This window comes from Mustelus asterias, chromosome 20 (assembly GCF_964213995.1).
Source record: "Mustelus asterias chromosome 20, sMusAst1.hap1.1, whole genome shotgun sequence".
NCBI lineage: Eukaryota > Metazoa > Chordata > Chondrichthyes > Carcharhiniformes > Triakidae > Mustelus > Mustelus asterias.
Window position 1 is genome coordinate 61,428,493 of NC_135820.1, and position 288,358 is coordinate 61,716,850.

The following is a 288,358-nucleotide window of genomic DNA, read 5'->3' on the forward strand; positions in this document are numbered from 1 at the left end:
AGGTAAGTTAATTTTTATAGTGTATTATCAATATGTTGCTATTTTTCAGGGTTAACAACACAGTGATTGTGTAGCACACACAATACAAGTGCAAATGACCAATTCTAAATATCACCCATCTTTTAATTCTGCCCTTTACCGCCACCAGACCCTGCTGTCAGGTGGCATTGGACACCAACCACGTTCAATGTTTTGTGAATCCATCTTCATTTCTCAAGAGGTTTTGATATTCAAAACCCTGGATAGAGAGAGGAAAGACACAATGAGGCTGAAAACGAAATGCATGACCAGATTAGTTCATTACACAGGAGTCATAAAAAGACAGCTTCAGATCTAATTGTGGAAAAAGTCCTTCCGGGCTAAAAGAAACCACTTGGAGTTACTCTAAAACCTGTTCAGTTTGATTTTGTCAAACAATAGTGCTCAATAATGTATATGCTTAAGCCTGAGCATAGAAATTGAACTCTGTAAAAAGCAGGTTATGCAATTTAATTTGGCTCCATGAAGAACATTTTGAGGTTAACGGACATACTTATGAATACACACAACTTCAAAAAAAGTGAACATATTTAAGATTCAGCACGTCTTTCAAGAAAAAGGCCAACAATCGCATATTGATCTGATAATGTTAAATGGAGGCTCACATATTTACTAAGCTTCAGTCTCTGATCTGGTCTCATAGGTAGTGAAGCCACTCAGTTTACACTTCACTGTCTCTAAGGGGTCTTTTCAATTGCTGATCTTTTGAACTGACAGTCCACAAGTTACCACTGGATATTAATAGGGTGAAATTTTCCCAACATAGGGTGGGATTTTACGGCCTCACTCATCCTGAAACCGTAAAATCCCACCCGAGGTCAACGGGACCTTTCCATTGTCTGCCCCTTGCCCGCTCTGATTCCTGTGGAGGGCGGGGTGGTAAAATTCCGGCCTTAGTCTCTGGTCAAATGGCAGCACCATTTGCTTGATGGGAGCCTGAATGGTGAACGAGCGGGCTTTGCTGAGATTTGTTAACATTTGTGGTATTGTTTTGTTGCTAATAATTGCTGCGAAACTCCAATTTGTAGATGCCAATCAACAGTTTTGGTATTGTTTTAACTTGACGGTTTGGGTTTGGTATCTCCAATCCCTTCTTGTTATGATCCAGAAAATAACTGAGAAACATACATGTGCCAGCATGTAAAATGTGGACGATTTTATGGAATGTAATTTTCTTCTCTGTTTTAATATGGATTGCCCTCCATTGTGTTATCGTGTGATCAGAACCCCGCTTGTGAAAAACTATGATTATAAGCTTGTCTGTTTATTATAGCAAAAGAGGAGTCTGCAGAAGGTCCCAGACTGAAGAATGAAGCACTATCTTTCTATCCCTGCTATTCTCAAGCTTAGACACTATTTCCATTATGCATTCGCATCCTACCTCTGGGCTCCCAGCCAATCAAGGAGTGCAGGCAGGATGATGCCTGGATCTAATAAAGGAAGGATTTTGAATTAAAGAGATGGATTACAATGGATCACCAGCATTTGGATCTCTGAGGCTGCTGCAACCATAGGAATGGAGAGGAGACTGGGAAAGCCACTCCACACGTTCCTCAGTTATACCTGGATGTCCTGCTACAGGAACCGAGGGGCTTCAGTGAGCTGATATTGCCAAGGAAGGGAAGGAGATGACAACCTCTATAACCAAGCAGGCATGGCTGGAAATGATTGTGTCGCTCCAACCTGGTGACCAGCCACAGGAGGATCCAGGGTCTCAGCAGGGCAGGATTGGGAGATGATTGCACAGTGGTGATGTTACTGGATTTATAACTGAGAGGCATGCTCGGAAGACATGAGTTCAAAGTCCAGCAGGGCAGCTGGGGGAATTTCCATTTGATCAATTAGGAATAAAATGCTAGTCTCAATAATGATGCTAATGAAAATACTGGATTGTTGCAATCTGGCTCACTAATGACCTTTAGGGTGGAAATCCGCCCATAATTATCCTGTCTGGCCAAAATATGACTCCAGATCTACTGTAATTTGGTTGACTCAGTAGCAATCCACTCGTCTGCATCAATATGCTGAAGAAAGCAACGTGGACATCATATGAACTGCAGCAGTACTAGAAAGCATGAGAGGCAAATCAGAGAAGGTTCACTAGTGCTATGAGTGGAATGGGAAGAGTTATCTTGCCCCACTAGTACACAGGTCACACTTAGCTTAAAAGTTTAATTCACTCAGCAAAATGGCCAATAATTTACCTTCATAGCAGTTAAACCTAGAATAAAAGAGACTTTAACGAGGTATCTTTCAATAAACTCAGAATGATTGATTTATTGGAAAACAAAACTTTTTTTTACAAAAACTCTTACACACACAATTGTACTCTGGAAGTATAACTATCTCTTTTTTAAAAATACCCCAACACACAAAAGAAGCAAAGGTTGAACACATGGGGTATCTGCAGAGATGTGCTTTGGAACATAGACTCAATGAAATAAAGAATAAAGATTGCAGGGTTTCGATGCTGTTGATCTGGAGTTCCCGCGTGTGAAGCTGGTCCCAGTAGATGTCTAAAAGTTCTCACCAATGGCGCTTCAGCATGGAGGAGAATTTGGAGCTGGATCAATTATTATTGTATCTTGCAGGGTTCTAAATGCAAATAACGTATACTCAGATAAGGATTCACACAGAATTTCAGATAAGGCAGGGAGCCAGCTAGCTAGGGCAGCCATCCTTTGATGCTGGCAGATTTGACCCATTCAGAGCTCATCCCACCAATGTAACATGGTGGGACCTGTCTTCAGAAATCCTTTTGACTATCTGTCTGTCAAAAACTATTGTGAGAAAAGCTGGCTGTGCAGGCGATGGGCGACATATCGCTTTCCCCACCTGATTTGACACATGGTCAAAAAAGAGAAAATTCTGCCTATTGTTCTGAAAGATGATTCTAATACCAGATTGATTCCTGGGATGAAGAGGGTGTTTTATGAGGAAAGGTTGAGCAGATTGAAAAGAAGCTAGGAATCCTACGACGAGTAACTCACCTCCTGACTTCCCAAAGCCTATCCACCATCGACAAGGCACAAATCAGGAGTGTGATGGAATACTTGCCACTTGTCTGGATGAGTGCAGCTCCAACAACACTCAAGAAGCTCGACACCATCCAGGACAAAGCAGCCCACTTGATTGGCACCCCATCCACCACCTTGAGCATACACTCCTTTCAGTACAGATGCACAGTGGCAGCAGTGTGCACCATCAATGGGATTCCCGACTGGGGCAAACGGACCCAGAAAAATTCTAGCCAAAGTGTAGGGATAAACGGGGCATGTTCAAATTGGCAGGTTGTTCACATCTTGACTCCCGGAGGCCTCTTCACCGCCTACAAGGTGCAAGTCAGGAGTGTGATGTAATACTCTCCGCTTCTCTGGTTGGACATTTGCAATAGCACTCAAGGACCTTGATACCCCCTAGGGCAAAACAATCTGCCTGTGACAGGAGCCTCTGAGTTCTTATCATGGCTACTAGGCCAAATGGTTTGTTTCTGTGGTATGAGCAAACCGCCAACAGAAAAAACATCTCCTTCCAAAATTGTAAAAGCAAAATACTGCGGATGCTGGAATCTGAAACAGAAACAGAAAATGCTGGAAAATCTCAGCCGGTCTGGAACCATCTGCGGAGAGAGAATAGGGGCAACATCGAGTCTGGATGACCCTTTGTCAGAGCTGAAGGCAAAGAAAATAGGATGAGATTTATACTGTAAGGGTGAGGGGGGGGGGGGGGCTGTAATTGATATGGATGGCATAGACAAAAAGACAAAGGGCGATGATAAAGGTCAGGAACGGTGCTAATTGTGTCCAAAATCACACTGACTTTACATGTCTGCTATAATCTTCCCTACAGCAGTAACTTAAGGGGTTAAAATTAATCCACCATTTTTTGAAAGATTACAGGAACCTTGCTGTGCTCCAGATACTGACATTCCTGACAGGCTGAAGTTTGCCTTTCCGAGCAGTCAATATACATATTAAAAATACTTTTTTAAAATTGCAATTTAAATTGTTCGCACATAGATTAGATATTTTATTTGACAAATACAAGAATAAAGAGCATATCTATTTTATAAGTGATAGCTGTCCTCACTTTAATATAACAGGCACAATGAGATAGATGGCTACCATGACTTTATTCATATCACCAGTAAAATGAGGCGCAGATATTTATCAGCAAGCAGAGAAAGCAGCGATCACAGACAGTGATGTTTCATCATGATATTTCATTCATCCCACTTATTTTCAAGATCATTTTAAAACTCAATGGTGAATTGCACAAATATAGTTAGGCAAATAGTAGGTGGGAAAATCGTACTGTCCATCAATTCTGGGGAACAACAAAAATTTTGTTTTCATTATTACATCATTCCCCTTAGGGTAATAATGAAAAGACTTTTAACTATTTTACCAGAGTAGCGCTGCCCCTTTGGGGAGGGGTGGGGCCAGTTCCTGAGGGCCATGTAACCAGCGAGGATCCTATGGATCGCCCCGGCGAGGAGCTGAGCCAATCGGCAAGCGGGAACATACCATGGATTTAGGAGGGACTCACAGTTCGAGCCAGAGGTCAGGATTTTCTGGCCGCACTCACCCCAAGACCAGAAAATCCTGCCCGAGCTCAACAGATCTTTGTATGGTCTTGTCCCATATGCTTTGGTTCCCGTGGTGAGTGGGATGGGAAAACTCCATGCAGGGAATTGAGTAGAGCATTGTAATCTAGTCTGACCTTGTATATATTTTTCCTCTTTTGGTGACAAAACCTTTTGTTGTTCAAAGATACATTGAGTTGCCCTCAATGGGGCGGCACGGTGGCACAGTGGTTAGCCCTGCTGCCTCACAGTGCCAGGGACCCGGGTTCAATTCCAGCTTTGGGTCATTGTCTGTATGGAGTTTGCACATTCTCCCCATGTCTGCGTGGGTTTCCTCCCACAGTCCAAAGATGTGTGGGTTAGGTTGATTGGCCATGCTAAATTGACACTAACATCAGGGGATTAGCAGGGTAAATATGCGGAGTTACAGGAATTGGGCCTGGGTGAGATTGTGGGTGGTGCAGACTCGATGGGCCAAATGGCCTCCTTCTGCACTGTTGGGGTTCTATGATTCTAAGAGGCGAATGAAATATTTAAAATAAAGTTAGATTTCTTCATATTTCAGTTTTTATTTTAAAAAAAGCTTCACCTCAACATAAATGTAATTACAAAACAAATTTATCACATTAATTTTATTTTACTATTTCTATAGCTAAACATCCTTTTGGAAATTAATATTGGAAGCACCTGAAACAAATTGAATCATGATGTAGTTAGTAGCACTCTTACTTTTGTCTGATGGGTTTAAGTTCCACTCCAGGTCTTGAGCACAATAATTAATGTTGCTGCTGTACTGATGGAGTATTATGTTGCACTGTTGGGGGTGATACATTTCAGAAGAGACGTAAAACTAAGGCTTCTTCTGTCCTCTCAAGTGAATGTAAAAGGTCCCATATCACTGTTTCAGAAATACCTCGGAATGTACTACTGGTCAATATTTAATCCCTCAAATAACATCACAAAAATAGATTATCTGGTCATGATCACATGGCTGTTTGGGGAAAGTTGCCGTGTGCAAATTGGTTGCTGTGTTTCTTACAAGAAGCGGATGTGTTTCCCACCAGAGGCGGATTTACAGTTTGTGGGGTCCTCTACTCACCTCCATTAATGGGCCACACTCCCCCCAAAACCTCACCCCTCCCCTCTGGCATCCCCAACACCGTCTCCAACCCCAGTCCTCAGGACGCAAAGTCAGAAGGCATGAAAATACAGCTACCGATCCCTGCTTCTTCACGTATAAATATATGCCAGTATGAATAATTGCTTTGCTGAAATCTAAACTTATCTCTTGTATGAAGCTAAGATTCTGATCATGGTTTTCCTATAACACTCGCTCCTGCCACAGCTATACTCCCCTCACCTGCTTCCCATCCCCACACCCTCTCCCACCCTCCCACTATCACCTCACTCACCTCTGGGGTCCCCCATCCACCTGGCTGCCTCACCTCTGGGTCATCCATCTGTTCCGCCCCCTCACCTCAGGGGTCTTACATCTGCTCTGCAGCCTCACCTCAGTCCGTTGTTACGCCTTCAGTTTGTGGCCTTGCCTGGGGCCTCGCCTTTGCTGGGCTGGGCTCCACTGCTACTCTCACAGCTGGCGCATGCCACAGCAACATTTCCCTCACCCAAGGCCTCGCATTCCTGTTGACTGCCTCACCCATACCCACCAGATGCTCACTACAGTCACTTCACCCTCATCTCATTGCTCCTCCCCTCTCGGTGCCCTTTCCCCTTCTCGGTGCCCTTTCCCCTCTCGCTGCCCTTTCCCCCTCGCGGAGCCCTTTCCCCCATTCAAATCCCAGTTGACAGGAAAATCCTGCCATCATGAAGGACTGGAAAATCCCTCCCGTTGAGTGAGAAAAAATGTCGTTGTAGCCCCTCTTGTGAGGAGGTAGGACAACCCTGACCTGGAGTCTATTCTGGGAAGCCCGGGATCTGGCATTCATATTCAGCAGAGAAATAGATGCATATTAAATGATTTTTTTGATGCACTTAAGACAGAAAATGAACAATTTTTGCAGACCAGTACCAGGCATTATCAACCATGCACACAGTCCTGGGGGCCCTTCCCCTAGCATAAAATAAAAACTGATGAGAAATACTTTCCAATCTAGCTATTATTCCAAGGAAAATATTAATTCAAATTGAAAATGTTTTTCATTAGCCCTAAGTTCAACTGGAAGTAAATTCACAAATAAAACAGATTGCCAGCTCGATTGTCCGCTGTTCTCTGAGGACTACCTCCAGTTCCTTCCTTGCAATCTCTTTCCACATTGATAAATAGTTAAGAGCCAATTACGATGTTAATTTGTTGAGATAATGTGCTGCAGGGAGAAGAAAGTCAAGGCAAAATATATAATGTAATGAAATCAGGAAGTCAGTTGAAGTTAACAGCTTAGACCTTTGAGGAGGCTCTCTGCCAGAAGGGACAAGTTGTTCCTTATCAGTGTTGGCACAGGAAATGATGCAACAAGCCTCCACAATCCCAGTAGGCCATAGGAGTGATAACATCTTACTTCGAGAAACAATACGTCAGGGACAACTCAGGGCCAAAATATATTCATTTTAAAAACTCTAGCAATGAAATCATTAGAAAGCATCTGCAGATGGGATTCTATTTTCAGTAAACAGAGTGTATGCTAATAAAATTCCACTTAAAGTGACCCATCTTCTGGTATTTTTTTCTGGAATCATTACACCCGTCTAATAGGGTGAATTAAAAAAACCTTTCATGTCCATTAAGAAGCCACTTGGACAGCCCTCAAGAGAATGTTTCCCTCTTTTCAAAGGCAGTCAGAGGAATTAATCAATGAACATTCACAAGAAGCAGTGCCACCGAGAACTAAAAGTAACGCCGTGCTTTCCATAAATTATGTTAACACATCTGTCACTGTTACGTGAAAATTGGATTGCTTTAAGGTTACAGGCATATAAAAATCTAGTGAATCTTATACCCATTTTAAATTATTTGTTCAGAATTTCTATAGGATGATGCAAATAAATTCAAATGGCCCGTAATCTCCCCAGCTCCAGGGCAGTGTAACATTTGGGTACCCCAAAGATACGCTGCGGAGTCCTCCCCCCCCCAGAAATTCCCAAGTAAGGATTGCCTTGGAAGTTCAAACATCAGATAGGCAAATACCCTGCGCTGAGAACCAGCTTAAAATGGAATCTAAGGATTCGGGGTAGGCCATTTGGGACGGAGATGAGGAGACATTTCTTCACCCAAAGAGTGGTGAGCCTGTGGAATTCATTACCACAGGAAGTAGTTGATGCCAAAACATTGAATGTATTCAAGAGGCGGCCAGATATGGCACTTGGGGCGAATGGGATCAAAGGTTATGGGGAGAAAGCAGGATTAGGCTATTGAGTTGGATGATCAGTCATGATCGTGATTAATGGCGGAGTAGGCTCAAAGGGCCAAATGGCCTCCTCCTGCTCCTATCTTCTATGTTTCTAAATCACAAAATTTGAATGATTCCAATTGTCTTACAATAATAGTTATCCACAAACAGTTAGAAGAATGAAAACCACTTATAACTTCTGGGTAGCTATCATACTGACCTTCCCCAATCCTCCCACTGCATGGGACCCTCAACAACCCCATACAGCGCCCTCTAACTACACCACCCCCTGACCCTTTTCCAGGTAAGATAACCCCCTGCATCCCAGATTATCAGTCGAGTGAACCTTTGAACGAGCACATTTATTATCTTTTCTTAAATAAGGAGACCAAAACTGTACAAAGCCCCATGCCACCATAATAAAGATATTCTGTTTCCCTTGCATTAATCGGCAATATTCCATTTGCCTTCCTAATCACTTACTGTACCTGCATACTAACTTTTTGTGATTCACATTCCAGGATGCCCAGATCCCTCAGTCCCTCAGAGTTCTGTAATCTCTCTCCATTTAGATAGTGTACACAAGATCCTTCATGGGGCATACTGAAGGGTTCCAACACATTTATTAGGGCATCTGCAACACTTTTTCAGAAACCCTATAGCCTGCTCAATGGTTGTTTGAGTTGTCACATGGCAGCTGTTATATATCTCTGCATCTGTCCTGAGGCTCCACACTGGCGGAAAGAGCCATGTGCTCAGTGGGTAGCCCTTGTATCCATCCTTGAAGGCGGTTGAGTATCCATCTAGCCATCAAGAGAAAGAGCCAAGTCTGGTTTCCCCTCTCTGAAAGGCAGTGAAGCAAATTGCAAAGCTGTTACCCAGCTGAGATCAAATAACTCGATGTAGATCAGGGATTGAACCAGGATATCTTATTGCCTATATGGTTCAGCTACTCACCTGACTCACTGAGCCCTCAGGGAAGTGTAGAAATAGATATCTATTTGGCTCTTGCTTAATGAGCATGCAACATTTTATTTTACATTAGCTCCTCATCCATAAAAGAACAGTTGAAAAAATTTAGAGTCTCCCAGGAGATGCCATTCAATCTTTCCCTCCGAGATTGGTATTAATATTTGTTTACATTTTTAAATGCTTTATTCGTCACTGTCAATTGAACTTTCCCCCTCCAACAATCAGTGAATTTCATTTAATATTAATCAGGTTCATTGCAGCTTAATTTTTATTCAAGATTTAAGATCTCCAATCTCTGAGCATTCTGAAAGCATCAGGACCCTGAACCAGAGAAGTGGGCAGGATTCTCGATGCATTGAGTTTCTACTTTTCTCTTGCAGGTTTCCAAAATTTGCCATAAGTTAGAGTAAGACATTTTTAGATATGATGCTTCTATGCAGAAAGAAGTGACACTGGCACAATGATGCCATCCAGTAGAATTTCCATCAATTCCCCACCGCTTACCACCACTGCCTACAGGAAGGAGGCCAAAGTTGAGACCTCTAAAATTAACAAGGACGATTTCCCTTCAACATCACTGTCGAGAAAGTGGCACATTCATAATGGGAATCTTTAAATGCCTTCCCTCAATCTTTGGCTAGCACAGGGGCTCTGCAACAAGGTGTCCCATGACATTTCTCTCCCCATTGAGGCACATGCTTGAATGTGCTGAAAAGTGGCACAGGAGTCCACCCAAAATGGACTACTGCTTCTGATATCCGGATTAAGGACACATCAGCTGGCTATCAGCAAATGGATCCATCCCAAAATCTTAGCAAAGCTATTTCAGGGCTTCAATTTTTACTTTCTTGTTGGCAAGTTAATGGGTGCTGATAAATATAAAAGATCAAATGATTAGTCGGAAGAATCCAATTCCGAATGATCTAAATTCAGCAGAGTTTGAACATTTCAACAATAAGGATGATGGGATCCAATTTGAACCAATTCTAATTCATAACCAAATTCAGTGATCCCTCCAGTTTCAAAATAATGGTGCAAAAGAAAGGCATTTTCTGGATTTCTCCCAATGTTTCAGACATAGATATGATAAGAGAAACAATATCCCTTTCAGATTATAATCTCACAGTGGAGTGCAATGGTTAATGTGCATAGTCCCCAGAGATTTGTCGTAACCTTTTCGGAGCAGTTTGCCACCATTCTTGAGAGTGTAATCATCGCTTGTATCGACAGTCAGTGCTGTGGGGAGGGAATGGATGGTGCACATTTAAATACTCTTCCCGCACTATTCTCCAGGTGATTAAGTGGATGGTGAACTGTTGCTGGTTGTTTGCTTTTGTGCCTTTCGCACCTGAATTGACATTTATTATTGAAGTTAACCAGTTATAGACGATGTCAGTGCAATATGATGAATATGTTATACACCATTCTTGTGCAGTCAAGTGGCAAGTTCTGAAAATACATAAGGCAATAAATATTTTTTCAATATCATGTCAAAATATCAGAATCTTTGATTCGAGTACAAATGTGTAATGCTGTACAAAGAGGCAGGATTTTTAAATTCAGAGTGATTTTTCATTAGAAGGTCGAATATTTATCATCTTGAGATAGAGGATGGGATTTAACACATAGCAACAAAGTCCATATTTAAATAGGTGAATATTCCCAATTCTCCCTGCTATAGTTTCTGATAAAATTTGAATCGTAATATTCATCTAAAGCTAAACTCTACCTTGGCTGTCATGCTAAAGTAAAAGTAAAGTGAAGTTTATTTATTAGTCACGAGTAGGCTTACATTCACAATGCAAGATATTGTGAAAACCCCCTATTGCTACACTCTGGAGCCTGTTTGGGTACACTGAGGGAGAATTTAGCATGGCCAATGCACCTAACCAGTACGTCTTTCAGACTGTGGGAGGAAACCAGAGCACCCCGAGGAAACCCACGCAGACACGGGGAGAACGTGCAAACTCCACACAGACCGTGACCCAAGCCAGGAATCAAACCTGGATCCCTGGCGCTGTGAGGCAGCAATGCTAACCACTGTGCCACCGTGCCGCCCCGTGCTCTGTAAAGTCTTGCCGTAAGTGATTCATTGTGGCAAATCTCTGCATTACTGAAATTGCATTTGACAATCAATGGAAATGTTGAGCAAAACGCTTGGACAGATTTGAATTCTTATTAGTTTATGCTTCAGTAATGTAGAAAAGGTTATTACTGGGATGCATGTTGATGCAGAAGAGAAACACATTGAAACATTTAACAGTAAAATGAATCGAACTACAGACCATATTTTGCAGCATGCTTATTAAAATCTTCGAAATCTGGAACATAAAGGAGGATTGAGCTTTATTTTTAAGATACTGCTTTAGATTTTATTTCTGAATGAGTTATCATGCCCTTAAGGGTTGTGAAAGCGTGTTGATATTTAAAGGTTTATGGCAATGGGAGTCGAGGATTGGTACAGTCAATAAAAAGATTGAAATGTGGCCAGGTGTTATTATAAAATCTTTCACATCTTCAATGATTCCAATATGTCTTGCCTACCACAAAGCAATATAATAGGCATCATGTTAAAAGAGCAGGGATGGGTAAAGAGGCGATCTACAGAAACTTAAGTTCAACAATTAGACATTAATTAACAATAAAAGCAAAATACTGTGGATGCTGGAAATCTGATTCAAAAATTAAAAAGGCGAGAAAATCTCAGCAGATCTGACAGCATCAGTGGAGAGAGAAAAAGTTAACTGTTCAATGAATCTTTGGTTGTGCCTACTTAGATCAGTTACTCAGAGAGATCCAGGTTTTCATGGGGTCATGGAGACACAGGGGGTAATTCTCCCAAAGAAGTTCTAAGTGCTGAATTCGCAGGAAAACTGGTGTAAATCACGATTGTTTTTTCAGTGCGACTTCAGACAAGAATCTCACACACAATGTGCAATGCAGAGGTCACAATCGTGAATATCATTAAACGCTTGGGGGCGGGGGGAGGGGAACCTATTCACGCTGGAGTCTGACAGTTCCGGGCCTCTGCACATGCAGGGGTGGGTGGATAGGTGGAATGGGTGGAGCCATCTGCCCTCCCGCCCATCCTCTGTAACATTCAGCCCAAATTCTTAAATGATTAAGTTTTGGGAACTGATTGTAAAAAGATTGGCTTGCATTGCTTTAAATTGAGAAGGTAAAGGAGCAATCTAATCATGGGGCGGGATTCTCCGGCCGTTCACTCCAGCGGGATTCTCTGGTCCTGCTGTAGTGAACCAAGATTTGTCTGAGCAGCGGCAGCGGGGCGTGAACGGCCAGAAGCTTGATGTTTAAAATGATAAAGGCATTTAATAAGTAGATTGCAGAAAAACCTGTTCCCCTGGAATGGGGATCCAGAACAAAGGGGCATAATCTTAAAAGTAGACTTGGGTCTTTTAGGAGAAAAATCAGAAAACACATTTTCAAATAAAATGCAGTTGAAATTCGGAACATGCTGCCCCAAAAGGCTGCGGGATGCTGAATCAATTGAAATTTTCAATAGCTTTTTATTCAGTAAGGGCAAGAAAGTATTTGGAACAAAAGGAAGTAAATGGAGATAAAGGCACAATTCCGTATACACATCACCTAACAGAACAGTTATCTTGAATACATCAGAAATGTAGCAATGTTAGTGGATCAAATTACTAAATAACATTGAATTCACAATGACTTCAAATCGCCTCATATTATTTTCAAATTATAAATTATTTTACCTTTAAATTTCCAGAAAATCATGCCTACAGTTTAAACATTTAGTAAAAGCTTAATGGTCTTTCTGATCAGAAAATCAGGTTTCCCACAAGATAGAAAGCTTACTATTTGTCCAGTGACAAAAATAGCACTTTGACAATAATAATAAATCTTCCTGGCGTCAGAGGGAGATTTATTATTAACCCAGCAGAAATGGGAAAAAATGTTGGTCAAGATAGAATCAGATTAATATTTATCTTAGATAGATACTTCACTAATAATAAGACAAAAACAATTAACTGTAGCAGGTTTCATCCTCCCCCATTTCTTTGGGATTACAGGACTGCCTATTCACTGAAATGCACCCTAACATTTCGAAGGTAATGCAAAATGCTTAGGAGGTTCGGAATAGTGTCAGATACTGGAACAGTACAAACTGTGATATCGTCCAAAGGAACTTAATATAGTTTGTGCATAAGCTACTGCTACAGCATGACACTTTTGCACGAGTAGCTACATAATGCAGGATTGGGATAGGTACAAGAGCGTAACTTCCAATACAAAAGATCCAATAGTCTCATCGTCAAAGAGGCCAGTATCATAGAGTGGGGGCTTCCACTGCAGCCTATGAAAAAAGTGTCTTTGATGAAAAAGCCAAATAGATTCATATAGTGGTACTTGCCATTTAGTCCGCAATTTAGTTTTGGTCAAAATCAGGGAAGGCCCAGCCAAGTTCAGTCATGTTTCCGCAGTGTAAACAACAAAGCAGAGTAGACAAAATCAGAATTAATTAAATTGAGCCAGTGACACAAAAGGAAAAACAAAGATTGTGGCCTAGAAATATGATAATGCACACTTCTAGTCACATTGGTAAAGGTATCAAAAGAAGTATTCAATGCTCAAACCTGAAACAGGCATTAACCATTTGAATATGTAAATAAGGAAGCTAGCTCCTGTGTGAGGCCCCCTCAATGCAGCCTTGAAAAAGCTGGGCCAGCTGCATTCATCGCAACCAGGTTTACATGCAGCCTAATCAGCAGTCCTTAACGGAGAGGCGGTGGCCTAGTGGCATTATCATTAAACTATTAATCCAGAAACTCAGCTAATGTTCTGGGGACCTGGGTTCAAATCCCACCACAGCAGATGGTGGAATTTGATTTCAATAAAAAAAATCTGGAATTAAGAATCTACTGCTGACCATGAAACCATTGTTGGAAAAACCCATCTGGTTCACTAATGTCCTTGAGGGAAGGAAATCTGCTGTCCTTACCTGGTCTGGCCTACATGTGACTCCAGAGCCACAGCAATGTGGTTGACTCTCAACTGCCCTCCAAGGGCAACTAGGAATGGACAATAACTGCTGAGCAGTCAGCAATGTCTATTTCACATGAATACATTTTTAAAAAATCACTTAACATTCTCTTGCCAGCATTAATTCCTGGAAATCTTGTCACTACACATTCCCCCTCCCAATTACTATCTTCCTAGTCTTTTCCATTATACACCTCTTCCCCTCTCCTGATCACCACCCTCTTTTCCTGTGCTTAATTCAGACCAGCCTATTGGTTTTTGTAACAGTTGATGGATCCACAAACCCTTTTGCGCTTTCTCCAATTCCGACTTGCCTGAACGGTGGCCTGCCACTTGCAATGAAGTTAGCAACATTATTAACTTTTTCCATAGCTGTCTCGCTGTGTCAAACCCTCCTTAGATCCCAGGGGGTCTTCAGCACCTACTGCTCTCCAGAGGCCACTGCAGACTTAAATCTACAGGCCCCAATTAACCACTGGCATTTCTATCTCAACTGTCTCAAGTTGTGTCTGCCAATTTCTCTCTCCGTGGTCAAACTGCTACCTATTGTTTATAATATGATCCCCTCACACATTAAGATAACTCCAAACTCCTTTCCTGGCCCACAATCTTGGCAGTCAGTCTTGTCTGATAAAGGGAAGCCAGATTCTCTTACCACCACTTTACAAAAGTGGTGAAACTAATTTAGTGAAAAATTCTGCTGCTCTTCAAGGTCCCCAGTCCATTTCGTACCTTGACATGGAGGTGTTTTTTTTGGATAATTCTATTACTCAGTAATGACATATAAGATTTTCCTGCTCATCATTTTATCTTTAAGACTTTCTCCAGTATGGAACCAATATTTCAGCCATGGTGTTGGTCCAGATTTTCCAGTCAGTGGCACTTGCATTGACTTCAAAAAAAGCTTCCCACAATGATCCAGCAATATCTGCGGCCTGGATTTCACCTTTCCCAACATGGATTTTATTCAGGCAGCAGCAAAAGGAGATCTCAAGTGTCCAGGAACAGTGATGTTATCAAGCAGGCTGAGCAACCAATAACATTGAAGAATTCTCATAGGAGACCAGGAAGTAAAAATCATTAATTAACCTTCACTTTTTAATCATTTCGCAGAAAGTGAAATAAAGATTGGGATTAAGGTGGAAGCCAAAATAATAGAAAACAAATGTAAAATTATATATTACTTTAAAAGCCTATGGATTATCTCTAGTATAAAGGGAGGCAGTGGTAGACTGATATTGTCGCTGGACTAGTAATCCACAGACCCAGACCCAGGGTGGGACCTGGGTTCGAATCTCACCATGGTAAATGGTAAAATTTGAATTCAATAAAAATCTGGAATTAAAAGTTTAATGATGACCAATTGTCAATTTGTATTAAAAACCCATCTGATCACTAATGTCCTTGAGCAATGAAAAGCTGTCGTCCTTACTTTGTCTGGACTACATGTGACTCCAGATCCACAGCAGTGTAGCTCATTCTTAAATGCCCTCAGTGATGGGCAATAGAAGTTGGCCCAGCCAGTGATGCCCATAGACCATGAACAAATAAGAAAATAAAATGGCGAAATTTGACATTCCAAAAATAAAAATAGTTTTTCAAGGCCAGAGAGGCTGTTCTGTCATAATTACGATTTAGTGCAAAGATAACACCTTAGGTTAAACATCGTTCAACAAGGCGCAACTTTTTCAAGGGATTTACAATGAAGCCAAGAGTGTAAAAATGGAATATTACATCAGATCAAGTGATTTCTAACTGGGAGGATTTCAGTAGAACAACATGTGGGGGAACTGAAACCACTCATGGCAACTTCTATATTTCCGAGTTGCATGTGTGGTCGCCAGAGGTTCCTGTCAGTTTCACAGATCAATGGTGGCCAATGCTGACAGTTGCACTACTACAGGCACAAAATTCAGGTCAAGGTAAAAGTTAAAATCTCCATTGCCTCACTTCCTTAAGCGATAACATGTATATTGTAAACCAACACAGTTATAGTGTCTGACTGAAGAAGGTTGAAGACTTCAATCAATCTGATTAACACCCACCGAATGATTCAATAGCAGCACAAGTGCACTATTAGCATTCAATATCATCAAAATATTTAAAGAAATTTGCTTCTTTGATGATGATGGTGAATGCCTTTGACAGTTTTAAAAATAGTGCTGTTTCCACCTCAGGCTCAGGGCGAAGCAATAGGAGGTCATTCTATCGCAGAAGTGCATATTTAATCGTGTTGAGACATTCTCAGTGAGGTATGACTGGATGGTCAAGAGTCAAATTAGAAATGTGATTGTGGGCAAATATAGTTGACTGTTGAATATTGAATTTTTATCATGAGTGTCCCTAAGCAACATTAAGCTGAATATAACACAAGACTCTGTTTTACCAATAGCTTTAGGAGAAGATGTCATATGAGGAGAGATTAAGTCAGTTAGGATTATATTCACTGGAGTTTAGAAGAGTGAGAGTTTCTATAAGTCTCATAGAAACTTATAAAATTCTAACAGGATTAGACAGGGTGGATTCAGAAAGAATGTTCCAGATGGTGGGGGAGTCCAGAACTAGGAGTCATCGTTTGAGGATAAGGGGTAAATGTTTTGGAACTGAGGTGAGGAGAAATTTCTTCACCCCAGAGGATGATGATTGCATAGAATTCACTATCACAGAAAGTAGTTGAGGCCAAAACATTGTCTGATTTCAAGAAGAAATTAAATATAGATCTTGGGGCTAAAGGGATCAAGGGATACGGGAGGAATTGGGAATCAAGATATTGAATTTGATGATCAGCCGTGATCAAAATGAATGGTGGAGCAGGCTCAAAGGGCCGAATGGCCTACTGTTGCTTCTAATTTCTATGTTTCTCTGAATGATTTGTGTTAGGCAACATGTGTAAATCTAGTATGAAAACGTGCTATGCAATGTAGACCAATCTATGGAAATATTTTATAAGCGTATAAATGAAACTAAAGTAACATTTTTGATTTAAAGACCAGTTGGCTATTAAAATATGTATCCAAATCCATAGCCTTCCAGGTTTATCTAAGATGCATATAACATTTTTAAAAAGACAAACTTTTCTGAAGAAGGACAGAGTCTTGTTTTTCTCAACTTAAATAATGCATAACAAAATGTGATAAAGTCTAAAGTCAAATCAAACGATTTTCCCAGACTTTGCTGAAATTCCTACAAAATGGTTACTGTGGAAACCACAGTGGCTGCAACCTTCCATTCAACATTATGAATCCAATCGAAATAAAATTACTGCTCCGAGGGCTTGACCTGATAATAGTAGAGTGCAGGTGACAAGCTACAAATGTAGATAGTTGCTGTGGAAACAGAATGATTGCTGAAAACCATAAATGTTAAAAGCCCAATCGCCCATCAATTAGGACACAAGTAGCCAAGATCAGCATGTGTGTAAGGGTAATTGAAATGCAGTACCTCGTGGTGACATATTACAAAAACAGTTTCACAGAGTGTCTTTGTGAGCGCTCCTATGTCTTGGAAAAGCCACACCAATGTGGGAAACCATTAAAATTGGGAATATGCAAGTAGCCGGAATCTGAAGAGCACGGTGATCTCATACTTTTGGAGGGTTCAAGGAGATTACAGAAATCGGCAAGGATGAGAGCTCGGAGGGATTTGACAACAAGAATGAGAATTTTTAAATCGAGGTGAAGTTAGACAGGGAACCAAGGTACGGATGTGAGCACAAGTTTAAAGATTACTTATTAGTGTCACAGGTAGGCTTACATTAACACTGCAGTGAAGTTACTGTGAAAATCCCCTTGTCGCCACACTCTGGAGCCTGTTCGGCTACACCGAGGGAGAATTTAGTATGGCCAATGCACCTAACCAGCATGTCTTTCGGACTGTGGGAGGAAACCGGAGCAGCTGGAGGAAACCCACGCAGACACAGGGGAGAACGTGCAAACTCCGCAAAAACAGTGACCCAAGCCAGGAATTGAACCCGAGTCCCTGGCGCTGTGAGGGAGCAAATGTGGTTGGTGAACAGGACTTGGCGTGAATTGGGCACAGGCAGCAAGTTTATGGACAGTGGTGGAAATGAGACTGTGGGGAGAGCACTGTCATGACAGTGGATATTGCAAACTGAGTGCTTTGCGGTAGCACATTTCAGCTTACAGTTACAGAGAATACAGAAGGACGGAGACTAGGTGACAGGATTGAACAGGCAGAGGTTGCAAGAATCCCCTGGGATGTGCCAGTCTCAAACTGGTATTGACAACTGAATACCAGCGAGGGTGATGACACCTTAGATGAATAGTCAGAAGAAAATTCAGGCCATTATGGGAGACTCAATTGCCCAGGAGAGCACAAGAAAGTGTTGAAATGAAGTTGATTTTGGGGATTTGATAGCCAAAGAGTAACGAAGATCACTGAATGGATGGAGAATATTCAGTGAAAAGAAAGACATCAGGAGGAAGTCATGGTCCATGTTGGAACCAGCAAACTAGCATTATCAGCAATATCTTCTGGGGTAGCCCTTGTCCCCAAGGACTCAGTCCTGTAATCAGCAAGGTGCTTCAAAAACGTATGACATCTGGGAGTGGGTCAGAATGTAGGTGTTGTGGGAACTCCTTGGGAACCGAGCACAAACATGCAGGATTTGCCTTCTATGATCACATAGGGGCTGCACCTTCAGAGAGTGGAATCGTTTCCTATTGATGAATGTGACAGACTGTTGCCAAGGAGCTCTCATGGTCACATGTGTGTGGTTATTGCACCCTACACTTGCAGGAAACCTGAGATTGCTGCAAATCCCAAAGCTTTTGCAGCCTGCATTTTGGGACAGGTGGAATCGGACAAATTGGTGAGCTCTTCTGTACAGGGGCATCTGCAACCTCCTGCGTGTCGCTGACTGGGAGATGCTGCGCAGGTCCCTCGTGGAGTCCACTGGCAAGGAAATCCAAGGTGGTGGTAACCTTCAATGCCATGAATGGGATTCTCTCCAAGTTCTTCCAACTCAGCTCATCCTGGAGAAGCTGGCAGATGTGAACAACCACATCCGAGGACACATGAAGGTGCCTCCAGCATTTCCTTTTACTTATATCTAGCTAAAAGCACTGCTTGCGATACACCCATGGCTGGATTTTGCTACCAAATAAACCTGTTGGACTTTAACCTGGTGTTGTGAGACTTCTTACTGTGTTCACCCCAGTCCAACTCCGGCATCTCCACATCATGACTACCATCGACACCGCAAACTGCCGGCTCCAAATGGAGAGGATCTCCAAGAAGATATGCCCTGTTTGTGAACTGAAATCCCACTCACCTGATAAAGAAGCAGCGCTTTGAAAGCTAGTGGCTTTTGCTACCAAATAAACCTATTGGACTTTAACCTGGTGTTGTGAGACTTCTTACTGGGTCAATAGTCATCATGGCCATAGACCCAGTTCACCAGCATCCTGACCTCTTTGAGGCCCTGCCCCCTCTTGCTACTCAGGCCCTTGCTCCACAGGCCCTGTGCCAGTCTGCGACGGGTCCACCTTATCTTCATCTGGATGAGAGCCAGGACTAAGGGAGGATTGCCCGCAACTTGCATCATCAATTTCTCAGTGAACCCCTGAATGAATTGAAGTAATACATTGCTGAGGGAGGCAATGGCCTAGTGCTTTTATCACTGGACTATTAATCCAGAAACTCAGCTGATGTTCTGGGGACCCGGGTTTGAATCCCACCACGGCAGGTGGTGGAATTTAAATTCAATAAAAAATACCTGGAATTAAGAATCTACTGATGGCCATGAAACCATTGTCGAAAAAAACCATCTGGTTCACTGATGTCCTTTAGGGAAGGAAATCTGCCGTCCTTATCTGGTCTGGCCTACATGTGACTCCAGCGCCACAGCAATGTGGTTGACGCTCAACTGCCCTCCAAGGGCAACTAGGGATGGGCAATAAATGCTGGCCAGCCAGCGACGTCCATGTCCCACGAAAGAATAAAAAAATTTAGTGAGCATATCCATAATAAAATTTCCTCCATCTCAAAGCCAGTATCTTTATTTGGCCTCTGTCTAGACATTGCAATCCCCCCATCCCTCCCATCCCTTCCTCGTGATTGACATCCTCAAGGATCAGAGATGGATAGTCTTCCCTTTCATGTGCATGGAGACATTGTGCATTGAATGGGGTGATTGCATCCATATGCAAGAACCCTCCCTCAGACACTATTCAGCTTGCCTCTATTACCCTCGAAGTCTATAGAGAAACCATTACCTTGGCAGTGTGAAACAAATGGTCAGCTATGACCATCCACTAGGGTGGATGGAAGCTTCGAATCAGGAGTTTGCTGCCATCCACTAGCCGTGTCTTTGGAAGCATTCGCCTCCTTCCTTTCCCTCCCCTCGTCCTTCTCTCTGACAGCAGCAGATGGTTAATCTCTCAGAATCAACACAGGCTCCAGACTTTGGTGGATTCTCACTGGAATGAAACCTATTAGTCATAGAGCAATGCTGGGTGACTGGCACTGGGACCTCGAGAACAGAACTCAGATCAGCCTTGTTTGCCATGCAGTAATTTAATAATTCATACCTCGGCCCAAAAGATGAGTCAACAACTCCTCCCACCTGTTCTGAGACCTCTCCCATTTTGAATGCTTGAGAGGTTTTACTAATTTGGCAACAACATGGAGATGTTTAATGATGGTGCACCTGAGGTTTGTCAATGAGTCAAACACATTCCACCCTCCCGCATTACCCACCAAGCTCCCCACTTCCTCCCCCACAAACACATCATTTTCCTTCTTCTCCCTTCAGTATCCATTCAGTCTCCCACCCAATACCCTGGTCCCAATTGTCATTTATGTTGACATTCCTCCTCTTCCCCCCTGTTGCCTTCACTGTCAACATGCTCATCCTCTTCTGACCCTGATTGCTCCTGTTCTCAAGGCCAGCTGTACCCTGACTTTCTGAGACCACCCCACCCCTCCATGAGACTATCCACTAGTCTCCATGAGCCTTGAACTTCTATCCTACCTGATTCAACTTTCTTCTCTGACTATGACTTTGTCCTTGGAGTCTCAGCACACTCCTTCAAATCCCTACGACCAATTCAATTTTCGGACCATACCCTTCAGACATATACAATGCTCTTTGCCCAGAGAGGCCATCCTCCACATTATAATGTGATGAAGACATTTGTGACATACTTACCCTTCATCGAATCATAGAATCCCTATAGTACAGAAAGTGGCCATTCTGCCCATTGAGCCTGCACCAATAACAACCCCACCCAGGCCCTATCCCCGTAACCCCATGTATGTACTCTGCTAATCCCCCTGACACTAAGGGGCAATTTAGCATGGCCAATCAACCAAACTTGCACATCTTTGGACCAATATGGCCAGGATATTCTGCTTTCCTTCCCTGGACACCCTTCCAAACCTGCCCGGCACAGTCTGCCTTTCTTCCAAGGCCACCATCTCTGCTGGTCTTCCCTGCCACTGTCCTGCCTCTGCTCCACCCTTCCTCACTAGTCCTCCCTCCATTTCACTCTTCCTCCCTTCCCTGGCTCCCGTGTCCAGCCTTGGTGCAGCTTTTGCTACCAGCACCTGACATGAGTGAAGTTATGCAAGATCCACAAGAAGGTAAAAGCGGCATCTACTGATCTCAAAGTCATGGAGGAGGTAAAGCTTTCCAAGTGCACACCACTTATAGACAGTCAGTAAACTGAGTGTTCTAAACTCTTGCTGGTTGGGAACTTAATTTAGATGAGGTAGCCTTTTAATAAGCATGCTCATGATAATTTAAGGATATGCTAATTGATGCATAAAGGCTTCTGGCATTGTTATTTGGTAAGCGTGTTCAGCTTTTAACCTGCCTTGAAATTCCCAAGGACAAAATTCTGACAGTTCATCCTGAAAACAGATTTTTAGCCTCACGCCAAGTTAAGTTCCTCTGCTCACCATGATTCCCGCTGCTGATGAGGCAAAAAGGTTCAACTTGTGCTCTACTCATTATGGAGTTAGGGAATGCTGTCCTTGACCCCAACCATAAACACCTTACACCTCCCTCTCAACCCACGCCCCTCTCAACCCACACCCCTCTCGATAAAACAATTTGACTCCTCCTCAGATCTTATTGTCAAGCAGACCCCTGCATAGGTCACCCTTTCATCTATCCTGCATTGAAAACCACAGTCCTAAAATATAATAACCTAAAAACAAAACATTACAGATGCTGGAAATCTGAAATTATTTTTTTGTTTAAATGCCAGAAATTCTCAACAGCTGTTAAATCTGGCAGCATCTATAAATAGAAGGAGAGTTAATGCTTCAAGTCAAGGAGATCTTTCATCAGAACCACCCAGACCAAACTCAACTTTGCTCATGTGTTCCCAGCTGGTCTCCCATATCCTACTCTTTGTTCAGTCAAGGTAATCTAAAACACTGCTGCCCGTGTCCTAACCCACAGCAAATCCTGATGCCCTATCATCCTTGTGTTCACTGACCTACATTGGCTTCCAGTCAACAAATAGCTTGATTTTAAATTTCTCATTCTCTTTTTGGAAAGTCTCCATGCAAAAGTAATTGGAGAATAACAGCAGGGAACTTTAACTCCCTGGGGTACTTCTGGGGAAAGCTAGTATAAAGAGCAAGGAGAAGAGTTCCTAAAAATGTGTATAAGAGAACTTCCTTAATCAGTAAGTTTCTCATCCATTGAGAAATAAGCAGTGCCAGATCTAGTTGCAGGGAATGGAATGGGGCAATGTGGAATGTGCTTCACTGAGAGAGCATCAGGGTAATAATGATCATAATATACTTCAGTTGGAAGCTGGTACAGAAAGGGACATGGAGAGTCCTCCCCAAAAGGGTCAGAGGATGGAGTGTGAGCAACATGATTGATGGGATGGTGGTGACTTGAAAGTCTCTGTGAGAGAATGAAGTTGGAATTTTACCAAGTCTGAAACCTCAGATTGCTTATTAAGAAGATGGTGCAAGGTATTTAAGCCCACAATGATTAGACCTTGTGATGCCTAAAGCCCCAGAAAGGTATTATAGATATTAAGTTGTAAATAGTGGTGCAGTACTTCGAAGATGAAAGGAAGTTATTATTAAGGATAGCTAATTACCATTTCCACTTAGATACAAAGCTACATGTGCTTCCCGTTGCCATGGAGAATGGGTAGAGGAAGCCATTTTGCCATCTGATTACAGGCTTCCTTTTAAACCCAAAGATATCAGACAAAGAGCAATTACAATTTTGCCTTGCTTAGTCTGTAGCAACCTGAAATAACTCCTCGGAGGCTGGTGTCCCTTCACCAGATTCCCTTTATTTATAAACTCTTAGAGTGCATCTGGTACACAGCCAGAATCTGGAGTGTCAGAAGACCTGACACTCCCACATTTATACTGAGATGAGGTTTTCTGATTGGGCAGGCAATTATGACCTCAATCAGGGACATCTTTTTGTGATGACCTCAATCAGGGATTTCTTTCGATACCAATCAAGTAAACGAACTCAAATTAACTTAGGGACAAAGTAAAAGGGGCAGCTCCCCAAAAGGAAGGGGGGAACAGCCCGAACCAAAAACAAAGTCGAAAGGAAACTTAAAACGTCAAACCAAAAGGTGATTATCGGGGTTTATAATACACCCCAGTCCCTGCGATGCCCAGTGGGCGCGGAAGGCGACAACTGCGTCCGCGGACACCTGGCTGTGAATATAGCCATGGTAGAGCGGCAGACAGTCAGGATGGATGACCCCGTCGATCGCCTGCTGCTTGGACCTGTTGATGACCTCAATCAGGGAATTAATACTCCAAGAGGGCAACCTCATGGGCCTCATTGAAGTTATTACACAACCAAAAAGTAGAGAGCATGAGGTAGAACACACTACACCTGCACCTTAAGCAGAGAAAATGCTGACCCTTTCATTAATCACACAGAATATGGATGGGAGTTCATGCTCAGATTGAAAACTGAGTTTGTGAGGAGTTTAAAGGAGACTGGAAGGCTTGCCTGGCTTAAAGCTAGAGGAAGGGGTCTACAGTGTAACTTGCACAGTGGAGACAGTTCTGAGATTAGAGGTTACCCGGTTGAGAAATTAAAAAGGAAGCAACCCTTTGGAAGCTGGGAGCACCGGTATGCAATAAGAACCATAATTCCATGGAGAGTACAATGTATGATAAGTTAAAAAGAAACAATTATTTCTAAACTTTAAAGTACAAGTTGCCGACAAAAGAAAATCATGTTTAATCAACAGTGTTGTTAATCATTTGATGCAGCAAAAGTTTTGAAACCCGAAACATTGACATCATTCTTTCAACTGTTGACAGCAAGTTCAAATTTAAATTCATCAGTCTCTATGGAAAATATAACACAGAAAGTTATGATTTTGTAGAATAGTGGCTGAGGCAGCGTTTATGTCAATAGTTAAGATTCGATGGGATATATGGTTAAAGTGCGAGAGAACTCAGAAGTCACACTGCATTGTTAGGTTAGGTGCATTGACCCGAACAGGTGCCGGAGTGTGGCGACTAGGGGAATTTCACAGTAATTTCATTGCAGTGTTTATGTTAGCCTTACTTGTGACTAATAAACACACTTGAACTTTATATCTTTTATAAAGTTGTTATTATTTCTAAAATTTAAAAAAACTGGAAAATGACCTTCTAAAATGTCTGAAGCTATGTCTGTTTTTGACCGTTGAATAAAGCGGCTAACATGTCAGGTTTGCAGAAATGTGCACCTCGTTATCTCTGAAGAGACACCAATGGTCCCTGTGGGCTGCAGAGACAAAATTCAAAGAGAACTATAAAATCAATCTACGTTTCGTAAGCCAGGCTGTTTGCTAGGACAAAAGGACCTCACAACCATCCTTTCAAATCTTAATGGTTGGAATATTTACAAGTCTCAGGGACCCAGACAAAGGGATACACAACTTTTTCAATGCTGGAGTGGAGAGATAGGAGTCATGTGACATAGGCCTAGCTTTTGGAATCTGTAATATTGCCTCGTGGAATTACAAAGCTTAGTCTGCCATTCTTACCATCTACAAACAGCAGCACAGAAAATTAAATCAATAATAAATTAAAGCCCAGATTGAATACCTGGCGTTATCAATGCTATTTCTACTGGAATTTCTGTATGATCACCTATAAGACTGACTCCTTGCTACATGCTTATCTCCTCATGTGAAGTCAAATCAATTGCAAAAGTAAATTGTACATCATCATTTTTCAGCCTGCTGACCCCCATGAAGGAATACCTCATTGGACTTTGGACCCACGTGAAACAGTGTTTCTTTTCTCTGTTGTCTTTGTCCTAGAAATCTTTCCTTTTTTCTATCCCTCTTTTGACTTTATGAGTGCAAAGGGGGCAACACTTCTATCTTCTTCCCTAATCTGATTGTGTATAAATAAATTAACCCTTTGAGTTCATCCTATCGAGTTTGCTGTGAGGTCTCTACTAGGAATTGGCTCACACCAAAACTGACTGGGTTAGGAAATCTGTCAACACTTATAACCGGGGAAGCAAATCAAAACATTGTTCTGTTTACAGGGGGTGTAAATCACAGCTGTTTAAATGAACCCACCTCCCCCTACATCTTTCCTGCCTGCAACACAAAGAATATGGGAGCAGGCTGGCTAAATGAGATTAAAGCAATTTGGTCATGTGGAATGTAAAAACCAGTATAGAATCCTTACTGTGCAAGGAGGAGGACATTCGGCCCATTGAGCCTGCATTGACAACAATCCCACCCAGGCCCCATCCCCGTAACCCCACGTATTTACCCTAGCTAGTCCCCCCGACACTAAGGGGCAATTTAGCATGGCCAATCCACCTAACCTGCACATCTTTGGAGTGTGGGAGGAAGCCGGAGTACTCAGCGGAAGCCCACGCAGACACGGGGAGAATGTACAAACTCCACATAGACAGTGACCCAACCCAGGAATTGAACCCGGTCCCTGGAGCTGTGAGGCAGCAGTGCTCACCACTGTGCCGCCGTGCTGCCCACTAACATGGATTGGTTGGAGTTAATGGCAGTGTCCGTGTTGTAATTTGTATGCATCTCTGTGGTGTGAGAATATGATGAAAGGGGTCAGGAAGAAAACAAAAAAAATACTTCAAAATACACCCAAATAGTATAAGAAAATGAAGTTCATGACTGCAGATCTTAACTATGTATCTATGATGCCATTACATTAAAAGTGGCTGCTGGAGAACTTCATTGTCTATAGTTTAGGTGCAGAATGCAATCTGATTCTCAAGTAATTATGACCACAGTTTTGTTCACTTCCCATCATTTTTCCATCACTTCAATTTTAAGCTTATTTGTGAAATTCAATTGGCAAACATCTACTTTTCTTTTAAATAAATATCAGGCTTGAAAGTTTATGCATGAGAATCCTATCCAACCCCTTGATGTTGAAGGAATATGCATTCCTTAATGATTGGAAGATTACTCCATTTCCAGTGTAATATCCAATTTGACTAGGCACTTACGCAGAGAGATAGAGTTAGGCGTTTGGGTCGGAACACAAACAATGATTTAATAGCTCATTGTGTGAGTACCCTTCTCATCCAATACAGAAATTATCCACAGGATACATCAGACACACTCTTGCAGTCCAATCTTGTGGACTTTCTCATCACCATTGAAGATGGCTTAACAGTCGAAACATTGCCAAATATATGCTGCTCTACTTTGCACATTCATTTCTAACGATTTATTTTGGAACTAATCACAATTTACAATTAAGTTCATCATTGAGTTGCACGATTCTACAATAAATAATGCAATAATGGTGGATTTTGTTGTTTTAGTGGAACAATTTACTAAAGTTTATTAGGCATGCTTCTCAAATGAAATGAAGTTCAGATCAATTAGATTTGTATAGAAATATAATGGAATTCTGACTAGATAGAGTGTGTTATACCTTGACATTTCGTAGTAAGGAAAATGGATAATTGTGAGGCTGTAGCCTGCTTTACATTGCTCCCAATTTTATACTTAGGGCAATAATGATCAGAGTGGATATAAAATGGGCTCCTAACTTGCTATTCCCCGTCTTTCACATTTGTACGATGTCAGGATGTACGTCGGTCCCTTTCTAGGATGACACAAACAGATACTTGACCAAGTCTTGTTACAAGGTAAAACTAAGTCAGTGAAGGCGATAGTATGATCCAATCTCTAGCAATATAGGAACAAGAGCTACCCATTCATCCCCTCAAGCATTGTTTTTGGCGAACAGCGAACTTTTTGTCTTCCAATAATAAAGTTCTGAAATTATGCAAAAATATTTGCTCCAAGTACGCAAATGAGGTGCTGTAATATAATTCAATGGTTAAAAGTCACAGAATCATAACATAGCATAACGACTGTTCAGCACCATTAATGTGGAGATGCCGGCGTTGGACTGCAGCACCATTAAGACAGAGATAGATAGGTTCTTGATCAATAAGGGTTACAGGGAGAAGGCAGGAGAATGGGGATGAGAATCATATCAGCCTTGATTGAATGGCGGAGCAGACTCAATGGGTCAAATGGCCTAATTTTGCTCCTGTACCTTATGGCCTTATCCAGCATTTGTAACATAAACACTCGCATGTGAATGATTGTTGATCATTACTGGGCTAAATAACATTTCAATGGATCAAATCATTTCTTGTAATGACTTAAGATTAAAAATGTATAAATTATAATTTGTGTCTCTTTTCCAAGTTTACTTTGAGCACAAGAGTCAGTTGAACATTGATACTGGAATTATCTGGCCGTTCAAGCCCTGCCGCCACTGGAAACGAGGTCGGAGGATTTGGCACTCAGCCAAATCTCTGTTCACTTCAGCCGGACCGCCGACATGAAAGGCCGGAAAGTTCCGTCCAGAATCTAAAAACAGAATCCTGTTTTTCTTCTCCAAGCGTGTTGCATAGTGTGCTCGAGTGAAGGATGCCATCTCTAAAATGATTTCATCAACGAGAATGACTAGTTGACCATCGTGAAAAGTCACTGGGCGCAAATGGTTTTAGTCTGTTCAGGGTGAAATGAAAGGGGGTTGGGGAGGAGGTGTGTAATGTTTCCACTTTCGCAATTTACACTGGTTAGGCTCAGATTGAAGTTTTTATTAAAATTCATTTGCATAATCACCAACATGAAACTTTCCAAGAATCATAGAATCCCTACAGTGCAGATGGAGGCCCTTCAGCCCATTGACACTCCACTGACAACAATCTCACCCAGACCCTATCCCTGTAACCCCACACATTTACCCTGCTAATCCCTGTGACACTAAGGGGCAATTTAGCATGGCCAAGCCACCTAACCTTCACATCTTTGGAGTGTGGGTGAAACCCAAAGCACCCGAGGGAAACGTACGCCGACATGGGGAGAACGTGCAGACTCTGCACAGACAGTGACCCGAGGCCGGAATTGAACCCAGGTCCCTGGTGCCGTGAGGCAGCAGTGCTAACCACTGTGCCACCTCATGGTGGCAATTCGGCAGCAATATAAAATGTAATTGTTTCTTTTTATTTTAAATGTTCTTTCCCTTAAAAAGTATTTCTTGATGGTAAACTAATGTAGTTTTATTACAACCAGGAATTAATTTATCAGAAAAGCATGCATTTTTACTAAGAGCTACCCACTTGTGAGTCACCAGTCTTAAAATAATGGGAAATGAAGTTTTAAAAACTATGCCTTTAATTAATAGTTTCATCTGGTGCATGTTAGTCAGTTTCTTAGTAATTTATGCATTGTTTCATGTGAAAAAGTCTATTAAATTGACTCCTGGTGCAAGTTGCCTAAGGAGAACAATTTGAATGAGTAGAATTGTCAGAATCTCATAATTGTAACCTAAGGATATGGCCAGTTTTCTGGGTCAGATCTCATTTGAATTGAATCATGAACCGTAATAAAAGGCAACGAGAAACACAAACCTATTTTCTTTTGCTGCGGAAGCCACATACATATAGACTCCCCTGATCTGTACTGGTTTGGTCCATTCCTCCTGGCTTACGTAGATATAAATAGAGGTTAAAGGTAAACCCAACCCCCAGATCTGGGTGCAATGGTGAGCTACAGTCCCAGCTGATGTTAATATTGGACAAGTCAGATCCCAGAGGGAAACCGAGTTTGATAGATCCTAATCATTTTGTAAGAAACCCAGTGTGCCGATGAACTTTTAACACAAAGAATAAAATATATATATTTTATTCATTCGCGGGATGTAGGCGTTGCTGACTGTCCAGCATTCATTGCCCATCACTTAGATACCCTTGTTCAGAGGGCAGTTGAGAGTCAACCACATTGCTGTGGCTCTGGAGTCACATGTAGGCCAGACCAGGTAAGGACGGCAGATTTCCTTCCCCAAAGGATATTAGTGAACCAGATGGGTTTTTCCGACAATCGACAATGGTTTAATGGTCATCAATAGATTCTGAATTCCAGATTTTTTTTTTAAAAAGAAGAAAAATTAACCAAATTATACCAGACAAAAATGTTGTAAAGATCTCAATGCAAACACAAGAAGATACTTCAATTTCCTAATTTTTCTTTACCCAGCAATATCTTTACAGACACATAAATCAGTGAAGTGTTACCACTAGCTTGACACAAAGGCCCCTTACTTATGCTTAGCATATGTGAAAATGGTTTTCTTCTGTGGATCTTTGAGCACTCACTTGATATTTCTCACCCAACTCATGTCTTTCCCTGACATCCCCATATGTTAAACTCATTGGGTCCTAATTTACTATTTTGATTCTAAGTGCTGGGTGGACTTGAAACTGGGAGTGTTTCAGATCTGACTTTTAGACCCGTTCTCAGGCACCCCCATATGCACTCTGCCTGAAAAAATAGCAGCGATTCTGAATTGCGCTGTGGAAGCCTGTGGATGGGGCTTAATGCGCCCAAAACCCTGCAGCTCCGATCGGCGCCTCCAACTGCACACGTGCAGACAAAAAAAATTAGAATACCACCTCCCTGCCACATTGTTCGCTGACCGGATAATGCCTCCCCCAGGCCCCCACAGACATTGCCTCACCCCCCCCAACATTACTGACCCCCATATCCCCCAACCCCCAACTCCCAGACTGATCATGGGTCCCTCCCCCCCCCCCCCTTACCCCTGTTCCCCTCCACTGATCTCAGGCAGAGTGGCAATGGACCCTCCTTCCCTCCACTGATCTCAGGGCAAGTGGCAGTGGACCCCCCTTCCCCCCTACTGATCTCAGGCAGAGTGGCAGCAGACCTCCCCCTCCCCACTGATCTCAAGCAGAGAGCCGTCGGACGCTAGACACCTACCTCCTCACTAACTGGAGCATGTCTGTTTCGCGCCGATTCTGGATGGGCGAACATGGTGGTAAAGGGGGATGTGCCAGTAAGGTTGGGCATGCACCCCATTAAGTCAGTTTAAATACATTTAAATGGCCGTCGCACCCGTTTCCGGTGCGGTCCCGATTGCAGCCATTTTCGGGCCATGGTAAAGGGGGAACCAGTGTGGAGGCAGGCAAAGATCGCACTACTCGCCTCACGCCCGACTTTACCAAGTTTTCGTGCCTGAAAACAGGCGCAACGTGATGGTAAAAATCAGGCCCATTGTTTTAGTCACAACATCGCTGAAGGTGGCACAGTGCACAGTGCACTGCTGCCTAATGGATTCCAACTCCAGCTTTGGATGACTGTCTGTGTGGAATTTGCATGCTCTCCCTCTGTCTGCGTGGAGTTCCTTGGGGTATTCCGGTTTCCTCCCAGAGTCCAAAGATGTGGAGGTTAGGTGGAATGGCCATGCTAAATTGCCTGTTAGTGTTCAAAGATGTGTACGTTAGATAGATTTGTTTTGATTTAATTGTCACATGTACTAGGATAAAGTGAAAAGTATTGTTTCTTGCATGCTATACAGGCAAATCATAGCACTCATGAAGTACATCGGGGAAAAGGAAAAGGATGGGGTGCAGAATATAGTGTTGCAGCTACAGGTAGGGTGAAGAGAAAGATCAGCTTAATATGTGATAGGATCATTCAAAAGTCTGATGTCAGCAGGGAAGAAGCTGTTCTTGAGTCTGATGATTTGATTTGATTTGATTTATTATTGTCACACAATATTATTATGGGTGTGTGGGAAAAAGTGAAAAGTATTGTTTCTTGCATGCTATACAAACAAAGCATACCATTCATAGAGTACACAGGGGAGAAGGAAAGGAGAAGGTGCAGAATATAGTGTTGCAGTCATAGCTAGGATGTAGAGAAAGATCAACTTAATAAAAGGTAAGTCTATTCAGAAGTCTGATGGCAGCAGGGAAGAAGCTGTTTTTGAGTCAGTTGATAGGTGTTTTCAGACTTTTACATCTTTTTCCCCGACGGAAGGAGGTGGAAGAGAGTCTGTCCGGGGTGCATGGGGTCCTTGATTATGCTGGCTGCTTTTCTGAGACATGTAATGTGGCAGTAAAAAAAAAGAAAACTAGCCGCTCATGTTAACCTCAATCACCAACTTAGGCAATGAATTCGAGACACCCTCCACCCTCTGGGTGAAAAAGCTTTTCCTCATGTCCCCTCCAATCCTTCTACCAATCACCTTAAATCTATGCCCCCTGGTTAATGACCCTTCAGCTAGGGGAAACAAGTCTTTCCTGTCTATCCTATCCAGGCTCTTCATAATTTCATACACCTCAATTAGGTCACCCATTAGCCTCCTCTATTCCCATCAAAACAACCCTAGCCTATCCAATCTCTCCTCATAGCTGCACTTTTTCAAGCCATGGCAACATTCTTATAAATCTCCTCTGCACTCTCTCCAGAGCTATTATGTGCTTCCTGTAATGTGGTGACCAGAACTGTACACAAAATTCCAGCTGTGACCTAACCAGCTTTTTATACAGTTTCAGCATTACATCCCGACTTTTATATTCAATAGCTCACCCAATAAAGGAAAGCATTCCATTTGCTTTCTTGACCTTTCCTGGTCCATCTGTCTTGCAAACTCCAAGGACCTTTGGACATCCACTCCAAGGTCTCTCATTTCCTTAACCCCTCTAAATATCTTCCTGTTGATTGAGTATTCCCTTGCCTTTTTGCCCGCCTCAAATAATTACCTCACACTTTTCCAGATTGAATTCTATTTTCCATTTCTCCGCCCACTCAACCACACCATTGGTATAATTCTGGATTCGACAACTATCCTCTTCAAGACCAACTACACAGCCAATTTTTGTGTCAAATCTGCAAATTCCCCACTCATAGCTTCCACATTCAAGATTAATCATTGATATCGACAACAAACAGCAAAGACCCTGACACTGAGCCCGTGAATACCAGTGAAAACCATTTGCCATTCACAAAAACACCCTTTGTTGCCTGTCACTGGCCAATTCTGGATCCAACCTGCCCTGTAACCCATGAGATCCCACTTTTCTGGTTAGTCTGCCATGTGAGATTTTATCAAATGCCTTAATGAAATCCTGTATAGACAATATCCACTACACTACCTTCATCAATCCTCCTTGTTATTTCCTCAAAACATTCTATTAAGTTAGACACCGTCTTCCCCTATGCTGACAATCACTGATTAATCTGTGTCTTCCTAAGTGACAGTTTATCCTGTCTCTCAGAATTGTCTCCAATAATTTGATAGTACTGAAGTCAGATTGACTGGCCTATGGTTTTCTGACCTATTTCTCATACCCTTTCTAAATAATGGCACAATATTCGTAGACCTCCTCTGGGACCTTGCCTCTATCTGGTGAGGATTGGATAATGATCTTCAGAGCATCCACTATTTCCTCCTGGCTTCCTCAAACAGCTAAAAGGAATATCAACATCTAAATATCTTTCTGAATGTTGCAGCCAATGCAAAGGTACAGATTTTCAATTGTGTAGCTGTTTCAAAAATACCAATTTTGAAACAAAACCATTTTCTATTCTGAAAACATGCTGTCTTATGCATCATCAGTCAACATGTCACAGGGAATCCCATTGCCAACTTCTCCCAAGATGGAAACTGAGGCCAGGATTTTCTGGGCCCATTTGCCGGTGACTATAGGTGGGGAGCATATCCCAATGTCCGTGGGGGGGTTGAAGAGGGGCTTGTCTCATCAGGTTGCGATCAGGTGGCCTTCAGAAAGGACATCCCGATCTCTGTGGAGCCAGCCTTGTCGGCTGCAATGACTTCAATCAGGCCATTGAGATTGGCCTTTTGGAGTATGAACTACTTGATTAAGGAGTCAATTGATGGGCCAATCAGGGAGTCTTTTCCTTGTGTTTAACCAGGAGTGCCAGTTCCTCTGGCACTCCCAAAGGTAGATTGTGGACTGATAGCACTCTGCGTACTGCTGTTGGAATTGTAAATAAAAGGAATCTGGTGAAGGGACTTTTGCCTCCGAAGACTTATTACATCGGTATTTTTAGATTCCAGCACGCAAATGTGACAGCGCAAAACATGCCCCTCTGCTTTTTTGGGACAAAAGTGTCAGAAGATCTGGAGAGTAAACCTGGCTGTAGAAACACGCCGATCTTCAGTCAGAACCTGACACTTTGCCATTTTGTTTTTGGAAAATTTCATCCTGAGTATGCAACTGGAGAATGAGCAGTTTCCTGTCTATGTGAGCTTAATCACAATATTGAACAGACGAGGTTTCCAACTGATTTTCTCTAAAATCAAAGATAATGTTAATACGCTCGCTAAAAAAAAAATCTAGACTTTCCACTGAGAAAGATCAATTGTAAGGAGCAAGATTTGCACCGCTACCAAATTGAAAAGGATGATTTTTTTTTTTTTGCAGGCCTGCGATGTGGATTAATCTGCGTTGCTAGGTAACGAAGGGACCTGCATGCTGCTGATAACACTTAAGGCATCATTTGCCCACCCGACTGCACTGAATCAGAACAAAGCTGAGTTAATGAAGCTTTCAGGCACTGCAGGCTTTTCCTCCGACAGCTAACCGAGGTTTTCAGCATGTGTCACAGTCAAGGCATTAATGCTGCCGCACTGAGTTTAGCCTGCAACCATTGTACCTCAGGTCTAGTCCCAGAATATTGCAATGAATTTTGACAGTCACACACAATGTGACAGGCTTACAATCACAGCAGATTTTTTTTTTTTAAAAACAGGATTATTTGCACCCTTGTTAAATTCAAACCCAAACATATGATTTCCATTGAAGTACTTTTAAGAAGACTTACAAATTTGTGAGAATCTGTTTCACAAAAATATCTGAACCCTTGAGATGTATAATTGTGTATGAAAATTCCAGAAGAATGCCAATCGTGTATTTTTAGCATTCCGATCTGACATCTTTCATGGAGCTTCCAGAAGAAAATAAACTATCAAATGTTGTCTGGTTGTTCGAGTGTGCAGATGTGTGTATGGCCTGAAGTACAGCTACTTCAATGAATCAATCACTTCTTGTTTTGTCTTGTAGAAGTAATATTTCCATGCAGAATATATACTTTAGATTTTTTTTTAAACAAGTGTTCCCAAATCCACCCCGAGGATATCAAAATGCAAACTACTGCATATCTGGCTTCAGGTATCCTTTTGCGATTCTCTTTATGCAAGTTGTTCATCAGAAATTATGGATGGGATTTTCCGGCCGCGCTCGCTCCAAGACCGGAAAATCCCACCCGAGGCCAACTGACCTTTGCATGACCCTGTCCCGTCCGCTACGATTCCCGTGGCAGGCAGTGGGACAGGGAAATTCCACCCCAAGTCTATAAAATTGGAGAAGGCCTGGAAATAAGTGCGGGATCGCAAAGCGTGGGTTTGTGCTGCTTTTTCATTTCAATGTGTAATGTAGGAAAAAAAACCCACACTCGAATCGCACAAAGATCCAAGTTCAGTGACTGTTCACTCGCCTGGTGCCAAACCTATTAAGTACATAATAAAAAGGTTTCCTTAAGGAGACAAATTGTTAGTGTCACATGACAACTCAAAAAAAACATAGAAACATAGAAAATAAGTGCAGGAGTAGGCCACTCGCCCTTCGAGCCTGCACCACCATTCAATATGATCATGGCTGATCATGCACTTTCAGTATCCCAGGCCCGCTCTCTCTCCATACCCCTTGATCCCTTTAGCCGCAAAGGCCACGTCCAGCTCCCTCTTGAACATATCTAGCGAACTGGCCCCAACAACTTTCTGTGATAGAGAATTCCACAGGTTCATAACTCTGAGTGAAAAAGTGCTTCCTCATCTCAGTCCTGAATGGCTTACCCCTTATTCTTAGACTGTGACCCCTAGTTCTGGACTTCCCAAATATCAGGAACATTCTTCCCGCATTTAGCCTGTCCAGTCCCACCAGGATTTTATATGTTTCAATGAGATCCCCTTCGTTCTTCTAAATTCCAGTAAATACAGCCAAAAAATGAAAACGGGTGAGAGATCAGCTTCAACTGAACCGTTGAGAGTTGGCTAAAAGTCCTTCCCAGGCCCGGGGAACGTGGCTCCATCCCTTTCCAGAGCCACCGAAAGCTGACCAAAAATCTCAAAGCAACCCCGGTACGGTAAAGTCCGCACTCTCTACCACTACTGCCCCCTTTTGGCAAGACTGCACTGGACCCAGCTGACTGCCATCATGGCAATTGCAGGGCTCAGAGCCAAGTGCAACCTCAACAACCCCACCCGCCCTAAATTGCGCGCAGAAATTGGGCTTAAGTCAGGAAGACTCCACCCCTGCTTCAAGCAATTTCTGATTGTCACCAGAGCTAAATATGTGGATAGGTGCATGAGCATGGCACACAAAATCATTAAAGGTTAGCACAAGGTCAAGCTAGTCTGTTCTACTTAATGTCAACCTGCACCTTTCAAGTGGGAAGTACAGATTGACTGGAACTGATGCTGGAGGTCATTCTAAAAGTGAGTCTCTCCTGAGACAAAGACAAGAAGGGCACAACTAGGCAGAGAGTGGGCTCCAATGATCTCCACTTGAGTCCTCAGAGGAGGTGGACAGGAGGAGGGAGGTTCTCTCTCCATACAGAACCAGGAGACCCTCTAGGCAGACACTGTGAAGTGACAATAGGACCAGAAGGTTGTTACAGTCAATGCTAGCAGCGTGTTCTGTTTTAGAGGACTCAGGTGAGGAGATCAATGCAGTGACCTCTCGAGCAAGATCAATAGAAATGCAGACTAAAGGCCTGGTGCATTGACAGGCCTGCTGGAAAGCCTGTTGTTACCGTTAAAGAATACACAGCTGTCCAGCATCAATCTTGCCCCAAGGCTTTGTACAGAGTTTGGAGCTTTCCTTTTGAGCTTGGTATTGATGGGCAACTCGATTACTACACTTGTGGATGTAAACATGATGACTGATATCTCAGTTTCCTTTGCAACACAAGCAGAAGCCACCAGTGTCCGAGTGCTGCATGGAAGCTCAGAATCAAGTGATGCCAAAGCCAGCTTGCTGTCACAAACACTCAGACTTCTGTCACCATGGAAGCAAATGTAAGTGTTAACTGGGCCTTGCAGGATCTCAAAGTGACCTAGCAAGCTGTCCTCCAACACATTGGCCAGACGTATACACAACCTCTAACTCAGGGAGTTGACTGGGTAGTGGGGAAGGGGCAGGAGGGGGGGGTCGTAGAATTGGGTTGAACATTGGCACAATCATCCAACCAGTCACTTGCCCACTGCCACAGGTATTTTACCAACAACAGAGTGGGTGAGTCTCACCTGCCCTTAGGCCAATGGAAACCAATAATTAATGGCCACTTCAAGGCCTTTTCCTTCCCCCACTGGCATTTTTCCAGCAGCGGATGGGCATTTTGCCACCTAGGAGGCCAAGTAAAAGCTGGGGGCTTGGGGCCAGTGGAGGCCCTCATGATTGGGTACCGTGTCCCACAGAGAGCCACCCTCTGGAAGAACCCTCCCACACTCACAATTGACTCCACTGCCCCTTGCTGGGACCAGTCTGAGTGGGCATCCTCGACCTCACTTACCAGCACTCCAGGCCTCCTCCATCATGACTGGTCTGGGGAGCACCTGCAATCCCAGCATTGGCCACTGTTCCTGATGGCGCTGCTGGGACCGAAGAGCTGCCAAGCGTCTGATTAGCTGAGGCAGGTCGGAAGTGGGCCATCCGGCCTTGAGAGGGGCGAAAGCCACTACTTCTGGCAATTAAAAATAGAATCCTAGCTTCCAGGGCAGGGGAAGGCTGGCTTGCCCCTGACTTTTGGCTGGTATCTCCATGTCTGTGTAGAATCCTGGCCACTCCTGCGAGGATTGTCAAGGTCAACGGGTCCATTTCGGGAGCAGTCGAGCATGAGGAATTCGATGACCATGATCATCTACAGAACCACTGGCAGTACCATTTTCACTCTGCCATGAGGAAATAGCTCTGTGAACACCTCCTTAGTGAAATAAAGACTTTGCAAACACCGCTGCTCACTGAAGTTAAGATGGGAGAATTTTGCCCTGAAGGCTCTTGCTGAATATCAATTCCTGCTGAGAATCATTCTCCCCCTCCTCGAGCATGTCCTCTTTCTCGTTGTACCTGTTCATTCTCCTGGACATGCAGTAAGTGTTCTGAGCAGAGCCACTGAAGTGAGAACCAAGTCCTTCACCAAAATCATATCACAAACGCAAAGGCACCCCTCAGCACCAAAAATAAGGGCACAACCTGACTAAATTTTATTCAACGAATTAATGACCTGAATGAGGAAGTGGAGGGATGGGTTGGTAAGTTTGCTGATGACACAAAGGTTGGAGGTGTTGTGGATAGTGTGGCGGGATGTCAGAAGTTGCAGCGAGACATTGATAGGATGCAAGACTGGGCGGAGAAGTGGCAGATGGAGTTTAACCCAGATAAGTGTGAGGTGGTTCATTTTGGCAGGTCAAATAGGATGGTGGAATATAATATTAATGGTAGGACTCTTGGTAGTGTGGAAGATCAGAAGGATCTTGGGGTCCAAGTTCATAGGACGCTCAAAGCAGCTGTGCAGGTTGAGGCTGTGGTTAAGAAGGCATATGGTGTACTGGCCTTCATCAATCAAGGAACTGAGCTTAGGAGTCGTGAGATAATGTTGCAGCTATATAAGACCCCACTTGGAGTACTGTGCTCAGTTCTGGTTGCCTCATTACAGGAAGAATGTGGAAGCCATAGAAAGGTTGCAGAGAAGATTTACAAGGATGTTGCCTGGGTTGGGGAGTATGCCTAATGAGGATAGGTTGAGTGAGCTCGGCCTTTTCTCCTTGGAGAGACGAAGGATGAGGGGTGACCTGATAGAGGTGTATAAGATGTTGAGAGGTATTGATCGAGTGGACAGTCAGAGGCTTTTTCCTAGGGCTGAAATGGTTGCCACAAGAGGACACAGGTTTAAGGTGCTGGGGAGTAGGTACAGAGGAGATGTCAGGGGTACGTTTTTCACTCAGAGGGTGGTGGGTGCGTGGAATGGGCTGCCAGCAACGGTGGTGGAGGCGGATTCAATAGGGTCTTTTAAGAGACTTTTAGATAAGTACATGGAACTTCGTAAGATAGAGGGTTATAGGTAAGCCTAGTAATCTCTAAGGTAGGGACATGTTCGGCACAACTTTGTGGGCTGAAGGGCCTGTATTGTGCTGTCGTTTTTCTATGTTTCTATGTTTTCTGAGCCATCTGGATATACTGGCACTGGAGGGGGTGCAGGGGAGATTCACGAGGTCGATTTTGGAGTTGAGGGGGTTGGCTTATGAAGAGAGACTGAGACTATACTCATTGGAATTTAGAAGAATGAGTGGGGGAGGGCATCTTATGGAAATATATAAAATTATGAAGGGAATAGATAAGATAGAAACAGGAAGGTCGTTTCCTTTGGCGGGTAAAACCAGAACTAGGGGGCATAGCCTCAAAATAAGGGGGAGCAGGTTCGGGACTGAGTTGAGGAGGAACTTCTTCATCTAAAGGGTTGTGAATCTGTGAAATTCCCTGCCCAGTGAAGCAGTTGAGGTTACCTTGCTGAATGTTTTTTTAAGGATAGATTTTTGCACAGTAAAGGAATTAAGGGGTATGGTGAGTGGGCGGGTAAGTGGAGCTGAGTCCAAGAAAAGATCAGCCATGGTCTTATTGAATGGCGGAGCAGGCTCGAGGGGTAGGCCAGATGGCCTACTCCTGCTCCTGATGTTTTTATGTTCTTATTACTGAGTTGAGCAAAAACACATCAAGCCACAGAGATCTTGTTAGTTCAATAAAGGGTTAATATCACACAACAGGAAATCTGTCCTGAAATCTGAATGTCTTGTCCAATGTTTATCAAGCCCTATCTTAAATATTTAAAGAGATAGATTTTAAAAGTTCTAGGAAAGCACTGATGAACTCAGAAATCATTTTGTTTGGTGCCTCTGACAATTCTATTGATGTTCAGTTGATGACTTGCTGAACAACTGCACATCGAGTATATTTAAGTGGGTGAGCATAGTGCAGAGTCTCTCCCTCGCCTAAGGCAGCTAATACTACACTGGTGCAACGCCTGGCGCCAGCACAGCATCTGAAAGAATACTGTTTGAATTTGGGGTTGTCCTTCTACTAGATGAGCCACTGAAGAGGCTGAAAAGCCTCCTCTACCCCTTGACAAGAACAAAGGACAATGAATAGTACAGCACAGGAACACACCCTTCGGCCCTCCAAGCCTGCGCCGATTATGATGCCTGCCTAAACTAAAATCGTATGCACTTATGGAGTCCGCATCCTTCCATTCCCATCCTATTCATGTTTTCGTCCAGATGCCCCTTAAATGCTGGTATCGTACCTATTGACCTCACCATCCTATCCGTTGGCACTATTTGTGATCTTCCGCACTGTCAGCTGATGGATCCCATGCTAGCTAATACATGGAAGCTTTGAGTTACCTCCTCCTAGGTACAGCGCCAGTTAAGACTGGTGAGCTCTACCAATCTAGAGCTACCTGGTATAGAGGCACCAAACAACATCTGCATTCACAACTCTGCCCGCCGTTCCAAACAGGGATTGGCACTTGAAGCTAGGTTGTTAGAGTTTGATCAGGAGAGGCTATTTGAGACTCTGACCATATGGGACTTTTTGTAGAAGAAGAACATCTCAACTCTCTTCACCATCCTGGTCCTTCCTAACCCTTTGATCCCTATTAAATTCTATTCTATTATTACAATTCCATTAATCTCTAATACAAGGGCTGATATAGATAAATACAGAACTCTGAAGATTATGGTATGTATATATGGTATCGAACAAAGAGACTAGTTAGGCCAAATGACCTGTTTCTGTGCTGTATATAGTATTCCATGTAATTATTCCATGACTACAATTAAATTTTCATATCAGGAGCACACATACAAAAACTAATGTCCAGAGCCCTAAATCAGAAGGATCGAGTGTCATTTAAATACTTAAAACAATACTCATTTGAAGCTAAACTGTGTAAGAATCCATCTGGAAGACAGTCTTGAATCACTTGAACTAGCAAATCTATCCATTATTGTGAAATTGGCTTTTCCTAACTTGACATTATCTAAATTAGCAACAAGCCGCTTATTACAAGCAACGAGACTTTTCTACCTGGATAATAACAACATTTTTAACATGCCCGCCAGCAAAAAGATGGCTGCACATTTCACTTGCAGACCACACAGGCGGGATTTTCCAGTCGTGCTTGCTCCAAAACCGGAAAATCCCACCCGAAGTCAGCGGACCTTTGCATGGTCTGCTCCCCCCCCACTCCACCGCCCGCTATAATTCCCATGGCTGGCGGTACGGGAAAATTCCAGTCTAATTCCCAACTCACAGGGCGAGATTGTTTGGCCGTGCTCACCCCAAATCCGGAAAATCCCACCCAAAGTCAATGGACCTTTGCTTGGGTATGCCCCAGCCCGCTATGATTCCCATGGCAGGCAGGACGGGAAAATTCCCTCCACAAACGCTGCAAGACGATCCACTGTCAACAACCTCACAGTAGTAAAGTATTTTTTTTTAAACTGCATCCTCAGACAGCAGTAAGAGACATAAAATGGTGTAGAGTAACTGAAGTAGGAAAAAGCTTATGTACCAGGGCAATTGTCGAAACAAGACTTGTGTATTTTCTAGGTTTTTTTTTCTCACTCAGGTCACCTTCAATCCTGATGCACTTAGTCCAAACAGTATATTACACACCTTTGGTGTTCATCTCACAGAGTCTATTTCAAGGGTGCCTGACTTGGCTGCAGATCTGTCAGAATTTCTCACAAGCACAGCTCACCATAAGGTATTTTATCTGCTTCCTGTGACAACAAGATCAAAAATAAATATGATACTTTTATTTTCAGTTTCAGACATATTCTTTACATTTTACAAAACACAAACACATCTAACTTAATGTGATCATTGGCTTTTTTTGTTATCATCTCAAAAATCACACTCAGAATATTTTCAGAAAAATATTAATGGAATTTGCTTTACCCTGCTGATTTTGCCATTTTTCCTTTCTTAGCAAAGATTGCACACTGAATTTGAACATTGTTAGGGATAAATCATGCTTCTTTGTGTCATTTGGGAGAAAAGGTTCCAATGTACTTCCCAGCTTTGCAGTCTACCTAATCATTAGAGACAAATAGAGTAATTTTGTCTTTGACATCAATGGAGGGGAAAATGGGAAGAGATGTAAAACGGCTTAGCACCTGTTTTACACAATGTCAACATTACTCCTTCAAAATAAGTGTACTTTTTGGAGAAAATACTACAGTAAGCAAGATGTCAACATCACCACTATCTACTCATAAATAACAGCAAACAATAAACCTCCCTGCCAGTTACACAATTCTTCTTAATTTTATTCCACAAGTTAACATGTATTGAATGTTCACATAAAATTGTAGTCCTACTTTTTAAAATGTTAATTTCAACTTTGAGTAATTGATTAACATTCAAATATACGTATTTACTATAGATATATACACACACACACACACATATATATATATATATATACACACACACCTATATGTCAATATACGTATATACTATCTATATACCTATACGTCCACGTATGTATATACTGTATATATACTTAAATGTCCACATATGTATATGTCCATATCTCTGATTTTATAAGCAGTGTTGCCATGCCATTAAGCCCGGCTTTATTAAGCAGCTAGATGATTATTCTCAATTACTCTTCATGTTTAACACCATGGTTACTGGTGTGATGCAATAAGCTTAAGCAGGAGTTTGAAAAGTGCCTAGTTAAACAGAAACCTGGTCCGAGTCTCAAATTCCAAGTTATAGATCCCTTGCCGTCCATTCCTATTATGCAGACTTTCTGACCAAACATGACATTTAAACACAGAACTCTTAATCCAAGCGTAAAATGTTAGCCAATTATCGAGTCCTGAACGTTCAACACTCTAAATATAGTTAATCCGCTGCTAAATTTTACCAAGAGATAGCAAACAGTACGTTTTAGGAATCTAATTGTTTTTTGTGTTTAGATTGTATTGAAGAACAATTAAAGAGCATGCTTTATGAAAATTGGGAGATTGGTCACCCTATCCACACCACCACCCCCCCCGCCCCCGCCATTTTGTAGAAATAATCCCAGCCTGCATAATATTTCTTGACAAAGTACTCATGCATAATAGTTTATAAGTTGTTTGAAATATGTCATCGAGGGTAGAAATTAAGGCAGTTGTCTACTCCTTCGGTTGCTCATGACTCACATGTCAGCTTCGAGCTTTAACTTTTAAATCGAAGGGCTGGAATAAACAAATTACTGCTGGAATCTGGGAGAACACTGATAGCAGCCATGACAATAGATCACTATTACATCAATATGTATGGGACCAGTGACACACTGGCTGTAACTAACAATAGCACACTAGTTATCAGCGCTCGCATGGAAGATAAACTCAAAAGAAATGCTGCACGATCTGCAGCCATTGTTGCAAATTGCAACAAAACAAGTCAGAAATAAGAGTACAATTGTAAAACATGTTTAGTCACTGAATATCTAATACCTATAGAAGAGGATAATTTTTTTGGTAACTGAAAGGTCGGTTTAGATTCTGTGTGCTCTTCTATTTACAGTAACATTTTAAAAAATAGAATTGGGCAAATTTAACTTCGGGCGGCATGGTGGCACAGTGGTTAACACTGCTGCCTCACAGCGCCAGGGACCCGGGTTCGATTCCCAGCTTGGGTCACTGTCGATGTGGAGTTTGCACGTTCTCACCGTGTCTGCATGCGTTTCCTCAGCGTACTCTGGTTTCCTCCCACAGTCTGAAAGACGTGCTGGTTAGGCGCATTGACCCAAACAGGCACGAGAGTGTGGCAACTAGGGGAATTTCACAGTAACTTCATTGCAGTGTTAATGTGAGCCTACCTGTGACTAATAAATAAACTTTTAACTTTAAAAACTGCTACTTTTATTCTTCAGTGTACATGGTTTTATTCGTGCATCCGCAGTGCTCTCTCCTGGGAAAGTTTCAGCCAGACAGGAACCAAGAAGTAAGTATAGTGGGTTCTGCCTGGTTGGAGCCTAGCTGTAGCCACTAGCAACATAAATGAACCTCTAGCTATTCTGATTTAAGACCAATTTACCAATACAGCACTAAGATAAGCCCAGTCCTATCCCTCAGGCCTACAAACTTTGAACTGGATGGATTAGCAAGTTAAGGAATGTAAGCACGAATAAGTTTTTCCAAGGCTTGAGGATTGGAAACACACCACGGATCGTGATCCGTTTATTGCTGGTCTCCGCAACTCAGTAAACAAAAGCCCAATTTGTTCATACCACGACGGGTCAAATCTTTGCAAAAAACTTGATTTTGATTTGGGGACACATGGTGTTGGAGGTCTAGTCTATTAAAGTAGAAAACCCCTACTTTTTCCATGCATTGAGCAGAGAAGGCTAAGGGGGTACACGATTGAGGATAAAAGATTATGAGCGGTATGGACAGGGTCAGTAGGGAGAAGCTGTTCCCCTTGGTTGAGGGGTCAATCACGAGGGGGCATAGTTTAAGGGTGAGGGGCAGAAGATTCAGGGAGGATTTGAGAAAAAAACTTTTTCACAAAAGTGTGGTAAGAATCTGGAATGCGCTGCCTAGGAAGAGGCCAGAAACCTTACAACCTTTAAAAAATATTTGGATCAGCACTTGAAATATTATGACATTCAACGATATGGGACTAGTGCTGGAAAATGGGATTAGCGCGCCTTTAGTGATAGTTTGTGTCGGTGGAGACTCGATGGGCCGAAGGGCCTTATCTGCGCTGTTCGACTCTATGACAGTCCACTGAAGCAAATTTACTCAGAAATTTGCTGGAAATGTGAAGGAAAATTAGTACAATTTGGATTTACACAGGTCAAATGTTGGTTGATGCTGATGCCAGCCTTGGTAATGAGCTTTGGGACAAAAGATGCAATTAGAAATCATGTTTGAGAAGAAATCATGTAATGATATTGCAGTGAATAATATTTTTTTATTTATTATTGGCACCTGTATTAGTATACAGTGAAAAGTATTTTTTCTTGCGCGCTATACAAAGTATACCGTTCATAGAGAAGGAAACGAGAGACTGCAGAATGTAGTGTTACACTCATAGCTTGGGTGTATTGCCAAGAACAGCTTGAGCTTCTATAGGCTTGTCAGGATTGCAGATAGACCGTACTAAATTTTGACTAAAAACTGTTTCTAAACACATGGAAATAATGGAATCAACTAAAAATGGAAATAGATCAGGCACAATTCCGTTTCTCTCATCCATTTGATGCATAATTGCTAGGGCCACACTCTACGTCAAGGCAGACTCACTGTTTGAAAACAATACGCAAACTACATTAGTCAATTCAGTCCCAAATGTTAAAATTTAAATTGTAAATAAAATGCTTATCCTTTTGATTTTAAATTAAGCTTTCCGGCTTCCAAGAGCCAATAATTTTCAGCGAGAACTGTTTTTTCTTCACGTAACCACTGGGACCCAATAAGAATCTGATAAAAGAATTTCACTTCAAATGTATTCACAGGGATAATAATCAACTGGAACATCAATTTATATTCATCAATTCAAAATATCATTGATAAAATTGGTTAAATAGTGTGCTGTAGTTTCATCACTGCACTGCAAATCTTTACCTGAACAGTGAAGACCTCTGCTTCAACTCACTTGTATTTTGCAATGTAGTTGTTACTTTCTCATGGAAATTGTCTTTATTACTTCTGAAGTTTGAGACCTGCTTCTGTCCAATTTTATTGGCTTTTGTCCAGAAGCTGTGAAGCCCGTACTGGTTTTATTCCTATGCAGGGGCCACTGGATAGCAGGAGCCTGACGGTGGCACAGTGGTTAGCACTGCTGCCTCACAGCGCCAGGGACCCGGGTTCGATTCCCAGCTTGGGTCACTGTCTGTGTGGAGTTTGCATGTTCTCCCTGCGTCTGTGTGAGTTTCCTCCGAGTGCTCTGGTTTCCTTCCACAGTCTGAAAGATGTGCTGGTTAAGTGCATTGACCCGAACAGGTGCCGGAATGTGGTGATTATGGGAATTTCACAGTGACTTCATTGCAGTGTTAATGTAAGCCTTACTTGTCACTACTAAATAAATAATGTTTCCCTTTCCTCAGGCTAGGAGAAGCGAAGGTCAGTCAGTTGCACTATTGTACTCAATGGAGATCAGCTTAGCAAGCCCAGATGAGCGGTGAAGACTGGAACCGTTTGAGTGTATACACTTCAAGACCATGGGCGAGACCGGAAATTCCCACCCGAGATCAATGGAGATTTCCATTGTCGGACGTTAACCTCTCCAATGCCGGGGCGGGAGAGATGGTAGAGTTCTGGCCTATGGGGGGGGGTGGGGGGGATTTTCCAGCCACACTCGCCCCAAAGCCGGAAAAATCCCACCCGAGGTCAACGGACCTTTGCATGGTCCATGTCCCGTCTGCTATGATTCCCGTGGCGGGCAGGATGGGAAAGTTCTACCCCATATTTCCAATTAGGGCACTCTTTATTGTATCATATATCAAAAAATCCTACCTTAAATAAAATTACTTCAATAAATGATTAAAGTATCACAATTTTTTGTTTGTGACATATCAAATTAAAATTGAGCACAATGAATAACATTTTTATGGGTTTATATACAGAAATTCTCACGCCTGCAGTTAAAAGAATTTTAGTTGATTCTGAACTATTATTTTTAGCTTCAGCACATTTAGATTTTGGAAGCTGATGCATGTGATTTTTACAATCTACCACAAGAGGGAGCCAGGAGTGTAGTGAATGTGTGTGATCGTTCTAAAAAGTGCTCTTCTATGGTTGGAAGCTAAGCGAATTATGTATAAATATATATATATAAAAATCAACTGATAGTTCCAGTGTCTTTCAATGCATCAAAATAACATCTTTCTGCAATAGTTGTCGGGAATGATTCATCAAAAAATTAGACTTGCAATCAAAATATGTGCGTGCAATAGCATTGATATGACTGGGAATAGTCATTTAGAACCTTTGACTTTTTGGAGATTAAATTATGTTAAATGCTTGTATTTTGAAACAAGTGAATTCATGCAATTTTAAAAGGTCGCAGGCTAAAGCCATCTACCATGCATATTAAAGTCAAGACAAGCGAGTTGACAAAATACCACAACTTTTATTATTTATCTAAAACTAATGTAATGAAGGTCTATTGTCTCAATCCAGGCCCATTATGTGTGATGACAAGGAATGATATCTAATTCATTAGTCCATCTCTGATAGCCAAGCAATATTCACATCCATTGTCGATGATTCGATCCACGTAAACACCACCTTGTTGCTTCAAGGAGTCAGAGTAAACAAATGATTGGCATTCAGTGTACATGTGTCAGAAATAGCCTTTAACCTCAAGCTGGCATTTAAAATGCAGGATGTCAATTAGAAGTTGCTGTGAATATGCCAAAAACCAAGGCACCTAACCCCCTTCCCCTCCCCCAAACAAAATGTACGATGCCCAATTAACTTGCAGGAGTGGCCAACACAATCTGAAATTTGTAACAATACTCCAAACATTTGAAAAGCTTCAGGATGGAAGTTACTGTAACCAGAAAATGATGGGCATCTGTTAATTAGATCTGTCCCTGTCTATTTAATGTCTAGGACACCTGCACTGGATGTTGCTGTAAATTAAAAATCCAAAATGTGTAGTGGCCTCTTAATGGGCTTATGCCACTTGTGTGAACATGGCTCAGTCTCTCACTAACTAGCACAGTGAAGAATAATTAACGAACAAATGCAGTGTGTGAACCAGGAAAATCAAGCTAGAAAAATGAATTCAATGTCAAATGAGGAACAGGCAACAAAATCGAGGGAAAGAAAGATTGGACTGAGCTATTTTGTTTACAATATACTTGTGAAGTACCTTGGGACACTTTGTTACATTAAACATGCTCCATAAATATAAGTTGTTGTTGAAAGAAACAATACCTGAATTTAAAAAAACATTTTAAATTTGCATCTGAAGAGCTGAGACTCCACACTTGTGAAGGTCAATGTTCATCATCCTAGAGGTTAACACCAATTAACACTTATCACACCATTTAAGTTAATATTCAGTTAAGTTAATATTCAAATTAAATATTCAGTAGATAATTATGAGTCAAGTTGCCATTTCTATCTTATTTGTATGGTCACAAATGTAAAATCTTCCATGAATCAGCATAATCAAGCAGTATAATGGCGTATGATAATTTTTCATTCCCTTTGTACTGAAATGTGATGTATTTGAGAGCGGTGAACTGATGCAGTTTTATTAATATAGCTGCAAATGGGCTTATCACAAAAGAAAAGATTTTTAATAAGGTTATTAGGTGGCATGGTGGCACATTGGTTAACACTGCTGCCTCACTGCATCAGAGACCCTGGTTCGATTCCAGCCTTGGGTCACTGTCTGTGTGGAGTTTGCACATTGTGCCAGTATCTGCATTGGTTTCCTCTGGGTGCTCCGGTTTTGTCACACAGTCCAAAGATGTGCAGGTTAGGTGAATTGGCCATGTTAAATTGTCCCTTGGTGTCCCAAGATGTATAGGTTAGGGAAATTAGCAGGGTAAATGTGTGAAGTTACAGGGGTAGGGATGCTCTGTCAGAGAGTTAGTGCAGATCCGATGGGCCGAATGGCTTCCTGCTACACTGCAGAGATTCTATGATATCTAGTCTCCTAATCTGTGCATAATCTCATTTAAAATCACCGACAATGGGGGGAATTTTTTCGTCCTGCCTGCCACAGGAATTGCAGTGGGAGGTTGGGGTGGACCTTGTGTTTAATTCCCACAATCTTTTGAACTAGGCTGGTGAAGGCGGTGCAAACTGGTCGGAACTCTCGGCAAGGGGACAGGGCTCCCTTATATCCTGATTCACATTTTTCATTGCACTTTACCTGTTGTACAATGAAATTCAGTTTAACCGGATATATTGGGTGCAAATGTGTGATTTTATGTAAAATATTTCTGAGAATGAGGAAATCGCTTGCGTTTTGTAATGACTTTAATCAGGCAATTGAGGTGGGCCTGTTAGAATATGAACTCCCTGGGTTAAGGGCCAAATTGATGGGCCAATCAGGGAGCCTCTTGCTTTGTACTTAACCAAAAGTGTCAATTCCTCTGGCACTCCTAGTGTAGTAAGAAGTCTCACAACACCAGGTTAAAGTCCAACAGGTTTATTTGGTAGCACAAGCTTTCAGAGTGTTGCTCCTTCTTCAGAGTTGGGTTCACAAACAGGGCATACATAGAGACAGACTCAATTTACAAGATAATGATTGGAACGCGAGTCATTACAGGTAATCAAGTCTTTACAGGTACAGACAATGTGAGTGGAGAGAGGGTTAAGCACAGGTTAAAGAGATGTGTATTGTCTCCAACCAGGACAGTTAGTGAGATTTTGCAAGCCCAGGCAAGTTGTGGGGGTTACAGATAGTGACATGAACCCAAGATCCCGGTTAAAGCCGTCCTCATGTGTGCGGAACATGTGTTTAACCGTATATATTGTGTGTCTGCACCTGTAAATACTTGATTACCTGTAAAGACTCGCATTCCAACCATTATCTTGTAAATTAAGTCTGTGTCTATGTATATGCCCTGTTTGTGAACACAACTCTTCACTCACCTGAAGAAGAAGCAACACTCCGAAAGCTTGTGCTACTAAATAAACCTGTTGGATTTTAACCTGGTGTTGTGAGACTTCTTACTGTGCTCACCCCAGTCCAAATCCAGCATCTCCACATCACTCTTAGTGTAGACTGTGAACTGAAAGCACTCTGGATGCTGTTGTCAGACTTGTAAATGAAGGGATTTTGGTGAAGGGACTTCTGCCTCCGAGGACTTCTTACACTTTTGAATATTCAATCTGTAGTTCCACTCATTTCAAACTCTTCAACGATATAGTGTTGGGTGAATTTGAGTAATAGGAATTCAGTTTCATGGCCATTGCTGAAGTCAAAAATGGCCTCATCACAACGCTATTAAACAGTAGTGGTTCCTCAATAGTTGGAAATATTTGATGCAATTAGAAGTATTCCAAATACCGTAAGGGATACATTCTTTAATCCTCTTAAAAACAACTTTACCAATTCACAGAATGAGACAGACAGCAGATTCAAAGATGGTTATTTGAACAAACTGTTCGAATATTAAAAAAAATTCTAACTGTAGCCATATGTAGAAAAAAAGTTCCAAATGTAAATCTATTAACATTATACAACAGTAAAAGCTAATCAGCAACTACAAGGAGGCTAGTGCCTCACGGAAAACAGAATACACACCACACAGGCTTCAAATATTATTGTCCATCATAATTCCTGCCAGCTACTGCATTTTCATACTACTGTATCTTTTACCTTGGATTGTGTCACATTCTCTGTACCCAAGCCCTAAAGTGCTCGACACAATCATAGTTACTTGCCCCAGCAGAAAATCCTGCAACTCCTGAAGAGTTTGATACACGCATCCAAATATGGCTTCACTGGAGGCAGGGGTTCAGGCTCATTCTTCTTACTGCTGCTCTGTCCCTTCAATAAATAATTGATTGCGTGTACGATTTGGCACAAGCCAAGTTTCTTTTTTTTTTCATTTTGCTGCTTTTTTTCTTCACTTTACACATTCCTTTTCTCCCAGCAGTTCCAAGGTGGCATGCAAAACATTGTCCAAAAGTATTCCGAGAAAATATATTATGTACAGTGATAAAGAAGACTCGTTGTGTCTTTTCCATAATATTCTTTGCAAATATTTTGGCAGTGCTTACTGAACATGTCTCAATAAAACAGGCATGGTTAAATATAAATTTTGTATAAAATTCCAAGTTCTCGAATTCACAGGCCAATAGACCAGCAAGTTAAAAGCTGATGTGATTTCTACCTTTTAAATAGTGGTCAATGTCTCTTGTCCAAAGGAAGCGCTGTACTTTGCTGAATAAGTTGCTTCTTGGTTGTGCCTTGAAAAAGTACTTCAGCACTTTTGCTTTTAGCTTTGAGAGGTCACAAACTTTTAATAATGAACCAAAGTACAGGTGTTACGCTGTGGATTTAGGTGATGAATGTTGACAAGGATTTAGCTCTCTTTTGACAAAGCTACTTGCGGTTTTATGATCCACTCAGCCTGAGGGTTAATCCTGTACAGTTCCAACATGTGTGTGTCTGGATCAAGACAGCGTTCACCTATTAAAATTAAGCAACATTTAAATGATTTCAAAATTACTAAAGAAACACAGGATTAATTTTATTTTACATAAAAGTTTGAAGTCCCCAAAATGGCTCAGAGAACTTTTACAGTATTAAACACCAGAGATATGGAAGAATCGATTTATATCTGTGCTCAGTTCTGCTCAGCCAGGCCACAGGTGAGCAGGCAATCATAGACTGAAGTCTTTCAAGATGGGGGAAACAATTGATCACTAACCAGTGATGTCCAATTCCAGATAAGGACAGCACCAAATTAGTTCATAAGTTCATAAGATATAGGAGCAGAATTAGGCCATTCTGCCCATTGAGTCCGCTCTGCCATTCGATCATGGCTGATATGCTCCTCATCCCCATTTTCCTGCCTTCTCCCCATAACCCTTCAACCCATTACCAATTAAAAATCTGTCTAACTCCTCCTTAAATTTACTCACTGTCCCAGCATCCACCGCACTTTGGGGTAGCGAATTCCACAGATTCACAACCCTTTGGGAGAAGTAGTTTCTCCTCAACTCTGTTTTAAATTTGCTACCCATTATCCTAAGACTTTGACCTCTCGTCCTAGAATGCCCCAGAACAGGAAGCATCCGCTCCACGTCTACTTTATCCATGTCTTTTATCATCTTGTATACCTCAAATTGATCTCCCCTCATTCTTCTAAATTCCAGAGAGTAGAGGCCTAAACTGTTCAATCTCTCTTCAGACGACAAACCCCTCATCTCTGGAATCAATCTAGTGAAGATCTTCTGAACTGCCTCCAATGCCACTACATCTTTCCTCAAATAAGGGGACCAAAACTATGCACAATACTCAAGGTGCGGCCTCACCAATGCCTTGTATGGTTGCAACAATACTTCCTTACCTTTATATTCTATTCCTTTAGCTATAAATGCCAACATTCCATTCGCTTTCTTTATTATCTGCTGTACCTGCATGCTAGTTTTCTGCGACTCATGAACAAGGACACCCAGATCCATCTGCACCGGAGCACTCCGAAGTCTCTCCCCATTTAGATAATAAGTCACCTTCCCACTTTTCCGGCCAAAATGCATGACCTTTCACTTAAATCCGCACAGGTCAGATCCCTACTGATTCTCCTCATACAAGCTCAGACATGAAGAATGGGCAAAGAAAAACGCATAACTAAAGAATTACTAATCCTAAAATTATTAAAAACATAATTAGATTAATCCTGTACATTGTTAGTGAAAGTAGACATTGCAGATTTTGTTTCTTTGGTTGTCTAAAGAGGTAGTGAACATAAAAATAATTATTGATAAGAGGACCACACCAGACTGTGCAATTATATTTTGGCAGAATCACTGGAGCAAAAGCATCAGAAATAATTGGCAAATTATTCCTGGCCCTGGGTGGAAGGCTGGGAGAACAGGGTGGAAACAGCACCCTCTCGCCACCAAGAGGCAGCGGATCAGCTGCTCACCAATGGAGGTGGACAGCAAATTCAAATAATTCAAGACCCTATTCCTGGATCACTGGCATTTGGTGGCAGCAGCGTGGCTGTCCCCCTTCTCGGAGCCAGCTCCCTGTAGCCATTCATGGGATGTGCCCCTCCCTATTTGCCCTTGAGCGCAAGTCAGGGCTTTCTTAAAAGAGCAAACCGCATTGCTTTGAATCCGGAGTCAGAGCAGGTAAGGACAGCGGGTTTCCGTCCCTCAAGGACACTAGTGAACCAGATGGGTCTTTACAACAATCGGCAATGGTTTCATGATCAATATTAAACTTTTAACTCCAGATTTTTATTGAATTCGAACTTCACCATCAGCCAGGGTGGGATTCGAACCCAGGTCCCCAGAGCATTACCCTAGATCTCTGGATTATTAGACCAGCAACAATACCACTGTGCCACTACCTCCCCCTTAATTGGATGGTAGGCCACAAGGCAGCCCAATTAGGAGGCCACCCTCTGTGACAATTGCTGAGCCACTGTCTCTGTCGGCAAGTGTAGATTTGTGACTTCCATTTGGTGCCAACATCAGGGTCCAAAAGCCAGGGAGAAAATAACATTTTTAGGATCTGTGTCAGCAACAGAATAATGTATAAAATTAAATAGATTTAAGAGTTTTAACTGAATGACTCGACATTCAGAATGTTTAAAATAAGTAAACCATTGGATGAACCATTATATGGCGATGTTTCACTAACAAGATATATTATTATGTAAAAGCAAATACTTCTTACTATAATGGAGGATTTTGATGCAGAACCATCACTTCTGCACTGCAGCCATATGCCTATGTTTTATTAGTTGTTACAAATGCAAGGTTTTATAAGAGGATTATGTTTTAGATTGTCTCTTTAGTTTAGCCAAAATGGAGAAGTAAAGAAAGTTATGTGATTTGCTAGGAGTTCTGCCTGACAATAAACCTGGGTGGCCTGATTACCATGGGGACAGCGGACCCAGGTAAACACTTACTGAGGGCAAGGTGCAACGTTTTAACACCTGAAAGTAAAGGCAGGAGCAGGTGTTCTTTATGCAGACTTTGTGTCTCATGAAGCTTGGACTGGGACAGAGTAAAGGAACAACAGTTGCTGCAGTGTGCACAGAAGAAAGAAGAAAGCCTGCCTTTCCAGTTAGCTATCAGTCAGAATGCTGGGGAAAGCTTGTACATTAGTCAGGGAGAAGGAAAACACAGTTATTTAAGGACTTGTAATGATTCAGGAAGCCTGACTGGAAAGGAACACTGTTTATTATGGAATGCAAAGTAAAACCACTACCATGATGTGCACAAACTAGTCCCTGCCTGAGACTACAGTTCAGCAGTCCCAGTCCTGCCTTATAAAAGGCTCAGACAATGAGTTCCAATTGGACAGGCCACTGCCCGTTACTAGGGGAACACATGCTCAACAACCCCACGGGGAGGTCAATCAGTGATTCCCCATGGACCTCGTGGGGTTATCACAGGATCCCTCAAGATTTGTCCCAGCAAAGTTTGGAAATCAACAGAGGGAGCCTTATGGCTGAGGGTTGGTGCAGGAATTCTCAGAGGACTGAGGGAGAACCGCTGATGGCTGCTGGACATTACAACTCTGCGAGATGGGGAGACAAGAACCCATTGAAAGTTGGAAGTGACCATGGACTGTTCCCTGAAAAACTGTAATTTATTGGGAAGTGTGTTGTACAGCATAAATACGCCCCGAGGTAGAAGTTACCTGAAAGTTACCTTTGCTGTATTTTAAAGTATTGCTTGCCCATTAAGTAATGCTTAGTTTATATTGCGTGTAGTTTGTTTGTTACAGTAAAAGTCTTAAAACTTCCTTTGAATTGGTCAGTGGGAATCAAGTACCTGTTTAAAAATTATCAGTCTCTGTGGGGATCATAACATTGGTGGGTATTAGTTTGTTAGTTGTGTTTGGCCTCGTATACCAGTACAGTCAAGAATTTCCACAAGCGTTTGATGTTTCTGTTGCTCGAGTTGCCAACACAATATTGTGGCAGAATTAAAATCGTCCATAATCACTTTAATACAGTGGATGAAATCTTTCTGGCCACTCCCGCCTGTGGAATCTTCCAGCCTTGCCAAAGGTGACACCGTAGCCGTGGGCTCCCCCTGATGGCGGAGGATGCCAACAACGGGAAAACCTGTTGACAGCAGCAGGAATGGAAGATCCCACCATCGGCTAATGGCAGGTCGCCCCCTGCCTCCACAAAAGGGGGGAGGGGGAGATCCCGCCCAATGATCATCCATTTTAACGAAGTGTGCCATTAAAATGTTGATATTTGAAATAATATTCATGCATTACTCACCTATATTACCACCCACTTCATACAGGCAGAACTCTGAACCATCTGTGGAATCATTGTTGCTAGAAAGAAAAGGATATGATGCTTGGTAATGTCGGATTATTACGTTTGAACAATAATGATACGTGATGGGGAAATAAAACCTACTTGAGTTCTGATCATACCACGATTCCATGCTGAAGCTACATTTCCTAACAATAAAAGAGTGGAATGAAAGACAAAACATTCACTCTTGGATCAACATTTGAATGCTCCGTGCCACCTCCACTGAGTCATGTCCAAGGCAAATGTTGTTCAGGTTCCTGCAGAACACTGCAAAAGGATACAGTGACCCAAGTCTCAATGTTGGTCGTTACATCACAATGACATGAGACTAGCTTATCCATACTTACTGGCACTAAGCTCAGGGGCTGGTAGGTTCAAATAGATATTTGTGTAGCCACATGATGACCCTGCATATATCTGATGTTCTGGTTTGCTCTGACATTCAGGGCACCTTCAAATGAAACTTGATTGAATAATGGCGCTCCAAAATCAGGTGAAGGTGGCAAACCTATCGCATATTAACAGCGTGACTTTGCTAATGGGACTGAGGTAGTGTTATTTCAAGTGCCTGACTTGTGCTGACTAAGTGGGTATAGCAACAGCATTTAGTTATCCTTTGTCGTTCCTGGTGCAGACATGGGCCAACTGACCTCCCCGTGTGCCATAATAATTCTGTGATTCTGTCTAGATTGGAAAAGTTTAAGTTTATTTATTAGTGTCACAAGTAGGCTTACATTAACACTGAAAATAAGTTATTGCGAGAATCCCCTAGTCGCCACACTCCGGCACCTGTTCGGTTACTCAGAGAGAATTTAGCATGGCCATAGAATCCCTACAGTACAGAAGGAGGCCATTCAGCCCTTCGAGTCTGTACCAATCACAATCCTACCCAGGCCCTATTCCCATAATCCTCTGACACTAGGGTCAATTTAGCATGGCCAATGCACCTAACCAGCACATCTTTCGGATTGTGGGAAGAAACCGGAGCACCCGGAGGAAACCCACACAGACACAGGGAAAACGTGTAAACTCCGCACAGACACAGTGACCCAAGCCGAGAATCAGATCCAGGTCCCTGGCGCTGTGAGGCAGCAGTGCTAACCACTGTGCTGTCCCAGAGGTGTGATAACAGTGATTACGTGATATTTTTGAGACATTAATTAATTTATAACAAACCAGTTAGTTAACAGGTGCTTTCCCTCTAATCTGCACTCTGAGCCACTCTGGGTTGATTTTCATAGCTGATTGTCCACCTTTCAGGTGAGAAACCAGTTTCAAATCACCACCAAAAAGCTTTGAACACTTGGCAGCTGAAAACTGACTCTGGGCAATGTGCCAATCGATTTCAATGCAGGTGGCACACTAACCCCATGCTGTCAACTCATTTCAGTGAGTTCACCAATGATTTCAGCCCACCTTGCTGTACACCGGCTGGATGTATCAGCGGGGGATCACTATGGTAACCAGCTACCACTTGAAAAGTTAGCCTGCAGCTCTTAATGGGGCGGTGGCATTGTGACTTGAGTAAGCTGTGAGGATAGGGAATCTGGGAACTCTGTGGACCCACACAGCATGGGGCAGACCGGATGCGGTAAGCGTCAAGGTCAAGCATCAGGATTAGGGCAACCTGAAGCCTCTGACAGTGGCTAGAGAACTGGGAATTGGTTTTGCAGTGAGCATATAACTGCTGGAGGTCTAGGCGGACCAAATGGGCAGCAGAGTCAGAGAAGCCCCAAGGTGCACCGCTGGAGGATGGCACAGTGGTTAGCACTGCTGCCTCACAGCGCCAGGAACCCGGGTTCAATTCCGGCCTTGATTAACCGTCTGTGTGAAGTTTGCACATTCTCCCCGTTTCTGCGTGGGTTTCCCCAGGGTGCTCCGGTTTCCTCCCACAGTCCAAAGATGTGAGGGTTAGGTGGATTGGTTATGCTAAATTGCCCCTTAGTGTCAGGGGAACTAGTTAGGGTAAATGCATGGGGTTATGAGGATAGGGCCTGGGTAGGATTGCGGTTGGTGCAGACTCGATGGGCCAAATGACCTCCTTCTGCACTGTAGGATTCTATGATTCTATGATGGGAAAATTCTCCTCACATCTGGGAGATATGGGAATCTGGTTCACATGGTATGAGGATGTACGGGTTAGGTTGATTGGCCATGCTAAATTGCCCCGGGGGATTAGGAGAGTAAATAGGTGGGGTTACGGGGATGTGGCCTGGGTGGGATTGTTGTCAGGGCAGGCTCGATGGGCTGAATGGACTCCTTCTGCACTGTAGGGATTCTAGGATTCTACGAATCAGCAATAGGAGCTCCATTAACTCAGCTCCCTGACTGATTAGAGACCAGGGGTCTCTGGTGGATTTAAATCCTTTGGAAATAGTTTGTTTCTCAGAATTAAGTTTCTCCATTAATGTTTATAAATATTTCATGCCACTGGAATAAAGAATCTTGTTTTATAATCTAGGTACAGTCCGTGTGCTTGAATCTCACGCAACAGGGAGCAAAAACCTTCCAGCTCCATCCTTGAAGTCAGATGCACAGAAGTTCATTACTGTGGTTACCTTTACAACCACTAGCAAGTGTGGTCCTGGTCCAGCTCTCAGTTATGGCTCCAACACTGACACATTTCAGTGAGGATTTCATTACTGAAGAACAGCTGTTTCACACACTGACCTTTGCTGATGTTTAGCCAGGTGAATTATTCCCTGAGCATCCTAATCAGAAATGGCTTTCTGCTGAAAACCTTCCTCCTCCTCCTCCCTTTCATTACCTCCATTCCATTGTCCAAGTCATGGCGTATTCCAAGGGGAATGCCTACTGGCACAACCATGCCTGGAAGCAACTGGATTGTGCAGATGCCTTGAAAAAAACCATTCAGGACTACCTTTAGAATTTTTCAACTTAAAACAGCCTCAGAAAGCTCCTAACACTTGTAAATTTGAAGCAACAGCCAGAAGAAATCAAAAGTAAGTGGTTGATGATGCCTTAAAATAGCACTGATGGAGGGTCCTTCCAACTGCTGAACACATGTGCGAAGTTAAGAGAAAGGTTAAGCTGCAACATTGAGCTCCAAACTGGTTTTGCTGGTGTCAGAACAGCATTGCATACCGATGTCAGTATCTGCCTGTTCTGTATATGTCCTTCAGACATACATTCCACGTGTACTATCCCTTCAACAATATGATATGCAGCATAATTTGCTGCAGCAGGATGTACATAAGTTGTTTTGAAACTCTAAGGCCATTCACAGCACTCAAAAATGGGTGCAAAGGACCCCAATTTCTCACCCTTTATATCTACGATGGCAGTGTTCCATCTCGTATAATGATGGCTTGTGCCATGGTGGTCATCATCTGGTGTAATTCAGGACCCACTCTGGCCTTGCGGTCGCTGCTGTATTTTCTGCAGAGCAAGACAGTGGGCTGGGAAGGTGCACGATTCACTGGTCTGTATCCTCTGGGTCCTCCTCTTGGACAGCTGAGCTTTTCCTTCCTGCTGGCCTCTTCCAATGCCTGAACAAACAGTCAGCTTTCAGAAATCACAGCTGCTGGCAATTGCTCCCCAGTTGTTAGTGTCAATGTCTGCCATCTTCATATCTCACTTGCAGGCGTAATTGTAGCAGAGCTACCAGCACCCAGGATATTGTGATCCAGTGATCAATTCACTGCAAGAGGGTCTTTGGGTATACGGCCATCATCCAACTGATGAATGTAGCCAAGTCAGAGCAGACATTGTTGGCTTACCAATGAATGTATGTTCATGCAAACAACACACTCAAGGACCTATCCAAAGATGTGCGGGTTAGGTCAATTGGCCATGCTAAATTGCCCCATAGTGGCAGGGGGACGGAAATACGTGATGTCAGAGGATAGCGCCTGGGTGGGATTGTGGTTGGTGCAGACTCGATGGCAGAATGGCCTCCAGCACTGTAAGGATTGTATGATTCTGAGTTAGTGGCCCAGTGCCAAGAAATGCCCAGGTATCAGACAGTGAAGGTGGAAACTCTTAGAATCCCTACTGTGCAGAATGAGGCCATTCGGCCCATTGAGTCTACACCAACCACAATCTCACCCAGGCCCTATTCCCATAACTCCACAGATTTACCCTGTTAATTCCCTGACACAAGGGTCAATTTAGCATGGCCAATCAACCTAACCCGCACATCTTTGGACTGTGGGAGGAAACCGGAGCACCCGGAGGAAATCCATACGGACAAGGGGAGAATGTGCAAACTCCACACAGACAGTGACCTGAGGCCAGAATTGAACCCGGCTCCCAGACGCTGTGAGGCAGCAGTGCTAACCACGATGCCGCCCTTCTTCAGAAAACTATTCAGTCTTTCTCCCAGCAAGTGTTTGCCGGGTGTCGCCACCATAGAGCACTGTGCTGAGGACACAGATCTAGTCCAGTGTTCTCAATCAGGTTGCGGTTGTTCCACACTCTCTGACAACTGCAACTTTTGTGATGCATGTGTTGATTTTGGTAGCAAGTGACAGATTGCTGGTAATCGGGGAGCCCAGATATGTGATGCTATCAACAACCTCCAGCGTCACATTGTCAATGCAGATGAGTGGCAACATCCTGGTCCAGGACATTTGTCTGGCCGTGACGGATGGCCAAACCAAACTCTTTACAGGGCATGAGAGAGTCTGTCCGTTTGCTGCTGCAGATGTTCCTCAATAAGGAATGTTCGTACGGTATCACGAGTCTACAACTCTCTTATGATGATTTGCTGCACTTTTGTCTTGGTTCTCAGGGGAGCAAGGCTGAACAGCTTTCTATCAGTTCTGCCATGTAAATACACATCTTGGGCAGGATTGCCCCGGGCAAAAATCCTGCCCGAGGTCAACAGACGTTTGCATGTTCCGTGTCTCACCCGCTACAATTCCTGTGGCAGGCGTGACGGGAAAATTCTGCTCCTTGGGCTGGTAACCTGAAGACATACGACAATGACAAAGAGAAGAATGCACCAGAGTGCTGATGCCAGAACACAACCCAGTTTGACCCCGCTGCGGATCTGAAAGGTTTCCAATGTTGCACCGTCATAGCTGACCTTACCCATCATGTTGTCACGGAAAGAGGTCAGATCGAGCAGCTTCAGCGAGCAGTCTATTTTCTCCAGCAGCTTAAACAGACCGGCCTCTGCTCACATGGTCAAATGACTTGGTAATATTGATTGAGGCAATACAGAGTTGTACACAACATTTTTCATGCAGCTACCAGACTGAAAAGATCATGTCAGTTGTACACCTTCCAGTTGTGAAACCACGTTGGGATTCGAGATAGACACATTCAATCACGATCTGTATTCTGTCACTCTCTATATAGCTGTAAGAATTAACATGAATTGCCTCTTTGTTGCCATGGTGACTACTATTTTGTTGCTCTACAATAGTGGAAACAAATTGGATTTCTTTAGGTTCTCAGGTCATGAAATATTACAATGACTATATGATTTTGAATATTACTGATAATAATGTTGGGGCCAACAACACTCACCATTATCATTAGCAAGTCAAACAGCAAATTCCAGCTTCTACAAATGCACAGTTAAACACAACATTCTGGGGGCTGCAGTCCAAGATACACCATACCTCCATAGGCTGCATTGGAACAATCCTCGCCTAATTGCAATTCTCCAGAATTTAATTAGAGTTGATGTTTTTTTCATTAAATCTTTTTTTTAAACTTTGTCCCTTTTTTCATTGTCCCCAAATCCTATCTTTCCTTCCCAATCTTTATTTCGTCGTCTGCACAGGATTGAAATCTATTTTATAATTCCAGCTTTATATTTGCTGGTTCAGATCCTGCATGTCTGGGGTGAAGATTCTTCAGTTTGGTTGGTGAGCCTTGCTGTTTCTTACCCTGCCCACTGACATTGCAGATCCCCTATAGGGCGGCACGGTGGCACAGTGGTCAGCACTGCTGCCCCACAGCACCAGGGAACCAGCTTCGGTTCCCGGCTTGGGTCACTGTCTGTGTGAGGTCTACACGCTCTCCCCTGGGTTTCCTCCGGGTGCTCCAGTTTCCTCCCACAGTCCGAAAGACGTGCTGGTAAGGTGCATTGGCCATGCGAAATTCTCCCTCAGTGTACCTAAACAGGCGCCGGAGTGTGGCCACTCGGGGATTTTCACGGTAACTTCATTGCAGTGTTAATGTAAGCATGCTTGTGACATTAATAAATCAGCTTAAAAACTTAGAGGACATCAAATTGAGTGAGACCACCTCCCCCACCGAGAGCAAGTATCTGCTCAAAAGCATGTCAAACATCTTTGGGGCATCTGCAATTGTGGTGACGGACAAGTGGCATTCCTTCACCACTGATCGCAAAATCCAAGGCAGTGGTGCAAATGGTACAATCCCTTTCAACTCAACAAAAAAACAGGAACAGGAACATTGGTGCAGTGTGAAAAAAGATAAATTACCTTTTTGTGAAATCGTCAGTGGCGGCATCACAATTATTGCAGTTTAATTGCTTCTGAAACTGAGCAACAAGATCCCGAATGGTAATCTTAGAATTCAGCTGCACCTCCATTGTGCCCTTCAACAACTGGGGGGCTTGAATTTTTATCACCTTGTTAAACTGTTGCTAAGATAAAAAGACACTTAATTTAATTCAACTATCTGTTGCTGGTAACTTCTGGTTATATCCATAAACATACAAGTAAATAAATATTTAAGATAAGCACGGTTTACAAATGTAACCAGGAACTTGTTGAGCAATCAAAAAATTACAATACTTGGGGACTGAAATCCAGCATTGAGAAGTACATCAATCCATCATTTTTGCATGAATTGACCTGGTTAGTACAATCAATAGAGTTGATTTCTTCCAACTGGGAAACTCAAGTCAACAGAAGCAAAAATCATTGCTCCAACTACCACACGTCTGCAATAACTAGGAAGAGGGCTGGAAAGCAAGTTAATGCCATCAATTTCCATGGGTTTTAGTTGAGATCACAGACTCCACTCCCCCACAAAGGCCAGCAATCCAAGAACAAGCGTCGGACTCCCAGGTTGAGAATTTCCTTGGTCACACAGCCTGAGTTGTGCCGGGTAGTGCATTGGTGTTTATTTTAACATAGGAACAGAGGAATTAGGAGCAGAAGTAGGCAAATTCAGCCCTTCAAGCTTGCTCCACCGTTCAATCAGATCATGGATGATCTCTCCCTGGTCTCTAATCCTCCTCCCACCCGTTCCCCATATCCCTCTTTTTTATTAGAAATGAAGACAGATGCATCCACCAAGACGGTTGGGCAGTCGAGCGATTGAGAGAACCTGAAGTAAACAATTTCAATGGATTTTTGACCACCTTAGGGGTGATCTTATAGAGGTCTATAAAATAATGTGGGGCATAGATCAGGTAGATAGTCAACATCTTTTCCCAAAGATAGGGGAGTTTAAAATGAGAGGGCGTTGGTTTGTGAGAGGGGAGAGATACAAAAGGGTCCAGAGGGACAATTTCTTTTCACACACAGGATAGTGAGTGGCTGGAACAAGCTGCCAGAGGTAGTAGTAGAGGCGGGTACAATTTTGTCTTTTAAAAAGCATTTTGGAGTTACATGGGTAGGATGGGTATAAAGGGATATGGGCCAAGCGCGGGCAATTGGCACTAGCTTAGTGGTTAAAAAAAAGCGCGGCATGGACAAGTTGGGCCAAAGGGCCTGTTTCCATGATGTAAACCTCTATGACTCTAATTAAAGAGGCTGCTTGGGCAAATTTCTGGAGGGGAGCTCACGCTTACTGCCTCAGGTAAACCACTGCAGCTGGTATCCTTTTCGATCTTTTAGATGCAGGCTCTTGGGGGTACGGGCCCTGCCCACTTTTTAAAATGAAGTGACCTCTCCCTGACCCTGCCAAGCTTGGCAAGGTTGGTGCTGGAGATCATGGGTAGCCACATCCCACTTGTTGGCAGGTCTCAGGTTGCTAGTTCTGGGAAAATCTTAAATTTCTCCAGGTCACCAAAAAATGGCATGTTTGGATAAACTACATGAGGGAGCACACACACAAGGTGAAGCTTAACTGCTTCAACAATTTTTCAACAAGAAAATGTAAACAGGAATGCAAAGTTGAGCTACATATACGCACTTCTGCATGTTGCTTCTCATGTTTATCTGTGTGAATCTTCTTCAGCAAATTTTTTAGACGCTTATCATACTTCTTGTTGCTGTTTTCGTTCAGTTTCCTCACCTGGCTCACGAGGAAACATGGAATCTACAATACAAAAAGAATTGAGGGGGGCAGTTTTTTCCTCAGTCTTTCATTTAATATTTATAGTATGGGCAAAATTTAATTGAGGGCATTGCTAATTATTGATTCATTCTTCTGTTTAAAATCACAGATTTTAAGCTGAACATATTTATTTCTAAGAAAAAAATATTGGGTCACCACTAATTAAATTTTCAGTGCTTTCCATTTGTCTAGAGAATAATGTACATCTGTGACCTGTAAGCTGCACTTGCTGCTCTTCATCTGAGAATGATTTGCAGTCAGCAAATACTTTAATTGTGTTGCCTAGCTTAGGAGAGAGTTGTATGCATGTGCCCCTGTACATAGGTCAGTATCTGGGTGCTAAGTTTTAATTGCACACGCAATTTAAGCTCCAATTTATGAAGTGTTATGGAGGGTTTTACTTGAATTAGGTTTGATGTTCTCCACGAAGTGTCAAAGTGACATGCTGGCTCCAGGGAGTGTGGCAGCACTTTGAAGCGACTTCCCAGTACCACAAAGCATTAATACATGCTTGTGTTGACATCTCAGTTTCACACTTCTGTACTTTTTTTTTAAAAGACAAAGTATTCTTGACCAAAAAACTGAAAAATTGTCAAAATAAGCAAATAAATGGCAATTCTTTCAGAGTGAATATATCCAGAGCATCCTACCCAGGTCCTATCCCCGTAACCCCATGTATTTACCCCACTAATTCTCCTAACCCACACATTCTGGGACACCAAGGGGTAATTTAGCATTGCCAATCAATCTAACCTGCACATCTTTGGAGTCTGAGAAGAAACCAGAGCACCCGAAGGAAACCCACGCAGACACGGGGAGAATGTGCAAACTCCACACAGACGTGACCCAGCCAGGAATCAAACTCAGATCCCTGGCGCTGTGAGGCAGTAGTGCCACCAAGAATAATTTACGGGCGGGTTCTGCCTGTGATGTGGCACAGGGCCTGAGTGGCCTCCAGCCAGGGAAGGGGCCAATGGTAGCACAGGTGTCAGTTCTCCAGAGGACAAATCGCATACAAGTGCTGCAGCAGAGGACTCAGATGATGACTTCAATGAGGCGACCTACAGAAAAAGGGATGCACAATGAAATGCCTGGTATATCTGCAGGCCTGCCTAAGAGCCTGTGGTCACTACGAAAAAGCATGGACAAGTCCAAGGTAAAGTTGGCTCAGGGCTTTGCACAGAACTTGAGAGCTCATTCTGTGCAGAGTGATTGTGGTGTGCAACTCCATAAGAACACTTGCAGAGTCATCTAAGATGCAACATCTGATGACCAATGTTTCAGCTCCCATTGCAGTACAAGCAGGAGCCACTCAATGTCTGACTGCTCGAGTGGATACTCAGAGCTAATCAAACAAGTTCAGCTTGCTGCCACAGAAGCTCAGAATGCTTTACTTGAACCTCAGTCTGCTGCTCACGTAGCTGTGGATACCAGCATAAAAAAAGGATGGGAGCACGACAGAATGGCAGAGGTTCCACCCAGGGGAGTGCCAGAGGTTCCTTCGAGCACATCCTGCTGTTCCATCTCAGGATGTCCGCATGTGTCCTCCCACCACTGCCAGTGCTCTTGCCGTTCCCTGTCAGCCAAACAACCCAGAATAAGCTGCTCACGCTGAAGCCTTTCTGGGCTAGGAGCTAGCTGAGGTCACCCTGCAAGACTGTCATCTCTCCCAGTGAAACTCAGTCAGACCTCAACAAATATTCAGACGCGCTGACTGACATTGTGATCCGCTTACTCTTTATGCTTCTGCTGCGCACACTCAGAGCCTGTGCCACAGGCTTTAGCAAAATGGTGTCCAATGCACACAGCATCAGAAGTGTGTGTGGATGCCATGGAAGCCATTTTGGAGCCAAAAAACCAACTGTAGTGGCAAAAACATGGGTGCTACACAACCGAATAATGTGACCAAATACTTTTTCATTTTAGTGTGCTGTAAGTTAACCTACAGTCCAGAGAAGATCCTGATAGTGGATCAGCATTCGAACAACATTTGCAGCTTTCTCTGCCTGCTGCTTCTCATTGCCATCAGGAAGTTTGTTTGGAATTCCTTTGTGCATGAAGAGGTTGGGGGCGATGATGGTGGAAACGTTCCAGAGGTTCATCTTGTTTTTCTCCTCCTTATCAATCACTTTGCGAAGAAACTCTAATAACAGCTGCAGAAAGCAGAACATCTGGTTAAACACAGGACAAAAACAAACAAAGAACAAAGAACAATACAGCACAGGAACAGGCCCTTCAGTCCTCCAAGCCCGTGCCGCTCCCTGGTCCAAACTAGACCATTCTTTTGTATCCCTCCATTCCCACTCCGTTCATATGGTTATCTAGATAAGTCTTAAATGTTCCCAGTGTGTCCGCCTCCACCACCTTGCCTGGCAGCGCATTCCAGGCCCCCGCCACCCTCTGTGTAAAATATGTCCTTCTGATATCTGTGTTAAACCTCCCCCCCTTCACCTTGAACCTATGACCCCTCGTGAACGTCACCACCGACCTGGGGAAAAGCTTCCCACCGTTCACCCTATCTATGCCTTTCATAATTTTATACACCTCTATTTTAGTTTTGTAACTGCTACAGGTAAAGCCTGTAGGACAACATGACGGAGTAGTTGCTGCAATCAGTATTGTTCAAGTAAATAAAAGCAAAATACTGCAGATGCTGGAAATCCAAAATAAAAACGGGAAATGCTGGAAAACCTCAGCAGATCCGGCAGCATCCGTGAAGACAGAAACAGAGTTCACATTTCATTAATCCTGTTTCTTCCTCCACGGATACTGCCAGACCTGCTGAGTTTTTCCAGCATTTCCTGTTCCTATTTTGTTTATGCAAAGGTTTATTGCTATGTTAGATCACAGAAAGGAAATTGGATCTCATTAAGCATTTGTCGAAGAAAGTGGCTTACAATCCCAAATATTTGCAAGGTAAAATTTAAACACTCAAAAGGGAATTGTTTAGCTGTTTTAATATAATTCTGTTTGTTTAGTGGCCCCTTCGCATATCTGAACTATTGTGCTCAACTTGAGAAGAATTTGAAAGTTCTGTTATTCTGGCTGAGATATTTTGTTCAAGCCACTTGCATCTAAATTCTGCTTAAAGTAAATAGTCTAAGAGTGTTCTCCTGTATCCTCAGATTCCATTCACTTCGCATCTGTCTATTCTGCACTAGCAGTATCTGAGATTGGCACGAGTGCCCTCGGCTTTCCATCATGCTCCCACTCGTTTTTTTTAGTAGATCTTTGGTCGGTGGGGACAGAAAGAAACTCTGGTCTCACTCCAGCCTATCCTTTTCCTTTCCTGTGGATCTGCCCAACCAGAGTATATCCGCCTGTAGAAACTTCATCTATGATGTGGAGATGCCGGCGTTGGACTGGGGTAAGAAGTCTAACAACACCAGGTTAAAGTCCAACAGGTTTATTTGGTAGCAAACGCCACTAGCTTTCGGAGCGTGCTTCATTTAACCAGAGTGAGGCCTGAGCCTACAGCGTTCTGACGCAGAGGTGAGCTTGCGACCGGTCTGTAAGACTCAGCGATCTGCCACAAAGTTTATGCAAATAAAACTGATCGATGAAAGGAATCTATTGTTGGAAACCAGGAAGGAAGATTTTAATCGGGTCATTGCAAATGAATGATAAATTATCATGGAGATTTTCCTTTCCAGCAAATTCGTAAACCTGTTTTTGTGGATCACATAGGATATAGAGCACAGAAACAGCGGGTGGAATTTAATCAGTGGCATGCTGCTCCCAACGGCAAAACCTGAAGAGAACCACTTCTGCTTTCTTATGAAAACTTAAAGGGCTGACCAGGGCGACATGTGAAATGTGCAAATGTGTGGCAGGAACTGGCTTCCATAGAAGAATCCTGCCCATCGGGTGACAGATCAGTTGGTTGGGGCAGGCTATTGAGGAGTCGTCTGGAAAAGCAAGGGGACCTCATCAAAGCTATAGGCTCCATGGCCACCCCTGTTCATTCTGAACTTCGGTCAATTTATTTCTGCAATATTTTGTAACTCTCAGCCTCCTTCAAACTTATCCCCCCCTCACCCCCTCCTCATTAACATCCATTGCCCTGGGACCATTGCAGGGATCGGTACTGGGCCCTCAACTATTTACCATTTATATAGACGATCTGGAGGAGGGGCTGAGTGTAGAAATAGGAATAGAAACCCTACAGTACAGAAAGAGGCCATTCGGCCCATCGAGTCTGCACCGACCACAATCCCACCCAGGCCCTACCCCCATATCGCTACATATTTTACCCACTAATCCCTCTAATCTACACATCCCAGGACACTAAGGGGCAATTTTAGCATGGACAATCAACCTAACCTGTACATCTTTGGACTGTGGGAGGAAACCGGAGCACCCGGAGGAAACCCACGCAGACACGAGGAGAATGTGCAAACTCCACACAGACAGTGAACCAAGCCGGGAATCGAACCCAGGTCCCTGGAGCTGTGAAGCAGCAGTGCTAACCACTGTGCTACCGTGCCGACCTGTAGGGTAACAAAGTTTGCAGACGACACAAAGATAAGTGGAAAAGTGAATCGTGTGGAGGGCGTAGAAGGTCTGCAGAGAGATTTGGACAGGCTGAGTGAGTGGGCGAGGATCTGGTAGATAGAGTATAACGTTGACAAATGCGAGGTTATTCACTTTGGAGGAAATAATAGCAAATTGGATTATTATCTAAATGGAAAAAAATTACAACCTGCTACTGTGCAAAGGGACCTGGGGGTCCTTGTGCATGAGACGCAAAAACCCAGTCTGCAGATACAACAGGTGATCAAGAAGGCAAATGGGATGTTGGCCTATATTGCAAGGGGGATAGAATATAAAAGCAGAGATGTCTTGCTGCATCTGTACAGGGCATTGGTGAGGCCGCAGCTGGAATACTGTGTGCAGTATTGGCCCCCTTATTTGCGGAAGGATATATTGGCCTTGGAGGGAGTGCAGAGAAGGTTCACCAGGTTGATATCAGAGATGAGGGGTGTTGATTATGAGGAGAGACTGAGCAGATTGGGGTTGTACTCGTTGGAATTTAGAAGGCTGAGGGGGGATCTTATAGGGACCTATAAGATAATGAAGGGGCTGGATAGGGTAGAGGTGGAGAGATTCTTTCCACTTAGAAAGGAAGCTAGAACTAGAGGGCACAGCCTCAAAATAAAGGGGGGTCAGTTTAGGACAGAGTTGAGGAGAAACTTCTTCTCTCAGAGGGTGGTGAATCTCTGGAATTCTCTGCCCACTGAAGTGGTGGAGGCTACCTCGTTGAATATGTTTAAATCACGGATAGATGGATTCCTGATCGGTAAGGGAATTAGGGGTTATAGGGATCGGGCGGTTAAGTGGAACTGATCCACTTCAGATCAGCCATGATCTTATTGGATGGCAGGGAAGGCTCGAGGGGCTAGATGGCCTACTCCAGCTCCTATTTCTTATGTTCTTATGACCCACCCCTCCCCTTGTAAAAAAAAATGCCTAAGCCATTTATAAGCTTTGCAAGTATAATTCAAGATGCCAGAGGAAAAATCTAAACCAGTCTCACAGGTCACTGAGACCTCCCTGCAGATCCTCCTCCAGGCCATCAGGGAATGGCAGGAGTTACTCTTTCCAAGTGATGGCAAAAGGAGACCTTTCTGCCCGGCTAAGGCAGCCTGGACAGAGGTCACAGAAGAGATTAGCAATTGTGGGGTCCACCAAAGATCATGAGTGCAGTAGTAGATAAGGGTCAGTACCTCCTGCGATCCACCTCTGTGGAGGCCATTAGAGTGGAGGGGGTGAGATGTAGTTGTACCATTGCTTGTGTGTGTGTGCTGGGTGGGGAGGGGTTGCTCTGGTGCTCATGTCAGGGTGGAGTGGGGAAGAGTTTCTTTGTAACACAGAATGGGGCAGCCTATAAAGAAGGCACCCCAATTTCTGTGGAGCTGGCGAAGTCAGTTCTATAAGGCCTCATCCTACCAGCATGAAACCACACCCTAAGGTTGTAGTGCTTGAAAATTTGGAGAGAAAACTCGGCTGTGCAACTGGGGAGCGACATGCCGGTTCTCACGCTGAAACCAACACTCTGAAAAAACATTGGAAGATTCTGCCCATTATCTCTACATTGACTCTCACCAAAACCTTTCATAATTTTATATGAGAGGATAGCATCTGTAAAATGGAGTCTGACGGTACAGGAGACCACTCCGAGGCAGTTTACTTTGAGTAAAATTTAGATGAAAATGGCTTGACACTATTCTGGCTTTTATTCAGGAAATCTCATCAAAGATTAAAATTCCTGCCATGTAACAAAGTAAGCCCGGAGAAGGGGAAAGGCCATTAATAGTGTTGCATTCCAGGCTGTCCACCCAATTCAAAGCTTATGAAGACAGAAGAGAAACTGAAATGTAACAAGACCATTTGCAATCAGGATATATCACTCATCACTTTCCTCCCTTATGCTTTAAATTTGGTGATTACGCAGTGCAATGAAGAATAAAAGTAAAATTAGGTTTTGGTATGAATATTATTATTTGAATTAATAGTCTTCACAGAATTAATCGAGATGATATATCTGAGGAAAACCACTTGTCAAATCTTCATTATCTGTGTAGAGTGACCCCGCAGTCACTATACAATAACATCCAACTGTTTCCTAAGGATTCTACGGCTTATGCCTCTAAAACCTAGTCAGAGTATCTATTCCACATGTTCATACTAATTTATGCAAATAATGACCTGACCACAAGTCAGGTTCCATCCAACTGACATGGCAGTGTTTAAAGTAGAATTATGAGTTTACCTTCCCGACACCATTCACTATCTATTATTTGCGAACAAAAATGCCTTTTGTCACTTCCATTCAAGGTTGAATAGTATAGCTTTTATGAGCTTCTGTCATAAGGTTTGAATTTATATTGAATACTAAGTCTAAGTTTATTTATTAGTGTCAAAAGTAGGCTTACATTAACACTGCAATGAAGTTGCTGTGAAAATCCCCAAGTTGCTACACTCTGGCACCTGTTCGGGTACTCTGAGGGGGAATTTAGCATGACCAATGCACCCAACCAGCATGACTTTCGGACTGTGGAAGGAAACCGGAGCGCCTGGATGAAACACATGCAGACACGGGGAGAACGTACAGGCTCCACACAGACAGTGACCCAAGCCGGGAATCGAACCTGGGTCTCTGGTGCTGTGAAGCAGCAGTGCTAACCTCTGTGCCACCCTAAATTGTGGAGGTGATTTTTTTAGTAGGAGAATCTTTCATTTCTATCATAAATCTTACCTTCAGTGTAGCCCTGTACATCTCTGGAAGGATCAACACAAGAAGGTTCAGAGAGTGTATCATCTGTGTTTGATCCGAGATATCTGAAATAAATCAAAAGTTGTTGCAATGTAAATAATAAGTCATTTTTATTAAATAAAGGATGGAAAAATGAATATGAACTTCATGTAAACTGATAAAATGAATGCTGAGCTGCTCTATTTAATAAAAACTTGCATGGACGTAGAATCATACAGCACAGGAGGCTATTCAGCCTATCGTGCCTGTGCTGGCTCTTCGATAGAGTTCGCCAAATAATCCCACTTCCATTCATTCCCCCATAGTACAGTAAACTCCTTCCTTTCAATTATTTATCCAATTCACTTTTCAAAGTTGCTGTTGAAACTGCTTCCACCATCTTTTCAGGCAGTGCATTCCAAATTATAATTACTCACTGCACAATTTGTTTTCCTCATGTCACCTCTGATTCTTTTGCCAATAGCCTTAAATCTGTGGTTACCGATCTTTGTTTTCTCTGTCTAAACTGCTCATTTTGAAGACCTTGTTCAAGTTTCCCCTGAATTCCTTCTTCTCTAAGGAGAACAACCCCAGTTTCCAAATGAGTGAAGTCTCTCATCCCTTGTACCTCCCAAGTAAATCTCTTCTGAACCATCTCTGAGGCCTCGAGATCCTTCCTAACATGTGTTGCGTTAGCACGTTAGCCTAGCTAAGGCCTAATCAGCAGTTTTACAAAGGTTTAGCACAGCGCAATTGTTTTTGTACTCAATGCTTCTATTAATAAAGTCAAATATCCCACATGCAATTTTAACAGCCCTTTGAACTTGTCTGCCAAATCCAGATATGTACATAGACTCCCAGGTTTCTCTGTTTGCACCCTTTTAAAGTAAACCCTTTTGTTTACACTGCCTCTACTCTTTTCTCATATTAAAATGTATCACTTCACAATACTGTGATTAAACCTTTTCAGTCATGCGTCCGATCACGTTACCCTTCACTGTCCGATCACGTTACCCTGTGAGTAATGTTCAGGAAGACGTTACTCACATCTTCCTGAAGTCTGTTACTATCTTCCAAATCGTTTGCTACAATTCCGAGTCATCTGCAAACTTTGAAATGACACCTTGTTTACCCAAGTGCAGGGTCATTGAAACGTATAAATAAGAAAAGTGGTCCTAATGTCAAAACACAAGGAACAACACTGTAGTTCCCTCCAATCTGAAAACCAACCTTAAACGACACCATTCTGCTTTCTGTCCTTCAGTAATTTTGTATCCATTTCCCCACTGTCCCCTTAATCCCATGGACTTTATTTTCATTAACAAGTTCATTATGTGGTACCTTTGTGAAGCCCACATTCACAGCATCATCCATATTACCATCAACCCTCTCTGGCACTTCATCAAAGACTCAACTTAATTAGTCAAACGTGATTTGGCTTGAACAAATTCATGAGGGCTTTCACTGGTCCAAATGAATATATTATTGAAGGAAAGTGAGAAGAAGAAACAGAAGACATACTTCTGACTGCTGCAAAGGCAGTCACATATTCTGCTGTTAACAAAGGACTTGGCAATTCACGGATAAACATCTTTAATAAGCCCGCGAGATCATTCTGGTGCACTTTCTTCCAGTCAAAATTCTTTTGGTAAAAATTTGCATCAATCTCCTGTTGCAAATTCTGTAGGTAAGACAGAAAATACAAAAGTGCTGAATGTTACAATTCCAATTTCCGTGGGTAAATTTAAGTTTGCTTTACTGCATTCTCTGTTTGTTAATTAGGGGTACCTTCATCCTTGAAACAGATCCCGAAATGCGGAGAATCCCTTCTGTTTCTAAACCTCCATCTTCCAGACAGCACACCAACTGTGGGAAGACACAAATTAGCTTTGTACTGTAACAGGCTACATGTATGCATCCAAAATTCTTCTCTTGCTATTTTGACCAAGGCATTAACCCATTTATTTTGAACAGGTCAATGCTCAGCTAATTTTGCATAGAGGCACAATTCCTACAAATATGTTATGTTTTGATAGGTTAATATTGCTCAGGGTAATCTCAGGGTTTTAAGAGTTCCTTGTACCCCTGAGTGCGATCTTTAATTTATCAAGTACAGCACATATTCTCATCTGAGGTATTTCTAGACTGCATTTTATGGGGCACTGTGATCTTTGCCCTTGGGCAAAGGGTCAGCGAGGAGCTTTCCCATGATCCCAACAGCTGCCCTGCAGCAATTTAACGTTGGGAGCATTGTTACCTGGGTTAAGGTGAGACTTCAGCCCCAATCTTGATGGGCTGTCCTGCCAGATAGAGAGCTGCTGGAGTCTCAGCAGCATCAGCCTGGAGTGGTGAACACTGTCTCACCACATCGAGAAGCCCAGCTAAGCCTGGGCTCAAGAGTATCAATGAGGATAGGGGAGTGAGGTGGATTTTAAAAAACAACATTTCAGAGGATGTGGGAATCACTGACTAGGCTGGCAACTTTATTTCCCATCCCTAATTGCCCTTGAGAAAGGGGTGGTGAGCTGCCTTTGCAAACTGCTGCAGTCCATGCGGCGTATGTATGGCACTACGCTGTTAGGGAGGGAGTTCTAGGATTTGGACCCAGTGAAAGCAAAGGAACGACAATATAGTTTCAAGTCATGAGGATGCGTGGCTTTGAGGGGGAATTGCAGGCGGTGGTGTTCCTATGCATATGCTGGATCAAGAGGCGGAGGGCATAACTGGGAGGGTGAAGGGGGGTGGGGGAGTAAATACAGTTTCTATAATTTGATAAAGGGGGGATAACCATGGGGGGGGGGGGGGGGGGGGGGAGGGGGTAAATACAGTTTCTATAATTTGATAAAGGCAAAATACTGCGAATGCTGGAATCTGAAACAAAAACAGAAAATGCTGGAAAATCTCAGCAGGTCTGACAGCATCTGTGGAGAGAGAGAGAGTAGAGCCATAATTTTGAGTCCTGATGACCCTTCAGCTGACAGAGGGCCATCCTGACTTAAAACGTTGGCTCTATTCTCTCTCCACAGATGCTGTCAGACCTGCTGAGATTTTCTATCATTTGACACATGTCTATTTTGTTCCTGAAGTCTTCATTGCAATGAAACAAAAGGACTCACCTCTTTAAGAAATAGTGGAACTTTAGTGCAAGGGTCAATCTTCTGATCATTTTCAATCAAGTGTGTGAGCGGGACACCAAAGATTTTGTTTTCTGCACATGACAAAAAATGGCATTAATACAGCAGACTGTGAAGATGATTAGAATTCCTGATGATCCTACCATTCCCCAAAATGTACTTGTTTCACCGAAATGTTGGAAGCCTGTCTCAGGGTGTAGCTGGAATCCTTCATACATTGAGCCCTGTCCTCTACTGAGAAGGTGGTCAGGAGGAAAGAAGAATCTCAAGGAGACTCACTCTGCATGCTCTTTTTTTTAAGATTTACTCTATTCATAAAGTTAAAAGCCAATGCGCAGAGTGGACCGGGCAGGCCTGAATCCATCTCCTTGCTTGCTCCAAAAATCAAATTTAAATTGAATCCAATTCATGGTCCCACGAAGGAGACAAACAAGATCCAAGCTAAGAAGAAAAGTCACTGCATCCAATCTTGGGCTTGATTTTTTTGATTTTAATTTTTACTCCATTCTTAAAGTTACAAAGACAACGCGCAGAGTGGATAAAACTTCATAGCAGCACTGATAAACTATTCGCCCGACTTCAAAGTGCAAAGAGGAGAAGCTAGCGTCTCCTTAAAATAGGTTAATTGGCCATGCTGAATTGCCCCTTAGCATCAGGAGATTAGAAGGGTAAATACGTGGGGTTATGGGGATAGGGCCTGGCTGAGATTGTGGTCGGCGCATTTGGCTCGAATGGGCCAAATAGCCTCCTCCTGCACTGTAGGGATTCTATTCTAAGTCTCACCCTGCCAATTCTTACATTGAGCTTTTGTTCAGGAAGGCTAAAAAATAAATTACCAAACGTTTTCCTAACCAGTCAGGTTTAATCCTGATGAACACTTTATTGCACGTTTAGTTAACATGATAAACTGTTTGCTCACATACATCATAATTACATTATTTTACTTCTAGTACGCTTTTGGTAAGGTTCAAGGAGTTTGCATTTAAAGCCTACCATTTACTTTCATTTTCGTCGATTTGCGTCGTTTCACCTCCAGATTCAAGACGTCAAACAGAGCTGTCAGCTCAATTAATGCCAATGTGTGAATTTTTTTCATGTCCTGTGCTGAGAGATCACCTATTCTGGTTACTCCTAGTTTATTCTTGCGCATTTTGTATTGCTATTAGAATAAACAAAATAGAGTACAGTATTTAGTTTCGGAAGCAGGATGCTGTAGGAGTATTCACAAGTTCTGTTAAGCTATTCAAACATTGCTCAAATATATGAGAACTATGAAGAATGTTTTCTTCATTAACTCACAACGTTCTGCACATTTGTGAAACATAATTGCCAAAAGGAAAAGAAATCACAATAGTAGAAGGACAAATCTAGGGTAAATAGCACTTTGAGTTTTGAAAAAACTCATATTGGACTCAAAATATTGACTGTTTCTCTCTCCTGTAATGCAAATGTTATAATTTTAATATTTTTGAAGATATTGTGTTGGTGTGTGTGTGTGTTTAATTTAATTAAGCTGAGGACTGAGTGTCTATGAAATTGAGACCATCAAAGAGGCTAAGTGTGAAAAGCAATCACTTGAAGTGAATAGGGCCAAGTTGGATGTTCTACAAGTAAACGCAACATAGTTAGAAATTTGCATTAGGGTATAAGGGAGGATTTGGATTTTAAACTGTTGAATTTCAAAGGGAGGTAAGAAGGTGTTTGCAGCTTAAAGGTCAGAATAAATGAGACAAAGTTCTTAAATTTTATTATCTGAAAGCAGTGGCGAAAAAGGAAAATGTAACTTTTTATATTCTGGGAAAGATAAATTCAAAGAAGTATAAAAAAAACAATTGAGAAAAATGGAAGAGGAAGAAGCTTATTTTAAGAAAGGTTGGCAGCTGTGTTGAGGGGAGTGGCCATGCAAGACTCTGGAATGTGCTGGGTCAGAGCTGTGAATGGAAGTGAAGTAGTCTTCGGGCACCCAAAAGAGAGTGTCTGTTGTCTTCAGAAAGCAGAGTTTGTTCTAAAGCTTCTGGAATTCTCCACAGTGGAGTGAGAGAAAGAGAGAAGTCATGTGACATACCTTCCCTATGGCAACAATGAGTGCATTGTGGTAATATTACTGGAATTTTTATAGATTCAATATTGATAGGGACTGTTGCCTAAAGGGATGTTTATTTTTGAGTCTAACCAAGAAGAAATATTTTGGGGGGAAAATATTCTGTAAGGCTAATTTTAACTGTGTAAATGTAATTTTGTGTGTTTAAGTTTTCTCTTCTTTTGTTAATAAATATATTTACTATTTAAAATCTCCAAAAGTGTTTTGGAATGTATGACTCCTGACTTCAGCACATACATCTTCTCGCAGTAAAATACACACTGAAATTTGTTGTGACAGCTTGCCAAGTTTCCATTTGGGATTTGGTTAAGCCAGCAATTACAATCTGTCATATCATAATACTCCACTGATGTTGCCAGGCCTGAGCTTTTTTCCAGCACCTTGTTTTTATTTCATTTCGAGTGTAGTCTGCTTACTCGGCACGGTAGCACAGTGGTTAGCACTGCTGCTTCACAGCTCCAGGGTCCCGGGTTCGATTCCCGGCTCGGGTCACTGTCTGTGTGGAGTTTGCACATTCTCCTCGTGTCTGCGTGGGTTTCCTCCGGGTGCTCCGGTTTCCTCCCACAGTCCAAAGATGTGCAGGTTAGGTTGATTGGCCAGGTTAAAAATTGCCCCTTAGAGTCCTGGGATGCGTAGGTTAGAGGGATTAGCGGGTAAATATGTGGGGATAGGTAGGGCCTGGGTGGGATTGTGGTCGGTGCAAACTCGATGGGCCGAATGGCCTCCTTCTGCACTGTAGGGTTTCTATGATTCTATGATTCTATGATACTCTGAAATAAAGGTTTCTGGTGGCTGGTTGGGTCAATGAGTAACTGTATTTTGAATTAAGCACATATTAAACTGCAGTGCACCACAATCATGACCTATGTACTTTGGGAAAAAAATGTTTCACAAGATATTTTGCTTCACTCCCATCAATAAAGGAGAAACAAACTGATTGTCCACAGGTAATGACAATTCTTAAATTCATAAAAGCTACATATAAACCTTTTGAAGGGAAAGGATTAAGACACATATACTAATAACATTTTACTTCACACCAGGAAAAAGTCATGGGCGGCACGGTGGCACAGTGGTTAGCACTGCTGCATCACAGTGCCAGGGACCCGGGTTCAATTCCAGCTTTGGGTGGCTGTGTGGAGTTTGCACATTCTCACCGTGTCTGCGTGGGTTTCCTCCCACACTCCAAAGATGTGCAGGCTAGGCGGATTGGCCCTTAGTGTCAGGGGGATTAGCAGGGTAAATACATACGAGGGGATAGAGCCTAGGTGGGATTGTTGTTGGTACAGGCTTGATGAGCCAAATGCCCTCCTTCTGCACTGTAGGGATTCTATGATTCTAAGAGCCTCTGATTCTATCCACAATGTCGTGATCCCAGTGTGACTCTATCGCAAAGTGGAACTGCTTACTTTGTCTGATTAATCGCTTTTTCTTACTTCAGGTTTGAAAAGAGTTGTTCAATTTGAAATGGGCTTTACCACTCAAAGTCCATGTTTAGGCTGATTTCAGAAAGAGCGAGAGAAGAGTAACTAAGATTACTTACAGGCAATGTCCCATCATCCATTCTTTTCCTGGTGGACTTTATAAACAGTGCATGGTTTCGGAACATTGATGCTTGTTCAGAATAAGAAATATCTAAAGATATGAATTCTGTCTTTGAAAGCTCACATTGTGTTGGTGATGAAGACTTACATTCATCCGAACAAGCTGCAGAGAAAGGAAATAAAGAAATCTGCATTGAAAATAATAAGTTACTTGCTCCGATGAAATTATGCATACATACATGTATACATACATCTGTAAAAGGTTGGGTGCAATTGAGTACATTTTCCATCCAGAATTTACTTAAGTACACCAATGTTAAACTTATAATATGCAGTAATATCTGACTCTCAATTTCTAATTTTTGTACTGCATTCTCATTTCAGAAAATATCTTGGTTTCTGTTTCTTATTAAGACTGTCAATCCATTCACCATTTAAAATTTTGTTTAAAATTGGGTTTGAGGTTCTGTGGAAAAGGAAAGTCCACCATCAAAACCAGGGATTTGAACAGCATGCACTGTGGCACAGCTGTGGCAAAGGCAGAATTCTGCCATCCCACCTGCGGCCGGTTTGCTGGCAGGCAGGCACAGTGAATCTGGCAGGAGCTAAAAAAAAGTTGGAAACCCGCCGGTTTAGAGTCATGTGGCAATTCTCCCAATGGCAGGTTAATGGCAGGTCAGTCTTCCCACTGACAAGTAACACAAATGGCATCAGCATTCATCTGCATCTCACAAATGCTCATTAAACAAAGCTGGCCATCGGAAGCCTGTCAGGCCTTTCAGTCTAGATTAGACAACCTACCCACTCCTGGTATTAATCAGAAAAGGTTGGAGAGGTTAGGTTTGTATCCACTAGAGTTTAGAAGAGTAAAAGATGACTTAATTGCAATCTTTAAGATCCTGAGGGGTATTGACAGTTTGGATGTGAAGAGGATATTCTCTTCCTCAAAAGGCAGTGGAAGTAGAATCTTTGAATACTTTAAAGGCTGAGCAAGATAGATTCTTGATTAACAAAGGGGTGAAAGGTTATTGGAGGTCGGCGGGAATGTGGGATTGAATTTACAGTCAGATCAGCCATGATGATCATGCCTCTCAAGCCTACTCCACTAAAAACAGCGACCCCTAGTTCTGGATTCTCCCATAAGGAAGTGGGAATTTACATCAAAACTGGTGAGGCTGGCGTACACAAAATGGCCCCGAGTTCGCCAGAGACTTTTGAGGTGAGTGCAACATGCAAAGCCTACTTGCCCTGCATTGGTCCTGTTGTGCTGCTCACCACTCTGCCAGGGCAGACCGGTTACTGACTCCATTTCCATGCTGAACTGGTCTACATGGACAGCACCGTGCTGCTGCACCCATGGACCCTCCTGTATCACCAACCTGGATCAGTATTGCAAGTGAGGTTGAAGAATACAGGGGCCTCCTTCCTCCCTGTGCCACTTATCAGTGTCTATCAGGACAGCACTATGTTGCAGGACTCATGCAGTCACAGTAACAATGGTCCGAAGTTCAACCTGCTGGGTTGCGAGGTGAGGGCAGGGAGTTGTTGGGGATGTCACTGTCTACCACCACAATGAAAGGATCAATATTAGTGGGTTGGTCTACATACAAACTAGGAGCAGGTGTAGGTACTCGGCCTCTCAAGCCTACTCCACTATCATGATCATCATGGTTGATCTGACTGTAAATTCAATCCCACATTCCCGCCTACATCCAATAACCTTTCACCCCTTTGTTAATCAAGAATCTATCTTGCTCAGCCTTTAAAGTATTCAAAGATTCTACTTCCACTGCCTTTTGAGGAAGAGAATTCCAGAGACTAATGACCCTCAAAGTTTCTCCTCATCTTTGTCTTAATGAACAACCTCTTTTTTTAAAAACAGCGACCCCTAGTTCTGGATTCTCCCATAAGGAAGAATATCCTCTTCACATCCACACTGTCAATACCCCTCAGGATCTTAAAGATTGCAATTAAGTCATCTTTTACTCTTCTAAGCTCTAGTGGATACAAAACTAACCTCTCCAACCTTTTCTGATTAATACCAGGAGTGGGCAGGTTGTCTAATCTAGTCAACCTTCTCTGAATTGCTTCCAACGTATTTACATATTTCCTTAAATGAGATCACTACTGCAAACAACACTCCAGATGTAGTCTCACCAATGCCATGTACAGCTGAAGCATTACCTCCCTACTTTTATAACCAATTCCCCTCACAATAAATGATAACATTCAATTAGCTTCCCTTGCTACTTACTGTACCTGTATTCTAGCCATTTGTGATTCATGCACTTGGGTATTCTTCTGAGAGAGCAGAGGTGGCATTGTCATCCGCATACTGAAGTTCCATGAGCTATGTCAGTGTCGCTTTCTTCTTGGATGTAAACCAGTTGTAGTTGAAAGGTTTTCTACCCATCCTGTAGACAGTGTCCACCCTACTGGGAAGCTTGTTTTTGACAAGGTGAAAGGTGTTGGCAGTGAAGATGGAGAAAAGGTGGGGGCAATAATACATCCCTGCTTTAACCCAGTCCTGGCCTCAAAGATTTCTGTCATATTTCCATCAGTGAGGGCTGTTGCCAACATTTTGTCGTGGAGTCGGAGGATGTTGTGGCACAAAGGTTAGCACTGCTGCCTCACAGCGCCAGAGACCTGGATTCGATTACTGGTTTGGGTCATTGTCTATGTGGAGTCTGCATGCCCTCCCTGTGTCTGTATGGGGTTTCTTCTGGGTGCTTCGGTTTCCTCACACTGTCCGAAAGATGTGTGGTTCGGTGCATTGCTAAATTCTCCTTCAGTGTATTTCGTAGTGTGGCGATTAGGGGATTTTCACAATAACTTCTTTGCGGTGTTAATGTAAGTCTACTTATGATACTAATAAATGAACTTTATCTGGCCAGATGGGTCTTCCATTGCACTTCCCGATTGACCGAGTCGAAAGCCTTTGTCAGGTTGAAGGCGGCCATTTAGAGTGGTTGATGTTCAGTATATGGATGACAATGCCATCTCCACTCTCTTGGAAGAGAATCTCCAAATCACGCTTGATGCCTTTGCGGAAGCATACCGAAAAATTGGTCCCAACCTCAACAACACTCAAGTCCTTTACCAGCCCACCCCAGTGAAAGATCCATCTCTCCCTCCATCGAGGTCAATGGAGAAACCCTCCCAAACATGGAATATTTCCCCTACCCGGGAAGCAGCCTCTCATCTCAGGCTGATACTGATATGGAAAACCGACATCAAAGAACAAAGAAAATTACAGCACAGGAACAGGCCCTTCAGCACTCCAAACCTGCAGTGACCATGCTGCCCGACTGAACTAAAATCCCCTACCCTTCTGGGGACTGTATCCCTCTATTCCCATCCTAAAAGAACGTTGTATCCATTTCTTGCGGAAAGCCTTCAGACACCGAAGACTGAGAATCTCTGATGACTGTGGCATCCGTGCTGATACTAAGATCCTCGTGTACAAGGCAATTGTCCTCCCAATTCTTCTGTATGGCTCAGAAACTTGGACTACACACAGATGCCACCTCAAGGCCCTGAAGAGGTACCATCAACACTGCCTGAGATGGATGCTCTGCATCAGCTGGGAAGGCAGGCAGACTAACATCATCATCCTTGAAGGAGCCAAAAGCTCCAGCATCAAGGCCATGATCATCCAAAATTAACTCCGTTGGGCTGGCCATGTACTTAGAATGCCAGAGTCCTGACTGCCAAAGCAAATCTTCTTCACCCAGCTCAAGGAAGGTAGCCAAAAAGAGGAAGACAAAAGTGCTTCAAAGGACACCTTAAAGGCTTACCTCAAGAAATGCAACATAGACATCAATGTCTGGGAGACCCTAGCTCAGAAAAAAGGGACCTCCTGATTGAAGGAATGCAATTCTTTGAGAATACCCGACGGTAAGAGGAGGTCCAGTAAAGGAGCCTGAAAAAAGAATGCCAGCGATCACGAGTCCAAGGACCAATTCCACCTCCTGGAAACATCTGCCAAGTTTGTAGTCGGAGGTGCGGTTCTACGATTGGGCTTATCAACCATGCAAGGACCCAAAGAACCAATGATCAATGGCATGGAGTTTCTTATGTGGACACAGTCAGTCTGTGATCGTCAAAGAAGACTAGGACACTCTGGTTCCTTTACACCGCAGACTTCTGCAATCTCTCACCATTTGGATAATGACTTATTTTTTATTCTTCCTACCAAAATGGACAATTTCACATTTGCCCACATTATACTCCATTTGCCAGAGCTTTGCCCACCCACTTAGCTTACGCCTCTTTATAGCCTCCTTATGTTCTCTTCACAATTTACTTCCCTATCTAATTTGTGTTGTCAGTAAAGTAGGCAACCATACCTTCATTCCCTTTATCCAAGTCATTTATATAAATTGTAAAATGTTGAGGCCCCATTTATCACATCCTGCCTAGAAAAATATCTATTTATGCCAACTCTGTTTCCTGTTAGCTAATCAATTTTCAATCCATGCTGAAATGTTATTCTCTTACGCAATAGCCTTTGGTGTGGCACCTTTTCAAATGTCCCTTCTGTAAATCTAAGTCCAGTACATCCACAGGTTTCCCTTTATCCACAAAGAACTCCAATAAATTGGTTAAATAAGATTTATTTTTCACAAAACCATGTTGACTCTGCCTGATTGCCTTGATTTTTTTCCCCCAACTACCCTGCCAAAACATCTTTAATAATGGCTTCTAACATGACAGAAGTTAAACTAGCTGCAGTTTCCTGCTTTCGGGTTCCCTGTCTTTTTGAATAAAGGAGTTACATTTGCTATCTTCCAATTTAATGAAACCATTGCTGAATCTAGGGAATTTTTGAAAATTAAAATCAATGCATTAACTATCTCATTAGCCACTTCCTTCATGACCTTAGGGTGAAATCTGTCCAGACCAGGGGATTTGTCAGCCTGCAGACCCAACAATTTGCTCAATACCACTTCTCTGGTAATGGTAATTTTCCTGAGTTATGTTGTTAATCATTGAGCCATACATGAGATTAAAGTGTAAGCATTTCTTGAGTAAGTATTGGGTAAGTTGCGTATGTCTAGCCCAAGTCTCCAACAGTGAGATCAGCGCAAGAGATATCTGTGGAAGGTCCCACACAGAACAGATCAGCCAGTTTAAATTTCCTGGGTAATGGCAGCACTTTGGCCTATACCAGGACTTCCAATGGGCCTTAAAAGTATAACAATGGCAGAAACCTCCACATTCACACTATTGGCATTAAAAGACCTGACCCAAATTGGTGGGATTTTACGGCCCAAGACTAGAAAATCCCACCCGAGGTCAATGGACATTTCCATTGTCCACCCCTCGCCTGCTATGGCTCCGTGGTAGGTGGGGCGGTAGAATATTGGCAAATATCTCAAACAATTTTGACAAACGAATAGCTAGCAAAGCTAAATATGGCAGAAATGCACAAGTGGAAATCAATTTTGACAGAAAAAGAATAATGTAGAGTGCGTTGGTTTCCATGTTCGAATTCTCAATATGTATTTCTGTTGCATAGAAGCGAAAAGTTATAAAATCTATCCTTATATTTATATCATATAAAGAAAAATTATAAAATCACCAACAAAAATAAAAACATACAAGACAATGTTAGCCCAGAGCAAAGCACTCAACATTAATTAATAAGTGATGTTAAATAGTAATGAACTGAATCGAGTCTCAATGAAGAAATATTCAATGTACAGCGCATTTGGACTGACAATTCCCCAACCTGTTGAAGTCCTAACTGCACCTAACAGAAAGGCACAAAGTAAAATAATTAGCATCTCCCCCCCCTCCACCAAACCCTGCCACATCCCCAACATTCTTGAAAGAGGGGAATAAATAATCATTGAATCCCTACATTGCAGAAGGAAACCATTCAGCCCATCGGATCTGCACCAATTCGCTGATAGAGCAATCCACCCAGGCCCTATCCCTGTAACCTCACATATTTACCCTGCTAATCTCCCTAAATTACATATCATGGGAGACGAAGGGACAGTTTAGCATGGCCAATCCACCTGACCTGCACATCTTTAGAATGTGGGAGGAAACGTGAGCATCCGGAGGAAAGTCATGCAGACACAGAGCGAATGTGCAAACTCCACACAGACTGTCACCCAAGGCAGGAATCGAACCCAGGTTCCTGATGTTGTGAGGCAACAGTGCTAACCACTGTGCCACCCTGCAGAGAATAAATGAAAGGTGTCTAGCAGGTGGCTGTTACACTTTCATTCTGGGAAAGCAATAATGGTTTTGGCAACGGCCTTCAGAGAAATTATAACATCTGCTCAACTGCAATGAAATCCGAAAAAATTAAATGACATCAGCAATACTTCCCTTCATAACATAAAAGGTCCAAGTCTAACTCAACTTGTCTTTTTCCATCAATAAGAAAAATGCTGTGCAACTTTAAAGTTAATAAATTCTTCCTGCTTACGCCATCCCTCCCTTCCAGACAAACTTTCGGTTAAATGAAGTTGAGACGTACCTTCTCTTTTCTCGTCATTTGGCAGCAAATGCTCAAGTTGCTGATCGGGTTGCAATGCGTCAATTACTGGACTTTGGTTATCCTGCATTTCCTGGAAGGACCACAGTCCAGAAAAGATATTGGAACTTTGATGCAAATGAACAAAACTACTAAAGCATTGTGCTTAATACGTGCTGTGAGTAAAGCACGTACAAAATATTTAAACTGCTGTAAAAGTGCATTGCGTACGCCTGCCAATCATTTCGCAATGTATTTAAGGCAGAGACCTCTGCTGATCTACCTGAAATTATAATGTTCAAGAGTTACAGAACCTTGTCACCTTTCTTGCAGAATCTATTCTTGAAGTATGAGCGTGCAGTAAGTATCAACCGCAACAGCTTGGCTGCTTAACATACCAAATTACACACGGGGAAATACATATCAGATCAAACTTCCTATTTTTGATAACTACAAAAATTTCTGCAGCCAGGAACACAATTTCTGGGTCACCAACCCAGGGCAGCTAATTTCCGTTTTGGTTGAGTTAGTTAAGGCAATCAGAAACTGAGCTATACGGAGTTCGGGTCAAGCCTGGTTTGACCCCGAGTCAGCACAGGCAATGAGAACCGTATTATAATTAATGTATCTTTTATACTTTTTGCGTGTTATGAATTCCTTTTTATGTGAATTTTTGTATGATTTCCTGGCAGGTGAAGGGTTAATTTGCAATGTCTCAGGCGTGAGTTAATTAGTACCACATGCATGGAAGGATTGTTTATGTGTTAAGGATATGCTATTTAGATCATGACTATGACGTGTGACGATCATGGGTCGTCATCACAATTACAGTTAATGTAAGCATTGACGGTTAGCAAGGTCAGAACACCACAGCTCAGGAAGAGGCCCAGGCTGCAATGAACTTGCAGAAGTTCAGTCCAGAAATTTCAAGACGACTTAAGGAGAGGAAAGAAGAACAGGAGTCACAAGCTGTTCATAGCAACTGGAGTCAATGGGAAGCCATTTGAACTAGGATACCAAATTGCCTTGATTTGATAAATATAACTTTTGTTGCTTAATAACCAGTCATGATAGTACTGCTGAAATATGTGTCTATTTGTCCGAAATATATTGGCGGGAATTCTCTGGCCGCTCATGCCAGCGGAATTTTCCGGTACCACCAGCAGCGCAATGCCCTCCCCATGGGTTTCCTGCCCACATGGGGTGACGTCAATGGGCATTCCCACTGACAGCAGTGGGACCAGAGAATCCTGCCGCTAGTAAACAATGAGCCACCTCCCACTGGCGGGAAACATGTCGCTGGAAGGCCAGAGAATCTCGCCTGTTGTGTGGTCGCTGATCCTCTCGTCTCTATGATAAATTAGGTAGCAGTGCAGCCCTGTAGACCATGAGCTTGGTGAAGATCAGGTCCAGAAGTCCAAAGTCACTTACCCAGCCGCAGGAAGATAAAACAAATGCCAAATTACACTTCAATCCCTGGCACGCATCAAAGCCAGGTACTTACATAGAGGCAATAGTTCTTTCTTTCTACTTCCATTATTGGTTTTTGGACATTCCCACAAGCCTCTTTCAGCTAATTTTGTTCCTGCTTTGCTGATGGCAGTGGTTAGGATACCATTCCAGAGAGAGTAGCTCACCCAAATAACCATTCTCCATCTGACAACACAACTATTAAAGTGTTTATTTTGAGATGTTTCATCTTTGGTGCAGAACCTCACGAGGTAGAGCAGAGATTCTGCCCATTGTCAGAGCTTCATTTTTGACCTATGTTCTTGTCTTGTGATGGTCTATGTCAGATGCGGAGCACATACAATCTGCGCACAAGTGTTACCCAGATGTGACTCTGAACAGTATGAGGCCAAACTTGTTCCTGTCCTCAATCACCTCACTTTCTAACAGAGATCAATGATAGAAATCAAGAGCTAGAGCAGGAGCTAACTTTTCCATTCCAACCTGGAAGCAGAGAGTCCAACCGTAAACCTCCAATTCCAGCTCAGGTCAGCTAACTCAGTAACAACTGGGAAGTATTAGTGACTGAGTGGCTGCAGGTCCTTACACTGTGGAAGCTGAGCAGTAATTGTGTCAAATGTGCCTACAAGCCTCTTTCAGCTAATTTTGTTCCTGCTTTGCTGATGGCAGTGGTTAGGATACCATTCCAGAGAGAGTAGCTCATCCAAATAACCATTCTCCATCTGACAACACAACTATTAAAGGGGAAATTTTGAGAGTTTCATCTTTGGTGCAGAACCTCACTAGGTAGAGCAGAGTATTCCACAACCATGAAGAATTTACTTGTAACATTGTCACTGTAACTACTGATCTGGAATCTCCTAAGATTTTCCTGATATCCTTTTGGAGCACCAGAGAAAACCTCCACCAAGAAAAGATAGTGGAAGCCTGTTGCCACCATATTATATGGTGGACCTTAATTAATAGGAAACACCTGGTTGTAACATGGGACAAGGGTTTAGTGGTGGGGTGAGGGGATATCTCAGAGTTGGGGTGACAGGTTCGCTCAGGCTCACCAACATAAGGCCTTAGCCATTTGAAATTATGATAATCTAGTTGCAAATCCTGTTTGAAGCTGGCAATGAGGAGCTTGAGGGATGCAAAAAACGATCAGAAAGAGGCTGCCACTGGGCACCCATAGCATTATTCCCTAATAGACTTGACATTGGGGTGTTGAGGGGAAAAAATGATCATCAAGAATGTGGAAAAAAGCCCAGGCCATGAGACACTCCAAAGTTTTTTTGCTCTGCCTGCCCCATAAAAATACAATAACATTTTAATTTAATGGCCTCTTTGCCTGCTTCTGCATGACACCAAGGACCAAGGGCTGGATTTTAATTCTCCGCTGCCAGGTGGAGGCGGTTTTTGTACAATCAAGTGGACGATCTTTCTGCCCCCGACCTATATGAAATGGAGAAATTGAGTGACCCATCGGGGCTTGGGTCCACTCCGGCCCTGAAATGACTCATTAATGATCACTAAAGGGCCTCATCCCACCCTTGCCACTGTTTTACCCACAAGGAGGGGTCCGGCAGCTTTAGTTGTGCAGGCTAGCATCCAGCAGGGAGAGAGGACCTCCTTTGCGGGTCTTCTGTGCCCATCAAGGACCTCCCCCCGACTCCCCGCCACTATCACACTTATCTATTTACTCTCAAACTCAGCCCCCACCCCTCTCACTAGGGCGTGCCAGGCTGACTCCAGCCAGCCCCAACTTAGATTGCCTGGTTCCAGCGACAATCTCCTTTGGGGATTGGCTGTCATCCCACCACTCCCACCTGGCGTTGCTAGAATTACAGAGCCCCAGGCCTCTGATATATGACTTCCTGTCCCCGAGGGGTGGAAACCCCACCACCATCCTGGTAATGGGCAATTGACTATTAAATTTCAACAGGGCAGCTGTTCTTCCACTGGGCAGGCTCCATATCAGGTAGGGTCAGGGACCAACCCCATGTTTGGTATGTGGGGCCAGCAGTAGTCATCAAACCCTCAATCATGCAATAAACTTGTGTACGACCCAAACAATGTCACTGGACAACAAATGTTGTATTTGAATTAGATCCCTGCCTCCCAGGGTGAAGGTCTTCAATATTAAAAAGACTTAAAATGGTGCAAGATGCAAGCAAGGCAAATACCACTTTGCTGATAAGTTAAACCCCTACTTGACCCACCCTAATCAGACATGGGGAAAGCTAAAATTAGGGTCTTGGGAGCTTTTAAATAGGCTTTCACATCATGTTATTTGGTTATTATAGTCGGTTTACACTTACTGAAAATTTCGGTCCTGCAAAGACATCTCTGACATCTCGTACCGACTGCTTGCTCTTTATCCGCATAGACAGAGTATAGTTGTCCACTCGGCGCTGTACAGCTGCAGACTGTGTGCGAGTTAGAGTAGAGAGCAGGACCACTTCATCGTCATCTCTGCTGCCTTCCTTGATGAGAGTGGAGAGCCCAGCATCCTGAAGCCAATCAGCCTCCACTTCTCCATCTACAGGCATAAAAAGTCACATTCAGCTTTAACATTTGATTACACTTTTCAAGTCAATATTGGCTACGCCCAGTATTCAGTCATGAGAATCTACCCATTTATATACAAAAGTAAAGAGTTAACATATTCGCCAGTCAACTCACCAAATCCATGCTGTAAGAACCTAAAGATGCAGCTCCACTACAATAATCTGACCTTCCTATCTTTGTACATCTTTTTCCAAGCTTGTGTTCACCTCAGACTGGGATCATGAACGGTGCCAGGACCTCTTGAGCTCCGGACCAGCCGCCATTACTGGGGTCCCCAATGGACAGCAGGCGGAGAGACTCATTGCTTTTATTTCTCTTGCATAGTTTACTCTTTTGCAATAAACCATTCTAACATTTAGAGACTATAATTCAGCCTCTTATTTAACATTCTCCGGGATCATTAAAAGAACAAAACAAAACACCATTACAACAGTTTTTTAAATAAAATTCTTCAGTGGGATGCGAGTGCCATTGACAAGGTCAGCATTTGTCGTCCATCTCCAATTGACATCATAGAATCATAGAATCCCTACAGTGCAGAACAGGCCATTCGGCCCATCGGGGCTGTACCGACTCTCTGGCAGTATATCCCACCCAGGCCCTCTCCCCACCCTATCCCTTTAACCTCATTAATTTATCATAAACGGACACATTTCGGACACTAAGAGGCAAGTGACCTCGAGAAGGTGGTGGTGAGCCACCTTTTTGAACAGCTGAAGGCCACTTGGTTTTGTAATGCCGCAGTGCTGTTCAGAAGGGAGTTCCAGGTGCAGTGAAGGAATGGCAATATAGTTCAGATTCAGGGTTACGTGCTTGGACAGACAGCAGATGTTTTTCATGTTTCCATCTATCTGCCGCCCTTGTCCTTCTAGGTGGTTAGAGGTTGAAGGTTTGGAAGATGCTGTTGAAGGAGCCTTGATGGGTTTGCTACAGTGGATCTTGTATATGGTACACTCTGCCGCCACTGAGCATCAGTGATGGAGGGGAGAATGAATGTCGAAGGTACAAATGGATTGCCAATCAAGCGGGCTGGTTTCTTGTGGGTGTTGTTGAGCTTCTTGAGTGTTGTTAGAGCTGCATTCAACCAGACAAGTGGAGGGCATTCCATCGCACTCCAGGACAATCTGTATCGTCATCAAAGTCAACTACTCGATTGATTGTCAATGAATAATAAATTCAAAGCTGATCACAAAGAGCCCATAACCAAAGCAAAATGCATCTTTTGTATTCTTAACAGGAACTGCAGTAAGACCTCCAGTCTGTTCCAACATTCAATTTGATCATGGCTCCACTGTACCTCAACCCCATTTACTTGCCATTCTTCTATAATCCCTGATACACTGACAAAGATTTATTGATCCCACTCTTGAAAATGTTTGCTGACCCAGCATCCGTAGCCATTTCCGTGACCAGTTTTGGAGAGCACAGTAACTAACTCCTGTTGCTGACTGGAAATGCATCAGCAACAGTTGCGCAATGTGCACTGGGCCCACACTGCAGCCACTGGATCATGCGTGACTCTTCGTGCCACCTTTCAGGTTGGACTCAGGAGTTCAGTATATCGACGCTCCAGCCAGTTTGTTCTGCACTCCATCCACTTCTTGTAAGTTACACCATTCGGGCACCTACGAGCTTGTCCTTGTTCAACCATAGAATCCCTATAGTGCAGAACAGACCATTTGGCCCATCGGGTCTGCACTGACTCTCTGGCAGACTATCCCACCCAGGCCCCCTCCCCACCCTTGAAAGTGAACTGTTTCAATTTATGTTATGTCTTTGTGTGGAATTCCTACGTCGCCACTTAGCTCAGTGATAAATTGAAATTCTCAATGCAAAGATAATGGGTTCAAGACTCCCAGTAACGAGCTTTTTCTTTTAAAAAAAACTTTCAAATTACTTTTTTAATTGATTTTAGCAAAAAGTGTCCTTAAATTAAATATTACAAACAATTCTCCTCTAACTTCATGAACTTTGGGCATCGCATTTACTGAAATTTCCTGATGATATATCTTCACCATTTACTGATTTGTCAGGAGAGTGTTTTGCAGAGGAAACTCTAGATAGGCCAGATACAAGAACATGCAGTTGGTTAAGGTCTGCACAGAGCCAAGAATGGGTAACTTGAACTTTATTGTTTGTCTGTGTCAAGGGAAATTGTTCATTTTAATGAAAGTCTAAGAGAGACTGTGACTGGGCAGGAAATGTTGCAGCACAAATTCTGAGAAAAAGTGAATCTTGATTTCACTCCTGTATGGCCTTGCTCTAGATGTAGCATCACACCATCTTGATCTGGATTCCCTCATCGGGGGAAATGTTTCTCTCTCCTATTAAATCCCTTTGTCGTTTGAAACACCTCAAATTGGATCACCTCCATAGCAATAGATTTTTGATCATGGCATCAGGAAGGTAGAAAATATGATTCATAATCTAACCTACACTTGACTGACCTTAAACTTTCTGCTTGTCACACATAAATTTATTTTTTTTAATTGATTCGTGGGACATGGGCATTGCTGGCTGGCCAGCATTTATTGCCCATCTCTCACTGCCCTTGAGGGCAGTTGAGGGTCAACCACATTGCTGTGGCTCAGGAGTCACATGTAGGCCAGACCAGGTAAGGCTGGCAGATTTCCTTCCCTAAAGGACATTAGTGGACTAGATAGGTTTTTCTGACAATCAACAATGGTTTCATAGTCATCAGTAGATTCTTAATTCCAGATATTTTTGATTTGAATTCAAATTCCACCACCTTCCGTGGCGGGATTCGAACCCAGAACATTAGCTGAGTTTCTGGATTAATAATGCAGCGATAATATCACAAGGCCATTGCCTCCACTATAGCTAACTAGGATTTGCAGCATAAAGGATTTATCATTGCTATTTCCATCAATCACTATAACACCTCGATAAATTCAGCCATTCTTCATAGGCAATTTTGATTACATATTAATGCGGCACAGTGACACATTGGTTAGCACTGCTGCTTCACAGCACCAAGGACCCAGGTTTGATTCCTGGCTTGGGTCACTGTCTGTGCGGAGTCTGCACATTCTCTCCGTGTCTGCGTGGATTTCCTCCGGGTGCTCCAGTTTCCTCCCACGTTCTGAAAGACGTGCTGGTTGGGTGCATTGACCCAAACAGACGCCAGACTGTGGCAACTAGGGGAATTTCACAGTAACTTCATTGCAGTGTTAATGAAAGCCTTACTTGTGACTAATAAATAAACTTTAACTTTGGGTATTTTAACTAAGGTTTGACTTGGATATGTTATGTCACAGATCCTAAGGGTGTATTTAAATCAGAAGTTTAGCTTTAGTATAGAACGATTTGCAGCAATCCTACACTCGTTGGGTAGAAATCTAAAATTAGGAGCTGACTGAACAAAATGAGATATGATTCCCTCCATGGTCTGCTTCACATTAGTATCCAGTTGGGTTCTGACTCTGGTGTTAGCTTGCATTTATATTATAGTTGTAGCCTCAGTGGACTACTTCACACTAATGCCATAAGAGCAATGTGTAAGACATTTAGCACATCATTACAGTTGCTTTGAATTAGTTTGCACAGTGCCACACAAAATCTCAGAAATCCAGGCCTATATTATCAAAACTAATAGTTATGTAAATACGTTTGTCTGAACCTGCAAAAAGATGACAGATTTTCTTCAGTGATGACAGCAAGTTAGCCTGAAAATTACGATGAATCCCATTATCAGACAAATCTTTAAACCTTCATGGTAAATTCCTCTTGCCATTTTTAACCCATATATTATGAACCCATTAAAATAGCAGCGAAGGAAATTGGATATGGGTCTATTAATCAATCATTCATGTAATAGCATCATTCATAGTCATTTCCAAGCTATTCATTTTGTTACAATCCCTAGACCAGACCTGTAACAATCTTTTAAAAGAAAGAAGAAATTCAAATTTTGTTTTTGTATTCGTTTACCAGAAGTGGATGTCGCTGGCTAGGAAAGCATTTAGTGTGTCTGTCTCTATTTGGTCTCTAGGTGGTGGTGGTGGTGAGCTGCCTTCTTGTACCACTGAGATCCCTGTGGTGTAGGTACATCCACAGTACTGTTAGGGAGGGACTTCCAGGATTTTGACTCAGCGACACTGAAGGAATGGCAGCATACTTCCAAGTCAGGATGGTGAGTGGCTTGGAGGGAAACTTCTAGGTGATGGTATTCTCAGCTATTTGCTGTCCTTGTCCTTTAAGATGGTAGTAGTCATGAGTTTAGAAGGCGCTGCCTATGGAGCCTTGGTGAGTTCCAATGCACAGGAAGGTACACACAGCTGCCACTGTGCATCAGTGAAGCAAGGAGTGAATGTTTATGGAAGGGGTGACAATCAAGTGGGCTGCTTTGCTCTGGATGGTGTCAAGCTCCTTGAGTTGATGGTGAAGGACCCAGTGATGGTAATGTCAAGACAAAATGGTTAGATTCTCTCTTGTTGGAGATGTATATGGCACAAATGTTACTTGCTACTAGTCTGCCCAAGCCTGATATTATGCAGGTCTTGCTGCATTTATACATGGGCTGCTTCATAATCTGAGGAGTCGTGAATGGTGCTGAACATTGCATCCCCACTTTTGAACTTATGATGGAAGTGAGGTCATTGATGAAGCAGCTGAAGATGGCTGGGTCTAGGACACTACCGTGAGGAAATCCTAAGTTATTTACTGAAACAATTATACCACAAGATATCATGGCTTGAAGCAGAAGAATTCTTACTGTACAAGAGCCAAACAAAGCAAACACTAAAACTATCTTAGCTAAACACCCAAACTCTAAAACCTAGAACTAACGTAAGTTAAACTTGTGATTGATTATAAAATATAAGTTATACATTAAATAGAAGATACAACTGAAACAGATTTTATAAATTGTCTCAGCAGTTTACTCAAAGTATAGGTTATCAAACCCAGTCATAAAATCCTTTAAAACTCTGTCCTCCTCGCAAAGAATTTCAGCTCATCTCCTTCTAGGAGATAGTCAAATCCTCAACCGACTGCAGTGCACAACCAGCCCAAGTTCTATGGGCACAATCTTCAGTAAAAATCACACACATCAACCGAGCAGAGCATTCTCAACTCAGTCTGGGTGGTGTAAATCTACCAATATTGTCTTCAAGTAACAGCTGCAGCAATTGTGCATTTGCTTCTGGGTTTAACCTTTTGTCTGATTCAGTGTGCCTGTGCTGCACCACTGGACTCATCAAATTTCACTATTGAGCGCTGATGTCTCTGTCCCCTTTTTTATCATTTCACCAGGAGTTTTGATTTCCAATTCTCAGTTTATTCTTAGTTTCCTTAGCAGCTGGGTCATTCTCCTTTCTTAGTTTCCCATTTCACTTTTCCATTTTTAATTAAGAGTTGTCTCAAATAATATAAGCTTTCTTCACAGATTCCATCGCGCTTCTATGAGCTGCAAGATAAACTGTTCAAAGGTTAGACAGAGGACATATACAATTAAAACTATTTCCCTGGATTTAATTTTGGAATCAGAAACTGCTGATTAAATATTTGGAATTATGAAATAGTCCTTCAAATTGTCCTGATGAGAGTTACAGACCTGAGACCTTAACTCTCTTTTCTCTCCTCAGATTCTGCCTGACCTGCTGAATATTTAGAACATTTCCTGTTTTAGCTTCAAAATGTTCTACAGCCATTGTCTGACCCTCACCTCGACAAGAAAGTTTCTTCATAGATATCAGGGAATCTATCTATCTATAAATACGAAACAGCTTGAACTGAGAAAATTGCTTCGGGTCAGGGTTGGGACCTTGTGTAAGATGGAACTCATCCCCTACTGAAGATATGCAGGAATTTTGCAGAAATCTATTCAGAATTCAGGTCCATGAGAAAATAATCCTCCGTGAGTCTACTTCCAAACCTCATAATTCTCAATGAAATGCAAAGGATTCTCATTATGCTACAAGTCCCATTTGTGCTTTAAAGTTAAAGCTTTTTTAGTGTCACAAGTAGGTTTACATTAACACTGCAATGAAGTTACTGTAAAGGTCCCCTAGTTGCCACACTCTCGCACATGTTCAGGTACACTGAGGGAGAATTTAGCATGGCCAATACACCTAACCAGGCCATCTTTCGGACTGTGGGAGGAAACCGGAGCACACTCATGCAGAAGAACGTGCAGACTCCGCACAGTGACCCAAGCTGGGAATCGAACCGGGGTCCCTGGTGCTGTGAGGCAGCAGTGCTAACCACTGTGCCACCTTGTTTTACTACTGTACGTTCAATTAATCACATCTTCTGCAAGTATCTCACAGATATCAGATATAAAAGGACTGTTACTAGACTAACCACTGGACAAGTCAACTACCTGGTGCAAACAACATTACTGTTATGCACAGAATTGCACTGCAACAGTTTGTACTTAAATTTGATAAATTATATGCCTTGACTTTCTTGTGGCTTACCATCTGTTGCTTTCACATCGGCATTTTCATCGCACTCAGTCCCACGGCTTTCCTTTATGTTCTCTACTTCAGTCCAGAAGTCATCCAGTGACATGTTGTCTAATGAATCCTGAGAACAAGAGCAATCTGAAGACAGCTGCTGTTGGAAATGCTGTGACTGCATCTGGTTCATGATTGAAGGGCTGGACTCCCTCCTAATGTGCACAGAAAAAGAAATACATATTTTAGCCAGAAGTACTTACACAAATTACTTATACAACTTTATTAATTATCTAGACCTTAGTACACAGGGTACAATTCATAATTTGCAAATAATATGAAACTTGGAAGCATTGCGAATAGTGAAGAGGTTGGTGTAGAAACTTCAAAAGGACATAGGCAAGTTGGTGGATTGGGGGTGCAGGGTGAACAAGTGGCAGATGACGTTCCATGCAGACAAATTCAATTGATTCATTTTGGTAGGAAGATCATGGTGTGACAATAGATAATAAAGGGAACAATTCTAAATGAGCAGGAGCAGAGGGACTTGGCTATACATGTGAAGGCAGCAGGGCAGGTTGAGAGAATGCTTACTAAAGCACACCATAAGATATAGGAGCAGAATTACACCATTCGGCCCATCGAGGCTGCTCTGCCAATCAATTATGGCTGATATGATTCTCATCCCCATTCTCCTGCCTTCTCCCCGTAACCCTTGATCCGCTTATTGATCAAGAACCTTTCAATCTCTGTCTTAAAGACACTCAATGGCCTGGCCTCCACAGCCCTCTGTGGCAACGAGTTCCACAGTTTCACCACCCTCTGGCTGAAGACGTTCCTCCTCATCTCCCTTCACTGAGGTTGTGCCCTCGAGTTCTAGTCTCTCCCACTAGTGGAAATATCCTCTCCATGTCCACTCTATCTAGGCCTCTCAGTATTCTGGAAGTTTCAATTAGATCCCCCCCTCATCCTTCTAAACTCCGTCGAGCATAGGCCCGGACTCCTCAAATGGCAAACCCTTCATTCCTGGGGTCATTCTTGTGAACCTCCTCTGGACCCCCTCCAAAGCCAGCACATCCTTCCTTAGGTATGGGGCCCAAAAATGCTCCCAATATTCCAAATAATATACAATATCTTTGGCTTTATTAATAGAGGAAAAGTGTGCCAGAGTAAGGAGGTCAAGTTATATTGCTCGACAGTAGTTCAACATCTGCTGGAGCACTATGTCAAGTTCTGGGCTCCACACTTTAGCAAAGATGTGAGGGCAGTGGAGAGAGCGTAGAAAAGATTCACAAGAATGGTTTCAGGAAGATAGATTGGAGAAGTTGGGACTGTTTTCCTTGAAGGGACGGCTGAGAGGTGATTTGATAGAGGTATTCAAAATCATGAGGGATATGCGCAGTGTGAGCATGGACCAACAGATCCATTTCATGAAAGGATTGAGGACGAAAGGGCGCAGATTTAGTGTAACTGCAGAAGGAGCAAAAACAACATGAGGAAAAGCTTTTTCACATAACAAGATGTTAAAGTCTGGAATGCACTGGCTGAGCTTCTTAAAGTGAATATTGATTAAATGATATGGTTAAATCAGCTTATTTTGAGTATGATTCTATACAGTTAATTCACCGTCCCTCCAATTTTCATTTTTACTATTGAATCAAATAAAAAAAAATGCAGATAATGTAATTCTCGAGTTCTTTATCAGCTGATGCATTCCTACATTCTAGCTGGAAATGGAAAATGAGAACAGAAAATTCTGGAAATAGTCAGCAGTGGACGGATTAACAGAGTTAATATTTAAAGTCTGCAACATTTCATCAGCCTGATAATGAGGGATCCCCCAGCCACACCTTTACAAGGCAGGTGCCAAACCTGACAGGATGGGGCAGCACAGTGGCATATTATAATAATGACGAAACTTAAAAGTACTTCATTGATTATAAAATAATTTGAGATATTCTCAGGTCATAAAAGGCGTGGCCTGCTGCATTAGTGGTTCCAGAAAGGCACTTCACTCTGATTTCGTCACGAGCAGTTATAAAGAAACTGGGAGCCCTTCGCTCCCACCTTAATTAGGACACATGCCAGCAGCCATTAAGGTGGATGGCTACTAAGCCCCAACAATAGAATTGGGTCCCTCAACATGGAGAAGAAAAGCTAGGACATAGTGATGGAGAAGCACAGATTCTCTCCGTAACCAATATCCCTCCCTCATCGTCTCAAGATGAAAGTTAACGGTGAGCAGAAGGATCAGTAGATAAACGAAAAACTCAATTAAATGAAAATGCACAAACGTTTTCCAAATCCTATTTGCTAACCACTCCCTTTTCTTTGTTTGTTCGTGGTATGTGGAAATTGTTGCCCACCCCTAACTGCCCTCAGGAAGGTGGTGGTAACCGCTGCAATCCATGTGTATTGGTACACCCAGAGTGCTGTTAGGAAGCAAGTCCCAAGATTTTGACCCAAAAACAGTGAGGGAACGGCGACATATTTTCAAGTCAGGATGGTGAGTGGCTTGGAGGGAAACTTGCAGTTGGTGGTGTTCCTATCCATCTGCTGCCCTTGTTCTTCTACTTAGTAGAAGTCACAAGCCTTGGTGAGTTGCTGCTGTGCATCTTTTTTTTTAAAGTTTATTTATTAGTCACAACTAAGGCTTACACTACACTGCAATGAAGTTACTGTGAAACTCCCCTAGTCTCCACAGTCCAGTGCCTTTTCGGGTAAACGCACCTAACCAGCACGTCTTTCAGACTGTGGGAGGAAACCAGAGCAACCGGAAGAAATCCACGCAGACACGGGGAGAATGTGCAAACTCCACAGATAGTGACCCAAGCAGGGAATCGAACCCAGATCCCTGGCACTGTGAGGCAGCAGTGCTAACCACTGTGCCACCGTGCCACGCCCTGTAAATGGTACACACAATGTGTCGATTGAATGGTGAAGGTGGTGAATGGAGTGCCAATCAAATGGGCTGCTTTGTTCTGGACGGTGTCAAGCTTCTTGAGTGTTGTTGGAGTTGCACTCATCCAGGCAATGGAGAGCATTCCATTACTCTCCTGACTTGCACCTTGTAGAGGGTGGACAGACTTTGGAGAGCCAGGAGGTGAACTAATTTCCAAGGGATTCCTAGCCTAAGATCTGCTCTTGTAGCCACAGTATTTATATGGCTAGTTTGGTTTAGCTTCAGGTCAATGGTAATCCCCAGGATGTTGATAATGGGGTTTCAGTGATGGCAGCACCTTTGAATGTTGAGGGGAAGTAATTAGATTCTCTCTTGTTGGAGATGGAGAGTGTCTGGCATTGATGTTGTGCAAATGCTACTTCCCACTTTCCTGCCCAAGGCTAAATATTGTCCATGTCTTGCTGCATATCGACATGGACTGCTTCAGCATCTGAGGAGTTGCCTATGGTGCTGAACATTGTGCAATCATCTGCAAACACTTCTGACCTTATGATGCAAGGAAGGCCATTGAAACAGGTAAAGACAGTTGGACCTAGGACAGTACCCTGAGGAACTCCTGTAGGATAACCGGAGACTGAGATGATTGATCTCCAAACAGCCACAACCATCTTCTTTTGTGCCATGTATGACTTCAAGGAGAATTTTGCCCTTGATTCTCACTGACATCAGTTTTGATGCAACACTGAGTCAAATATTGCCTTGGGCAGTCAAAGGCAGTCATTTCTCTCCAAATAAAGGGGGGTCAGTTTAGGACAGAGTTGAGGAGGAACTTCTTCTCTCAGAGGGTGGTGAATCTCTGGAATTCTCTGCCTACTAAAGTGGTGGAGGCTATCTCGGTGAATATGTTTAAGTCACGGATAGATGGATTTCTGATCGGTAGGGGAATTAAGGGTTATAGGGAGCGGGCGGGTAAGTGGAACTGATTCACTTCAGATCAGCCATGATCTTATTGAATGGCGGGGCAGGCTCGAGGGGCTAGATGGCCTACTCCTGCTCCTATTTCTTATGTTCTTATGTTCTTATTCTTATCTCACCTCCTGAGCTCAGCTCTTTTGGAACTGAGTAGGCCAAATTGGGCACAAGTGAACAGGTTATTGCTAGAACTGTCAACTTCCTATCACCCCACTGATGATCAAGAGTGGGCTGATGTCTGGACTGGATTTGTCTTGCTTTTTTGTGGACAGGACAGACATGGGCAATTTTCAATATTTACAAGTAGATGCCAAAGTTAAAGCTGTACTAGAACAACTTGGCTAGGGATATGGCTGTTCTGGGGCACAAGTTTTGAGCACTATTACTGGAATGGTGTCAGGGCCCATCGGTTTTGCAGTACCCACTGCCTTCAGCTTTTTAAAAAGTTCTTTCATAGGACGTGGGTGTTACTGTCAAGGTCAGCATTTGTTGCCCATCTCGACTTGAGCTTGCTAGGCCATCAGAGGGCAGTGAAGACTCTCCCATATTGCTGTGGGTCTGGAGTCACATGTCGGCCAGCCAGGCAAGGCTGCAGTTGCAGAGTTACTGTCCATTTACTTCTAAGATGCAAGGAAGATAGGAACATAGGATGTTGGGGCAGGATTCGGCCATTTGTCCCTTCGAGCCTGCTCCGCCATTCAATAAGATCACGGCTGATCTAGGTGTGGTCTCAGCTCCATCTTCCTATCTGCGCCCCCCCCCCCGCCCCCCCCCCCCCCCCCCTCCTCGACTCACTTGTTTGTGAAAAATCTATCCATCGCAACCTTGAATGAACTTAAAGACCCAGCCACCAATACATTTTGGGTAAATGAATTCCATAGATTAACGATCCTATGAGAGAGGAAAAACAAAAATCGCCTCATCTCAGTCTTAAAAGGGAGACCTCTTATTTTCAAACTATGTCCACTAGTTATAATTCCCCCCCCCCTCCCCCTCCCCCCACCTCCCTCAAGAGGAAACATCCTCCAAGTACTTTGTTATTCATTCATGGGACATGGGTGTTGCTGGCTGGGCCAGCATCTATTGCCCATCCCTAGTTGCCCTTTGAGGGCAGTTGAGTGTCAACCACCTGGCTGTGGCTTTGGAGTCACATGTAAACCAGATCAGGCAAGGACAGCAGATTTCCTTCCTTAAAGGACATTAGTGAACAAGATGGGGTTTTCTGACAACCGACATGGTCATCAGTAGATTCTTGATTCCCTATATTTTTTATTATTAAACTCAAATTCCACCATCTGCCATGGGATTTGAACCTGGGTCCCCTGAACATTAGCTGAGTTTCTGGATTAATAACCTAGTGATAATACCACTAGGCCATTTCTACCCCTTATCCATTCTGTCAAGTCTCCTCGAGATATTTTCTGTTTCAATAAGATCACCACTCCTAATCTCCAATGGATGTAGGCCCAACCTGTTCAACCTTTCTTCCTAGGCATGAGTCAAGTGAACCTTCTCTTAAGTGCTTCTGAAGCAGTTGTATCTTTTTACAAGCGAGACCCAAACTGTACACAATAAGTTAGATGTGATGTTGCCAAAACCTTGTACAACTGCATTAAAAGAGAGATGAGATCAGGGATAGCTAATTAGCATTTCTATCAGGATGCATGGTTAATGTGTTCCAAGTTGCCATGGGGAAGAGGACAGAGGAAGCCATTTTTGAAATCAGGCAACAGATTTCTATTCGGTTAGCTAACTGAGTAGTCTATTAGGGTTGGAGCAATTCCATGAAGTGGTGTGGGGAGCAGCAGTTGGTGGGAGAGAGGAATGGTAAATATCTTGTCAAGAAGATACTAGATGTTTCGGTGGAAACCTGATTAACAATGATCACACACATCATTTGAGCATGATTAGGATTTGTAACATGGTAGCAATGAATAGTACAGTACTATATATGTTCTTACAGGATAAATTTCAGAACTTTATGGAAATCAATCTAAATAAACACTAAAACATAATGAGCAATTTGCTCAATAAAGATGAAAGGGTAGTCAGGGCACTCAGAGGCTCTCCAAAAACAATTTTCAGTGTCAAATTCACGTAAACACTGGAGTAAATCGCACTGGTTTCTTCAGCATGAATTTCAAAATGAACCTCCCACACTCTGTGCACTGCATAGTGCACTAACATGAATCACGCTGTGGGTGGGGTCTATTCCTGCTGGAGAGGCTGGGAGCATAGCGCTGAGCAGGCCACTGCGCATGCACCAAACTGTCAGGGCCGTGATCAGCGCATGTGCAGTATCCCGCGCTGCCGGCCTCCCGATCACTGACCAGCCCTGCGCCCCCCGCATCGTTGGCCCCCCCGAAACGTCCAGGTCAGCCTCAACCCGCCCCCACCCCACCTCCATCTCCCCCAGAGGCCCCGCCCCCTTTAGGTCCTGTCCCCTATACGGCCCCACCCCCTTGGCACTGCCCGATGCCCAGTGGCTGCTGGGCAATTGCACATTGCCCCTTGGCAGTGCCAAGGGGCCAGGCTGGCACTGCCAAGTTTGGCAATGTCCAGGTTGCACAACCCCTGGCCCCTGACCTTTGGGGGTCTCGATGGCCCCCTTCACTTCAGTAGGGATGGGCCGCTAGCTCCCACAAGTGGGGAGCTGTAATAAACCCCGCTGGAGTGACCACTCCTGTTGGTGGGAGGGTGCTAGCAGGCCCAAAGAATTCAGTCCCGAGCCCGTGAATGAGATTTAAAATAGATTCAAATAAGTATTAACATAAATTTATTTAGCTCAGCGCCGATTTCTGGCACGGAGCTGACGGCGCCAGAAATCCAGCTACCAGAGACTCAGGGAAGCCGTGGCGCCCAGCGGGCAGCCCGCAAAATGGCCTCCACTTGAGTCTCCCAGTCCAGTGCACTACAAAAGCAGCGCAGCGGGCTGGGAGAATCACCCCTCTGATGTTTCACTGCCCTCACCCACCCCACTCCCTTCCCAGTAGCAGCAATAGATTCAGCCCTTTAATTGAGGGAAGGACAAAATACTGAGGGGAAACAAAAATACTGAAATCATTAAAATTCCCTTGTCAATTAACGCTAACAGCATTGTAAAGAACAGCATCATAAATCAATTCAAGACCAAAGCATACAAATCAGCACAGATTTGTACTGCCACCAAAGAGCAATAACTACACAGTAAATTATTATAGAATCATAGAATCCCTACAGTGCAGAAGGAGGCCATTCTGCCCATTGCGCCTGCACCAACAACAACCCCACCCAGGCCCTATCCCCAGAAGCCCACACATTTATCCCGCTAATCCCTCTAACCTACACATCCCCTGACACTAAGGGACAATTTAGCATGGCCGATCAACCTAACCCGTGCACCTTTGGACTGTGGGAGGAAACCGGAGCACCCGGAGGAAACTCACACGGACACGGGGATAATGTGCAGACTCCGCACAGACTGTGACCCAAGCCAGGGATCAAACTCAGGTGCCTGGAGCTGTGAGGCAGCAGTGCTAACCACTGTGCCACCATGTCGCCCTATTATGTATCCAACTAGTTCAATAGCCCTGTTGGATTTGGCATGATCATTTTCATTTACTTTATGTGACCAAGTTCTGAGCAGATTTTCGTCCTGGCACTGAGAGCTCACCAACAGGGGCTGGGAAATCACAGCCCTTAAACTCACTCGCATCTTGCTCTGACTGAGATCAGTTAACTTAATCAAAATTATCGTTCAAACCTGGAGCCTTCCTTAAAGGTCTGTCTACGAGGGGTGAGGAGCAGTCAGTGTGAATGCATTCTTATTTGTTCTCAAGATGTCATAATCCTGGCAAAGTTACATTTATTCCCATCCCTACATACCTTCAGAGGATGATGCATTTTTTCTTAAATTAATGAAGAACATGTGATGCTGGTCACTCCACAATGGTGTTTACAAAGTGACGATGAAGTGATCTGACCAACTAAAAGCAAATGGTTACAAATGGGAACTAAAGTGAGCCTTCTTTAACATACTCAGTAACCGACACAATAAATGCCAAGGTGCAAAGATTTGTCCTCGACCAAGTGTTACAGACAGGCACATTCCAAGGTCCAGGACTACGTGCTGAGGGACAAGTATGGGGCAGCCATCGCAAAGGCACAATGGGGAAAGGCCACTGTTTCAAGCCCTTCAACCAAAGCAGACTGAAGGGCCAGTGACTGTATAAAACCCTCGGACTGCATAACTGTGTGAAACTCTGTAACAGCAGCACACAATGAAATGTGATGAATGCATATAGTTTGATGAAGAACTGAACTATAATGTATTTAATGTCTTGAGCACTGTAAAATTTTGAAGTTAAGGAAATTGTAAATATGACTGGTTTTTCACTGTTTGCGATGATTGGAAATGTCGTTTCCGTAAAGTTTTATTTCAGAGTATTTATGAATAAAGTATATTTTTGAAATAAAAATAATAAATGTCAAGGTACAGTATCAGGGTTGTAGCCAAACAATGAGGCAGCATAACACTCAAAACTGCTGTCTGGTTAGGCAGATTGGCCATGCTAAATTCTCCCTCAGTGTACCTAAACAGGCGCCGGAGTGTGGCGACTAAGGGATTTTCACAATAACTTAATTGCAGTGTTAATGTGGGCCAACTTGTGACACTGATAAATAAACTTTAACTTTAAAGTGGAGGTGGTGCAGAACATCACCCCAGAGTACTCTCCACATAGATTATCATAGCTTAGACTATTATTACAGCATTGCAGTGTTGCTGCAAGTTACCAAAGGAAGATGACTTGTCATGCCAACTTTTAAGGCATATGTTAGCTGCAAATGTCCTGAGCAGATGGCAGGAGCTCTGCATATTGCTGTCTGCTGGTCTGGTGCATATATATTTTACACTATTAATTGAATGTACGTGATTGGAAAATGTACCCCAATTACTTAAGGATCTGGCAAGATATGTGATCCCTGGAAGCATTTGAAATAAGATGCCAGATCCAGTGGCTGTTATGATATTGAAGAATGGTTAGCACTGCTGCCTCACAGCGCCAGGGACTAAGGTTCAATTCCAGCCTTGGGTGACTGTCTGTGTGGAGTTTTCACATTCTCCACATGTCTGCGTGGGTTTCCTCCGGGTGCTCCAGCTTCCTCCCACAGTCCAAAGATGTGTAGGTTAGGTGGATTGGCCATGCTAAGTTGCCCTTTAGAGTCCCAAGATGTTTAAATTAGGGGGATTGGCGGGATAAATAGGTGAGGCTACGGGGATAGGGCATGGGTGGGATGTTCTATTGGAGTGTCGGTGTAGACTTGATGAGCTGAATGGCCTCCTTCCGTACAGTAGGGATTCTATTCTATGAACTCTGATGGGGTGGGAATATCAGAACTCTTGCCACACAGAAAGGATGGAAATTCACGCAACAGTTTAGAAAGTACATACTGGAAGGAAAAAGAGTTAGTGATACCCTGTATCTATGCAGCTTACGTAAGGATTGGACATATTTATTCTTCAACAGCATTTAAAGGTCTGATGCAGTTACAAGGGAAAGCATGAGCAAGAGCATAGATGAGGAAGTGCCAAGTGATGACAACCTGAAGATTTACAGGAAAAGCAGCTTAGGGCAACATGGTGGCACAGTGGTGAGCACTGCTGCCTCAGTGCGAGGGACCTGGGTTCGATTCTCGGTTTGGGTCACTGTCTGTGAGGAGTCTGCATGTTTGCCCCACACCTGTGTGGGTTTCCTCTGGGTGCTCCAGTTTCCTCCCACACAGTCAGAAAGACGTGCTGTTCAGGTGCATTGGCCAGACTTTAACTTCAAAATTCAGCATCACCGAGATGGAAAGCCTGCTTTAAGTCATGAGGAAAAAGGCATGAGTTACTTGCAAAGAACCACATTTGGGCACGGTGGAGGAAAGTGGGTCAACCTTAGTAGCAGTTCCAGCAGTCACTGCCAAAAGAAAAGCCACAACTTAATCAGAATGGACAATGCAAGTTCTTTGAAACATCATCTTATATGCTGGCATCTTGGCACAATCAGTATATTTCAATTTCTAATGTAATGCCAGTATAGACACTGCACAACCTGCCTAATTTTCATCCCGTATGAAAAAAAACAAGATGAGTTTGCATGGACAGATTTAGTGATTGGAAACAATGGCTGTTTGATTACTTTGCATACCAGATTAAAATTAAACCTCAACATACCAGTTATAAAAAGAAAAAATATTTAGCAGCAGGGAGTTTTGCATTCACAAAACAGGAAGCAGGAGATAAATAGTGTTTCTCTTGTATTCAGAGAACAATTTTGCATGTTAGAATCCGAGATCAGTAATCGCTTGCTGTTTCACACACCCTGTTTACCTGGACGCTACTCCTCTACAGAAAATAACTAAAAATAACCTTCTATATGAATTAACATAAGCATTAGCTGAAAAGGATTTTGACAGAATCATATTTCCTTTTCATAATATTGTTCAGAGAGGTACCTGCGATTTGTTTTGGGGACCAAATATTCAACAATCTTTTCACACTTTCGCAAGAAAAGTAAAAGCAAGGGCTTCAAGTTCACCCATCCACCTGCGGAGGGCTTGTTATAATAAAGCACATTCGAAAAATGAGTATTTTAAGTGAAAAGTTACAGCAAGCTAAGAAGAAAATGACCTTTTCTGTTATGACGAATCATAGAATCCCTACAGTGCAGAAGCAGGCCATTTGGCCCATCGAGTCTGCACCGACCACAATCCCACCCAGGCCCCACCCCCATAACCCCATACATTTACCCTAGCTAGTCCCCCTGACACTAAGGGGCAATTTAGCATGGCAATCATTTGGCACGTCAGCTACGACTCTCACCAACTTTTACAGATACAACCAGAAAGAGTGCTTTCTATGGTGTATCACAGTGTGGTATGGCTCCTGTTCTGCCCAAGACTGCAAAGAACTACAAAAGGTCGTGAATGTAGCCCAATCCATCACACAAACCAGCCTCCCATCCATTGACTCTGTCTAAACTTCCCGCTGCCTCAGCAAAGCAGCCAGCATAATTAAGGACCTCACACCCCGGACATTCTCTCTTCCCCTTCTTCGTTGGGAAAAAGATACAAAAGTCTGAGATCACATACCAACTGACTCAAGAACAGCTTCTTCCCTGCTGCTGACAGATTTTTGAATGGACTTACCTTGCATCAAGTTGATCTTTCTCTACACTCGAGCTATGACTGTAACACTAGATTCTGCACTCTCTCCTTTCCTTCTCTATCAATGTTATGCTTTGTCTGTATGGCACGCAAGAAACAATACTTTTCACTGTATGTTAATACGTGTGACATAATTAATCAAATCAAATCAATCTACCTAACCCGCACATCTTTGGACTGTGGGAGGAAACCGGAGCACCCGGAGGAAACCCACGCAGACACAGGGAGAACGTGCAAACTCCATACAGATAGTGACCCAAGCCGAGAATCAAATCCCTGGTGCTGTAAGCAGCAGTGCTAACAACTGTGCCACCGTGCCACCCCATGCTGGCAAAGATTCAGAGTATTATAGTTCTAAAATGAGGCAAAGTGCTGTCTCCAGATTTTCTGATGCCTCATGGAGACCTTAGTAGATACGTCAAGCCATGGAGAGAGGTACTTCACCCTGGTGGACACAATGTTGAGGGCACTGTCAATGAGGCCTGGACAAAGGTGGCCAAGATTCACTGCTGCTGGACCTGGGGCACAGTGCAGAAAAGCCTTCTATAGTAACAATGGTCCAAAACTACAATGGTTTGTGAACATAGCTCAGTCCATCACGCAAACCAGCCTCCCATCCATTGACTCTGTCTACACTTCCCGCTGCCTTGGAAAAGCAGCCAGCATAATCAACGACCAATTGTACCCGGACAAACTCTCTTCCACCTCTTTCCGTCGAGAAAAAGATACAAAGGTCTGAGATCACGTACCAACTGACTCAAGAACAGCCTCTTCTCTGCTGCCATCAGACTTTTGAATGGACCTACCTTATATTAAGTTGATCTTTGTCTACACCCTAGTTATGACTGTAACACTACATCTGCACGCTCTCCTTTCCTTCTCCCTTATATACTCTACGAATGGTATGCTTTCGCTGTATAGCACGCAAGAAACAATACTTTTCACTGTATATCAATATATGTGACAATAATAAATCAAATCAATATTTATATATTTTGAACATGGTCAAACAGTGCAAATGCTTCAAGGGAGTTTAATGCAATGAAATATGACACCAAGCCACGTTAGATCAAATGATCAAAAACTTGGACAAAGAGAGTGGGTTTAAGGAGTGTTTTAAAGGAAGAAAGTGAGATAAAGAGGCAGAAATATGCAGGTGTAGTCCAGAGTTTAGGGCTGAGGCACTGAAGGAGATTACAGGGTTAGGTAATTGCAAACAGAAATGAGAATTTTAATATCAAGACCTCCAGGGACATTGCTGCTGAGCCCTCATAACAGGAATCCACACTGCATGCTTTGCAGTTTTGACCCAAGTTCAAGTGATTCACTTCAGGTTCTGAGTTTCAACAGGAGAGATATATGCACCCCTTGGACAGATCTGTGAACCGAATAGGGGCTTTGAAGTAATCACCAGCAGTCTACCCTCACAGATCAGTAGAAGTGTTAACGCATTGACTCCTGATAATGGGATTAGCAGAAGGGGATGGGTACGATAAAAGCAAAATACTGCAGATGCTGGAGATCAAAAATAAAAACAGGAAGTACTGGAAGAAGCCCCCAGGTCTGGCAGGATCTGTCGAGAGAGGAACAGAGTTAATGTTTCGAGTCCAGTATGACTCTTCTTCATAACTGAAGTGGGGTAGAATTGTGAAATAAAAACAGAAAATGCGAGATGAATTCAGCAGGTTTCGCAGCACCTGTGGAGTTAGAAACAGTGTTAATATTTCAAGTTCGCCCATATAACTCTTCTACAGAAATATGATGGCTTTTGTGCTGTTAAAAATGGAGGAGGGTTAGATGGAACATAAGGGAAGGGCAGGGATGGGCGAGATTAATAAATACCAAAGGTATGATGGGACAAAAGCCAAAGAGAGTGATCACAGTTGCAGTAATGAAACAAGGCATAGGTCCAGAGTAGTGTTAATAGCAGAATATAGATCAACTCAGTCTGAAAGCAAAACCAAGATAAAAACTGGCACTTGGCAAAAAAACAAACCAAAACAGAGGAAGAGCTCATGGTCTGAAGTTGTTAAGTTCGATGTTGAGCCAAGAAGTTGTCCTCTCGCTGAATGTCACCATATATGTAACTTTACAATCCAGAAGAAACCAGCAAGAGGAACAGCTATATAAAGCTTTTAGAAAGGTGACAATGCAAAAACAAAGGAAAGAGGTGATCTGGAAAATAAGACAGCTAAAGATCTTATGGTCAAGTGACCTAGGGTTGAGTGTCTCTTCATATAATTTCAGCAGCTTTGACACACCGATTCTACTATCAGGGTGACCAGTGAGTGGGAAATCCACAATTTTCATTGGAAATTGCACCTGGATCCTAATGACTTAATCAGAATATGATTTTTACATGGCAATGCGTTTTGTGCCTGCTCTGGTGAGCCCTTTCCCACACAAAAATGACAATGTATTGATGGTGGTCCGGAACATGTTAGGAATGCTACAGGAAGCACCGAACCATTATTTTAACCACCCCATTTCCATTGGGCAGATGACGTTAAGATCAGGCCATAGTTTTGCTCTGAGCTTCCAGAAAAGTACAGTCAGTGGAGCAGGAAAAGCTCCCTGCAATTTCTAAGTCTTTACATCCTTGATGAACAAATCCAACAGGTTTGCTTTATTGGGAATTAATAGAATCATAGATAAAAGCACTGGATAAAAGGGTCGTCTGGACTTGAAATGTCAGTTCTTTTTTCTCCTTACAGACGCTGCCAGACCTGCTGAGATTTTCCAGCATTTTCTCTTTTGGTAATAGAATCTCTACAGTGCAGAAGGAGGCCGTTTGGCCCATTGAGCTTTCACCGACAGCAATCCCACCCAGGCCCTTTCCCCGTAACCCCCCGTATTTACCCAGCTAGTCCCTCTACCATGAAGGGACAATTTACCATGGCCAATCAACCTATTTACACAGCTTTGGAGTGTGGAGCAAACTGGAGCACCCGGAGGAAACCCACGCAAACACGGGGAGAACGTGCAAACTCCACACAGGCGGTGACCCGAGGCCGGAATTGAACCCAGGTCCCTGGCGCTGCGAGGCAGCAGTGCTAACCAGTGTGCCACTGTGCGGAATCACACTCCTGGTGTAGAGATTCACTGCTGGCACTCGCAAACTGGGAATTTGGATGTGTACTCCCCATTCGTTGACTGAACATAAAATCATCAGCAGTACATCCTATAATTGTCAATAATCACTCCTATTTTGCAAAATTAGATTTTACTCCAATGACATCAACTAGACAGCACGTACACTCAGCAAGCAACACAAAGAATGTTTGAACAGAAACTACTCTCACACACATTCACTTGACGTTATAATGATTGAGCCGCAAAAAGAAGTTACTACAGAATTGACAACAGCATACAGCCCTCAATCCAATAGTCACAGTTGAATAAAAGTGATTTATAGATTCACTCTTCCTGAGCCTTTTTAAATGGTTAAATAAGTCTGGAGCAATTGAGATGGGTAAATTCTACAATCCCAACATTCAAAAACAGCATGGCTCAAAGAATCAGTGTTAAAGTGTTGTGACCCTAACTTGTGGCTTCTGCTCCCTTTCCCTGTGGTGCCAACTGTGAGGGCAGGGCCACTGAATTCACCCAGATATGAGCGGGAACAGATCATTGATTCTCAGACCCAAACTCCTGGACTTCTGGAAAAGATTTCCATTGGGAGAGTCAGGAATTCAGGGCAGCTAGCAGTTACAGTCATAGAGGTTTACAGCATGGAAACAGGCCCTTCGGCCCAACTTGTCCATACCGCTCTTTTTTTTTAAACCACTAAGCTAGTCCCAATTGCCCACATTTGGCCCATATCCCTCTATACCCATCTTACCATGTAACTGTCCAAATGCTTTTTAAAAGACAAAATTGTACCCACCTCTACTACTACCTCTGGCAGCTTGTTCCAGACACTCGACACCTTCTGTGCGAAAATATTGCCCCTCTGGATCCTGTTGTATCTCGCCCCTCTCACCTTAAACCTATGCCCTCTAGTTTTAGACTCCCCTACTGTTGACTATCTCGCTGATCTATGCCCCTCATTATTTAATAGATCTCTATAAGATTACCCCTAAACCTCCTATGCTCCAGGGAAAAAAGTCCCAGTCTATCCAACCTTTCCTTATAACTCAAACCATCAAGTTCCAGTGGCATCCGAGTAATTCTTTTCTGCACTCTTTCCTAGTTTAATAAGATCCTTTCTGTAATAGGGTGACCAGAATTGTACACAGTTATGTCAGAATTCCACTTTAATGAAACTGGCTCTTTGAATGTAAGTGATCGTCCAGCCACGAGTGGATTATCCACACGTACCCATCCCACTTCCACCATGTCATATGTTCACAGTTGGGTGGATTTGCAGAGCTTCCTAAGGAATTCAAAGCCTTTATAGAGAACTCCACCGAGAACTGGTGAGAGCCCTGTTGGAGATCTTTGCAAATCTTTAGTCATAAAGATGATTTGGGCCAGGTTTGGTTTTGTCAAAGTACACTTCCAGGTTTAACACAACTGCTCCATACTAATAACCATATTTGTTTGGGGTGGATTCTACACCTTGAGGAATGTCCAGGTGGTGTCTCTACTCCATCAAACTTCACTGACGGAGTTTCTGCTTATCGCTCTAACCCCGAGAATTCTCAGGTCACCTCCAAAAACAGATTTAACAGTGTCTAAGGTAACAAATATATTTCAGACATAATTCTCTCATATTCGGGACCTCCCCATTTGCAGTCAGGCGGAATTATCCATTATTCTTATTGTGACTCTCATAACAAACCTGACTCATGTCCAGAAATGTGAAGACCCGAATAATGAAGTCCCCTTCTTCACACCTAAGCGAAGAGACAATTTCAGCAGGCTTCTCTCTTCAGTTAAAATGCATATCACCTACAAAACTGCCAGATTTTTTTTAAATTATAGAATTCCTACAGTACAGGAGGCCATTCGGCCCATCTAGTCTGAACAGACCACAATCCCACCCAGGCCCTATTCCCCTAACACCACATATTTACCCTGCTATGACCTCTGCCACAAAGGGACAATTTACCATGGCCAATCAACCTAATTCACACATCTTTGGAGTGTGGGAGGAAACTGGAGCACCCGGAGGAAATCCACGCAGACACAGGGAGAATGCGCAAATTCCACACAGACAGTGACCCGAGGCCAGAATTGAACCCAGGTCCCTGGCGCTATAAGTCTGCAGTGTTAACCACTGTGCCACCGTGCCACCCATATCTGTAGCCCCATTTCCCCAAAACGGCCAACTGTAGCCCCATTTCCCCGAATGTGTTATCCTGTGTAAGGTCCAGTTGTCAAGTCATAGCCCTGGATCATATTCTCATTTCCCAAAAATTCTCAGGTGAATCTCTCCCATCTGGCTGTCACCCTGCTCACAGCCACGAAATGGCCTTAGCGCGAGTTGGAGGCACAGTGGTTGGCACTGCTGCCTCACAGCGCCAGGGGCTGAGGTTCGATTCCCAGCTTAGGTCACGGTCTGTGTGGCGTCTGCACATTCTTCCTGTGTCTGCGGGGGTTTCCTCCCAGAGTCTGAAAGACGTGCTGGTTAAGTGCATTGACCATACTAAATTTTCCCTCAGTGTACCCGAACAGGTGCAGAGTGTGGCGACTAGGCGATTTTCACAGTAACTTCATTGCAGTGTTAATGTAAGCCTACTTAAGGGCAGGATTTTACGGCCTCGCAAGTCCCGAAACCATTAAATCCTGCCTGAGGTCAACGGACCTTTCCATGGTCCGCCCCTCGCCTGCTCCGAGAAAAACTCAAGAATGCACTACAGGACTAAACGGCGCTGACTGGTTGGCAAGTCAATTCTGATTGGCCAAATTGTTACCTTGGAGAAAGCAATGGGAAAGTGTAGGCTGCCGAAGCTCTTGTATAATTCAAAAAAAGGCACACAGCTTGAGCAAATTCCTTTTGTTTTCAGAGAATGGGTCCTTGAATAATTCATTTCCAGCACACATAAATGAGTCACATTACAAACTCAGCTAATTATCTTAACTTGGGTATTAGCGTGGCTATTAACACACTTAGGATTGTCCAGCAAGTGCTGCCCAATCACAGAACCAAATCTAAACAGATGTTTTGTTATGGGTTTTGAAAGCATAGGCTGGTTGAGTTGGGGTGGTGATAACATTGTGGCATTGTCACTTAGCTAATAATCAAGAGATTATTACAACGCTCTTGGGGCCCAGATTCGGATCCCACCATGGTAGATAGTGAAATCTGAATTCAATAAAAAACTGAAATTAAAATTTTAATGATGATCATGAAACAATTGTCGATTGACTGAAAACGCCATCTGGTTCCCTTTAGGGAAGGAAATCTGCCACTTACCTTGTCTGGCCTCCATGTGACTCCAAATTGTGATGATAGTAATGCAATTGATGCATATTTTTTTATTCTACAGGCAGTTGGTGTGACTGGAAACATTTAGCTCAATGGTTGTGAAAGTAAGTTAATTTTCACTTCAGCTAGGAATTTGTTACTTTGATAGAACTAATGGACTTTTGTTAACACAAAGATTCCTTGGGAAGTTGATTGACAGGGTCACGAGATAATGTGGTTAACATGCAGAGCTAAGTCTGTAGCAGGGAAAGTCTAGGCAGTTGCTGTTGGAGGTCTGCTCAAGTCAAAGGAATGTGCAGGCTGTTCCTGAGAATTCGCTCTCTCTCCACAAAATCTATCTGAAAGCTTCAAGACTGTTCATACAACTTATAGCAAGCATGCCTGGTTTTGCAAATTGTATTCATTTGATTGTGGTTTTGATCTATGCTTGAATGGGGCTTATTTGGAATTGAAACAGTCATAAGCTAGAAAGTAAAATTGTTATCTTTCATTTTTAAATATTGTTCAACTGTTAATGGTTAAGTTGTTTCATTTGTTAGACTTATATTTAAACTGTGTTATGAAAGAAAGTTTGTTTTACTATAAACAATCCCTATTTTTTCAGTGGAATTACTCCAAGAGCGAAAAATCCTATCCTCACATTTATGCCAAAAAGAACAATTGTTGGGGTTTAGTCTGGCTTCATAATGCGACTTGGGATTCCAGTACCTTAACAAGATCCATACCAATGTGATTAACTCTTAAATACCCTCTGAAATGGCCTAGCAAGCAACTCAGTTGAAGGGCTGGCCCAGCCAATGGTGCCCACATCCCATGATTAAATAAGAAAATAAAGAAAGTACACTTAGTGTCCGTTATGAATAACCAAAAGAACATGCTGTTTTATTTGATCAGCGAGCTGCTGGGATATACGGCCTATGCATCCTTTATCACATTGGCACCATTGGCATTCGTACAGGATATTGCTTACTTGTGACTTTTAATATTTCAAACTAGTCAAATATCCTACATTTCACCCAATACTCAGCTTTACACTAAATTCTAATCACTCGGTCTTCATGAAATATAAAGGGCGGAATTTTCCTAAAAATGGCCAAGTGTCAGGTTCTGACTGAAAACCGGCATATTTCTCCCCTGAGAAAGAGCCAGGTTCTCTCTCCAGATCTTCTGACACCTTGTCAAAAAAAAAAGCAGGGGGGCATGTTTTGCACCATCATTATTGAGAGCAGGGCACCAGCAAGGCTGGCTCCACAGAGACCTGGGCGCCTTTTCCAAAGGGGACCCCCATCTCAAATTAAAGACCAGGGTGCCAAGGGGCAGTGCCCTGCCCTGTCCCTGGCCACCCTCAGGCTACACTGGCCCCCGTGCCCCCGGTGAGTGATTCCCGTCAGCTTGATGTGGGGGAACAAGACGACGTCCAAAGAAGGCAGTGGCATTAAGAATATTTTAACCTCTTCAAATCGATGGTAATCAGTTGCATGCCCTGGCTGGGAGTGAACCTGATCATTTGCTGATCTCATTCTGAGATCTCCCCAGTGAAAACCTCGTCATAGCCCTCTCATGAGAGTTTGCAGCCAATTGGCGCCCACGGCGAACAGGCCCTGAAAATCCCCCTCAAAATCTCTGGATGGTTGAAAAGGATAAGCCTAACGAGGTGCCTACCTTTAGGGAACACAAGTTTGGAAGAGAGTTGCAGAGGCAGTAGGACGGGTGTTCTTATTCATACTTGACAAGAAAATTCTTACTGCACTGTGGACATCTTCCAGAGCATTATGTGGCCTAATTAATTCAAAAGTAAACTGGAGCGGCACTGCTCAGTCAACAGTCTCAGGGCCGCAATCAATAAAGGATAAAGAAACATCCAACAACAACTGTAATCAAACCGTATGAATGCTGCATATTAATTATTCAAATACGAGATGTGAAAAAGCTGCCAATACCCAGGGAACCAAGTTCATTCTGCTTTCTTCAGAGGAATGGGAAAAAAATCTATAGTCAATAAATGAATCATGCCTGTCGATAGACTGAAATAAATCTGTATTTGCTGACAACTAATTCAGTTTCCTCTACAGCTTCAAATATTGAGCCACAATGTAAAACCAAAATGGAAAAAATATTTGGGAAAATCAGGTCCATTTATTTCTCGTCTGCACAACACCCCCTCCCTGTCCTCCCAGGGCACGATAGGGTTCCACCTTTCACCCCAGCAGCCACACACATTCACCATCCTTCACCATTACTACATTGTGATGCCAACACCAAATGCATCTCTGCCTCCCTTTCCTTTCGGCATTCCATTCCCTCCATGGCATCCTGGTGCACTCTTCAATCGCCCCCTTCCCGCAGGACCTTCCCACAGCACATTCTCATGTGAACACGCCTTCATTTGCTGTTCGTGATTCAGTCTCCTCTCCAATGGGCAGACCAGATGCAGATTGGGTAAGGGCCAGAACACCCTGGTTCAGCCTGCAAGCGTGGCGCCAGGCTTCTGGGCACCTGTCACTTTAACTCCCAGGCCCACTCACATCCTGATCGACCCGTTCTTGGTCTCCTACCCTGTTCCACTGAAGTTCAACTTAAGCTCCAGGAACAGCACACGTCTTTCAATTAGACACTTTACAGCTTTTTAAAATCACGGATTCAACAACTTCTCACTTTATTGGATGATGGCTGTTGGTGACAATTCTGCTGTTCCATTTGCATTCCATTAAGAACCATGATTTGGTATGAAAATTAAAATCATGAATCAAATATGGATTCAACTGCATCATAACTGCTGGGCTGCTGGGGTTAGGTTGATTGGCCAAGCTAAAATTGCCCTTAGTGTCCTGGGATGCGTAGGTTAGAGGGATTAGTGGGTAAATATATAGGGATATGGGGGTAGGGCCTGGGTGGGATGGTGGTCGGTGCAGACTCGATGGACCGAATGGCCTCTTTCTGTGCTGTAGGGATTCTAAGAAGATAACGTGCTTATACATTTTGAAACAGTGTGACCTAGAATATTGGACATGCCGCGACCATTGCTCAAGTACTAAGCAGCCTTGTCATTCATTTATTCATGAATGCCTGTTTGTCTGCCCCAAGAGAGCTGGCACAAGGCCTAATTATGCATCATTACTAATAAGGTCAGGTTTGAAAATATAACAAATTTGGAGCCGGGAAAGGAGAACCACGAACAGTGATCTTCTCTCCCGTCCCTCGTCACCGCTCGTTCCCCGATCAAGTTTAAGGTTATTTATTAGTGTCACAAGTAGGTTTACAGTAACACTGCAATGAAGTTACTGTGAAAATCCCCTAGTTGCCACACTCCGGCGTCTGTTCAGATACACTGAGGGTGAATTTAGCAAGGCCAATGCACCTAACCAGCATGTCTTTCGGGCTGTGGGAGGAATCCAGAGCACCCATAGGAAACCCGCGCAGACACGGGGAGAACATGCAGGGTGGAATTTTACCGGCATGTCCGCCTGAGGTTCATACGATTCCACCTGAGGCCAACGGAGAATGCTGTTCTCCAAGCCTCGCCCGTCCCCGGAATCGGGGCAAGTGTGCCGGTAAAATTCCAGCTGCAGACTCCACATTCCACACAGACAATGACCCAAGCCAGGAATTGAACCCAGGTCCCTGGTGCGGAGAGGCAGCGGTGCTAACCACTCTGCCACCCACAGATCAATGCAGACTCCATTCTCCAAATCAGCAGCAATCACCACCAACAGGCTACCACTACGCCCCACATAATCACCCCAAATCCTCATTCCTGATAGCACTAGCCAATCTCAGCTCACCAGCTCCAAGGAAATGAGGGCCTAGACCCAATAGTGAGTGTATCTCAGTCCTTGCCATTCAGGGATAAAGTTTAATCCCTGTACTCATCCGTGTGCCCAATTTTATATACTGTAACTCCCGATTGGGGTACAGCTGGCTATTTACACTCAAAGCACACGGTGGCTGCTGGCACCATTGTTCCTTATGCCAATTGCACAAGCTCTGCAATGTACCCAGGTGCATTGTTTCAAATCCTACATAATCCAATAAATTAAGTATTTTATTTAACATTCTTTTATGGTCATTTTTATCAAAATATATGTTACAATCAGTTCTCCACAGTCTCAGAGTTCATTAGAAATCGGGAATCTCATTTACTGAAATTCTCTGATTGTATATCTTCACCATTCACTGAAACATCAAAGGCAGGTTTTACAGAGGGGGCAGTTGATAAATGGTGGGGTGAAGAAGATACAAGAACTTGCAATTGGCTAAGGACATACAGTAAGGACATACATTGTTAGTCTGTGTCACACCAACTTGTCCATTTGAATGCAGCAGCTGACACAGATACTGAAGGTTGATTATCATGGTGGTGGTGGGAGGGGGGGCGGGGGGGAACCCACACCCTCCCTTCACCCTCCTCACCCCACCCCACCAACAAGGCAAAGTCAGCGCAGAGCCAACCCGATACGTGCCAGCCAACAGCCCACCCGGCAGCCATAAAGCATTGCGGGCGGGCTTATCCGGGCCAGTGTGTGAGATATCCTGCCCTCACTGGGGAAAATGTCAAAGAACAAAGAACAATACAGCACAGGAACAGGCCCTTCGGCCCTCCAAGCCCACGCCGCTCCCTGGTCCAAACTAGACCATTCTTTTGTATCCCTCCATTCCCACTCCATTCATGTGGCTACCCTGGAGGAGCTGCCAGCCAATTGCACTGGCCAGTACTTCCGTTAGTCTTGGCAGCACCAAGTGCACATTATGGATGCTGCTGCAACTGCAAGTAGGCCCAAGAAGATGGACCATAGATCCCCGAAGCCAGGTAAGTGCAGCATCTTGGGCAGGTTGGGGGAGGCGAGAATGATTCAATTTTAGGGGGACTGATCCCAATTGGCAAAGGGCAGCCCCTGAAGATAAAAACCCCACTTTCCTTTCTGCCTTTGAAGATTTTTTTAAATTGTGCTGTCCACTCCCACTCGACTGCCCACGCCAAACCTTTTAAAGCACAACAAAGGACAAAGAAAAGTACAGCACAGGAACAGGCCCTTCGGCCCTCCAAGCCTGTGCCGATCATGATGCCCTAAACTAAGAAAAAACTTCTGCCCTTACTCAGACCATATCCCTCTATTCCCTCCCTATTCATGTATCCATTCAGATGCCTCTCAAATGCTGTAATGCGTCTGCTTCCACCACCTCCTCTGACAGTGTGTTTTATGGAGGGAGCTGCGTATTATCAGGATCAATTGGCTTGGTAGCAGGATCAACAAAGATCCTTAATTATCCATTTAAATGTTGGGGAGGCTGCTGATTTTGATTTGATTTGTTATTGTCACATGTATTAACATACAGTGAAAAGTATTATTACTTGTGCGCCATACAGACAAAGCATACTGTTCATAGAGAAGGAAACGAGAGAGTGCAGAATGTAGTGTTACAGTCATAGCTCGAGTGTAGAGAAAGATCAACTTAATGCAAGGTAGGTCCATTCAAAAGTCTGATGGCAGCAGGGAAGAAGCTGTTCTTGAGTCGGTTGGTAAGTGATCTCAGACTTTTGTATCTTTTTCCCAATGGAAGAAGGTGGAAGAGAGAATGCCTGGGGTGCGTGGGGTCCTTAATTATGCTGGCTGCTTTGCCAAGGCAGCGGGAAGTGTAGACAGAGTCAATGGATGGGAGGCTGATTTGCGTGATGGATTGGGCTACATTCACAACCTTTTGTAGTTTCTTGCGGTCTTGGGCAGAGCAGGAGCCATACCAAGCTGTGATAAAACCAGAAAAAATGCTCCCTATAGTGCATCTGTAAAAGTTGGTGCGAGTCATAGCTGACATGCCAAATTTCCTTAGTCTTCTGAGGAAGTAGAGGGTTTTCTTAACTATAGTGTCGGCATGGGGGTGGGTGGGGGGAGAGAGGAACCAGGACAGGTTGTTGATGCTCTGAACAGCGGAAAACCTTAAGCTCTCAACCCTTTCCACTTCGTCCCCGTTGATGTAGACAGGGGCATGTTCTCCTCTACGCTTCCTGAAGTCGATGACAATCTCCTTCGTTTTGTTGATATTAAGGGAGAGATTGTCGCCACACCAGTTTCTCTATCTCTTTCCTGTACTCCGTTTCGTCATTGTTTGAGATCCGACCCCTTACAGTGGTGTCGTCAGCAAACTTGAAAATCGAGTTGGAGGGGAATTTGGCCACACAGTCATAGGTGAATAAGGAGTATAGTAAGGGGCTGAGAACACAGCCTTGTGGGGCACCGGTGTTGAGGATGATCGTGGAGGAGGTGTTGTTGCCTATCCTTACTGATTAAGGTCTGTGGGTTAGGAAGTTCAGGTTCCAGTCGCAGAGGAAGGAGCTGAGGCCCAGGCCACGGAGCACCTGCCTGCCCGCCATATTATGGAGGTGAGCGGGAAGGTTGGTGGGATGAGCATCTTCCCAATTTTACATGCCTCCCTCCATAAACATGTCCGGTGGGACACTTAAAATGCAGCCTTGACGCTGTCACTGTGCATGTTCAGGACATGTTCCCTGACCTGTGGGATGAATAAACACAACCAAATGCATATGTCAACAGATATCTTTAGTTCCATAAGAAAATTACCACACTTTTCACCCGCGTTCCATGCAAATCACCCTCATCAAAACAACTGTGTCATTATTCAAGTAATGCAATGCAGATATCACAATCACATTTCTAGAAAATGATAACAAAGTAATCAAATAACCAATGCAAATATGTGAAAAAAACTGACTCAGTTGGACATACATCTGCACACAGGGTTACAATTGGAGCGTTAACTTAGTTTTCACAATGACTCAGTGGTTTGAAAAGCCAACTGCACAGAGTCAACAGTCAGCCTGCACTGATTGTATCAGTATAATGGAAGTGGCATAACAACTCAGCATCAGGGTGGGGAGGGGGCTCCCAAGCTTTATTGAACATGATCAATTGCATATATCAAGTGAGAACAAGGTCACGTTTCACCTTGATGCTCCTGTGGTAAATAATCATACTAATTCTCAGTGATCGGGCACAAATATTTCTAGGCACTACCCATTCTGTAAGAAATCAAAAGGTTAGATTTTCCTCTGTTAACCCAAGGTATTCTGCACCTGTCACCAAAGAGGATTTTTGGACTATAGCATAGACCAGGTACACCACCAGCTTAGACATGCTCCCTGATCCGGGCCTTGCGCTTGCAATTCATAAAGGCACAACTGTTATTCCACTATGTTATCATCCTACCACCTAAAAAAAGCTGAATTAACTTCAAACTGTGCAAACAGACAACCCCACACAGGAATATAGAGAACACACAATGTTGGCCCTGATTTTACCGGCACAGCCGCTGCAAAATTGGGCTGGTTGAGGCTCGCAGAACGGCATTCCCCGTTAGCCTCGGGCGCGATCGTACGGGCCTCAGGCGGCCCTGCCGGTAAAATGAGGGACGTTGTATTCAGGTTTCTCCTGTATGTTACAGGAGAGTTTGGCCAGTTCCTCACAGCCAGTCTAGTCAGCAGGTAGCATACTTATTTGACAGATATTATGGCGCCAGCTAGATATTCCAATCATATTCAGCAGTGAGTGACAACAAAGACTTCCACACGTCGATGAAGCTCTTTTCCACGCACGCCCAGCGATGTGTTTCTTGGCGGTGGAATCTTCCAGTCCCGCCGCTGTCAGTAGGGTTTCCCATTGATTCCAGCCCCGCCACCAGAAAACCTGCAGTGGGGGTTTGCCATCAGCGGGAGCAGAAGATCCCTTTGGCAGGAAAAGCCAGAACACCACCCTCTTAAGTGTACAGAACAAGTAGCTTCACCACAGTTGTGTACTGCAGCAAGACTTGGAACATGTGGCAGTGATACATAGGAGCACTAGAGAAATTCCATTAACAATGCCTCCATCACATCATTCAGACTCAATGGGACCCTGAACAAATGCTAGGATCCTCCATGAAGCCAGCTCCACAAGCATTCAAGCAAAATCCTGAAAAAACAACTTCATTATTTCCAAATGGCTGGAAACCGGATCCTATTTTCTTAATCAAATTATCAACGTTTTGGGGAGGACAAAGACACTCTAACATGCGGCACAGTGGCACAATGGTTAGCACTGCTGCCGCACAGTGCCTAGGACCCAGGTTCAATTACGGCCTGGGGTAACTGACTGCATGGAGTTTGCATGTTCTCCCATGAGCCCAAAGATATCCAGGTCAAAAATTGACCTGTTCAGTCAAATGAAGACCCATAGCAGAAATTGTGACTCTGAGTAGACACCATCTTTGAAACAAGGGGCAGCTGGAAATGACAGGAGTCTTCCATGCTGTTTTTATATCACCCAGATTAGAGTACACACCCAGAACTGGAGGAAGGTTGCATGGTCAAGCTATAAAATTATTAAAGTAACACTGTCCCTCTGCAGGCCAAGCATGGATATGATATCATCCTGCAGCATGATATGGTTCTGGTAAGAAGTCTTGTAATAAATGCATGATGATGAGTACAGACGGGCAAACAGGTAGGGAGGTCATGGAACCTTTACAGATTAAAGGGGAGGAGGTGCTCGCTGTCTTGAGGCAAATCAGAGTGGATAAATCCCCAGGACCGGACAGGGTATTCCCACGGACCTTGAGGGAAGCTAGTGTTGAACTTGCAGGGGCCCTGGCAGACATATTTAAAATGTCAGTATTCACGGGGGAGGTGCCGGATGATTGTTGTTCCGTTGTTTAAAAAAGGTTCCAAAAGAAATCCGGGAAATTATAGGCCAGTAAGTTTGACGACGGTGGTGGGCAAGTTATTGGAAGGTGTGATAAGGGATAGGATCTACAAATATTTGGATAGACAAGGACTTATTAGGGAGAGTCAACATGGCTTTGTGCGTGGTAGGTCATGTTTGACCAATCTATTAGAGTTTTTCGAGGAGGTTACCAGGAAAGTGGATGAAGGGAAGGCGGTGGATGTTGTCTACCTGGATTTCAGCAAGGCCTTTGACAAGGTCCCTCATGGGAGGTTAGTTAGGAAGGTTCAGTCACTAGGTATACATGGGGAGGTAGTAAATTGGATTAGACACTGGCTCAATGGAAGAAGCCAGAGAGTGGTTGTGGAGGATTGCTTCTCTGAGTGGAGGCCTGTGACTAGTGGTGTGCCGCAGGGATCGGTGTTGGGTCCATTGTTGTTTGTCATCTATATCAATGATCTGGATGATAATATGGTAAATTGGATCAGCAAGTTTGCTGATGATACAAAGATTGGAGGTGTAGTGGACAGTGACGAAGGTTTTCAAAGCTTGCAGAGGGATTTGGACCAACTAGAAAAATGGGCTGAAAAATGGCAAATGGAATTTAAGGCAGACAAGTGTGAGACATTGCACTTTGGAAGGACAAACCAAAGAAGAACGTACAGGGTAAATGGTAGGACTCTGAAGAGTGCAGTTGAACAGAGGGATCTGGGAATACAGGTACATAATTCCCTAAAAGTGACGTCACAGGTAGATAGGGTCATAAAGAGTGCCTTTGGTACATTGGCCTTTATAAATCGGAGTATCGAGTATAAAAGTTGGAGTGTTATGGTAAGGTTATACAAGGCATTGGGGAGGCCGAATTTGGAGTATTGTGTACAGTTTTGGTCACCTAGTTACAGGAAGGATGTAAATAAGGTTGAAAGAGTGCAGAGAAGGTTCACAAGGATGTTGCCGGGACTTGAGAAGCTGAGTTACAGAGAGAGATTGAATAGGTTGGGACTTTATTCCCTGGAGCGTAGAAGATTGAGGGGAGATTTGATAGAGGTGTATAAGATTTTGATGGGTATAGATAGAGTGAATGCAAGCAGGCTTTTTCCGCTGAGGCTAGGGGAGAAAAAAACCAGAAGGCATGGGTTAAGGGTGAAAGGAGAAAAGTTTAAAGGGAATATTAGGGGGGGCTTCTTCACGCAGAGAGTGGTGGGAGTGTGGAATGAGCTGCCGGATAAAGTGGTCACTTTTAACATTTAAGAAAAACTTGGACGAGTTCATGGATGAGAGGGGTGTGGAGGGATATGGTTCAAGTGCAGGTCAGTGGGACTAGGCAAAAAATGGTTCGGCACAGACAAGAAGGGCCAAAAGGCCTGTTTCTGAGCTGTAATTTTCTACAGCTCGGAAACATACATCAAATACATCAATCAAACACTTGATTATCTTGGGACCAGAGACAAATTTTGCAGAGAATTGCTGTCAATTGTAAGCCTCAATCTTGCAGTTTTATCCATTGTAACCAAGTTATTCCTCCTATTCAGCTACCCACACCAGGACATCCATTATTCCCACACACCAGCACCACCCCCCCACCCCAGCCTTAAACGCCCATTCACAGGTGAAAATCTTATTGCGAGCCTAACCAGGCTATGTTTATTAGTCGGCCCCCCAAAAAGCACTCACTGAGGTCAGTTAGAGGTCAGGTGGGCCAATTTCCACCAAAACAGAGAAACCTGAGTATTTGTACAGATGGAGCAAGCAGCAAGTTTAAATTCAATTATCTGTGGACCTTTTGACAATGTAGTCAGTTACAACCTTGCAAATATTCTCACAAGTGTGACATTTTGTTGATGTAATTCTATCTGTGGTTGGAGGGAAGTGCTCTAAAAATCTAACTGAGCGATTCAGCCCAAATACAACAGGTTAAACTCATTATGAGGAACGACACCGGGGGTTCATTGATCTTAAAGTTAAACAGGGATAAGATTGGGCTTGGATTTTAATTTCACATGGAAAATAATAACATCACAGGAAGGTTATTGCATTCCATTAGTAGCAAGCAAAGTGAGACAATGCAATGCTTTCACTGTTTGCATCAAATTTACATCATGTTATTACAGCTATTACTTGGCAATTATCAAGCATAAAGTAACATTTATTAATAAGAGTGCCACCACACCAGTTACCATGCAAACAAGTTGGCTAATGCTTCATCACCCTTTGCAAACACATAGCTTAGGACAACACTTCTACATAAACAAGAGATACATCACACATATAAGCATGCTCCATGAGATAGCTCTGGCCATTATGTATACCCACATCATAGGTGCATTCGTAAGGTTTTTTGTTTTAACTTATTAAAAATTAAATCATTGCCTCCTCTCAAATCAGTGACCCACTGGGCAACACTTGACACTCAATATGATCTCGAATCATAGAATCCCTACAGTGCAGAAGGAGGTCATTCAGCCCACCAAGCCTGCACCGACCACAATCTCACCCAGGCCCCATCCTTGTCCCCAACGTATTTACTCTGTTAATCCCCCTGACACTAGGGTCAATTTAGCATTGCCATTCAACCTAATCCATACATCTTTGGAGTGTGGAAGGAAACCGCAGCACCTGGAGGAAACACATTCAGACATGGGGAAAATGTGCAAACTTCACACAGACAGTGAGTGACCCGAGGCCAGAATTGAACCCGGGTCCCTGGCACTGAGAGGCAGCAGTGTTAACCATTGTGCCGCCCATATCTGTTTTTTCTTTAATGGGAGAATTAACATAATGCATTTTACAGCAAGCAGCTTCATCAGTTTTCAAATTGACTTTACCAACGCAACAGAATTGCTTTCAATTTTGCTTACTTCATTTAATTCAAGCAGAGAGTCAAGATTACCCAAGATTACAAATGAGTTACAGGAATATTTGCCACGCCAGGCAAGTTCAGTATTCTGCTGGATTGTTTAGTCAAACTACAAATGTGTAATAAGTAATATACGTAAGTTAATGAATAAAACTTCTGTGAAGTACAGACTTTCAATATCCATTTTAACTCCAGAAACTTTGTGTCCAGGTATTTTCAAGCACAGCTGGTTGGGTGCATTGGCCATGCTAAATTCTCCCTCAGTTACCCCAACAGGTGTGGCGACTCGGGGATTGCAGTGTTAATGTAAACCTACTTGTGACACTAATATATAAACTTTAAACTTTATTGTTTTTCCGTGACATTGCTTACAGTTATCCAAAGAAGATATAGGAAAAATACATTCTTATAGGTTAAAGGGGTCATGTATTTTGATTCAATATTTTCCCTCAACAGTTTAGGAACTAAATGAATGGTCATTGCAAACAGCATTTTCCTGGAATTTTGAAAAAAAAAATTCATCCAGAATGTCCAATAAGCAAACATTTCTCAAGACAGAACAATGCCACTCAGAAAAAAATCCAAAAATAAATGAGAAACAATGCAATAGAAACAGTTGTGGCCCATTTGAATTAAGGAGGATTTCATATTTCCCAGTCAATTAATTGTCTGTTAATGAATCAAATGGATGAAATGTTCACACAACCATCTATATCTTTATAATGAAGAAATGTTGACCAGAGTTGAACAGATGGTGCTATCTAATATCACATGCAGTAGTAAGGGATAAAAACAGGCGATCTGAATACATGTCCCAAAGAGCGTTTGATTTCTGCAAAATTACCAACTAAGCTCAAATATGGATGAAATTACTTGCAGGTGAAATAACATGTAGACATTGCTGTCAGCGTTACTAGCTTCCCATCTCGGTATCATTAGCCATTTTAAAATCCAAGTTATCAACATGTTTAAATCAACTTGATTCAGAAAAGAAGTAAAAATATTAGCTCAGGTTTTCCTCTCAAAACAACCGGCAAAGTTTAGGGCACATGCCATTATTCATGTGGAAATAGAAAAGAAACTTCAAGCACAAGACAGATGCATGATTAAACTCAAAAATCCAAAGGTTGCTGCCCAAGTTATGTCACATCATCATCAGTTTCACAAAAATATCTCATTGCCTGCCTCACCATTGAAATGCACTGAATGACCTGTGTGGAGATATGAACTTTAACCCGCCACAGAATGTCAATCCTTGCCCTTTTCAAAGCACCTTTGAATGATGTAATGAATTTTAATTTAAGCCAACACAGATTTCTTCAGGGAAAATTGCGTTTAACTTGCTGATTTTTTGAAGGGGTAACAGGGAGGGTTGATGAGGGCAATGCTATTGATGTGGTGTTACATGGACTTCCAAAAGGCATTTGATACAATGCCGTACAACAGACTTGTAAGCAAAGTTATAGTTCATAGAATAAAAGGGATAGTAGCAACGTGAATGTGAAATTGGCTAAGCGACAGGAAATAGAGGGTAGTGGTTAACATATGTCTTTTGAGCTGGAGAAAGATTTGTAGGGGAGATCCCCAGGGGTCAGTGTTGGGACTCTTGCTTTTCCTGATGTATATAATGGCCTAGGCTTTGATTTACAGGCCACAGTTTCAGAATCTGCAGATGGTACAAAACTTGGTAGTAGTGAACTTGAAAATAGTGTAGAACTTGAAAGGGACATAGAAAAGTTGGCGGAATGGGCAGAGAGGTGGCAGATGAAGTTCAATGCGGAGAATTGTAAAGAGATTCATTTTGTTAGGAAGAACATGAAGAGACAATATAAATAAAGGGGGTGCAGGACTAGAGGGACCTGTATGTATACGTGCATAAGAAATTAAAGGCAGCATGATTAACAAAGCATCGAGTATCCAAAGTTATATGGACAGGAACACAGAATGCAAGAGCAAGGAGGTTATGTTGAACTTATATAAGACACAGCTCAGCTGGTGCACTGCATCCATTTGGGCACCTCACTTTAGAAAGGGTGTGAAGGCATTGGAGAAAGGGCAGGAAAGTTTTACAAGAATGATTCCAGGGATGAGGGACTTCAGTTCTGAAGACAGAATGGAGAAATTAGGATTGTTTTTCTTGGAGAAAAGACTGAGAGGAGATTTGGTAGAGGTATTCAAAATCATGAGGGATCTGGACAAGGTAGACAGGGATAAACTGTTACCACTCATGAAAAGATTGAGAAGGAGAGGGCACAGATTTAAAGTAATTGGTAAAAGAAACAAAACCATTATGGAGAAAAAGAAATTCACACAGCAAGTGTTTGGAAGGTTTGGAATGAACTGCGAGTGTGTGGTGGAGGCAAGTTCAATAGAGGCATTCGAAAAGGAATGAGACTGTTATCTAAAAAGGAATAATGTGCAGGGTTACGGGGAGAAGGCAGGAGAATGGCTCATTCAGAAAACCAGTGCAGATATGATGGGCTAAATGGCCTTCTAAACTGTAACAATTCTATGATTCTGTGAATTACTGTTAATCAACATTTCTCCTACTGAAAATAAACTAGTGCGTGCGGAGTCGCATTCCTTCAGGTTCAGATGTTGTAAGAGGTATTAAAAATGTCAAATTTTAAATTAAGAAATTCTAACTTTTTCTTTGTGTTTCTTTTTAACTTTCTTAGCCCAATTTTGCTTTCCCTTTATTTTTCTTTCTGTATCTATTTGACAATGAATTCACCCAAACTAATTAAAATGCCCTTCTCAGTCTTTGTTTGGATTTACATTCTCATCAGGAGGGCAATTTAATAACAAGTTCAGTGTTCTTGGAGGTGACATTAACTGCGGTCAAAGATCACATAACAGGATGGAGCACAAGAAATCATCATCCACCCATCAGCAAAGACATGCCAATCCAGGCTGACTTCAGTCTCAAATCCAGAAGGCTGCTCTGGACCATCAGTAAAGCCCTTTCGTGATTGGTCGTCAAGGCTGATGGACAATGGTGGAATGCTCAAAGGAACTGTAACATAACAAATGGATTCCTCATAGAGGACCTTACAGCCTGAGGGATAAAATCATCCTCAAACAGTAGACAATTGACAACCGCATCAAAAATTGTTATAATAGTTCTGCCACCTTCTCCACTGATGGAAGATTAAAGCATCCACCATGGGTGGCGTAGTGGTATTATCACTGGACTAGTAATCCAGAGGTCTTGGCTAATGCTCTGGGGACATGTGGTCGAATCCCACCATGGCAGCTGGTAGTATTTGAATCCAATGAGTATGCATTTCTCTATAGTAAAGGCGGGTACAATTTTGTCTTTTAAAAAGCATTTAGACAGTTACATGGGGAAGATGGGCATAAGGGGATATGGGCCAAATGCAGTAATTGGGACTAGCTTAGTGGTTTTAAAAAAAGGGCAACATGGACTAATTGAGCCAAAGGGCCTGTTTCTATGCTGTAAACCTCTATGACTATATACAAATGTGGAGCTCCTAATCAGATCCTGGATCACATCACCAACATCGTGCTCAAAAGGGAATTCACGGGCAGCCTACACAATAGCTATTTTGTTACAGTCAAAGCTTTGGTGTGGATAGCTGACTTAGATATTGATATTTGATTTGTTTTTACCACGACCATCAGAAAAGAAGTCCTCGTGCAGTTAGTTTCACAATCTTTCGGCATGATGAGTTAGGGAGACACACAATTGTTTGACCAGTTCACTCGGTTCCCAGATGCCTGATTTCCCTGACTGTGCCCTTATCAGCTCTTGCCACACACAAAAATAAATCAAATATGCCAGGACAGGTGCCACTAAAAGCCAACTCCATCAAGTGTCCACTTGAGCAGTCAAGTGCAATGGAAAAAACTTCACTCCTGAACAGCAGACAACACTAAATAAATACTTATTTGTATTGAAGTGCTTGGAAAGCTGTAGGAATAAAGTTTATAAACTTCTTGTGCCTATGATTTAAACATTCTTCCATAAAAATCTGCATATAAAATAGACCCTGAAATCTTCTTAAACAAGCACCCTTGAAGCTTCATACTTTCAACATGACTAAAGACTTAATCCAGCTCCACACAACAACAAATATAGTTTTTGTTTAAATAATGGTACTACAATCTGTACTAATCAACGAATGACAAAAAAAGACTTCTGGTTTCACCTTACCTAAAATATATTAAGTATAAATTTACGATAGCAAAGTTATATTTTGAAATGCGCAAAGGGGGGAAAAAAGATACCTTTGGTTAAACTTGGAACTTGTGAAACCTCGTATAGCCGCTGGCATCGAATTCGCGTACAATTTGGGTCTCGGGATACGGGAGAAAGTCTTTGAAATGAAGTCTGTTGCCTCGTCGTTGTCCATGGCGAGTTCCCCCCTTCGCAATGTCTGGGAAACGTCGCAGGCAAGCTCGAGAGAAACCTCAGTAAAAGGAGAATAATGGTACGGCAGCTCCTTTCCTACAGGCTAAGTTCACTTTGGAGGAATGTGAAACCCAACCCACTAGATAGTGACAACTGTCAACAACCCCACCCCCTGACTCCTGCACGCACATCACCCAGAATTTAATCAGCCAGTTTAATCTGCTACCTCGCTTTGCACCCTTCTTTACAACATCCCATCATTTTCATCTCATTTTCTTCCACTTTTTACCCACTCAACTTCGCACAGTGATACATTTTGGATTTTGAAAAAGTAAAGAACTGCCCTTGTTTTTTTGTGTGTGAAAGGAGTATTTACAGCAACGTGCTGCGGTGCAGCTAGGTTAAACATGTTTTGCTTCATTCTTTCGCTGGAAGCAATCAAACATGGGGATCGTTGATAATCTAATGGGCTTGGAATTTTTTTTCACTCCGTTCTTAAACTTGCAGAGCCAATGGGCAAAGTGGACTGGCCAGACCAGAATCCATCTCCTTGCTTTGCTCCAGAAAACAAATTCAAATTGAATCCAATTCAATGTCCCCACAAGAGAGACATACAAGGTATCCAAATTAGTAAGAAATGGTATGGACCACCGACTACAGGAATCAGAGCGGGCGAGGGGTGGACCCATGGAAAGGTCCGTTGACCTCGGGCGGGATTCTCCAGTTTCAGTGAGAGCATGAGCGGAAAATCCCACCCATTGTACCTGACCTTGGATGTGATCTCAGCCAAAAGGCCGAGGAGCGACCTTGTATGCCTCTCTCATGGGGATCACAAATTGGATTCAATTTGAATTGGATTTTGGAGCAAGCGAGGAGATGAATTAAGGGCTTTTTTTAATTCATTCGTGGGATGTCGGCGTTGCTGACTGGCCAGCATTTATTGCCCATCCATAGTTGCCTGAGGGCAGTTGAGAGTTGACCATGTTGCTATGGTTCTGGAGTCACATGTAGGCCAGACCAGGTAAGGACAGCAGATTTCCTTCCCTAAAGGACATTAGTGAACCAGGTGGGTTTTTCGACAATTGACAATGATTTAATGGTTCATGATTGCCTGGTCCACTCTGTGCATTGGCTTTGTAACTTCAAGAAAGGAGCATTTTTTAAAAAATCTGATCTGAAATGCTTGTTATCAGTCCAATACTTTCATATATCCCAGAGAGCTGAAAATGATCCAATGAAGGAAAAGAAGAAGGAAGCTAGCCTTTAATTTCACACTATCTCAACTTCATAGACACTGTGGGGCATCATTGGACCTTGACCAGGTGGCTGTGGAGAGGATGGTTCCTCTTGTGGCAGAATCTAGGGCCAGGGGTCACTGTTTTAAAATCCTTTATAGACCAAGGAGAATATTTTACTCTGAGGGCTGAGTGTCTTTGGAACCTCTTCCCCAAAGAGCAGGGGAAGAAGAATCTCTGGATATTTTAAGGCAGTGCTGGACAGATTCTTGATAAGCAAAGGGGTGTAAGGTTATCAGTGGAATGTGGGATTGAGATTAGAATCAGGTCAACTGTTATTTTATTGAATGGCGGAGCAGGTTCAAGGGGCCAAGTGGCCTTACTCCTGCTCCTGATTCTTATGTTTGTAAGTAAGTACCATCACTTCCCACCAGAGGATGCATAATTAGAAATCCAATTAATATTCTTTATATTGTGCGAATGAGGGGAAGGCTGATTCAGCTCAGCTTCAAGGTAATTAGTCCAGAAAATAAAATGAGTTGCAGCACTTAACCCATCATAACACGAGCAAGAAATGGTGGTGAGAAAATTCAGTGATTCCTCTGTTGTGCCAAGTCCGGATCCTTAATATATATATCAAGAAAAGCAGAGGTCCTTATCTCCAATTTCAAAATAACAATGAAATTGATATATCCAGGGTCAGCAGTGTTGTGCTTGAAGGTATTGTATTGCTAACAAAATGTCAACCAAGGCCATATTTGCTCTTAGTGCACACAAAAGGCATTGAAGTATCAGTTTAGAATATATGCTCCAGCTTCTGGAATGGAACTTGAACCCACCACCTTATAAGATTTTAACAGTAACATTTCACAAATACTGCAAATACTGGTGATTTAAGATTATATAGCAATGCTAGTTAAATTTGATGTGGAGATGCCGGCGTTGGACTGGGGTGAACACAGTAAGAAGTCTCACAACACCAGGTTAAAGTCCAACAGGTTTATTTTGGTAGCAAATACCATAAGCTTTCGGAGCACTGCTCCTTCGTCAGATGGAGTGGAAATGTGCCCTCAAACAGTGCAAACAGACACAATATCAAGTTACAGAATACTGATTAGAATGCGAATCCTACAGCCAGCCAGGTCTTAAAGGTACAGACAATGTGGGTGGAGGGAACATTAAACACAGGTTAAAGAGATGTGTATTGTCTCCAGACAGAACAGCTAGTGACATTCTGCAAGCCCAGGAGGCTTGCAGAACCTGTTGGACTTTAACCTGGTGTTGTGAGACTTCTTACTGAGTTAAATTTGAAACAGGGCACATCACGTTGGCTGCTAAACATACCGTGCCGAGGAATCGTATAATAAAATGAAAATTAAGCAGTAAATTTGGAGTAATGTTTGCAGAATCCACAGGCGGCGAAAGGCCGGATGAAAAACTGGAAGACAGATCAGCATCTAGCTGTTGTCGTACATCTCCAAGCCTGTGATTATACAGCAGGTTAGAAGCAATTTGGAGCAGGCCGTTTTCCTGTGCCTTCAATTGGGGAATACAAGACTTGTGGAAAGGTGGCCAAGGGAAGAGAAAGAAAAAAATGTCAAGAAGAAGATAAGGAGAGTATAGCCTGGCCACCTAAAAGACAAGGCTGAACCGACCTACTTCAAACCAGAAGTGTTGAGGTGATGATCCATCTCGGCCTCCTCCTGAGGTCCCCTGAATTGCACACACCAGTCTTCAGACAATTCAATTCACTCCATATGATCTCAAGAAAGGCTGAATGCTTTGGATCAGAAAAGGCCTTTGGGCCCTGACACCACCCTATAGAAGTAAGGACTTGTGCTCCAGAACTGGCCCCACTCTTACCCAAGCTGTTCCACTATAGTTACAGCACTGGTATCTACCTGACAATGTGGAAAGTTGACCAGGTGTGTCCTGTCGATTAAAAATCAGGACAAATCCAGCCTTGTCAGTTACCGCTCAGTTTACTCACAATCATCAGCATAGTGATGGAAGAATGTTATCAAGCAGCAATTACTCAGTAATTCAGCACTGGTGTTGAAATTTCCCGGTTTGGCAGAGATTAACTTGAAAGTGGGATAGGATGCAAAATTGGTGAATCTCACATTATCCCACTTCTGAGTGATCCTGCCAAAGGCAGAGTCTGACTTAATAGGGCAACAAGCTCAGAGGTGGCCTTTCAGGAGGTTGCCTTCAGGAAGGATATATCACCAATTTACCCACGAAGGAATGCAGGATGGGGGCCTAAATTGGGTCAGTGATGGTAGTGTACCTTTAAGAATTTTTAAAATTCATGCTCATAGCCTTAGCTGATGTCATTATGCTGCCAGGCTGACTATGATGATTCTGTTTATTGCTCCTTAAGTGATTTAAATGGGGTTCTTTGTGTTTACTCTGGGATTAGTTTTACTATCCTGCATTGCTGGGAGGAGGAAAAAAACTGTGTAGGTCAGGTGACAGGAGTTGATTTTCAGGTTCAGTTTTGGGAGTTGAGGTGTTAGCAGCATCAAGCTGAAAGAGAAGGCTCTCTCTCTCTCTCCCTGTTTTTTTTGAAATTCTGTTGGTTAGCTGAAAGCAAGATCTTGCTTTTCTGAAGGATGAAAATCTGCTGTAATTGGGGGCTGGACCATAGAAACCATAGAAACCCTACAGTGCAGAAGGAGGCCATTCGGCCCATCGAGTCTGCACCGACCACAATCCCACCCAGGCCCTACCCCCACATATTTACCCGCTAATCCCTCTAACCTACACATCTCAGGACTCTAAGGGGCAATTTTGAACCTGGCCAATCAACCTAACCCGCACATCTTTGGACTCCTCCTATATGGGACCAGAATCTCTCTGGTGTTTTGGGAAGCTGTCTTGTCTTCAAACTATTCTGAGTCTCAAGAGAATTTGACTGCAGAATTCAACTAACGGCCTCAATCCCACTATCACATGAGCATTAGTCTATGCTGTGTTGAATCTGTTTAAAGGGTTATTTATGAAGATTGGTTTGATTGGGACAGCTTATATATATTCATTAAGGGTTATACATTATTTTGGTTGTTTTGTTCTTGTTTGTAACTGATCAATGTTCTTGCTAATTTTCTTACGATACATGTTGACTTTATTCTTAAATAAACTTTGTTTGATAAAAGCTCCCTAATGGGTCATTTGAATCACATCTGAAGTGAAACATATCATGCTTATCCTAGCCAAATTCAAGATGCAAAACTTATGATCCAGGTGGGCTCCATAAAACACTTTGGAGTTTCTGACATGAACCAAATTAAAAAGAGAATCTTCTCTGCCCCAAGAAAGAAGATATCGAGTGCAGAACACTTGCGCATAAAGCTAATACAGTCAAAACTTTGTTTTGCACAGAACAATATCAGATTTTGACTGACGACAAATTTTGCACCATTAGAGGGCTCCTGCTTATATTTATAACATTATCAAAGTTAGAAATTGCATAGTAACTGTCATTTCATTTATCTGATTAAGAATTAGCCTAAATCCAGATTCAATTCATAACTTTCTATGTCAGTGAGACCAGGAGGAAGATTCATCGACCTCCATTCAATTCCTTTCTCGATTTCTTGACTATCTTGCACAACAGATTGAATACTAATGAACTATGCTGATATATTCCACTTAAGAATTGGCAAAGTGCATTTTCAACTGTGACTTTGAGAAACTAAAACTGTGAGTGGGGTAATAAAAACAAAACTAAAATACCCCAGCTGCGAGTAAAGCTGAAACAAAAACTGGGAATACCCAGCAGATCAGGCAGAATCTGTGGAGAGAAACAGAGTTTCAAGTTGATGCAGAGGAATAAAGTTTTGGCTTTTTCCCAAAGATGATTTAATGTGGTGGGGAGCAATAGAAACTGAGAACTGATTACTGAGGACATTGTACAAACAAACACCACCTCAGTTCTGTGAAATGGCTAACTTAGTTCCAGGTAACTTCAATCCTGGACCGGGGAGCGGCGCGGGCTTGGAGGGCTGAAGGGCCTGTTCCTGTGCTGTATTGTTCTTTGTTCTTTGTAAATTTAAAGAAAGATCATTGCACTTCACAAATAGGTTGGGAGTTTTCTGCCCCGCTGCACTGGTCAAGTAGCGTAGTGGGGCAGGAAATATAAGCAAGGAGTGAAAAACCAGGTTCGCGCCCACTTTCACGCCACTCCCAATATTGCCGGCCATGTTCTGCTGGCAAAATTAGACTTGTGCCAGGAATGGCATGAGGCTAATTTAAACATTAATGACATGGTGGCACAATGGTTAGCACTGCTGCCTCACAGCACCAGGGACCCGTGTTCAACTCTGGCCACAGGTCACTGTGTGTGGAGTTTGCACATTATCCCTGCATCTGTGTTGGTTTCCTCTGGATTCTCTGGTTTCTTCCCACAGTCCACAGATGTGTAGGTTAGATTGATTGGCCATGCTAAATTGCCCCTAACTGTCAGGGGGACTAGTACGGTAAATACATGGGGTTACAGGGACAGGGCCTGGGTAGGATAGTTGTTGGTGTAGGCTTAATGGCCAAATGGCCTCCTTCTGCAATGTAGGGATTCTGTCAGATGGTTAGCATGTCATTAACAAGTCCGGGACGTAAAAGTCCAGGCATACTTACCTTCCCAACCTCGCTGGTGGAGGTTCTCACTGGCGAGGATCACAGATTGTCCTCCAACTGAACCAGATGTGATGGCCTCACCGTGGGACCGGGGGTCATTGAAGTCCCTGGGTGGTTGAGGGCAGGGCAGTGACATGGAGCAGTTCCAGCCTGACATCCTGGCACTGCCCAACAGGTACTCTGGCACTGCCCACTGGGCACCAACAAGAGGAGAGAAGGGGGGAAACTCTGCATGGGGGGGTTGAGGGCGGTCCAGTGGAGCTGGCGATCAGTGAGGGTGGGTGGCAATTGCCGGGGACAGCAATGGGTCAGAGATTGGGAGGGTGGTGATTGGGGTGATGTCTGGGGGGGGAGGGGGGGACAAGGGAAGTGACAGATCTCAGAGTAGACTATGTATATTTATGAAGTGCTTCGAAAGGTTAGTCATGCCACAAATAAATTCCAGCCTTCCAGATTGCCTGGATCCACTGCAGTTCACCGATCACTGCAACAGGTCCACAGCAGATGCCATCTCCCTGGCTGTACACTGAACCCTGAAGCGCCTGCATAACGAAGACACCTATGTCAGACTCCTATTTATTGACCACAGCTCAGCCTTCAACACCATCGTTCCTACAAAACTCATCTCCAAACTCTGTGGCCTGGGGTTCAGCTCCTCCCTCTGCAAATGGATCCCAGACTTCCTAACACACAGACTACAATCAGTAAGGATAAGCAACAAAACCTCCTCCACAATTATCCTCAACTACCGGTGCCCCGCAAGGCTGTGTCCTCAGGCCCTTACTATGCTTCATATACACTTATAACTGTGTGGCTAAGTTCCGCTCCAACTCCATTTTCAGGTTTGCTAATGATACCACTGTAGAGGGTCAGATCTCAAACACTGATGAGACACAGTACAGGAAGAGATAGAGAATTTGGTGAACTGGTACAACGACAATAATCTCTCCCTCAATATCAACAAAACGAAGGAGATAGACACCGACTTCAGGAAGAGTAGTGGGGGACATGCCTGAGTACATCAACGGGGATGAAGTGGAAATGGCCAACAGCTTCAAGTTTCTAGGTGTCCAGATCACCAACAACCTGTTCTGGTTCCTCCATGTCGACGCTATAGCTAAGAAAGTCCATACATACCTCTACTTTCCCAGAGGCTAAGGAAATTTGGCATGTTCGCTACGACTCTCACCAGCTTTTATAGATGCACCATAGAAAGCATTCTTTCTCGTTGGATCACAGCTTGGTAGGACTCCTGCTCTGCCCAAGACTGCAAGGAACTACAAAAAGTTGTGAATGAAGCTCAGTCCATCACGCAAACCAGCTTCTATCCATTGACTCCGTCAACACTTCCCACTGCCTCAGAAAAATAGCCAGCATAATCAAGGACTCCATGCATCCCGGACATACTCTCTTCCACCTTCTTCACCGGAAAAAGGACACAAAAGTCTGAGGTCACATACCAACCGAATCAAGAAAAGCTTCTTCCCTGTTGCCATCAGACTTTTGAATGGACCCACCACATATTAAGTTGATCTTTCTCAATGCCCTAGCTATAACGGCAACATGACATTCTGCACCCTCTCCTTTCCTTTAATATGTTCGGTTGCTTTGTCTGCATAGTGCGCAAGAAACAATACTTTCACTTTATACATGTGACAATAACTCAGATCAAATATTTCCTTAGGCAACTTGTTCTATTGTAGGATTGTCCTTGGAAAGAAAGATGATTGACTCACTGGATGAAGTTTTACGAGGGGCAGCCTTTTCTGCTCCCACTGAAGCCATAGTGTCATAGCGTTTTACAACATGGAAAGAGGCCCTTCAGCCCATGGTGTCTGCACTGGCATCAGGCACCTATCTATTCTGATCCCATTTTCCAGCACTTGGTCTGTAGCCTTGTATGCTATGGTGTTGAGTGCTCATCTGAGTACTTCTTAAATGTTGTGAGGGTCGCCACCTCTACTTCTCTTTTAGGCAGTGAATTCCAGATTCCCAAAACTCTCAGTGAAAATTATTTTCTCACATCTCCTATAACCCTCCTGCCCCATAACGTAAATCTATGCCCTCAGGTTATTTACCCCTCTGCTAAGGAGGAAAGTTTCTTCCTATCTTCCCTTCTATGCCCCTCAATTTTATTCACCTCAATCAGGTCCCCCCTCAGCCTTCTCTGCTCCAAGGAAAATAACCCCAGACTATCCAGTCTCTCCTGATAGCTGAAACGCTCCAGCCCAGGCAACATCCTGGTGAATCTCCCCTGCACCTTCTCTGGTGCAATCACTTCCTTCCTATAGTGTGATGACCAGAACTGCACACAGTACTCCAACTGTGGCCCAACCAGCGTTTTATACAGCTCCATCAGAACCTCCCTGCTCTTATATTCAATGCCTCAGTTAATAAGGGCAAGTATCCCACATGTCTTCTTAATCACCTTATCTACCTGTCCTACTGTCTTCAGGGATCAATGGACATGCACATCAAGGTCCCTCTGATCCTCTGTACTTCCTCAGGTCCAACCATTCATTGTATATTCCCTTGTCTTGTCCGTACTCCCAAAATCTATTATCTCACACTTCTTAGGGTTAAATTCAATTTGCTACTGTTCTGCCCACCTAACCAGCCTGTCTATAACATCCTTTCAATCTAAGGTTTTGCTCCCTCGCTATTTATCACACCACCAATTTTTGTGTCATCGGTACACTTACTGATCATACCCCCCACATTCCCATATGGATCATTAATGTACACGACAAACAGCAAGGGACCCTGCATCAATCCCTACGATACAACACTGGACACAGGCTTCCAGTCACAAAAACAACCTTCGACCATCATCCTCTGCCTCCGAGTACTAAGTTAATGTTGGATCCAGTTTGCCAAATTGCCCTGGATCCCATGAGCTCATACCTACTTCATCAGCCTCCCACGTGGGGCCTTGTCAAAAGCCTTACTGAAGTCCATGTAGACTACATCAACTGCACTACCCTCATCTACACACCTGGCACAGGCTTGGAGGGCCGAAGGGCCTGTTTCTTGTGCTGTACTGTTCTTTGTTCTTTGTTCTAATCACCTCCTCGGAAAATTCAATCAGATTTGTGAGACATGATCTCCCCTTGAGAAAAACATGCTGACTAGCCTTGATTAATCCTTACCTCCCCAAATGGAGATTAATTCTGTGCTTCAGAATGTTTTCCAATAGTTTCATTAACACTGAAGTTAGACTCACTGGCCTGCAATTTCCTGGTTTTTCCCTACTTCCCTTCTTGGGGGACTTTTGAATGGCTCGCCACATCTTCCAGCTCCAGCCCTCGCCCCTTTGCGACAGAGCCATAAAATTCCACTCACTGTCTTGAAAACAAATGGCCACCTCGTATTTTGTCATTGCCGGAAGGCACCAGCTACTTGTTTCTGTCAATTCCCACCAGTCCTTTCTATATTTTATAGAACGTGGTCTATTTTCCTCCCTCCTTTGCTGTAGCGATTCCCATTCCAAATCTTTGATTGAGTAGGTGAACACTGGTGTATTTCCCATTGGGTGTCTTTGGGGCACTGTGAGCACCAAGCAGGTATCTTGCTGCAGCTCCCCAGTTTTGGAGAGTGGGAAGCTGGTCAGTTCCCAGTTGGCAAGTTAAGTCTGGGATGGAGGGGCACAAGGTGGAGCTGGTTCTGCAAGCAATTGAGCATGGGCCAGCACTGGCTTGCAGCATTGTCGATGAGCCAGAGGTGGCATTGCATTAGAGCAACGCAACACCCAACATAAATGGATGGAACATTCATGGCACTGCCAGGGAGCCTCCCAACTGTGTTATAGAGTCATAGAGGTTTACAGCATGGAAACAGGCCTTTTGACCCAACTTGTCCATGTCGCCCAGTTTTTACCACTAAGCTAGTCCCAATTGCCCGCACTTGGCCCATATCCCTCTATACCCATCTTACCCATGTAACTGTCTAAATGCTTTTTAAAAGACAAAATTGTACCCGCCTCTACTCTGCCTCTGGCAGCTCTTTTAAGATACTCACCACCCTCTGAGTGAACCTCTGGGCCCTTTTGTATCTCTCCCCTCTCAGCTTAAACCTATGCCCTCTAGTTTTAAACTCCCCTATCTTTGGGAAATTGTGCCTGAAAGCTTACCCCAATTTGCATTTCTTTTATTCTTTCATGGCATATGGGCATCGTTGGCAAGAACAACAATTACTGCCCATCACTAATTGCCCTTGAACTGAGTGACTTGCTTGGCAATTTCAGAGAGTAGGCCAGACAAGGTAAGGATGGAGGATTTCCTTCCCCAAAGGGGATTATTGCCTGCTCATCATTACTAAACCTTCCATTCCAGATTGTATCCATGAAACTTAAATTCCACTGGATGCCATGGTGGGATTTGAACCCATGTCCCTAGCTTCTGGATTATTAGACCAGTGACATTACCACTATACCAGCAACCTCCCACTGAAACGAGTGACTAATTGTTCATCTATTTACAGAACTGTGTGAAAATTCTACCTGGCAGCAGAACTGGAGTGGATGAGGTCCATCTCCTCTCCACCCCATCTGCAAACTTGGCAACAGTCACAATCTGATTTTACAGTACAAAAGGATTGCTAGCAGTTAATAATTATGCCCTACTGTCAACACCAAGAGATCAGATACAGTATGACCTGATGCAGAGTAAAACACCCTTTTAACAATATGACTCAGCCCTAACATTAGAAGAGCAGATGGTACCAAAGCAGTACATCTACTATTTCTCACCTCTGTAAAGAGGGAATGAACTCAGTTATGTCATACAAACACATCAAGTGTCCACAGATGAACTTGACAAATCACAGGATAGATCTACATCCAGCAGTTGATCCAGTTACGACATTGCTTTTCCACATTCATTTGGATTTTGGAACGACTCATTCGGTCCCATGTTCGGCGAATTTTGGTTGGCTCTGCTTAAATTAAATGGCTGACCAGAGGTTAAGTCACTCATCCCCAGTTTTAAATATTTTACCTTAAAAAGTTAAGCATTGATGACTTCCAACATTAAGGATATCGGCACAGTCACGGACTGCTGAGTTTTAGTATGCTTTTACGTGGATACTGAATTGAAGCTAACTGAATCAAGTCTACACCTGGGAGTGAAAGGTAACAATTTTCACCAGTACATGGCACACACACAAACATATTGTAGCTCCTAAATATTGCCCAAGGTTTGTAGGTGTACGTGCCCTAAAATAGGCAAAACAAGGCGGTGGAAAATGTTGCGATCAATATGGCCATATTGTATCAATAGAACCTTCAGTTTCAATGAATGTTTTGAACAATGTGACACTAGAGGACAAAGGTTTGCCTTGAAAAATTACTCACCACAACATTTTCTATTTTATTACAATAGCAAACAGTGTGACTTGGAATACGATTGAATGCGTGCAAACAATTCACAATTTAGCAGAGGTGTCTCAGCTTTCATATCAGAAAGCTCAGATTACTAAAATGTAAAACAAAAGAGGAATATAATTGCAATGGTTTAATTTACCGGATTTATTTATTAACCAGCTGCTTTACAGGAAGAATTCACATTCTTCAGCAGCACGGTGGCACAGTACAGTGGTTAGCACTGCTGCCTCACAGCACCAGGGACCTGGGTTCAATTCCAGGCTCGGGTCACTGTCTGTGTGGAGTCTGCACATTCTCGCCGTGTCTACGTGGGTTTACTCCAGGTGCTCCGGTTTCCTCCCACAGCCCGAAAGACGTGCTGGTTAGGTGAATTGGCCGTGCTAAATTCTCCTTCAGTGTACCCAAACAGGCTCCGGAGTGTGGCAACTAGGAGATTTTCACAGTAACTTCATTGCAGTGTTAATGTAAGCCTACTTGTGACACTAATACTTAAACTTTTAAAAAATTATAGAAAAGCGATGGTAAAAGCTTATCAATTGATCTTCACCCATCCAGAGAATAATTACCGAGTCAGAAACAAAACAATAATAAAAACACCATTATTTAGATCTTCCATGATCTTTGTGTCCAAAGGAAACAAATAACCCAGGAATAAATTAACAATTTGTTGTATAGCAATACTAGTTAACACTTCATGGTTACCATTTAATCAGTCGTACATTTCTCTGGTGATTTTGGCAAAATTGGGATATTTCGAGAAATTAAACAGAACCATGGTATTGTGAAAATATCTCAAATCCACTCCTTGCAAACAAAACATTCACCTCAGTTAAAAACAAATTAAAAACTATAGGAATTGCTGTGCAAAGCAAGATCAAGATCCTTAGGTAGCTGGTAGTGGCATGATACAATAATGTAGTTATTGACTAATCATAACGATGAATCGGGCAGCATGGTGGCACAGTGGTTAGCACTGCTGCCTCACTGCTCCAGGGACACGGGTTTGATTCCCAGCTTAGGTCATTGTCTGTGCAGAGTCCGCATGTTCTCTCTATGTCTGTGTGGGTTTCCTCCGGGTGCTCCGGTTTCCTCCCACATCTGAAAGGCATGCTGGTTAGGTGCATTGGCCATGCTAAATTCTCCCTCAGTGTACCCAAAACAGGCACCGGAGTGTGGCGACTTGGGGATTTTCACAGTTACTTCATTGCAGTGTTAATATAAGCCTACTTGTACCAATAATAAATAAACTTAATTTAAAATAGTTTACACAGGCCGAGCCATGATGCTAGGAAAACTCTGGTGGTGGACAGCTTTGGGAATCATAGGTCCAAAGTCACCCTTTTAAAAATTTATTCATTCATGGGTGTGGTGTCACTGGCTAGGCCAGCATTTATTGTTCATTGTTTATCCTTAAGAAGGTGGTGGTGAGCCACCTTCTTGAATCGCTGCAGTCCACATGATGTAGGTATGCTGTTCCTTTCAATCATTTTACATTTGACACTTCGGGTGAGATATTCCAGCCATTCCTGCTGGCAGGATCTTCCGGTCCCACCAACGGTGAATGTTGGCACAGGTTCCACAGCAGTGGACCGTGCAAACAATGGGAAACCCAGTTGATAGCAATTGGACTGGAAGGTTCCACTGCACGCCAATGGCAGGCCACTGCCATTTTTCGTCATGCCTCATATACTGTATCCCAAACTTTTACTTTCCAAAATAAATCTATCTAATTTGCATTGGAATTATTCAATACTAACTGCTTCCATTGGTTCGCTGAGTCATTAGATTTTTCCCTCGGCTAATGGAATTGTTACAAAGAATAAAGAACAACAAACAGTAGAGCCCAGGAATAGGCCCACCTATTCCAACATAGATGCCTCACTAATTTAATATTTTCTTGCCTCTATATGATCTATATTCCTCTATTCTTTGCCTATTCATGTATCTATCCAGATGCCTCTTGAACGTTGTTATAGAATCTGCTTCCACCACCTCCTTCGGCAGCATGTTCCAGGCATTCATCACCCTGTGTGTGAAAAACTTGCCCCTTACATCTCTTTTAAACTTTACCCCTCTCACGTTTAACTTATGCCCCTGAGTAATTGACCCTTCAACCCTGGGAAAAAGACTCTGACTATCCACTCTATCCAAATCTGTCATAATCTTGTAAACCTCTATCAAGTCCCCCCCATATCCTCTGATGCACCAATAAAAACAATCCAAGTTTATTCAACCTTTCTTCATAGTCCATATCCTTCAAACTTGGCAACATCCTGGTAAATCTCTTCTGCACCCTTTCCAACGCATCAACATCCTTCTGGTAGTGTGGCAACCAGAATTGTACACAATACTCCAAATGTGGCCTAACCAAAGTCTTATACAGCTGCAACATGATTTTCCAATTCCTATACTCAACGCCCCCGACCAATGGAGGCCAGCGTGCCATACACCTTCTTGACCACCTTGTCCACCTGAGTTGCCACCTTCAAGGAACTGGGGATCTGCATGCCTAGATCCCTCTGTATGCTAATATTTCGAAGGGTTCTACTGCATTTTCAGCTGGAGAGGGGTTGCTGTGTTGGAGGGTTGGTCAGGAAACCCCACAGAATGGGTTCCTGAATGTCTTGCGGAATTTCACTGCGGATTTGCTTCTGTTGGTTTTCTTCCCACAGGTTGGAGATATTTCGGGTGGAGCTGCTTCAGAGGGCCAAAGCTCAAGACAGCAGCTAGGTGTGGGTGAGGACTCTCAACATTTTGACCTGAGCTCCAACATTGAGAGTTTCTTTCCGACAAGTAATTTGGGTCAGGTACAGTTTAATTTGACATGTCAATCAGTTTTATTTGCTTCGAGGCACAAAAATAAGGGCCTGTATTTATAGAGCACTTTACCGGGCTACCAGCCATCTCCAAATGCTTTACAACCACTGAAGTACTTCTTGAAGTGTAGTCACTGCCGTAATGTAGGAAACGCAACAGCCAATATGTGCTCAGCAAACTTCGACAAACAGTAAGATTATAAGGACCAGATAATCTGATGTTGATTGTGGGATAACTATCGTGCAGGAAACCAGGGATAACTCCCCAGTTCTTGCAAATAATGCTGTGGGATCTTTTACACCCAACAAAGTAAGCAGATGGGGCATCACTTTAACATCTCAAACAATTGTTGGCATCTTCAGCAATGTAGTACTTCCTCAGCATTGTATTGGGGTGTTGGCTTCGCTCCTTGTGCTCAAGGAACAGGACTTAGAGCCAGAACTTTGTGATTCAGAGGCAAGAGTGCTACCACCTGAGTTGGAGCTGGCATTTATGAAGTAAACTGGTTTGTAAATGTGAACAAATTGTATCTGCAGCAATATAATCAAAAATAAAATTCACCGCTACCACTGCCAGACCATGTACGTACAAGAATCCATTCGCTGCATTATTTAATTGCCTCAATATGTACAAGCATTACAAACACTCTTCAGCCAGGGCAATTAGGACAGTGCATAATTTAGGAAAAGCAAAGACTGAAGACTTAATGAGCCACATTTTTTTCACAATTGGCAACACACGATTCACAAAAGATACCAGTCGATTAAAAGATTAATAGTTTTAAGTGAAATATTGTTGCTGAGTTTTGAAATTTTTGAAATAAATTTGTGGATACAAACTCCTGTCCCTCACTGGACAGAAGTTCTAAACAGTTCTTATACTTGCATCATGTACGTTGGTTAAGGGAGGAGGCACTGGAATTTAACTGATGACAAATGGTTGAATTCCTTTAAGTTGTAAACATTTGTCATTTGCCTTTAATATTTTATTTGTTTCTTCCAGAGTTGTTTTGCAAATTAAAACTGAAGTTTAATTTTTGACTCAAAAACTCACGGCACAGTGGTTAGCACTTCTGCCTCACAGCGCCAAGGAGCCGGGTTCAATTCCTGGCTTTGGGTCACTGTCTGTTTGGAGTTTGCACATTCTCCCCGTGTCTGCGTGGGTTTCCACTGGGTGCTCTGATTTCCTCCCACAGTCTGAAAGACGTGCTGGTTAGGTGCATTGACCCAAACAAGATGCCAGAGTGTGGCGAGTAGGGGAATTTCACAGTAACTTCATTGTTGTGTTAATGTAAGCCTTACTTGTGACTAATAAATAAACTTTAACTTTACCTTATTTACTCACAGTTGGTCATGCATTTTTTTCACCTGAATTTAGGCCAATAATAAAAGTTGCTACTAAAATTGAATTAATAGTGTGAGAATATTTCCTTAGTCTGTTATGAAACAAACAATTGATTTTACTGCACATAACTCAAAACTAACCTTCCTCAATGTGATACAAGATTTGCCTAAAATACTGCCATCTAATGGTTACTGGAGAGAAAGATGTTTGTGCTGTTCTGTGACATCAGCCTGATGAGGGCACCCTCAATGAAAGGAATAATAAGACTCAAATAAAGAAAATGATGTGTCTGTAACATTAGAGATCTGGTTGTGTTAATTTCTGACAATCTATTGATGTGGCTGTGTAAAAGTCCCATTTTGTGCTATAATACATTAATATTAGAATGCCCTGATTTTGATGCTATAATTGTTATAAAACCATGGGTGGAATTTTTCCATCCCACCCACCATGAGAACCGTAGTGGGCGGGCGGGCAGGCGGGGGGGGGGGGGGGGGGGGGGGGTGGTGGTGGAGGGGGCACGGACCAAGCAAACATCTGTTGACTTCGGGTGGGATTTTCCAGTCTTGCAGTGAATGTGGCCAGAGAATCGTGCCCCATAACACCATAAAACATAGGAGTAGAATCAGGCCATTCAGCCCATTGGGCAGGATTTTACGGCCTCACTCGACCCGAGACCGGAAAATCCCACTCAAGGTCATTGGACCCTCCCATTGTCCGCCCATCATCCACTCCAATTCCCGTGGCGGGCAGGGCGGTAAAATTCCCGCGATTGAGTCTGCTCCGCTATACAATCATGGCTGATAAGTTTCTCAACCTCATTCTCCCGTTTTTTCCACGTAACCTTTGATCCCTTTACCAGTCAAGAACCTATCTATTGTGTAAGGACTGAAAACCTTATCATTGTAATACTGGACGCTAATTATATATATATATATACACACACATATATTGAGGTAGTTACTTATACTTTTTATTTTATTCCTTTCATAAGACAAATATAAATGATGAAAGCTATCCAGCCCATCTTAGTTCATTCATCCAGGCCTCTCTACTTGGCATTCAATTATTTCTTAACTAGATTTTTCCTCCACTGCTCACCATTGTTGATCAATCTTTATTGATACCATTCGGTTTGAATCAATGCCCCCTTACAGATTGTAGATTTTGCACCAGTTTAAAAAATCCACTTGAGAAAAATGTGGTGCAACACTCAAATAGGTTAACAGACACAAATAGTATAGTCAATGTGGAACATTGATCAGATGGGAGCTATCTGCATCTATCCACATTACCAACAGAAATGTGCTGCGTGCAGAGTGCAGCAGGAGTCTGATTTGGAAAACTGAAATCTTTGAACATTTGACTGCCCTATTACACCCATGCATACCTGTTCATTAGTCATGACTGAAACAAAAAAACAACAACAATATTATTCCAGGGAATAAGAGGAAAACTCCTGCCAGGTGCTGAATCTAGCTCCGTCTGGTGATATAATGCCATCGTATTTTTAATGAAACATCAAACCAAAGGAATCCTTACTGCCAAAAACTGAAATGCATGTCAATGCACTGCTTAACAAAAGAACTTGACAAAGAACAAAGAAAAGAAAGTTACAGCACAGGAACAGGCCCTTCGGCCCTCCAAGCTTGCACCGACCCTGCTGCCCGATTGAACTAAAAACCCCTACCCTTCCGGGGACCATATCCCTCTATTCCCATCCCACTCATGTATTTGTCAAGACACTCCTGAAAACTCACTATCGTATCTGCTTCCACTACCTCCCCTGACAGCGAGTTCCAGGCACCCACCACCCTCTGTAAAAAACTTGCCTCGTACATCTCCTTTAAACCTATGCCCTCTCATAATTGACTCTTCCACCCTGGGAAAAAGCTTTTGACTATCCATTCTGTCCATGCCCCTCATAATCTTATAGACTTCTATCAGGTCGCCGCTCAACTCCGTCGTTCCAGTGAGAACAAACCAAGTTTCTCCAACCTTTCCTCATAGCTAATGCCCTTCATACCAGGCAACATCCTGGTAAATCTTTTCTGTACCCTCTCCAAAGCCTCCACATCCTTCTGGTAGTGTGGCAACCAGAATTGAACACTATATTCCAAGTGCAGCCTAACTAAGGTTCTATAAAGCTGCAACCTGACTTGCCAATTTTTAACTCAATGCTCCGGCCGATGAAGGCAAGCATGCCATATGCTTTCTCGATTACCTTTTCCACCTGTGTTGCTACTTTCAGTGACCTGTGTACCTGTACACCCAGATCCCTCTGCTTATCAATACTCTTAAGGGATCTGCCATTTACTGTATATTTCCGGTCTGTAAAAGGCCTTCCAAAATGTATTACTTCACATTTGTCTGGATTAAACTCCATCTGCCATCTCTCCGCCCAAGTCTCCAACTAATCTATATCCTGCTGTATCCTCCGACGGTCCTCATCGTTAGCCGCAATTCCACCAACCTTTGTGTCGTCCGTAAACTTACTAATCAATCCAGTTACATTTTCTTCCTAATCATTTATATATATTACAAACAGCAAAGCTCCCAGCACAGATCCCTGAGGAACGCCACTCGTCATTAGACAATTAGGACATTTTTATTATAATATGAAGTGTGACGGTTCTTTAAAACTGAAGAACACAGTGTATGTCAGTGTACCATGCAGAAATAGTACTTAGGGAACAATGATCCCATGTTGCAATGGTTCATAAGTAAAATGATTTGACAATAACTTTATCCCAAACTGGCTCTCTGGTGCAGGGCATAGATGAAAGGTAAGAGGTAGAAGGCTAAGAAGGGAGTTGAGGAGAAACATTTTCACCCAGAGAGTGGTGGGAGTCTGGAACTCACTGTCTGAATGGGTGAGTGAGTCAGAAACTCTTGCAACATTTAAGAAGTATTTAGATTTTCACTTTGCGCTGCCATAACCTCCAGGACCGTGGGCCAAGTGCTGGGAAAATGGGATTAGTATGGTCAGATCTTTATTGGCCAACATGGACACAATGGTCCAAATGGCCTTCTTCTGTGCTGCAAACATCTATGAATCAATGGCAACTATTAGTATTTTATTAAAAGTGAATTTTGAGTTAAACGTTATCTTGTCCAGAATTCAATCTTCCAACACTCTATTAGTTGCGCTTCCCAAACTAAGTAGGAGACACAGAAACTTCACTCTTAATACTGATCATTAATAAAATCACACTTCTTTTACAATCCTCTCAACTCTGTAGATCTTAATGTTCTGCTTTATTTAATGCCGCATGTTTTTCAAACCGTAATTTTTTATGGTTTCAAAGGGCGGGATTTTCCAGCCACGCTCTTCCCGAAACTGGAAAATCCCGCCTGAAGTCAACGGACCTTTCCATGGTCTGCCCCTTGCCCGCTACGATTCCCATGGCGGGCGGAACGGGAAAATTCGCCCCATAGTTTTTCCTACTTTAGTCACTGGTCCTTCTAGGTACTTTTCACTTAATTTCAAACTCAAACTAATTTCTTTAGGGGCTTCAAATTAGAATTGGAAGGTGATGTATGTCATCTTCAGTTACATGGGTAAAGATGGGGAGAGAGGGATTATGGCCAAATGCAGGAAAATGGGACTAGTTTAGTGGTAAAAACTGGGTGGCATGGACAAGTTGGGCCGAAGGGCCTGTTTCCATGCTGTAAACCTTTATGACTCTATCCTGATTTTACTGGCATGGCTGCCCCGAAATCCGAGTGAGCGAGGCTCGCAGAACAGCATTCCCCATTAGCCTTGGGCACGATCTTACGAGCCCGAGCGGCCGTGCCAGTAAAATCAGGGCCCATGATTCTATAGACAGATCATGCCACGGCAGATGGTGGAATTTGAAAGGGAAGGAAATCTGCCATCCTTTGACAAAGGGCCATCTGGACTCGAAACATCAGCTCTTTACTCTCCTTGCAGATGCTGCCGGACCTGCTGAAATTTTCCAGCATTTTCTCTTTTGGTTTCAGATTCCAGCATCCGCAGTAATTTGCTTTTATCTGCCGTCCTTACCTGGTCTGGCCGATATGTGACTCCAGAGCCACAGCAATCCCTCAACTGCCCTCTGAATGAGGGCAACCAGGATGGGCAATAAATGCTGGTCCAGCCAGCGAAGCCCATGTCCCATGAATGAATAATAAGAAAGTTTCCGTCCATATAACTTTGCTAAACTTAATCCTGTAGTCTGAAATTTTCCCAGTGCTTGTTCAGACAACCTACTGGTTTTTCTCAGTTTAATCAGATTGCCAGTCTGTATCTCATCAAGGGAAGAAGAATGTTTGTCCTGCACATTCTAACATTTGTTCTGGATTCGAGCAAGGGAGAAAACACAGTGGAGGAAGAACTCAGCTTTTCAATTTGTTGGGCTGTAATAGTCCTCTACTCTCACTAGAGGGAAACAAATACCTCTGTTACCAATTATCGCAGTAAACATGTAGCTAAATCCCTTGAATCCGTCACGATTTGTGTGCTTCAGATCACGATACAGTAAATGCTTGTCATCACTCATTAAACAATAGAGCCTAATTGAAGCTTTCTCTGCATCATTTGTCTACACTTTAAGTATAACTGAATCAGTTAATACTCATTCTCATGACATTTCCCCTTGTGGGAGAGACTGGAACTAGGGGACATGCTTTAAAAATAAGGGGTTGTCCCATATAAGATGGAGCTGAGAAAAACTTCTTCTTTCAAAGGGTCGTGAATCTTTGGAATTCGCTTCCCCGGTGGGCAGTGGAGGCCAGGTCAGGGAACATTTTTAAGAGAGAGGAAGATCGATTCTTGATTGACAAGGGAGCCAAGAATTATCAGGGATAATGTGGAGTTGAGGTCACAATCAGATCAGCCATGATCTTACTGAATGGTGGAGAAGGCTTGAGGGCCAAGTTCCTTATGTGTAAGTCTGTATTTGCGAGCAGCAAACATGGTTAAAATTTGAGTAAATAAGTTTCTTCTGAATTCCCTGTTGAATATCTTGGTGACTATCTTATATTGTTTGTCTCTGGTTATGTTCTTTCCCACAAATGGAAAGCCCACCCCACCCCCGAACACACCCACCAAATTTGGTGTCATCCACAAGTTTAGAAATTGATTCAAAACTCTAAATTGTTAATGTAAGTTGTGAATAGTTGTGATCTCTGGATTCTGGGCCTTGCTGTCATTGTCTCATGTTCGATTCTGTCAGATTTTCACATTACAGTACTTATCTACCCAAGGAGCTCACAGCGAAAGTTGTGCCAATAGGAAGTTTTAAAAGTTTTTTTAAGCTTTTTTTATTAGTGTCACAAGTTGGCTTACATTAACACTACAATGAAGTTACTGTGAAAATCCCCTAGTCGCCACATTCCGGCACCTGTTTGGGAACACTGAGGGAGAATTTAGCATGGCCAATGCACCTCGCCAGCAGGTTTGTGGGAGGAAACCAGAGCACCCAGAGGAAACCCATGCAGACACGGGGAGAACTTGCAAACTCCACACAGTGACCCAAGCCGGGAATTGAACCTGGTTCCCTGATGCTGGGAGGCAGCAGTGCTAACCACTGTGGCACCGAACAGCAAGGAATTAGTGACCGTGATATTGGCAAAGTTAAAATGTACAACTTAAGCAACATGAGAATTCTGAATATAATGGAACAAAAACAAATGTAAACATTTTTGAATTAATGCATGTATGCCGTAAACTCTGCTGTGAATGTAATCTTAGTTTATAAAGAGTACCAAATGTTAAACTTCCTGAAGGTGAGACGGAATGGTAGATGCTCATCTGTGAATGAGGTGGCCTATAATTAACATAGTGCAGAAATGTGATAACCAACGACAGTTAATTATCACTCAGGTTCCAAAATGTACTGTTGTAAAACTACGTTTTATATTGAAAATGACTTTATTTATTCAATGGGCTGATAACACAGAATAAGTTTTTTAAAATGAGCAACATCCATTGAACTGACTTAAACAGCAGGTCCTCAGATGGCCAAGCATCTATGAAACTACACTGCACCATTTGCAAAGCTATCAGAATGGAGTCAGGCTATCTGGAAGTAGACGACCAGAGATAATCAACTTAGATGAGTTTGAATGACCCATCCCCTGAACACATTCACTGAATATTCAGACACAGGGCGTGATCTTACCGGCTATTCACGTCCCGCTGCCACTGCAAACGAGGATGGCGAATTTAGTGCTCAGCCAAATCTCCATTTACTGCAGCAGGACCAGAAAATCCCGCCGACTTTTGAACGGCAGGAAGAATTCGCCCATAACCTATGTATTCAGCTGGGTCTGGACCAAGCCATTAGGCTCAATCATTTTGGACAAAGAACACTGGCTGAGAAGGGAATTCCACCAGCCACAATCTAAACATTTTTTTACAATGGACCCGGAATCAGCCCACTTTGATCACATTTGGGTGACTGTCCGGTTTGTGGGAAGAGATTATGTGATGAGCTCTTCATATTTTTATGCTTTACGAAACTGCTTCCAGGCACAGTCAGTGTGCGACCAGAAAGACCATGGGCTTGATTTTCCGACCGTGCTCACCTCAAAATCGGAAAATCCCTCCCAAGGTCAATGGACCTTTGTTTGGTCCGCCCCCTGCCCACTACGAGTCCCATGGTGGGCGAGACGGAAATACTCTCCCCCATGAGTCGGCACTTTCTCTCTCTCTCCCTCTATCCATCCTGTAAGCTTGTGCCCTGTGTATTTTTGACAAGTCACTCACTGAAGCATCTTAAGTATGAAGACAGCAGTTGCACTGACTCCAGAAGAAAAAACATAAATCATCCATCAGCATCTCTAAATCTGCCTCAAGGCAGAATCCATAAAGATTAGTCTGTAACCATCCAAGCCATCAATCTACAGAATCCAAATACAATTGACTTTTTTGAACTCTTACACAATGGGAGGGTAGTTAAATTGTTTATGTTATTTCTGCTCTTGAATTCTTAAAACAAGAACACTTGGTGGAAAAAGGCAAGATCCATTCTATCACTTCTCACCTGACCGGAACTACTATTTAACAAATATTATTATTTTTTTAATCTATATTTATATTTACTCGGCTTAAATTAACACTGCAATGAAGTTACTGTGGAAATCCCCATAGATCACTAGAATTGAATCTAGATTTTCATTATTATCCCTGAAGAATTAACTTCAAGATCCAATATATTTGAGGACCTTTGCTATCCTGATTAACCTCTTTGCTCTGTCTCCAATAGTTCTGGTTTCATACAAATTGTCCCAAGGTGACAATCTCCTGAATGAAAATCAGGTTAAAATGGACAAATCTTTTAACAGGCTACAGATTCCTTTGTGAACCAAGAGTGTGAGCAGCCAACACATTTTCACGTGCAAACACATTGCTATATCCCTTTTCTTGGGAGATTGCCCATCACAATATCAAGTCCTCCGCCCCAGTTCCCACAGCTTTATTATGTCCACCATCGGTTTCATTGGAGACATTCCATTTTATCATTGGCCATTTCAGACTCAACAGCATGTTACGCATCTCAGCTCACAAAAACAGCAAGCAGTTTATTTTTAGCAAATGAAAAATAAACTCTCTCATTAACAGGTTTGTGCCTACACAACTGTATGAATAAATGAGCATAATGTTACTGGCTTTCTGATTTGTCACTATCATTCACATAATATTCTACATCAATGTGTTTTAAACGTATCAAAGTATTGCTGAAGAAAGAAACCCAGGTGTGAAGTTAGCCCTCCTGCTCGCCATAAACAAAGCTATAGGAAGCCTATTAATAAGTGCATCTATATTTATTTCTACAATTATACACAAATTAGTGGAACATTTTTTCTTTGATTGTTCATCACAGAGATAACCATATTACACAATATAAAAATGCACTCAGTAACATGACTATAAATGTTAAGATTTGCATTCCTGGCACAGTACACTGCATGACAGGATCATGTATCAGACATTTAGCTGCGGATGCCAGTCCATCTAATTTGAGTTCCGCACAATTTCCTGATCAAATGCCAGGAAGGCAAAAGGAACTTGGGTGAAGGCATTGCGAGGGACAAAACCTTGGATGCAGCAAAGCAAATAAGGATGACCTGATCTACGTCCAGCGTGAAGGTCCTGTGCACCAACGAGGCAATCATCTACGGTCATTCCCCCCATTTGTACACCATCGCATTGACAGAAAAGTCAGAGAAACACTGGAACAACAGCATTAACTGATTTCACCTTTTCTTCCCCCTGAGTTTTCCAACTCTCATTCCACCAACACCCCGCCTCCCCACTCAGCATGTGAATGTACAACTCCAATGCCTGCAGGACTTTCAGACTCTTCTCTCCATCCACACTGCCCCAAGATGACTATTTTATTCCTACATTTAATCAGTGTTGAAAGGTTGATGAGCATAGGCTGCAAGGGCTGACAGAATTGGACAGAAAATGCATCTGCTTTGATGTTTATGATTTCCTCCCTAATAAACAATTCAAAGTCCTTTTTTTGTAACGTGTCCTTTTTTCATTATATAAAAGAAAACCATCAAATTCAATTGAATATGCAGCTGGAGCTACCCTGTAATGAATTGCAATGGTTCAACACTGCAACAGCATTGTGTAGAACAGTTATTTGTTATTTGCAGGCTCACCTTTTCTTCCCCCTGAATTTTCCAACTCTCATTCCACCAACGGCTTTCAAAATCAGCACTGCTGTGCAAACCATGTTATTCGTGGATTCAAGTGCCTAAAATTTCACTTTCGTAGTAAGTGCCTCTTTATTCTCATTGCTGGCTCTCTGGGGTGTATTCCGATAAATGCAGCACGGTTTATGTTTCTAACTAGTTAACTAATTGGTGGCATGGTCAGTGTAGGAAGGAACAAAAATGTTAGTATTGCCTGTGGTTGATGATGTTGTGTAATTATCAATTTCTGGTAGACTCCCATCTCATACACGAGTGGCTGACGGTACATTAACCCTTTGTGTCTTAAGAAGTCCCTGCAGCACAAAAAAAACATTGGTAACAGACCCTGTGCATAATGTTTGTCTCAGGAATTCTGAATCCACCACACAAAAACACGCAAGCAATTTACCATCGAGAGGGCAGTGTGTACAGGAACAGAGTGGCACGGTAGCACAGTGGTTAGCTGCCTCACAGCACCAGGGACCCGGGTTCAATTCTGGCCTCGGGTGACTGTCTGTGTGGAGCATGCACAGTTCACCCCTTGTCTGCGTGGGTTTCCTCCAGATGCTCCGGTTTCCTCCCACACTCCAAAGATGTGCGGGTTAGGTTGATTGGCCATGATAAATTGCACCTTAGTGACAGGGGGACTAGCAGGGTAAATACGTGGGGTTACAGGGATAGAGCCTTGGTGGGATTCTTGTCGGTGCAGGCTCGATGGGCCAAATTACCTCTTCTGCACTGCAGGGATTCTAAGATTCTAGGAATGTTTTCTACTTTGACCACAGTGTAGTGAGCCTGCAGATAACAAGGAACTATTCTACACAAGGCCATTGCAGTACTGAACCATAGAATTCATTACAGCTCCAGCTGCACATTCAATTGAATTTGATGGCTTTCTTTTACATAATGAAATATCTGTTAACTGTAGCACACTGCTTAATGTTTAGGTTAAATTTGCACGTTCACTCAGTACTGCTTGCAATGATGGCCACCTTCCCTTGAACTTTTAAAAGCTCTGGTATTAGGGCAGAGAGCTGTAGGCAGTTAGGAAGCAGGACAACTTTGCCACTTACTGTATATTCATATGCAAAAATTAAGCACACTGTAGATTAATCTCCTCACAAAGACAGAAACAGAAAGAAATAATTATTTTGTTCCAGCATGCTGTGGAATATCTCTTAGAAACTGATCCATTAAAGCATTGCTGGTTGTCTGTTCCATGATGGATGGGATATGTTAACCTAGCAATTATGTTGCAAGGCTCGTAATCCAGTGGCCTGGGCTAAATTTTCTGGAAATATATACCACCATGGCAATTGAAGCATTTACTCAGCCAGGAACCTGCTTATCAAACTCAGTTTGGGTTTCACCAGGAACATTTGACTTCAGACTTCATGCCAGCCTTTATCCAAATATGGCCAAAAGACTGAATTCAAGAATTGAGGTGAACATGATTGCCCTTGATCTGAAGGCAGCACTTGACTGAGTGTGGCATTAAGGAGCCCTAGTATAACTGAGGTCAATGGGAATTAAGAGGAAAACTCTTTATTGGCTTGAGTCAGAACTAGCACAAAAGGAAGACGTTTACAGCTGTTGGTGGCCAATTATCCCAGCTCCAGGATGTTCATGCAGAAATTCCACAGGGCAGTGCCCTAGGCCCAGCCATCTTCAGCTGTTTCATCAACGATCTTCCTCCCATCAGCAGGTCGGAAGTCAGGATGTTCATTGATGATTGCACAATATTCAGCTCCATTCAGAACTCTTCAAATAAAGAAGACTGAGTTTAACCACCTCCCTCTTGACATTCAGCGACATTATCATTCTTAAATCCACAACCATCAACATCCTGGGGATCACCATTGACCAGAAACTGAATTGGACCAACAATATAAGTACTGCAGCTATTACAACAGGTCAGTGGCTGAGATCTACAGCAAGTGATTCACCTCCTGACTCTCAAAGCCTTTCTATTAGCCACAAAACACAAGTCAGATGTATGATGGAATACACTCCACTTGCCAGGATAAGTGCACCTCCAGCAGCATTCAAGAAACCGTGCAACTTCCAAAACTAAACGACTTGTCTGATCAGCACCCTATCCACCACTGTAAACGTTCACTCCCTCCATCATCAGTGTAACCTGGCTGCAGTGTGTGCCATCTAAAAGACGCACTACAACAACTCACAAATGCTTCTTTGACAGCACTACCCAAACGCTAGAAGGACTGGACAACGAGGTGATGGGAATACCAACGTTTTCAAGTTCCCCTTGAAATCACACTTCATCCTCATTTTGAAATATATCGCTGTTCCTTCATTGTTGCTGGATCAAAATATTGGTACACTCCACCGAAAGCTGTATGCTTTGCTACATGGACTGCAACAATTCAAGAAAGTAGCTCACCACTAGTTTCTCAAGACAAGAGGTGGGGAGAGAGGGACAATAAATGCCAACTTTGCCAGCAACATTCCCATCCTATCGATGAATAGATTAAAAAATGATGTGGAAAATAAATGTGTTTTATTGGTGATCTAGTCAAAATGTATTTGCATCCAATTTGTCCAATTTTTAAAAAATCGTATGCCCTCTCAATCTTATCTTTTCAAAAGATAAAACATTCATACTCAGGGTAGTGAACCTTTCCCATAAGGGTTCTGAGATAGACAGTGCAGACTTTTCCTTATATCCCTTCAAAAACTGAAGAGCCTTTTGGAAATAGGGAGACCACAACTGCATACAGTACTCTAGATGTGGTCTCACCAAGATCAAATAGAGTTTTAAAATGACTTCCTTAGATTTATAAACCCTTTCTATTCATCCCAACACTCTATTTGCTTTTTAACAGCTAGGGAATATTATACTGATTTGGGTAAGTTACCTAGCCACAAAAACCTCCAAAATCACTCTCCTGTTTCAACACCTCAAGTGCAATCCAGTGTTTCACACACTCCACATTCACTTTGCCAGTTCTCATAACCTTATACTCGCCTGTTTTAAATTGCAGCTGCCACTTCTGCTCACTTACTGAGCAGGTCAAGGTCCTTCTTGGATTTGTGTTCAAATAAATGGGCTCAGGTCATGATCGCTTTTGTTTGTACCTCACAGAAAAAAACGTATTTCATCGTTGATGCATTTCACTGAATCATTAAAGTCATTAAATCCCTACAGTGCAGGAGGAGGCCATTTGGCTCATCAAGCCTGCACTGACAACAATCCCACCCAGGCCCTATCCCTGTAACCCCACATAGTTACCCCATTCGTGCCCCTGACACGAAGGAGCAATTTAGCATGGCCAATCAACCTAGCCCACATATCTTTGGACTGTGGGAGGAAACAGTGCACCCGGAGGAAACCCACATAGACACAGGGAGAATGTGCAAACTCCACACAGACCAGTCATCTAAGGCCAGAATCGAACTCAGGTCCCTGGCGCTGTGGGGCAGCAGTGCTAACCACTGTGTCACTGCGCCACTCACTTCGCTCGCCTGCTGTGTCACCCATGCATAATGCTACTATTAGAAAATTGTACTCTCTCAAGAGGCTGAACCATACCAAAGATGCAACATCCAGTAGATGCCACTACTCCCAACTTGGTACCAGCTGCAAACTTGGACATTTTACACACAGTTCCTTCCTCCAATTAATTGATAAAAGTGATAAGCGGCCATGTTTCTAATGCTGAACCTTGTGCATTCCATTGGCTGACAACCAAATCCTCCCACGCACTATTGCTTATTGCTGCCAACTATCCAAACATTTGTCCTTTTATTTTATAAATGAACAAAGCCTCAGTTGGTTCATGGTGAGGTCACACACATACAGGCACATCCCTCCATGACTGATGCTCCCATGCCAACTATCCCGTCATTATCTTCAATTGTCACATCCCATTCCAACTGAATAATAGATAAAAATTGAGATGGAGTTTTGCACGTTTCGGTGTTAACTTGTTCTCCGGTACGATACTCTTCGTTCCGAAGCAAACTTTCAGTCATCATCAGATATCTGAAGGGATCAAGTGAAATCACTGACCTGAAATGAGTTCACACAGCACTCAAACAACATCAATGGCGTACATTTATTTGCCTGTGTGTCCAGCTGACATCATTGGTGTTCAAATGATATGGAATGATGCTGGATCAGCTCCCAGCTAGCTTCAACCATGCTCACAGCAAGTACTTTAGCGTTGCTTAAGTGCTCACAGATAGAAATGTATAAGTCCTTGCAGTTGTTGGAAATTTAACTAATTCCCTGCAATATGGTTTAACTCCAGGTACGAGCAGGCTGGCCTCAGCACGTTCACCTCCCAATTTCTGGTGTCACAACAAAGTACCCAACAAACTCTTGACATGCCTCTACCTTGTCTACTCCCCCCTCCCACTGACCACCTGACACCCACTCTCCTATCCCATCCCCCACCCCCTCCTATCCTCAATCTATTCCCCCAACTCCTCTTATCCCCATCTCTAAACCCACCTCCTAACCCTAGTTCCCCCTTCCCACCCTCCCTCCCCTCCTATTCCTCAATCTCTTCTTACCCCCACCCCCACCAAAACTGCAAGTGATGTTGAGGCCAACTGGAAGTGACGTCAGAGGTTTGCTCAACGTAAATGCAGACTGTGTGGGACCATCTCAGAGGTAAGATTTGGACTATGGAGGTTGGGAGAGAGGGACAAAGACAGGCAGACAGAGAGAGAGGGAGAAACAGAGAGAGCGAGAGGGAGAGACAGAGAGAGAGAGGGAGAGACAGTGAGAGAGAAGGGGAGAGACAGAGAGAGCGAGAGGGAGAGAGAGAGCGAGAGGGAGAGACAGAGCGAGAGGGAGAGACAGCGAGAGCGAGAGGGAGAGACAGAGAGAGAAGGAGGGAGAGACAGTGAGAGAGAGGGAGAGACAGAGGGAGAGGGGTGGGGCAGAGACAGGGAGAGGGGTGGGGCAGAGACAGGGAGAGGGGTGGGGCAGAGACAGGGAGAGGGGTGGGGCAGAGACAGGGAGAGAGAGGGGGGAGAGACAATGAGAGGGAGGGACAGACAGAGAGAGAGAGGAAGAGACAGAGAGAGGAGAAAGAGGAAGAGACAGGGAGAGAGGGGGAGACAGAGACATACTAAGAGGGGGAGTCAAACACAAAAGAAAAACTCCATTTACATAGCACCTTTCACACCCCACTCACTGGACTTCCCATTGCACTTTACAGCCAGTGAAGTACTTTTGGTAGCATAGTCACTATTGCAATGCAGGAAATGCAACAGCCAATTTGCACACAATAAACTTCATCAACAGCAAAGTAATAATGAGCAGATAATTTAGTGATGTTGATGGAGGGATAATTATTGGCCAGGATATTGGGGATAACTCCCCTGCTCTTTATCAAAATATGGGATCTTTTACATCCACTTGAGAGGGGCAAATACAGCCTCCATAATATCTCACCTGAAAGATGGCACCTCCAACACTGCAGCACTCTCCCAGTATTGTACTCGACTGTCAGTCTTGATTCTTGTGCTCAAGTCCTGAGTCAGACTTAAATCAACAATCTTGTGACTCACAGCCGAGGATGCTACTGACTGGTCCATGGTGACATGTTATGACAAAACGGGATTGGGACAATTCAGCTTTAGAGATTTACCACATCTCTAAAATGACACTAGTGGTAGATCAAACTATTCATGTAAGGAACTCCAAGGCAATCTATAGTAACTCAACACAAGATAATAACTTAGTTATTGGCTGTGAAATGAACTTATAATTCAGAGATCTAGGGAATGATTTTCTTAATGATAAAGTCTATCATCCCCATCATTATTCCCCACAACAAAATAGAAGCATCAATGCTCACTGAGCTGCAGCTATTCAGAGAAGCAGGGAGCTGCTTCCCTGGGGTTCTAAGTAACACAACTAACAGACAATAAGACCATGACAAAAAAAGTGAATAAATAGATAATGGTCTAATTTTAAAGCTATCCTTCAAAAAATCTGTTCAGTGTTTCACGATCCATCCGGAGGAGATTTGCTCGATTAATTGTGAGCCCAGCAGTCCTGAACAGCCAATCTGTCACCACTGATGTAAACACAAGCTAATATCATGCAATAGTTTCGATAAATCAGGTGATATTCCGATAAACGCAAAATACCGCGGATGCTGGAATCTGAAACAAAAACAGAAAAATGCTGGAAAATCTCAGCAGGTCTAACAGCATCAGCACCGAGAGAGAGTAGAACCAACATTTCGAGTCTAGATGATCCTTCGTCAGAAGGGTCCAAATTCATCTATTTGGAGTGGGTTGGTTTTCCACTCTTTGTTCAGCCTCCGTAAAACACTGATGTGGGTGCGTTGAAGGCAGGTTGGGGTTGGGTTTGAGGTTTGAAAAATATTAATGACTGGCCCGAGCCCAGCCCAAACAATTCTGTGTAAACTTTGGCCCGTCTGATTCTCTCTGCACTTTCTGGTGAATTCTCCCTCCTGTAAACACCGCGACTAACCCACTTGTGACCACAAATCTCTGCTCGCAGATGCAACAGCTGCGCAATTCAGCATGTGAAAACTCACCGCTGTGAACCAAATCTGCAGAGAATGCTGAGTTTCAGAAAGCAGTCAGCTATTCAGGGGATAAACAAATGAGCCATTAACAACAGCTCAGTCAGCATATAAATATGGAACATTGAACAAGATGGCACACATAATAAAAATCAACAGTGCTATGCAATAACATGTCTGCCTGACAGCAGGACGACACAAATAAAACACAGGATATTGGGAATACATAATAGGTCCACCAGCATCAAAAAATATATGCTTTTCATTCACCACTTTGCATTGAAGCAAATTCTACTGTACTGCTTTGATATTGTTAATGGCAGTGTTTCTATATCGAAATGCAGCAGACTGTCATCCACATTAGATTTTCCTGTATTAGAACAAAGAACAGTACAGTACAGGAACAGGCCCTTCGGCCCTCCAAGCCTGCACCGATCACGTTATTCTATCTAGACCAACCACCTGTATCCCTCTATTCCCTGTCTGTTCATGTGTCTATCCAGATAAGTCTTAAATGTCGCTAACGTGTCTGCCTCAATCACCTCACTTGGCAGTGCATTCCAGGCCCCCACCACTCTCTGTGTAAAAAACTTCCCCCGCACATCTCTACTGGAGCTTCCCCCCCCACCCCCCTCCCCCTCCCCCTCCCCCTCCCCTCTACCTTAAACTTGTGCCCCTTTACAATTGTCACTTCTGCCCTGGGATAAAGCTTCCCCTATCTATACCCCTCATAATTTTATGAACTTTTATCAGGTTGCCCCTCAGTCTCCGTCTTTCCAGGGAGAACAATCCCAGTTTATTCAATCTCTCCTCATAGCTAATACCCTCCATACCAGGCAACATCCTGGTAAACCTTTTCTGTACTCCCTCCAAATCCTCCACATCCTGTATTCCACAAGTACACACCAATAGGGTAAACAACTTGAGAACTGTCCTACTGCAGTACTTTCTCAGGAAGGTGTACCTCTTAAGAAACACCTTCATTTTTTAATGTGTATTGCAAAATCAATCATATACCATTTATTACACGCAGGCTGCAAGTGGTAACTTGTCACTGTGAAGCAAAATGGAACAATATTACCTCACAACAAAGTCCAACAGAAAGCTACCATCAGCTCTTCATTTTAGTCTACTCGTTTGATCATCCCTCCCTCAGCACAATGAAAATCCAATCAAAATCAGAGTCAATGATCAGGCAGGTTGATCCCCCAGGCTAGGATGGAGTCAATCATCAGGGTAGCCCACAAGGTTCAACCGAGGCGTCGCCTGATGAAATTTTTCAAAGCCAACTCCGCCTTTTGGCTAAGATGAAGCATTAGATCAAGCCCAAGGTGGAGTGCAACGCCTCATCCTGTCAGCTTGGATCTTGTTTGTCTCTCTCGTCGGGACCATGAATTGAATTCAATTTGAATTTGGTTTTTTGGATGGAATAAAAATTAAAATTTAAAAAAAAGTAATGAGGAAAGGTAAAAAGGAGGACCCAGGGATAGGCAGCTGCAGCTAAAACAGTGAGAGTGGGGAGGACCCGGAGACAGACACACACTAAAGCATTTGCACATACAAATCTTTGCTTTGACAAAGGGTCATCTGGACTCGAAACGTCAGCTCTTTTCTCTCCCTGCAGATGCTGCCAGACCTGCTGGGATTTTCCAGCATTTTCTCTTTTAGTTCCAGATCCCAGCATCCGCAGTAATTTGCTTTTATGCACATACAAATCAAGTGGGTCTACCAATGTAGGACACCTGGTAGATATCAAGGTTTACATCGCTCAAATTGACCACATATCCTCAGGCTGTATGTACCAGAATATGTATATCATGAAATGTATATTGTGAATAAAGTGTAAGAGACACCACAAAATGCCACATACTGTACTGAAAGAAATTCAAATGTAATGGCCAAACCATGATTTTATACAAGTTTATCATAACTTCTTTGCTTTTGAAATCTATGGCCCTATTTATAAAGCCCTAAGAAAGCCCAGAGAAAGGCACAGTGGTTAGCACTGCTGCCTCACAGCGCCAGGAACCCGGGTTCAATTCAGGCCTCGGGTGACAGTGCGGAGTTTGCACATTCTCCTCATGTCCACATGGATTTCCTCCGGGTACTCCAATTTCCTCCCACACTCCAAAGATATGCAGCTTAGGTGGATTGGCAATGCTAAATTGCCCCTTAGTGTCAGAGGGACTAGCAAGGGTAAATAGGGATTACAGGGATAGGGCCTGGATGGGATTGTGGAGTTGGTGCAAACTTAATGGGCTGAATGGCCTCTTTCTGCCCTGTAGGGTTTCTATGAGAATCCTTCCTACTTTTTGGAAGCACTCTCTCAACCTGCCCTGCCACCTTCGATGATTCGTACATGCGCCTGCTCCTGCACAGAATTGTCCCTTTGTTTTCTATTGCCTCTTCACATTCCTCCTGACAAATTGAATAATTTCACACTTCTCTGCATGTTGCTTCACATGGGCAATAAATGTTGGACCAGCCAGCAACACCCACATCCCCTGAATGAATAAAAAAAACTGCTCTGATCTTGCTTCACAGGAAGTTCTCGTGTGACAACTTCTCATGCCAAATCTGTCTCATTCTCCCCTAAACACAACGAAAACTTACCAAAGGATGGAGATCACTCAATACCGAGGAAATTGCACAGGACTCCTTTAATTGAGAAGCTGGGCAAGGAGCAAGCAAGTGCGATTGTACTTGCGGAATCAAATTTGGAGAGGAGGGTACAGGAGTCGGGGGAGGGTGAGGGGGTGCGGGGAGTGTTGGGAGAGGGTAACAAGAGTAAAAATTGCATAACTGATAAGTCAGGAATCAAAGGTCCAGCCTTGGAAAGTCAAAACAAAGTGTTGTCAGGTTCAACAAGGGGGTGAACTGGGGAGATTTCAGAGGGCTAATTATGCTTGGAAGAGACTGTAATTTTCATGCTCAGGTCGGGGCTATACAACACAATGAGTGCATTGTCAATGAAATTAAGGAGTGGCACAGAACTTTGAACAGCTTCAAATACCTTTCCGCCTGCTCAGACTCTGCCAGGCAAAGTTTCAGTGACACATGATGTTTGGTTTTTTTTAAGTGACTACCATAGCTAGAATGGTTCTGGCTCACATAGGACAAGAATAGCCTGGGTTCAGAAAGATTAGGGACTGTAATTAGCCTCGCTGCTCTTGAGGTGGGGAGGGGTGAATTATTCAAGAACACTGTCTGATTATTACTGTTACAGAATGCGAGGGATGTCGGGTGAGGACAAGATCGGGGCTATGCAGTGATTTTCCTCCAAAGGTTGAATAACCACCTGACACCCCTGTCTAGGGCATAGGGCCGATTGGATGAGGTACTGAAAGGGAACCTGGGAATATATTTGGAATTAGGATTTTGGACAAATGTCCTGTGTTCCATCAGCACCTTTTCCTGCCTTTGGGAGACATGGAGGCACAATTAGCAGAGATAGATAGTTCACTGGGAACTAGAAGATGGAGCAATCAGACTTCATGTAATCAGAGCTCTATGAATACGTTCAAGCAGAGTTGTCAATCCTCGGAAACTGACCAACAATCTGAGTCTCTCGTTCATTTTGATTCCAGGCAAAATCATTTCTATTTTAAGTTCCTTTGGCTTTGTGCCATGTGTTGCCTAACTTGGTTTTGATGCAAAGACACTTTGAAAAATGATCTGGTGGCACAGTGGTTAGCACTGCTGCCTCACAGTGTCAGGGACCCGGGTTCAATTCCAGCCTCGGGTCACTATCTATGTGGAGTTTGCACTTTCTCCCCTTGTCTGAGTGGGTTTCCTCCAGGTGCTCCGGTTTCCTCCCACATTCCAAAGATGTGCGCATTAGGTTGATTGGCCATGCTAAATTGACCCTAGTGTCATGGGGATAGCAGCGTAAATATATGGGTTTACGGGGATAGGGACTGGGTGGGATTGTTGTTGATGCAGACTCAATGGGCCAAATAGCTTCATTCTGTACTGTAGGGATTCTATGATTCTATCAGTCACTGGATAACCTAGGATATTTTACAAACTTGCTGCAGAGTTCATTTAGTGTTGCGAGAACCTGAAACATCCCCACCCGCATTCTCAACATGATCATAAGTTTGTTGGCTAAAAGGTTGGATTGCCACTCTGCTGCTAATTACTCGCATGGAACTCCAGTAGTTCCTGCGTCATGGTGGCACAGTGGTTAGCACTGTTGCCCCACAGCGCCAGGACCTGGCTTCAATTCCTGGCTTGGGTCACTGTCTGTGCAGAGTCTGCATGTTCTCCCCATGTCTGTGTGGGTTTCTTCCGGGCACTCCGGTTTCCTCCCACAGTCTGAAAGACGTGCTGGTTAGGTGCATTGGCCATGCTAAATTCTCCCTCAGTGTACCCAAACAGGTGCCGGAGTGTGGCGACTCGGGGATTCTCACAATAACTTCATTGTGATGTTAATGTAAGCCTACTTGTGACACTAATAAATAAACTAGGGCAGCATGCTCCTGAGGCTTTCAGTCAACGGCTAGAGATTTGGAGGCCGGATCTATCCCCTCAGTGCCATCTCCCAGAAATTGATGAAAGATCACTTCCCCAAAATGCTGTCAAATGTTTTGCTACAATCAGTTCAGAAACTTTAAACTCATCTCAAATTATACATTTTACTTGAATGTAAAATTAAAACTAGGCCACTTTGGCACAAATTTTAGGATACAACCAGCTGACAACACTTCCTTAGCATTCAAAATCTTTTAAGACTGCATCTTTAGAGGCTACAGATGCATTTTTGAATTAGCAAAAGTGCCAACTCATACCACATTCCTCTGTACACTTGTTTTTAGATCAGCAATTAATACCTGCCTCAGGAACATCAACAGAGGAATGCAGAACAAGCACAAATGAACCAAATTTTCTCAAAAGCATCGAGAACCCGAAGTCAAGACTATTTACAGAGCTCGGCCTCGCTGGTGTCAGTGGTGTGCGTTACAGGACTCAGCCAATTAACAAACAGTTGACAAGTCGCCGTTGTCAACAGGAGTCGGCTTCTGGGAAAAGCCAGGGTGGGATTGTTGTCGGTGCAGCCTCGATGGGCTGAATGGCCTCCTTCTGTACTATAGGTATTCTATGATTCTATGATTCTAAAAGCACTCGGAGGTGGGAACAAGTTGGGCATCGAGTCCAAACCATTTCTCTCCAAATAACCCCATCTCCATCACCTCCAAAGCCATGTTCCCTGGGCGGGGATTTTGCCGACCTATGTATGTATATCCAAACTTAACCTGATCACACAATAAAATAAGTCAATTACTGATTCCCCTAAGATCCTGGAAATATCTTCTGAATCTTTGTATCTGAAATAACTGAGCTTCAGTATTTAGAATAGTATTCATAAGGCAAATACAAATAACATTTTTGTTTACTTTTGTAGCAGTGTACATAACAGATGACTATGCAATCAGAACAAATAAAAAGCACCAGTTAAACAAAATATTCTCAGCGCTATTACAATCCTGTGGGAGGAAAGTGAAGAAAAGGCGGCACAGTGGCAGAGTGGTTAGCACTGCTGCCTCACACCGCCAGGGACCCGGGTTCAATTCCAGCCTTGGGTCACTCTCTGTGTGGAGTCTGCACGTTCTCCCCGTGTCTGCATGGGTTTCCTCCAGGTGCTCCGGTTTCCTCCCATACTCCAAAGATGTGCGGGTTAGGTTGATTGGCCATGTTAAATTGCCCCTTAGTGTTAGGGGTCTATCAGGGTAAATAGTGGAGTTACGAGGATTGGGCCTGGGTGGGATTGTTGTCAGTGCAGTCTCGATGGGCCGAACAGCCTCCTTGTGCACCCTAGGGATTCTCTGATCCGATGAAAGTCTGATTGAGTGGATTATACCTCCCAACATGGCTGACGACTCAGCTAAAAGTGTGCGTAATCTTAATAGATCCGATGCTGTATTGTACCTTCAAAATTACTGTTGGTAATATTAACAACTTAACAAGGGATACATTCCTGATGAGTGATTAACCTGTGTCTATTGATATGCTGCCTATTAATTTGCATGATTGCTGCATGCAGCCAGCATCTCGCCACTAACCGTACAGCAAACTTCAACAAGGGGCCACCATTTCTGTGGGCAAACAGCACTTAAAGCCAGCCTGCACTTCTTAAAAGGGAAGGAGCATTCTGACTGGAGGAGGTGCTTGTATCATTTGTGAAAGAGAATCTAAGCAGCAAGAAGAATAAGTTACGGAACAATTGGAGAAATAACATGTTCAGAGGTTCTCAGATGTCACATTGGGTGTCTTGGTGCAGGACATGCAGAGGAGAAGAAATGCCATCAGTGGACAAGGAAATTCTCCAGACAAACTTTGTGCAGGCAGTGAGACCAGACAACCATCATGGTCAATGCCAGGAACCAAACCCCAAGGACCTGGCCTCAGTACCGCAAGAAGTTCAATGACTTTACAGGAGTGATTAAGGCCAGTAAATGTATCATCAAAAGCTTTAACAGAGGAGGCAGTGGTGGCCATCACTGGAGTGGGTATCAGTGAGGCCATGGCCAGAGGCAGGGCTGAAATGATCCAAAATGGCAGCTTCATACCTAATCCTCCTTTTCACAGCGCAATTCCTCCCACATCCCATAACTTCTCTTATTTACAAGCAGCACATGATTTAAGCATACACCGTTTGTTTCCCTCCCCATGTGCCTTTCTCCTTTCCGATACTCAAGAAGAGCAACCTGGCCTGGCGGTGGAAGAAGCATAAGAGGTGGAAAAGCAGCATGATGGTTATGAAGAAGAAACAGTGTCCCTTGCTCTTGCAACCACTAGTGCACATACTTTCAAGAATAGGTCAGAGACAGGATCTGCACTTGGTCAGACACTGGGCACAAGTGGCTTTCAGACAGAGCAGAGAATAACAATGGAATCATAGAATCCTTATAGTGTAGAAGGAGGCCATTTGGCCCAAAGAGTCTGCACTGACCGCAATCCCACCCAGGCCCTATCCACGTAACCCCACATATTTACCCTGCTAATACCCCTGACACTAAGGGGCAATTTATCATGGCCAATCCACCTAATCTGCACATCTTTGGACTGTGGGAGGAAACCGGAGCACCCAGAGGAAACCTACGCAGACATGGGGGGAGAATGTGCAAACCCCACACAGACAGTGACCCGAAGCCAGAATTGAACCCGGGCCCCGAGTGTTCTAAGGCAGCAGTGCTAACCACTGTGCCACCTTGCTGCCCGTCCTGAACTTGCTTCCGATTTCCACCCTTTCCTCACCTGGTCCATTCCTGACCTGAAGTGTGTGTCTGCGGTATTCTTGGCACCAGGAAACCAGGCATTAAGGAGCCAAATTTGTGTGGCCAAAATGTTTGTGTGGCCATTCTCCGTTAGTCCATTTATCATTTACTTTAAATGGTTCAGAACCTCCATTGAAATGTAGCAAACAGAGGAATATCAAACAAAGATATTAAACATTTATCCACTTTAAGCACCAACAGTAATTTTCAGCTTTATATTTTTGCTGAGAAAGTGGAATAACAAAGCTGATATAAAATATACAAATAGCATTATCTTTCTACTCTTACCAACAAGGTCAATGCAGCCGTGTCTGGCAAACAGGTGTAGATAATATTTCACAGCTACTCTGCAGAGGTTACATAAATCTATTCAACTGAACTGTGTGTTAGTCAGAAGGGCTTTAATATCAAATATTTTATATATTTCCAAGTTGCATTAGAGTGTCGTGTTTTTCGTTATCATACCAATGTGCAAGTTACCATTGAAAAATAAGGCCTGAGAAGGCTTACACAAGTGTTTGAGGACACAAATGCATGGATTGATGCCCATCCATGACCACACAAGCGAGTAGTCAATATAAATGTGCTCAGGTGCCCATTGGAGACTCCTTGTAAAGTTAAATAAAAACCATCTTAGCAAAGTGGTCAGTGATTAAAAGCCTATTTGCGGTGATAATATTTGTCCGCCACTTGAAAGTCAAATTGGACTTAAATAACTCAACTGCATTTTGGATGAGGTAACAGAGAGGATTGTTGAAGATAATGTGGCTGTGGTGTATATGGACTTCCAAAAGGCGTTTGATAAAGTTCCACTTAAGAGGCTTGTCAGCAAAGCTGAAGCCCATGGAAAAAAAGAGAAAGTGGTAGTCAGGAGACCAAGTTGAAAGAGTGACAGGGAACAAAGAGTAGTTGTGAACAGTTGTTTTTCTGACTGAAGGAAGGTCTCTAGTTCCACAGAGGTCTGTGTTAGGACCACTACTTTTCTTGGTATATATTAATGACTTAGACTTAGGTGTACAAGGTATAATTTCAAAATTTGCAGATGACACAAAACTTTGAAGTATTGTGGACTGTAAGGATCACAGTGAGAAACTTCAAGAGGACATAGATTGGGAGCTGGAATGGACGGACACATGACGAATGAAATTTAATGTAAATAAGTGAGATCCATTTTGGGTGGAATAATGAGAAGATGAAATATAAAATAATGGGTAACGTTCTAAGACATAATCTTCTGGTACTGCCTGTCGTGGGAATCATCACGGACCAGACGGAGAATTTGGCGGACAAGCAAAAGGTCCATTCACCTCGAGCAGTAATTTCCAGTCCAAGGGCAGACAGGACTGGAAAATCTCACCCTAAAAGGGTGCAGGAACAGAGAGACTTTGCATAAATCCTTGGGGGTGGCTCGGTAGTTTGAGAAGTGGTTAAAAAATCATATGGGATCCCGGGTTTTATAAATAAAGGCACAGAATACAAGAGCTAGGAAGTCATGATGAACTTCTGTATAAATGGTGGTTCGACCTCAACTGGAGTATTGTGTACAATTCTGGTCACCGCACTTCAGGAAGAATGTGAAGGCTTTAGGCTGGGTGGGAAAAAGATTTGCAAGAATGGTTTCAGGGATGAGGGATTTCAGTAACATGAATGGATTCAAGAAACTGGGGTTGTTCTTCTTCGGGAAGTTTGAGAGTAGATTTGTTAGAATCGTTTTAAAATTATGAGTGGTCTAGAGAGAGGAAATAGAGCTTTTGCCCAATGATAGAAGAGTAGAGAACCAGGGGATACTAATTTAAAGTGATTTGCAAAAGAACCAATGGTGACATGAAGCATTTGTTTTACACAGTGAGTAGTTAGAATCTGGAATGGACTGTCTGAGAGAACGTTGAAAACAGATTCACTTCTATCTTTTCAGCCCAATTTCTGTGTGAGTTCCCTATTTCTTAACATTGTCACCACCACATAAGTTTATGCCTCCTCTTCACATCCAATTAAGTCAACAGATGCAGAGGTACAGAAGGCGATGACAAACAGATGGATAGATGACTGCAGTAACCCCCTGGTCATTATATCAACTCCTGCTTGAAAAATGCTGTGATGTGGAGTTGCTGGTGTTGGACTGGGGTAGGCATTGTAAGTCAGCTCACAACACCAGGTTAAAGTCCAACAGGTTCATTTGGTAGCATGAGCTTTCGGAGCGCTGCTCCTTCATCAGGTATGACTCACCTGATGAATGAGCAGTGCTCCGGAAGCTCATGCTACCAAATAAACCTGTTGGACTTTAACCTGGTGTTGTGAGACTACTTACTGAAAAATGCTGTTACAACATTGATTCTCGAAAATTAAAACTTGCTTAGAAATAGCATATGAAGAAAAAACATTTAGATTGCTCATCAAGTCCAAATTGTGACTCAGATCTTTAAATGCAACTTTAATCTAACTCAGCCTTACATCCCAATTCAGTACAATTTTTATTTGTTGCTCTGCGCTGCTTCAATTTTACGTGGCTGGAGAATTGGAAAGATTTACATTTAGTATAGTTGCCTCATTGGTGGACTAATTGGCGGGGTGACGGCGGCTTTGTGGTATTGGCACTGGAATAATAATCCAGAGATCAAGGGTAATGCTTTGGGAATGTGGGTTCGAATCCCACTCTGCCAGATGGTGAAATTTGAATTCAATAAAATGAAAGGTCAAATGATGACCATGAAACCATTGTTGAATTTCGTGAAAACCTATCTGGTTCATTACTGTCCTGTAGGGAAGGAAATCTGCTGTCCTTACCTGGTCTGACCTACATGTGACTCCAGACCCACAACAATGCAGTTGACTTTTAGATGCACTTAGGGTTGGGCAACAAATTCTGACCCAGCCAGCGACACTCACATCCCATGAACGAATAAATAAAATAATACCAAGTTAGAACACCAATATCTCAGAGTGTCAACAATTTGAGGATTTGCAAGTTTTAGGCAAACAAAACTCTACGCATAGAACTTAGGTTTCCATGGTACATGGATAAAAAATATTTGGACAATTCCTGAGTTATCTAACTGATCCATAAAAGAAAGTATGACAAACGGAAACTATGTATTGGAAAGTTTGAAAACTGTTAAATACATCCAGCCTTATGAACGTGCTCAGAGTAGTGAAACGCAAAGTTATAAATCTCATCACTGTTAAGTTACTTTACTTTCACCTCCCCCATTATTGTTAAAATAATACAGACTTCCTGTAACCTATTGTCCATTGTGGTTGATTCCTGTCTGCAAAAATTGTTAGTATCCAGAGAGGCAGAGATCAGATTGCATGTCATGTGCAGATGTGATGAGATCACGAACACAAATTTCCTTCAGTAAGCACTTTATAGCAAATCTGGTTTAGTGTTTCCCCATTAGAGGAAGTATTTGTAATAAGAAAAGTGCTGTCCCCATTTTTGATGTCATCTGAAAAAGTCAAATGAAGATATCTGACTCATAACTGTGAACGTCCCACAGTCAAAAGAGATAGAAATATGGGGAGGCGATGGCCCAGTGGTTTTATCGCTAGACCCCAGAAACTCAGCTGATGTTCTGGGGACCCGGGTTCGAATCTCACCATGGTGGAATTTGAATTCAATAAAAAATATCTGGAATTAAGAATCTACTGATGATCATGAAACCATTGGCGATTGTTGTAAAACTCCATCTGGTTCACTCATATCCTTCAGGGAAGGAAATCTGCTGTCCTTACCTGCTATACATGTGACTCCAGAGCCACAGCAATGTGGTTGACTCTCAACTGCCCTCCAAGGGCAACTAGGGATGAACAATAAATGCTGGCCGGCTAGCGATGCCCATGTCCCATGAATGAATTTAAAAAATAACGGGAACATTCCGCTTGCAAAATAGAAAACAAATTGCAAATTTGGGAAATTAGTTACATGAACTGGAAATATACAAGACATCAGCAGCAAAATAAGCAAAAGACATTCATGTTGTATTCTTGTAGGAAGCATATATCTGCCATTTCCATTATGGATACTTACTCATCTTTTATGAGTTTCTAATTTTTGTCGTTGATCCTTACACATCGCAGTCATTGCTAAGTATGAATTACCTTTTAATCTACCTTCACTCGAAAAAGAGTTGTTGGAATGAATTGTAAGCAAATTGAATGGTCTGAAATGTACTTTTGTGCTATACATATTGCAGTTACTGCTCAGATACACTAGTCTCAGCAATTGTTCTAGTCAGGCAGTGCTCTGTTTTAGTAGTAAATGTCCTGAGCAATGCCTGAACTAATCAGGATCAAGTTGCCTGGTTTAAATTTTCTCACAACATTTGACAGTTAATAGTCAGTCACCGTTAACTGGTGCATTCACCATGGCAATGCCTCTACCAATCAGAGTCAAATTATCAACCAATCAGCACTCTCTTCTCATACAGTATAACTTGTTTTCCCTCTATATTTGCATTCTTGCAAAGTGACCTGATGAGTGCAAGATCAAAATTTTGACATGCCACTTTTTTCAGCAATACTCTCTTTGTACTACACAGTTGGAACTACAACTTACCTGGCTGGGAGGGACATCTTCGCACAACTGCTCTTTCAAATTTAAATATTTAGACAGCGCATGTGGCAGAATTGCCACTTGTAAAACATTTGCATTAATGGTAACTCGACTTCTGTTTAAAAAATATGATCCATAGGTCCACTGTATGCCTGGGTTCTTTTTAAAGCCCTTTTATATATGATTTTAAACCCATTGTGGAGCCAACCTCCTCATGATAGTTTCACATGACTGAACTGCAGAAGCACATCAAACCTATCCAAAATCATGCTACAACTTTAGCATCAACATTGCAATTCACAGAATCACAGAATACCACAGTGCAGAAAAGGCACTTCGGCCCATCGAGTCTGCACCGACGCATGAAATGCCCTGACCTGCCCACCTTATCCCACTTGCCAGCACTTGGCCCATAGCCTAGAATGTTATGGCGTGCCAAGTACTCATCCAGGTACTTTTTAAAGGACGTGAAGCATCCCGCCTCCACCACCCTCCCAGGCAGTGCAATCCAGACCGTCACCACCCTCTGAGTAAAATGGTTTTCCTCAAATCCCCTCTAAACTTCCCATCCCTCACTTTTAACTTGTGTCCCTTCGTAATTAACCTTTCAATTAAGGGGGACAGCTGCTCCCCATCCACCTTGCCCATGCCCCTCATAATCTTGAACACCTCTATCAGGTCGTCCCTCAGTCTTCTCTGCTCCAATGAAAACAACCCAAGCCTATCCAACCTCTCTTCATAACTTAAATGTTCCATCACAGGCAACATCCTGGTAAATCCCCTCTGCACCCCCTCCAGTGCGTTCATGTCCTTCCTACAGCTGGAGTACTGCACAGAATACGACAGCTGTGGCCTCACCAAAGTTCTATACAATTCCATCATGACCTCTCTGCTTTTGTAATCTATACCCCGATTGTAGTGAATAAAAAAATTAAACATCAATCAATCAAAACTTTAAATAAGTATGTCAGTAAAAGGATACATTTAATGCTTATTGCATATCTGTGTCAAATACACAAGGATACAGCCATCCTGCAACAGCTAAAGAGACAGACAAAATTAATGGCTCACGTGTTGAGTTCAGGAAGCTTGTCTGAAACCAAACACTTTATTTGATTCTTATGGAACATTTATCTCCTCTAAAACCAGTGATTGGTGTTTCATTAGTGCAGAAAATAAAAAGCATGGAAAATTTGTCATTGAGTATGTGTTTTGAACTAAACTACAGATTCCGAACTAATACTAACTTATAACAGTTTGATCAGTTTAACATTTGGGCCACACAAAAGCCAGGCAATGAATACCTCCAACAAGAGAGAGAATCTAATCACCTCCCCATCACACTCAATGACATTACCATATCAAATGCCCCATCATCAACATCCTGGGGATCATCACTGACCAGAAACTTAACTAAACCAGCAATGTAGATATTGTGGCTACAAGAGCAGGTCAGACACTGAGGATCCTGTAGTGAGTAACTCACCTCCTGATTCCCCAAAGCCTGTCCATATTTCATAAGGCACAAGTCAGGAGTGTGAGAAAACATTCTCCACTTGCCTGGATAAGTGCAGTTCCAAACATAAGTCAGCACAAAGCAACCTGCTTGATCAATACTCCATCCACCACATTAAAGATTCACTCACTCCACCACTGATGCAACAAGGTTGCAGTGTCTACCATCTAGAAGATGCACTGCAGCAAGTTACGAAAGCTTCTTAGACAACATCGCTCAAGGGTACAAGCTCTACCATCTAGAAGGACCAGTGCAAGAGGCACATGGAAACACAAGTTGTTCAGAGTTCTGCTCCAAGCCACACACCATCCTGACTTGGAAATACATTGTTCCTTCGTCATCGCCTACATAATAGCAAGACTGAAGGAATCCATACTACAATGATGCACTGACACCACCAGCAATATACTGAAGATCTACACATTTGCTCTTACTGTAGGATTCTGTTGTTCCATAGCTGAATGGTGACAAAATCAGAATTTCTGGAAAGCACACATCAGCTTGTTCGGTTCATGTAAACTTAATTATTTATTTTATTTATTAGTCACAAGTAAGGCTTACATTAACACTGCAATGAAGTTACTGTGAAATTCCCCTAGTTGCCCCACTTCGGTGCCTGTTCGGATCAATGCACCTAACCAGCACATCTTTCAGACAGTGGGAAGAAACCGGAGTACCGGGAGGGAACCCATGCAGACATGGGGAGAACATGCAAACTCCACACGGTGACCCAAGCCAAGAATCAAACCCAGGTCCCTGGCACTGTGGGGCAGCAGTGCTAACCACTGTGCCACCCATTTAATGTCCGCTGCTCTCACAAGGAAACCTTTCTTAGTTAATTTGGCGTGGTTTTAATAAATTGAGGATCAGAACTAACTGTATCATTGCATGGTGTGCAGGCTATGGTCAGAAAGTGGCATCATGACTGCACACATGTGACAACATTCCAGATCTCTGAGTAACACAGACAGCTGACGGTTATGATGCTTGTTCATAGTTTGATAACTCCCTAATGATCTATTGCACGACAGTAATTGAACAATAATCAGCAGATACAGCCAGAAAACTGGACAAATGTAAAATAAAGCTTGGCTGGCTGAAAGAGCCACAGGCATCAATCAGTACAACTGGACATTTTGGCAACAGGAAGAGATTAATCAGAGCTGTGGGGCCAGGTAAATTCATGATGTCACAAAGGGTGGAACATGGTTTTGCACTCAAGTCTTTGAGCTGCTAATGTCTGCTACAGCGCTGTGCAAACAGATCAAGTTGAAACTGGTTATTGTTCTTTAAGCGATATAGGAATGATCGCTTACATGAATCCTGAAGGTATCACAACAGAAATTACTGATACAAAGATATTAACTGTATAAGGAAGTTCTACAAATCAAAATAATGAGCAGGCAAAGCAGATCAAGGGAAACACATCACAACCATCAGGAAGACAATTGAGATACCAAGGCACCAATGAAGAGCCATGTCTTGTCCCACTGTGGTGGCCTCTCAGTGTGTTCCCAGTTTTGGAGGGGAGAGGATGGGGGAGGGTTACAATAACCTCCTTAAGGTGACCCCATGCCCCTTGGGAAGCAGCGTCCACACCCACAGCCATGGCTTGAAGTTACCCCATTCTCCTCCAAATACCAGAGCCTGACTGGCCCAGCTCTAAAGCTGCCTTCGTGGTCATCTCGGCATCAAGGTAGCCTCCCCATCATACTGCAATTCCAACAGTGGCCAGCTATAATGGTGGCACTGTTGAACTGTCAGTCTTTGATTGGGCCAGCAGTTCGGGGGCGGGGCGAGGGGGGTGCACTCAAATGAATGAGGGGGGCACTCCATTGGATAGGGGGGCACTCAATTGAATGGGGGGCATTCAATTGAATGGTGGTCCTGGTGGTGAGCTGTTGATTGGCTGCCACTGGCAAAATGCCATCCTATGGCCCCAGTACCACCTGTCATTGTGGGGTCTGCGCCCCACAGTGGTGGGATGTCTGCTGCGGTGGTGAAACTTAGCCTTGAGCCTGCGGAATCTCTGATGGGATCTTTGGAAACTGGTTAACAGAAAAGTTCTCTTCAGTTGCAATTGACATAAATTATTGTGATAACATTAAGGTGAAAATTAGGTGCTGCTTCTCCAAAATAAGGTCGAGAAGACAGTCTTGTCCAAGGCTCTGCTGTTTTCTGTCAATGGTGCAAAATCATTTTGATATTGAAATTGCTGGATTGATAATTTAGAGGAAAACTCATCCTCTGTTACTTTCCCCAGCAGTTTATTTTTCGCCCAGCAGATTCCCTTTCACCTTCGGCTATCAAAAAGGTTGTCTTGGTGCCAAGTCCTTTGTAACACGGTAAAAGGTGTGTCCTATTACATTAGACTATTCCAAGAAAAAAAGTCAACAAACAAGATGCTCAGGCTGGAAACCTGATCTTGGAGCTGATTCCTGTCCTGCAATGTTCTGCTTCTTCGCTTGCGCTGAGCCGCAAAGCAGAACTGAAAGTAAAGTGCAATCCTGTAGAAAGTCATTTGTTAATACCTGACTCCCCAGAGAAACAGATCTCCCCTGCACCTCCCTCCCTCCCTCCCCAGAGTATTTCTCCTCTCTCTCTCTCCCTCCCCACTTTCTCCCTCTCCTCTCCCTCTCCTCTCCTCCTCTCTCTCGTTTTCTCTCCCTCTTCTCTTCCTCCTCTTTCTCTCTTTTCCTTCTTCCCTCCCCCCACCCTCTCCTCCTTCTCCCCCTCTCTCCTTCCTCTTTCCCTCTCTCTCCCTGCTCTCTCTCCTCTTTCTCTCTCCATCTTCCCTCTCCTCTCTCTCTCCTCTTTCCCTCTCTCTCCCTGCTCTATCTCCTCTTTCTCTCTCCATCTTCCCTCTCCTCTCTCCCTCCTCTTTCTCTCTCTTTCCCTTCTTCCCTCTCCCCTCCCCCCTTTCGCTCTCTCCCCTTTCTTTCCCTCCCTCTTCCCTCTCCTCTCTCTCTTTCCCTTCTTCCCTCTTCTCTTCCCCCCCTCTCTCTCTCTCTCCATGCTTGAGCCCGGACAAAGTGAATGGTAAATCAACCAAGCTTCTCCATGGTAACCGCTCCAGCTGCCAGGAGCAACCAGACGGAGCGGGGCAGCTGCTCTGAAGTTGAAAGCTCTCTCGCTTTCCCACCGGCACAGCGCTCGCAACTTTCCCCTGCGTCTCTATCAAAGCACCAACCTTTGCAGTGTGAGTGGAGAGGCTGGATACAGCAAGACAGCGTGGGCAGTCCCGGCAGAGTGGGTAGACCTGGCAGAGTGGGTAATCCCGGCAGAGTGGGTAGTCCCGGCAGAGTGGACAGTCCCGGCAGAGTGGGTAGTCCCGGCAGAGTGGACAGTCCCGGCAGAGTGGGTAGACCTGGCAGAGTGGGTAGTCCCGGCAGAGTGGGTAGTCCCGGCAGAGTGGACAGTCCCGGCAGAGTGGGTAGTCCCGGCAGAGTGGGTAGTCCCGGCAGAGTGGACAGTCCCGGCAGAGTGGGTAGACCTGGCAGAGTGGACAGTCCTGGCAGAGTGGATAAACCTGGCAGAGTGGACAGTCCTGGCAGAGTGGGTGGACCTGGCAGGGTGGGCAGTCTCCCCGAGTACGGGCACTATCGCTCTCAGCCCAGCTTGACGTCAATGTGCAACCCGAAGCGTCTCCAGTGCAGCGAGTGGGCAGCAGGCAATTCTCCTGTTGCCTCGTACTCAATGTGCATGTTTATTCATGTGTGCAACATTACAATATCCGGGAGCTATTCTTGGAATCCCTTCAACATTGTGCAATTCCCCATTAGCTGTTCCTTCTGAAACTTTGTGACAAGTTGCACTGTTTCCCTTTTCTACATTTTGCTAATATTTTGGAATTAATCTTTGTCTGAATTCCACTATTTTAATTTAAATCCCCCAAAAAAGGGGGAAAATATAAAGCATCATGTTTCCTTTCGTTAATATTTATTTGTTTGACTGTCAAGGCATGTGGGTATGGGACAGCAATGTGAAGCAGCCCCAGCCTCCCCATGGGACGAGTCAATGGCAGGTGTCAAACAACTGCCTGGTTGACCCACTTCAAGTGTTGCCATTGACCTGGGCTGCAGCCCTTTTAGTTGTTAGCCCAGAACTCCCTCAATTAATAACAGGCAGAAAAGAGCTATGGTATGCTCTCGGAAAAGAGATATATTTGCTCAATTGATGAGTATCTTCAAGACAGAGATGTATGGATTTTTGGACAGGATGGGTGGGTAAGTGGAGTTAAGGTAGACATTCAGTCACAATCTTATTGAATAGCTGAGCAGCCTCAAGGGTGTATTTAATCTCTTGCATACAGGAACTGGGGCAGCAAGGCAGGAAGTCTGAACTCTCAGTAATGATCACACATTCCAGTTTTAATCATGCTGTATAAAGTCATGGGATATATATATATATATATTCGTTCCATGCAGTAAGTACATAGTTGGGTGTCATATTGAACAATGTACCTACATTCATCACTGTAACTTTATTAATTCTTTGTGATTTATGAGTCCTTCCCTTAACCTCACTTAAAGCCACAAGAGTTTCCATGAAACCTGAAGCCATCCATAGTATTAATCTGATTTTCAATTAATCTTCTATTGTGACTTGAATAGGATATAATGAGAAAAAAACATGAAGATAAAGATTTCTACATCAACCACCTCCCAAAAATCATTAAATTATGGAAGGAATCATCTGTTGCATCCTCATAATTATTGCAAGGGTGTTGGAGTACAAAAATAAAGAAGAATTGCTACAATAATAGAACTTTAGTGAGATCAACCTGGAGGACTATGCATGGTTTTGGTCTCCTTATCCAAGAAAGAATATTCTTGCATTGAAAGTGTTACAGCAGAGGCTCACTAGATTGGTTTCTGAATGAAGGATGTCCAATGATGAGAGGCTGAGTAAATTGGGCCTATACTGTCTGAAGTCTGTAGATGTGCAGGTTAGGTGCATTGGCCATGCTAAATTGCCCCTGAATCTCAGGGGGACGAGCTAGGGTAAATGCATGGGGTTATGGGGATAGGACCAGGGTTGGATTGTGGTTTGGTGCAGACTCGATGGGCTGAATGGCCTCCTTCTGCACTGTAGGATTCTATGAGTCCTATGAGTTCTATGAAGTTTAGAAGAAGGAAAGGTGATCTCCATTGAAAGACATTCTGAAGGGGTTTGATAGGATAGACACTGAGAGGTTGTTTCCCCTGGCTGGGAAATCCTGAATATGGGCACAGCCTCAGGGCTAAACATTCAGGACTGAGTTGAGAAGACATTTTTTTACTCAGAGGATTTGGAATTGTTTATGCCAGAAGATTGTGGACGTTCCTTTATAGAGTATGTTTATGGTTAAGGTAGACAAATTATGGTCTCTCAGAGAATCAATGGATATAGGCACCAAGCAGGAAAGTGTAATTAAGGAAGAGAATCGGCAATGATTCTATTTAATGGCAGAGCAGGCTCAAGGGGCCACATGGCCTATACCTGCTCCTATTTCTTATCTTATCAAGCAATAAAATAAAGTTTAAAGTTTATTTATTAGTGTCGCAAGTAGGCTTATATCCACACTGCAATGAGGTTACTGTGAAAATCCCCTTGTCGCCACACTCTGGTGCCTGTTCAGGTACACTGAGGGAGAATTTAGCATGGCCAATGCACCTGTGCACCAGACTGTGGGAGGAAACTGGAGCACCCAGAGGAAACCCACGCAGACACGAGAAGAATGTGCAAACTCTACACAGACATTGATCCAAGCCGGGAACTGAACCCAGGTTCCTGGCGGTGTGAGGCAGCAGTGCTAAACATTGTGACAAAATGTTCACCAATGCCCATTTCAAATTTTGCCAGAACCATTCATTCTCATCATCAAACCTCATCATAACCTTGATTCACACATGGATGCAAGAATCAAATACCAGAAGAGAGGTGAGAGTAGCAAGTTGGTTACTTTCATAGCCAAATTAAAGTTTAATTCTGAAAATGCTAAGAAAAAACTTGCAAGTTCACTGTTTGGTTGGTCACTGTGGCTACATGAGTTCTTTAGACTCTGGGCTTGAGTTGAAGCCCATGTAACTGCAATTGCTGGAAACATTTTTTTAAAAATCTGTAATCCGCCTCTTCCAGAAATCGATGGGTTTTGCACCTGAGATTTCTTTTGATGGTAAATGCAGTATCTCGGTGTTGGATTCTTAAACAACAAGAGATTTGGTCTTAAATTGGGAGAGGAGAGAAGGAAGCTTCTTGCTACTTCATTGGCAGCTTTCCAGACTACTGACTGCTTCTGTCTTTAGCAGTTTGTATTAAAGAGATTTCAAAATGGTTACTTCAGTCACATGACCTCTCTTTCCCATAACGATTTCAGAAGTGGTTTATTTATTTGATGGCAGAACCCTACACTTGCTTTTGTTCCATGGCTGGGGGCTGAATGGATTCTGTGATGTCCCAGTCATTAACCCCCTGAATGAGTCGCTGTCCATCTTGATGAGATAGGAAGTCATATCTCCATATAACCATTGTTCTAGCAGATGTTATGTTTCTGTTAGAGCGGTAGTCGTATAGAAATGGAAAATGAAATGTCCAGTACATTTCAGTAATTCCCTTAGCAGTGGTTCTTGACATTCTTAGGTGTGATATTCCAGAGATGGTTGTTATGCAATTCACGTTGGAACTTTCCAGAAGGTGGTCAACTTGCCATACCAGACATCAGGTGATTTGTGGCAGACATTTTTAGTCAGTGTGTTTTCTTGTCTTTAAAAAGTCCTTTTTTAAATGGTTCAATAAATGTTTGTTCAGACATGAAATTACAGATTAATATAATTCATGCACAAATCACATCATCGTGTCATCCAGGACAGTTTGTCTGATCAGTGTTTCTCCCACCTGATTCAATAATCACCTCAGCACAATGTAGCTACAGTGTGTGTGATCTCCATGATGCATGGCAGTAAGTCATCAAGTTCACTTCGATAGTACTCTCTCCCCTGAAACCTTTACCACCAAGAATGAGAGCAGCAAAATTGTAGCAATACTAGTGCACGCACACATGCACACACACACACATAGATATACACACCATCCAGGCTTGGGCCTATATCACAATTGCTTCATAATTGATGTTTTAGAACATTGGAATTCCCTACCTAACACCATTTTGGGAGCACCGTCGCCACCTGAATGATAGAATCATCATAGAATCCCTACAGTGCAGAAGGAGGCCATTCGGCCCATTGAGCCTGCACCAACAACAATCCCACCCAGGGCCTGTACTTGTAAACCCCTGTATTTACCCTGCTAATCCCCCTGACACTAAGGGGCAATTTAGCATGACCAATATTAAAGTTTTAAAGAATTTAAGGAATCGCTGGCAGCACCATCACCAAAAGAATTGGAACAGTTAAAGGAGAAGGCTCACCACAATTTCCCCAGGATAATGAGGGTTGGGCAATAATGTGGGCTTTTCCATGTCAGCCATATTCCAAGAACAACAAACAAAAGATTATTTGCCTACGTCAAAAAATAATTGCTTCAAAGCAATTAATTATTTGTGAATTGTTTTGAGCATCCTAAGGATATAATAAGGCACTATATGAATGCAAGTTTGTTTCATATAATAATCAATTCATGGAAATCAAGCAAAGAAATTACATTTATTGCACAAAATATATTATTCTCATCTTCCTAACAGTAACTTTCCTGGAAGTGAAGATATATAAAGGGATCTGTTGAGTTGAATTCGTCATAGCATTCCTACAGTGCAGAAGGAGGCCATCGGCCCATTGAATCTGCACCATCCACAATCCCACTCAGGCCCAATTCCTATAACCCCACGTAATTACGCTGCTAATCCCCTGACACTAGGGTCAATTTAGCATGGCCAACCCACCTAACCAGCACATTTTTTTTTGGAGTGTGGGAAGAAACCAGAACACCTGGAGAAAACCCGCGCAGGCACGGGGAGAATGTGCAAACTCCACACAGACAGTGACCCGAGGCCGGAATTGAACCCAGGTCCCTGGTGCTGTGAGGCAGCAGTGCTAACCACTGTGCCACCATGCCATCTGTGCTGTGCCTTAGAGATTAGAAATCAACATGTTTTTCAGAGAGAACTGGCTGTTTTATCATTTATTTGAAAAAGCATCACATTCATGGATCAACTTTGAACGAAATATTTGCATCATTGCATCTGCCAGTGATTCACAACAATGGAAATTTGTAACTCCATCAGACACCTAAGAAAATGTATATTTTGAACTTCCTCATAAGAAATACAACTTCTTCCCTATTTGAATTGTCTCTTGCTCTCGGCCACAAATATTAGTTTTGCTGTTGCATTCACAAAGCAGGAAATACAGTGGAAGTATGAACACTATAATTATGATCCAAAACATAGAAGTAAAGATTTTTTTTACCAAATCGGGTGCAGAAGTCACATATTTGCTCAGGCATACATGAGTTGCAAAGGAGAAGGATACTTTGTTCACCCAGTACAAGGCATGTTTTGCCATTTGACCATTCAAGTCATAAAAGTACATTAACCCAATTGACTGTATATTCCAAATTTTAAAGTAAACCTGAATTTTATTCTCATTTGTAAACCCAAAATGTTAACATGGTTGGGATAAGTCACCGAGATTCAAAAATTATATTTCCTTTGTGACAAATGGAATAAACAAGTTTATTTTGAGGTTGCCAGGAGAATAGACAGAAAGCACAACTTCAGCTGCTTAAGCTACTAGGATAATAGTAGGGAGTCTTCATAATACTTAGGGCTCAAGATATGTAACTTAAGAAGCGTTGTAATACACAAAAATAGACTCTGTACTTATGGGTGTGATATGAAGTCTGACCACATGAAGTCAGCAAGTAATTTAGGTAGAATGAGTATGCTTAGTTGCAATGCTAAATAATAGACTAATAAGCTCTTTAGCAAATTTAAAGCAGTCTCAAAAAAAACAAATGATTGCCTCGAGTATCCTTGAGGATTGTGCAGTCCCCTCTTACCTATTTCTACATAATATTCTTCCGTCATATTGTCCGCAAATTCAACAGTGCAGTGACATTTGGTAACTGTATCATGCTCTGGCTGTGATTCCATGGAAATTGAGCTGAGAGTGCTATTACTGCAGAACAGACACTTGTTTTGAAATAAAAGTTGGAAAGCAAATTGGCTGATAATGCAGGCGATTCCTTTGCTAACTAACACAACCTGAAGGTATCGAGGCAGTATCCTCGATCACTATTGACAATTTGTCCTTATGGTGGAGGTTGGTTGCAAGACTCTTTGCAGCAGATGGCATAACTACAAATCCACCTCCATGCTGACTTATGAGAAGGTAAAGGATATTATATAGAGTGGCTAGGAATATACACAACAGAAACATGCCATTCTGCCAACTCTTCTGTGCTAATATTCATACTCCAATCGCACAGCCATGCTTATACCAAAAATGATTTTATGGTCTGAATTTTACACCTCCCCCTGGTGGAATTTGAGAATCATAGAATCATAGAATCCCTGCAGTGCAGAAGAAGGCCATTTCAGCCCATCAAGTCTGCACCGTCTTTCCGACAGAGGATCCCACCCAGAACTTTTCCCGTAACCCTGCATATTTACCCCACTAACCCCCCCTAACCTACACATCTGGGGACACTAAGGGGAAATTTAGCATGGCCAATCCACTTTACCTGTACATCTTTGGAGTGTAGGAGGAAACCGGAACACCCAGAGGAAACCCACCCAGACTCGGGGAGAAAGTGGAAACTCCACATAGTCACCCTAGGCCAGAATTGAGCCTGGGTCCCGCGAAGCAATGGTGCTAATCACTGTGCAACTGTGCCGCCACTGTAAGAGATTCCCTCCAGGATTCCACCCTGACCCAGACACGATTTTACACTCAGATGGAAATTCCATCCTTGCCCCTATAAGGGCCCTTAAGTGGTCCACCACCGAGCCTCAATTTTCAGATATCTCAGAGTGGGAAACAAAAAATTAAGAACCACGATCTCAGGCAGGAAGGGAGGGTCAACCATTGGAAGGCCACTTCTGACTGGAGTGCCCTACCCTCACAGACCAGATATCTCCGTGCTTCCCTGCCTCCCCCCGACAATTCCATCCCTTGATTACCCATTCATCCCTCCCCCATGACCTCCTAAGGCTTCCCCTGCTCTCTTCTCCCCTGAACCCCTGCCACTTATCTCACACCAGCTTCCTGCACTCAGTCCCAAGTATGGTGCTGGGGTGGTAATCTGGCCACTGCAGCGCTGTGTCTGGAGGTACTAGAGAGCTGTTAGATTGGCCAACATCTCTCGAAAGTAGGCCTTCCTTCCAAGTGCAGATAGGAATCCTGCCTGCTGAAAACAACGTTCATTTGAGGGTAAAATGTCAGCAAGCCTGTCGAAGTTGGTGGGGATGTATTCCCTGTAGACTCTCCAGACGGCAGGGGTCAGGCCCTTGCCATCTAAAAAATTCAGGACTCTGTATTTATTAACTGACAAACACTTGATTAATTTTCAAAAGACTGAGATAACATTCTAGTGATTTGAAACCACAGATTCAAAGGGGGCTGAACATTGGCGTCACTGTACATGACAAATTCCATTAAGTGGAGTCAACCTATCTTCAGGAACCCATCAAATATAATCAAATATATATGGGGATGGCACAGTGGCACAGCAGTTAGCACTGCTGCCTGACAGTGCCAGAGACCTGGGTTCTATTCCCGGTTCGGGTCACTGTCTGTGTGGAGTCTGCATGTTCTCCCTGTGTCTGTGTAGGTTTCCTCCGGGTGCTCCTGTTTCCTCCCACAGTCTGAAAGACGTGCTGGTTAGGTGCATTGATCATGCTAAATTCTCCCTCAGTGTACCTGAACAAACGCCAGAGTGTGGTGACGAGGAAATTTTCACAGTAACTTCATTGCAGTGTTAATGTAGGCCTACTTGTGATACTAATAAATAAACTTTAATCACCTAAGAAGAAAGTGAATGAAACACATCTCCTGAACCATTCACAGGTCATTCAGAATCAACTTGATGGGGTACAAGCATCAGACACAATTGCTTCAGTCCAAAGACTGTCTATGAGAGGATTTAACCCAGCCATAAACTAAGTTGAAGCCATGCAGTTTGAATCCACTAGCCATGACCGTAATAGGGTTACTGTTCAGTTCATGAGAGAGGATCATGTGATAAGCCAGCGAACCTTCATTTTCACTTTCTCCAGACCTGACAGAAGCAGAAAAGATACTGAAGGAGCAAAACCCCTCATGTGGGCTTCCCTCTATCTCTCTTCCCCCAACCAACTGGCAAGTTTGAGCCCAGCCTATTGTTTGATTATCCACTCCTTGCAAGCAAGGAGTTTTAAAGCTATCAACCCAGCAGCTGCTGTTGCCAGAAGAAAAGATAAATCAACCACCAATAACATGAAACCATCTCGATGCTGAATCCCAAGGGACCACTGAGTCAGCCTGGATCCACACAAGCCATTAACCTATGTAATAACTTCAATATTTATTGGATTTCCAAGTATCATATAATCTATCCTCCCGCTTCATAATCTATTTTGGCTGTGAGCCCCTGATGCAAGTGTGTGTGAAAGTTGGAACATTTTTATTATTTCTGTTAAGTACAATAAATATTTTATTTTCAAAAATTCAAGAAAATCTGCCATTTGTGTCTTTTACAGACACAGCATCTAAACAGTTAAACACTCACTGAATTGGCAAATATATACAAGGGCGGCACAGTGGTTAGCACTGTTGCCTCACAGCGCCAAGGACCCTGGTTCGATTCCGGCTTGGGTCATTGTGCGGAGTCTGCACCTTCTCCTCGTGTCTGCATGGGTTTCCTCCGAGTTCTCCAGTTCCCTCTCACAGTCTGAAAGACATGCTGGTTAGATGCATTGGCCATGCTAAATTCTCCCTCAGTGTTCCTGAACGAGCACCTAGGGGATTTTCACAGTAACTTCATTACAGTGTTACTGTAAGCTGACTTGTGACTTCATTACAGTGTTATTGTAAGCCTACTAATAAATAAACTCAAAAAGTGGTCAAAGGGGAAGAGGAAATAGAGGGAACCATCTTATCCACCCTCACCCCTGTCCTCTCATCCTATTCTTTCAGCAGATCTTTCTATTATTTTCCTCTCATGTATTAGCTGAGTTACTTTTTGGAAGCATCTAAGCTACAGTATTTCTCTCAATGACTTCCTGAAGTACTGAGTTCCACATTCTAGTCCTGCATTGAGTAAATCAATTCCTATTGGATTTAATAGTGACTATCTTGCATTTATGACCTCTCATTTTGGGTTCTACCACAAGTGGAAGCATTCACTCAAAATCTCCTGTGCAGAATTTTAACTACAAATGGGAGGCAAGCTTGGGTGCATGTGGTGAGTCAAATCCCCAAAAGGTTATGTCAGATTAGGCTCCCAATATCATCCCACCCAATTCCCAGTTTCATCCAGATGAATTTGCTGGCCAATGAAGACCCTCCGTACAATTGTCAGATATGCAGTCCAAACACATGCAGGTTAGGGATTAGCCATAGTTAATGCACAAGGTTATGGGGACAGGGCGGGGGCAGGGGGGCGGGGGGGCGGGTGGTGCGGGAGAGGGAGTTTGGCGTGGGTTGTGCCTGGTGTAATAACTCCACGGAGGCGAAAGTCCCGTCACCAAGCTACTTTATTTACACCATACATCTGTACACAGCCAGCTCTCCCAGTTGCTCCCTCCTGGATGCAGGCTGGGAGTCTGACACACCTGCTTTAAATAGGGAGCGTGAGGCCCCCTGATTTAACTATCAATTAACACTCATCAGGTATTTCTTTTCATACCAACCAAATAAACAAATTCAAATTAACTTAGGGACACTCATCAGGTATCTCTTTCAACAGGGGCACTCATCAGGTAGTTCATACTCTAGCAAGCCAACCTCATTAGCCTGGCTGAAGTCATCACACCTGGGTACGATACTCTTTGGCGAGTTGGTGAATTACCTTCTGCACTGTAGGGATTCTATGGTTCTATGCAGTTTTAATATGCAAGTAGGTAACTAACTACTGTTAGTTAACATGGAGACCAAAACCGTGCAATGTACTTCAAGTAGGGCCTGAGTAGAGTCCTATATAAGTTTAATATAACTTCAAGACCTTTGAATTCTTTACCCCAAGAAATAAGTATCCATATCTTGTTAGAATTTTAATTGATTTTTTGACCTGAAATGTTGTTTCTAATGACTTGTTCACCTGTATTCTTGATCCCTTTGGTTTTTACCCCATTCAGTCTTTTTTTCTAGAGTGTAACTGATGTTTCTACTTTCCTTACTAAAGTGCATTATTTCATACCAACCAAATAAACATGTTAAAGGTCACTTGCTGCTTAACTGTCCAGCTCATACTGTCACTGACCTTTGCCAGATAACAGTGCGGTGGCCTTGCAGATGGAGTTGCCACAATAATTATCAATGTAGTCCCCCAACTCAACCGAATTCTCCGGCAGGTTTTTTATTCATCCTGTACAACTTCAGTCAGTAAATGTTGCAAATCGGGAACTTTAAAGTGAGTCTCATCATCAATATTAAATTGCCTTGCCAATGGTAATAAAAATGGAGCTTTCAATGAGATGGGGGAGGCGATGGCCTAGTGGTATAATCGCTAGACTAGTAATCCAGAAACTCAACTAATGTTCTGGGGACCTGGGTTCGAATCCTACCATGGCAGATAGGTGGAATTTGAATTCAATAAAAAAAAATCTGGAAGAATCTACTGATGACCATGTAACCATTGTTGATTGTTGGACAACATATCTGGTTCGCTAATGTCCTTTCGGGAAGCAAATCTGCCCTACCTGGTCTGCCCTACATGTGACTCCAGAACCATAGCAATGTGGTTGACTCTCAACTGTCCCCAGGCAACTAGGGAGGGACATTAAATGCTGGCCAGCCAGCAACGCCCATGTCCCACGAATGAATAAAAAAAAGATGTTCTGAAATGGAGTGAAAATTATGTCCTTGCAGCTGCTTTGCAAGTTTCTTCATTTTTTTTCCTCCTGCTTCCTCTTCTTCCTTCTTCTTCTTCCTCCTATTCTACTGAACTTTTGCAAATGTTTTACTTTCAGCTTTCTTCTGATTCCTAAGGTACAACCTAAAACCATGCAGCTTACCAACAGATAGACATAAAATAAAGCTGGATTACAGCATTATCTGACACTCATTTAGGAATGATCCCAAACTCCAACAGGACGACTTCTTTCAGATTCCATTAATGAGCAGGTTGCTTGGTCGGGTATCAATGGTGCCATGGGGCCCTTGTGGACTTGCCTGGCTAAGTTATTGGATTGCAAAGTTAGTCTGCTTTTAATTGTCCATCAACCAGTTCTGTCCTCTTGGGACCAAATTGTCCTGAACTTGATCCTGTTCATGTCCACTCAAAGGAAGATACACAGTTGCTGGTGAACAGTCATGAGGAGCAGCTACGATGCCACAAGTGTTTGGTGCACTTAACTGTACAAATGATTAGTCTGCCATTTAGATTCTTCCAATCCAAAGAGCTCTCCACCACTAGGTTTTGCAGACTGACACATTCCAAGGTCCAGGACTATGTGCCAAGGGATGCAGTAAAGCTTGGGACTGCCACTACAAAGGCTCAATGGGGAAAGGTCACAAATCACCAGAAAATACCATGGAGCTGGAACTCATGTCAAACCCTTAATGCTGTAAGAGAATATTTGATCTGTAATGTATGCTGCATATATAACCTCTAAGTGTCACATACTTTCTAATTTATTTATTAGTGTCAAAAGTAGGCTTACATTAACACTGCAATGAAATTACTGTAAAATTCCCCGAGTCACCACACTCCAGCCCCTGTTCGGGTGCACTGAGGAAGAACTTAAAATGGCCAATGCACCTAACCAGCACATCTTTCAGACTGTGGGAGGAAACCGGAGCACTCAAAGGAAACCCACGCAGACACGGGAGAACACGCAAACTCTGCACAGATAGTGACCCAGACCGAGAAATGAACGTAGGTCTCTGTGAGGCAGCAGTGTTAACCACTGTGCCACTGTGCCGCATTGAAAGAAACTGAACTGTAGTGCACTTTATGTTATGACCAATTGGAACTCCTATTTGCAAGCAAGAAGGGATTTCCAACAGTTAGATAGAAAGTTATGCAATGTAGCTTTATAAAGTATACAGATAAATTACATTTTTTTGCAATAGATCTGTTATTCAGATGTTTGAACTACTTAAAATCTAGTCAACTGATTAATGCAACGCTGTGCTTATTGCAAACTCTGAGCAAAAGAACAAAATATTTACATAAGCTTACATTCTCCATTCTCTAAAGACAATACAAAAGGTGGCAAAGAATATAGTTTTACACAACTGGAATGCAAAGTAGTACTTTCACTCAAGTTGTGTTTCAGTTAGTTCATGATTCGGTTTGGCATATTTATCTCAAGAAATGACAATCCCTCAATGGAGACTTTAAAGTTGCATTGTTCATTTTTACACATCTGGGGGTGAATTTTACAGGGGGATGTATTGCCAACCCCCACGGTAAAAACGTCAGTCTGTCAATGGCTGCTTCGCAGCAATAATTCACTGGAGCCAGCCTCAACAAGCTGTGAATGGATCTTTCGCCCCTTAAGGAAAGGAAGATCTACTCTCCAGAACTGCCAGTCAATCTGATTGACCACCAGCTGAGTGCCAGCAGTGCCAGAACTGAGTAGTAGCCACTTCTGGGACTACAGGCAGTCCTGAGGAGAAGGTCCACAGATGCTGGACTCACATGTGAGTCTGGGGATTTTTGGTCAGGGCTGGATTGGGGACCCAATGGGAGGGAAGGAACAGGGGCGGTGGTGCTTCTGGAGGCCATTGGGGAAAGGCACAAAGTCAGGGGGCGGGGTGGTACTGTCATGGGGGGGGTGCCCCAATGGGCACAGGCCATACCACCCCCCTCCCCCAGATACATTTCATATGGTTTGATCTATCGTCTTATAATTTCTGAAAAATAATTACAATTCACAGCTTCCAAGCAAACTATCTGAACAGAGCTGTTAAGTAGTATTTTGTAAATTTCTGTCATTCAAAGTAAAACCTTGTTTTTCTCATTCTCATGATGTTCTGATTCCAGATATTTATTTTTTTATTTGGATATGCCCAGTCTTAATGCAATCAAATTAAGGAAAGAACATTAAAATGACACAGATAAATAATATTTACATGTTTTGACATTTTGAAACTTGGTTTCACTTTACATCTATATGAAATAAGAACAGTTTGTTCCTTGGCATTGCGTTGTTTTTCTATTTCTCTTTTGAGAAGAACTTAGCCACCAATACTGAGCTTGCCAAAATGTGCTGACAGTTTGAAAAATGAAGTGCAAATAAAGCAAAAGACGTAGTGCCATTGTTTTGATATGACATGCTAGATTCCAAAGATTTAAAGCAGGCACAGTGGCACAGTGGTTAGCACTGTTGCCTCACAGCAGCAGGGACCTGGATTCAATTCCCAGTTTGGGTCACTGTCTGTGCAGTCTGCACGTTCTCCCCGTGTCTGTGTGGGTTTCCTCCGGGAGCTCCAGTTTCCTCCCATAGTCTGAAAGACGTGCTGGTTCAGCGCACTGGCCATGCTAAATTCTCCCTCAGTGAACCCGAACAGGCGCCGGAGTGTGGCAACTACGGGATTTTCACAGTAACTTCATTGCAGTGTTAATGTAAGCCTGCTTGTGACACTAATAAATAAACTAAACTAAAAAACTTAGAAACAAGCAGCTCAAACACAGCAATGTAGCAATACCAGTTTCCACATTAACATCAATCCTGATCAGAGATATATCACATGATAAATGCTTAAATGTGAATATTTAACAAATTGCTGGAGAATTAAAGCTTGTAATGGAAGTTAATACTTTTAAGTTCCCCATTAGTTCAGTCAGTCCCAGAGTTGAGTATCTTGCTGTTAAGGAGTTGCATAGAGTGAAATGTATTTGTCTCATTACTTACTTGAACTGAAAGCCAACTAATGATTGAAGAAGTTTGCATTCCACAACTTTTATTACACTGATAACATTCATTTTATGGTGGACCCAAAGGCATTAATGGCATAATATTTCAATTAAAAAAAGGTTTATTGTCCAGAAAGGGACTTTTCACTCCAAGCAGACAGTGAAGCAGTTGTATAATTGTTTATCTATTTATCGAACATTGGCAAAATCAACATTTCAAAGCAAATTCCCCGATCTTAAACGTATTCATATCAGAATATGGGGATAAGTTGTTAAAAGGTGGTTCCTTGCACTTTTTATGTTTTTAAATGCAGCCATTATGTCTCTTCACAGACAAACAGATTAGTCTCTAAATCCAACATAACTGCATAATGTTCGAATCACTCTACAGGTGCTAAAAACAATAATGTTCACTCCATATTCTTACAATTCATAAAAGGGAAATGTGAATCACAGTGCAGGAGGCTATTTGGCCCATTGACCATAGGAGACAGAGGCCATTGGAGACAGAGGGTAGCGGTCGAAGGGTCTTTTTCCGGCTGGAGGTCTGTGACCTGTGGTGTTCCGCAGGGCTCTGTACTGGGACCTCTGCTATTTGTGATATATATAAATGATTTGGAAGAAGGTGTAACTGGTGTTATCAGCAAGATGGCTGGACTTGCGGATAGCGATGAGCATTGTCGGGCAATACAGCAGGATATAGATAGGCTGGAAAATTGGGTGGAGAGGTGGCAGATGGAATTTAATCCAGATAAATGCAAAGTGATGCATTTTGGAAGAAATAATGTAGGGAGGAGTTCTACAATAAATGGCAGAGCCATCAAGAGTATAGAAACACAGAGGGACCTAGGTGTGCAAGTCCACAAATCCTTGAAGGTGGCAATACAGGTGGAGAAGGTGGTGAAGAAGGCATATGGTATGCTTGCCTTTATAGGACAGGGTATAGAGTATAAAAGCTGGAGTCTGATGATGCAGCTGTATAGAACGCTGGTTAGGCCACATTTGGAGTACTGCATCCAGCTCTGGTCGCCGCACTACCAGAAGGACGTGGAGGCGTTAGAGAGAGTGCAGAGAAGGTTTACCAGGATGTTGCCTGGTATGGAGGGTCTTAGCTATGAGGAGAGATTGGGTAAACTGGGGTTGTTCTCCCCGGAAAGACGGAGAATGAGGGGAGATCTAATAGAGGTGTACAAGATTATGAAGGGGATAGATAGGGTGAACGGTGGGAAGCTTTTTCCCAGATCAGAAGTGACGATCACGAGGGGTCACGGGCTCAAGGTGAGAGGGGCGAAGTATAACTCAGATATTAGAGGGATGTTTTTTACACAGAGGGTGGTGGGGGCCTGGAATGCGCTGCCAAGTAGGGTGGTGGAGGCAGGCACGCTGACATCGTTTAAGACTTACCTGGATAGTCACATGAGCAGCCTGGGAATGGAGGGATACAAACGATTGGTCTAGTTGGACCAAGGAGCGGCACAGGCTTGGAGGGCTGAAGGGCCTGTTTCCTGTGCTGTACTGTTCTTTGTTCTTTGAACCTACAACGACAGCAATCCCACCCAGGTCCCATCCCCATTGCCACACATATTTACCCTCCTAATTCCCCTGACACTAAGGGGCAATTTAGCATGGCCAATCAACCTAACCTGCACATCTTTGGACTGTGGGAGGAAACCGGAGCACCCAGAGGAAACCCACGTGGACACGGGGAGAATGTGCAGCCTCCACACAGACAGTGGCCCGATGCCAGAATTGAACCCTGGTTCCTGGCGCTGTGAGGCAGCAGTGCTAACTACTGTGCCACCATGCTGCCCCAATCAGCAGCAGTGAGGCATATAATTCCCATGCATTTCCTCCTCAATAATCTTAATTTGTTCTTTTAGCTGCTAATGTTGCAAACAATATCGTTAACAATTTCTTAATTAGATGAGACATTTATTTCTCATTTGCGAACAGATATGAAACTCAGAAAATAGCATTGTCATGTCAGTTCTAATTTAGTGGAAATACATTACCATTTTCAGTTTAAAGAAGCCATGATCAAGAAACTTGCATCGCCCAACTGTGGCTTATTGATTGTGGCTGGCCTTTTAGACTGCATATACTCTTAAAAACATAGAAACATAGAAAATAGGTGCAGGAGTAGGCCATTTGGCCCTTCGAGCCTTCACCACCATTCAGTCTGGCCACAGCTGATCATGCACTTCCAGTATCCCGCTCCCACTTTCTCTCCATACCCCTTGATCCCTTTAGCTGCAAGGGCCACGTCCAGCTCCTTCTTGAACATATCTAACAAACTGGCCTCAACAGCTTTCTGTGGTGGAGAATTCCACAGCTTCACAACTCTCTGAGTGAAGAAGTTCTTCCTCATCTCAGTCCTGAATAGTTTACCCCTCATTATTAGACTGTGACCCTAGTTCTGGACTTTCCCAAAATCAGGAACATTCTTCCCGCATCTAGCCTGTCCAGTCCCATCAAAATGTTATATGTTTCTCTGAGATCCCCTCTCATTCTTCTAAATTCCAGTGAGTACAAGCCTAGTCGATCCAGTCTCTCTTCATATGTCAGTCCTGCCATTCTGGGAATCAGTCTGGTCTTGGTCTTGCTGGCAAAGTCGCTCTGTTGGGCCGGTCGGGAATTGCTTTTCTTGACTCAGATTGCCCCTGCGTCTTTGGGGCCTGATAAGTTGGACTGAGGGCTGGCTTCTGCCTTATGTTTTATTCTTTCCACGGATCAGTTGTTCCTTGGCAGAGTATAATTTCTCTGTGCTAGCCTTTCAAGCTCATATTCTGTAATTTGTACCTCTTCCAATTGTTCTGAAAGACTTCACTCTCTTTCGTAAGAACCCCTACCTTTGCTTGCCTTTTTATGTTCTTGATTTTCATCTCTATGCATACCTCTTTGGGATTGTAATGTTTTCCAAGGTTCCTTCCAAATGTGCAACTGTTTCCTTCATTCTTATACCTCTGGGCTTCCTCCCAGAATAGGGAACATCTCTGAGTCTTCTCTGAAAACTGCTTCATCAGTCATAGAGTCATAGGGCGGAATTTCCCTGTCCCACCTGTCCCGGGAATCATAGTGGGCTGGACACGGACCATGCAATGGGCCACTGACCTCCGGTGAGATTTTCCAGTCTTGGGGCGAGCGGGGCTGGAAAATCCCATCCATAGAGTCATAGAGCAATAAAGCACAGTGAACGGCCCTTCGGCCCAACTGGCCATGGTGCCCTCTCAGCTCATCCCAAGTTCTTTTGAAGCGGCACTAAATTCATCATGTTGCACGTCTCAATCTTTGACTTGAGTTTTCTTGTAATTTAACAGAGTCTCAGTGGGTTTGTTCTGCTGTCCTGCCATTCTGCTGCTCAGGGTAGTCTTTATTCTGTCGTGTTGCTGAAGAGTAATGGGCTGGGTTTCTGAATCTGATCCTGAATAACAATTAGCTGCTCTTTCAACTGTTTATTACCCTTGTGCAGTTTTTGTCTTCTCACTCTGCGTATCGGTGTATCGATTTGTCATTGCTGTTAGCTCCAAGCCACCCTTTTCTGAAATATCATTCAAAGTCTTTTCCAGTTCCTTGTGTATTTCCAGGGGTACATGTTGGTTTGTCAAAGTGTCCTTCAAGGCAATGAGCTCTGTGAGTGCCTTTTTTGTCTGCCGTCAGGCCTGGCTGTACTCGGGTTCTGTTCTTCCAACTCAGCTTTGATGTGAACATTGTCAGATAGTATCTTGGTTCTTCCTTGCTTCGCTTGGCACAGGGCTTTTTCTTTCTTGTTCATTACTAGCTGCCGGTACAGTTCTGGAAATGTGTCCATGACTTCAAAAAGGAAATCATTTGGGACTTCTGCCTCAGGCTTCCCACAAAAATATATTACTGGGGCTTCTGGAGAGTTCTGTGCCTCTTAGGCTCCCTCATGTGGTTTGCTTGGGTGGTATCTTTTGCCTTTTTGTTATTTTGCTGGGGTTTTTTATAACGTCTCTTATTAAACTCTGAACTCTCCTCAGCTGGAAGATTAAAATATTCATCCAAGGCTATTAACAATTCCCCGGCGTTGGTTTCAGATTCATCAATGCTTTGTATCAAAACAGCACGATTCGCAAGGTCACCAAACCAGTAAAATAAAATCTGGTCCACCTCTATTTTTTACTGAGGCCTGATGTACTCAATTAATGTGAAAAGCCACTGTTCAAAGATGACAAATGTCCTGTTGGATTTAGCTCTGGCATTGGTCCAAACCAATCTGATGAGTTGTATTTTTGATCCAAGTTGAAAATTTTAAAAAGTGTGGGTACAGCTTACAGGCTTCCAATGTCCCCATTCACTCTGGTACACTGGGTACCCCACGCTTGCCTGTTTTGGTGGGCTTCACAAAATGGTGGCAGTGCACTTCGGCAGGAAGACTTTTCTCAACAATGGCTGCGTGGATTGGTGGTCTGTCATTTGATTTAATTGGTGACATAGCAGTGTGAATACCAAGTCATTCAAATGAACCGCAAGCCTGCTGTTTAATCATTTGGACAGTTGTGAGGTTCCCGAGAGTTGAGTAAGTGTAATTATTAATTTGGGTTTTTAAAATTTAAATCGGAGGCTGCCATTTGAGACTTGGAGTCGAGGAACCAGGGTTAACAATGAGTTTCATTCAAATGGAGCTTCTACCTGAATTAGTAAAAGGGTTTCTCTGGATTGGCTGCAGCCTGGAAGTGAAAAGGATTTAGCTCACCATTGCAAGGAACTCCACATGCTTAAGGTGGTGTTGCTGTGCCTACCGCACAGTCTGTTTTAACCCTCATATGGTGGACAAAGAATTGTGAGTAGACTTCTTGTTAACACAATAATATTTATTCACACAATTATTAATCATCCACCCAATCAACAATAAATTATCTTACAGAATACTGAAGTTCAAGTCCAATACTAGACCTTGACTTAACTTTGTATGACTGGCAAGTACCCAAGCAGAAATTGGCCTTTATCCACGTGTTGGTCTTTGTAGTCCTCTGCATAGGCTGATCCTTTGGTCTGGTCCGATACTCTGGCTCTGGTCTTCCTTCCTTCTTGGGTGTGGTGGCTCTCCTTGTGTTGGTCGTTGTTGGTGATGGTCACCGTTGTTGTCGTTCATTTGTTGGGAGAGAGAGAGATTCTTCCATTGTGCAGCACCCTTTATACCTTATTGGTTTCGCGTCCTTTTTGGCCATTGCCAATCAATGGACTTGATCACCCTGATCGATAAAGTCCGAATCAGGTGCTGCCACACCGATCTCTGGGTGTGTACCCAACGGCCATGCCTGTCGGTGCTGGAGGCACGTAGGTCACATACCTCCCTCTCAAATAAGGGGTTAAGGTGCCTCTGTGTCTGGTAAACAATGCAGTTTGACCAGAAAGTGCCCTTTGTCCTGGAGATGGCCTATATCCTGTGTATTCCAGCTCCTGCGGCTGCAGCCTGTTTATCTCTATCCAATTTATTTTGAGGCTGCAGCCTGTCTGTTTCAGTGCTTGTCCAATTATCCCAGTGTGCTCTTGTAAACTACCATCTTAGGTGGCCCGTTTGGCCACAGTAGACTTCCAAAGGAGGTTGTGCCAAGTCTTCTGCTGCGGTTAAGCTTCTGCCCTTAGCTTTCAAGCTCTTCTCTCTGGAGCTTTTTCTGGTGAATTTTCTCAACATCTGTAGCTTCAGTTGGAAGCTTCTTTTCATTCAGAATCCACTGACAATATCCCTTTTCCTTCGTCTTCCAGCATTTCTGTAAAGGTGAGTATTTTTGATCCAGAGTTGCCACCATGTTGGCATGGTGTTTGTTACAGAACATGTCCAATAAAGAAGTCTTTGTAGTCTTCTGTGTGTTAACAGCCAGTCTTTATTAACTACTTGTAACTATATACAGATATGCAGTAAAGGGTACAGCTATGGAGTCATCTCCATCCTAGATCTTAACACATTGATCTTAGGTCCAGGTTATGCGCCTTCTTACATCTATATGTACCAGAGCCTTTGACTACAGCTGTCATATGTAAAGGAGCAAGTGCACATGGAGGAGCTCCGTGAGTAACATGAGAACTTGCAATGTAAGTAACTCCTCTGATTGTCTCCTATCTTTCTACCAACTTGGTGTTGATACAGCGAACTAGCCTAAGAGAGGCTTTTTATACAATAGATGTCAGAACAAATTTTAATTTGAGCTGTTTTTAACACAATTCATTTCATGTGCACTGCTCTCAATAGCTGTCCAAAACTTGTTAGTTGGTCATCCAGCCCGCCCCTGCTATATCTTTACAATAGTGCTGCAGTGGAACAGATTTAATTGAAACATTTAAAGTGGAGGCTATAAAATTTATAAGTAATTATGTCTATTAAATATTTTCATTGATCTGGCAAACATATGTGCAGTTCTGATTTAAACAGTTTATTAGTCAATAATTATTTCATCTCACTCTATAACATGAAAACAGCGCTGGGGGAAAAGCTGTATATAGAATCATAGAAACCTACAGTACAGAAGGAGGCCGCTCAGCCCATCGAGCCTGCACCAGGAACAATCCAACCCAGGCCCTATTCCCTTAACCCCACGTAGTTACCCTGCTAATCCGACTGACACTAAGGGTCAATTTAGCATGGCCAATCAACTTAACCTGCACATCTTTGGAGTGTGGGAGGAAATCGGAGCATGCGGACGAAACCCACAGGGAGAACGTGTAAACTCTGACATTTGTTAGTGAATACCAGTTTTCTTAAAAGCATGATTAAAATCCTCCAAGTTTAAATGCAGCATTTTCATAATGTGAACATTGTAAAGTATTATAATTGAGTTAGGGGGACCCTGATTGCTCATCCAATGCAGTTAATTAACTAACCAAGGACAGATCCTTCACACAGATGGTAGTGCAGTGATAATGTCAATGGACTAGTAATCCCAAGCCCAGAGGATAATGGGAATGTGGGTTCAAATCCCACCTTGGCAGTTGGTGGAATTTAAACTTCAATTAATAAAATCTGGAATTGATTCTCAGCAAGAGCAATCATGAAACTATCATCAATTGTTGTAAACATCCATCTGGTTTCCTAATGCCCTTTAGGAAAGGAGATTTGCCATCTGGCCTGGCCTGCATGACTCTAGATCTATAGCAATGTGGTTGACTTTTAATTGTCACAGAATCTTTACAGTGCAGAAGGAGGCCATTTGGCCCATTGGGCCTATACCAACTCTCTGACAGAGCATCCCAACCCAGGCCCTATTTCCATACCCCCACTAATACCCCTAACTTAGACATCTTGGGACACTAAGGGGCAATTTAGCATGGCCAATCCACCTAATCTGCACATCTTTGAACTGTAGGAGGAAACCAGAGCACCCAGAGGAAACCCATGCAGACACGAGGAGAATGTGCAAACTCCGCACAGACAGTGACCCAAGGCCCGAAATGAACCCATGTCCCTGGCACTGTGAGGCAACAGTGCTAACCACTGTGCCACCATCCTCTGAAATGGCTCTCCAAAGCCCTGGCATCAATGAAAGCCTCGTTTGGATTCATGGACTCCTCCTCATGCTCCAAGACATCCTCCTCACCCTAGGAGGATTGATTCTTGCACTCTTCCCCCGTTGTCGCGCTAGTTTGTGTAGTACACAGCAGACCATGACCATTTGTGACACTCTCTGTGGTATGTATTGGAGAGCCTCTCTGGACTGCTCAAGGCAGCAGAAGCGCAAGGTAAGGAAGCCTCTATTAGTGGTGACAAAGTGCTCTATGATGGCTTTGGTACAGGCATGAGCTTGACTGTAGTGCTCCTTTGTCTCACTCTGGGAATGCCTCACTGGTGTCATCAGCCATGTACACAGTGGATAACCTTAGTCACCAAGGATCCATCCAGCAATCTGGGCTGGGACTTCAAAAACCGCTGGGAGCGGTGAATTATGCAGGATTTATAGTTCATGACAGCTCCCTTGGAAATTAACACAATCCTGCATTATTCCTTTCCTGCCATCGCACAACAGTTGTATGTTGATGGAATGAATCCCTTTACAACTTACAAATACAGCAGACTGTTGCCAGGGAGCTTTTGCCGGGAGGTGATGGCCTAGTGGTATTATTGCTGGACTATTAATCCAGAAACTCAACTAGTGTTCTGGGGAGCAGGGTTTGAATCCCGCCACCGCCGATAGTGGAATTTGAATTGAATAAAAAATATCTGGAATTAAGTATTTACTGATGACCATGAAACCATTTTCGATTGTCGGAAAAACCCATCTGGTTCACTAATGTTCTTTAGGGAAGGAAATCTGCTGTCCTTAGCTGATCTGACCTACATGTGACTCCAGAGCCACAGCAATGTGGTTGACTCTCAACTGCCCTCCAAGGGCAATTAGGGATGGAGAACAAATGCAGTGACGCCCATGTCCCATGAATGAATAAAAAGAAAAGTGCAATCAATTCCCCCCTGCGTTTGAGGAAACCCAGCGATGACACTGAAAGCAGCTGATCTTGCAGTCTGGCTGTCTTCATGGGTGTTCATTGGATAAAATGATTGGTATGATGAAATAGGGTATCATCACCTCCTTTATGTATGGCAGCCTGAGATGCCACATATCTCACCCATCGTGCCCTGGAAGTCACCACTAGCACAGAAATTGAGTGCCACTATGACCTTAAAGGCCACTGACATGGGCTTCCGATCAAATCCATATGGCTGTACTTCTTGATGATCCAACATCATTTGGTCACCATTTCCCAGCACATCCTCAGACATCGCTGGCTTCGCCTCTCGGCTATCTGTACATGGTTGGGTCTTGGCCACTACTTTCCCCCCAAAAAAAACTAAATGAGAAAACTGGCTCAATGCGAGCTGGTTTGTCAGATGCGGTCCGGGCAGTAACCATCCCACATTTTTTGGGACAGTGGTGAGTTGTGCGCCGGCTCTGAGGCGGACGGGACCTAAAAATGCTGGTGAGCTGGCTGCAAAGTGATGGGGCGTCATTTAGACAGGGTGCCCCGAACTCATCTCACAGTGCACTGGGAGACCTCCTCCCTTCCGCATATTAACATTGGGACCCCTCCCTCGTCCAATGGAAATTGGGACCCCTCCCTTGCCCAATGGAAATTGGGAATGCCCCCCCAACCCCCTCCCCCCACCAATCGGCAGCAGCATGTTTTACCACCCCCTCCCCAACATGATCACCGGTATCAGGGCACTGTAGCCCACTCAATGAGTCCACCTTCATGCTCCACCCCTGTACAACCTCCCCTGCATAGCTTCCCTGTCATAGCCTCACCCCCCACTCAGGCTTCATCCCCTTGGCACTGCCCTGGCACACAGGCAATGCCCAACTGGCACTGCGGGTATGTCGGGTGGGTACTAACAATGTGCCAGGTGGTGACTGCCACTGTGCCAGTTGGGCACTGCCCAGCCAAGTTCCCGACCACCTGGGGGCTTCAATGATCTCCGATACTATGATGTGGCCATCTTGCCTGGTCTCAACATGCTGCCACTGAGACACGGTTAAGAGAAGGGCAGGATTGTCAGTTCAATATTCCAGAATATAGGATCTTCCGGGCGAGACAGGAAAAGAGGTAAAAGAGGAGGGGCTGTTGCAATTTTGATCAGGGAATCAATTACATCTTAGAAGGGTGACATCTTAAAATGGTCGTCAAATGAAGCCATATGGGTCGAACTTAAAAACCAAAAAGGAGCAATCACTTTGATGGGAGTGTTCTCGAGGTCCCCTAACAGTCCGAGAGAAACAGAAGAACAGCTATGTAGGCAAATTTCAGGAAAGTGTAAGAGATAATACGGTGGTGATACTGGGGGATTTCAACTTCCCTGACATTAACTGGGGTAAACACAGTAAGAAGTTTAACAACACCAGGTTAAAATCCAACAGTCCTTCTCTTGATGATGCAGGTCCCTTCATCAAGAGAAGGACTGTTGGACTTTAACCTGGTGTTGTTAAACTTCTTACTGTGTTTACCCCAGTCCAACGCCGGCATCTCCACATCATTAACTGGGGTAGCCATAGTGCAAAAGGTTCAGAGGGAGCGAATTCTTAAAGTGTGTCCAGGATAACTTTTTAAGCCAGTACGTAGAAGATCCTACAAGAGAGGGGGCGGTCCTGGTTAAATTTAAGAAACAAAGCTGGTCAAGTGGTTGAAGTATCAGTGGGGGAGCATTTTGCAGACAGCAATCATAACTCTGTTAGATTAAAGATTGTGATGAAAAAGGACAAGGATGGACCTGATTTTAATAAGATCAGATATGGTTTGGCCCAGTCACACCTCCCTTCACACAAACACCACCCTCTATCCACCCTCCCTTCCCTTCACTCCAACTCCCTTCACTCGAACACCAGCTCTTCAGCAGCCACCGTCTTGTGCTACATGATCGCTTCTCGGCCTTTTGGCTAAGATCAAGTGTATGGTCGGCACCCCATTGTCAGCCGCACTTGTTCGAGGTCATTGGGTTACGCTGAGGCTTCATATGTTTCATAGGAAGCAATTTTTAAAAGCGGCATCTCGGCCTTTTGGCTAAGATGCAAATGAGCTCTTGGAGGAGGAACCTCCCCCTTCTCCAATCAGCTTGGCTCATGTAGATCAGGCCCAGGACAGGGTGGTTTGGTCGCTCGCCCTGTCTTGTCAGCCTGGATCTGAAATGTCTCAACTTGTTGAGACTCTGAATTGGATTTGATTTGATTGAATTGGAAAAGTATATTAAAAAAAAGAAAGGTACCTACATTAGGGATAACTGCACCAGGCTGAGCAGTGCACGTTACCTTCAAACAATCGTGAGTCGGATGCCATGACGTTCTCGGGCACCGCTGACTTTATCTGAAAGTAGGACTTAATTGTAAACTGTGTCATGTTAACAAGTATCCACGGCATGAAAATGTATTACAAATAGCAATGTGACACAGGCTGAAGTAGCTTTCAGAATGTCCACAAAGACATTGCTGACTTTATCACTGCACCTGAACCCGCCATCGGGAAATCAAAGCTTGTTTCTCGTCTAATTAAGCCCATTTCCCACTCATGCAGACTTCATAAAATTCCACCCTTAAGCTCCAAATGATAATACCGCATAAAAATGTCATATTTGTCTACAAAGACTGAAAGGTAATTGCAATAAATTATGCTCTGAACATTGTACTTTCCAAATATAAATTGTTGTGACCGCCATAGTAGAAGCAGTGATGTACAGCACTAACTGAAAGCTGGAAACTGGCCTTATGAGTATCTAATGTAAAGTAATAAGAAAACCAAGAGGAAAAATTTCCTCCACACTTATAACGGGTCTACTTGTAACATCACTGCAATATAGGACGGCACAGTGGCAAAGTAGCTCGCACGGCTGCCTCGCAGCACCAGGGACCCGGGTTAAATTCTGGCCTCGGGTCACTGACTGTATGCATGTTCTCCCCCTGTCTGCGTGAGTTTCTTCTGGGTGCTCCAGTTTCTTCCCACAGTCCAAAGATGTGCAGGTTAGGTGGATTGGCCATGTTAAATTGCCCCTTTGTCCCTTAGTGTCAGGGGGATTGGCAGGGTAAATACATGGGATTAAGGGGAAAAATAGGGCCTGAGTGAGATTGTTGTCAAGGCAGGCTGGATGGGCCAAATGGCCTTCTTCTGCACTGATTCTGATTCTGTGATTAATCAGATTTAATGTTTTCAGCTTTTGTTTGTTTTGTAACTTTTTTTTGTATGTGCCACTCACATTTTTCTTTAAATGCTTTTCTAAATTGGAAAACAAATTATGATACATACTCCAAAGTGACATTTCAAGCTTTGGGAAGTAATTATCAAAACCGATTCTCCAAGTGAGATGTTTTATTGATAACTTTTTAACCCATGTAGGTAATCTTTGCAGTATTTAAGGAATACAGTTGAGAAAGATTAATTGCATACATGCACTATTCAAACCAAACAAGGATGAATCAGTATGACAGCCGAGAGTTTTACAATGTATTAGTTAAACTAGTAAAATGGTACTCCAAATGGCTCCAGTAGAATTATAAACACTTGGCATGGAACTAAAATATCAAGTAATTATCGCCACATTAGCAGGCAAATACTTGCCATCCTCATATGACATTTCCTTACTCCCTAATTTAATCAACATAAATGGCTTAAAGTCTGTTCTGAAATTGAAAGGGTATTACCCTGTGAAGTAGCTGATTTCCCACTAATATAAGCAACAGTAAACATCATATGTTTGTTAAAGAGTTGAACAAAGCTGGAATATCATTTGCTCACAACCTAAGCAATGATGCTGATAACCTTTACAGGTAAAAACGGCTGAAATTTAAGTGCATCACCTTGCTTTTTCGGACTAATTGTGGCCAGGGCAGCATGGTGGCACAGTGGTTAGCACTGCTGCCTCACAGCGCCAAGGACCTGGGTTCGATTCCCGGCTTGGGTCACTGTCTGTGTGGAGTTTGCACGTTCTCCCAGTGTCTGCATGGATTTCCTCTAGGTGCTCCGGTTTCCTCCCACAGTCTGAAAGACGTGCTGGTTAGGTGCATTGGCCATGCTAAATTCTCCCTCAGTGTACCTGAACAGGCGCCAGAGTGTGGCGACTCGGGGATTTTCACAGTAACTTCATTGCAGTGTTAATGTAAGCCTACTTGTGACTAATAAATAAACTTTACTTTTAAAAGGTAGTCAGCAAATAATGACGTCAGGATTAAAGTCCCATAATATGTGCAAATTTTAAATGCGAGGAGATGTGATGATAAAAAAGTGAAGTTCACTCCAGCTGTCCACATGTCTCAACAAGGCAAAATACTTTTAATGGATTGATACCAAATGTAAACTCATAAACAATTAGAAAAGTTACATTCTGATTTTCTTCATGTAAGGCTTTGCATAACTGCCTTTTACACATATACAAAATACATCACATTTTCTTTAGATCGGTCACTTGTAATTAAATTAATACATGGCTTGTTCAATGATTCAAAACAGCAATGCAACCAAATATAATTTAAAAGCATTTTTATCTGTACAGCAATATTTCCACAACTTTTATTTTAAAAATGACTAATCGTTTCAATAAATTACATTTAAAATGCAAATTGTCACAGTTAAAAACCTTTCACATAATACCTCACTGGGTTTCATAAATGGGAATAAAATCCAAGTAGTCAATCACAGACCAAGAGATAAGTCAAGCAACGTTTGTAACTTCACGTACATATTGTCAACTACTTATGCAACATGTTTTGTTCAAATTTCTTGCCATTTAGCACAAATTTACCAGTGTAAAAGAAACAAAACCAGAAATGACTAACAAAACACAATTCTTAGTTCTTTTGAAGAAGTTTCATTTTGTTCCCACAGGATAGCGTTGCTCTTAAATTAACAGGAATATCATGTTAGAGTGTCATCTGCACTTTTGAACATAAGAATTGAGTTATAAATCTTTAATGCTGGACCGAGTTTAATGCTCATGATCTTCACTATATCCACCTGCGTTAGAAGAAGAAAGGCCTCCCCATCAATCGACTGTAAAATAAAAGTGTAGGAATTTATCAATACAAAGAACAAAGAAAATTACAGTGCAGGAACAGGCCCTTCGGCCCTCCAAGCGTGCACCGACCATGCTGCCCGACTGAACTAAAACCCCCTACCCTTCCGGGGACCGTATCCCATCCTATTCATGTATTTGTCAAGACGCCCCTTAAAAGTCACTATTGTATCTGCTTCCACTACCTTCCCCAGCAGCGAGTTCCAGGCACCCACTACCCTCTGTGTAAAAAAACAGTTCAGGATGCAGAGATGAAAATGTCACATCACAGATCTTCTTCCTAGGAATGTCCCTGAGAATAAATATGAACAGTGATTCATGTTTTACCTGCTTAAGGAAGTAATGATCTTAAAATTGTGCGATGGGATATTAACTGCAAACAGATTAACTTGAAATTCTGCTAGTTGAAAGAGCAGAAAAGAAGAATTTCAGCCAAGCAGGGCAAGCATTTATCGGCTGATATCCAATGGCACCATCTCAGCGTTTTAATAAAATGACACAATATGGTACAAAAGCTTTGGGGGTTCGATGTAACTTGACTCCTACCTCCTCTTTGAAGAGCTTTGCCTGTTGCTCACAACCAGTGAGTGTCTGAATAAAGCTTCCCACCTACAATAAATAAGTAAAAGCTGTTGTTGCCATGTCAGTAGTATATTAAATGAGCGAAATATGCACAATAGATTTCTTTCATCTTTTATAGAGGTTTCCTCTGTGGACAAAATTACAGAAGTTACTCAAATTTAATCATTTTTGCATACTTAACTGAGGAATAGTTAAACTGAGTGTATTTTTCTTTTTAAAGTTTATTTATTAGTCACAAGTAACGCTTACATTAACACTGCAATGAAGTTATTGCGAAATTCCCCTAGTTGCCACATTCCGGCGCCTGTTCGGGTATGCTGAGGGACAATTTAGCAAGGCCAATCGTATGTTCTCCTCACTCCCTTAACTGCAGACATTAAGATCAATTGAGTTTTCCAGTCTTCAAAGTTTAAAGTTTATTTATTAGTGTCACAAATAGGCTTACATTAGCACTCCAAATAAAGTTACTGTGAAAATCCCCTAGTCGCCACACTCCGGCACCTGTTCAGGTGCACTGAGGGAGAATTTAGCATGGCCGGTGCACCTAACCAGTGTGTCTTTTGGACTGTGGGAGGAAAGTGGAACACCCATTGGAACCCCACGCAGACACGGGGAGAATGTGCAGACTCCACACAGATAGTAACCCAAGCCAGTAATTGAACCCATGTCCCTGGCGCTGTGAGGCAGCAGTGCTAACCACTGTGCCACCATGCCGCCCCTGCTCTTCAGTAGCAAAGTACACGGTACATTTACCCAATGAACCATTGGAGCAACTGGTATTTTGTTTTAAAATAAATATTTGCTAATAAAAAAGGCCATGTGACAAATAATTTCAAATTAATTGCAGGCCAACCTCAGCACAAGAAGTATTTACATATTTTAAGTCATGCTAAACAATTGTAAACAGAAACAAACCGAAACGAAATCCCACAGCACCAAAATAGTTTGTACATTTTTGGATAAAAATATGCATCTAAACAATGACGAAGCACCAAGATTCATTTTGCTAGTGTCATTTACAGAAGCTGGTTGGCTTTATCATTGAGAAAGAGACTGTAAATAATTGACAGCATGGTCACGCAGCTTTAGCTCAGGACAATTCCAGCATTCAAATAGACCTGCTCTATCATTTTTAAACTGCTTCATTCCACCCGCTTTTCTTTCACTTCTTACCTCTTCGATGGTCCATTTGGCCACCTTGCTGGCACTAATTCCAGCCACGCCTGGAAGCAGCTTGCAATGTTGTTCCCAGCACAAGGACAGTGAACGAGCTGGATGTGGAGACATGGCAGACATAAAGACTGATTGATGCAAGTCTTGTTGCATACCATCTTTTGGAATGTCTAGAAATATAGCATTAGAGAAACACTAAGGCTGTAATGATACATGTGAACCTTCCTAGATATCCTTAACATTTATTCGCTCCTTGCTTTTTTTTTCACAAATGACGTAACTTGCCCTTTAATGATACAAATGCATTAGTACAAAATATAAGCTGGAAGATGTTACACAGAATGAGACAGAGTACACAAGACACAAAGAGGCCATTCAGCCCGAACGGTCAGTATAATATTTTTGCTCTTCTCAAGTCTTTTCCTATCGTTCCTCGTCTAATTCTCAGAATAACCGCCTAGTTCCTTCACATTTACTTGATTATCTAGATTTCCCTTAAAAGGGTATATTCTGTTTGCTTTAACTACTCGTTGTCACCATCCTTTGAGTGAGGAAGTTCCTTCTGAATCCTCTATTGTATTTCTTGATGACTATTTTATACTGATGGCCTCTGGTTTTGTACTTTCCCACAAGTGGAAACACACTGGGGGCAATTCACCCATCCCGCTGCACTGATTAACGAGGAGCTGGTAGCCTGACCCCGCTGGAGTGAAGGGGGGGGTGCAATCAGGGCCCCCTGGGCATTGCCACCTTGGCAGTGCTAACTTGGGCCCTCTGACACTGCCCAAGGGGCAAAATGCCAGTGCCCAAGGGGCTCCTTGGCACTGCTCACCATGCATAGGGCAGTGTCAATGGGGCAGGGCCTAATGGTGGGGTGAGTCCCACTGCCACTCTACAGTTGGGATCTGTGGGGGAGGGGAGGGGGTGGGGCGGGGTCGAGGCTGGTCTAGACATGACTGGGAGACCAATGATTGGGCCTTTGGGGGGGGGGGGGGGGGGGAGTTCCAACTCCCGTTGAAAAAATCAGCAGGATTTACTCCAGTTTTCATGCGAATTCATCATTTTTATGGGAGAATCCCACCCCATATTTTCAAGAGCAGCGAATCATCAGTGACTACAATGGAGTTCCTCATACTCCCTTTTTTTGCAAAAATCATCAACATTAAAACCTTTCAGAATGTCAATTTATTGTTAACTGGGTAACTAGAGTTGACGAAAAGATTTTTTAACAAATTATTTCATTCTTGAAATAACAATAAGGTTAAAAATAGAAACTTGATCAAAGCCAGAAAGGGGTAAGCAGATGGTGGATGACACGAGGATGCAAGGGGCCTGGCAAGCAGGTAAAATGTGGAATGGATAGAGTTTTCAGGGGATGGAATTCACAGTGGGGTGGAGCACGCTGGGTTGGAGCATGCAGGGAGTGAAGCATGCTGGGGGCGGTGGGGGAGTGGGGGTGCGGTTGTGTGCAAGGGATGAGCAAAGAAGACAACGAAGTATGCTGTCAGTGAAGCAAGCAGGTGGTGGGGTGTCCAGTGGGTGGAGTACGAGAGGAGGAATAAGCAGAAGGTGGAGCTGGCAGGGGTGGAATATGTAGGGTGTCAAGCGCACTGCAGCTGGAGCATGCAGGGAATGGAGCACAAATTGCACATGCCTGTTAGTGTTGATCCCAGGGCTGTCTTGCAGAACTCCAATTGGTTAGTCCAGGCTCCTGAATCTTTGCTAAAGGGGTTGATTCAATGAGAGGTCTTGTTCTTGCAAAGTTCTATCTACAATCATAGAATCCCAACAGCGCAGAAGGAGGCCATTTAGCCCATCGAGTCTGCACCAACTCTCCAACAGAGCATTTTACCCAGGCCCTATCCCTGTAACCCCATGTATTTACCCCGCTAATCCCCCTAACCTACACATCTTGGGACACTAAGTGACAATTTAAGATGGCCAATCTACCTAACCTGTACATCTTTGGAGTGTGGGAGGAAACCGGAGCACCTGGAGGAAATGCACGCAGACACGGGGAGAATGTGCAAACTCCGTACAGTCATTCAAGGCTGGAATCGAACCCAGGTCACTGCCGCTCTGAGGCAGCAGTGCTAACCACTGTGCCACCGTGCCACCCACATCAGCATCTCTTCCTGGGCCCGTGAGAGGATTCAAGAGCTAGTTGTACAGAGGATGCCCTCCAATGTCCAAGGAACCAACTTGACACATACGGATCTCAGTGGTAGACAAGAGGGATCGAAGACTGGTTTTGGGTCAAGTCATTAGGACTACCGCAAATAAAGTGGGCACGGAGCTGTATTATCTACTGCCTATGGTCACTAATTCAGGTTAAAGACCAGCTAAATTTTCAGTGAAACTGTCTCTGGTTCATGATGGGAACAATATAGAATAGCGCTTATACAGTCAGTATTGCCCTGCACCTGGGGAAATGCAGCAGTGCAGAAAATCTGACCGTTCTTTGCTCTTTATCAATAATCTGCATTGGGAAGATGAGTACTTTCAGGGTGGTGTGGTGCCACAGTGGTTGGCACTGCTCTCTCATATTGCCAGGGACCTGGGTACAATTCCGGCTTTGGGTGGCTATGTGGAGTTTGCATGTTCTCCCCATGTCTACATGGGTTTCCTCCCACACTCCAAAGATGTGCGGATTACGTTGATTAGCCATGGTAAAATTGCCCTCATCAGGGAGAATCCTTAGAGTCAGGGAAATTAGAAGGGTAAATATGTGGGTTTCCAGGGATAGGGCCTGGGTGGAATTGCTGTTGGTGGAGGCTCGATGGGTCGAATGGCCTCCTTCTCACGGTAGGGATTCTAAGTCTTGCCTCTGATGGTAATTCAAACATCTCCATCTTTCCCTGTATTCCTACAGCCAGTGAAGCGACAGCTACAGCCAAAAGTCAGCTATCCAACAGCTATATTGCTGGAAAGACTTTCCAAACACTGCCAAAAGCAGTCAGAAAAATGGCTCCAAAGGTCCCCAGCAGCCAATGTTGAGTATCCAAAGATGTACCTTGTGGGATTGGGGCCACTTTAAATATTGTGTCTGCTCCTTGCAGCGCAGTGAGCTTGCTCCCAAGAGTTTGCTGGCCAATCAGCGGGTCAACAGTGCTTCAGTCCCAGTACCCCCACTGCTTGCGCAGCCCACAGGGGAATTAAATTCCGCCCAAGGAGTGCCTTAACCAATATTGCGACTGTTACAGTTTGCGTACATTTCCCATGTGGAATTGGTGATTCGAATGCCTATTTTGTGCCTGAAAATTGTGCAAAGCAGAGATGAATTTCTGTTCCCTGCGTGGGCACCAGGTAAGGAGACAGCTGGACACCACAGACATGCTCCAAATGGTAAACAGTCCACTGGCACAGTTAAGATCAATACTTGGGCTATAGGAAAGATTTCGACCATTTTGGTACACTTGGTTCCATACTCAGTGAGGTGAAGAACACAGCAAAAAAGCAAAATATATATTTTTTAATATATATATGGCTTTCGTGTCGTATATTTAAAGGTAATTTATATGCTTCCTTTCATTGAATTTTCATAATAATTTCTGGGAGCTCTATTTGTTCTGTTCATTTTTAACAAATAATCTCCAAAATAGAAAAGGTTAAAGTTTATTTATTCGTCACAAGTGACACTGCAATGACGTTACTGTGAAATTCCCCTCGTCGTCACACTCCGGCACCTGTTTGGATTAATGCATCTAACCAGCACGCCTTTCAGACTGTGGGAGGAAAACGGAGCACCTGGAGGAAAGCCATGCAGACACGGGGAGAACGTGCAAACTCCACACAGATAGTGACCCAAGCCGGGAATCGAACCCGGGTCCCTGGCGCTATGAGGCAGCCGTGCTAACCACTGTGCCACCCCAGTAAAATTAAAATTAGAAGTAAAATTTTCTTACTTGCAGAGTATAAGGAAATACACTCCTAAAAGTGCCATTATAGTATTCAGAAAACTAGAACGTTGGGATTCAGGATGGCAAATATTTAATGCTCTCATATTGCCTTGCTGTGTATGCTATTTTTACTGTAAATGATGAATGCCTGTGTACCAACAAACGCATCAAGTGTTTGTTTGTGAAGTTTACTGATTGGAATTTCTACCCCTATAAATAAACTTCTGCTGAGATTTCAAATAGGAAAAATGGAAATTTGTACTAAATCAAGAATTAAATATGTGACACATCTAAGCTGCTCGAAATAACTCAACCTGCTTTTCAACTCACTCTGAAAGCTGACTTTTAATTCCTCTTGCTGAAGCTTATGATACTTTGGTGGACGACCAATCCTGGAAAAAAAAGGAGAAACAGCAGAACATTAAAGAAAGATGTATTAACCTGACGAGTGAATTCTCACTCTTCCGTGGCTGTTTCATTATCCCCGACAGTACACTTTTTGTCAGCCCCATGTGTGTACGTGCATTTCTGTGTGTCCCTGCGTGATGATGGGGGAAAATAGACACCATTCTGTTCACCAGCTGAAAGAGAGTATCTGAAATTATGCCACTACAAAGTGAGGTGCAAACATTTGAAACATCAAAGAACCAGTGTTTGTCAAAAGAATCACATTACAGAGCACTGTTTTCTCTTGGCACTCAGGAGATACAACGTGCTATTTGCCAGTGCGGACATTGTAAGTTCCAGTAATGTTAAATTTGCCCATAAGTTAAGACCAACTTTGCAGACTATTTTCAGTCAGATGGTTTGTTCCTGGACAAGAACCTAGATGTGGTACTCTTGAGTAAATTGTCAAGGCCTTTTCTCTCAATCACTTTATTGTCGTGACACACTTTCATGTTTATTATGTTAATCCTGAATTTGGCTGTGTAACTGTGCAAAATAAGTTTACTTTTATTTTTAAATAAACACAGTACTTCATCCGAATGCATCAGTGTTTAAAATGTATGTGTTGGCGATCTGTGAAAGGACGATAAATACTGCAAAACAGAACAAGGATTTAAACAGAGTTCACACATAAAAAATGTCATCCAACAGTTCAAAGGTTCAATAAATGTTAACATCTTTACTAAAGTCTGAAAATGTCTGAACTTAAAAAATATTAAGAAATCACCTGCGTTAGTTATGAATCATATCGAGTCAACTGTATTTTTGATGAGGTAACTGCTTTTTGTCAAAGGAATCAGACAGTGAGATAAAAATTCTTCCTGTTACAATGACACTGGAAATGTCTGAACATTTCCGATTAGACACTCCGACGAAAAAAAACCAAACATTTCACAAGGAAGACTAAACAGAGAAAACATCATGATCAGCAGACTACTTAATCCAAATATTTTAAGAGGAAAACATTTTCTGAGACTTTTTTATTGCTTACCGTTGCAAGGCTATACCAGATGGTCAGTCAAAGGCTAGTCATGAAACAACATAGTAAGATCTGCCTGATAACAGGATGGGCAGAGTTTTTCCTATCCTACCTGTGCTGGGTTTTGTGGCAGGCAGGAGCAGGCAAAAAAGTCAGAAATCCGCATAAAAACAGGCTTGCAATTCTGTAATAAGTCTTCAGACGCAGAAGTCCCTTCACTAAAATCCCTTTAGTTACAAACTCCAACAGCAGTACACAGAGTGCGAGCAGTTAGCAATCTATCTCCGGGGGTGTCAGAGGAACTGACACACCCAGTTAAGTACAAGGCAAAGACTCCGTGATTGGTTCATCAATTGGATCCTTAATCAGGGAGTTCATACTCCAATAGGCCAACCTTAATGGCCTGACTGAACTCATTACAGAATCTCCAGATGGTGGGTTAATGGTGGGTTAGTTATCCTGCTGAATTGTGGTGTGAATGCCATTGGCATTCATTTAACATCTCAGGAATGCTCATTACAACAGCTGCTCGCCAAATCTCGTCACACCTTCCAATCTGTTGTCACGCCAAATGGGAAACAACATCTGCCTTAACTCCATTTGCAAATGAATGGCCTGCACAAGTCTGTTATCAGTTTGCTCATGATTTTGAGGTGAGTGTAACATATATAGCCCATCTGCCAGAGCGCTGCACCACTATTATTGATGGATGCCACCTTGCTGGGGCTGAAGGATTAGTCTCCTTCTGCTCTCTGCCAATATCGACCATAAAGACATGTGCCACAATTATCCCGTTGCGACCCGCACCTTTTCTGTCGGGTCGTGGTGGGAGATACGCGTCTGCGGTCTTGAACAGGGACTTGCGCATGCGCCGGGAACGGATGCGCATCTCCCAGAGCTGGCGAACAGTCGCCGGTCAGACCATGCTGGAAACCGGCGGGAAGGCAGGTGAGTCATTTAAATCTGTTTTAAATATGCAAGTTAGTTAATTATCGGGACCTTTCAGGTCCTGATTGAATCTCCCACCCCGCCAGGAGTATTTCAATCCAGCGGGGTTCACACTAGTTCACCATGTTCGGGGAATTATTGGGAGACCCCGTCGGAATGAAAGGGGGGCAATCGGGGCACCCCATGGGGTCGGGGGCGGCTGGGTGTGGTGCCCTCTTGGCATAGGCACCCTGGCAGTGCCAGCCTGTGCCCCCTGGCACTGCCCAAGGGCAAAGTGCCCATGCCTAGGAGGCACCTTGGCACTGCCCATCGGGCATTGAGCAGTGCCAAGGGGGCGGGGCCTATTGTGGACAGGGCCTAAGGGCGATCGGTGGGGGTGGAGGGGGTTCCTGCTGCCATTCTGCAGACAGGATTGGTCTGGGATGGAGGGAGGGCAGCGACTGGGGCGGGCTGGGGGGTCGTCTCCCAGGGGTGGGATCCTGCCTCCGGGGGGGTCTGACCCAGGGGAGCGTCAGCAGGGGGAGGGGGTCTGCTGGGATGAGGAGGGTGGGGGTGATCGTCACTGCTGGGGAGGGGGGGATTTAGTTGGGATTTAGAACAGTTTTCCTGTCAATTCAGCACTTTTGGGAGAATCGCCCCCATAGTATTCATGCAGGCCTCCACTTTCAGACACTGAGCAGTACTGCGGCTGGTCTTGTGCGGGTGGGGGGGAGGGGGAGGCACAGGGGTCTTCTGCTCCTGGTGGTTGTAAGGACACCACTGTGAGAACTCCACTTGTTCTTGAGACTTACCTGATGAAGGAGCAGCACTCCAAAAGCTTGTGCTACCAAATAAACCTGTTGGACTTTAACCTGGTGTTGTGAGACTCCTTACTGTGTGAACTCCACTTGCACAAACAAACATTACGACAGGGGGTGGGGTGTGAAGGGAGGTTGGGGGGGTGACAAATACAAGGGGAGCAATGGGAAAGGAAGGCTGTGTAAGGATTGTGAGGGGGAGGAAGGGGACATAGTGGAAGGCGGGGGCAAAGGAAGTGGAGGAGGATGAGGAACATAGGAAGGCAGAGGGTAGGCCGAGGGATGGGAAGCTGCAGCCCAACAAGGGTACAGGAAACACTGACAAACAAGGGGGGAGGGGGTGGGGGCAATGAAATAAAGCATTTTGACTGGAAAGAGATGCATGCAGACTCTGGAATAGGAAGTGGGGATTGTTGGTGTGGCACATGAGGAATGGGTCACACAGAAGATCAGGAAGTGGAGGAGGGTTGGTTTGAATGGGAAAACTGTAGTCCTTAGCCCTCAAGGCAATGGAAAACTCTGCGAAAGTCAAAGTCCTTGGTCTGGGATTTACAGTCAGGAGTCACAGAGTACAGATACTCCCATGGTGATGTGGGAGCAGGCAGTCCAGGGGCTCCATGGACCTCATCATCAGAAATCAGAGCTAGGAGACAATCTAGGGGTGCAGTGGGTATGCAGCAGGGGGAAATCACTGGGAGCATGATGTACTTATTCCACCACATCTATGGGGTCCATTATTACTGGCGAAGGCTGGAGAACAGCAGGAGGAAGCTCTACCTTCACATCATGTGGTTTGATATATATATATCTGGCACACGGACAGTGAGAGAGGGAGAGTCGAATTCCATTTGGAAATAAAGTGAAGGATCTGCATCTTGCTGTACCACAGTAATGGCTCAAAATGAAAGTAACCACGAATCTGATCAGGATAGGTCGGAGGTAGTGTGGAAGGAGGGAACTGCTTAGTTAAAGCGCCCCTTCTGGGGTGACCTCTAACTTGTTGCTGTTGCAACAAGGGGAGAAAGCTACTCAAAGCCAATGCTTCATTTTCACTGTTAAAGGGACACTCAGAACTCAGTGGCTTAACATCATAGCTTATTTTGACGCAGTTCTTTGGTTATTTTAATTATGCAATTATACTTCATGGCATTTACCGTTATTACCTCCCATGATGTCTTGATTTCTTTCTTCGACCAAATGACAAGAGGTTTCTTTTTCGGGAAGATCCTTCTGCATCTGACATCTCTACCTTCATCCTTGCTTGGTTCCTTTCAGCTAATGGACAGCCCGACAGACGATGATGGGCAGTGAACTTTCCGGTAACGTGCCCTGAGCCATCGCAACCTGGAGTTGGGCACTTCCTGAGGCAATCAGTGTGCACAAAACAGGTTCAGTCACCACACTGAGTAAATCTATTCCAATAAGACTCAGTGTGGGGTAACATAGATAGAAATAAAGTTCACGATTCACATGAGTACGCAGCATAAAAATATGATGTACCTCTTTCACGAAGATGGATTCTGTCCTTCATTGTAGCTCACTTTGCAAATGATTTAAAAAATTACAAGACTCTTGGGCCAGGATTCTCCAATCTTTGTTGCCCTGCCACAGGTCAGCAAGAACAGAGAATTTGGCGCTCAGCCAACACTCCATTGCCTGCAGCGGGACCGGAGAATCCCAGCCAGGTGAGGTAGGAGAATTCTGGCTTTAAACTTCAAAATAAACATAGCTGCTCACAGCTATGCTTCCAAAACATTAGGAATTTGGCAATTGGGAAGGGCAGCTTTGCATGTGTGCAAACATGCAGGAACAAATCAGCCTCCTGGCATACAGGACTCCAGCTATTCTGAATTACATCCTGCCAGATGTAAGGACAATAATTACACATTATTCTGTCTATTTGTGTTTGCAACCATGTTCTCCGGAAAGAGAGTAAGGATGTTTCCTCTTGTTCCTGCCTGTACATCTGCAGCAAAAGTTCCCAGATGTTATAGGTCACATCAAAACTGCCACTTTGTCTTGGTATGTGGTGGTTTCTGATTTAACATGGTAACGGTGGCACAGTGGTTAGAACATAAGAACTCGAAGCAGGAGTGGGCCATCTGGCCCCTCGAGCCTGCTCCACCATTCAATAAGATTTTGGCTGATCTTTTCGTGGACTCAGCTCCACTTACCCGCCCGCTCACCATAACCCTTAATTCCTTTGCTGTTCAAAAATGTATCTATCCTTGCCTTAAAAACATTCAATGAGGTAGCCTCAACTGCTTCACTGGGCAGGGAATTCCACAGATTCACAATCCTTTGTGTGAAGAAGTTCCTCCTCAACTCAGTCCCAAATCTGCTCCCCCTTATTTTGGGGCCATGCCCCCTAGTTCTAGTTTTACCCGCCAGTGGAAACAACTTCCCTGCTTCTATCTTATATATTCCCTTCATAATCTTATATGTTTCTATAAGATCTCCCCTCATTCTGCTGAATTCCAATGAGTATAGCCCCAGTCTACTCAGTTTCTCCTCACAAGCCAACCCTCTCAACTCCGGAATCAACCTAATGAATCTTCTCTGCACCCTCTCCAGTGCCAGCACATTCCTTCTCAAGTAAGAGACCAAAACTGTACACAGTACTCCAGGTGTGGCCTCACCAGCACCTTATACAGCTGCAACATAACCTCACTGTTTTTAAACTCCATCCCTCTAGCAATGAAGGACAACATTTATTTTGCCGCCTTAATTACTTGCTGCACCTGCAAACCAACTCCTTGTGATTCTTGCACAAGGACTCCCAGGTCCCTCTGCATAGCAGCATGTTGCAATTTTTTACCATTTAAATAATAGTCCAATTAGCACTGCTGCCTCACAGTGCCAGGGTCCCGGGTTCGATTCCCGGCTTGAGTCAGTGTCTGTGTGAAGTTTGCACATTCACCCCGTGTCTACGTGGGTTTCTTTCAGGTGCTCCGGTTTCCTCCCACAGTCCAAGGATGTGCGGGTTAGGTGGATTGGCCATGCTAAATTGCCCCTTAGTGTCAGGGGGGCTAGCTAGAGTAAATGCATGGGGTTATGGGGATAAGGCCTGGGTGGGATTGTGGTCGGTGCAGACTCGATGGGCCAAATGACCTCCTTCTGCATTCTATGATTCTATAATACTGCCAGTTTGTCTTGGTATGTGGTTGTTTCTGATTTGACATGGTAATGAGATAATAACCCACTTGGAAAGGATTTTTACAATGCCAGGGCTTGAAACCATGCGGGAGTTAACTGCAATCTCTTTTTCAAGCTGGCCCTCCTACACTTTGTAGGACTGGACAAGACTGCTAAAGGATAAATCAGGAGTAGACCAGTGGGATGTAAGAATAAGTGAGATCCTTAGGGTACAAAGCAGACATGACCCCTCCAAAAATAAGAATGGTACAGCCAAATCTAGACCCCCCATAGTTGTCTACAAAAATATAGAGGAAGATTAAACAGAAAAAAAAAGCTTATGACCGTCACATAAAACTCAACACTGCTGAGAGACTAGAGGGGCATAAAAAATACAAGGATCAAATAAAAAAAAAAAGAAAATAAAAGTGGGCATGAAAACATATTAGCAAGCATGATTAAGGAAAACCCAAAATGTTTTACCAGTATACAAAGAGCAAAAGGATAATTAAGGAAAAAGTGGGATCTATCAGAAGGGAAGAAGGGAAAGTGTGTGAAGATGCAGAGGGTATGGGAAGAGTACGAGATGTTTTTTTGCTTCTGTATTCACAAAGGAAAGGGATGATGCAGATATAGCAATCCAAAAGGAGCAGTGTGAAATATTGGATAAAGTAATCATAACGAGGGAGGAAGTGTTAGAGGAGCTGGAATAATTGAAAGCGTGCCAGATGGATTGTTCCCGAGGATGTTGAAGGAGGTCAGGGAGGAAATAGCAGATGCTCTGAGGATTATTTTCCAATCTTCACTAGACACAGGCAAGGTGCCGGGAGACTGGAGGAATGCAAATGTGGTTCTGCTATTTAAAAAGGGTACGAAGGAAATGCCACACAATTATAAGGCAGTTGGTCTTACTTCAGCGGTGGGCAAATTGTTAGAATCAATCCAGAGAGATCAGATAAACTGTCACTTAGAAAGGCATGGACTAGCCAGGGATAGTCAGCATGGCTTCATTAAGGTAAGGTCGTGTCTTACAAATTTGATTGAATTCTTTGAGGAAGTAAAAAGAAGGATCCATGAGGGTAGTGTGGTGGATGTTGTCCACATGGATTTTAGTAAGGCATTTGACAAGGTCCCATATGGCAGACTGGTCAAATAAGTAAAAGCCTATAGGATACAGGGTAATGTGGCAAGTTGGATCCAAAGTCAGCTTAGAACATAGAACATAGAACAGTACAGCACAGAACAGGCCCTTCGGCCCACGATGTTGTGCCGAGCTTTATCTGAAACCAAGATCAAGCTATCCCACTCCCTATCATCCTGGTGTGCTCCATGTGCCTATCCAATAACCGCTTAAATGTTCCTAAAGTGTCTGACTCCACTATCATTGCAGGCAGTCCATTCCACACCCCAACCACTCTCTGCGTAAAGAACCTACCTCTGATATCCTTCCTGTATCTCCCACCACCAACCCTATAGTTATGCCCCCTTGTAATAGCTCCATCCACCCAAGGAAATAGTCTTTGAACGTTCACTCTATCTATCCCCTTCATCATTTTATAAACCTCTATTAAGTCTCCCCTCAGCCTCCTCGGCTCCAGAGAGAACCGCCCTAGCTCCGTCAACCTTTCCTCATAAGACCTACCCTCCAAACCAGGCAGCATCCTGGTAAATCTCCTCTGCACTCTTTCCAGCGCTTCCACATCCTTCTTATAGTGAGGTGACCAGAACTGCACACAATATTCCAAATGTGGTCTCACCAAGGTCCTGTACAGTTGCAGCATAACCCCACGGCCCTTAAACTCCAACCCCCTGTTAATAAAAGCTAACACACCATAGGCCTTCTTCACAGCTCTATCCACTTGAGTGGCAACCTTTAGAGATCTGTGGATATGGACCCCAAGATCTCTCTGTTCCTCCACAGTCTTCAGAACCCTACCTTTGATCCTGTAATCCACATTTAAATTAGTCCTACCAAAATGAATCACCTCACATTTATCAGGGTTAAACTCCATTTGCCATTTTTCAGCCCAGCTTTGCATCCTATCTATGTATCTTTGCAGCCTCCAACAGCCCTCCACCTCATCCACTACTCCACCAATCTTGGTGTCATCAGCAAATTTACTGATCCACCCTTCAGCCCCCTCCTCTAAGTCATTAATAAAAATCACAAAGAGCAGAGGACCAAGCACTGATCCCTGTGGCACTCCGCTAGCAACGTGCCTCCATCCACCACCACCCTCTGTCTTCGATCAGATAGCCAGTTACCTATCCAATCGACCAACTTTCTCTCTATCCCACACCTCCTCACTTTCATCATAAGCCGACCATGGGGGACCTTATCAAACGCCTTACTAAAATCCATGCATATGACATCAACTGCCCTACCTTCATCAACACACTTAGTATCCGGAAATAAAGGGTAATCTTCAATGGCTGCCCGTGCGAATGGAAAGCTGTTTCAAGTAGTGTTGCGCAAGGCTCGGTGTTGGGACCCCTGCTGTTTGTTTTATATATTTTAATAATTTGTTCTTATACGTGGGGGGGCACATTTGGGAAATTTGCAGATGACACAAAAAATCGGCTGTGTAATGGATAGCGTAGAGGATAGCTGTAAACTCCAAAATGATATAGATGAGTTGGTGGAGTGGGCAGGAAAGTGGCAGATGGACTCACAGTGGTCACTGACATCTGGGTGGGTTGCTGAGAAATCCATGGGAGCTGTCTTGGTCACATCTGCCATTTAATGTGTAGTATAGTGCATTTGGCCATAGTTTGCCTGTTAATTCATACTTATGCTAATCCTGAATAGAATAGATATTGTAGATTGTTTTACTTTTCTGACTTTGTAACATGAAGTTTATTTTGTTCACTTATAATTGGAATCTTGCAGCTGGACTCTCCTAGTGATAGGGTGCTGAGAGTCTTTGACAGTCAGGCTGTTCCTAACTTTAACAGGTACTCACCGATGATGGGTGGTGTATTTAGAACCTTTTGTATGGCTAACAGCTTTCCAACCCGGAGTTGGACATCCTCTTTGCCCAGGTTCAGCTAAAGAATCTGTTACTTCTGTAAAGGAACAGGAAGCATCATAGTTAAACAAAGCTCCCAATCATCATTTTCCCCAATATGGCTGTTCATATTCAGTGATGCAATGGTGCCTTATTTAGTAAGCATGCATGTTCTTTGCCCAGGCATGAGACACAAAACCAATGTTTCCTCACGTGGAACAATCTAAAGCTAAGGGCCACTATTTAAAAATAAGGGGTCGCCCATTTAACACAGAGGTGAGAAAAAGACAATTCTCTCAGAGGGTCCTGAGACTTTGGAATTTTCTTCCTCAAAAGGCGGTTGAGGCAGAGGGTGGGATTTTCTGGCCTCGCTCACCCCAAAACCGGAAAATCCTGCCCGAGGTCAACGGACCTTTCCATGCTCTGCCCCTCGCCCGCTCCGATTCCCATGGCAAGCGGAATGGTAAGATTAACCCCAGTATCTTTGAATATCTTTAAGGCAGAAATAGATAGACTCTTGATAAGCAAGGGGGCGACTGGTTACCAGCGGGAATGTAAAGTTGAGATTAAAATGAGGTCGGCCATGATCTTATCGAATGGCGGAACAGGTTCACAGGGCCGAATGGCCTAATCCTGTTCTTAATTTGTGCGTTCATATGTATGTACGTATGTTGATATTGGGAAAAATTTGCTGCACTAAAACGCCTAAAAAATAAATGCAAAGTAATGGCACTACAAAGAAGCAAACATTGCCTTAGTCTTCGACAAATACAACAACGCTATAATCCCCCTTATAAATCAGTGCAGACCAAGTTGCAGAAATAACCTTAAAATTATGGATCTCACCTGAGCCTGCAATGATTTTGGACAGAACATCATGCAGAATAAATATCTCAGAGCTATATTTAAATTATACCTTGAAATTATTATGAAGAATTTTAATAATGGGAGCAGTGAGGAAGAAATTCTACTGTACTCACTAATTGGTGATTGGAGATAATGTCCTGTTCTGGCACACCACCCCGCAGGATGTATATCTGGATTATCAGTATCTACCCAATAATTGTAAACATGGCTCGATCCATCAAAATAGATCTGCATAGAAAATAAATTAACAAAAAAAAACTTAAAAGGAAAACTAAATGTTTAGAATTTTTTTTCTTCATTTTTTCAAGGGATGTGGGTTTTGATGGCAAATCCAGCATTTGTTGTCCATTCCTAATTGCCATTGAGAAGATGGTGGTGTGCTGCCTTCCAGAACTGCTGCAGTCCATGTGAAGTAGGTACACCCACAATGTTGGTGGGAGAGGGTTCCAGGATTTTGACCCACCCAGCAACAGTGAAGATTCAGCAGTACTGTTCCAAATCAGGATGGTGTGCGATTGGGATGGAACTTACAGCTGGTGACGTTCACATGCATCTGTGGTCCTTGTCCTTCTAAGTGCTGGAGGTGGTGGGTTTGAAAGGTGGTGTCTAAGGAACCTTAGTAAGTTTCTGCAGTGCATCTTGTCGATGGTACACATTGCTGCTTCTGTGCAAAGGTGGTGCAGGGAGTAAACATTTAAAGTGGTTGATAGGGTGCTAAATAAATGCGCTGCTTTGTTCTGAATGGCATCGAGCTTCTTGAGTGTTGTTGGAGCAGCATTTAACAAGGCAAGTGAAGAGTATCCCATTACACTCCTGACTCATGCCTTGTCGGTGATGGAAAGGCTTTGGGCAGGCAGGAGATAAGTTACTCACCACAAAATCCCCAGCCTCTGATCTTTTTCTTGGAACCATTGCATTTATGTGGCTGGTCCAGTTAAGTTTCTGGTCAGTGAGAGGATGTTGATGGTGTGGGATTCAGCAATGGCAATGACATTAAATATAAAGAGGAGATGGTTAGATTCTCTCTTGTTGGAGATGGTCACTGCCTGGCACTTGTGTGACATGAATGTTACTTGCCACTTAACAGCCCAAATCTGAATGTTGTCCAAGTCTTTCTGCATGTGAGTATGAACCACTTAAGTCCTAAAGGAATTGGGAATGGTACTGCACACTGTGCTATTTCCAGCGAACATCTCTACTTGACTTTATGATGTAGGGACGGTCATTGATGAAGTAGCTGAAGATGGTTGGGCCTCGGATATTATCTTAAGGAGCTCCTGAAGCAAAGTTCTGGAGTTGAGAAGATTGGCATCTGATAACCACCACCATCTTCCTTTTTGCTACATATGGCTCCAACCAAAGGGGAGTTCTATCCCTGATTCCCATTGACTTCAATTTGGCTAGCGCTCCTGGATGGCACACTTGGTCAAGTGCTGCCTTGATGTAGAGACGGTCACTCTTACTTGCCCTCTGGAATTCAGATCTTTTGTCCATGTATGGACCAAGGTTGTAACTGGGTCTGAAGCCAAGTGGTCCTAACAGATCCCAAAGTGACCGACCTCAAACTGAGGGTGGGATTTTCCAGCCACGTTCGCCTCTTTGCATGGGGCATGTCCCACCTGCTATGATTCCTATGGCGGGTGGGACGAGAAAATTCTGCCCTGAATGTGAGTAAGCAGCTTAGTGCTGAGTAAGCACAATCTTATAATTTTCCATTTTTAACCAGAAAAGAAAGTAATATTGATGTGACGAGATATTGACCCACAATATGTCTTGTAATATGGAGCAATTCAATCACCTATTACAAACCATCAGTTAAAAGTTGTGAATGTTCCTGAGAATAAGTTCTTTGACTACCTTTAACCTGTGGTCATCAACATCTACAATTGTGGACACACGGATCAGCATTGGATTGCGCCTGTCTACAACTTCCAGCTTCATGTTTTTCTGGAAAGCATGTGGAGGACGCTGGAAAACAAGGAGACAAGATCCAACCATGTGCAAAACTTCAAAATTATTGTACAGAAAAAAAAGAGGCAACATTTTACTTGTGAAGCTCTTTTCTCGAAACAACTTTAGTCAGAATGAAAACATTCCACTCACAACTTTAAAAGCACGAGCTGGAGCAGCGGATGATCCCGTTTCTTCTAAATACCTATCCCAAGAAAATTCCTCTGGGTGAGGGTAACCTAGGGTATCAGAAATCAAAGATTATTCATCTCTGTACCAGGAAGATCTTCACCTCTGAGTCTAATCTACAAGTCTCCAGTCAAGTTCCTGCCACAGAAGTGATGGCGGGCCAGGTGACATGCGGTTGCTGGTAGGGTCCAAGCAACTCCTCCCACCACTGGGTCAGGGCAGAGAGGGGTGGGGTGGGAAGGTCTGAACTTTCTTTGTGGGGTTCCTCCTGGCTGCAGACGGAAAATCCAGAAATGTAACAAAGCTTACCTCTCCTCGGCTATAAGACCATAAGATATAGGAGCAGAATTAGGCCACTCGGCCCATTGAGTCTGCTCCACCATTCAATCAAGGCTGATAAGTTTCTCAACCCCATTCTCCTGCTTTTTCCCCCATAACTCTTGATCCCTTTACCAATCAATAACCTATCTAACTCTTAAATGCACTCAATGACCTGGCCTCCACAGCCTTCTGTAGTAATGAATTCCATAGATTCACCATCCTCTGGTGAAGAAATTCCTCCTCATCTCGGTTCTAAAGGGTCGTCCCTTTACTCTGATTTATCTTTACCTCAGATCCTAGTCTCTCCTACTAATGGAAACATCTTCCCCATGTCCACTCTATCCAGGCCTTCCATTATTCCGTAAGTTTCAGTGGGAGTCCCCCTCGACCTTCTATACTCCATCGAGTACAGACCTAGAGTCCTCAGATGCTCCTTGTACGTCAAGCTTTTCATTCCTGGGATCATTCTCGTGAACCTCCTCTGGACCCTCTCCAAGGCCTGCACATCCTTCCTAAGATAATAATTCAGGAGGGATGCCAGCCAGAGGCAGTGCCAGGGTACTGCCCAGGTATGTCCCTCTGCCCCCCTGGGGACTATGCTTACCTGTGCACCCTCAGTAGATTCCCTCTGCCTGGTACCCGCTTTTGAAAAGCAGCTGTAAACCTCCCCAACATGATGGAAATTCCGAATGTCACTGGGGATGATATGGTGGGGAAGCCCACTAATTATATTACAATTAATTGAAATGAGGTTCCTGACTTTCCTGGACACAATCCTTGCTATGTCACCAGCAAGGGGAGGAGAGGGTTGTGGGGGGGGGGGGGGGGTTGTGGGGGGGGGCGGCAGAATCGGAAAAGAGGTTCTCGTTTTCCGAGTCTTGCGATAACTTGCACTACATCACCGTTTGCGGTCATGGCGAATGCAGGTGCAAAATTGTGGCACGGAGTGGGATTTTCCACCCACCGCAGTGTGGTTTGCGGCAGCAGAGGTGGCCCGCCATTTGCCAGTTCTCAACGGGTTTTCCAATTGTTCGCACCCTCCACCAACCCGCGGTAGGGGTTGCCATCAGCTGTGCTGCTTAGGTTTTCTTCACTTACCTTGTGGAGGTGTCAGTGGTTTACCATGCTGCTGGCACCAACCTACAGGATGGATGTACGGGCTACTGGCATCACACCTAGTAGAAGAAACGGTGAATTAGAGTAAGGTTACCAATCTCTTGGTCCGATATGCCGAAACAATTGGCATTGCTATTTTTAATGGATGACAGAAAATTAAACAATCAAGCTTTAAGTTACAGCAGAGCACAAGGCTGAGCTGAGATCAATAGTTGCTGAGTTTGAAACATAGCCGACAAGATCCAAGTTATACCAGAAGCTTTGAATTGTAAATGTTGATACACCTGCATGCTACTTCACTCCTCTGCTAGTTATCCTTTAAAATTAGGAGAGCAGGTGGTAAAGATTTGGTAGCAGTTTTACAAAGTGTCCAGGGAATCCAGCGGAATATGACCATTTTTAAATTGGCTTTGGCCCGTGCTGAAGTTATATTCTAACCAGCTCATTGCCCAAGTCAATGCGAGGTGATCTCCTCAACGTGAAAACTTTAGCTGGCTCAAGGTCCGAAAGTCACAGTTTCTCGTCGGCATAATTGGCATGAACCTGATTTAAATACATCTGTATTCATTAACATATTATTAACCGCCCCCATCTCCACTCACTGTACCTTGAGCCCTTGCTATAGCTTCAAACCGTGCGCAAGTCATGTGACATCGGCGCGGTTTACAACTGGTTCACACGGATATTGAACCTGTCTTGTGGGTCTTCCCAGGGGCACAAAGGTAAGTATAGTCCCCCGGGGGGAAGGAACATGGCCAGGCAATGCTCCTTGGCACAAGTTGGCACTGCCAGTTTGGCACCATGCCCATGTCAACCTTCCAGTGTCAACCTGTGCCAAGGCGTGGGCCTCAGTGGGAGGCTCATATGGAATTCATTTTGAACCCTTTTGTCTAATTTTTAAAAAATCAGTCGTGCTGTGATGGTATTTTTCTTCCATCTTTGTTTTTTTCTATTCCGTTCCACAATGCTTTTCATCCTCCATTTTAATGTACTTTCTCTGGAGTCCGCGACAAAAATGCAAGGCCTACCAGTAATCGTATGTGTCATCCCAGTTATCAAAATGCACCAGGAACCTGTTTTCAACTATATCTGTCACCGTAGCAACGCAGATCAGGGATGGATTCATTCTGTCAACTGCTTCCAGTTTCATTCCAACACGAAACCCCAAGGGGGTAACCATCTGAAATTTTAAAAAAATAATTAAAACATGGTTTGCTTCAACCCTGTTTAAACAAACTTTAATTGAATTCTTGTAAAAATGCCTCTGTTGTTTCCAGATTCACCTTTTAACAATCACTTTCACTAGTTTTAAACTCTTTGTCAGCACAAGAACAAAAATAGTGCAAAAATTAGAAGGATCAGAATCCCAATATTTTTAAATTGTAATTTTTCACCTGAATTAGCAGTACGCCACTCAAGCCAGCTCTGCCATTCAATTCATTGTTGATCTGACTGTAACATTAACCCCTATTCTTGCCTACACGCAATAACCTTTCACCCCCTTGTTAATCAAAAATCTATCTAGCTCTGACATAAAAATATTCAAAGATTTTGCTTTCACTGCCTTTTGAGGAAGAGACCGCGCCCACAGACCGCAATCAGTAAGGATAGGCAACAACACCTCCTTCACGATCATCCTCAACACCGGTGCCCCACAAGGCTGTGTCCTCAGCCCCTTACTATTCTTCTTATACGCCTACGACTGTGTGGCCAAATTCCCTTCCAACTCGATTTTTAAGTTTGCTGACACCACTGTAGTAGGTCTGATCTCAAACAATGATGAGACGGAGTACAGGAAAGAGATAGAGAATCTGGTGAACTGATGCGACAACAATAATCTCTGCTTCAATGTCAACAAAACGAAGGAGACAGCCATCAACTTCAGGAAGCATTGTGGAGGACATGCCCCCGTCTATATTAATGGGGACGAAGTGGAAATGGTCGAAAGCTTCAGGTTTCTAGGTGTCCAGATCGCTAACAACCTGTCCTGGTCCCTCCAATCTGACAATATAGTTAAGAAAGCCCACCATCGCCTCTACTTTCTCAGGAGGCTAAGGAAATTTGGCATGTCAGCTACGACTCTCACAAACTTTTACAGATGCATCATTGAAAGAATTCTTTCTGGTTGTATCACAGCTTAGTACAGCTCCTTGGTACAGCAAAAACTACAAAGGGTCGTGAACAAAGCCCAGTCCACTATGCAAACCAGCCTCCTATCCATCGATTCTGTCCACACTTCCCAATGCCTTGGAAGAGCAGCCAGCATAATCAAGTACCCCACGGACCCCGGACAGTCTCTCTTCCACCTTCTTCTGTCGGGAAAAAGATACAAAAGTCTGAGGACACGTACCAAGCAACTCAAGAACAGCTTCTTCCCTGCTGCCACCAGATGTTTGAATGGACTTACCTCACATTAAGTTGATCTTTCTCTACACCCTGACTATGACTGTAACACTACATTCTGCACTCTCTCCTTTCCTTCTCTATGTACAGTATGCTTTGTCTGTATAGCGCACAAGAAACAATACTTTCCACTGTATACTAATACACGTGACGATAATAAATCAAATTAAATTAAATGAGCGACCCCTTATTTTTAAACAGTGACCCCTAGTTCTAGCTTCTCCCACATGAGGAAACATCCTTTCCACATCCACTCTGTCAATGCCTCTCAGGATCGTAACGGTTTTGATCAAGTTGCCTCTTAACTCTTCTAAACTCCAGTGGATACAAACTTAACCTCTCCAACCTTAAATGGGCTCTTTGGAATAACATCAGTCAAGTATGAATTAAAACACCTCCTCTTTGCTTCTTCTCCAAAAATGTGCCGGACTCCATTCAATGACTTTTTTTCCCCAATTTCCCTCACCGGCCATTTTCATGGTCTCAGGATAAGACTGTCAAATAAATGCCCATTAGGAAGAAGAGTCATCCATTCAGCTTTCAGTTCTGCCAATGAATTAGGTCATGGTTAAGAAGTAGAATTTTTGGAAGGTTGAGATGAAGGGTAATGTGTGCATTCAGGGGTACCTGGGTGCCCCGTACATGAATCATGGGGAATGTACATGTTCTTACAGAAAGACATTGGGAACACAAATGATACTTCAACTTTTGTTATAAAAGGATTGGAGAATAAGTGCAAAGAAGTCTTCGGACAATTCTACAGAATGTTGGTGAGGCCACACCCAGAGTACAATGTGGACTTTTGCACTGATTATCTGGGGGAAAAACAGGCTTGTCCTAAAGGGAGTGCAGTGAAGGTTCACTAGCCTGGTTCCAGGGATGAGGGGACTATTCCATGAAAAGAGTTTGTGGGCACTAGGCCTTTATTCCTTGAGATTTGGAAGAAAGAGAGGTGATCTAATTGCAACATGTGGATTTTTGGAAGGGTAAGTGCAGGAGATATATTTCCCCTGGCTGGTCACAAACTCAGAATAAGAAGTCAAGCATTAAGGACTGAGATGAGGAGAAACTCCTTCAGTCAAAGGGCTGTGAGCCCTTGGAATTCTCTACCCCATAGAGCTGTGAATGCTCAATCATTGAATAGATTCAGGTCAAGATGGACTTTTGAATACACAAGGAATCAAGGGATACAGGTATTAAAGCCCTGAACCAGAATCTCAAATTACATTAGGAATCCCAACTAGACCCCCCACAATTTTTCTATTTTGGCATAAATGTGAGGAAAGGATGCTTTACTCCAGCAGTAATGCCACAAATTAGGGAACTTTGAAACAAACTTGATTTAACAACACAGTTTAAGTATAACACTAGCAAAACGAAGCAGCTTAACTATTACCTGCTAAACAATATTTAAACAGGAAAGAAACAGCTTTAATTTCAACCTATCACTGTTTCAGTTCCAAATAACCAACATTCTTCTCACAGACTCAAAAACACTTTAAATATAGTTAGCAACCATAAATATACTTGCTATAATGAGAGTGTAAACAGCCTTGAAGCTTTTAGTGAGTTACTGAGAAGAGTGCAGCCTGCAGATCTCTGTCTTTAAACCAACCCCAGCTAGAACTTTAAACTGTTCCACTCTGCTACATCCCTAGCTCCTCCAATTAACCACATTATCATGTGGCCCTATCAATCTATACCCTTGAGGACAAGTCTGTCTTTCCCCAATAAGTGCAAAGTTCCACGTTGTACTCTGGCTGTGGCCTCACCAACATTATGTAGAATTGTCTGGAGACTTCTTTGCATTTATTCTTCAATCCCTTTGTAACAAAAGTTGAAGTACCATTTGTGTTCCATTCCTTTAATCAAAAACCCCAACGGACCTTTTCTTTTTGCAAGCAAAAGTCCATTAGCTCTCTCCTAAGTAAACAACACATGGCTAAATGAGTAATTATCCTGCTTTCCCAGCATCTGAGCTGCATTCCCTCCAGACACACTGACTATTTGTTTAAAAAAGGGAACTTTAAAAGAGTTCCTTTAAACATACAAGAAGAAATAGCCATAGCAATAGCACACTATCATCATTTAAGGATGATATAGGCAGGCATAGCTGAGTTGAAGATCAGCCGTGATCTTATTAAATTGTGGAGCAGGTTCAAGGGGCAGGTATTTCTGCCCCTATTTCCTATGTTCTTCTATTAATTTGCAAGCTACTAAACTTTTAAGTTTAAAGATGTAACAGAAGAGCATTATTTTCAACATTAGGAGAAAGTTTATGGGTGGGATTTTCCAGCCGTGTTCTCCCCAAGACCGGAAAATCCCGCCATAAGTCATCAGACCTTTGCATGGTCTGTGATCTATCCGCTAGAATTCCCATGACGGGTGGGACGGGAAAATTCCATTGCATGTTGTTCAACCAGCCCCGACATAAGGAATTGCTTAAAAGTGGTGCTCACTGTATTTTGATTGATGAAGAGTTGTTTTGGTGCAGCTTGGGATTTTGTTATCCTTAGATAATTTGGCCAGTTGAACTCTTCCTCCTTGTATCCTGAAATATTAAAATAATGACATTATGTACCCAACTGAACCAATCCTCTACTAAATAACTCCTTCCAGCGAAATATCAAACCGAACCCTAAATTCAAATTCATTTTCATATTTGTTGAGTAGGATTATTTATCATTTTTTCAGCACTATAAAATATTGATAAAGCATAATGTGTTGCTATGGCGCCATCTGTTGGGATATTTTTGTTGTGGGTGGATGTCCCAAATGCTGCACGCAATAGACAGATAATATTACAGTTTAATCTAATACAGGAAAGTATAAACTGTATGGTACAGCACAGCCAACTTGCTTATTTATTAATAGAGTAAATCTGCCATAATCACATTATTGTTTCTGAATGACACTGTAATCTTATGCTATTTTATGAAAATTTTATCAAATTGATTCAAACAAGATAGTTTAAGTTTCAAGTTTTAAGTTTATTTATTAGTCATGATGTGGAGATGCTGGTGTTGGACTGGGGTAGGCACAGTAAGACGTCTCACAACACAGGTTAAAGTCCAACAGGTTTATTTGGAATCACAAGCCATCGGAGCACTGCTCATTCATCAGGTGATTCCAAATAAACCAGTTGATAGAATCCCTATTGTGCAAAAGAAGGTCATTCGGCCCATCGAGTCTGCACCGACCACAATCCCCATAACCCTACTTATTTGCCCTACTAACCACCTGACACTAGGGTTAATTTAGCATGCCCAATCAACCAAACCTGCATATCTTTGGGCTGTGGGAGGAAACTGGAGCACCTGGAGGAAACCCACGCAGACATGGGGAGAATGTGCAAACTCCACACAGACAGTGACCCAAGCCGGGAATCGAACCCGGGTGCCTGGCGCTGTGAGGCAGCAATGCTAACCACTGTGCCACCGTGCCACCCCATGGACTTTAACCTGATGTTGTGAGACCTCTTACTAATTTATTAGTGTCACATGTAGGCTTACATTAACACTGCAATGAAGTTACTGTGAAAATCCCCTAAACGCCACACTCCAGCGCCTGTTTGGGTACACTAGGGGAGAATTTAGCATGGCCAATGCACCTAACCCCCCAGCACGTCTTTCGGACCGTGAGAGGAAACTGGAGCACCCGGAGGAAACTCATGCAGACACGGGGAGAATGTGCAGACTTCGCACAGACAGTGACCCAAGCTGGGAATCAAACGTGGCTCCCTGGTGCTGTGAGGCAGCAGTGCTAACCGCTGTGCCACTGTGCCTCCCCTATCAAGTTTACTGATCATATACTATAAACTTTGGTCTCGACTATATTTTCTCCCCAATCTATAATTGCATTTCAAGATGATTGTCCCAGTAGTTTTGTCCCAGAACATTTTAATTAACCCGTGTGAGGTTCTTGGCCCAGCTGGGTAATAATTACCCCCAAAGTCAGTTATGCTGATCAGATTAATGCCAGAATATCTCTCACCTTTAGGAAGATATAATCTGTGGCCTGTCTTCTCACACCATCCTGCAGGATGGATGTCTGGCGAGTCAGCATTCACCCAGAAATCATGGCATTCAGAATAACCATCAAAATGGAGTCGCAAACGATAGCCACAAACCTTCAGCAAACAAGATATCGTCAATCTTCTCCAATTATAGATGGTCTTTTTTGCAGTTTAATAATTAAGTTACTTACTTTAAATCCCATGACAACCTTTAAAAAGTATTTGGATGAGCACTTGAAACATCATAATATTCAGGGATATGGGACAATGGGACTTTAGTGGTGGTTATTGTCAGTGCAGACTCAATGGGTCAAAGGGCCTTTTTTGTACTGTACGATACTTTGATTCTATGATTCTTGCCCTTCTAGTATACTAAATGTTACTTACAAAAACCATGGATAATGACAGCTATTCAAACTGGGCACTTTACCCTTTGCAGCCACCAACAACAAGGTAAGCTTGATAGGGGCAGCACGGTGGCACAGAAGTTCGCACTGCTGCCTCACAATGCCAGGGAACCACGTTTGATTCCCGGCTTGGGCACTGTCTGCGTGGAGATAAACTAGAAGTGACAGTCTCAGCATCTCATTTTCCTGTGCAAGACTGTCCAAGACATTAGTAATGCCACACTTGGAATACTGTGTGCAATTCTGGTCACTCTATTATAGAAAGGATATTATTAAACTAGAAAGAGTGCAGAAAAGATTTACTAGGATGTTACCGGGACTTGATGGATTGAGTTATAAGGAGAGGCTGGATAGACTGGGACTTTTTTCTTTGGAGCATAGAAGGCTGAGGGGTGACCTTATAGAGGTCTATAAAATAATGAGGGGCACAGATCAGCGAGATAGTCAATACCTTTTCCCAAAGATAGGGGAGTCTAAAACTAGAGGGCATAGGTTTAAGGTGAGAGGGGAGAGATACAAAAGGGTCCAGAGGGGCAATTTTTTCCACACAGAAGGCGGTGAGTGTCTGGAACAAGCTGCCAGAGGTCGTAATAGAGGCAGGTACAATTTTGTCTTTTAAAAAGCATTTAGATAGTTACATGGGTACGATGGGATAAGAGGGATATGGGCCAAATGCGGGCAATTAGGATTAGCTTAGGGGTTTTTAAAAAAAGGGCGGCATGGACAAGTTGGGCCAAAGGGCTTGTTTCCATGCTGTAAACCTCTATGACTCTCTCACCTTCTTAAAAAATCCAGAATGTATTAAATGCTGATAACTGAATTTCCAACAGTTATGAAGCAGTCAATCAAATTAAAACTTCTGGTAACAAGCACATAATAACATAATTAGTCTACCCAAATCTTTTTCTACTGTGGCTTCACTATTACATGCTGCATTGTGGCTAGAAGAGTAGGCTAATGATATGGCCCCAGCAGGCGCTGTCAATGGTGCCATGAACAGAAAGAGGTGTTAGGCTAACAAAACAAGAATGCTCTTCCTCTGAATCCCCTTTCCACCAAAGGAAAGGTAAAGCACCCTCCACCTGACACCACTCGCGATGAGGTAACTGAAATAAGGAACTCAGTGAACTTAGCTAACAGTCCTGCGTACCAAACAATAGTAATCTAAACACATCAGTGCCAAGTTTTACTGGTGGTTCAGGAGCATTAGCTATCGTAACAGTGTCAGCAGCTGGAGCAATGGAATGGATAGCTACATAAGTGGTATTATATGTACGAGAACAGGAGGTTACACAGAATATCATGGGAACTGACATTTCTCCAATCTCATGGTTACATGGCTTAATTTACTTTGGGCTACAACATAGAAAATAACTATTTTATTCAATATTTTCATCAGATTCCGATTTACATTCGAGTCACAGGGTGGAGTTATCCCGTTCCGCCCGCCACAGGAATCATAGTGGACAGGACACAGACCATGGAAAGATCCGTTGACCTCAGGCAGGGTTTCCTGGCCTTGGGGCGAACGCAGCTGGAAAATCTCGCCCATAGAGTTTTACAGCACACAGAGGCCCTTCAGTCCATCGTGTCTGTGCTAGCCATCAAGCACCTATCTGTTGATTCCATTCTCCAGAACAAATCCCTCTAAACTATACATCTAAGGATATTAAGGGGCAATTTAGCATGGCCAATCCAACCAACCTACACATCTTTGGAGTGTGGAAGGAAACCAGAGCACTCGGGAGAAACCCATGCAGACACGGGGAGGATGTGCAAACTCCACACAGACAGTCACCCAAGGCCGGAATCGAACCCTGGACCCTAGCGCTATACCCCTTGATATCCAGAGTTCGCTGGACTTGTTGCTCCCACCCTTTACGTTGTCTTTGTACTCATTTTGTTTCCTTTTTGAATGACTCCTAATATTCTGATGTGGACTTTCCTACAAGTGGCTGCTCCCAGTCCCCTTTTGCCTGTCATGTCTTATTAAAATCGGCCTTCCCCCAATTCCCCCTTTAGAAGAACAATGATCAGATAGCTGTGAGAAGAGCTGCCTTCCAAGCCATTGACCTACAGTGCAGAAGGAGGCCATTTGGCCCATCGAGTCTGCTTGACCACAATCCCCCCCAGTCCCTATCCCTGTAACCCCACTTATTACCCTGCTAGTTTCCCTGACACTAAGGGACAATTTAGCATGACCAATTAACCTAACCTGCACATTTTTGAGTGTGGGAAGAAACCACAGCACCTGGAGGAAAGTCATGCAAACATGATGAGAAGCTGCAAACTCCACACAGACAGTGACCCGAGGCCAGAACCCCGGTCCCTGGCACTATAAGGCAGCAATGCTAACCACTGTGCCACCATGCTGCCCATATCTATTTCCGGTCTATCTTTGTCCTTTTCCATTGCAACCTTAAAACTTACCAAGTTATGGTCACTATCACTGAAATGCTCCCCTAATGACATTTCTACCACCTGCCCAGCTTCATTTCCTAAAATTAGGTCCAATACCGCCCCCTCTCTTGTAGGACTTTCTACATTCTGGCTCAAAAAGTTCTCCTGGATGCACCTTAAGTTTTCCGCCCCCTCCAAGACTTTCACACTTTGATTATCCCAATTGATATTGGGGAAGTTGAAAGCCCCTACTATTATTCCCCTATTATTTTTACACTTCCCGGAGATTAGCCTACATATCTGCTCTTCTATCCCTCCCTGACTATTTGGGGCCTATTGTACACTCCCTGCAATGTGATTGCCCCCCTCCCCCCCACTGCTCCTTTTTTAAAGTTCTACCCATGTGGCCTCAATTGAGGAACCCGCTAAGACATCATCCCTCCTCACTGCAGTAATTGACTCTTTGATCGATAATGTGATACCACTTTCTCTTTTACACCCCACCCCTCAAGATTCTATGCCATGGAATATTTCGCTGCCCCTCCCTCAACCATGTCTCTGTGAAAGAATCAACCACATTATTGTTCTTTTCATCTTTTAAGTTCTGGTGTCCTGCTGTTTTGTTACCACAAACAGTTAGCATGAATTCGAGAGATTTTTCCTCATGCTCAAGCATCAACGCAGCTGCATATTTCCAATTAATCCAAGTGACTGTGTTTCATTTGATCTCCATTCAGTTTTCTACTGCCGAAGAACCATGTCTTCATCAAAGATCCTGATCAGAACTGACAAACCAAATTTCTAATATCAACATTAAAACTAGAAGTTGATGGATGGTGATTGCTTTTCCGAAGCTGCGAGAGTCCCAAGCATCCACCTGGCTTCAGGTTGGCGACGTTAAATTATTTTGTTGGCAAGTTACAGCTTGCCAAGTATTTGAACATGTTTAAGAGTGTCTGTTGTGTTGCTGAGAGCAATCCACAAATCAGCGGCTTCCCAAAAAAAAATCTGTTGATACTGTTTGCCAAGACTAAAGTAATGCAAGGCACGGTGGCACAATGGTTAGCACTACTGCCTCATAGCGCTAGGGACCTGGGTTTGATTCACTGTCTGTGTGAAATTTGCACTCTCTTCCCGTGCCTGCGTGGGTTTCCTCCCACAGTCCAAAGGCGCGTGGGTCAGGTTGATTGGACATGCTAAATTGCCACTTAGTGTAAGGGGGACTAGCAGGGTAAATATGTGGGGCTAAGGGGATAGAGGCTGGGTGGGTTTGTGGTCAGTGCAGACTTGATGGGTCAAATGGCCTCCTTCTGCACTGTAGGGATTCTATGAACAGGAGTTTCATATACAATTTTGAGTTGAGCTAGTCTTAGAGTCTTATAACCTCACACAAAATAACTCAATTGGACTCAGTTGCTTTAAACAATGAATATTTATCATTGAGCGTCAGATGGCAGGATCCAGTTCTTCTGCTGCCAGAGACTGCAACAAGAATTTCACAGTGAATTAATCCTGGTTATTTAGATTGAATTTAATGTTGATGGCAGGGGAGAGGGTGTCACTTGCTGGCTAGAGAATTGGCAGAGGCTCTGCATCACCTCCATTAGGGCAGGTCCACCAGAATTAAGTTCTTATCAGACACTTAACCGTCTTCGCCAGAATTTTGGACCACTAGGGCTCAGGGAATTAAGGGGTATGGACAGCGGGCAAGAAAATGGAGTTGAAGCCCTAGACCAGCCATTGACTGGCAGAGCATGTTCGATTGGCCATATGGTCTACTCCTGCTCCTATTTCTTGTGCTCCAGCAAGAGTGAAGGAATGACGATAAAGTTTCAAGTCAGGATGGTGTGTGGCTTGGAGGTGAAGTTGCAGGTGCTGGTGTTCTCATGTGTCTACTGCCCTTGTCCTTCTAAGGTGGTAGAGGTTACGGATTTGAAAGGTGGTCTTGAAGAAATCTTGGTGACTTGCTGCATTGCATCTTGTAGATTTTTTTTATTCATTCGTGGGACATGGGACATCATTGGCTTGTCAGTATTTATTGCCCATCCCTACTTGAGGGCTGTTGAGAGTCAACCACATTGCTGTGGCCCTGGAGTCACATGTAGGCCAGGCCAGGTAAGGACGGCAGATTTCTTCCCCTGAAGGACATTAGTGAACCAGATGGGTTTTTCCAACAATTGACAATGGTTTCATGGTCATCAGTAGATTCTTAACTCCAGATTTTTTTTTAATTGAATTCAAATTCCACCATCTGCGATGGCGGGATTCGAACCCAGATCCCCAGAACATGAACTGAGTTTCTGGATGAATAGTCTCGCGATAATACCACTAGGCCATCACCTCCCCCGGTATACACTGTTGTAACTGTGCCATCAGTGGTGAAGGGAGTGAATGTTTAAGGTAGTGGATGTAGTATCAATCAAGCGGGCTGCTTTGTCCTGAATGGTGTCAAGTTTCTTGAGTGTTATTGGAGCTGCACTCATCCAGGCAAGTGGAGAGTATTAGATCTCACTCCTGACTTATGCCTTGTAAATGGCTGACAGACTTTGGGGACTCAAAATTCTTATCCTCTGTATCCTATCTTGTAGTCATTGTATTTATAGGGCTAGTCCAGTTCAGTTTCTGGTCAATGGTGACCCCCAGGATGTTGAAGGAAGCTTATCTACAGCATCATTGAAAAATTGAGATTCAGGAAGAGTTCTAAAGATTAAGAGGTGAACATGTTTAATGTAGGATGAAGGGAAAAGTGGTTGGCATGGGAGGCCAAAGTCAAAATATGAATGTTCATATTGATATACAAATTTCATAAATTGGACAATGAAGACATGTCCAAGAAAGGTTTCAGCATGTGCCTGTATTTACTGCAGTCTTCTGCAGTTAGGATCTGATCTGAATGACGCAACTGCTTGTATATTCTCTCTCACACAGTCTCCACGCCTCCCTGTGTCAATTTTCCAAAGACATTCCTCCATTTACTGTTCCCTACCTGTTCCCAGCAGCTCCCTGTATAAACAATTATTTACATCTGTCACAAACAAATGCAATATTCAAACATTAATGAAGTAAATATTATTACCTATACTCTCAACACATGTTTGTGTCCTAGTTCATACCGATGGATTAATCTATTGTGCTTCTGAAATTAATTTGAATTTAATTTCAACAATTCTCAGTTGTATCCTTGGCAGGAAGCTCATTTATCAAACAAAATCAGCAGGAAATATCTGAAGCTAAAAGCCAATTACCATATTCAAATAGGACAATTTTGGATATGTACAATGTGAAATGCTTTTTCAGGAACTGACAATTTTTCTGCTTTTTTTCTCATTATTTATATTGTGATCCTATTGTTTCAATGCATCAGCTATTAACTTTGTTAGTTAATCCAATAGAACAAAAAACAAGACAGCACAGGAACAGGTCCTTTGATCCACCAAGCCTGTGCCAATATGCAGTTTCTATCCCTCCGTTTGCCTCCCGTTTATCAAGATATACCTTTAACATTGCTAACGTGTCTGCTTCCACTGGTAGTGCTTTCTAGGCACCCACCACCTTCTGTGTGATAAATTTTCCCTCACATCTCCCCAAAACTTACCACCTCTCACCTTAAACCTGTGCTCTCTTGTAGTCGACCCTTCCACCCTGGGAAAAAACCTCTGACTATCCACCTTACCTATGCCTCTCATAATTTTGTAGACCTCAATCAGGTCTCCCCTCAGCCTCCGCCTTTCCAGTGAAAGCAATCCGAGTTTATCCAACCTCTCCTCATACCTAAAACCCTCCAGACCAGGCAACATCCTGGTGAACCTTCTTTGCACACTCTCCAAAGCATTCACATCCTTCTGGTAGTGTGGCAACCAAAACTGCACGCAATATTCCAAATGCAGCAGTTTTTTTACAGCTGTCATACAATTTGCCAACTTTTACTCAACACAAGCATCTAAAAAATGAAGTGAAGCTTACTGTACCTCAAACACGGTGAGTACAAAGTACATGGATGGATGCGTAGGATCAATACCTTCTAACTTCATGCCAGCTCTGAAACCATTTTTATTCTGTGGGAAGGACTGATACTGTTCAAAAGAAGAAAATTGTAGTCACGTTATAGAATAAGTACAAGGCAGTTAATTTAAATATCAACATCCATCTTCATTAATCTATACCCCACATTTTACCTTCAGATATTTATCTATTAATTTTGATTGCTTAAGAGCTAACACAAACATGATGGTGTCTTTTCTATAAACTTCTTTTCTTCAAAAGTAATTATACTCAGATGTAAAACAGCATCCACCATCTAAAAGACACAAGAATGTGATTGAATAGGCCACACTTGACCGAATGAGTGCAGCTCCTACAACACTGAAAAAGCTCAGCACCATCCAAAGCAAAGTGGTCTATTTGATTGGCCCATTGTCCCATTCACATCCTCCACCACCAGCTGCCCTGTGTACAATCTACAAGATGCACTGCAGCAATTCACCCAGCCTCCTGTAACAGCACCTTCCAAACCTGCAGCCTGTATCAGAGACGGAAAAGGGGATGGCTGAGTGGTATTATTGCTAGACTACTAGTCCAGCAACTCAGCTAATGTTCTGGGGACCCAGGTTCGAATCCCGCCACGGCAGATGGTGGACTTTGAATTCAATAAAAAAAATCTGGAATTTAGAATCTACTGATGACCATTAAACGATTGGCGGAAAAAAGCCAATCTGGTTCACTAATGTACTTTAGGGAAGGAAATCTGCCATCCTTACCCGGTCTGGCCTACATGTGACTCCAGAGCCACAGCAATGTGGTTGACTCTCAACAGCCCTCTGAAATGGCCGAATGAGACACTCAGTTCAAGGGCAACTAGGGATGGGCAACAAATGCTGGCCCAGCCAGCGACACCCATGTCCCATGAATGAATTTTTTTTAAAATCAGCTGCAAGTTCCCCTCTATAATAACTCCACGAGTCAGCTGTAAAGGAACAGTGCTTTATTGCACAAAATAAAGTAAAGCTATGCAAAACCACAAGCCTGTGGTGAACACAAATAGGGTCCAACCGGGACAATACAATAATGAACCCACTCAGGGGATCTGCTTTATAAAGGGCTTGGTATACGAGCCCCATCTGGTGAGTTAATTACCAATTCCCAGGGAGCTCGTATTCAACGAGTCCTCCGGTGAGGTCCATCAGTGATTCCCCCATGGAGATCCAGGGGGTTATCACATCCACCAAGTCACTCAACATTCTGACTTAGAAATGATCACTCCCTTTCAAAGCTTGTTTAAAGTAGCCAGATCACCGAAACTATTCAGATGAGGCTCAACCCTGAAAATGGTTCAGAGCACTGGTAAGCCTAATGAGGCAAGTGGTGGGTTCATTCCATCTTCTGCCCACATGATGAATAAGGTCAGATCAAAGTTACCCCAATCCCTAGTTTCCTTCCGTTCACTTACTGTTCAAATTTATCTTATATAGCAGAACCACACGTTCTGTGATTGTAATAAGTTGACAGAGGCAGAAATCCCTTTGCCAGAATCCCTTTATTTATAAGTCCAACAACAGTATACGGAGTGCTGGCAGTCAGCAGTCTACATCTGGAGTGCCAGAAGAACTGACACTCCTGTTCAAGCACAGAGCATGGGGCTCCCTGACTGGACCATCAATGTGGCCCTTAATCAAGGAGCTTATTCAAGCAGACCAGCCTTAATTGCCTGATTAAAATCATTACAGTGATGATGATCAAAACGCCTGGGAGAAAGGTGAGTCGGTCCATTCTATACAGATATTGAGTCATTTTGAACAAGTTTCTTATTTCAGACAGTGTTGAGACCCATAACAATATCTTAAACAAGCAAATATAAATTGTTCCTACCTCTCGAAAGAGCTTGACAGGAGCAGCAACAGCCTTTTCATCTTCCAGGTATGAAGCCCAAGACCAAATTTTGTTCTTTCCAACCACAGAGGCAGCTAAAAGAAAACACAGTAAAGATTTAAGGGTTCTCACTTTGTTTTCAAGCATAGAAACGTTTATTTTTATGAACTCCAAATGAATATCTAAACAGGGCAGCACAGTGGTTAGCACTGCTGCCTCACAGTGCCAGGGACCCGGGTTCAATTCCGGCCTCAGGTCACTGCCTGTGGGGAGTTTGCACGTTCTCCTCATGTCTGCGTGGGTTTCCTCCAGGTGGTCCGGTTTCCTCCCACACTCCAAAGATGTGCGGGTTAGGTCGATTGGCCATGCTAAATTGACCCTAGTGTCAGGGGGATTAGCAGGGTAAATATGTGGGGTCACGGGAATAGAGCCTGGGTGGATTGTGGTCAGGTCGGGACAGACACGATAGGCTGAATGGCCTCCTTCTGTACTATAGGGATTCTATGATTCTATACTGTCTAATAATGCTCTTTTCTACATGTCTGTTTCCCATGGGAATGTCAGTTTTGATGTCTATTTAAATTCTGCCTGAGAACTAACAACCTTATGTTCAGAAAGTATCAAAAATCTCCAATTTATCTCACGGAAACAGCTACAAAGTAAATTTATAAATGATATTCCCTATGATTTAGTTCTTCCAATTTTCCAATTCTCTTCCCGCATCTAGTGGTGCAATAAGGGAGACTTTCGTCTGCTCCCATGGCTCGTAATTCCCGGAACGGGTTGCTGGTCTCCGGATGGTTGGCGGGGACCACAAGATGGGGGCACAACTGGTATATGCTCTAACCATCTCTGTGCCGTCAGCACCACCCCTGACCAGTTATTGCTACAAAGCATTGCATGTATTCTGTGCATGTCAGTGCGCCGCTCCTGCATCCACTCTGTGCTGTCATATATGTCTCTCTGTGAGGCTGGCGACTCTCTCGATGCTCATGAATTCCTAGCCATGGTGATGCACATGATCTCAGTGGATTTCTCTATTCCCACCTCATGACTGTGCACTGAATTTACTTCCTCCAGAGTACACTTCTGCTGCTGACAACGACAACCACCTGCAGCCATGCCAGATAGGTTTGGGAGGGTGGCCTTCTCATTCTACCCTCTCTCCGTGTCGGCGTGGGTTTCCTCCGGTTTCCTCCCACACTCCCCAACATGCGCTAGTTAGGTGGATCGGCCATAGTAAATTGCCCTTTAGTGTCCCAAGGTGTCTAGTTTAGATCATAGGTCATAGAATCCCTACAGTGCAGAAGTAGGCCTTTCGAGTCTGTACCAACCATAATCCCACCCAGGCTCAAGCCCCATAACCCCATGCATTTACCCGAGCCAGTTCCCCTGACAAAAAGGGGCAATTTAGCATGGTCAATCCACCTAACCTACACATCTTTGGACTTTAAGTTTAGGTTTAGTTGAATTAGCCATGGTAAATGTGTGGAGTTACAGGGATAGGGTGGGGGAAAGAGCCTGGGTAAGGTGCTCTGACAGAGAGTTGGTGCAGACTCAATGGGCCAAATGGCCTCCTTCTGCACTGTAGCAATTCTATGATGAGAAAGAGAACTTTCTCCACCCTCCTTTACTGCCTCTGAAAGGACTTCGAGGTCCACATTGGAGAATTGATTTCAGGATTATTTGAGCAAATCAAGGTCTATTTCTGACATTCGTGTTTGCTGCCCTCTGCTAAATTCCAGTCACTATTTACTTTTCATCCAGCCTTACAACCTCAGATCATAAAATCACAGAATCATTGAATCCCTACAGTGCAGAAGGAGGCCATTTGGCCCAACGAGTCCGACCACAATCCCTCCCAGGCCCTATTCCCATAACCCCAAGTATTTACTCTGTTAATCCCCCTTACACTAAGTGTCAATTTAGCATGGCCAATCAACCTAACCCGCAATCTTTGGACTGTGGGAGGAAACCAGAGCACCCGGAGGAAACCCACGCAGACACGAGGAGAATGTGCAAACTCCACACAGTGACCTGAGGCCGGAATTGAACCCGGGTCTCTGGTGCTGTGAGGCAGCCGTGCTAACCACTGTGCCACTGTGTCCCCTGCATTCCCCTAATTCTGGCCTCTTGTGCAGCAATTGCCCCCCCAAATGTTGCACCCCAGCATTGGTCCTCTGCTTTCAGCTAGCTAGAGTCTGGCATTCCCTTCCTAAACTTTTCCACTTCCCTCTCTTCCTTCGACTCTCCTTAGTACCCATCTCTTTGACCAAGTTATCAGTCATTTTCTCCTACTTCTGTTCAGGATCCATTATTGTAGATTATGCCTCTGAAGTATTGGGATACTCTTCTATGTCAAATGTGCTATAGAAATGCAAATTTTTGTCATACATTTTGTTCTCATACCAAATCTTATGTACATTTTGACTTGTTAACGCAGTTGCAAAGACAGCTGAGGGATCTATGGCCTGCTTGGTTATGACAATTGAATTACTGCCTGAAGTTTTGTCCGGTAGTATTTTGGAGGGATCTCTCAAACTGAAGTAACATTGGTTCAGATAAACAAAAAAATAACAATTTGTAAGAATGTGAAAAAGGCTAAACAAAAAATAAACTATTTTGCATTTTTCTTCAATTGGATTCATTTGTTTTAGAGGGGCACAAGTCATCGAAACTCCGAACATACTCGGTCCACTGACAGTGTAACTGGGTTCATTAAGTCGACTTTGTCTGAATTCCATGTGACTGTTGTCAACCACGCAGTGATCTCTGATATTTTTAAAGTCGTCTTTTCTCTTGTCCTGTTGTGGAATTCAAAGAAAAGTCAGATTTAGGTTTTGGCATATTTGGTAAATTCTTCCATTTGAACATCAGAGTGCAGGTATATTTTTACATTATTGCATGCCATGAGATGCTTTACATTGACACAGATATGACATCATGGCCGGAATTTTACTGTCCCATCCGCCATGGGAATCGGAGCAGGTGAAGGGTGGACAATGGGAAGGTCCGTTGACCGCCGGTGAGACTTAACAGTTTTGGGATGGGCAAGGCCGTAAAATCCCACCCTATAACTCAGGAGTTAGCCCCTGAATTGTTGCAAAACACAATGGGCGGGATTTTCCGCGCTTGGCCTGAAACTGGAAAATCCCACCTGAGGTCAACGGACCTTTCCATGATTCACTCCTCACCCTCTCCAGTTCCTGTGGCGGGCAGGACGGTAAAATACTCCCCAATGAAGCCAAGCCAAGGGAGGATCTTCCTCAGAAGGCCATGTCACAGCAGGTGAAGTATAACTTTGGCCTATTATAAATTGAGCTTAAATGATACTCAGGTAGTTCACTGGATTTCTACAGTGATTCTTTGAATTTGCTATCAATCTCTCTAACATCTTGGGCCGAGGATGATTCTACCTTTCATCTCCTGACATGAAAAGAGCAGCAGCACTGCAGAGCAGAGATCTAAGAATACGTTTAATGAGTCATGGTAGGAAAAGTTCAATTCACAGTCTACGGTATAACTCTAGCTTTGCATTCAACACATTTGTACTCTGCAGTCTAGGACTCAACTGCTAATCTGCAGGTAGCATTTTTAATTTTAGTTTTAACTTATTTTTTGTATTGCAGCATAACAATAACCAGGTAGATCTTCAGTAAGTGATATTAATGGTCCACAGTCCCAAGACATCCACTAACAACTAAGCCTTCTTTCGCTCATCTAACCAGATAGCTTTAAAGTTAGCCACAAGGATAGGTGCACAGGCTGTCACTGATCATTGTGATGGCTGACCACTATGGGGTGGAGCGAGAGAACCTATTCCCGCTAGTTGGGGAGTCTCGGAAGTAGAAGCAAAGTCAAAAAATTAGGGAAACACATCATGATACAAAAGGTGGTAGAAGTTCATAAGATATAGGAGCAGAATTAGGCCATTCGGCCCATCGAGTCCGCTCCACCATTCGATCATGGCTGATATGCTCCTCATCCCCATTTTCCTGCCTTCTCCTCATAACCTTTCAACCCATTACCGATTAAAAATCTGTCTAACTCCTCCTTAACCTTACTCTGTCCCAGGATCCACTGCACTTTGGGGTAGCAAATTCCACAGATTTACAATCCTTTGGGAGAACTAGTTGCTCCTCAACTCTGTTTTAAATTTGCTACCCCTTATCCTAAGACTATGACCTCTCGTCCTAGAATGCCCCACCAGAGGAAGCATCCGCTTCACGTCTACTTTATCCTTACCTTTTATCATCCTGTATACCTCAATTTGATCTCCCCTCATTCTTCTAAATTCCAGAGAGTATAGGCCTAAACTGTTCAATCTCTCTTCATACGAGAAACCACTCATCTCTGGAATCAATCTGGTGAACCTCCTCTGAACTGCCTCCAATGCCACATCTTTCCTCAAATAACCAAAACTATGCACAATACTCCAGGTGCGGCCTCGCCAATGCCTTGTATGGTTGCAACAATCTTCCATACCTTTGTATTCTTTTCCTTTAGCAATAAATGCCAACATTCCATCCATTTTCTTTATTATCTGCTCAACCTGCATACTAGTTTTCTGTGATTCATGCACGAGGACACCCAAATCCTTTTGCACTCCCGGAGCACCCCGAAGTCTCTCCCCATTGAGATAATAAGTTGCCTTCCCATTTTTCCAACCAACATGCATGACCTCACACTTATCTACTCCTTCTGCCACATTTTGGCCCACTCTCCTAACCTATCTATATCCATTTGTAAGTTTGGAACTGTCTTCCATAGACGATAATTGATGCTAGGTCAGTTGTTAATTTAAAACTGAGATTAATAGATTTTTGTTTGATATAGGTATCAAGGGACATGAAGCAAAAGTGGGCAATGGAATTAAGTTGCAGATCAGCCATGATCTCAATGAATGGTGGGACAGTCTTGAGGCAATAAATGGCATCCTCCTGTTCCTGCGTCTCTAAGAATGAGAAGGATTTGACTGAGATTTGACTCTTGCTTGCAATTTTCCATCCATCCCAATGGGTTATCCTCCAGGGCTTGGTGCAGTTTGGATTGCAAGTTGGTTTTGAACTTCTACTAGTCACTGCTTCCACGTCACTATACACTATAGTCTTTTGTGGCATGATAATTCAGTGGACAACATTAAATGGCTCCCCTTGTAGATTATAACATGGCATGAATATCCCTTTAAATTTATTAACAGGAATTTTCTAAGAAATCAGATTTCTCTGTAAGCCACACACAATAGAATCATAGAATCCCTACAGTGCTGAAGGAGGCCATTTGGCCCATCAAGTCTGCACCGACCACAATCCCACCCTATTCACGTAATCCCACATAATAACTCTGCTAATCCCCTGACACTAGGGTCAATTTTACCATGGCCAATCAACCTAACCCACACATTTTTGGACTGTGAGGGGAAACCGGAGCACCCGGAGGAAACCCACACAGACATGCGGAGAATGTGCAAACTCCACACAGACAGTGACCCGAGGCCGGAATTGAACCCGGGTCCCAGGCGCTGTGAGGCAGCAGTGTTAACCACTGTGCCGCCCCGAAAAGTGCAAGTTATTTTTTTCTCCTCCGCGTGCAATGACAAGCATGGAAATTACTGCTAATGGATTTCTCAAATAGAGCCAGCGAACAAAAAATATGAATGCGGTTGCTGTAGTATGGGTTGGGGGAGCAGAGAAAAAGTCTGCGGGAGATGCTTGTCAATATCTGAGGAATAATCAGAATGGCAGCTATGAAATACATGCGTAACAGCAAGACAACCTTAGAGTTGAGTACATTATGGGGCAGATTTTACACATTTATGCTCTGGGCACGTGTGTACGAGTCGGAAATTCGTGGACACAACAACCTGCAATGATCTCAAAATGCCATAGCAAAGTTATTTGTTGGGAGTGTAAAAAATATCCTCACAAAAAGTGCCATGTACATATGTGTATAAAATGGAAGTAAAGAGAAAACTTACAGAAATATTTTGGAAACATCATCATTGCTCTATAACGTCAGCTACATGCAGCATGTTTAGATTTTCCCAGGTTTATTTTTAATGAATAATTCTCTAACTGCAGCACGGAAATCTGAATATGTTTGAAGATATTCCAAAATACTTTAAAAACGTTCCCCGATTTTACACAAAATCAAATTACATCAGTTAAATATCGCACGAAGCACACCTACCGCCTGCTCTGACTCAGTTAATTCATAATCGTATTCTTCATCTGATTCTGAACTCGGGCTCAGACACACTTTCCTTTTCCTCTTTTTAACACGTTTTAATATTGCTCCAGCACTTCTCTTGACTGCAGCACTCCCCATTCTGAGTGACCTATTTATTAAGCAAAGGGAATTTGCATATTTTTGTCATCATCGTACAAACATATACAGAAGTATAGGAGACATGGAGCTGCGCTAACTGTGATTGTTAAAATAGGCATCATATAACAAAGCAAGTTGATTTAATTCCTAGAATACCAAACATACCCATCCATACCTTAACCAGTTAGTCATCACCATCATTTTAGCTAGAAGTCCGTTGCATATATGCACTGACCTCTGGGGAAAACATCTTCTCAGCTTGAGCTTACTAAAAGACCCTACCATATCTCAAATCTCCTCAGATACAATGAGTTACTCGGAGTACATTGAATTGCTGTAAAGACAAAAACTATAGCTATTTTCCACGAATAGTAATCCAACAAACATCAAAGTGAGTAACTAATCAATTTTTGGTTGCAATGGTTGAGAGACAAGCTACTATTCTTTGAGGAGTGCCTTGGGATTTTTAACATCCATCTCAGTAGAAAGAAACGCCTCAGTTTAACAACATGTCAGTGTTACACTGAAGCATCGATTTGGATTGTGTGTTTAAACTCTTGCTTTGAGCTTGAACCCTCAACCTTCCAATAGGCAACCATATCAACTATTAATTCCCTGCTTATTCTATCCTATTCAATGAGGCCTATTTATTGTCACAGTGCCTCATATGTCTCAGAAATTTAAGGATCGGCACTACACTCCCTCTTAATTCCTTTTTCTCCACTGAGATTAAGTCCAGTTTTGTGGGCTGCTCGTCAATTCTCAAGCTTAAATGCTGAAACCATCAGTGTTGTCATGGTTACAGCTAGCATTCATTTAAAGAGGGCAACTGCACAGCTGTTTGATTTATTTTTCAATTGCCAGCAGTTTGCGAGAAAATAATTCAAGTTGGGCTGTGATCTCAGTATGTGAAATTAATTCTGGGCTGTGGAGCGACTGCTTTCCCATATCAGTACATAAAATCCAGGGAATGTTCCAATGAATTGAGCTGTTCTTAAAATTTTACAATAGTACCTCAACTTCCAGCCTTTCCATGATTAGATTCTGTTATTATCCACGAGCCCAGGGCATCAGGAGTTGAGACTTCAAGCTGGGTGGCATTATTTTGCTCTGAGGTTATGGAAACATAGAAAATAGGAGGAAGAGGAGGCCATTCGGCCCTTCGAGCTTGCTCCACCATTCATTGTGATCATGGCTGATCATCCAGCCTAATCCCGCCTTCCCCCCATATCCTTTGATCCCCTTCGCCTCAAGTGCTATCTCTATCTAACTGCTTCTTGAAAACATACAGTGTTTTGACCTCAACTACTTTCTGTGGTAGTGAATTCCAAAGGCTGACCACTCTCTGGGTGAAGAAATTTCTCCTCATCTCTGTCCTAAACAAGCTATCCTGTATCCTCACACTGTGATCCCTGGTTCTGGACACCTCAAACATCGGGAACCTCTATTTACCCTGTCTAGTCCTGTTAGAATTTTATAGGTTTCTAAGAGATTCCCCCCCACTTATAACCCTAAGCTGGGTATTTGATACCTATTTTGTTCTAAATACACTGGGCCACACCTTTGAGCAGATTGGGTCAGGGGTTCAGCTCCTTTAATGTTGGCACTGTGCCTACATACAAATAAATGCACTGGCCTGCACCTTCAGGTTGGACCAGGTCTATTGCCTATAGAGGTTGCACGTTGGATTAGGTGCAGTCATAAGATCAGCTAGAGTCAGTGATGTTGATTGAGATCCTCAATTCTTTGGCTCTTTCTTTTACCCATCAAGTTTCCCCCAGCATGGTGCAAAATTAAGGATTTATTCTAGATAATATCAAAAGTGAAAAGACCGCCTGTATATTAGTAATGGGTATAAACATCTCACTTCTCTGTAAACTGCCGTAGGCAAAGCTCACTGCAGAACTTCCGATTGCTTCTGACTTCATTCACTGTATAAGAGTGACCACAGTTCATACAGCAGCAGGCACTTTCTACATGTGGCAGCTCATTCATGTAAGATACACCCGTCCGTTTCACTGCAGGGGACAAAGAAAAAAATAGAAATATTATCCATGGAAAAAAAACTCTCTGGATAAATGGTCGGAACATATGTGCAAAACTCGACCGCAGAATGCACTCTGTTTCATTATTGGCTGATTAAATAGTGTTGATAAAGTGAAGGTTGTGTAAGTGGACACATACGTTTTATGGACAGTCTGTACTACTGGGGTAAGAAATTGAGATAGAAGGTTCTTTGGTTTTTACTTAACTCTAAGCGTTTTCTGCAACACCTATCCTTTGGGTTACATATTCTCAAAGTTTTATTACTGATGATTTATATCTGAGGGTGAACTTAGATCAAAATCTATCCTTAAGATCTCACACCGTGGGCAGGATTTTCCATCACCTGTCCCGCGTGGCGTATTTTGCGGAGGTGGCCCACCATTTGCTGGTGGCAGGACTATCACTGTCAATGGGTTTTCCATTGTTCACACCTTCCATCATCAGGGAACCAGTGCCATCAGCTGGACCAGAAGGTCTCATGGGTGGGAATGGCAGGAAAATCTTGGTCTGTATTACTACCATTTACCACAACAATTGCAACAACTGGTTTGCTATCGTATGTTACTAAGAGAAATTAGTATGTTGCTGGTATAATCTGCCATTGTTTTGTATTTTGCTTACCATTAGTCATGTATTCAAATGTAAGAAACTGAATATCCAATAAAGAAAAAGGTTGGAATGTTTCTGAGTTTGGATAAATTATACATCAATGATATGAATCTGAACTTTTTCTGAGATATTTTCAGTAACTATCTAATTAACAACTCACATTGATATAGAAAGGAAATGAATATTTTTTTAAAAAATTAAATAGTGCAATGGGGTTAAAGCTGTACAATAATTTATAGCATCATTGCACAACTTCATGAATGAGACACAGTTCACACCAATAACTCTCCATGCTAGGGCATTTACTTTCGAGAACTACCAAGTGGGAACCTGAGGAAGAGAGAAGATTTCAGAGCAACTTCATCAGCAAGCTGCTGGACTGATATTCCTTCCAGCCACACTGGAAATCCACAATCTAGTGCCAGAAACATATGGGTAGATTATCCACCTAGGTTCTTGCCCGCAGATGGTAATAGATCTGAGGAGCTAGCATTAAAGGATTTGGAGAAAACAAGCTGAAAAGGGACAGGTACACTTGTACACAGAACACTGAGAGATTAAGGCGCATGCGCCAATAGCGCCTCTCACAGTCAACAACCAGCTTTCCGGTGAGAATAGATTTCATCCACTCCCCCCTACAGGTGTGAATCACACTTTGCCTCTTTTTGTCTTGAAGTGGCATAAGACTGCGTCTGAGAGCGTGCAATTCTCTCCCATTTTTACATTTGTTTGGTACTTTGAATAGTTTTGGTAAGATCACCCCCTAATACATGTATCACTGCTAATCAATACTTTGTGGTAAATGTTGCCCTGTAAATAAAGCTAAAGAAAAAAATGTAGTCCTGGGCTTTAATGAAAGAGATCAGCCAAGAAATTTTGGAACAAAGATGTACCTGGATTCTACAAATTTTGTAGAATCCAGGTACATCTTTGCTCCAATAAATTGAGATGGAAAAATGACAGTCTGGAAACATTCAAAAATGAGTGGTCTGCTCTACTAATTGACTCCCCCTTTATAACCCATTTGAAACCATGAGGCAATTTTTTGACTCACCCAAGCAACCGTTTTGCTAAAATAGATTTACTGCCCCATTACCAGCTGTCGCTATTTTAACTCAGCCTTAGTTTAGGCACCCAAAGTACCAACATGACTCGGGCAAGAGCCTTATTAATGCATGCAAATCAGGTTCTAATTGTGTTATGTGGGCCTCAATGGCATTTTACAGGGGAGCCCCAGTGACTTTGGCGCATGCGGGTAGCCTCTGGGTCCTGCAAATTTTCACCTGCTTGAAGCCAGCCGTTGGTCTCTTTCCATCCATTTCAGTCAGAGAGCAGGCTGATGGGATGCAGATGACGTCCAGGAGTTAAAACAGTGCAAGGCTCGGGAGTTAAAGCAAGGTGGGCCTCCAACTCAAGTTGTGGGGGAGATGCGTTGCTAACCATCTTCAGCCAGAAGTGCCAAGTGGATGACCCGCCTCGGCCTGCGCCTGAGGTCCCCAACATCACAGGTGCCTGTTTCCAGCAATGTGATATCAGAAAACAGTGATGGCACTGGATAGTGCAATGGGCCCTGACAATATTCCATCCCATTAGGGTACTTCCGAACATCTTTAAACTTTAATGTCCTCAGTCTAACCATCTTCAGCTGCTTCATCACTTCTATGGTACAATTGGAAATGGAAATGTTTGATAATGATTGCAGCGTTCAGTACCGTTCATAACTGCTCAGATACTGAAGGAGTCCTTGCCCAAACGCAGCAAGGTCAGAACAATATTGAGGCTTGGGCTAACTGGTGGGAATTAACTTTTATGCCACACAAGTGCCAGGCAATGACCATCTCCAACAAGAGAAAATCTAACCATCACCCCTTGACATCCATTACCAAAACCGAATCCCCTACTAACAACATCCTGGGGGTTACTATTGACCAGAAACTGAGCTTGACTAGCTGGTGGCTGCAAGAGCACGTTAGAAGCTGGGAATTATGTAGCAAGTAGCTCATCTCCAAACTCCCAAAAGCCTGTCCACTATCTAGAAGGCACAAGTCATGAGTGTGATGGAATACTCTCCACTTGCCTGGATGAGTGCAGCTCCAACAACACTCAAGAATCCGTGCACCATCCAAGCAACTTGTTTGATTGGCACCGCATCCACAAATATTCACAGCGGCAGCAGTGAGTACCATGTATAAAATGCACTGTAGCAACTCACCAAGGCTCCTTCAACAAAACTTTCCAAATCCGTGACCTCTACCTCCAGGGACAAATATTGGAGGTGCATGGAAACGCCATCAACTGCACATTCTTATACAAGCCACACACTACCCTGACTTGAAAGTATATCATTGTTCTTTTACTGTAAGTAAAAAACTAGAAATCCTTTCCGAATAGCACTGTGGGTGTACCTCCATGAGATGGACTGCCACGACTCAAGAAAGCAGCTCACCATTACTTTCTCCAGGGCAATTAGGAACAGGCAACACATGCCTGGGCTCACCAGCAACGCTCACATCCCATGAAAAGACTGAAAGAACACAATGAGAACCTAGCAGCTTCGTAACAAAGCTGGAACAGTTAGAAGCTTTTTGTCAGAGTTTGATGTAATGTAAGCAACAGAAGAAATCTCCTGCCTTCTCTCACATAAATATCTTATCACAAGACAATCTTAAATGTTAGATAGAAGCATAAAGAAGTTAGGTCACTTGCATACTATGTAAATAGTTCTCCACATTATCTATTGTAACATTTCTCAAATATTTTAATATTACAGATGTTCAATAACTAATAAGAATACGTAATTGTCCACTAAAAGAAGCAAAATAACAAATATTTTACACTAATGGACTTTTAAACAGCAGTAGCTACAAGCATCAGTTTAATTATCATTTTATAGGGCCAGAATGGACTATTCTTTTAATTAGAATCATCTAACTAATTAATTTGAGCTATATTAACATAACTATACATTTATAATTAATTGACAAAGTTTTCTAATTAAGCAGAAATGCAATGTTACATAATTAAAAAACATGATTCCAATTAGTTACAAGCTCGTCACTGAATAATTAATGAATTAATTAAAAACTAATTTCTAAGTTGGAAGCAAATTTATTTTTATTTCTCTTCATCCCATTTCCCCTACCAATCACCCCAACAGGAGCAAGATTCTCTTTGTGTACTGCTTATGACAAAATTGTACATCCGCTCTTTAGAAATGGGTTAACACATTTGTTCTAGCCCAACAGCAGAAGTCTCCGCATGAGCTCACAGTGAAAGAATAACAGGGAGAAATGTACTTCCTACCTCCCCAAAATGCACCCTGTAGTGCAACAATGTATTATGCCACTGGCCCACCAGTTAGTTATATCCCACCCCCCACCCTCCTTGAATTAAATTACCCTATATTCTGTATCATTTCATAATTAATGGGGGAAGATTTTGTATGCTGTTGTGGTTGTCTAAGGAATGGGTTCAGAGGCAAAGGCTGTGATCTTACCGCCCTTTCATGCCACACTCCCATTGCAGCGAGGTCGGAGAATTTGGCAGCCAGCCATATCTCCGTTCACTGCGGCGGGATGGGAAAATCCTGCAAGCGTGAACAGTGGTAAGATTCCGGCCATAGATTCTGAACACCATCTATTAATTCGAGAACATAACTGTGCACAGATATACAAGACAATAGGCTTCATCAGTCCAAGCCACGGGCTATCTCCATTCAGACGGTGACCAGACTACTGTTAGTCATGTGGATCCCTTTACATAATTATGTGAAGTCCTCCTTACCAACATCTGGGGGTGTGTACCAAAATGAGGAGAGCTGTCTTACAGACTCATCAAGCAACAGCTGACATAGTCATACTCACACAATTATACCTTACAGACAATGCGACAGACATCACCTTTCACCACTCCTGGGTAGTCCATTCCCACTGGTCGGACAGATCCAGCAGAGGTGGCGGGCAGCACAATAATCAGGAGGGAGTTGCCCTGGCAATCCTCAACATTGACTCTGGACCCCATGAAGTCTCATGGCATCAGGTCAAATATGGGCAATGAAACCTCCTGCTGATCACCATGTACCATGCCCCATCACCCCCCACACCCCCAACTCAGCTGATGAATCAGTACTCATCCATGTTGAACACTGCTTGGAGTAAGCCCTGAGGGTGGCTAGGGCACAGAATGTACTTTGGGCAGGGGACTTCAATGTCCATCACCAAGACTGGCTCAGTAGCATCACTACTGACTGAGCTGGCCAAATCTGATAGGACATAGATGCTAGTCTGAGTCTGAATCTGCGCCAGGGAGTCAGGGAACCAAAACGAGGGAAAAACATGCTTGACCTCATCCTCACTAACCTGCCTGCTGCAGATGCATCTGTCCATGACAGGATCAGTAGGAGTGACCACCACACAGCCCTTGCTGAGACAAAGTCCCATCTTCATATTGAAGATACCCTCCATCGTGTCGTGTGGCACTACCACCATGCTAAAAGGATAGGCTTCAAACAGATCTAGCAACTCAAGACTGGGCATTCATGAGGCACGATGGATGGGCAGACCAGGCATACCTAAAAATGAGGTGTCAACCTGATGAAGCTACAACATAGGACTGGGCATAAGAAGCAAGTGATAGAGATAAGCGACCCCACAACCAATGGATCAGATCTAAGCTCCACAGTACTGCCACATCCAGCTGTGAGTGGTGGTGAACAATTAGTTATCCAGAGACCCGGGTAATGCTCGGGGAACCCGGGTTCATAACCCACCATGGGCAGATGGTGAAAATCTGGAATTTGGAAAAGTCTAATGCTGATTGTCATAAAGACCCATCTGATTCGCTAATGCCCTTCAGGGAAGGAAACCTTCCATCCTTACCTGGTCTGCCATACATGTGACTCCAGATCCAAAGCAATGTGGTTGACTCTTAAAATGCTCTCTAAAATGCACAAGATTCAATGGCAAATAGGGATGGGCAATAAATGCTGACCCAGCCAGTGACATCCACATCCCATGAATGAATAGGGGAAAAAAAACAACTCACTGGACGGGGAGGCTCCACAAATATCGCCATCCACAATAATGGAGGAGCCCAGCACATCAGTGCAACGGATAAAGTTGAAGCATTCATAATAATCTTCAGCCAGAAGTGTCGAGTGGTTGATCCATCTCGGCTGCCCGTGGAGGGCCCCAGCATCAGGGTCATCAATCTTCATCCAATTCAATTCACTCCACATGATATCATGAAATGACTGAAGGCATTGGATAAGGCTATGGACCCTGAAAATATTCTGGAATAGTACTGAAGATTTGTGCTCCAGAACTTGCCATGCCCCTAGTCAAGTGGTTCCAGTATTGCTGAAACATTAGCATCGACCGAGCGATTTGGAAATTTGCCCAGGTATATCCTGTACGCCAAAAACAGGGCAAATCCAACCTGATCAATTGCCGCCCCATCAGTCTACTCTCAATCATTAATAAAGTGATGGAAGGAATCATCAACGGTGCAATCGAGCGGCACTTGCTCAGCAATAACCTGCTTCCTGACAGCTGGGGCACTCCGCTATTGACCTTATTACAGCCTTGGTTCAAACACGGACAGAACAGTTCAACTCCAGAGGTGAGGTGAGACTGACTGCCCTTGATATCAAGGCCACATTTGACCAAGGGTGGCATCAAGGAGCCTTAGCAAAACTGAAGTCAATGGGAATCAGGGGAAAACTCTTCACTGATTGGAATCATATTTGTCCTTTGGTACTTTGGTGTCTGACATTGCCACACTGACCATAAGTAACTTTTTGTCTAGCTGAATGTTAGATACCCTTTTTACAACCATTCAAGCTTAAAAATTGCTTCTTAAACTCCATTTATATGTCCACAGAGTTTTTTTATGGTAGAATTATTTTTTTATGGTAGAATTATTAACTTAGGAATAAATGTTTGCCAGCTGTTTGATCAGAATTTTTGTTGTCATTGAGGATTGTTTGGATTTCTCCTCTCTGCCTTGTGTCGTTCATTTTCTGCTGATAACCACTTGCACAGTGCAGAAGAATATTCATTTTCACAGATCAAGTAGCTTCCTTCTGATAATTAAGATAGAACTTAAACACATTATAGCTAACTCCAGATTGTATTCATTCTCCATAGTTTTTAGTGCTACGGTGGCACAGTGGTTAGCACTGCTGCCTCACAGTGCCAGGGACCCGGGTTCAATTCCAGCCTTGGGTCACTGTCTGTGTGGAATTTGCATGTTCTCCCCATGTCTGCATGGATTTCCTCTGGGAGCTCTGGTTTCCTCCCACGATCCAAAGATGTGTGGGTTAGGTTGATTGGCCATGCTAAATTAACCCTACTATCAGGGGATTAGCAGGTGGGGTTATAGGAATAGGGCCTGGATGGGATTATGGTCGGTGCAGACTAGATGGGCCGAATGGCCTCCTTCTGCTCTGTAGTGATTTCATGATTCTATACAGTAGGAAATTATGATGGTTCAGTGAACCGGGTGACTGAGTCATTCAGACTTGGAAGATTATTGGTCTCTGATGGTTGGTGGTTGGTCTAGCATTAGAGTGTTAAAATTTGTCTGCGTACCCTTAGGTGAGGTGGGGGGTGGGGGTGGGGGTGGGGGCGAGGAAATGCCCAGGACTCCCAATCTTTATCCAAGAATTCCTGCTGGAATTGCAGGTTGAATGAAAGTACAACTGGACTCAGCCAAAATGTTCCTTTGTGGTAGAATTGCCTGCTGATGTTCACAGTTGAAACTCAAACATAGACAAGTAGCTCTACCACATGTCTTTAGCAGCAAGAAGAAAATTGTGAAAAAAAATTGAAAGGACCTTCCACTTGCAAAAGAGTCTAAAATTTACCTAAAAGGCTAAAAGAACAATAATTCCCAAAATCAAGTAACTAATTTCACTGTAAGTAAAATCACCAAAACCCCAGATGACTGTACACTGGTGGTGATTTAACCTGAGGGCCACCACACCTCAGGCGAGGGGCAAGGTTGAGAAGGCAAGATCTTCATGAACAACCCCAGCCGGCACAGGAATTGAACCCACACTATTGGTGTCATTCTGTATCACTAACCAGCCGGCCAGCCAACTGAGCAAAACCGATCCCAATAACAAGATTGAACGGCATAGATTGCACCACTGACTTTAAGCTGAAACCACCAACACCAAAACATATCCCAGTCGGTATATCTTACATTCATTGGGAGTGATTGTATTCCAGTCAGCGTCATTGCAAGCATCATTCTCAGCTTTCACTGTTGTCTCGACGGATACCTCTGTCATTGACTCTGTCACAATACCTTCCGTGTTGACAACCTCCAGGACACCAAACTCATTCAATCGGAACTAAAAAATAAACAAGGCACTATTTAATGTTCATCCAAAAAAATAACAAAGGCACCAAGAAAGCTACAAAAAACGGCACTAATTAAACAATATACCATAATATTCTGTTCCACTTAATTTATTTTGCTCTTATAGAAAAATTCCAATCATCTCCAAAATTATATTCTATTAAGTGTTTGAAAGAGTCACAGAATAGATTAAATTCATGTTCATGATTTAATTCTAGTCGGAGAAACAGGGAAAGAACCACACAATTAATGCACGCATAGCGATTTGCTGGATTAGTAATCCAAGCTGATGCTCTGGGGACTGAGGTTTGAATCCGACCACGGCAGCTGGTGGAGTTTGAATAAGATGACGAAAAAAAATGAAACAATTGTCACCAATGTCCCTTTCGGGAAGGAAATCTTCTGGTCTACGTGTGACTCCAGTCCACAGCAATGAGGTTGGCTCTTAGATGGTGAATTAGAGATGGACAATAAATGCTGGTCAGTGCCCTCAACATTCTGTCAATGAATTTTTCGAATACAGCACAGAAGGCGGCAACCTCCGCACAATGTCTTGCTTTTTAATCAGTCCCAATCCTCTTTCTCCATAACCCTGCGTATTTTTTTCTTTTGAAAGCTGCTATTGAATCTGCTTCCAACACCCTTTCAAGCAGTGCATTTCAAATTGTAACAACTCGCTGTGTAAAATAAATCTAATTTCTCATCAATTATTTAAAATCTGTGTCTTCTGGTTCCATGTGGAAGCAGTTTAGGCCCATAAGAGCATCAAAAGTACTGGTAATTATTTTATGCACAGCTGCATTTGGCAGTGTGACTCATATCAAACAATAAAGGTCAGTTTTATTTTTACTAACAACTCCATATTGAGAAAACCACCTATAAAGCCTAATGAATGTCGTAGAAAGTGGTACAGTGTAATCTCGATCAGATAAAGTTTGATCAAACTACCCTTGTAAGCATACAACAAATGAGTTTCACCAATGATTTTTAATTAACAAAACTAATCTTCAAAAGTAGCTGATATAAACCTTCATAGAAACTCTACAATGGCCATTCGACTCATCGAGTCTGCACCGACCACAATCCCACCCAGCCCCTATCCCCATAGCCCCACGTATTTACCCTGCTAGTCCCTCTGACACCAAGGGGCAATTTAGCATGGCCAATCCACCTAAACCGCACATCTTTGGACTGTGAAAGGAAACCGGAGCACCCGAAGGGAACCCATGCAGACATGGGGAGAATGTGCAAACTCCACACAGACAGTGACCCAAGCCGGGGGAATCGAACCCGGGTCCCTGGCGCTGTGAAGCAGCAGTGCTAACCACTGTGCCGCCCGAGATAAGATATTTTTGGGGACAATTTTTCTGCATGTTGCACTTGCACGTATTTATTCTCTGGGTATAAAACATTGGGAAAATAAAAAGCATTTAAAGCCTTTATAATGCCTGAAATTTTGAAAGGTCAGGCTCTAACCTCTAGGTTGATGACCATAAAACTGTCATTGTTTTAAAAATCCATCTGGTTCACTAATGCCCTGAAGGGAAGGAATTCTGTCATCCTTACTTATCTGTGACTCCAGACCCACAGAAATATGGCTGACTCTTAACCGCCCTCTAAAATGGCCAAGCAAGCCACTCAGCTCAAGAGCAATAAGGGATGGACAACAAATGCAGGTCTTGCCAACGATGCCCACATCCCATGAAAGAATAATCATAGAATCACAGAATCCCTGCAGTGCAGAAGGCGGCCATTTGGCCCATTGAGCCTGCACCAAGAACAATTCCACCCAGGCCCTACCCCCCGTAACCCTACATGTTTGCAACACTAATCCCCCAACACTAAGGACAATTTAGCATGGCCAATCCATCTAACTTGCATATCTTTAATAAAAGAAAAACTGTCCTTGTAATTGATCCCTTGGAATCCAGGTATCGTTCTGGTATGTCTGAATTTCTGATGTGGAGATGCCGGCGTTGGACTGGGGTAAGCACAGTAAGAAGTCTCACAACACCAGGTTAAAGTCCAACAGGTTTATTTGGTAGCAAATACCATAAGCTTTCGGAGCACTGCTCCTTCGTCAGATGGACTGTGCACTGTTTGAGAGCAGATATCCACTCCATCTGACGAAGGAGCAGTGCTCCGAAAGCTTATGGTATTTGCTACCAAATAAACCTGTTGGACTTTAACCTGGTGTTGTGAGACTTCTTACATGTCTGAATTTGGCAGACATATGTTCCAGTAGTCAGAAATATTGCCCCAGTGTGAAAGTAACTTTAATTTGACTTCAACATCTTTGGTAAGCAAAGTCAGCTGTTGTTTTTGCTTCATATTAGCATCCTCATTCCCCCTAATAGAAGTCTTTATTTGTGAAATTTGTGAAATTTATCTGTGATGGCCATACAGCTACGCAGCCAACTGTCACCCATAAGCAGGGTCATATCTACAAAATAACTTGCAAAACCAGGAGAGATATTATCCAGCACCTATCCCTCCATGGGAGAGACTGCCTGAAAGAGAAGCAAGAGGAAAAGAAATCAGAAAGATTACTGGGAGAGAGGAAACCGTGGCTGCAATAGAAAATGTGCTACTTGCTCCATGGGTTGTACCTGCTATTTAGCTTATTTTGTAAAAGGACCAAAGAATGAATATTTTATAAGTGCAATCAGAGAAGCTAACCTTCAAATTGCTCCCAGGTAAGGTAGCAATGCCATCTTTCCATTCCAAAATGCTGGCCATGTCACATTTCTGTGCTCCAGTAATCTGTGGGCTGATTGCCGCAGTCACTGGCACGGCACTGTCTGACTGTTCCACTTCGACTGGCAAAGAAACACCTTGGCTTTCTCTGGGGAATCCCTGAGGCTTTCGATTACTCTCGGCTGTATTGACTGAAGTTATGTTTGAAAGAAAGCAGACAAGCAAAATCTGGCAACTTATGCATATATTATATTTAACCAGCTCACAACACATTTACATTACTTGACAACTACAAAAGTAACTTTGATAACAGTTGTTATATTGACAGTGAGTTATATCGATATCATAATGCGTTTGTCCTAACATAATTAGTATCAAATTTATAATAGTTACAAACACGACTGGACTTAAAATATATTTTCAAACCCTAATCATCGTTATTTAAAAACAAATCAAAATAATTCAAGTTGCTAATGCTTAATACATTCTTAGGCTTGGTATCTGATAAATGTAATGGGATGGCATGGTGGCACAGTGGCTAGCACTGCTGCCTCGCAGCGCCAGGGACCCAGGTTTGATGTCGGATGTGCGGATTCTGCATCTTCTCCCCGTGTCTGTGTGGGTTTCCTCTGGGTGCTCTGGTTTCCTCCCACAGTCCGAAAGACATGCTGTTTAGGTGCATTGGCCATGCTAAATTCTCCCTCAGTGTACCCGGACAAGCACCGGAGTGTGGCGACTGGGGGATTTTCACAGTAACTTCATTGCAGTGTTAATGTAAGCCTACTTGTGACACTAATAAAAATAATGCTTGGTTGGGGTATTCAGTTTGCTTTGACCCAGACCAATTCAGGTCACACTGAACAGGGAACATAGAAACTGAAATCTAAATGTTGCTATTTTCTTAACGTAGCAACTCAACACAACCCTGCTTTACACTTCATAGTCTACTTCTTTTACCCATACGCATTTCTCCCAGTCGTACAATGGATTCCTCCTATGTCGATGGAGAGATCATTTATCAGCAAAGTTATTCCAGACTCCCAGTCCCATCTGTAATATGGTTTGGAGTCAACTGTTTCTTCACAAAATTCTCAGGAGTTGATCCCACTCAAGCAACAGCCTGACGTAATCATACTCACGGAATCATACCTTAAAGGGAATGTACAGTACCTTCCAAACCCACAAGCATTACCACTGAGAAAGACAAGAGCAATAAGAAGTCTCACAACACCAGATTAAAGTCCAACAGGTTTATTTGGTAGCAAAAGCCACTAGGCTGTTGTGAGACTTCTTACTGTTTTTGCCCCAGTCTAACACCGGCATCTCCACATAAAGACAAGAGTAGCAGACGCATGGGGACAGAAATGCTTGGAAGTTCCCCTCCAAGCCACACACCATCCTGGCTCGGAAATATATCGCTGTTCCTTCACTGTCGCTGGGTAAAAACTCTGGAACTCCCTCGCTAACAGCACTGTGGCTGTACCTACACCACATGGACTGCAGTGGTTCAAGAAGGCAGCTCAGTGCCATCTTCTCAAGGACAACTAGGGATGGGCAATAAATGCTGGCCTAGCTAGCGACACCCACGTTCCAAGAATTAATCTTTTAAAACTATAATATTTGATATGAGTGGAATTGAAATGGAATTGCTTATTCATATTTGAATAATTTTACTCCGTGTTCTTTAATAATTTGTCCAGATATGTCACGGAATCATAGAATCCCTACAGTGTAGAGGGAGGCCATTTGGCCCATCGAGTCTACACCGACTATTACCCAGGCTTACCCTGTAACCCCACATATATACCCTGCTAATATATATCTTGGGACACTCAGGGAGAATTTAGCATGGCCAATACACCTAACCTGCACATCTCTGGACTGTGGGAGGAAACCGGAGCACCCGAAGGAAACCCATGCAAACACGGGGCGAACGTGCAGACTCCGCACAGATAGTCACCCAACGGACTAATCCACCTCATGGCAGTTAAACTAAACAAATATTGTCCAGCTAAATAAATTAATTTTACAATCCTTTTAATATACAGATGTCCTTTATTATTCAAACGGTATCGTACCTGGGATAATGAAGGCTTTAGTTGACAGGCGATCTTTTTGAGGGGAGCTGGCTGCCATTTGTAAGCCGGCCTCCCTCGGTGAAGTCACATTGCTGGGCACCAGCAGTTCCAAACCCACTCTGCTATTCATTCTAATAACGCTTCACCAGCTGAGTGTGGCTGACTCTGAATTGAAGTTTGCAAAAAACAACAACAATCAGTCTTGCTCACAAGGTCACGAGTTGGGAGCCGGTTGGCTCTTTGTTCAAAGCTTGCTGTGAATAATTGATTTTATCGACAGCGTTAAAAGCCAGTGTGTCTGAAGATTTCAAGAATTCCAGATTACGCCAAAAGTAGCGGGTTCTGCTCAGTATTTACAGGAACTCTTTGTGGATCATCACCATTTGCAAAAGACAAGAACTGGGAAAGGGTTTCAATTTGTTATAAGATGAAAAGTGGAAAGTTGTGGAAATAGTCAGCAGGCCTGGCAGCACCTGGAGAGAGTGAGTAACGGAGTCATGACGGTTAACCGCCCAGCAGCATGGAGGCCTGCTTTGGTGGTTGTTGGTCAGGGGATTTTTTTAAGAATGGTGCTTCAAGTGGTTGATCTGACACATTCAGACCTCCAACCGATCATGCTGGAGACAGGTGAGCAACAACAGCAGCCAGAAGCCAATTCGTACTAATTCTCTAGCCAACTGGAGCAATATTGAGGATGTCTACTGGGATCTTACAGGCAGAAGACAAGCCCCAGGCTCCAAGCAAATCTCAGCAGGTTGTTGGAGGTGGACTCCTTGCGGAAGGCTGGGCCCTCTGTATTTCAACCCCCTATTTACCTCCCACAACCCGGGTAGCATTCCCCTTCACAATGTTTGTCTGACAGCTGTGGCCAAGCATCATCTTAAATAGCTTGCAATTCTTCAAAGGGCATTGCCACCTCCAGTGAGTTGCCAGCAGGACAATACTGCAGGCCCTTCCCATGCTTCAGTAAGGTGCCTGTCCCACCTGCTATCTTGAATTGGAAGGTGTTCCCAGAGGAAGCCTCTTACTTGGCTGCCTCTGATAAGATTGTGCAAGAGGGCGGCCATGGAAAGCCAGCGGCTCACGATCACTTTGGCCATGCCCTCTGAAAATCCCTGAAGATGGTAACGTTCTGTCTGTCTACACTGTTTCACTATGATTGTTGGGAATCTCAGCCGCTCACTCACTTACCCTCCGTTGTGATCCAACAAATTCATTGGTATTTTCATCAGGGATTCATAAAGGGAATATTGCATTGAGAGTACTGATTCATGGTGCAGTTCATAGAATCCCTATAGTGCACAAGGAGGCCATTTGACCCATTGAGTGTGCACCGACCACAATCCTGCCCAGGTTCTATTCCCGTGACCCCATATATTTACTCTGCTAATCCCCTGACACTAAGGGGCAATTTGGCATGGCCATTCAACCTAACCCGCATATCTTTGAAGGAGGGAGGAAACCAGAGCACTTGGAGGAAACCCATGCAGACACGGGGAGAATGTGCAAATTCCACACAGTCAGCGACCCGAAGCCAGAATTGAACCGGGGCCCGTGGTGCTGTGAGGCAGCAGTGCTAACCACTGTGCCACCATTTCTCAACAACTTTCCAGTACCTGGGGTGACCATTCTCCTTGTGTCAGCCAAGGCAGGTAGGTTAATTGGGACACCACCAGGACATCATTTTTCAACACAGGTCACTGCATGACAATCAGAAATGGGAATCTTGGGAATATATTTTAGATATATATATTAGATTGAGACTTAAGTTTTATTTTACTTAGAATAAGGAATGAGATAAGGGAAGCAGGTCTTGAACTATTGTAAGGAGTATATTATAGAAGTAGATCATACAACCTACTCCACCATTGAATATTCAGCTTCAATTCCACTTTCCCACCAGCCCCCCATATCCCTTGATTCCCTGACAGACCAACAATCTGTCTATTTCAGCCTTAAATACATTCAAATATATTCAATTACTTGATTTATTGCTTGGTTTATTTGGACTTTCAGAAAGCTTTCGACAAAGTCCCACATAAGAGATTGGGAAAATTCTAAAATTAAAGTGCATGGGATTGGGGGTAGTGTATTGAGATGGATAGATAACTGGTTGGCAGACAGGAAACAAAGAGTAGGAATAAATGGGTCATTTTTAGAATCGCAGTAGTGACTGGTGGGATTACACAGTAAGAAGTTTAACAACACCAGGTTAAAGTCCAACAGGTTTATTTGGTAGCAAAAGCCACACAAGCTTTCGAAGCTCTAAGCCCCTTCTTCAGGTGAGTGGGAATTCTGTTCACAAACAGAGCTTATAAAGACACAGACTCAATTTACATGAATAATGGTTGGAATGCGAATACTTACAACTAATCAAGTCTTTAAGAAACAAAACAATGGGAGTGGAGAGAGCATCAAGACAGGCGAAAAAGATGTGTATTGTCTCCAGACAAGACAGCCAGTGGCTGTCTTGTCTGGAGACAATACACATCTTTTTAGCCTGTCTTGATGCTCTCTCCACTCACTGGCTGTCTTGTCTGGAGACAATACACATCTTTTTAGCCTGTCTTGATGCTCTCTCCACTCCCATTGTTTTGTTTCTTAAAGACTTGATTAGTTGTAAGTATTCGCATTCCAACCATTATTCATGTAAATTGAGTCTGTGTCTTTATAAGCTCTGTTTGTGAACAGAATTCCCACTCACCTGAAGAAGGGGCTTAGAGCTTCGAAAGCTTGTGTGGCTTTTGCTACCAAATAAACCTGTTGGACTTTAACCTGGTGTTGTTAAACTTCTTACTGTGTTTACCCCAGTCCAACGCCGGCATCTCCACATGGTGGGATTACCACAGGGATCAGGACTAGAACCCCAGCTATTCACTATATATATTAATGATTTAGATGAGGGAACTAAATGTAATATCTCCAAATTTGCACATGACACAAAGCTGGGTGGGAGGGTGAGCTGTGAAGAGGATGCAGAGATCTTTCACTGTGATTTGGACAGGCTGAGTGAGTAGACAAATGCTTGGCTGATGCAGTATAATGTGGATAAATGTGAGGTTATCCACTTTGGTAGCAAAAACAGGAAGGTAGATTATCTGAATGGCAATAAATTAGGAGAGGGGAATGTGCAAATTGACATGGGTGCCCTCAAACACCAGTCACTGAAGGTAAGCATGCAGTAAGAAGGCAAATGGTATGTTGGTCTTCATAGCAAGAGGATTCAAGTACAAGAACAGGGATGTCTTGCTGCAATTGTATAGGGTGTTAGTGAGGCCACGTCTCGAGTATTGGGTGCAGTTCTGGTGTCCTTATCTGAGGAAGGATGTCCTTGCTCTAGAGGGAGTGCAGTGAAGGTTTACCAGGCTGATTCCTGGGATGGTAGGACTGATGTATGAGGAGAGACTGAGTCAGTTAGGATTCTATTTGCTGGAGTTCAGAAGAACGAGAAGGGATCTCATAGAAACCTATAAAATTCTAACAGGATTAGATAGTGTGGATGCAGGATAGATATTTCCAATGGTGGTGTAGACCAGAACCAGGGGTCATAGTGTAAGGATATGGAGTAAACCTTTTAGGACAGAGATGAGGAGAAATTTCTTCATCCAGAGTGGTCCAGAATTTGCTACCACAGAAAGTAGTTGAAGCCAAAACATTGTATATTTTCAAGAAGGTGTTGGATATATGGACAGCATGGTGGTACAATGGTTAGCACTGCTGCCTCACAGTGCCAGGGACCTGGGGTTTGATTCCCAGCTTGGGTCACTGTCTGTGTGGAGTTTGCACGTTGTCCCATGTCTGTGCGGATTTCCTCCGGATGCTCCGGTTTCCTCCCACAGTCTGAAAGACATGCTGGTTAGGCGCATTGACCCGAACAGTCGCCGGAGTGTGGCGACTAGGAGAATTTCACAGTAACTTCATTGTAGTGTTAGTCTAAGCCTGACTTGTGACTAATAAATAAACTTCTAACTTTGATATCACACTTGGATCAAAGAATATGGGGGGGGAAAGATGGGAAAAGCTATTGAGTTGGATAATCAGCCATGATCATAATGAATGGTGGAGCAGGCTCGAACAATTGAATGGCCTTCTCCTGCGCCCAATTTCTATAACAAACTTACAAATGCTGCCTGAACTGCTGAATATTTCCAGCATTTTTGGCTTATTATTTCAGATTTCCAATGTTCAACGTATTTTGCTTTTGTTTCAATTGTTACAACTGCAGGAAACTACTGGGAGTTCAGCCCATGCAATATTCAACACACGCACAGAGAATGCTGGAAAAACTCAGCAGGTCTGGCAGCACCTGTAGGGGGAGAAAACAGAGTTAACGTTTTGAGTCAGAATGACTCTTCAGAACTAAGAGAGAGAGAAGTGTTGAATTATATACCGTATAAGAGGAGATGGAACAGCTGGAACAGAGTAGAACGTCCATGATTAGTGGGAGTTGGGAGAGATTGCAACAAAGATGTCGCAAAACCTAAGAACAAGTGACAGATAACCCAGTGAGGGAGGGTTTTTGCATTGGGACAAAAAATGTTTGGGGTATTAAAAAAGGATCAGATGGAGGAGAAAGGTCACAGTCTGAAGTTGTTAAACTCAATGTTGATTCCTGAAGACTGTAACATCATAATCGGAAGATGATCAGACAGTATTCAACACAATTTTGATCCAAGTCGGAAATAACTGTGGAAATGTTTCAAAATAGCACCTGAAAATGACAATGAGTGATTGGGAAGCTTATAAATATAGGACACCAAAAGAAGGAAAGATTAACCTGTAAGATGAGGAATTGCATGAATTATGTGAAGTAAATCCAGTAAAAAAGTAATGTACTTCTTCCAAGTTAGTCCACCATTCACTGCTCACAGTCGATAGCAAATGCAGTCTGGATGATTGTTTTGTGAACATCTCTCTTCAGTCTAAATCATTCTGTTCTAGTTCAAACTTTTCTAGTCCAAACCTCAACCTCCATCACCTAGAAGGACAAGTAAGAAGTCTCATAACACCAGGTTAATTTGGAATCACGAGCTTTTGGAGCAGTGCTCCTTCATCAGGTGAGTGGAGAGGTAGGTTTCACAAACACAGCATATATAGACAAAGACACAATTGCAAGATAATGGTTGGAATGTGAGTCTTTCAGATAATCAAGTCTTTACAGACAGTGCGAGTGGAGAGAGGGATAATCATAGGTTAAAGAGCTGTGAATTGTCTCAAGCTCATGATCTCCACATCACAGAAGGACAAGGGCAGCAAATGGATGAAAACATCAGCTCCTGCGAATTTCCCCCCAGGCCACATACCATTCTGATTTGGCACCATATTGGCACTCCTTCACTGTCGCTGGGTCAAGATCCTGAAACACCCTCCTTAACAACACTGTGGATGTAACTACACCACGTGGACTGCAGTGGTTCAAGAAAGTGGCTCACCAGCACCTTCACAAGGGCAATGAGAGATGGGCAATAATGCTGAATGAATCTAGCCAACGATGCCCATGTCCCGTGAAAGAAAAAAGAATGTCACAGAGACTCAGATTGATTGCCACTTTAATTCTCCATCCAACTCCCACTCTCACCCAACTACTTTCCACTGTTTGAGTCAGCCACGGCTCAGGACAGCAATCTCACCTCTCAGACGGTTGTGGGTTCAAGATCCATACAAGAGACTTGAATGCAAGAAAAGACATTTTGTTCAAATTAGTCACAAAGGCATCCAGACTTTGAATAATATAGAACCTCAAAATTTACCTCAGTTTATCGTTACAATGCTATTGTAGCCCAGATACTATTCCCTCAACAGCATTTATGACCTCATCATTGGGAACCATTCTGTTTAAAGCACAAAACTTTAAGCTGACACCCAGTGGAGTACTGAGGGAGTGCTGCTCTGTCAAAGGTGCTGTCTTTCTGATGAGACATTAAATCAATGTTCCACCCACCTCTCAGGCAGTACTTTCCAGTGTCCTGGCTAATGTTTATCGCTCAGTCAATATTACAGATTATTTAGTCAGTGTGACATTGCTGTTTGTGGGAGCTTGCTATGCACATATTGGCTGCTGTGCTTCCCACATTACACTTGAAAATTATTTAATTGGCTGTAAAGTGTATTAGGATATCCTAGTCATGAAAGGTGCTATATAAATGCAAATCTTTCTTTTCACCAATGCCACACAATGTGAGCTCAAGGGATATCATCTCATCTTTCAACTGAGCCATTTACACCCTCTGGCCTTCACACATTAACAACTTTGGATCTTACTCACTGCTCCAATTTTCTCTGAGACAGCATATGCTAATGGAGGTTGGTTGCTCCTGCGCCACTAAGGATTGGAAGAAACGTTGCCTGGTATTTGCAGTGGATGAATCCGATAGATACATTTCCAGCAGAGTTCACTCATGGAATTTATCTGCCTTTTTTTTAAAACCAGAACCCTTGGCCATCAAAGACTTCCTCTGCCAGATTTGCCATGTTTCCCTCCGCCAGTGTTTTTAAATTCATTTTGGGGATGTGGGCGTCGCTGAGTGGACCAGCATTTATTGCCCATCCCAAGTTGCCCTTGAGAAAGCGGTGGTGAGCTGACTTCTTGGAACTGCTGCAGCCCATGTGGTGTAGGTACATTCAGTGCTGTTAGGGAGGGAGTCCCAGGATTTTAAGCCAGCGACTGTGAAGAAATGGTGATATATTTCCAAGTCAGGATGGTGTGTGGTTTGGAGGGGAACTTTCAGGTGGTGCTGTTCCCATGTATCTGCTGTTCTTGTCCTTCTAGATTTTGTAGTGGTCATGGGTTTGTCCCAGGAGCCTTGGTGAGTTCCTGCAGTACATCTTGCAAGTAGTACACACTGCTGCTCCTGTGCATCAGTGGTGAAAGGAGTGAATATTTGTGGATACGGTACCAATCGAGCAGGCTGCTTTGTCCTGGATGGTGTCGAGCTTCTTGAGTGTTGTTCAAGCTGCACCCATCCAGGTAAGTGGAGAACACAGAACAGTACAGCACAGAACAGGCCTTTCGGCCCACGATGTTGTGCCGAGCTTTATCTGAAACCAAGATCAAGCTATCCCACTCCCTATCATCCTGGTGTGCTCCATGTGCCTATCCAATAACCGCTTAAATGTTCCTAAAGTGTCTGACTCCACTATCACTGCAGGCAGTCCATTCCACACCCCAACCACTCTCTGCGTAAAGAACCTACCTCGGACATCCTTCCTATATCTCCCACCATGAACCCTATAGTTATGCCCCCTTGTAATAGCTCCATCCACCCGAGGAAATAGTCTTTGAACGTTCACTCTATCTATCCCCTTCATCATTTTTTAAACCTCTATTAAGTCTCCCCTCAACCTCCTCCGCTCCAGAGAGAACAGCCCCAGCTCCCTCAACCTTCCCTCATAAGACCTACCCTCCAAACCAAGCAGCATCCTGGTAAATCTCCTCTGCACTCTTTCCAGCGCTTCCACATCCTTCTTATAGTGAGGTGACCAGAACTGCACACAATATTCCAAATGTGGTCTCACCAAGGTCCTGTACAGTTGCAGCATCACCCCACAGCTCTTAAACTCCAACCCCCTGTTAATAAAAGCTAACACACTATAGGCCTTCTTCGCAGCTCTATCCACTTGAGTGGCAACCTTTAGAGATCTGTGGATATGGACCCCAAGATCTCTCTGTTCCTCCACAGTCTTCAGAACCCTACCTTTGACCCTGTAATCCACATTTAAATTAGTCCTACCAAAATGAATCACCTCACATTTATCAGGGTTAAACTCCATCTGCCATTTTTCAGCCCAGCTTTGCATCCTATCTATGTCTCTTTGCAGCCTACAACAGCCCTCCACCTCATCCACTACTCCACCAATAGAACATAGAACAGTACAGCACAAAACAGGATTCCATCACGCTCCTGACTTGTGCCTGGTAGATGGTGCACAGGTTTTGTGGAGTCAGGAGATGAGTTACACACCACAGGATTCTTTCCCTCTAACCTGCTCTCATAACCACAGTATTTATATGGCTAGTCCAGTTCAGTTTCTGGTCAATAGTAACCCCCAGGATGCTGATAGTAGGGGATTCACCAAGTGTAACAATTGCTTGGCACTTGTGTGGTGTGAATGTTACTTACCACTTGTCAGCCCAAGCCTAAATATTTGCCAGGACTCGCTGCATTAAGCCATGGACTGCTTCAGTATCTGAGGAGTCACGAATGGTAAACATTGTGCAATTATCAGTGAACATCCCCACTTCTGACCTTATGACGGAAGGATGGCCATTGATGAAGCAGCTGAAGATGACTGGGCCTGGGATGCTATCCTGAGGAACTCCTGCCGAGATGTCCTGGGACTAAGATGACTCCCCTCCAAACACCACATCCATCTTCCTTTGTGCTAGGTATGACTCCAACCAGCGGAGAGTTTTCCTCAATTCCCATTGACTCCAGTTTTGCTGGAGCCCCCTGATGCCACACAGAGTCAAACCTTGCCTTGATGTCAAGGGAAGTCACTCTCACCTCACCTATTATTCTTGCTTTAACTACGAACACCCCATCATTTGTTTATTTGTCTCCATTATTAACTCATTTTGTCTTATTAGCGGCATCACTTTTGCCATTTAATCACTCCATCCACTTTCAAAGACCTCTCCTTTTTGCTCCTTTCCTCTTCATCATCCCTCCCAAAACCAAACAACCTCTTCCACACACTCTCCTCTACAACAAAGCTTATATTGATATAGAACCTTTAATATAATGAAACATCCCAAGGTGCCTCACAGGAGCAATTAAAGTTTGACATGCACAAGAAACCAGATTATAGCACAACAGATAGCTTAGTGCACTGTTGGCCTGAATGAGATTACAGAGATAGAACAAGAAAAGTTCATGGAAGTTGAAAACAAGGTTAAGGATTTTAAGATCAAGACCTTGTCTGACAAGGAGCCAATAGAGTTTAAGAGCAGCACAGGGGTAATAGGGGGAAATGGAGCTTATGGCGAGTTAAGACTTGGGCAGCAGAGCTTTGTCTGACTTCAAGTTTACAGAGGGTTAGAATTGGAGAGACCAGCTGGCACTGTATGGGAACACCCATCTGGTTCACTAATGCCCTTTACTTGGTCTGGCCTACATGTGACTCCAGAGCCACAGCAATGTGCTGGACTCTCAACTGCCCTTGGGCAACTAGGGTTGGGCAATAAATCCTGGCCCAGCCAGCGACGTCCATGTCCTATAACTGAATTTTTAAAAAACCGAATCTAGAGGTAACAAACACTTGAATGAGGATTTCAGCAACAGATGAATTCTATGTTGGGGGGAGAGGGGTGGAATCCGGGACACTCTCCCACAAAAGGCTGTGGATTTAATTTTTAAAAAAACAAGTGGGGTGGCACGGTGGCTAGCACTGCTGCCTCACTGCGCCAGGGACAATTTTAGCCTCGGTCACTGTCTGTGCGGAGTTTGCACATTCTCCCCGTGTCTGCATGGGTTTCCTCCAGGTGCTCCGGTTTCTGCTGACAGTCCAGATGTGCTGGTTAGATTGGTTGGCTATGCTAAATTGACCCTAGTTACAGGGGTAAGGATAAATATGTAGGGGTTACGGGTATAGGACCCAATGGGCTGAATGACCTCCTTCTGCACTGTAGGGATTCTATGATGAGCTGATACAGGAGTGAAGTTGAGCGAGGTCACAGAGGTGGAAAGAAGTGCCATTAATGATGGCACAAGCAGGAGGGCAAGAATCATACTCAAAAGCTGTTCACCTCAAACATCTTCTTGTTTGAATAACAGGTCATCAACCTTAAATGTTAATGTGTCTTTCCGCATATATACTGCCTGACCTACTGAATGTTTCCAGCAATATCTGCCTTTATTTCAGATTTCCATTGTCCACATGATTTTTTTTAAAATGTGTTTCCGTATTCTGACATACTAGAATGGCATAGCTATTGATCAATCAGAAAGCAAATATTTGTCAACAGCATTGGCCAGTTGATTACTGTTTTCCCGAGGTCTCATCCCTGCAAAGTAAACTACTCTTTGATTGTTTGTCTTTTTTTTACATAAGAGGTATTCCACCCTTCACGCCTCCTTTGCCAATTATTTTAAAATCAATCATTTCCTGACTTAATAAACCACCAGGACAGGTTTCGCAATTGCAATTAAGGATTTTAAATACTTTGTGATTGTATTCAATTGAAATACAGCAATTTTTAAAAGCATTATAATAATGAGAATTTCCATAACCTGTTTATTTGCTGAATCTGGGTATGTATAAGCCATACATCTCACTGCACTGTGGAATGACAGTATTCAGCATGCACTCAATCGCCTTCGCTTTTCATTGCATAAATAATGCACAACGCACGAATTAACTTTAAAATATACTGACATATATTTAACGCATGCCAACGCGTTATCCCTTTCGGTGAACAAAAATCGCTGGATGAATCAAATATTGCTGAACAGAATTGCTGAAAACGAGTGTTAATTGCCTCTTAGAAGTACATTTTACATCCTGTCTAAAAATGATCAGAAGACTGCGAAAGAAATACTATAATTATGTCACTAAATCGCTGCAGTTTCAACAGCAAAATAAATTGTGATGTGATCATTTAGAAAAAAATCCTTGAATGAAATCAAGCACCAAATCCAGATCTACCTGCGAATGTCATGATCATTCATTAGGAATTATCATTCACCTTTATTGACTAATAAAACCATGCAATAGATTTTATTTCTTACCAAAATGGCGGTGCTGACAACCAGGCAGAGAACAGAAGCCTCAGTAAAAATTAAGTGGGATACACATGAAACACCCTGAATTGAGATTTCAAGTGATGCATCCGCCCGCCAGCTCCAATTTTCTGTCTCCTCTTAATTCTCAGCAGGGATACAGTGAATCAAAAAAAGTTGCAAGCATTTATAAAGGTATCAAAATGCGCAAATTGCCATAGCACACAAACTGAAGCAAAGCTCCTACTGATTTCTTGACCACATGTGTGCATACACACATCTAGAAATATACATTTGGTTAAAGAAACTGACACCCGCGATGTAACTATAAAAGGTTAGGAAATATAGAACAGAACATGTTAAATAAAAGCTCACGCTGTTTGACCACCACCCTCCCGGGATTTCATCTTTCCTTTTAATTGAAGTATCTTTACGTTATTTTATTAACAGTGAAATTATTTGCTTTTCTTACCAATGCAATGTTCACTCGCCGCGTCTGAGCTTGCGGGGCTGAGTCCTGAGAGCACGCATGTGCAATGCTCTCAGTACTAACCCCCCCTTTGCTGCAGAAGCTGTTTTTTTTTGCAATTCTGGAACATCTAAAAGGTTTCATCTTCAATTCCCACGCTTTTAATTTCTTTTTCTCCCCATCACAAAATTACTTTAAAATTTTAACAGTCTAAAGCCCACCTCTACCTCCTCAGGAGGCGAAGGAAATTCGGCATGTCCTCTGCTACTCTTGCCACTATAAAAAAAAACATCCTTTCTGGTTGTATCTCAGCTTGGTGTGGCTCCTGCTCTGTCCAAGACCGCAAAAAAACTACAAAGGGTCCTGAACGAAGCCCAGTCCATCACGCAAACCAGTCTCCCATCCATTGACTCCATCTACACTTCCCGCTGCCTCGGAAAAGCAGCCAGCATAATCAAGGTTCCCACGCACACCCGACATACTCTCTTCCACTTCTTTCCCTCAGGAAAAAGATGCAAGTCTGAGAACACATGCCAATCAGCTCAAGAACAGCTTCTTCCCTGCTGCCATCAGACTTTTGAATGGACCTACCTTATACTATGCTGATCTTGTTCTACACCCTACCTGTAACTGCAACACTATATTCTGCACCCTCTCCTTTCCTTTTCCCTTATGTACTCTTATCAACGGTATGTTGTCTGTATAAGCGCGCAACAATACTTTTCAATGTATTCCAATGTGACAGTAATAAATCAAATCTTAGGTGCATGGAATCCAAGTATTTATTTTTAACTTTAAGCATCAGGACTTAAGTCCTTGCCTTTCTGATTTTCTGATGCACGAAGGCACAGAAATTGTATCTGCCAACACCAAACAGTTAGATGTGATGATGACCTGCCACTACTCTACAGGTTGTGTGTTGTGTTTACATCTGCCTTGCAGCCCAAAGCTGTGGGTATTCGGTTTTTGCATTTTAAAATTTACAACTTTTAGTGCTGTTTTGATACCAGTAAGCAACCTTCAGGTGACCATTGCGCTGCTGTTTTGGATGGCTATTTTCTTTGGAAGTTTGATGCAACACTTGAACCTATCAGTACTATTCCTAGCTGAACTGTGATCTAGTGTGTGCAACGTGTTGTACCAAGATACAAAACTCTGAGGTCACGTACCAACCGGCTCAAGAACAGCTTCTTCCCAACGGCTGTCAGACTTTTGAATGGACTTACCTTGCATTAAGTTGATCTTTCTCGACACCCTAGCTAAACTGTAACGCTACATTCTACACTCTCTCATTTCCTTCTCTATGAACAGTATGCTTTGTATAGCACGCAAGATATAACTATGTTAATACATGTGACAATAATAAATCAAATTAAAGTTATACCAATCTCAACTTTCATTAAATCTTAACTTTTCTAAAGCACAACTTTCCAAAACCAGTGTGGCATACTCCAAAAACCCTCTTCTACTTCAATCACTGGGTCATTTTGTTAAAATTCCTAGCAGACTAAATGTCAACTTTTTCAAATCCTTTTATGATAAACTTATGTCTTTGAATTGTAATTAGTATATGATAAATTTTATATTCATGTAAAATATCTCAAAGTGCTTTTCTGTTGGTGTGAATATTGGTTATCGTGGCATGGAGGATATTACCCGAGCAAACTTACTTCCAGTCATTTGCTACTCCCAGGAATACTCTCAAAAATAGTCCTTTCTTCTCAAATACTGACATACCAACCATGTACTTCCTAGGGATTCTTATATTTTGCAAGTGCTTGGATGACTATTCTGAATATGAAACTGTGCCATGAAGATCCCACTTGCAATGCCCAGTTGGTCTTAGGTAGCTAATCTCAGCGAGGAAAAAAATATCCCAAGATAATTTGGGAGTGCATCATACATCCTATTTTGAAAAAAGCAAAGAAATAGAGCAACACATTTTCAAGTCTAATTAAGTGCACTTATTTAACATTAAATCAACTGTCTTCATTGGCTTGGATAGAAGTTACCTACCTTGTTTACTGCACACTCATGATACACATAGGAAACATGACTTCCATCAAGACAGCTCTGCAAATTCAAGCTGCTGACTGCTGGTGAACAGCAAGCAACATTCACAGCTTACAAATGCGTGCAAAGACCTTACATGAGAGAACTTTCCCACTTCTCCTTGATATTATTATTACCATGATACACCACCACCAACACCCTGGATGGAGGTGATGTATGTGTGTGTGTGGCATGATTTTGCATCAGATTAGGTTATCCACAAAAATGCCGTGGCTAGTAGGGGCCAGAAACTTCTGGCTCCCAAAATGTTCTTACATTCCTTACAGCTTGTAAATAGTGTAATGAATTACAATGTCCTTTTACCTGAAATGAAACAATTGCAACAGCAAAGATGACAACGGTCAGGACAACACAATCAGTTTGATCAGCACCTCATCATCCACCACTTTAGCAGCACCACCTAAACATGCGTTCTCCACCACTAAGGATACCATGAGCTCCCAAGTCACACATCATCCAGACTTGGACATACATCATTGTTCCTTCCTCACCTGTAGGTCAAATTCCTGGAGCTTCCAACCTAACAGGACCGCGGCTTCTTCAACAGTTCAATGTGAGCCTTGATCAATTTTTCACGGGCACTTAAGGGTGAACATTAAATATCAGCCTTGCCAACAAACACCCAAGTCCCATGAATACATTTTAAACATTGTGTAGAACCATATACAGCAAAAATGAAATTCAATTGTTTAGCAGACACCAGTTCATGAGCTAAGTAACACTGCAAGAAAATTCAATGTTTAAAAAAAGGTAAAATTCAAACCCGAGTTTCAACTGTCAAACCTTTTTATTCAAGATAAAAGCTGGTGTAAATAAGGTTTTTCAGATCTTAGTACAAAGCAAGAAGCAAACACTTCATTTTTTTTAAACAGTAAAAGCATAACTATTTTCCCTCCATCCTACAAACACCTGATGCCAAACATTATTGCGATTTCAGCCATTGACCTTTCACCCACTATGGGAAGAGAGAAATTAATGGAGTCAGCTTTTTTCCCAAATTTACAGTAACTACATTACAAAGATCAAGTGGGTGGCACATTACTCTTTTTGAATTCTTGATCTCTGCTCAGCCAAATATTGTTCTGCCCGAGAGAGACAGTGTATTTTATAAATCATTCTTGACATAATTTCTTCATCCTGGACTCAGTTACATAGAAACAAGCAGGTATAGGCCATTCGGCCCTTCAAGCCTACTCCCCCATTCATTTTGATCATGGCAGATCATCAAATTCAATACCAAAGGGTACGTGGTTAAAAAAAAGGGTAACAGCAGTGTGCACGTGTGCTGAAATGGATGCTAATTAACTGTCAGTTGTACCCAGTACTTTCCGAATTTCCCTTCGAAAAAAAATGGCATCTGTTTATCCTAGGGATTCTTAAGATTTTATTATACTGAATATCTTAACTGGATGCTTCAACATGTAGTCATCCCTGCTTTGAACAATTTGAAAATTTTAACTTTAAAAAGATTGTTATACTGTACTTAAACATTTAAGACAAAGCAGTGAAGTCTTCAAGAAATAAAATTACAAAAGTTGCAATAGTATATTTTATTGAAACCATGCACATTTCAAATATGTTCCAGGTGTAAAAAAAATCATGCATCTGTAAATGCTGGTCTGCACAAAGATCAACAATCTAAATTAGAATAGTTTACTTTCATTATAAGTGGAGGGTTGCGCATATTTAACTGTAAAGAATGTGTCCCATACAATATATGCAATGTTATTTAGAAAAGTCATTTTGGCCTACAAAGCTCCTCACAGCTACATGTAAGCTTGACAAGATTACATTGTTAATATGTATGGTTTAACTACATATACACCAACCACCACAGATTGGGGTACATAAGCATGACATTAGATACTTAAGGAAGCATTATACACAATTATAACTTGCCACCTCCATAAAAGTACTTCTATGTCTGCCGCATAGTCCAAAGTCATGCCAGTGAGCTGAATTAGTTTATTCAAACTTGTAAAGTTGAAGTTCAATAGCATTACTTGTATATTTAAAAATTAGAGTTTTGGCACTAAAATAAAGTGCAACTATCAAGATGTTTAGGTGACAGTTTTTCCATGCACAATACCTTGTGCAATACCCCAGCAATAAAATAGGAAAATAAAATCAAAGCTACCCTCAAAATAGCACATTACACTTCGAAAAGGTTATTAATAGAAGAAAAAAAGCAATGGCCATATTTGCACTTATTGCCTAACAGAATCCAGTAATGAAAGTTTATATACAATCATCCCTATACTGTTCTCTACACTAGAAAGAAAAACACCAGTTTGAAAAATGTTGCAGTCCCAAAGTTGCATTTACATATACAACTATTTTAAGGAAAACACCCAGCTTGAATTCAGCGTTCGTGAGAAAATGTTGCTAATCCTTAGAGCCAGATCTAGACCTGGACATCGATCTAGATCGGGACCTGGACACTGACCTAGAATGAGAGTTGGGTGGAGATGCATTTTCTGATCTTGGCTTTGATTTAATTGGTGACATAGGAAGAGGCACTTCTCTTGATGTTGAGCGGGACTTTGAACGAGAGCGAGACATTGATTTAGCATCTCCTTTACCATTTACTTGAGGGGATCTAGATCTGCTGTGTGATTTATTATTCAATTCAGATTTCGATTTGCTTGGAGACCGGGAACGAGAGCCCTTATCAGACATGACTTTGGAGTTACCTCTTGATCTAGATTTCCTTTCTGGAGACTTTGATTTGGACCTAGAATGGTCTTTGCTTTGCGATCTGGAGTCAGAAATACAAAGAAAAGTTATTTGAAAGCATCCACTTCCTTCTGATGAGACAAAAATCCAAATCAAATAGAATGTAAATGACTTACAACAATTAAATACAGAAGGTAGAGAGATATAATGGGATACATGTAGGTTAAGTGAATGGGCAAAATGTGGCAGATGGAGTATAATGTGGAAAATGTGAACTTGTCCAGTTTTCAGGAAGAATAGAAAAGCAGTACATTATTTATATAGAGATTGCAGAACTCGGTGGTACAGATCCAGGTGCCCTGGGATGCAAATCACAAAGTTAGCATGCAGATACAGCAAGTGATTAGGAAGGTGAATGGAATATTGGTATTTATTGCAAGAAGAGGAGAATATAAGAGAAGCTGCACAGGGCACTGGTGAGACTATATCTGGAGTACTGGATACTGTTTTGGTCTCCTTATTTGAAAAAGATGTAGGGTGGGGTTCTTCAGCCACGCTCATCCCAAAACCAGAGAATCCCGCCCGAGGTCAATGAATCTTTGCATGGTCTGCTCCCCCGCCTGCTACAATTCCCATGGCTGCCGGGACAGGAGAATTCCCCCCATAATCTTTTTAATTACATTAGGATCAGTTCAGAGAAGGTTCACTCAAATCATTCCGGTATGAGGGATTTATCTTACGAAGAATGGTTGATCAGGTTGAGTCTAAAACTATTGGAGTTTAGAAGGGGAGAGGTGACCTTATTGAAACAGGGAAGGTCCAGGAGGGGATTTGGCAGGTGGATGCTGAGAAAATGTTTCCACTTGTGGGAGAGATTAGAACCAGGGAACACAGTTTTAAAAATTAAACTAAAAAGGCAGTCACCCAAGGTTCCAAGTTGATACGATACAGCGGTTCTCATAAGACATATCAAGTACTATATTCAGTAAAAGAGGGGATCACATTTAGCCCTGAAAGCTACTCCCAACGCCACTGCTGCTGACTATTTAGATTGGCATGGTCCCAGAGTGCACCTACCAGGTCACGTAACAGACTCAAAACCCCCGATTAGGAGAGACAATTAGGCTAAATGTCATAATTGAGCCAAATGAAATATTGATGTTATAACTCATAAATGGAGGGGGGGGGATTGGGGCTAGGAAAATACTTGAGGAAATCAGGAGAATCAATTATGGCACTAGTTAACTGGAGGAAGGCTAATATGGTATTCATTTATATATGCATACTTTACAAATTATGAATGAATCAGCACACATCTACCCAAAACAATAATTACATTCCCATGCTGTCAAGTCCCAACAACTTGCATCAATTACTGAAGTTAAACAAATTAAGAGCAGAATAGTTAGATAGAAAGGGCATGCAAAATAGTTTTGTGGTTGATGCAGCATTTGGAATTAAGTAACCTTTTTCTGGTAAGATATGAAACATCAACTTCACAAAGGATGTTTGGATAGATTAATTCAAATACAAGTGCAATAGAAATATTAAGCATGAACACAATCCCAATTGTTCATAAGACATTAACCCTTGAGCTATTATTGAGGTAATGCGTCTTGACTTCCGTGAACGGCTGACAAATTGAGAATAGGAGCTTAGTCAACTACAAAAAGAACCTACCTCTCCAGCTATCACAACCCAAAAAGATGAAAAGGTGGAATGTTCAGAAAATTCAACTTATAATGAATTTTTATTCATTCATGGGACATGGGCGTCACTGGCTGGTCAGTATTTATTGCCCTTCCCAGTTGCCTGAGGGCAGTTGAGAGTCAACCACATTGCTGTGGCTCTGGAATCACACGTAGGCCAGACCAAGTAAGGATGGCAGATTTCCTTACCTAAATGACATTGATGAACCAAATGTTTTTTTCCAGCAATCAACAATGGTTTCATGGTCATCAGTGGATCCTTAATTCCAGATATTTTTTCTGGAATCCAAATTCCTCCATCTGCCGTGGCAGGATTCGAACCCAGGTTCCCAAAACATTAGCTGAGTTTCTGGATTAATAGTATAGCAATAATACCAATGGGCCTTCACCTCCCCTAATGATTATGGACTACGTGGTGCCCACCATGGAACCGTCAGCTACAAAATACAAATAGTTTGCCGAACTGGAATATTCCGTAAACAACTGATAAGGACAGACGGTGCACTGAATACGACGACATAATAGAGCCAGAAACAAAGTCTACAAAATTCAAGAAAGGGGCAACTAACAAATAAGATCACAAACAAGATTGGGTTTGTTGAATTTTAACAGCCAGGCTGCCAGAGTTCAGGGTCAATGTAACATACCCATACTCTACTGAATTCACCAGAATTCTACTCATGGCGCCGACATCTCTAAAGTACTCCAACTGTACATCACCCCCATTATATTAAGCTATCAAAATATGTTCTTATTGTAAAAGCAAAATACTGTGGATGTTGGAAGTCTGAAATAAAAACAGAAAATTCTGCAAATACTCAGCAGGTCTGACAACATTCGAGTAGAGAAAAATAGAATTAACATTTTGGGTCCTGACCTTTCTTCAGAAATTAAGTTTCTATCATTGTGCGAAAATCAAGTGAAAGAACAATTTTTGTAAAGTTAAAAGCTCGACAGACCTAACATATACAAGACAGAATTTGCCTTCCAACAGCAAAATTTAGCCTCCATCAAGTCATTTGATAACTTACCTAGAACGTGATCGGCTCTTTGAGGCGCTACCAGATCTACTTCGACTGCTCCTACGACTCCTACTGCGAGAGTGTCGACGACTTCGCGACCTAGATCTGTGAATTAAAAGATTACTCAAAAACGAATATGGCTACTCACAATAACTGTCTTTCTTTGCCAGTTATTTTATGTTGAAACATGCACCTCAGCTCAATTTTCTCAATCACATTGTCTACTTGACAATATGTTTTGCAAAAATATTATCTTCACCTTTATGGTACCCAGGTCAGTTTAAACATCGAGTGGACATGGAAGGTCACAACATGCCGTTGGAAGTATATAGATCTCACACACCAAAGTCAAATTTGCGCTCTGATGTCCAGCCAATGACAGCTGGAGGAGAACACCACCATTGGCTTCGAGTGCCCAAGCAAGAGGATACATTTTGGAACAGGTACCAGAGCAAAATCTTTCCAATTAATATTATTCGCTCATGTGGATATCTAGCACTAACAAGGCTATACTACGATGAGAAAAAAATTCCCAGTGGCAGGCACAGGTCCATGAAACAAAATCCAAACTTGGAGACAAAAATGTTTCAGGTGCACAGACAGACTTGCAATAACATAGCGACTTTAATCATGACTTTAATTTTGAAAGTGAGCGACAGCCAATGAAGTATTTTTTGAAGTAAGTCACTATTGTAATGTAGGAAACTCAGTAGCCAACTTTCACACACTGTGCTCCCACAAACAGCAATGCGATAATGACCAGATAAACAGTTTTGTGACGTTGGTTTGAGGGATAAATATTGAGCAGGACATTGGGCAAAACTTTTACCCTTTGAATATACCATATGATCTTTCATTTTTGATGTGGACTGGGGTAAACACAGTAAGAGTTTTAACAACACCAGGTTAAAGTCCAACAGGCTTATTTGGTAGCAAATGCCATTCACTTTTGCCAGAGTGAAAAGACAAGGCTTTTGGTTTAATATCCATCTGAAGGTTTGCACCTCAGGCATTTCAACACAGCTTAATATTGTGTTCAAGTCTCTGGAGCAGAGGGATGGGGCAAGGGTTTGAATCCACCAGTTTTTGACTGAAGACTCGATCATTAAATCCACCAAGCTGCTGTTATCTGTAGCCATCCAATCCGGAGATTTAAATGTACAATCTTAGTAAAACTTCAGTATAGCATTGGGGATGGGGGTTGTTGGGGTTGCATTTTTCAAAGACATTCAACCGAGACTGCTTTCTGAGATACACACAAAAAAAAGACACAAGAAACACAGGAACCCACAAACAAAATTTCCTTCAACCAAAATGATTACCTGGTCAGTTAACTCATCTGGAATACTGACGCATATAAATTGACTGCAATTGGCTGAGGCTGCGAAAGACATTACAAACCAATCCACACACACATCTTTTCAATCTCGTCTCTGCCCTACCCACAGCACCAAGACTGCCATGTCAACAATCCTATCTGTGATGTAGAGATGCCGGCGTTGGACTGGGGTAAACACAGTAAGAAGTCTAACAACACCAGGTTGAAGTCCAACAGGTTTACTTGGTAGCAAACGCCACTAACTTTGGGAGCGCTGCCCCTTCGTCAGTTGGAGTGGGAGATCTGCTCACAAACAGGGCATATAGAGACACAAACTCAATTTACAGAATAATGATTGGAATGAGAGTCTTTACAGCTAATCAAGTCTTAAAGGTACAGACAATGTACCTTTAAGACTTGATTAGCTGTAAAGACTCTCATTCCAATCATTATTCTGTAAATTGAGTTTGTCTCTCTATATGCCCTGTTTGTGAGCAGATCTCCCACTCCAACTGACGAAGGAGCAGCGCTCCGAAAGTTAGTGGCGTTTGCTACCAAATAAACCTGTTGGACTTTAACCTGTTGTTAGACTTCTTACTGTAACAATTCTATCTCACATGGCTGTATCAGTGTATGCTACTGCTACAGTTAAGTATTCTCAGCTCCTTTCTTGTTGGTCCAGCTTCATTCATTTCCTACCAAAGGACTGCGCCTTGACAGTATAGGGAGGTTTCCATGCTTCTGTGACTCCAACTGCAATGCTCCCACTTATATACCTGTATCAACCATCTTTCTAATTTCTAAATAGTCCAACATTCTCCTCACTAGCTCTCTAAACCGGATCTTGCTCAAACTACTATTGACACTGCCTACATTCAGCGCACCACTTCCCCGCACATGGCTATTCAGAATCTACTTCTGCCGCTTCTTCCATTTCAGTTTACTCTCCACTATATCTTGGTTCAGTTCATCATCTATCAGTAGCAGCAGAATAGCTTTCAGCCAGATTATTCCAAACTTGTCAAATTCTTCAAAACCCATATGCTTGCTACATTTCTCCCCTCCTTCTGAACTCCCTCATTCTTTGCCTCTTCCAATCTTCTTCAACACCAGGAGGAAATACACTAAACATCGGAGATAAAAACAGAAAAGTGAACATCAGTACGGAAAAGTTGACTGATTGTGGTGTCAATAACCCAGGGGGTTAGCATTTAGATGAGCACTTGAAATGCCGAGGCATACAAATGCTGGAAGATTGGTTTAAAATGAGGTATGTGCCTGATGTCCAGTGCAGAGACAATGAGCTGAAGGGCCTCTTTCTGCACTGTAAAATTCCATAACACTAGGGTAGAATTCATCTTCAGAGCTCAAAACAACATCAACTTGTCTTTTCTTTTCGATATGCTAACTGATATTTCCTGTATCTTGTGTTTTACTAAATCTCTTCAGATGTTCCACCATGTTAAATCACAGTACATAGGTAGCATTGCTGTACACAATGTACCTTGGATTTTATAAACCGATTCTTATAAAGGTGTTACAAAAATCTCGACTGGGCAAACTAACTACAGGTGTACTTCATAGAAAGATTTATCAAGTAAAATACTTATCACGCTTGAAGTGAAAAGAGCACTCACCGTGACCGACTACCAGAGGAAGAACGTCGATTGCGGGGCCGGTCTTCAACTAACCGAATCTTTCTGGCATTAATTTCAGTGCCGTCCAGCTTGTCCAAAGCCCGTTTCATATCAGAGTAAGACCTGAATTCAATAACTCCTTCATTCATGCGCTGCTTATGAGCATCTGCATAGGTCACTTCTCCCGCTTGTCTCATGAAATCCTTCAAAAAGTGGAAATAAAAAGGCAGTCAGTGAACAAGGTAACTTCAATGCTGAATATTACCTGGAAAATCATGTGTAGTTCCAATATCTACTTTTAGATCTTGCCAGCTGCAACGACTTGAAAGATTTTCAACGATGAGTCTGAACTCTGTTCGGACAGGTGGTCCATACTTCTCCCGTCCATTTCTTCGATATCCATAACCACCACCGCCTTAAGAGGTTTAACAGAAAGTCAGTAATCATTTATGATAACTCTTAATATTTTAAATGAAACTAGATTAGAATATTAAGTAAACTCTGTTAATAATTACAATTTCATGGATTTTGTATTTACACTAAATGCTACAATTATGTTACCATTGCATGGCTGCATATATTTTGCCAAATAGCAAAACTAAATATTACATTATGTACTTACATTCTAGCAGATTTTAGAAGTTTGGTACAACACACATATGGTAACAGGCACCTAGTTCAGATTAACCAGTAATGTCTAACCCTTGGCATCCTCATCACCCAGGGTCTAATGGCAAAGGCAGCTGTCGTCATGGCTTCCATTAGGTTAGCCAAACGCCAAAGGCTACATATTGTAAGGTAAAGCCAAGGTCAATCGGAACGGGCAGACATCTTAGCCTCACTGGATTCTTTCAATTAAAAGATCAAGGTCTTGTTAACAAGGTTTGGATGAACACTTTCATTGTTACACAATTTCAACAATAAAAAAATACCATTAGAAATTTTTAAAAGCAAATTCAAAAGTTTAACAGAAAGTGATGTTGAGCAAGACATTAAACCACTCACTGCGACCGCCACCACCACCATAACCGCCACCATAGCTCCCATCACGACGTGGTCCTCTTGCGTGCTCCACAATGATACGCTCACCACAAAGTTCTTTCCCATTCAGTTCATAAACTGCATCATCTGCATCACGTGCATCTTCAAACTCAACAAATCCATACCTGAAGAGAAAGAAATCAATAAAAACATTGTACAACACTTGTGCATGGCCCACAGGATGAACTGTTTACATACAAATATCCACTGCACTTTTAGAAACCATCCTGGATTCAGTTTTCCCCACCACTCTGGTAATACATTTCATTTCCCAACACTGTAGATAAACTTTTCCCAGACATTCCCTTGTTATTTTGATGATTGATATTTGTGCTCTTTAATCATGGAGTCAAAGCTAGTAACAATAATTTCCCTTTACTTAAAAAGCCCCTCATTTTGCACATGCCACAACTGCAATGTTCAGAACTACCTGTTTTTGTACTGCATGTCAAAAATTCAAGTTTGAGATTAGTGCGGTTCAGTCCACACACTTCCATAACCTCAAATTTTGTAACAATTGGTCAATATCACACACAATGGAGAATTTGAAGACCACAAAATACATTTTAAAAAGTAACAGCTTTTAAGATCAGAATGCAAATAAAAAGTGACCAATTTCTACAACCAATTTCTATTATTGTGGCTGCCCAAATCCACATGGAAAGTACAGACCACTAGAATATAGTTTTAATAACTGACAAATATATTAAGAGAAAGAAAGTGTTCGGAGGCATCAAGTTGAATGCAAAAAAAGTTACTCTATATTTCAGAACAAAAATAGCAGCACATGAAGATGAAGAGGGTTATTTTTTGAAAGGAAATGCATTAACGGCAATTATCAATATTAGGTCAATCACATTGCACAGTCAAAGCAGGGCAAACATGGGGCAGCAGGAAAGCCCTGAACAATATGCAGGATTTAAGAACCCAGATTTGACCTGCTCCACCCCACCCCTTGATTCTCCTTCTGCATCTCTCTCCCTTTCGATCCCAAACTTGGTGTTGTCGGCTTTCTGTCTGCCCACCACTTGCTCTGGGGGTTTCTTCTCCCACCTTCCACCTTGCTGTTGCACACGCGCACTGTCCCTCCCCTCCATGCTGTCATGTACACCATCTCTCTACATACTCCCACCATGCTCTCTTACGGATACTGTGCGCCCCCATCTTGATCAAGCGTGGGCCGTGCCCCCACCGTGTCCTCAGAAGACCACTCTGCACCTCCCCAACCCCCACTGCGTCCTCTCTCTCCCACCATGCCCTCGGTCACCCTCTCTCTCCCCCTACCGTACCCTCAGTTACCCACGCTCTTTCCCCCCCGCCCCACCACGTCCTCTGTCACCCTCTCTCTTGCTCCCCCACCGTGCCCTCAGTTACCCACGCCCTTCCCCCCGCCCCCCCCAGCACGTCCTCTGTCACCCTCTCTATCGCTCCCCCACTGTGCCCTCAGTCATCCCCTCTCTCTCTGCCCCCACCGTAGCCTCGGTCACCCTCTCTCTCTCTTCACCATGCCCTCGGTCACCCGCTTCTCCACCCACCCCCCCCCCCCAAACACTGTGCCCTCGGTTGCCCCCCCCGCGCCCTCAGTCACCCGCTCACTCCACCCCCCCCCCTCAGTCACCCACTCACTCACCCCGCCCCCTCAGTCACCCGCTCACTCACCCCCGCCCCCTCAGTCACCCGCTCACTCCCCCCTGCCCCCTCAGTCACCCGCTCACTCCACCCCCCCCCTCAGTCACCCGCTCACTCCCCCCCGCCCCCTCAGTCACCCGCTCACTCCCCCCCGCCCCCTCAGTCACCCGCTCACTCCCCCCCCGCCCCCTCAGTCACCCGCTCACTCCCCCCCGCCCCCTCAGTCACCCGCTCACTCCCCCCCGCCCCCTCAGTCACCCGCTCACTCCCCCCGCCCCCTCAGTCACCCGCTCACTCCCCCCCCACCCCCTCAGTCACCCGCTCACTCCCCCCCGCCCCCTCAGTCACCCGCTCACTCCTCCCGCCCCCTCAGTCACCCACTCACTCCCCCCCACCCCCTCAGTCACCCGCTCACTCCACCCCCCCCTCAGTCACCCGCTCACTCCCCCCCCGCCCTCAGTCACCCGCTCACTCCCCTCCCCGCCCCCTCAGTCACCCGCTCACTCCCCCCCCGCCCCCTCAGTCACCCGCTCACTCCCCCCCCCGCCCCCTCAGTCACCCGCTCACTCCACCCCCCCCTCAGTCACCCGCTCACTCCCCCCCCGCCCCCTCAGTCACCCGCTCACCCCCCCCCCCCCCCATGCCCTCGGTCACCCTCTCTCCCCTCCCCCCATCATGCCCCCTCTGTCCCCACCATGCCCTGTCACCTGCTCAGTCCCCACACCCACCATGCCCTCATGCACCCCCCCTCCCCTCCCCTCCCTTCGCTCTTTCCTCATTCATCCCCGCCCCCCCCCCAGTCCTCAGGGGCCCCCCTCCTTTCCCCCCAGCCCTCTTTGCTCTCACCCCATCCCCCAGCCCTCTTTGCTCTCACTCTTGCACTCTCTCCACATTCCCCCCCCACCGTCCCTCCCTATCCTCCAGCCGCTGGGCCCAGACCCCCCCCCCTCCCCTTCCTCTCCACACCTCCTGCCGCCATTTTATCCCCAATCCACGCGGCACCCGTTTCCCCCCCCCGCGCCCCTTCGCGGGGGCAGATGGAAGGAGCCCGGGTTCCCCCCGGCGGGGCTGCTGCCAGCTCCCGTTAACCCGGGCCAGGGGAGGGGAGTGGACACTGGGTGTGCGGTGCGGGGTGCAAGGTGTGCGCTGGGCCGGCAGTGTGGAGGCTGGAGCCGGGCCCGGGGGAGGGGGGGGGGCTCCCGTTGTCCCCCGCCCACCCCCGGGGCCGCGGCGCATCCCTCACCCGTTCTTCAGGTCCACCTCCAGCAGCTTGCCGTAACCCTTGAAGAACCTCTCCAGGTCCTTCTCCCGGACCTGGTAACTCAGCCTCCCGACATAAACACGCGGCATCCTTTCGGCCGAGCGCTGCTATTTATTTATTGATTCTCCCCCCCCGCCCGAGCCGCAGCCGCCGCCGCTTGCTCTCTTTGTGCTTCGCCAGTGACGTGGAACCCCGCTCGCCTCCCCCCTCCCACCCTGCGAATCCCGCCGGGTACGTCACTGACAGCTGCGCCTCACCTCACTGCACGTCATCACTTTGTGTGCCTCTGCCCTCTGGGTAGTGTAGTTCCCTCCCTCTGCCCTCTGGGTAGTGTAGTTCCCTCCCTCTGCCCTCTGGGTATTGTAGTTCCCTCTCTCTGCGCTCTGGGTAGTGTGGTTCCCTCCCTCTGCCCTCTGGGTAGTGTGGTTCCCTCCCTCTGCCACCTGGGTATTGTAGTTCCCTCTCTCTGCCCTCTGGGTAGTGTGGTTCCCTCCCTCTGCCCTCTGGGTAGTGTAGTTCCCTCCCACACCCTCCCTCTGCCCTCTGGGTAGTGTAGTTCCCTCCCACACCTTGCTTTTACAGCTGAAGCCCCAGTACCTCACTGAAAGTTTGATTTGATTTGTTATTGTCACATGGGGAATTTCATAGTAACTTCATTGCAGTGTTAATAAGTGTTATGCAGTGAAAAGTAAGCCTTGATTGTGACTAATAAATAAACTTTACTTAATGTATTGCGATACAGTGAAAAATATTGTTTCTTGCACACTATACAGACACAACATAACATGAGAGGGTGCAGAATGTAGTGTTGCAGTTACTTTGATCTGATGTATTATTGTCACATGTATTGGGATATAGTGAAAAGTATCTTGATCAATTGGGCCAGTGGGCTGACGAATGGCAGATGGAGTTGAATTTAGACAAATGCGAGGTAATGCATTTTGGTAGATTGAATCAGGGCAGGACTTACTCAGTTGGGGAGAGTTACAGAACAAAGAGATCTAGGGGTACATGTTCATAACTCATTGAAAGTGGAGTCACAGGTGGACAGAGTGGTGAAGAAGGCATTCGGCATGCTTGGTTTCATCGGTCAGAACATTGAATACAGGAGTTGGGACGTCTTGTTAAAGTTGTACAAGACATTGGTAAGGCCACACTTGGAATACTGTGTGCAATTCTGGTCACTATTATAGAAAGGATATTATTAAACTAGAGAGTGCAGGAAAGATTTACTAGGATGCTACCGGGACTTGATGGATTGAGTTATAAGGAGAGGCTGGATAGACTGGGACTTTTTTCTCTGAAGCGTAGGAGGCTGAGGGGTGATCTTATAGAGGTCTATAAAATAATGAGGGACATAGACAAGGTAGATAGTCAATATCTTTTCCCAAAGGTAGGGGAGTCTAAAACTAGAGGGCATAGGTTTAAGGTGAGAGGGGAAAGATACGAAAGTGTCCAGAGGGGCAATTTTTTCACACAGAGGGCGGTGAGTGTCTGGAACAAGCTGCCAGAGGTAGCAGTAGAGGCGGGTACAATTTTATCTTTTAAAAAGCATTTAGATAGTTACATGGGTACGATGGGTATAGAGGGATATGGGCCAAATGCGGGCAATTGGGATTAGTTTTGGGTTTTCTTTTTAAAAAAGGGCGGCATGGACAAGTTGGGCTGAAAGGCCTGTTTCCATGCTGTAAACCTCTATGACTCTATGACTATTGTTTCTTGTGCATAATACAGACAAAGCATACCATTCATAGACTACTTAGGAGAGAAGGAAAGGAGATGGTGCAGAACATGATGTTGCTTTTTTAAAGTTTATTTATTAGTGTCGCAAGTCACTGCAATGAAGTTACTGTGAAAATCCCCCAGTCGCCACACTCCGGCGTCTGTTTCGGTACACTGAGGGAGAAGTTAGCATGGTCAGTGCAGCTAACCAGCATGTCTTCCAAACTGGGAGGAAACTGGAGCACCCAGAGGAAGCCCAAGCAGACACGGGGAGAACGTGCAGACTCTGCACAGACAGGGACCCAAGTCAGGAATCGAACCCAGGTCCCTGACTCTGTGAAGCAGCAATGCTAACCACTGTGCCACCATTCTGCCTATGCAGTTACTTTGATTTGATTTATTATTGTCACATATATTGGAATGTAGTGTAATGTATTGCTTCTTGCATGCTAGTGAAAAGTATTACTTCTTGCACACCCTGCAGACAAAACATACCGTTCATAGAATACATAGGGGAGAAGGAAAGGAGAGGTGATGGAATATAGTGTTGCAGTCACAAATAAGTGCGGGGTGCGTGGGGTCATTGATTCTGCTGGCTGCTTTTCTGAGGCAGCGGGAAGTGTAGATGGAGTCAGTTAATGGGAGGCTGGTTTGCATGATGGACTGGGCTACATTCTCAACCCTTTGTAGTTTCTTGCATCATGCACCACTCATGGTAATCAGTGCCAGGTTTCACAGGTAGTACCATATCGCTTTCAGCGGGGGGTCATGGGCATGTCTCTACCGACCAGACCAGCAGTAAGGTAATGGTGACTTTTAATAGCTGCAGGGTAATAGGTGACTTTTAATAGGCTTCATTGGGGGAGAAAGGTGGCACTCAAACACATGACTGGGGGGAGTGGGGGGGAGTTTGGGGGAGAAGGTTTGTCACAGATTGACATAAAACACTTCGGGCTGAATGAAGAAACTCCTCAGTTTACAATGTTGACTGTGCAAAGACTATCCTTGTCCCAGACCAAGGACGGGGAGGGTATGTCAGACCAATTTCAGTCATGCCCAGTATGTTGTGTGCAGTGTGTTGTCATAACATCACGTGCCTCGGTCCATGGGGTATCGGGCATCATACTGGGATGCAAATGGCACATTCAGTCAGAGGAGGCTTCTGCAGCTTACAGATGGGGGAAAGGCTTCATGGGGATATTTGGTGTGGGAAGGGTATATGTTTAACTGGCCTTCAACTGAGGAGTGGTGAGGTCCATACAGGGCATAGGCACATCCACTTCAAAATGTTCAAGGTCTAAGAAACAGATGTAAACCACAAACATGATGGGATCAAAGATAACAGGAGGAGAATTAAGAGGCCTGTGAGGGAGGAAAACCTAAACAGGAAGCTCCTCTGGGATGATGGGAGGAGTTTCCACACTCACACATGGAGGGTCCAATCTGGTCAGCAACATCATTTTCCAAAATTGAAATGAGGAGAATTTCTGCTGGTGAAGGCTTTGAAGGCAGATTAGAGGACAGGTGGATGCATTTGGGGGCCAATTAAAGGCTACGCATTCTCGCAAGGCTCATTTGAAAGTGATGGCAGCACTGACCATCTATGCCAGTGGCTCCTTCCAGGGCTCCACCGTGGAATCCCTCAAGCATCATTGCACAAATGCATTCATGATTTAATAGATGCGTCCTTGCTGTGATCAGGTGTAAACTGGAGGAGGGAGTCGTGGCATCAGAAATCAGAAGGTACTGCTCTTCAAGTGTCTCTCACTCACAAATGCAGCCTACAAGAGGCAGGAGCTGTTAAACCTTCCTCAGTAGGCTCATAGTTGTATGTTTTCAATCTGACAGAGCTCCTCAAAGAGATCCATCTCCAGCAACGGGACAATGCATTCTGTGTAACCTTGTTTGTGAGACTGATAGGTGACACTTGGGCGACAGCAGCCGAGGACTTTCCGTGGATGTAAATCTATTCAGAGATGAAGCAATCCTCTGTGTCACCTTCCTCGCTATTGTAATGTCCTCTCTGTTAGGTGTTGTGGGTTTTACACAAAACGACTTGGTTTGCACAAGTAGATTCAAACTGACACACAACAGGTTTTATTGAATGAGGTGTTCTCTACACTGCACCAAGTAGAAGTACAAAGCACCGAGTAAAATAGCAGCCTCTGCCAACACCCTAATGCCATCACCATCAATTTATGTGATCAGGTCTTAAACCAACCCTTTTAAATATATAACATCACATTAACATCCATCACTCTCCGTTCAGGATACTGGCCTACTTTCACCCTCACTTTATAATGCTTATGGACGACCTCAGGATGACGATGTTCAACCACTTGCGTACCAGATATTAAAAGGCCTCCTCTTTAGGACATACATTGTGTCCTCATAGCCAGCCCTGGCCCTCACAAACTCCAAAATTCTTAAAACGCCATGAAGCCTCAAGGTCATGAGTTCTCACTAATAAAGAACACATTTCAGCCTCAGTACATTCTCACTCTTATCCCATTGCTTTTCTCAACATTATCTAAAGCTACAATGTGTGATTCCAGAGCATGTTCAAATTTTCTATTAACCACCAAATATCACCATTTACCATTAGCATCATTCATCTCAGCAAGTGTTTAGGTGATGGGACATAGAGCGCAGCATCCCAACATTCTGACAAGAGCTTTATGACCACAATGCAGACAATTACAGGTTGAGAAACACTAAAGATTGTAGGTTTGAACATCAGGGTGATAATGTGAATTTTGCACCTTGAGGTTGCAAGGTGCTGCCACTTATTGGTGAGCTTCGCAGATGTAGACGAGGTTGGCAGACAGGACTGCACAAGAGTTCGCGTACGGGTTCATAGCATGAAAACCCTGTCGGATGACAGACAGCGCATGGAGTTGCACAATAACTGATCTTTCTCAACACATAAACACATCTCTCCTTCACCATTCAAGAACGCAGATGAGATAGGAGAACACCTCTCCCTCAATCTTACACAGTCAAGAATATACATAACATGACCCTGCAAAGTATGCGAACGAGGTTCCTTCCACAAGTGCACTTAACATTAAGAAATGTACGCATTCACAGGATCTGGGTGTGCCAATTCTAATTGCCAACCGCATTGTAGTGGGTTTGGAGTCACATATGGGTCAAGGCTGTGTCAGGCTTCCTTTCCTAAAAGATGAGGTGAGCCAAATAGGTTTTTTAAACAACAGCCCAGTAGTTTCACAGTCACCAGTACTGAAACCAGCCTTTTATTCCAGATTTATGTAATGAACTGAATTTTAATTTCCAAGCTGCCATGGTGGGAAATGAACTCATAGCTATAGATTATTAGTCCCAGTTTTTGAATTAGTGGCTCCTCGCATAATCACTATGCAACCACCCTTGTTTCTGGACTGGCAGCAGCTCCAATTTGCATCAAAGTTTTAGTTTCTTATTTGCGAAAGAAAGGGAGGACGAATAGATATTCTGATTTAGCCGAAGAAGGAAGGCTGCGATGAGTTGCATATATATATATATAAAAAGAGATAGGCTCACACACTATGAGCTTTTGAATTCAACTGTGTCGCTATGTGGAAGGGCTGAGCAGATGGCAGGTGCTTCTCCAGAGGGCGAGGCTAAATTGAGTCAAGCAAGGCTGCTGCCAGATACTTCCAGCCCACTGGCACGGAGTGCTGCTGGCAGAGTGCTGGGAACAAGGAAGTTGCAAATTCAGCTCTGGTGGGTGCATGTCCTATGGAGCACAATACAAGAAAGAAAGGAGAAATTAACTTGAAACGTGGCATACATGAGCATTGCAGTATGTCTCTGATCGAGTCCTTTTACTTACTAGCACTTTGAATATTTGCCTTGGTTAACATATTTAGTACTTTAGCGGCCGTTGATTAAATGCATTATATACGTTTCAGCTATGTCGTTTGAAAAGTTGCCAACATTAAGACATGCTCATGTTAATTTAATGATCTTTGCTGTTTGGTTTCACATCATTGTGCTCATCACCAGCTGTGAAAACCAAATTGGGTCATCTGTTAATTCTACATCAGTGTGGGATTTGTTCATCCAAATTGATTCACTTCCAAAAAAAAAGA

At 43.3% G+C, this 288,358-nt stretch overlaps 3 protein-coding genes across 7 annotated transcripts; all 3 read right to left on the bottom strand.

Moving 5' to 3' along the window:
• Window positions 1–49,366: 49,366 nt before the first annotated feature.
• arhgap40 (Rho GTPase activating protein 40) lies at window positions 49,367–174,581 on the bottom strand. 5 transcript variants are annotated; one of them, XM_078236653.1, is made up of 15 exons: window positions 174,058–174,581; window positions 93,549–93,742; window positions 86,859–87,079; window positions 83,086–83,176; window positions 76,589–76,752; window positions 73,938–74,103; window positions 72,927–73,018; window positions 71,599–71,676; window positions 71,332–71,491; window positions 69,814–69,896; window positions 64,502–64,708; window positions 62,412–62,537; window positions 60,749–60,906; window positions 54,285–54,343; window positions 49,367–50,497 (listed from the first exon to the last, which is right to left on the bottom strand). In XM_078236653.1, exons 2-15 carry the CDS (start codon window positions 93,718–93,720, stop codon window positions 50,391–50,393), a joined length of 1,884 nt encoding a protein of 627 aa, XP_078092779.1. In that variant the 5' UTR covers window positions 93,721–93,742; window positions 174,058–174,581; the 3' UTR covers window positions 49,367–50,390. The 5 variants fall into 5 exon arrangements, with proteins under 5 accessions (XP_078092779.1, XP_078092778.1, XP_078092775.1 ...); XM_078236652.1 differs by having other exon boundaries at window positions 60,749–60,912; XM_078236649.1 differs by lacking the exon at window positions 174,058–174,581 and adding an exon at window positions 126,782–127,021 and having other exon boundaries at window positions 60,749–60,912.
• Window positions 174,582–200,610: 26,029 nt separating this feature from the next.
• On the bottom strand, window positions 200,611–257,119 carry l3mbtl1 (L3MBTL histone methyl-lysine binding protein 1). Its single transcript, XM_078236073.1, has 21 exons — window positions 256,990–257,119; window positions 254,894–255,102; window positions 252,056–252,206; window positions 244,062–244,212; window positions 242,057–242,204; window positions 238,557–238,671; window positions 235,868–235,962; window positions 233,971–234,075; window positions 227,174–227,309; window positions 225,640–225,731; window positions 221,806–221,957; window positions 220,760–220,836; window positions 219,305–219,390; window positions 219,059–219,169; window positions 217,315–217,429; window positions 216,290–216,392; window positions 211,355–211,552; window positions 207,351–207,412; window positions 203,122–203,264; window positions 201,913–201,975; window positions 200,611–201,344 (listed from the first exon to the last, which is right to left on the bottom strand). The coding sequence occupies exons 1-21, from the start codon at window positions 257,117–257,119 to the stop codon at window positions 201,210–201,212; spliced, it is 2,577 nt and encodes an 858-aa protein (XP_078092199.1). The 3' UTR covers window positions 200,611–201,209.
• A 13,898-nt stretch (window positions 257,120–271,017) lies between these two features.
• Window positions 271,018–282,780, bottom strand: LOC144508577 (serine/arginine-rich splicing factor 6-like). Its single transcript, XM_078236655.1, has 6 exons — window positions 282,525–282,780; window positions 279,617–279,777; window positions 278,908–279,026; window positions 278,612–278,814; window positions 275,666–275,761; window positions 271,018–273,007 (listed from the first exon to the last, which is right to left on the bottom strand). The coding sequence occupies exons 1-6, from the start codon at window positions 282,629–282,631 to the stop codon at window positions 272,635–272,637; spliced, it is 1,059 nt and encodes a 352-aa protein (XP_078092781.1). The 5' UTR covers window positions 282,632–282,780; the 3' UTR covers window positions 271,018–272,634.
• Between the last annotated feature and the right edge of the window lie 5,578 nt (window positions 282,781–288,358).

Coding starts and splice junctions, on each gene's coding strand:
- arhgap40 (XM_078236649.1), bottom strand. CDS start 126,906: ATGGACAACGACGAGGCAACAGACTTCATTTCAAAGACTTTCTCCCGT. Junction 71,492..71,598: donor GATCTGTTTCAAGGATGAAG/GTACCCCTAATT, acceptor TCTTACCTACAG/AATTTGCAACAGGAGATTGA. Junction 60,913..62,411: donor ATGAGAAGCAACATGCAGAA/GTGCGTATATGT, acceptor TTTTTATCTTAG/CAACAGTTTAACAAGGTGAT.
- l3mbtl1 (XM_078236073.1), bottom strand. CDS start 257,119: ATGAATAGCAGAGTGGGTTTGGAACTGCTGGTGCCCAGCAATGTGACT. Junction 255,103..256,989: donor TAAAGCCTTCATTATCCCAG/GTACGATACCGT, acceptor ACATAACTTCAG/TCAATACAGCCGAGAGTAAT. Junction 242,205..244,061: donor CTACGGCAGTTTACAGAGAA/GTGAGATGTTTA, acceptor CTTAATAAATAG/GTCACTCAGAATGGGGAGTG.
- LOC144508577 (XM_078236655.1), bottom strand. CDS start 282,631: ATGCCGCGTGTTTATGTCGGGAGGCTGAGTTACCAGGTCCGGGAGAAG. Junction 278,815..278,907: donor GCAGCTGGCAAGATCTAAAA/GTAGATATTGGA, acceptor CACTTTTTGAAG/GATTTCATGAGACAAGCGGG. Junction 273,008..275,665: donor AAGAGCCGATCACGTTCTAG/GTAAGTTATCAA, acceptor TTCTGACTCCAG/ATCGCAAAGCAAAGACCATT.